The sequence below is a fragment of the Mus musculus genome, chromosome 2 (genome assembly GCF_000001635.26).
Source record: "Mus musculus strain C57BL/6J chromosome 2, GRCm38.p6 C57BL/6J".
Lineage (NCBI taxonomy): Eukaryota > Metazoa > Chordata > Mammalia > Rodentia > Muridae > Mus > Mus musculus.
The window spans coordinates 174,828,371-175,116,728 of NC_000068.7; the positions used below are offsets into that span (position 1 = coordinate 174,828,371).

General features: G+C 42.9%; 3 protein-coding genes, 7 long non-coding RNA genes and 1 pseudogene across 16 annotated transcripts in view, besides 1 other annotated feature; 6 read left to right on the forward strand and 5 right to left on the reverse strand.

The window, feature by feature from the left end:
* Positions 1 to 6,144: 6,144 nt before the first annotated feature.
* Positions 6,145 to 24,987, reverse strand: LOC115489499. Its single transcript, XR_003953980.1, has 4 exons — positions 24,551 to 24,987; positions 12,248 to 14,237; positions 9,678 to 10,334; positions 6,145 to 7,724 (listed from the first exon to the last, which is right to left on the reverse strand). It is a non-coding gene; the product is annotated as an uncharacterized LOC115489499 (long non-coding RNA).
* A 2,546-nt stretch (positions 24,988 to 27,533) lies between these two features.
* Gm14616 (predicted gene 14616) lies at positions 27,534 to 38,835 on the forward strand. The gene is made up of 4 exons (NR_166457.1): positions 27,534 to 28,071; positions 32,475 to 32,525; positions 38,052 to 38,188; positions 38,450 to 38,835. It is a non-coding gene; the product is annotated as a predicted gene 14616 (long non-coding RNA).
* Positions 28,179 to 32,210: an enhancer, noted in NCBI's record as "VISTA enhancer mm38". NCBI's record gives its function as "enhancer in: neural tube[3/5] | hindbrain (rhombencephalon)[3/5] | facial mesenchyme[3/5]" and the evidence as "EXISTENCE:transgenic organism evidence [ECO:0001131][PMID:17130149]".
* A 13,148-nt stretch (positions 38,836 to 51,983) lies between the features above and the next one.
* On the forward strand, positions 51,984 to 68,739 carry Gm30537. Its single transcript, XR_375378.1, has 3 exons — positions 51,984 to 52,003; positions 52,420 to 52,499; positions 68,702 to 68,739. It is a non-coding gene; the product is annotated as a predicted gene, 30537 (long non-coding RNA).
* Positions 68,740 to 90,003: 21,264 nt separating this feature from the next.
* Gm52572 lies at positions 90,004 to 93,715 on the reverse strand. The gene is made up of 3 exons (XR_003954121.1): positions 93,235 to 93,715; positions 90,286 to 93,120; positions 90,004 to 90,175 (listed from the first exon to the last, which is right to left on the reverse strand). It is a non-coding gene; the product is annotated as a predicted gene, 52572 (long non-coding RNA).
* On the forward strand, positions 90,049 to 146,036 carry Gm40017. Its single transcript, XR_001783598.2, has 5 exons — positions 90,049 to 90,191; positions 90,370 to 90,421; positions 91,119 to 91,235; positions 98,945 to 99,046; positions 145,714 to 146,036. It is a non-coding gene; the product is annotated as a predicted gene, 40017 (long non-coding RNA).
* Positions 106,780 to 113,579, reverse strand: Gm30591. 2 transcript variants are annotated; one of them, XR_375380.3, is made up of 3 exons: positions 112,223 to 113,579; positions 109,147 to 109,275; positions 106,780 to 107,683 (listed from the first exon to the last, which is right to left on the reverse strand). It is a non-coding gene; the product is annotated as a predicted gene, 30591 (long non-coding RNA). The 2 variants fall into 2 exon arrangements; XR_375379.2 differs by lacking the exons at positions 109,147 to 109,275; positions 112,223 to 113,579 and adding an exon at positions 108,856 to 109,105.
* Positions 145,255 to 171,860, reverse strand: Gm52571. Its single transcript, XR_003954120.1, has 3 exons — positions 169,028 to 171,860; positions 146,480 to 146,644; positions 145,255 to 146,074 (listed from the first exon to the last, which is right to left on the reverse strand). It is a non-coding gene; the product is annotated as a predicted gene, 52571 (long non-coding RNA).
* A 16,479-nt stretch (positions 171,861 to 188,339) lies between these two features.
* Positions 188,340 to 191,078, forward strand: Gm14444 (predicted gene 14444). Of its 2 annotated transcripts, XM_017319402.2 has the most exons (4): positions 188,340 to 188,394; positions 188,587 to 188,647; positions 189,789 to 190,054; positions 190,643 to 191,078. In XM_017319402.2, the coding sequence occupies exons 1-4, from the start codon at positions 188,361 to 188,363 to the stop codon at positions 190,876 to 190,878; spliced, it is 597 nt and encodes a 198-aa protein (XP_017174891.1). In that variant the 5' UTR covers positions 188,340 to 188,360; the 3' UTR covers positions 190,879 to 191,078. The 2 variants fall into 2 exon arrangements, with proteins under 2 accessions (XP_017174891.1, NP_001365634.1); NM_001378705.1 differs by having other exon boundaries at positions 188,359 to 188,394; positions 189,789 to 191,078.
* Positions 191,079 to 209,823: 18,745 nt separating this feature from the next.
* LOC115489542 (zinc finger protein 120-like) lies at positions 209,824 to 260,448 on the forward strand. The gene is made up of 3 exons (XM_030252312.1): positions 209,824 to 209,875; positions 258,469 to 258,529; positions 259,683 to 260,448. Exons 2-3 carry the CDS (start codon positions 258,523 to 258,525, stop codon positions 260,132 to 260,134), a joined length of 459 nt encoding a protein of 152 aa, XP_030108172.1. The 5' UTR covers positions 209,824 to 209,875; positions 258,469 to 258,522; the 3' UTR covers positions 260,135 to 260,448.
* Gm14393 (predicted gene 14393) overlaps positions 229,584 to 288,358 on the reverse strand; it is a 92,752-nt gene continuing 33,977 nt past the window's right edge. For 2 of the 5 annotated variants that reach the window (XM_030251942.1, XM_030251941.1), the window contains exons 2-5: positions 281,643 to 281,698; positions 235,498 to 235,624; positions 235,230 to 235,290; positions 229,584 to 233,551 (exon numbers count right to left, since the gene is read on the reverse strand). In XM_030251942.1, the coding sequence (XP_030107802.1) occupies positions 233,179 to 233,551; positions 235,230 to 235,290; positions 235,498 to 235,624; positions 281,643 to 281,645 (564 nt within the window). In that variant the 5' untranslated portion in view covers positions 281,646 to 281,698 and the 3' untranslated portion in view covers positions 229,584 to 233,178. Of the gene's footprint in view, positions 233,552 to 235,229; positions 235,291 to 235,497; positions 235,625 to 239,329; positions 239,400 to 281,642; positions 281,699 to 288,358 lie in introns of those variants that run through there. The other 3 variants (XM_030251943.1, XM_030251944.1, NM_001085546.2) reach the window with 2 other exon arrangements.
* Gm14439 lies at positions 233,941 to 234,556 on the forward strand (annotated as a pseudogene).

Consider the following 288,358-nt stretch of genomic DNA (forward strand, 5'->3'; position numbering starts at 1 on the left):
GCGCGCGCGCGCGCGCGTGTGCATGCACGCGCGTGCACATGTGTGTTTGGTGCAGTAACCAAATGACAAGCTCAGGTGTCATTCCTTGGGCCCCAAGCTCTATGTTTTATTTTTGAGTCTGGAATTCACCAATTAGGTTAGGCCAGATAGCCTGTGAGCCCCAGGATGTGTCTATTTCTACCTCCTCAATTACCAGCACGTTCCATCATGCCCAGATTCACTGCGAGACCCACCTCCCTGCCCACGCATCCTCTAACGTTCCATCCTTCACCCAGGCTACTTCTTCAAGTCCCATGTCCAGAGTTCTCTCTGTTCCTCCTTCACTCCGTGCCTCTCGGTTCTCATGCTGGCTTCCAGTCTCTGGACTGAACATCCAAACCACAAATGACATCCTAGGGGTGGAGCAGGGCCCTCCTGAGTGTGCAGACAGCTGAACAACCAAACGGTGACCTGGACCTCCTCGGCTGGCTGGAGACGATCTTGTATCCAGAGCTATGGAGCCAGACATCCTTTATTGTGAGACATTTGGCTCTCGGGGTGGCTTGGCCAAAACAAGCCACCTTTGTTTAATTTTTGAGGAAGTTTCCCATGAAAAAGGCAGCCGCTTGTGACCATTCCTGGGGGTCTGGAGCCCACAGATCTGTAGTCCAGCACCATAACCACCTCTGCTTGCTTGGATGGAAAATGTCTATGCAGACACAGTGTTGGAAAATGGCAACACACAGTGATGATAGGCCAAACCACCAAGAATCAGGAACACTGGCCAGTCACTCCAAAGCTTATGTACCCCTCAGCAGCCACTTCTAGTTCTGGTCTCACAGGTGCCTATACAACAGGTTCTGGGGACCTACTACTTCTATGTGTCTTTGGACAGAGTAGACCAATGTGTCTTCTTAGTAAATACCATCCAAAAGGTTTGGGTCACTCCGACATGACTGGTAATGGTGTTGGCAGAAGGATGGAGTAGGCAGGGAATGATACTGTCCACAAAGGTAAAATTGGAGACTGATTCAGTGCACACATCCTCAAAGGACTTTGAACTTGAACTTCATGTATTCTCTTTGCCTATATGTGTTGTGTTAGTGTGTGCACCTGTGGGTGCATCTGTGTATGCGTGCATGTAGACACCACCTGGTCAGCCTCAGGTGTCTTCAGTCATTTTCCACCTATTTTCTCAGACAGCCTATCACTGAGCTCACCAACAGCTAGACTGCCTGGCCAGCGAACCCCAGGGCTCCTCCTATCTCTGCCTCCCCAGTGCTGGGATTACAGAAGCACTTGCCATGCCTGACATTTTTATGTGGATACTAGGGGTCTAGGTATAGGTCCTCAATGCCGATGCCAGGAATTGTAGCATATGAGTAGTCATCTCCCATCTCTCAGAACTAGCAGCCTCTAAGCAAGGATGGGCCTCAGCTTGTGGCACCACAGAGTCCAGGGTTTCTATTGCCATGGTTAGTAGTGAGGAGAATGTCGTTCATGCCTACTAAGCACTGAGCAGGCTCTTGGCCTTTCTCACCACAGCTGAGTGGGGCTGCTGGTATCTGAAGGGCTCTGCAGTCTGCCTCCACTTGATAATCTCAGTCCTCCTATTGGGCCAGTCCTCTCTAACTGCAGCCACGACAGAGAGAGAGAGAGAGGGGGGGGCTTGGAATGGTAGTGTGTGCCTATAATCCCAGTCCTGTGATACCAGGGTTAGCATGATCTACACAGTGAGTTTCAGGTGAGCCATGGCTAATAGTTTTAAGGAAAGAAAAGAAAAGAAAAGAAAAGGAAAGAAAAGAAAAGAAAAGGAAAGGAAAGAAAAGGAAAGGAAAGAAGAAAAGCCTTCTCAGTCCTTCAGGGCCTTTGTGTTACTGAACTCCCCAGTTTGGATCCTCAGAACTTCCTCTGATGTAGCTTTTCCTAATACCATTGATATCATTCCCACCCCGCATATCCAGTCAAACAAGAGCCTGTTTCCCCTTCCCTCGCCCTTCACACCTGACATGGACATTCCTTCTCTTCTTAATACTCTCTCCGCCGGGCGTGGTGGCACACGCCTTTAATCCCAGCACTCGGGAGGCAGAGGCAGGCAGATTTCTGAGTTCGAGGCCAGCCTGGTCTACAAAGTGAGTTCCAGGACAGCCAGGGCTATACAGAGAAACCCTGTCTCAAAAAAAAAAAAAAAAAAAAAATACTCTCTCCACCATAGGCCTCACTTGCTAGCTGGACTTCCACATCCCCCACCTGGATAGATCCTCAGCAAAAGAACCTCCTCAAAGCCAGAGCTCAGGAGGAGGGACAGTTCTTCAGGACCTCTAATCAGTGCAGACTGCCAAAGTCCCAGAAGCCACCTGGCTTGGAAACATTGTGTTCTGGGGATGGGTTATGAATGAATGAATAAGATACCCATGAATGGAGGGGGCAAATTCTAGCCAAAGTTACTGAAGAAATTGATCTGAATCACAGGGAGCCCCACCCCTGACCCCCACCCAACTCTCTCTGACAGGTCTCATGTGGCCTGCCTACCCCTTCCTTCCTTCCTTCCTTCCTTCCTTCCTTCCGTCCATCCATCTTTCCTGAGGATTGAACCTATTGCAAATGTTCTATCACTGATCTACCCCTGTCAGTCTTTCACTTTGAAAGAGGATTTCACTAAGTTAGCCAGGCTGCCCTTGAACTTGACAATCCCCCTGCCTCAGCCTTCAGGTTAGCTGAGAACAATAGAATTTCCCTGACAGACCATGATGCAGTTGTTCAAGCCAATTTCTGAGGACGGGCAGCAATGGTTGGCAGCTGAGAGAAGCAAAAAGCTTAGGCCAGGGGTTGTGGCTCTCCCTTGGGTGATATGGGGGTGAGTTGAGAGCAAGCTGTAACACCCCTCGGGAGTGTGGCTGAGTCCAGGACCAGAGTCTCATTAAATTCCCAATTAGATCTCTCCACCTCACAGTGACTCCTGCTTAAACCCCTGAAGGGACTAAGAAGCTTCGGATGTTCCCAGGCACGGCTGGCAGGCACGATCTTCCTTGTTTATACCAGCTCCTCCACTGGGGTCAGACATTTGCATGTGGAGGACTTTCTGGAGTGGTCAGGCTTGGAGCTGAAAAGAACTGCTATGTCACATCCCCAGTCTCACTGGGTCCACTCTCACGACAGTTCCTCTCATACCATCCCTGTGAAGAACATCTTAATTTAAGTTTGTGTTTAGGGTTGGCGCTTTGAAAGAAGAGTTAGCATAATTTTAATTTATACTATCATAAATCCAATTTGCTAGTTCAGGCGGTTAATAACATTGGCTGCTGGAACCACACGCTCCTGTTGCCTCCCTGAGGGTCCGGCTGTTCCTCGCTAGGGCAGGACGGGATGAGTAACAAGGCAGAACTGCCATCATGGGCTGGCACTGTGAGGAGGGCTGTGGATTATCTGGTCTCTTGCAGGATGGAAGTCTGGTGAGAGCTGATGCTGTTCAAGGTCTGAGGCACAGTGGGCTTCATCTCAGCCCAGCAGATTTATCTGCCATGCATCCTTCTGTTGCAGCCTATTCCCTCAGCATATGAAGTTTTGAAAGTATTAAGCAAGAACTGGAAAGGTAGGGAAGATAGCTCCGTTGGCACTGGGCTTGTCCTGTGAGCACGAGGATCCGAGCTTGGATCACTGGTTCTCATGCAGAGGCTGGGTGTGCGGGTGCTGTACACCTGGGACCTCGGTGCTGGATAGGGTAGCCAGAGACCACCAAGAGCAGGGCCTTGCTGGCCCCCTAATCCAAGAAAACAAACAGTATACAGGGTGGTAGAAAGCATTAATAGAAGGCACTAGTCACTGACCTCTGACCTCTGGCCTCCATATACACACCCAAGTTCACATGCGTATACCACACACCCACAAAAAAGAGAAAGGGGCTAACAGAGGGGCAAAAAGACTCAATACCATCATGACATAGCCAACACCTGTTGGTAGGTCCCAGAGATGGGGTCAGGACTTCCCTGACAGAACCACCCGGCCCCATCTCACCCCTTCTTCTGAGTTGAGAGCTCGACGAGAGCTACACCTGTGGGTAAAGATGCTTTATTACTTTGTTTTCACTTGGGCAGCACGTTTTATTGTTTAATTCTAGGGCTGAAAGCAATCGATAGATTGATGAAGGCCAGATGCCCTTGCAGTTGAGCAAAAGCACAGTGGAGCTGTCTTGACGGAATGACGATGACCTTGTGCAGTGCTAATTCATGCAGCCCACCCCAAGTATCCACACCGAGTGGGGTGTTTGCTATTTCCCAGCCAGACCTCTCAGGGATCCAGGCTCAAGCGTGCTCCCCAAGCAGACACTAAACATTACTTAAGGCTCTGTCTCTGACTGACATGATGGGCTCACCCTCAGCAGCCTCAACGGATAGAGCAGAAGCCTAAGCAGAAGGGTCCTATGCCAAAGGGGTTCCACAAAAGACTGCCAGGAGACAATCTACCAGGCAGTCAGTTGGTTGGTACACATTACTCAACGTCCTATGGTTGTATTACCTCCTCCCCAAGTCAGTCCATCCATGAACCCTGTTCTGTGAAACGCTCCATCAAAGGAGATTTCCACAGTTTGAGACTCTCTGGGGTCAGGGAACATCAGTTGCATTGGATGGGAAAGCGTTCAAGGTCTGGCCAAAAGCAGGGAGGAAGAGTTTGGAAGACAAATCAGCAGAGGGTTCTGGGGACAGTGGGTGGGGCTGTACAATGTCAGGGGCCAATGACAGTGGCATAACCTGACTCTGTCTCACAAGGATGAACCTCGAAGATTCCTCCATGACTACCCCTGAGCCTGTCTCCCAGGGCTACTGTGGGGATCTGATAAGAAGAGAGGGGCTGCCAACTCTCCAGGAAACCACAAGGCAGTCAAGAGTTGGGGATGTGGGTTGGGAAGACAGCTGTCATGCAAACACAAGAACCCCATGTTTGATCCCTAGAACCAAAAAACCTTGGGATGGTGGCACCACTCAAAATCCCAGTACCAGGGAGGCAGAAACAGGTTGATCATTGGAACTGGTGAATTCCAGACCAGTGAGAGACCCTGTCTTAGAAATTCAATGCAGATGGCACCTGAGGAACAACACCAAAGGCTGCAGACAGACAGACAGACAGACAGACAGACACACGTGCAAAAATATAAGGAAAGACCCCTCCCACACACAAACAAACTGAAGATAGATATACTAGGGATGTATCATGGGTGGTAGAATGCTTACCAAGCATGCACAAACCCCAGGTTCTATCCCCCAAGAAAGTCCCCCATTAAACTAGAGACGGCGTTAGACAAGACAAAGCTTAGGTAGGAGAGGAAAGTATCCAGAAATGGAAATGTGTAGCCAAGGCCAGCCCAACCATTCACTGAGGTGTTGGGCTGTCTATTGGAGGCCCAGACCCAGCTGCAGCCCTGCAGGCTTCTTAGCAATTAAAGCATTCCATCAATCACCTGAGCGGCTACCCACACCCTCCCAGGCAGGCTCCAGGGTACCTGTCTCTCCATAAACAAAATTCCACCACAGATAATGCAGACCCTCCTCTGCCTCCGTATATTGCTCTGACAGCAATCCCTGGGCTGAGAAATGGCATGTATAACTTTCTCCTTATTAGGCAATAAAGTATCTAGAAGTGTTCCTGTACGCAGAGCAATTCCATATGTGTCAACTGCGGCTTCACAATAACCTGAAATTATTCTTGCCTTCCTCTTTGCCATAAACTGCATAAAACATGTACATTTTAAGTACAGACACTGGGAATACAGAATTTACTAACAACGGTGCCTTTGCATGTACAGTGGGTTTAATTTAAAGTGAAAAACATTGACAATGGATCTAGCAGAACAAGGTGAATTTTCTTTCAGATTTCTGTGTGCGTAAAGTTTATTTACAATCAGTAACATGCTCAGAGTATAAGTTTACAGCTCTATAAATTCTGCTATGTGTATATCCACTTGGTCACCAACCTGACCATGGGTCACCAGTGTGTCCAACCCGATAACATTGTAAAGCAATGTTCTCATAGACAACCCCACAACTGAGCCAGCAGAAAACCTTCTTCACTCCCCTTACTAAGTTCATAGCCCCTCTCCTCTGGCTACTCGAGCCAAACCATATTCTGACTCCAATGTAATAATTAATTCTGCCTCCTCTTCAATTCCTCAAAAGAGACGGCTGTGCTTGCCTGCATCTGGATTCTTCTACTAACATAATGTCTAGAGAGTCAGGAATCTGTTGTGTTCTTGCTAATATTTCCTCATGTGAATGTCCCTCGGTCTACTTAGCATCCTACAGTTGTGACCACTATGTTCCTCTCTGTGGATTCTGAGAGCTTCTACTGCTGTGTGTCCTTGCCAACACTTGGATGCAGCTCTTTCTAAGCCTGCCACTCTTGTTCAGATGGAATGATATCTCTCTGAGGTCCCATTTCTGGGGAAAAGTGGAGTAGGTTAAAGTCTGAGTTTCAAGCAGCCCCAAAACCCCTATTGAAGGGACAAGACAGCGAACTTTTAGGGGCCTTGGGTCATTCTTTATGTCTTTATCGCATAGATACATTTGTGGATAGTGGGGCTCTGCTGACTAAGATGGCAGCCTCCTGGCAAGAAGAGAGCCACTGCCATGGTACAGAAGGTTATAGTGATTCAAGATCAATGAAACACAAGATGGATCATGAAAGATATCCCTGAGCTGCCTAGAGTCTGTCGTTGGCTCTAGCCACACCTAAGGATGTCAAGTATAGCTAGGCATAGGGGAAAGGTCAGGCCCCAGGCCTAGCCTGAGTTGGAGGACTAACATGGCATATCTCCAGACCTTTGAAAGTGCTGTGGCTTCCTTCTACTCCCACAAAAGACATCCCACACTTGTTTAAGAATCATCAGTTGTGAAATGAGAATGGTAATGGAGATGATGCTGATATTTTCGTGATTATTTACTGCACATTGAACTCACTCCCTCAAGCAATAGACAGTCCATGGAGGGAGAAATGGGTATGCCAGAGATGAGCTTGTCTGAGGCCTCCCAGGTGGTCCATGTTTGAGTCTCTATCTGAGAACTCAGAGGCCATCTGAAGAAGAAAGAGGAAATGAGGTGGAGTGGGCTCCAGAAGGAAGGATGAGTTTGTGGTGTTAGTGATATCAGATTAAAAAAAAGTTTCAAATGTGGGAGGGGAATGTCCAGGTACATGGGTGTAGGTACGCCAGTTTGTCTGGTGGAACTGAGGGGCTAATGGAGGGAAAAAAGCTGCCAGAAAGGGGATGAAGTGGGGAGGGTATGGCCTGCCTAAGGGCTGAGGGCCAAGTCAGACTGAAAGTACTGTCGAGCTCGGAGACTCCTGATGTGCAACCACAGATAGCACTTTCTTGATCCTTGGAAGAGCATTACACATGAATGTGGGTATCAACGCAGAACATGTATGAAGACTGCTGTGCTTCCTGTATGCAGCTATATCTGATACCCAGTTCTCTACACCTTGGTTTCCTCAGCATTTCCTGTTCGGGCAGAGGAACTGGATTGGCTCTTGAAGATGGCCTGTGCGTGAAGAACAGCCATTCATGGAAGTTGCTGCACACCTGTGCTTGTTGATGTTTTCTGTGTCTGTGGACGAGTATGCTATGGAACAAATCCCTGAAAGAGGAGTCTCCAAGTCCAAAGGCTCTTGTACTCTGAGTTCAGGGGATACCACCAAGGCTCTCAGGAGCTCTTCTCTGCTCCCCTCTGCAGAAGTCAAAGGCTTCTTGTTTCTCCCTTGGAGCAGAGAGAGCACAGGGTGTGGTCAGCCCAAAGGATGCACCACCAGTGGCTCATCTGCACCGCTTGCATTATGAAGGAATCTGAACAACCTGTCTTGTACTTTAGCAGCCGACTGCAATTTCCTTCCCTGTGACATGGCTGTTCACATCTTTGACATTGCCCAGTCATGATCTGGGCTCCTTGTAGGGAGGACACCGGGAATGGGCTTTAAGTGGGATTGGGGGAGTCCTACAAGGGTCTGCAAGGGTCTTAGCCCCTAATACCAGGTCTGCAAACAGTTCTCTATGCAATCTTTCCAAAACATTTGACCACCTTCAAGTGTGCCTTTCTTCTGGAAGAGAGGTTGGGTCAGGTCATCCTAAGAATTGATGTATCTCTGGTTATCACACAGACAGTGTGGCTGGCAGTTTGCTATCTCCTGAGAAGGAAATGGACCTGTGCTTCAGAGGGAGGAATTTAATTTAGATACTGTGGAGGACTTCCTGATGTCTCAGGATATTAAATTCCAGAATGAATGAGACAGTCCAAGGCAGAATGTCTCTCTAATGCAAAGACCTTTGAAAGCAAGATGACTCATTTGTCCTCCTGGGAAATTGTCTAGTTCTGGCAATGAGATGGGAGTTGGAACCAGTCTGGACTTGGGGTCTTCACAGGGTTCCGTGTGTGATGGGGCCAGCTGTGCCCACGACAGTGCACTGGCTCTCCTAGGTTCTCATCTCAAGACTTAGCTCATTGTGAATGTTAGAAGCAGAGGCACTGTCGGGCCTAACTTAATGAATTACTGAAATTAGCATTATTGAAAAGATGGAGCACCAGGGAAAATGTTGATTTTAATCAATAGTTCAAATGAGCCCGAGAAAGATTACCAGAACTCAGCAAAGTCACGGGGAAAGTTAACAGTAACTCTGCGCCTGGCCTTCCCAGAGCACAAAGTGTTCCGGGCAGTGAAGTGGTGTCTGCTCTGAGCCCCCACTTTGTTCCTGGTGGCTCCTCTTGACGGAGCTCACTGATGGCTTCTCACCGTCATTATCAGCACATGAGTAGCATCGGTTAGTGTTCCTAACAACTCAAGGGCCAATGAGTAATGTTCATTCCTAATGCACAGAGATGGCCTCTTGTTTTTCAGAATTCTACACTATTAGCAATTGGAAGGAACTTGAATTATCTAATATGCCCCCCCATGTTTTGGGGGAGACCCTTCTAAAAGTCCTCAAAGACTGTCTCCCAACCACTTCTGTTCCTAAGGAGCTCCTGTGATGCCTACCAAGCATCCTCTAGCCATTAACCCTTCATCCAACTGAGGAGTCTGTGATGCAGTGGAAGGCATTTGTGACTCCTGCCCTCAGAAGCTTGCAATCTCCTGTAGGGCAATCATCAAGCAGCCCCAGCCCAGCTGATTGTGTAAGCACAGGCACAAGCTATCAACAGGTCCCAGGAAACAGACTTAGCAGCTGCTTCCAAGTTATTTAATCAGTACATTTCCCTGGTACTGGGACTAAGTTACCATATCTTCCATGAGTGACTTTCCTGGAGCCATTGTGCTTGGAGGAGCAAAGTGGACCATGGGTGCATCACTTAGAGTTCAAGACACTTGGGTACCCTCTTGAGGATCTTGAGATACACCCCCCCCAGGACATCTGCAGCCTCCATTATTATGGGGAAAGCCCAAAAGAGTATGGAGCAGAGATACCCCAACTCTCTTTCTCTCTCTCTCTCTCTCTCTCTCTCTCTCTCTTTCTCTCTCTCTCTCTCTCTCTCTCTCTCTCTCTCTCTCTCTCTCTCTCTCTCTCTCTCTCCCTCTCTCTCTCTCTCCCTCTCTCTCTCTCTCTCTCTGGCATGCATCTGGGACTTGGGGTTCTCAGATTCAGTTAGGTTATCCTGAAAGAACTTCCTGAGTCTGGATCACCTGCACAGAGGGAAAAATGCCATTGTGCTTAGTATTCTTACTTGGTTCTGGGGAGTATTTTCAGCCTCCTGCTTGTACAGCAAGAACTTGATCAACTGAGCTGTCTCCAGCCTCCAGGGTTTTTGTTTTGTGCAAACGTTGCTGGTGGTAGAAGACCCGTACTGTAAACAAAAAGTGGTGCTTAGGCCCAGGAGGCTAGAACACAACAAGGACCATTCAGACCTTCAGAGATGTCTCTTTGTACTCTGAGGTGCAGGTATAAGGTGGGTTGACTTCCTAGGGTGCTGTGCTCTAAAGAGTTTGTCAACTCCCACTAGACAAGAAAGGGATACAGCACAGCTCTGTTCTGTCAGGGTACCCAGGGGCTCATCTCTACCTCTGTGATATCTGAAACTCACCCTCTCCCCTGAGAAGATGAGCCAAGTTCCATGAAGACATAGAGGTCTGGTAGAGTAACCCACCCTGCTTCTCCCCCGCGAGTGCCTGCTGTGGTTGGCATGCCTGTTAATAGCACTACTTGGTTTTGCAGCCTTTTCTGTGGTCAAGGGCTTACTTTTGTGAGGAAAACATTAGGTACTTACATAAATCAATAAAGAGTGGTTTTAATGGGGCTTAGCGGTGGTTGGGTGGTGGTACCTCACAGACACCTGTGACCCGAACTTGTTTCCTCTTGTAAAGCCAGCGTCATCCTGCAGCTCCTGAGGAGAGAGAAACAAATTGTTCCCGGAAGACTTCTTCATGATTTATTGATCAGTGTTTTGGAAACCAAATTAATTGCAAAATGTTCTATTGAATAGCTCGCTTCCAGCACTGAAGATTCTGGCACAGGGAGGTTGGGAGAATGCGACAGGGGCATCTCTCAGAAGTGGTCTCTTCCGGAAAGAAATGGAGCCCACGCACTGGGGGCTGATGCCTGATGGGCTGATGGTTCACACACTTGTCTGCACAAACCGGCTGTCTGAGTTACCAAGGGATCTGAAGAGGAACCAGGCAGGCTGTAGCCATGCTGTATGCTCTCTCTCTCTCTCTCTCTCTCTCTCTCTCTCTGTGTGTGTGTGTGTGTGTGTGTGTGTGTGTGTGTGTGTGCATGCGTGCCTGCATGCATGTATCTGTCTGTCTACACAAGACCTGTGGACTTTGGGAAAGGGGATTCTCTGCTTGTCCACAGCTGGAGTTCAGCAGCTGACCAGAATGGCTCAACCACTCCTCCTCAGAGGGCAGGAACTTCCAAGACCAATATAAGGGCCCTTTTTCAGGAAGTTCAAGAACCTATGATCAGATTTGTGTTGAATGGTCTCTCATGCTCCCAAGGCATCCCTACTCTGCCTCCCGTCCAGCCTCCAGATCTCTTTCTCTGGTAGTGCCTGTCTCTTAGGACAGGTTCCAGCCCTTCATATGGGAACCCTCAATGTGTGGGTTCTCAGCTGAGGCTAAGACCTCAAACCTGGACATTGTTCTGGCCCCTGGCACTTCAAGCACTCCTGCAAGATGTTGACCCAACTTTTTTCCATGCAGTGTGATATCTCCTATCACACTGACCCCAGGGGAAGAAGTAAACCAAGTTCCCAGTTATCCTGAAATGGATTTTCCCTGGAACAAGGATTAGAATATGCAGGGCAGGCAGCAACCTAAGCCCGCAGTGTACTCATCCTCTCATGGGTGATTGTATAGAAAACATCATTTCACAGTTCAGACCAAACTTAAGGGATCTAGGGAAGAGCCTCCTGGGGTGAACACTGCATTGCAGGCCCGGTTAGCTGCAGACCTGCAGTGTGGCAGTGCTCCCTAGAGATAGCCAAATCTGGGTCTCCTTATCCCAACAGGCTCTCTGGAAGACTTCCCTTAGCTGCTGCAGTTGTACCATGGTGTAGGGCTGTCCTTCTATCCCTGGAGTCCCCATGAGAACTCATGTGCCCCAGGCTTTGTTGAAACCTCTCTCAGCTTCGCTTTGTCCCTGAGGATTTATGTAGAGGCTCTTCCTGGTGTTCTTAGGAATGCTTCCAGCTCAGCCGGGCGTGGTGGCACACGCCTTTAATCCCAGCACTCGGGAGGCAGAGGCAGGCGGATTTCTGAGTTTGAGGCCAGCCTGGTCTACAGAGTGAGTTCCAGGACAGCCAGGGCTACACAGAGAAACCCTGTCTCAAACCCCCCCCCCAAAAAAGGAATGCTTCCAGTTAGGTTAAGCAGCCACTTCACCCCTCTCACACCACTCCCCAACTCAAAGAGAATCTTCTTCCTATCAGTGACTGCTTTTCTATCCCTGGCATCGGTAGTTAGGGATGCTATGGCATGACTTTTCCTGGGGAAATACTAAGAAATCTATTTTTCCAGGCACACTGTGTGCATCTGTAATCCCTGTACTCAGGAAGCAGAAGCAAGTGGCTCTCTGTGAGTTTGATGTCATTCTGATCTATATAGACCAGCTAGAGCTACAGAGTAAAACCCCTGTCTCAAAAGAAATAAATAACTAAAGAAAGAAGATCTATTTACTCAGAGAAGGGCCATAAGAAGGGCTTTATCCAAGTCCAACCTAGTAAGTCAATGAGTTCAGTGGGGTTACTTACATCTCACAGGCAGTTACACCCAGAATCCCCTCCCTGTTGCTATTTACCTCTTACATATCTTCATGAGGTCCTCTGAAGGCCTCCTGAGAGTCTTTCATCGGCCTTCCACCTCCACAAGGGTCTCGTGAGGGCCTCCCATCGGTCATCATAGCCACTCTGCTTCAAGACAGCCATGGACACATCCAACCTGGAGTCACACGGCAGAGAGAGAGAGGAGGGAGAGAAGCCCAGGGAGAAGAACAAATGGCACAGGGCTGCCAATGCGGTAGACATGTGGTCATCAGCTCCTTTTCCTTCTGCCATAGTGGTACCAGACATGGCAGGGAAAGCACATGTGATACCCCAGCATGTCCTCACACAAAACAGAACACAGGGAAAACCCAGCCTTAGCTGAGTTAGTAATGGAGGACCAGATTCAGGTTGAGTGTGTGCCTCAGTGGCCACAAGATGGTCACAGACAAAGGCCACAGGTCACAGACAATGGACACTGGCATAATCAGAACAAATGAACTGTCCTCTCCGAGCAGGACAGTGCCAGGTGTCAGTGGAGGGAGATTTGTGGAGCTGGGCTTTGATACATCAGATCAGAAAGAGATGGATACCCTGAGGACTTCAACTCTATTATGTTATCGTCAGAGAGCATACTTCTCCCTTTGGGAGAAGGGAAGTAGATTACATTCCGGTGAACTTTCTGAAAAGGTGTGTGCTAAGTCCTTTAGCACAGTTGATGATGGCAGTTTATCTCCATTGTTAGAATCATCCAGGTACCTCGGTGGCCACAGCATGTTCTTGCAGACCAAGATCTGGGCAGACAGTATGGAAAGAGCAGTGCGGAAAAATCTCTGTACACTTCCTCCTTCTACTTGCACTGTCCTAAGGTCTCCTTATCTTTGCAAAGAGATCTTAAAACTTGATCAGTTCTCATGATTTTGGCTCCATAGGTAGTATCACTACACCACAAACTGTCACCAAACGCAAACATATCTCACCAGTCCAAACAGTGGGACACCCTACACAGAATAATCAGGGAAGCAGGCCCAGGTCAGGTCTTTTCCTTTGTTCTCTTTTCTTTGTTGTTGTTGTTGTTGTTTTGCTTTGCTTTTTAAGACTTACTTTTACTATTCTTAATTATACACATATGGGGAAGGGTACCTGTGTAAGTGCGGATGCCTTCAGAATTCAGAAACAGGTATCTACTGCTCTTGAGCTGGAGTTACAAGCAGTTCTGAGCTGTCCACTGTAAGTGTTAGGAACCTAATTTGGGTCCTGTTAGAACAGTAAGTACTTTTAGCCACAAGGCCATCGTCAGCTCACTACTGTTTCTTTTTGCCTTTTAAATGTTAATTAGTTATCAAGTCCCCCAGATCTGACATGGTTCCAGAAGTTAACAGTGAAGTGTTGCTGAGGCCCATAGAAAGAAAAAAAAATCAAGCTGGTTAAAGTTCACACCAGATATTATTAGATCATGGATCTGAAATTCCAAGTGGTAGACTTCCTTCAGACATGGATGGACCTAGATGTCCTGGTGTCATTACAAGGCCTCTGGGAGGAAATCAGACTCAGAATTATCTCTGGTAGAGTAATCTGGTCACATGCCCATACCTCAATCAAACTGATCCAGATATGGGTTGCAAGGCCTACCATGCCCTGCTCAAACCTCAGGTACCAAGTAAGAGAAATAAGTCTCCAATAAACATCAGAATGTAGTTACCAGAGAAAGGAAAATGGGTTCTGAGCCACCTCCACAGAGAGTTCTGTGCAAACCATGACACTGTCTGCAGATGAGGAAGAGGGGCACAGAGCCATTGAAGTCACTTGCCTAAAGGCACAGTTAAAAAGTTGAGAAGATGACTCCAGTACTGATAGAGAGCTATTTGTATCATTCTTCACCCTGACTGTTTCTTGCTTTCTTCTGTTAGTGGCTCCCCAAACTAACACACAGCCACACACAGTAGGTCTGAAAATACTTCACAGTCAAGTGCTTGGGTCCTCTTGCCACTGCTTGGTTGATTGTTTATTTATCCAGGTTTGCAAAACCTGCCGAGAAAGCCCAATGGAAAAACACATCAATTTTCCCTGCAAATTATTTTTGTTAATAAATTATATATAAGTTTATGCATCCTAATTAACCAAAAATTATTTATTACAGCAATTAAAGTGAAGTCATGCAAATGACTGCAATTTTAAGTTCTTGACAATGTGATAAAGTCTGTTCATGTGTGCCTGCCTTGCCGAATCTCCTTGAAACCCAACCAGCAACCCCCAAAGCCTGCAGAGGACAGTCAGAGGGTCTGGGGAGCCAGGTCCCCTGGGGATACTCTCAAACTGAAGGACTCCAAACCCTCCTAGGGAGGAAATGAGCATCTTTGGATGCAGGAACACAAAACCACTAGACCCACAGCCTGCCCAGAAAGAGAGGGTAGGGAGCCATGGCTCTACTCTCTGAACACCCCAGAAGGGCTGGGGTCTTGCTGCCTTCGGCACTCACTGCCCATGCTTTATCCTTGGATTTATAAGGTCAACTTTAAATGTCCCCTCTTTGCATGCCAATGTTTATTCATTTATCTGTGCAATCATCCATCTCTCCAGTCATTCATTTTCCACCCAGCTGCCTGTCCATTCATCCACCCATTCATCCATTCATTGACCATTCATCTATCTATCAACCAACTATCCATCATCTATACATACATACTGTCTTAGTAAGGGCTTCTATTCTGCACAAAACATTATGACCAAGAAACAAGTTGAGGAGGAAGGGTTTATTCCGCTTACACTTCCATACTGCTGTTCACCATCAAAGGAAATCAGGACTGGAACTCAAGCAGGTCAGGAAGCAGGAGCTGATGCAGAGGCCATGGAGAGATGTCACTTACTGGCTTGCTTCCCCTGGCTTGCTCAGCTTGCTTTCTTATAGAACCCAAGACTACCAGCCCAGGGATGGTACCACCCACAATAGGCTAGGCCCTCCCACTCTTGATCACTAATTGAGAAAATGCCTTACAGCTGGATCTCATGGAGGCATTTCCCCAACTGAAGCTCCTTTCTCTGTGATAACTCCAGCTTGTGTCAAGTTGACACACAAAACCAGTACACACACACACATACATACATACATACATACATACATACGTACACACACCATACAGCTACCCCATACATCTACACACACACACACACACACACACACACATTCTATATTTCCATGCACTTATTTATCCAATGTTCCATCCATCTCTTCATCCTCTTTTTCATCCAACCACTCACCCACCCATCCACCCATTCATCCATCCACTGATCCACCCATCCACCCATCCACCGATCTATCCCTTCATCCATTCTTCCCCATATACATACACTCTACCAACAAACCCACTCACACCACCCATCTGTACCATGTCAACTTTCTTGGGAGCATAATTGTAACCTGTCTTATAGCTGACTTTTTGGTACTCTGTGGGTTCTTCTTTCTTCCACCCTTCTCCACTCTTCTTCTACCCTAACCCCCTAACACTAGATAAGAGAGGAAAAAGATCCCTGAATAAAGTAAGGGATTGTAAGGGTGTGACATTATCATCAGACTACTTCCTGCTGGTTAGGAGCATCAAGTTCCTTAGGGAAAGTTTGATCTTCATCATTGGGATATCTAATTTCTTCTTGTTGTTATTTCCTCTTTGTGCATGAGTACTTAACAAACCACAACCAGCAACAACCAATAACATGTCCCACCTCTTAGGGCTCTAACATCGATATACCCTCCAAAAAGTCCCCAGAATTCTAAACATCACACAATTGCAAAAACCGTCTGAAGCTGGAAAAATTACACCTTTGCCAGAGCATGAAGCAAATCATAGTCGTGTGCTGTGGACAATCTGAAGCAGTCCCGTATCCCACACCTGGGATTAAAATGGAAACATATTCTTATAATATCCCCATGCTTTTTAAAGAAACCAAAATTCCGGAGTTCCCATTACACATAATGACTATTGATAGATTGCTAAGAGGCTCACAAGTTACATAGCCAGCCATGAACTAGGGGAAAGAACACACACCATCCCCTAGAGACTACCAGCCTTGCCTAGACTCATAAAGATTCCCATAGCAACTGAGAAGAGAGTTGATCCCTTTCCCTGTGTGAAAAACAAAGGCAGGAGAAAGGAATGGAAGAAAGATATAGACAGAGAGAAATGAGAGGCCTTTCAGAGAAATGGGGCCATGAATCAAATGAATGGACCCAGGAGAGGTTTGTATTTTGTCATGTGTCCCTGTGGGTGGAGGCTGGAGTGTACAGCAGTAGTGGATAAATGTTAAATTATAATTTCTAGAAGACAGCAATAATTTTTTCAGCAAAGTATTGCGTAGGGTATACTTTTAAAAATTCATTGTTCATTTAAAATTCAAACTTAATTAAACTCTGTTTCCTCTCTTTTTCCCCCTCCCTCCTTTCCTCCCCCCCTTCTTTCCCCCTTCCTTCCTCTTCAACTCTAAGGTCACAGACAAACCCAGATTCTCCCTTTTATGAGTAGGGTGGCCTCAAGTGGGCGACTGACCCCTTTGGGATTTACCTTTGCCCTTTGTAAAATGTGGATAATGCCAATGTCTGAGAATGTGACTCACATGGTGTCTGGGCCTATCAAGCAGGACTGTGGAGCACCACAAGAGGCTTAGGGGATGTGGAATGCAGGGTACAGGCTTCAGCCAGGAACAGGTAGTACTCAACTTCAATATTCCTGTGGGCAATTGGGACCCCAGGGCCAATCACAAGCTGTCATCTGCCCAGAGCTGTCCACAGGGTGAAACAGGAAGTGCTTGTATATGTGATCCTCTGTGGAGCCAACACTTTGCAGACATCCAATGTGAGGGTTCCAGGGTCATTCCCTTTGTTTTCAGGCCACTCTGACCCCAGTTTCTTCTTCTCAGGACCAACTCACCCCCATTCACCCCTGCAATGACTGCATCTGCCAATGGCTGCTGACCCCTTCCCTGTCCTGGTGACCACTGTTGATGGAAGATAGAGACATGTAGGTTTCTAAAGGGCACCTCAAGTAGCCATGTTGAAACTGGCTATAAGGTAAGACAGATTTGAACTTGAACTTGACCAGTAGCATGTGTATACCTGTAGGTAGCTCGATGATGCCTTTGAAGCCTTTTTCTACTGCTATGAAATGAGTAGTCATGGCTTAAGGCTCAGAAGAACCAGTTGCTGTGAAAAAAAATCACCTTAGCCACCAAAGGACCCATCAGAGTCATCACTGCCACAGATGCATGGAGCAAGTGTCCGCAGCTGAGATCCCACACCCACAGGGATGGGCTTTGTTCGAAGCTCTTCCAAGCATTTAGATTCTGAGGAACAAGAGGTAAGACTCTAAAGTGTACCCGGGTGGCAATTTTGTCACCAACTTGTTGCTTGGTTCAAAACACCAACCCACCTGCAGTGGGAGGTCATGATAACATGTGACTGATATGCCCACTGAGAGTCTATGAAGTAGCCAGCTCTAAGCAACTCCAACAGAAGGGGCTGGTGAGTCACATACAAGAGGTAAAGCCCAACTTCACATTCATCCCACCCTTGTGTATCGCTATCCCCATAGCCTCAAGATGGCTGCTACAGCTCCAAGGGTCACATTCTTAACATAAGTATTCTATTTTTTTTTTTTTTTTGGTTTTTTGAGACAGAGTTTCTCTGTATAGCTCTGGCTGTCCTGGAGCTCACTTTGTAGACCAGGCTGGCCTCAAACTCCGCCTACCTCTGCCTCCTGAGTGCTGGGATTAAAGGCGTGCGCCACTATGCCCGGCAAGTATTCTATTCTTGATGTTACTTTTATATGGAGAAATGATCTCTTCCAGAAGAGTTAGTTAGTTGGTTAGTGTCCTAGCTAGGGTTTCCATTGCTGTGAAGAGATACCATAACCAAGGCAACTCTTATAAAGGCAAACATTTAATTGGGGCTGGCTTGCAGGTTCAAAGGTTCAGTCCATTATCATCATGGTGGGAAGCATGTCAGCTTCCAGGCAGACATGGTGCTGGAGGAGCTGAAAGTTCTACAGCTTGTTACGAAGGCAAACAGAAGACTACTGTATTCCAGGAAGCTAGGAAGAGGGTCTCAAAACCTACCTCAATAGTGACACAGTTCCTCCAACAAGGCCACACCTACTCTAACAAGGTCACACCCACTCTAACAGGGCCACACCTCCTAATAGTGCCACTCCCTGGACCAAGCATATTCAAACCAGCACAGTTAATGTTAGCTGTCAAATTGACAGAATTTAGAGTCACAGGAAATGTGGGACTCCAGGAATGTCTGTGGGGGATTCTCTTGATTGAGATAATTGGCTAAGGAAGACCTGCCCACTGTGGGTGATGCCATTCCCTAGCTGGGATCCTGGACTGTAAATGAAGCAAGAGCTGTCCCCACCAGGACTTACTTACCAGACAACGGATCCTCTGACTTACAGACAACCCTTGAGTAGCCATGCCCCATCAAAGGACCCAGGAAAGCAAGTATCCTTAAAAACTTTAAAAAATCATATTATTATTATTATCATCATCATCATTATTATTATTTGAGGTGTGGATGCCATGGTACACATGAGGAGGTCAGAGGAACTGTGCGCAGTTGATTCTTTCCTTCTTCCTTTACAGGGGTTACAAAACTCAAACTCAGGTTTGGGTGGCAATAGCTTCTACCCACTGAACCATCTCACCAGTCACAGCAGCTATTCGTATTTCTGCTCTCTCTCTCTGTTTCTGCCCCTTTCTGACTCTCTTTGTCTTTCTTCATCTCCCTGTCTCTGTGTGTCTCTGTCTCTGTGTATCTCTGTTTCTTATCTCTGTGGGTTTCTCTGTCTTTGTCTCCATCTCTCTGTCTCTTTGTCTTTGTCTCTGCCAGTCTCTGTGTCTCTGTATGTCTGTCTCTCTCTTTCTGTCTTTGTCTCTGCCTATTTCTGTGTCTCTGTCTTTTTTTCCACTGTCCCTCACTCTTTGTTTCCCCCGCTCCTAATTCTTACAGGCATCAACAAGTCAGCCTCCCCATCTCAGACTTGCCAGTGGACAAGCCTTGCTCCTGTCTCTACAGCAGTGGTTTTCAATTCGTGGGTCACAACATATCATAGATTTACACTACAATTCATAACAGTAGTAAAAATCACAGTTACGAAGTAGCAACAAAAATAATCTTATGGTTGGCAATCACCACAACAGGAGGAACTGCGTTAAAGGGTGGCAGCATTAGCAAGGTTGAGAGCCACTGCTCTGCAGGATAGACCCCTGAAATCAGTTGTTGTTTTGGGTCCCCTTAGCGACGGGGCTGGCTTTGGTCTCCGTCCTCTCTCCTCGGAGGGTGACCCAGCACCATCTCACTCAGCTGTGCCGGGCTAGAGACCCTCTGACCCGAGTTGTTTGTGTCTCCAGAGCACAGGAAAACTATATGTACTTCAGTCCTCAGAAGAGTTGGTCTCAAAAACACAAGCCAGCACGTACACTCAGAAAGAGGCTTCCTCTTTACCCAGGTACAGACAGGAGCCTCAGTCTGTAAAGCCACAGGTCTTTCCTGTGTCCGGAGTCAGGACATAGGCCACTCGCCCCCACACTCAGAAGATGTGTGTTGTAAGTGTTTAGGGGGAAAGGGTATGCTTGAGTCTGCCTTCCTGATATCCCATTACTGTTCAGCCAAGGTGAAAAAAATAAAGTAAATACACACACACACACACACACACACACACACACACACGGTCATAGCAGAGAGGCAGGAATATTACTTAATGGCCCTCCACCCCCTGTGAGCCCCCTATCAAGCCCTGGAAGTGCTTCTCTGTTATAGAAAATTAGTGTGTGTGTGTGTGTGTGTGTGTGTGTGTGTGTGTGAGTGTGGTGTGTATGTGTGTATGTGAGAGTGTATGTATGTGTGTATTTGTGTGTGTGGTGTGTGAATGTGAGAGTGTGTGTGCATGTGTATGTGTGTTCAAGATGACAGTTCTTCCTGTCTTCGACAGGACACTTGAGTCAGGTCAGATGACAGATGAGCAGACACACTCATGAGCATGCCCAAGTCTCTCGGCTTCATTGCCCAAAAGGCCACATCTCAGCTCATGGAAAATTTTATGTTTGCAACTGAAAAGCAACCTGTCTCTCAGGGACGTCTGTTGAGGTCCTGTCAACATTCTCCCCACACCAGAGAAAAGCCTGATCACCCCCTACCCCACCGCCCCTCATGGCAGTGTGTGTGTATGTATGTCAAGAGACTGTGTGTGTGTGTGTGTGTATGTGTGTATGTGTGTGTGTATGTATGTCAAGAGACTGTGTGAGTGTGTGTGTGTGTGTGTGTGTATGTATGTCAAGAGACTCTGTGTGTGTGTGTGTGTGTTTTGCTCATGGACACAAGCAGAAACTATCCATTTGTCTCTGTCCTCTCACACGCATGAGACGTGTTTTTCCAGGGTGAAAACCACCCACACTCACAAACTATCTATCTCTCTAACCCAGCACACTTAACAGCCAACATCTGTCTCTGGAGTTGCTGGATCTATCCAGGCAGAAAATGGCCCCACAGTCTGAACATGTCTGAAGCCCTCTGTCGTGAGGCAGAATAAACCACTGGCACACACGGAGGCCGTCAGCCTGCCAGGCTTACAGCAAGAACAGCATGCTTGTGTGTGTCTCCCCCCACCTTCCCCCCCTGTGCTCACAGATATGCACCATGCACATTCACAAACGCTCAGAGAGAAATGTCCCCCTGCCCACCAAGTGTGGCCAATTAAAAATGGAGCCTCTTTTAATTCTCAGCTCCTAAGAATCTCTGGGAGTGTTTGCAGAAACGACCTCTCCCTCCTGAACGGCTTTGGCTGGAGCCCTTCCTTGCTGGGAGAAGCAGGCCACCCTCACACAGAGCAGGGCTTTCCAGAGGCAGTCCCCACCTCCCTCCCTTCCCACACCTGGCAACTGTGTGTGTGCGCGCGCGCGCGTGTGTGTGTGTGTGTGTGTGTGTGTGTGTGTGTGTGCATGCAGGTGGAGGATTGTTCCTTGGTGGTCTTGCTCGTTTGCAAACCAAACACCGTTTTTTTCCTAGGCAGAAAATCTTTACTGTCTCTAGGTCTCTCTGTGTCTTCATCTCTCTGTCTCTCACACACTCAAGGAAGTAAAGCTTCTTGTGAGACAGGCAGGGGTAGCGGGGTGATGGGGCTCAGGGTTTTGCATCACGGAAGAATGTGTGTCTCCATGCAAAAATATTTCCCTTTGTCTTTCATAAAAGCCCCTCTCTGGAGGTTGGCCATGGGGCAAAAATCTCTCTCTCTCTCTCTCTCTCTCTCTCTCTCTCTCTCTCTCTCACACACACACACACACACACACACACACACACACACTCACATACACAAATGACAGGGAAGGGAGGGAGAATTGTGCCTGAGCTTGTGGTTGTGATTTAAAAAAAAAAAAAAAAAACAAAAAAAAAAACAAAAAACTCTATGCTGAGCTTACTCCCTGAATATAGAAAATACATTATTTTTCAAGAAAGGAAAAATACCCAACATACATGTGAGCACACACAAGGCAGACATGTAATCGATCTCTGATTGTGCCACCTGGAGAACAAACAGAGATTGTGTCTTGTATCTCGGCTTGCAGAGATTTAAAAGATATTCATCTCAGGCCCCAAAACAAAAATTCCCATTTTCACTCAGAAATTCACTTTTTAAAAATCACCATGCAGAACAGACCGCCCCTCCCCTTGAGAAAAAAGAAAGCCTGTTTTCCCACACCCCCCTCCACAGTTGAGGAGTGTGCACCAGGGAGCGCGTACCCACACCGCCATGTGTCAGACCCCCTCTTCCTGCAGGCAGAAAAACAAGCACTCTTGTCCGTATAGGAAAATCTGCACAGAGCCCAGGCAGATGCAGTACACACGGCCTCAACCTATTCACACACATGTCTGCACCTGGGGAGTCAGTCTGTGCCCTCATTGTTGTGTAGACCCCACTAGAAGAACTGTACTTTGTAATTCCCAGCACACAGACACACAGTGTCTTCCCAGGCAGAACAGATTTTGTGGTTGTTGTCTTTTTTTTTTTAACCTACCTCAGAAAAATCTCCCTCTAAAGCTTTCATCACTGGGACAAAATACCTCCCCTTTCCCCAAATAACACACATGAGCTGTGAGCACACAAATCTGGTATATGTGCTCATGTGTGTTTTTAACCAAAACATATCATTCCGAATCTGTCTCCCACTAGCTGAAAAAATAAACAAAAAACAAACAAGAAACCAGAAAGGTAATGTTTTCTAAATGAGGGGAAAAAAATGTTCACCGTTCTGTTTCTCCGTTGTCTCTCTTGTCACACACACACACACACACACACACACACACACACACACACACCACTCAGGTCTCTATCGACCCCCTGCCCTCTCTTTAATTGCACACTTCCGGAGAAAGTGACGAAGAATGCATTGTGTGTGTGTGTGTGCGCGTGCACGCGCGTGTGTCTATCTAGACAGAAAATGTCCTCTTGGGAACATTTCCTCTACTGCAGCCAAGAAACACACACCAACTTGGAAAAACACACGTACACACTCGTCCTCGGCTCCAGCACTTTATGTATGCACAAAGATACGTGAAATGTGTTGGTTTGTCTCTCCCTGCACATAAGAAAACGTACGTGTGTGTGTGTGTGTGTGTGTGTGTGTGTGTGTGTGTGTGTGTGCGTGTGTGTGTGTGTGTGTGTGTGTCCTTGAAGAAAATTAATCTTTCTTTTTCCTTGTCACTCTCTCCCTCTGGTGAAAAAAATTATGGTTTATTGCCCCCTGCCACTGGCAGTTGAGGGCGGGCAGGAGCAGTGAAAGCTCCTTTAACCCTTAGCTGGGACTAGAAGCCTAAAAATCCCAGTTCTGAGCCTTCAGAAGGAGGGGAAGGGGGCTTGGGTCTCTCCTGGTTTCCTAACAGGTACATAGGTTTTCTATACCCCACTCCCACCCTGACACACACAAACACACACACACACACAGAGTCTATGTGTATTTTCATGTCTCTTTCTCACGCACATCTTTTTCTTTCCAGCTGAAAAATATACTGCGTCATTGTCCAGGCCCAAAGCCTGTGCTACAGTACACGGTAAGCAGTGACCTTCCTAGCACAAGGAGACTGTAGCACATCTCTTTGGGGCCCTGGCTACATACCCCCTCACAGTTCTGGACTTGGGGGGGGGTTAAGGGGGGGGGAACTGGTCTGTACCAAGCAGACCCACAGGGTCATGGTACCCTAAGGATCCCTCCATGCTAGATGCCACTGCGCAAAGGGAACGGGGACTCTCCCACCGCCCATCTCCCTTCCACTGCAATGCACCTAGGCTCAGATTCACTCAGTTCAGTACCCCCAAGAACACTGGGCAGTCACCAGGACTGACAGGTTGGGGAAGGGGTCTCAGCCTGGGTCGGGTAGGGTCCCCACAGACCCTCCCCACCCTCCCAGGGCCCCCAGCATCTGGCTTCTCTGGGGGCGATGCTAGCAGTCACAACTTTTGCACCAGACCTGGACTGTTAGGCAGAAAGAGGGTCCGCAGTCCCAACTGCATACGCCTCCCCCACTCGCCTCGCTCACTCGCTGCACAACAGCGCATTCACGTGGCCGCCGAAGTAACTGCAACCAGGTAGTCTGCCTCAGGCAAGCCGTTCCATGAGAGAACTGTTCTCTCATCCAAAGGGCCGCCAGTTCGGAGCCAAGTTCCCTGTAGTTCTTCGTGGGAAATCCTCTTTCCTACAGCTGTAACGGATTTTTCCTGAAACTTCTATCAGCCTTTCCTTTTGTAGTCAACCAGGCCCTGCCTCTCAGGACTCAGACAGCCTCCTTGAGACACTCAAGAAAACAGGCTGGTTGCAAGTCTCAAGTCCTGACATTTAGGGGGAAAAGTGAGGCGTCCAACTAATGGTCTAACACGTCTGTCTAACACATTTGCCCCGCCCCGACCTCTCCCTGCCCCCCCCCCCGAAACTAAGAGCCCGACCTCGATGGTTTACAAGGGAAGCACACAGTGGGGCCACAGATTAGGCTTCAATTCTTGCTTTCCCCTTAACCTGAGTAAGGGAGCAAGTCATTTGCCTTCCGGAGTCTCAGCTTCCCTGTTTCTACATGGACACAGGTACAGCACCAGAGTAGATGCCATTTGGGAGCACTGCAGTGAAGGGGTTCCCTAACGGTGGACAGGGAGCATTGCTAAGAAGGTAGACGCAGAGGACGGACACAGAAAACTTACTGCTGCAGACAGGGAGACACAGAGGACATACAGCAAGAAGCCAGAGCAAGACACAAGCCCCAAGACAGGACTTCACTGGCCTTCCTCCAACCAGGCCCCACTTCCTACCTTTGAGCACTTCCCAACAGTGCGGTCATATTGTGGATTCATCGAAGCATGAATTCTCTTAATTCCGACCCCTTATAGCCTGTCTCTGGAAGCATCATCACAGACACCCCCAAGAGGTGAATTATCGCAGACCTCTACCACATGGGCAACGTCAAGGGTCACAGCTGAGTTCATTTGGCTAGAAAATGAAACAGGGTGTTGTCTCTTCCGCAATGGTTGTGTGCCTACTGTATTCTGCAGCAATGATTGAGTGCCTACTGTATCCTGGGTCCATGCTTCATCCTGAAATCAAAACCACCGTCCTGACTTGGGTCCTCAGGGAACCTTTGTATCTGCGATACGCCTGCACTGGTTATAGCCGTCCCATGAGTCACTGTGTCTTTGGCTTGTTTCTTATCCTTTTTTCCCCTCTACTTCTTTGCCCAGTTGGGTGCCCCGTCCCCCCCACCTCGTGTCTGACTTTTGACAGGTGCACACATATGCATTTATTTATTGAATGCACTGCATGGGGCTTTGTTTCTAATGTTCTTTAATTTAGAAGTTCATGAATGTGCATTGAACTTCTTCATACATAACATTTATTTGTTTTTGACAGATGGTGCCTGGGTGGAAAAAAAAATATGTTTTTCAAATCTAGGGTTTGTTGGGGGGGGGGACTCTAATAATGCCTCCCAGAATAAGGCTGAGGTTCTGCTGGTTATAATTGTGTAGGATTTGTTTTAATTATACACACATAGGCTCGGAATAACACCTAGGAAGCTAGGACAGGGGTGGGGGTGGCACTCTGGTGACAAGGGTACAAGCTGTTTTGATCCAAGAGCGTGGTGGTATACTCAGAGCTGGGTGTGAATGAAGGGTCTGTAGTGACAGAAGCAGGCAGAACATATGGGGGGGGGGGTTCTCCAATCTCACTTCTTCAGGCAGTGGGAAATAGCCCTAAGCCTCACCTTCGGTTTAAGCATATCCACCAGCTTGCCGTCAATAAGAGCAAAGCCAAAAAGGTCACGATTGCTCACTGTCAAGCAAGTGATGGGTGACTCAGTGCAACGGGTTCAGGCATGCAGGGCTCTGGCCTTCTCATGTTGCTTCTTAACGTCAGGCTGGAAGACGACTCATGCTTCCAGAAGAGGGTTCTCTGGCTCTTAATGTCTGAGCTCTAGAGTCATCGTTTCACCAACAGGGAGGGAGCAGTGTGAGACAAAGACCCACGTGGACCCCATTCAGAAGAAGAGGAATGGAGTTGTGTCCACCCATGGGGCCCAACCATGGCCCTCCATCTTCTTGAGCACGTCTTGTCATGGGTTTTCAACTTTGACTCCAGCATCCCATGCACCATCTTGTTTTTAAGCCATCTTTAAAAGTGAGCCAGAAAGTTCACACCACAACCCAACCAATCATGTCTCAGGAAAGGTGTGTTAGTGTGTTCAGCTGTGTGTACAAGCTTCTGTGTGTGTGTGTGTGTGTGTGTGTGTGTGTGTGTGTAGATATTCACACACGTGTGTGTATGCAGGCCAGAGGACAACTTCAGGTGTCATTCCTCAAACTCCATCCACTGTGGGATCTCATCTACAACCTGGACCTGGTAGATTCAATTACATTGGCTAGCCATCCAACTCCAGATCTACCTGTCTCTGCACACATTGCCACATCTAGATATCACATGGGTGCTGGACCTCAAACTGAACCATCCTCTCCAGCCCCATCAGCCTCCACCAGGCAGAGCTCACTGGAGACAAGTGTGTTCATCAGAAAAAAAGAGATTCCTCTAACCGAGGAGCCCTCCTTGTGCATCTAGATCCTTGTCAGTGACCTTATAAAGCATCATGTAGAACCTTCTAGATTACCAACAGCCACAGGACTTGACAAGCTTGGAAAGAAACAAGAAAATCTCATTGCCTCTGCCCACTGTGAGAAAAAAGCAAATCCATTACCCAATGGGTTGGGGAAGAAAGCATGTGGACTGGAGAGATGGCCCAGTGGGTAAAGACGCTTGCCATGCAAGGGTGCATCCTGGGGACCTGAGTTTGAGTCCCTGGAAGCTATGTAAAGTTGAAATTAGAGAACCACTCCATAGAGTTGTTTGCTGACATACATGCTGTGGTAGGTCCCTGACACACACTCCCATACGAAACAAACAACATGCAAACAAAAAAATAAATATCTAGAAGAAAATGGAATTCCTGGTGGAGTCTAAAGCGCATTCAAGTAAGATGAATACCGAACATCCTGCTTAGGAGATAGTAAAAGGAGCTTGTATTTCCTGACATTGGCTTCTGAGATATTCATACAAATAAAGTTTAAAACCCACAACATCTATCTTCAAGTCCCATTAATGAGACAGAGGTGGGGGGCCAGGGCAAAAGGGAGAGAGATTGGCTTTTAAAGTAAATGTAGACAGTGATTGTTTGAGAGGCCCTGAGTCTCCATCAAGAGCAATCTAGAAAAAACTTGTCAGGAGGATTCATGTTGGTTCAGCAAATAAAGTTGCCCCCTAAAGAAGCTGACTAGTGTTTATTCACAGCCCCCAGGGTGGGGGCCTCGGTGCCTGCAGCGGGCTAGCTGAGGTAAGCATGCGGGGCCTGCCCACCGTTGCCTCTGCTGTCAGCACCTGGCTCATTTATCCTCTTCCAAATGTTGATGCAGAATTGACGCCTCCGAGTATCTGCCCTGCCATGGCTGACTGCCCCTCATTGGAGAAATCAGGCTCATATCCTCGGTTGCCTGGATCAAGGGCCCTCTCTAGGCCCCCCTGGCCCTAGTACAGAAGCTGTACCAGCTGCTGGGGCTTAACCCTCCCCACTCGCGCCTTCTGTTTCTGGGAACTGATTCAGCATGGCTGGATCCTCCTAGTTTCCCATGAAGACATGTGTCACAAATTGTGACTTCATCTGGCCTCAACCCCAAACAACCGTATCATGAAATGGGGGTGAATATGGCTATCCCTCGGAAATGGGCCAGAGGCAGTGTTGACCCACAGTTGGATCAATCAAGCACGAGACATGGCCTCCTAAGCAGAATGGGCTCTGGATAGTCTTCTCTTCCCTGTCCTCCCCGATGCTCACCCCCCTTCTCCTGTCCTGGGCTTGGTATGCCTGTGTCCAGCTGCTATGTCTACATTCTGGTTGTGGTCCTCCCAGGCTCACCACCCGAGCCTTGCCTGAGTAAAGGCCTGTGGGAAATTTCACTCCGTGGTTTCTGTTTGGGGAGGGTTCTGTTCCTACCTAATTACTGTCCCAAGAAGAAATTACCTGGTACCAAGAATGGCAGAGTCTGTGGAAGTGGCCACCATGTGTCTGGGCTGGGATCTGGGTCCTAAGGAGGTTACAGCGTCTCCCTCCCATGCAAAGGAGCAATCCCAGAGGAGTAGCAACGTGTGATGAGGAGCACTCCTTCCTCCCTGGGAACCAGCACAGGGCAGCTGCACACACCATACCCACAGCCCCGTTAGGTTGCATGAAGCCTCAAGTCTGTGACAAGATCTTGGAAGACAGAGATCAGCCTTCATCATCTACCACCATCAGGTATGCTGAGCGCTGAGCAGACACGGGGCCCAGGGAGCAGTTGGACTGGTTGCCTCCAGAATCCTACAAAGGCAAGGCAGGGGCCTCACAGAGTGGAGCTGGGGAACAGTTAGCCCAGACTCCAAGACCTCTCTACTCAGGCCTGGGTCCCCTTAACTCTCAACCCCAGGGCTTCTTTTCCTTTCTGTCCACCTGGTTTGGTTTGGTTTGGTTTGGTTTTTTTTTTTTTTTTTTTAAATGTGTCTGTGTGAGGTTTGACCTTGCATGCATGTAGAGTCCAGTGTCTTCCTCAACGACTCTGTCTTTTTGTTTTGTTTGCTTTAGTTGTTGTTGTAGGGGTTTGGGGGTTGTTTGTTGTTGTATGTGTTTTCTGTGTGCGAGAGAAAAAGATTAAAAAAAAGAGAGAGAGAGAGAGAAAGAGAAAAGCAGGAAGGCAGACAAACACACAACCAGACAGCCTGACCGTGTAGCCCTAGCTGATCTGAAACTTGCAACATGGACCAAAGTAGCATCAAACTCACAACAGTCTGCTGATTTCTGCCCCTCGGGTACTGGGACTGACCCTAACCCTCACCCTAGGCTAGCTCATCAGTGAGCCTAGGCTAGCTCATCAGTGAGCCCCAGCAATCCTCCTGTCTCCACCACCCAGCACTGGAATTACAAGAATTTATCACTGTGTCTGGCTATTCCACCATCACTGGGAATCCAGTTTAATTCCCCTGCTCTTTGGAGTGCACACTACCAGCTGAGCTACCCCCCCCCTCCCACATACCCTAAGGGCATCTCATTAAAGCTAGCTCCTCAGAAACACTTCCCAGTACTCGGACCCTTCACAGTACTCCAGGAGTCACTTTCCGGTAAGTCAGGCAGGCTACGGTGACAGAGACATTTTTAATTGTCACCCTTAGCAGAGAGAGGTTAAGGGTCTTTGAGGCAACAGTGAACATCATCAGCCCATTTTACAGACTGGGGAGAGGTATGGTGACGTGCTCAGAAACACATCTGAAGAGAAACAGGCCCGGTTGAACTCTGACACAGAGGGCTGCTGGGTCCTGTCTGGAGTGTGCTCATCTTAGCAACCATGGGCTATCTACAGGACCAGAGGCAGCCCTGGAGTGGCCGACTCAGACCCTCAGAGGAAGAAAGTCTTTCCGTGCAGCTAACCAGTTCAGGCTGGATTTTCTTGGTTCTCTGAAGCAAATGGTTTGAGCAAACATTTAAAATCCACGGCCAGGGGACAACACCCCCCCCCCTTTGGCATTGATGTCAAGGGAATTTGTGGCAAACTCATGAAAGGCTTTTAGCCTGACAAACGTCACCTTTGTGGGGCACAAAAGATCAACATCTGAATTTCCATATATATATATATTTATTTAACATTTAATAACCCAACATCGTCAGCTCCTAGACGTTCTGATGGAGCCAGTTTCTTCTTTGTTCCTCTCCCGATGAGACTTGGCAGACTGACTCCAGATGCTGCCTCATCTGTTGCTGCCATGTCAAGGGTCACCTTCAAGATGCACAGGAGAAACCCCAGAACTCAGGAGGGCACCTCCGCAGTACCTCAGCCTGTTGCTCAAATGCAGAGTCAAAGACTACCAAGGTCACACTGGGCTTCTGTCAGGAGAGAGCCTCTCTGATGTGAACATTGTCTGTTGACTATCCTGCAGGAAGCCTTCCCAACAGCTGGCCTGTTGTACTGGTTTATTATCAGCCTGGAAGGAGAACAAAATGGCCTCGGTGGCTAGATGCTGTGGTGTGACACCTGCCCCCCAACCCCAACTTGGAGTTCTTCATCCATGAATCCCATGTAAGGGGGCTACAGCACTTCATTTGTAAAGCAGGGCTCATGGCTGGAGAGGCAGATAAAAAAAATCTGGGTTTTTTGTTTTTCTGGGGGCTTTTTCTGTCTCGGAAGGGTAAACAGAGCGCCCCCCTCTTCCCCCCATGTCTAAGCAGAGAGAGAACTGTGATCTCCACTCAGGCAAGGTAATAGGCCTCATCCGGTCTTTTATTTTTTTTCATCACTGTGAAAAACAAGCCCAGAACATTGAAAAAAAAAAAAAGGGCAGTTTGTTGCGCAGTAAAAAATAAAGAATCTAGCCTTTTCCATTAAAGTGTCTGCAGCAGGCAGCTTGTGAAAGCGCTCTAGTGCCATCTAGAGATGCTGCGCTGAAAGGATTCGAATGTTCCAGAACCTTCCAGTCCCGGTTTCCAAGGCAATCGCTCCCAGCCTGCAGTTTTCTCATCTCCTGGTTTCCAGCGCTTGGCATCTGCTCCCCTCTGAATTCCCGAGAGACCCAGCTGACCCCCATCGAGTGGGAAAGCTTTGCAGGGCCAGGAGCTGGCGCCTGAGCTGAGCTATAGTTTTTCCTCCCACCGCCCTGGGGCCTCCCTTGGGGGTGGGGGCCCCCTGCACCCCTGGCCTGGCTTCTTTGAGCTCTCCAAATGTCACTTAGCAACAATTAGGTAATTAGGGAGGTAGGTTTCCTGAAAATTAGTCCAGGATTTGAGGGTAAGGGGGCCAGGGGGAGATGCATTGTTTACCAAAGCTGTCTCTCCTCACCTCTGTTTTCCTTCCAGCTAATCAACCACCCTGAACCCTTTCTGCAGCCTCTGCCTGGGAACTTTCAAAGGCTCACAAGAGCTCTCACCCCCAGACCTGCCTTGCTGAGCCTTACTCAAAGGGCTCGGGTTTCAGCAGCCCCTATGTGCGTTCTGCCTCTGACACATGTTTCCATTTAATATGGGAGGAAGGGACCCTGGCTGGAGGGGCGAGGGGGAGGCGGGGTGGGGGGAGACTTCACCCTCCATCACCCGCAGCCCTGAGGCAGCCAGGGAGCCCACTCCTGAAACCAGTCCTCCCTTAAGAAAAGCACCCACTCTCACCTCCTATAGGGAGACAGTGTTTCTGGGTGCTTCTCTGGGCATGTGTTCCACAGTTAAGTAACACAGAAAGAACTGTTTATTAATTCAGAGTTATTAATGTTTTGTTCTGGACTACAGCATTTACATGGCAGTAGGTACCTCTGGGAAACATGGAGCAGAAGCTAAAGATACTTCTGAGGGTCGCCACAAGCCTGACTTCTGCTCACTATGGGTCCAAGATGCCCTGAACACCCCGCTGTATTCACAGAGCCCCACTAAAAACCCTTGAACAGCCAGTGGTGTTGGGCATGGACCAAAAAAACCAGACCCAGAGACTGGGAGTGTATACCAACGAATTCTCGCAAATAGACACAGGTATTGGTCTCTTCGTGGCACAGTTTGGAGAACTAGAGATGGAAGGGCTTGAACCATCACAAATTTGTTATTTTACTGCCAACGCCATCCCCTTTGCAGAGGTCGCAGTTCCTAGGAGCCAACTGTCTACAAGAGAGCGCCCCCTGGAGGCCTCAGGAAAAAATGTTTGCCTTTGCTTTTTTTTTTTCCCCAGCCTTTCCTAGCTTGCACCCTAGGCCCAGGGCACCACCCTCCATTTTCAAAGGCACTGGTGGGTGCAGCCTGTATAAATCAGAGTCCTGCAATTGCTGCCGCTCTAATAATAAGTCTTAGACCTTGTCACACCTGTCAAGGCCTTGTCATAGAGTTCACAGCTTTAAGATTTGGGCTTGGACTCCACCCACCCCGAGTCCATCCTGACTTTTCCAACGCATGATTAATTCCTTATTCTCAGAGTTTATGATTTGTAGAATAAAGCCTTTTTAAATAAAGGCTACACATAAATGTTAGTATTGTTTTGAAAAGTCCTATCAATGGATCACCAGAAAGGAAGGATGGGGACGGGCAGGGGGATAGGAATGGGGGGGGGCGGTATGTGCACAACAGAGCCTTTGGAGATCAGAAGTCAATATCTCAGGTGTCTTTCTTCATTGTTCACCTTATTTTTTAGACATTCTCTCACTGATCCTGGAGCTCAGCTTGGCTGGCTGGCCATCAAGCCCCAGGGGCGCTCCTATGCCCACCTCCTCACTGGGATCCCAGGTGCACATCACTGTAGCTACCTTTTCTTATGTGAGTGCAGGATCTTCATGCTCATGTGGCAGAAACTTTATTGACTGAGCCATGACCTATCTCCCCAGACCTAAAGCAAGTGCTTAAGTTGAGTATTCAAACCCACCTTAGAACAGGACGTGGCTATTGTACAGGTACAGAGGAGCCTCATGACCACCTTAGAAGGGGAGATGAGGATAATAAAGGGTGAAGGCTCCAGTTGTGGAGACTCTAGTGTTGAGGCAGGAAGGGTGGAAATCATGCTAACCTTTAGAGGTGTTTATCGTGACTTTTGAAGTCCCCAGCAGTAGTACACAAGTGGCCCTTCTGGATAGGGTTGTTGTGGCCACCCTATAGGCTCAGACGCTGAATGGCAATGACTGGAGATTCTGTCTTCTCTTTTCATCCAGGTACTGGGGGTGGGGACGGGGCTCAAGCTGACACCCTGAGATGACTACCAGGTGAGTACACAGAATGCCTTCACAAGCCTGTGGCCTATGTGTTTGAACTCTTGGTTTCCAGCTGGTGGTGCTCTTTGGAGAGGCTGTGGAACCTTTCCAGTCAGGAAGCATGGCTGACTGGAAGAGGCATGTCGTAGGGCTGGGGATACAGCCTTACTTCTGTCCCAGGCTCTCTGTTACCTGTTCGGTGTTCTGTAAGAAGCTGCCAAGCTGCCACTGTCTGTCACCAGGACTGACTATGCCATGCTGAGTGCCAGAGTGTAGCACAGGAAGTCGTCGGGGCCTTCTCTGAGAGCCACTGGGGTGAGTGAGCCTGGTTATGCACTCCAGGAAAGGGCAGGCCCCAGCAGTCAGTGAGCGAGGGCACTGGGTCACATTGTGAAGAGCCCTGTATGCCTGGGAAGAAGCCTACATAGTTAGTCTTGCTGAGCTGTGACCTGGGTTTATCACTAGATCAAATGAAACAGTGAACTAAGGAAGTTCACTCACAGATGAAGCCTCAAACCAGGAAAGAGTATGACCAAGGAGGGAGGGCATGGGTCAAGGAGAACTCGGGGCCTGGGTAGCGAGGAAGGTTTCATTGGATGACATAATTGACTGTGGAAAGGCAGACAAGAGCCTCCGGGAAGGGAGCAGAGATACAGAGGCGAGCTGCTGGCCTCTTAGCCTCTTCTCCGAGACTTGATTGGATTTCTGTTGCTGTAGTACTTTGACTACTGGAGTTTCAACTTGCATGCTAGGCCAAAGCTCTAACACTGAGCCGCATCCCAGTCTTACTACTGTTTATGTACTCATTAAATTGCCCAAGCTGGCTATGAATTTGCTCTGTGGCCCAAATAACTTGCAATCCTTCTGCCTCAGTCTTCCAACTCACTGGGGTCACAGGCCAGTGCCACACCACCAGGCCTGGCATGACTTGGGTTTTTCTAAGAGCAGTTTTACAGTAGAGAAATGTTGGGTGGTGTGTAGTGTCTTTCCACACGCACCCTCTTCATTTTCCTTGGGCTGACATTCTGCATTTGCAAAGTCTTTGTTGTGGATGATGGCCGACATGGGGGCATTGCTGTAGCTAAAGCCCATTGTCACCAATAGGGCTGGCTCTTGGTGTTACATATCGAATGAGTTTTAGCATGTGTGTGATGCCATGTATCCCCACAGAAGAGAGTCTCTGTGCTCCTCAGTGCTCCACCTGGGTACTTCCCATCCTTCCTGCTGCCCTTTGAACCCTCTCCTTAACTTTAAATTTTCTAGCATGGTTTGTAGACAGAATCCTGTCGCCTGTCTCTTTTTCAGACTCATCTCTTTCACTCAGAAAGATTATCTCGAGCTCTGCTCCCCTGCCATGTCTTTCTGAAGCTTGCAGTATCTGAGCTTTCAAGGTCATCTGTTAGAAAGACTGTATGAAGTCAAGTATAGTCTGTTCTCATTGTTGTGGTTAGATATGTGCTGAGATACACATTAAGGGAAGAAAGACTGGTGGCAGCTCACAGTGTGAAGGGGTAGTCACAGCACCACACAGCTTTATGGCAGTGGGCAAGAGATACTGCCTGCAAACATCTCTGAGGGTCAGGAAGCTGAGAAGGGGGAAGTCCACCCCACCTTCCTTTTTATTTGGCTTAGTACCCTAGCCCAGCAGGTAAGGCTGCCATTGTTCAGGACAGGTCTCTGCTCCTCTTTAGAAAAGCACTGATGGGCACAACCAAATATGTGTGTCACTAATGTCCTAGGTGTTTCTTATTACTTACTCTTATTAGTGATTAATGCTTTAACCATCACATCAGAGGTGTTGGGATGGGGGATAAAGCCAAGAGACACCATCAAGGCCACCAAAGGAACAACATTATTTGCCAACTTATTACATGGCCCTTACCTCCATTCTCTCTTGTTTCTAGAACCCAAACCCAGTTCTGTGAGGGGCAAAGCTAGGATTGACTTTGAGGAGCGGTGACTCCCTGGAGAACCTTGGCTAGATGTCTTCATGAAGCAGGACTCACAGTCCTAGGAAACACCTCTTGTGTGTGACAGAAGTCTCTGCTGGCCAGTTTCTGGGGGGTGCAGGCATCCGGAAGCCACTTTTCCTACAAATCTGTGAGTCAGATTCTGACCCTTGACAGGCATGTTAGATCACTCAAGGAATGTCTAACTCATCTCCCTGGGAGGCCAAATTCGTACCCGGAAATAACGTATTCTACTAACTGAAGTTACCTAGAACTCCAGATACAGTAGACTCTGTGTACCACCAAGATGAGAGCATTTACCTATCAGAGAGAAACTTCACTCTGCCCAATATTTACCTTGCAGGCACAAGGGGAATACTAGAGACTAACATGGTAACAGCTTGTTGGCATGTCAACTACCTTGTAGACCAGAATGGAGGCAATAATGGGCAGGACCACACTAAGACCAAGACTGAAGAACCGTGTATACCTCCTGTCCCCTGTTTCAATCCTCTATTTAAACTAAAGTGTTTGGCCCCAAGGGCAGGTTGAGGGGCTCACTGGAGCCATCTCTTTGCTTCTCTTCCCAGCCCATTTTCTCCTTGACCTTTAACTATTACTCTTTGACATGTTGGGACTGTGCCTGAGCCTAACTTATTTGGGATGCCAAAGGCCAGAATTTTACCAACACTTCACTTGCTGTATGAATACAGTAAAGTGTCTTTGTTTCCTACCCAGGAGACCATCACTATTTTGATCCCACTATCTTGAATTTCACATGCTGGTTTCCCTGGGCTCCTTCACTCCACTACATGAAGTGATTGTGTGTATAACTTCTTCAAATTAATCCAGCAGTATATTGTTAGGAGAATTTTATAGCCGTGGTCATATTTCAGTGATTGGCCATATATCCCCAGATAGACACTTAATTAAATATTTAAAGGATAAAAGCTATACAAGATTGGGATTGCCCCTTTAGCTGGAAGTTTTGAAAACTAGTGGATCTCCACCAATCACTGCAGGGTATTCAGAGGCCAAGAAGTGGCAGTGTCATGTTTAAGGCCCATGGCAGGACTGTTACCACCAACCCAAGTCTAAGGCCCATGGGGAGACTTTTATCAACTGTTACCAACAAGCCATGTCTAAGGCCCATAGGAGGACTGTTACTGCCAAGTCTTGCTCACATTGTCCCCAGGGTTCATTCTCTTGCTTTCACTGGCTTTGGGTTTGAGTGACGCAGCCCTAGGAACTCCTGGGGTTCCTGAAGGTGGCTTGAGTTTGACTGTTGAGCTTCCATCATGGTCAAAGATGTTCCCAGGATTATGGAGAATTATGGGTAATCAGAGATGAGTGTCATGGATAGATGTAGGGAGGAAACTGAAAAGATCATGGAGTAGAAGAATTCTGCTTCCCTGAGCTTCCAATAAAGACATTCAAAGAGAGGAAGAAAGAAGCAGGCTCTGGGGAAACCTAGGACTGCTCCCTTGCTGTGTCTTGGGTCAGGAACTCTATCGTGAGGCCTTACTGGATGGGATCCACATTCTTAGGCATTGAATTAGCTACCTTTCTTGTTATCTTGTGGTGAGACAACCCCAGACACACCGAGACCAGTTCCAGAAAGCTCGTTGCTGTGGTGCTTGCTGCTGTTGTTCTGTCTGGTCTGTGGAGACCAATAGACAGAAGGCCAGCTGAGAAGAGGGAGAAGGGAAGATGCCCCAGGTCTGGGAGGAGAAGCGACCATGGGAAGGAGAGCTTGGTCTCTCTGTGGTGGCTGGTGGTTCTAATGTCTGTTTTTACACCACTAAGCTGCAGTGTTTTTTGTGGGAAGTCTAATGGTGTCTGTCTGAGGGTCAACCCTCCTTTGGGGGCCACATATCCAGGATCCTTGGAAGAAACTGCTGAGACCAGCAGTGAGGGAGGTGTTCCTGGCTGCTCTGCATAGGCAGCCCCTGCTCCTTTGGAAGGCTGCAGGGGAGACACCCATGTATCTGTTGGGAGGTCTGGCCCTCTCCAGGAGGATTAAGCTTTGTTTGGTTTTCTTGGACCTGAGCAGAACTATGTAAAATGATGCTCACACAAGGCTGGGAAAGTGGCTGGGCTGCACAGCTGGCTGGGCCCCCTAACGAAATTAAAAATAAAGGAGAAACGATGGGAAATTATTGCGAGAAAATCTTCTCCCCATGAAGAAGGGGAGTGGGAGAAGGGAAAAGATAATTTATTGGAGGTTAGGGGAAAGTGCAGGATTAAATGAACTTAACACAGTACAAGAAAGCTAAGAATCCCTAGCCAGTCATGTTCTCTGTGTGCCCCAGGGAGGAGGCCAATGGGCTTATGAGAGGGATAGAGATGCTAGCAACATATGGAATGGCGCACATGCTCTCAAATAAAGCAGATGGGGCCATGGTAGAGGAAAGAATTGCTCCTTGTACTGCTTTCCAGAGGTTTCTTGAGCAATGATCGTAAATTCTTCCTCTGTCTTGGTAAACAGGTCAACACTACCGGGCCCCCTTGCCCAGCTGGCAGGGACAAATCACTGGAGCCCATCACAAAGGCTGGTTGACCTTCCCAAGAGGTCACAGTGGGAGCCTGACAGACCCCTCTGTACTGTCCGCATTGTGACCTCTCCTGTTTCTCTGTGGAGGATGAAAACTGGGACCATATCTGTGTCATGGGTGTCAGAGAAGTCTCTGGGATCCACTTTCTCTCTTTTTACTCCCTTCCACTGAGTTGTTTACATTCAGAAATTGGAATACGTGGGCACGAGGTCAAATGCCTATAATTCTAGTACTCGGTGGGCTAAAGGATGAAGATCCAGAGTCTAGAGAGACCCTAGTCCTTTCTGTCCCAGAAACACACACACACACACACACACACACACACACACACACACACACACACACGCAGACTCACTCAATTCAAATAAATAAAGTCTCCTGAGAAGCCAGAGAACTCAGCCACAGTGGCTATGTCTTCAGGTAGGGCACTTGCTACTGTGTACCTGCGTACCTGTGTACCTGAGTAGGGTGTGTACTTTTTGGTCCATCCTGCTCATGCTCATTTAGGGTCCTGCCTCACTCAAGTGCACCCCACCTGCCAGGATCCTGTAGGTATATTGATGTGTAGTCCCTGATTCCAGGCCAGAAACAATGAAAACTTCGGTGAGGTACTTGCACAAGTTTTCAAGACAAAGACAGAAGTAGAGCCTCAGTTGGCTTGCACACATTCTGTTGCTGTCAGTTCCTCCCCAAATTTGAGTCTGCATGGGCTATCCAAAGTCTGTGGGTTTAGTGTCCAGTTCATCTAACCTGTCTGGACATGTCAAAGATCTTTAAAAGTATCAATGGTAATACGAAGGCTCACCAAGATATGTCTTTCCAAGTATATTGACATATGAGAATTCTTATAAGCTCTTCAAACAAATGAAATAAACTGAAAGGTGCATGTACAAATGCACACACACACACACACACACACACACACACACACACACACACTGCAAACTCTACAGAAAGAGTGTCCAAACTATCCCCCAAAGCCTGTTTTGTGAATAATGTGTGACTGTCATCAATCCATGCCCATTTGTTCACAGGAACTTTGAGGACGACACTGAGTGGCTACAACAGAGACCGTGTAGTTCACTAGGCCCAGATGTTGACTCACAGGCCACAGGAAGAGCAAACATTCGTCTCTACACTGTGGGCAGCAGGACAGAACGATGGAGACACTGTACGTAGATATGAGAAGGGAGAGGAACCCCATCACCCCAGAGTCCACATGAGGTCCCTTGGCAGCTGAGAAGCAAAAATTCCAGCGATATTATCATTTGCTGTGAAGGCTGCCAACACAGCGTTCCTTTCATGCAGAGATATTTTATGTTAAGACAGCAATGATCCAGTCTCAAGGCCTGAATCTATATGACCTTGAGCCTCCTTCCTTACCCCAGACATTTTCTGGGAATCTCAAACAAGATTGTTAACTTTGTTACAGTGCAGATGGCCTGCTTCTCTGAATCCTCCGGTCTACACGGACCTTATCAGCTGCAGTCCTAGCTGCACACCACCCTCAAGAACACCCTGCGCGCTTACAAGGAGCTTTAGTCACCTTTGAAGATAGCAGCTTCCAACTCACCAAAACCCTCTACCACGTGATGCTGAGGGGCTCTCAGAGGGGCTGCGTCCTGCTCCTGGGTGGGTCTTCTGTCCATTAAACCTCTCTCTTAGCCCTCATGGCTTAACATTCATATTAAAAACCCCAACTATGCGTAGTGAGGAGGTTTAGCCGTTGAGAGCACAGACCACTCCTGTAGAGAACCTGAACATGTACGCAATTTTTTAAAAAAATAATAAAATAACTCTTGAAAAGAAAAGAAGAAAGTCAACTCTCTCTCTCTTGCTCTCTCTCTCTCTCTCTCTCTCTCTCTCTCTCTCTCTCTCTCTCTCACACACACACACACACACACACTGGCTCTCTGTAAAATTCGTTTTCTGGGTAGACATCACAGATTCAGTTTGACCTGAGTCACAATTAAGGGACCTCCCAAGGTGATTACAGGTGACAGAATGGAGCTGCGTTTCTGTCCGTGTCACCTCTGATAACATTTACCTAAGGAAAGATGACTACATGAAGGCTCACTCTGAACCTGACCAAGGGCTCAAAAGTAGGGAACAGATCACATACAGCATCCTGGATTCAAACTTTGTATTAACAATAATGATGATCCTTGGCACGCTGTGAGGAACGATCAACAGGATCAGGTTTCAGTTGAGTCGGGTTCTACACACCCACACTGAGCTGTTCCCAACTACCTATAACTCCAGCTGCCAGGGACCACACACCCTCTCTCAACTCCTTGAGCATCTCCACCCACATGGACATACTACACACACACACACACACACACACACACACACACACACACACACATGATTTTAAATTAATAAAATAAAATAAATTTTGAAAAGAAAAGTGCCTCACACTGGCTCTCTGATTTTTTTTTTCTCGGTAGAAACCATGAATTCAGTTTTACCTGAGAACACACGAGGATTTGTTTTATTAATCTTTGAACCCAGTTCTGTGTTTAAAATGCTTTACCTAGAAATTATTCTATACAAGAACAAAGCAAGTTCTAGCGATGTGGTGAGGGAGTGCACGGGGACCCTCTGATTGACACTTTCATTGAATGTTTAAAACCATCCACAGAAGCTCGCGCCAACATTTCATACGCTGTTGGCTGTTTTCATCTAAATTACTTGATGGAAGAACTTCGCTTTTAGGTTTTCTGATACTGTATCTCTCAAGTTGCATCCTGTATCTTTCTGAGAAGTTTCCAGGCACAGAAAGTTCACATAATCCCAGCATGAGCTTTCTCTATCAGGGTCTGCTTTCTATGTGTCAACACGGACAGGAGGGACCAGCAGACGAGTCCAGGAGCTCAGTCCAACTCTGCAACCAGAACCTTCCAACATGTCAATAAATCCTGCTACAATTCCAGGAAAAATAACCAGCAGTGGGTCTCAACATCATGTGGACGATTTATGTCCCTGAACTGGAATTTTGATTTGACCTTGGAGGCTACTTTCAGGAGCCAAGACACATTATAGGAGGTGGTGTGTGTGTGTGTGTGTGTGTGTGTGTGTGTGTGTGTGTGTGTGATGAGGCCAGAGGAAACTGGGATAAAGTAATGCAGAGCAGATGCAGGAGTTGGTTGCTGCCAACTCAAGCCAGGTGTGAGGTTTGGGTTGGTGACTTGGGGAGAGCAAGTTCCATCCTTTAAGTATGCTGATTGCCTGGGGACAGTGGGTGGACGGTGAATTCGAATTTGAGGTTTGCAGTTGCTTGTTGTCCAGATTTTCCTGCCTCCGACAGGACATCGAGTGTAGAATACGCACAGGTCAGCAGGATGTGTCTCCTTTCGCACCTGAACAGGGGATTGTTATTTAAGATGCTGGGTAACCAAGTGGGTATCCATTGAAAACAGACTTGTGGAATTTCCCAGACTTCTTGCAAATAATCCACAGCACTTTGTCAGGGTGGAAAAACCTGAATCTCTTCTACTCTGTCTGGAAAATATACACAGTACAGTCTTTGTGACTTGGCAGGCCACGGTGACCCCTGCTCTTGGCTGGGCTCTGTAGCAATGAACTCAATGACCTTGGGAGGTCAGATGCCTCAGGGGTCTCTGCCTGCTCATCTGTGGGTGGGGGGCTGTGGCAGGCTGGGGCTTGGGGAGGGGGTAGCCTTTCTCCTCAAATTTCCCGAAAGTCAGATGACCTTGGACGTGAGGTACGATTAGGCAGATGTGTCCACGTTGGCTGCCAGCTTCTGTGAGGCCTAGAGAGAGGAGACAGAGTGAGCAGCCGGCTGCAGAGGGGCAGGGAGGGCCTCTTTCCCTTGGCAGGCAAAAACTGCAATCAGGGGGCCCCGATGAGGGACTCTCTCAAGAATCTGCAGCTTTAGTGTTCTTGATTCATGATGACCTGGCTCTTTGGAGCTGACTCTTCTCCCAGCCCAAGTATCTGATTCCAGTTCTGATCTTCAAGAGGCCTCTCAGACCCCAGTTTGCAACGTCAGCTCCTCAGGGAACCCAAATCCTTCAACAGGGTCCTCAGTCACGTGTGCAGGGCAACCCCAAGGTTCTCTGGGTAGAGATGGGACAAAGATTCAGGGATATCTGGACCAAGTCCCCAGACCGTGTCCACTGCAGGGAATCAACCGAGGATACTGATTTCATTTGCGACAGGGTCTCAAGTAGCCCAGGGTGACCTCAAACCTGCTACGGAACAAAGGCTAACTTAGAACTTCTCATCCTCCTGCCTCTACCTCCCAACTCTACCTGTGTTGAGAATCAGGTGCCCCAAATCCTCCAAGGTTCCTGTTTTCCTTACCTAATTTGCGTAACTGTGTGTGGTATCTGCAGAATCCGATGCCCACCCTCACCTTGCCACAGTCCTCCATCTGGAAGCCCCATTTGGTCCTTCCCATGTCTTCTCTTGTTAGGTTTCCTGTTGGGTTGGCCAATGGAAGCAACATGGAGGGTGGGCAAGTCGGAAGAAAATGGGGGAAAGGTGGAGGACCAGGTGGGGATACAAAGGGAGAATGGCTGCATCTTTCACAGTCTCTACAGCCCCACTAAAAGCCAGGGATGTAATGATTTCCTCTTAGCAACCTTACCTTGCCAACTGCACCCCCTTCTCCTGAACAAGACCTGAATAGCTCTGTCCACTAGCTTACCAGCTCCGTTGGCCCTGGCTGATTCTGGGTTACAACTCCTGTCCATGGAGGCGAGGTCCCTCTAGGGAGACAGGTTGGAAAGAACACTGCAGAGAACATGAAGGGACACAAGGGTCACCCAGGCTCAAACAGCCCAGGATGCTGTAGGGCCACTAGCCAGTGCTCTAGCTGGTCAGTTAAGAAAAGCTGCTGTGGGGGTGGGGTAGCACTGGGCCAGCAGACAAGGGGACCACTGCTACAAATGCTCAGAAGTTGGGGACACTCCATCAGAGAGAGAGAGCAACAACAAACCTTGTATCTCAAGAGAGAAAGAGCAGGGGACAGAAGATTCGGGTGGGAGGGTCCGTGCCAGGGCTCAGAGGCCTGCAGGGTCAAAGACAATGCTGAACTGGAGGCCAATCAGGAATCCATTTTCAAAAGAGCACCCCCTGCTGGTGGAGAATGGTCTGTGAGGAAGGGAGAAAGAAGGGAAAAGAGAGGGAGGGAAGGGCATGGCGGTGGCTTATTCTGAGGTAGGGGACAGGCAAGAAGGGACAAATGCATTCCTGGAGAAGGGCTGGCCTTTTCGCAGCCTCTTCTGCCCTTACCATGGTGCACGTTTTCCAATTTAAATTTGAGCTAAATTAAACTAATTTCGCTTCATGGAACCTCAGAATTAACGGATGGTCCAATGACCTCAAAAGAGCTGAAGTGCAAGAATACAAGTCCTCGCGCGCGCGGTGGGATAATGGAAAATGTTTATGGGTTCTGACCTGCTCAGCCACCGCTGGGTTTGTGAAATTAGCACATTTGGGTACCAGTGTGTATTTCTCCTCCTCCAAACAAAACAAGAACAACAGATAGGGGTGTGTGCCCCTGGCTCCCATGGGCACCCTGGCACTGTGTTTGCAGGTGTCAGCACCTGCTTCTGAGTTATCTGCACCTCTCATCTGCCCCTCTCTGGCAAGGCAGCTCCCAAGGGAAAGCACGGCCTTAATTAAATTATCGAGAATTATTTTAAGTTTCATGTTCTCCCTCATGTTACTAAAAAGTGTTTGCTGTCATAATGAAGACCGCATGTGCCCTGGATCTAATTATTAAACCGTTAGATTGTTTCATAATTCCTATTAGCTGCTTTGGTGAGAAAAGGCAGATGTATTCTTTCTTTCTCGCTTTGACATTTATTTTCTGTCAATGTGGTTTGTCTCCGCCTGAAGGAGCTGAGCACGTATAGTGGTCTTAGTGGGGGCTGGAGGCTTGCTGGCTGGAGCTGGGCACTGGCACCCCCACCGTCCATTGGCTCCCCACCCCCACCCCGTGTCGGCCTGGGGTAGGAACCCAGGCTAAGTTCCTCAAAACTGTGTTTCATTCTGTACCAGAGTGACTGACTGGCCTTATTGCTGGGGCACACCCACCGGTCCCTTGGGACCTCGTGCCAGGCCTGCCTACTTTCCTTAACGCCTCTAAATGTCTAGTCTATAAAAGATCAACATAAAACAGCCCAAGTAGAATAAGTAGATGTTTGATTACATTCTAGAAGGTTCTATTACTTCAACTAGGAAGCTTCGAGGCACTCCCTCGTCATAAAGTTTAAGTCATCACAGCTAACTAAGCAAAACAGATGTGTCTCCAAATGCAAGCTAAAACATTATAAGAAAACAGAGGACAAATTACAGTAATTTGTGGTGCCTGTGGATGTGTGTGTAAAATCACGAATAATTGGAAGCAAGATTAGTGAAGTCTTTTCAGAATGTTCTACCATGAAATATGTTCTGGAGCGGGGTGTGTGTGTGTGTGTGTGTGTGTGTGTGTGTGTGTGTGTGTGTGCCAGCTTTGGGGTTTGCAGTTGCCAAGATCTCAAGGCCCTAAACACTGGTCCTAGGGTGAGGCTCCCATGCTGACCGCTTCAGTAATCCCCCTAGGGAAGAGATCATCTGCTGTGTGCCCCCCCCCAAAAGCAGGGCTTGTTAGGCCCTAGGCCCAACTGTAATTTGATTTTTGTTCCCCTGAGACAGCGCTGATTAGGGCCGTCAATTAACTGAATCAGTTCCAGGAAAAGCTGGAGTTGCAGGCAGCCTGGTGTGCTTCAAGATACTGGAAGGGTATGTGGGCTACAGCTGCAGGAATGCTAGGAGCCTGTCATCTAGGGCTGACCTTAGGCTGCAAACAGACAACAGCTTTGTTCTTTCCTGAGACCTCATTGCTGAGAGCTGTGGCCCTCATTCACTCCAGTGCTGGATACTCAGAGAGAATGGAAGGAGGCCGTCAGGTGAGGTGGAGGTGCTGGCAGCGTTGGTGGCTGCAGACTGCCTGCGATTGTTAGAACCATCTCCTGGTGCTCATTCTTAGCATGGACATGCCAGCCAAATCCTCCCCTGCATGCCGGAGGGCTCCAGGGTTAGGCATGGCCATGTTATTCTGCGTCTGGGTCCTGAGGCTGCCAGCAGCACCTTGGTTTCTGCATCCCAACACATGGAGCTGATCACCCCCAAGCAGATGCTGCATTCAGAGGCCTCGAAACCTCATCGTGAACCATTTGGGAGAAACCCAAAGACTTCCCCTCCTGGAAAGGCAACTCTGGCCAAGAGTAATGTCAGCGGCCCTTCTCAGGAGGACCCCAAAGTTGCACGCGGTACTTTCTCAAAAGCTGGAGGCCAACTCAAGGAAGCCTAAGTTAGAAGTTCAGTGAGCACAGACCAGCGTGCCATGCTCGAGTCAATCCCCAGGCTACAGAAAGACAGACACCCTCACAGGCCCTTGAAAGGCAAGAGATGGCTCAATAAGTGGGTTAATTTGCATTTAATACAAGTACAAATTGCAGCAACCTCCAACCATAGCAACGAGCAATTACATTAGGCTGAAATTAAATGGGGGAGGGGGTTAGGGAATACAACAAGTCCCTTCTTGGCTTTGAGAACAGTGGGAGAATGAATGACCCTGTGACTTCATGGACAAGTACAGAACTCCTTGCTTGAAAGAACACACTCTTTAAAAAAAAAAAAAACACACACACCTATTTGTTTATTTTATACACAAACACACACACCTGGGTATGTGTACCCCATGTGCATTCAGCAGCCTGTGAAGGCCAGGAGAGAGCAACAGAGTCTCTGGAACTGAGCTAACAGAGCATGATATGAGCCACTGTGTGGGTGCTGGGAATCAAATCTTGAGTCTTGTACCGGAACAGCCAGTGCTCTTAGCCACTGAGCTGTCTCTCCTGCCTTGGAAGAAGTCGTTGTTGGTGCTGGTGCCTCTCCTTGAACGGTTGACTATTGTATAGAAGCCCATGACTTCACTGAACCTAACTGTGTCATTTGTAGCCCAGTATGACTACGGTACCGCATGTGGTCTGTGCCTCTGGGATTCTTCTTCTATTTCTTCCTGTTGCGGGAGCTAGAGTCAGAGTTTGGGGCCTGACATCCCCCAAAAAGGCCAGGTTATGCTACCCATTCCCTACAGGCCAATTAAACACCTAGTAAGAACCAGGGGGCGGGGGAAATGTGATTTATTCAGTACAACTACATTGGGAAGATAAATAGAGTCCTAGTGACCCCTAAGTCCATCTGTGGAGTCCTGACATAAGATTTAACTTTAAATAGAAGAAGGCACGAGGCCTGCACAGTTTAGCAGTCCTGTTCTAGCTGTGGCCGCGTGAACCACTGACCCATCACTGTCTCAGGCCCCACTCATCACTGACCCGTCACTCTCTGGGCTTTACTATGTTCTGTAAGATGGTCTGACACGCTGTCAGACCTGTGTGAAATCTCTTTCCAGGAGACAAGGTCTCTCTCTGGCTGGCACAGGCTTCAGTGTTTTCCAAGCATCAAGTTCCTGGGCAATTCCAATTTCTTGGGATCCATTGTCTTGGTAGTCGTGATAGTCTTGTACCACTGTAGCCAAAGGAGGGACTTGTGTCTCTTTAGCATATTTTCATTCCTTCCAAGACAGTTCCACCACATCACTCCCGTCCGGTCCCTTTCTCAGACCATGACTTGTGTATTCCTTCCCCCACCCCCCTAATTTAGCTGACATTTTACTTAAGATATAACACTTGGGCAATGCAGTTCACAAATCTTGGTTGGCGATTTTTTCTTTTTTAACATATGATGGCACCCTCAGTAAGGCATTAGACACTTCGGCCCTCCTGGAAGCTCACTTTTCATTGTCTTCAGAATCAATGGCACGCCAGAGGCAAGCCCTTTCGATTGACACAAAAGGTACAGTCAAGACAGTCTTTTATCTCAGGAAGGTTTTCTTTTTTTACTTCCCAAACTTCTCTTCCATCTTACTGAGGCTCAGAAAAATCTAGAATACTCTCAAGGGGCAAAGCACAAATGAGATGGGCTTCAAAGGTTCCTTAGCCATGACAGAAATACCCAACACTGAAGCAGATCTAAGTCCTAGTAACGGGGGTGGGGGGGGGCATGGGGCCATCCTGGAGGTCCATTTCAGCAATGAGGTCCTTGGGTCTCTTAGGCGATGCTTTCAGAGGTCCCAACGCTGCATTTCCAGGAGATTTATTATCTTAAATTATCTTAATTGTTTCATGAATGTGAACTTGATATAAAGTAGCTTCCTGAAGTACGTGGCCGAGGAAGGGAAGGAGATTAATGACCTAATCAAGCATTTGGAAACAAGTAGCCCTGCCTCGTGGACAGAGCACGCCACAATCTTCATTTACAAATGTAATTATATTGATTGGGGAGATGTATTCCTTTGTTTCAGAGAGTGGATCTTATAGTTTGAGAGCATTTAGCTGAATTGATGGGATTGTATTTAAAATGCTATCTTCCTAATTGTATCAAAATGCAATTTTCAGGCTTTTACTGCAGAGAGGGTTGGGTTTCTGGAGTCTTCTATCGCTCTGATGCTAATGTGGGGTGACCACTGGTAGTGTCAGGACAGGAAACATAAAGGAAGAGAGATCTATGCGTAGACAACAGCCTAACTGGTCATATAGAAGAAGCCAGGGCCTTGAGGTGGGGGGTCAGGATAGGAAGTAGGAGACTCTGGAAGCCCCTTGAGAATCATTGCCTTACTCCCCAATACCACATTTCCTACTCATCATTGAGAACGTGGGGGAGGGGCCAGGGGGTGTATTTTGAAGATTTGTCATGAGGTGTTTTAGTTCTCCAAGGGAGGGTTCGATTTTTGGAAGTGGCTCGTTTGAAGCTGAGATTTGAGGCGATACGCTGGAAGAATGACAGTCCAGCGTATTCTAGACAGAGAAGTGAACCCCAAGTTGTGAAACTGATTCCCTGGCATGGCTTTAAAAGCTCACACGCTGTACCACATACTGGGTACAGTCCTCTGTTCACTAAAAAACATAATTAACATAAGAAAGAAAATGTGCAAATTGAAAGTGCCATACAGTGGGCTCTCTCTCTCTCTCTCTCTCTCTCTCTCTCTCTCTCTCTTTCTCCCCTCCCTCTCGTCTATTTATTATTTGTGTGTGTACATGAGTTCTTGTCTGTAAGGAAGTCAACACTAGGTGTCTTCTTCAAGTGCTCCCCAAGGGTCTGTGTGTCTCTGCCCTTCCAGTATTGGGATTGCACACATGTGGCACCGGGCCTGGATTTTAGGTGGGATTTATGCTGGAGATCAGACTTGGGTCCTCATTTCTGCATGGCAAGTTCTTTACTGACTGCGCCATATCTCCTACCCTTTACTGCCTGGTTTTCATCCTATAGTAAAATAGACTTTAATAAACAATTCTGTGTTGAAGGTTTGGGAGGGCAGAAAGGGCTCCTGTCTTTCCCTCCGGGGTTCTTATTCTAGACAGTTATCAGAAGGACAGGAGAGCTAGGAAACAAACAAACAGTTATCCTGTGCAGATGTCAGGCCTGGACTACATAGCACGGAGTAAACTGCACGCAGACTTGGAAACAGCCTGAGGGCCTGTGGGGTGTTCTGTCACCTGCATATCATCAACTCAATCTCAATCTCTGGGGCTCCTCCAGAGAGACACAGCCATGTTCATGTGATATTGTGGGGAAAATGAGGAACAAACTTCTGGGATCCCTCATAGGTCTGGGTGGAGGCTGATTCCACAGGAAGGAACACTGCCAGGGCTCTTTAAATCTGTGATCGGTGTCATTATAAAAGCAGAAAGTATGTCACAAGTATGTTCACAAGCAGGGGCACTCTGCAGGCCCCCGTCTGAAGGAGGATGCCTTTTCTCTTTGTATACTACAGCAACAGCTCAAGGTCACTGGGTGCTGGGAAACAAATGTTTGGATGTAGATCTCTAACAACACATACTTGACCATCTTTAGGGAGTTTTCTGTAAGATAGCTCACACTACTACTAAGCATCACCAGAGAACATTTTACACTCACTCCATGGAACAGGGAGGAACCTGGATACTCAGGCCTTTGGGGCCCTTCCTGGTGTCCACAAGTAGGACAGACTCCGTGTAGGCGTTCCTGTCTCACATCCTGAACCTCATAGAAGGAGAGACTCAGAAAAACTCTCATCGACACGCAACCTCATGTATAACAGGGCTCACCCAGTCCGGGGACAACCCTCAAGACACCTGCTACCTGCTTAATGTGTGTACCATGGGAGGTGGAAGATGGAACCCCAGCTTTAAGCTAGATGGGAAACTCAGCTCAACAGAACCAAGCTTGGGGTACTGGAGCTTAGGGTACCGGTTTTGTCCTTGTGTTGGCTGTGTAGGAATATCCTACACAGCACCATGTCTGTGTGTCTCCTCTCAGCTGCAGAGAGCTGTGTCTTTGCTTTTCAGTAAGCTTTGCTTGCTTGCTGTTAAAAGGACAAAAGGAATGCTCTCTTCTCTATTCTACTTTTTAAATGGAAACACACAGTCCTTTTGATCTATCTGTTGCCGTCTTTTATGGAGCTTGAAAAACAGTCAAGTATCTGGGTAATTTAAGAAAACCACGGAGCAACTAGCTGGTAATTGGCAATGAAGATAACCTGGAGAACACACGAGAGAAGGGTGGGGATTATGACAAAGTCAAAGAGTTGATACTCCTGCCAAACCGAGTCTGGTTATAATTAAGAGTTACTATGTAGCAAAGCAGACCCCGGGCACTTGCAGATACAGTGTCAGTCTGGGAGATTGAAGAACTCTGGGGAAAGCTTCCCTTGTTACAATATAGCATGAGGCAAGGCCTGCTGCTGAGCACTTGTCATCCCAGAGACTGGAGATTAGGTAGGAGGATGCAAAGTTCAAGGGCAGTCTTGGCTACAGAGCAAGTTCAGTGCCACCATGGGTAACTTAGTGGGACTCTGCCTCAAAAAGGGTGGGTGGGGATGGGGTGGGGTGTAGCTTGCCTAGTATTCAATTCCCAGGACTGGGGAGAAAAAGTTTTCATTGCTTTATTTTGAAAACCCTTTTGAAAGGACCTGGGGAGAGAGAGCACAGTGGATAGAGCACTTGCTATGAACACCTGTAGACCAGAATTCAGCATTCACTGTGACCTGCATGAAATTCCAGCATTCAGAAGGCAGTAGGTGCACATTCCCACACACATGCACACTCACACGAACACAAGAGAAAGAGGGAGAGAGAGAGATCAAGAATGTTTTGAAAGTTTTCAGAAAAATCACACCAAGTAAGTGTTCTGGTTTGGTTTCCCAAATAAGCAGACCCCCCCGCCCCAAGACAAGAGTTCAGACGTGAATGCTTTTTTGAGAGGCAATATTAGGCAATACTCAAGGGAGGGACGGAGAGACGGAGGGAGGAACGGAGGGACGGTCGGAGGGAGAAGGCAGCCTCAGGTGTATCTATCCGGACGCCTGCTCTGGCCTGCTGAAGCGCCTTTGGAGGACTGCCTAGATAGGGTTACAAACAATAATTTCCACAGCACGCATGGGGCTTTGACTGAGAAATGTCCTTCATAGATGCAGACATCTGAACGTCTAGTCCCCAGTGTGTGGTGCTGTTTGTGGAGGCTCAGAGAGTGCAGCCTTCAGGAGAAAGTGTGGCAAGGGGGAGGCTTTAGAAGTAAAAACCTCCTCAAACTTCCAGGCTCCTCTCTCCCTGCTTCCTGTTTGTGGTTGAGCGTGTGAACTCCGTTCTAGCCCCAGCTGCCAGGCCGGATTCTTCTCCAGAACTGTGAACCCAGAGACACCTTTTCTTCTGTCAATGGCCTTGGTCAAGGTGTCTCATCATAGCAACAGAAGAGTAACAAAGTCAGTATCTGTGGAGGGAGCTTATTCCTTCTGCTGGACAACTGTAAAATAGAATAAAATGAGAACAAGAACAGTGTCGAAGATGAGAGGACCTCCATTGTGTTTTATTGTACTTGTGTGTGTGTGTGTGTGTGTGTGTGTGTGTGTGTGTGTGTGTGTGAGATATGTATGTGGGTTCTCATGAAGACTAGAGAGTGTCAAATCTCCTAGAGCTACAGATACACATGGTTTTGATTGACCCAATGTGGGTGCTGGGAACTGAACCTGGGTCCTCTGCAAGAGCAATAGGTCCTCTTAAGTATGGAGTCATTTCTTTAGTCCCAGGACCTGACTTTAAAATGGCCAGTTGCACCAGCACAAACAGTTGGAATTTTGGGACCAAGCTGATGTAGGCGTTTGAAAGGCTCACACTGCACTTTACAGCCCAGTCTAACCTAGACTACTGATACACACAGTTCACAGCTTAGCAAGGACAGTTGTCTTGGTGCTCCCCACACACTCTGACCAAACATCACCAGCTCTAGCAACCTGTGGATCAATGCACATTGCCAGCCCAACGAAACCGGAAACTCCTGCCCCAGACCAGCTGTGAAGACCAGCCCATGTTCCGAGGTGCAGGGACCTTGCAACCTGAGGTCTCTGCTCCATTGCAGAGCAAACCAGGAGGCCCACAGCCAGCCCAGGAGGAAACAACCTCCGTGTCACGTATTTGACCTTTCCTGGGTTTGCCTTCTTTCTTTCAAAGGACCAGAATGAACTCATTTTCATAGAAATTGCATTATTTAAATAAATAGAAAGCTTAAGTTCTGTTCCCTGCTCCTAAACCATGCCAATTAGTCCCAGGCATTAAAACCACTTAAAAACTGCCCTGAAGATGTTGTGCTGGGGCCGTGTGGCCAGAGGCGTCCCTCTGTTCCTTATCAGCAGTGGCAGATGATAAACTGGCCTCTGCAATAAGACACCTTCTTTACTAATAGACCATTAAGCTGTCTAAAGCTGTCTAAAGCAGAGGCCCCACCAATTAAACAGGAAATGCCATCTCCAGGGCCTGGGATCTTTCCAGGCCTGTGCAAGATGAGATCAGATGAAGAATTAAGGCCTTTTGCTGACATCAAGGTTTTTTATTTATTTATTTTAGATCTTGCAGCGTGATCACGGTATGTATCTATGGCTGGCCTCAAACTTAGATCTGCCCTTTGCCGCTTGATTTTGGAGACAGCAGGCACCTCACCTGGCTGCATCACGTTGGATTTAGTTTTCCAAGGTACCTCCATATCAATAATCTAAAAAGAGCCCTGTGGGAGAGATTTGAACATAGTAGTTATGTCACCATTTGGGGACATAGAAATGAGACTTGTGGGTGTGTGGATCTGCCCAGACAGGTTTCTTCCCTTTGTTACAACCCGATCTTAGTTGCGTCTGCTCAAATGGAGACATCTTGATACACCCAAGGGAGTGCTGGAGGGCCTAGAGCTTTCCATAAGCCAGCCATTCCAGCCAGTGGCACATGGCTGCTAAGGGCTGTGCTGTGTATACAGCTTTGCCATTCCAATAAACATCATCAGCCAGCCCTGGGAACCTGTGACCTCGCTCCCAGCTTTTCAGGGTTTCCAGAGTACCTCCATGTGGCTGGGGACTCGGAGACAATTTCATAGCAGGTCCTTGGGACTGAGAGCAAAAGGAAGCATGGAAGCAAGCCTCACGTGAGGCGCTCACCCATGACGTGAACAGCCCATGTTTGTGTGAAGGTTTAACTGCCGTCTCTTTGTAGCTGTCTTCGTGGCCACTGGATCCCATGTGGGAATGTTTTACCCTACTTCTCACCTTTGGGATGCTGGATAACATCTATGGACTTTTCTGGTTGTCCCAACATAGGTACAGGCTGTTGATGGAATACAGCAGATGGGAGTGGTGCTGCTTCTGGGCCCATGGTACGCACCATGTCCCCAGTATGGACAATGGTGTGGCTCCAGGCCTAGAAGTACTGCTCTCTGACTCCGTCTTAACAATTGACATAGCAAACAAGAAAAAACAGAAGGGGCTTAGGGACTGTGGGCATTAAACGGAAAGATACGCTGGTAAGCATAGCAGGGCTTTGGCACCTCTTTGCAGGGTGAAGGATTTTCCTGTTGAGAGGCCATTAGCTGGTGTGCTTCTGCCCTATTTTAGGTAAGCAGATTCTCACCTCAGTCAAGAAGTATGGATCAGGAGGGAACAGCCTCCAGCCTCTTCCAGTGCTACCCAGTCACGGGGTGTAAGAGGGGCTTACATTTTACATTACCCTTTGCCATTCTTGGGTTAGCTCTACGCCATGGCTTCCTATAAAATGTCTACTGTGTTGGCTGTTGTGGACCACTACTAGGTGGGGAGGATTGGGGGTGGAGAGGATCCAGTAAGAGTCCAAGAGGTGCTAAGGGGGACACTAGGCTTCTCCAGTGATACATGACCTCCAAACCCTCAGGAAACATTTTGTGAAATTATATGTGACAGATCTTGGCGTTTCTTCCTAAAGATGGTGCCCACTGACTGTCAGTTATGTTCATTTTTGTCACCCTCCTTATGACAACTTACCCGGGCGTTGGCAGCGAGAAGGAGGGGGACGTACGCCGTGTCCCTAGGGCCTTGCATCGGCTCCAGTTCCTTGACTGTCACTTCTGCTTTCTGTGTACGTGAGTACATTCTGGTAAACTACCCAAGCACACACCGGAAGGGATGATTATTCAAGGCTGAGATGGGCTGTTGTGGACGCACCTCTAAAGTACATCTTGTTTCTCTCTCCTAATTGGGTTTTTACACACTAACTTCATTCGAGTGAAAATGGAGACCGAGTGCCCAGTGATGGCTGCATTGATAATGTTAATAATATTTGCTGTGTCCAGATAGGCTTCCTTTGATCTAGGGCTTAAGAAGAGAGGGGAAGGGGAGGTTATAAATAATTCTTACAGTGGAAGTGTGGATCCCACAATAAACAGATGCCATGTTCAGAGACAGAAGGTCTCCTGTGTGTCTGCTGAGAAATTATTCCTCTCTCAGACACTGGGCAGACCCACAAACCCCAATTCCCAGGCCCTACAGCCGTGACCCCTCCATTTCCCTGTTCCCCAATGAGTTGTGCTGGGTGATGAGTTTGTTTTATTTTTAATTTTATATATATGAGTGTTCTGCCTGCACGTATATTTGTGCATTGCTTGCATGCATGGTGCCTGAGGAGGCCACAAGAGAGTGTCTGATTCCCTGAAACTGGAGTTAAGGACAGTCATAAGCCGCCATGCAGTTGCTGGGAATTGAACCCAGGTCCTCCAGAAGGAAGCCTAGACAGTGCTCTTAATCTCTGAGCCTTCTCTCTAGCCCAGGGTGACACATGTTGAGTCTTCTTTACTCTTTGTTTGTTTTCCTTTGAGACAAAGTATCACCCCATAGTTCAGGCTAGCCCAGAACTTGCTATCCTGCTTCTGCCTTCCAAGAGCCGGGTTTATAGGTGAGGGACACCATACTTGGCTTCTTTCTGGTTTGACATGAACAATCAATCCACACCCAGCATGGTAATTTATCTCAGTTGACAGAGTAGACTTTGGGGCTCGAGTAGCTCACCAGGTCCAGTTGGGTAAGATACCAGTTTAGTTGCTGCCTTGGAAAAGACTTCATTGAGAGGGAGCTAAACAGGAAGTTGGAATTTCTCAAATGATTCATTATCTGCAATAACATCTTAATAACTCGACAAGGGGGTCAGGCTTCCGAGTTCGGTGATTAAACTGAAAAAGAACAGCTTCGCCCAATGGTTGCTGGCTGTAATTTGTTCTGACATCTAATGGTATACGCATGGCAGGAAGAGAAGGGTGGGTGACAAGGTAGACCAGAAACCAGACAAACATCCTTGAGCTTGCTGTTGAATGGTCCCTGTTCACTTAGGGTGGCTTTTGCTGGCTGGGGCCACAGTGGCTTTTGGCAGGCAGTCCAGGCAATCTTTCCAAATTGTAAGACAATTAAACAAAAATGCGTGTTTCCATTTGTTTCAGTACTGGTAAATGCAGTTTCCTGAGGGCTTGTCAGAGGAAGGAATTAGCCCCCGCTTTCAGAGAGGCTGAGGGGTACTTTTGAAACTTCTGTAGGAACATGGGTACTGGGAGACAGAGGGAGATGGAGACCCATGGAGGACCAGAAGGAGAAACAAGCTGTCATTTCATCCGCACTCTGCCTAATGAAAACACCCTGCAGATGTTACCCCAGGAGGTGCACAGCCTGATTTAAGGAAGAGAACTCAAGATTGCTTGGTTTCTCTAAACTGGAGCCTTCCTTTCACACACCTACCAGCACCTAAACTGCCTCCACTGTGGCCAGTCTCTAACAGCCGACCTGCAGACCAGGATCCCGCATGAAGAGACAAAGGCACTGCTCGCCCAGCCTCACTCACAGGGCCTCACGTGTTTGGGGCTGGTGCCCAGCTTTCTGGTTGTCAAGTTCTGCTCTCAATTTTCCTTTTCAGAGATAATCACGCAAACAATTTCGTTTGTCTTTCACGCAGAGAGAGAAACGGCAGGTTTAGCAGGCCTGAACGCCGCCCTGGGTGGTTATTGGCAGATCTTTTCTAAGTCAGGAGAGCTGTTCTCCACCATCCTCTTAACCCAGCATCCTTCTCTGTTCCCATCCTTGTGTTCCTTTGAGACTTCCAGGGGATGACTTCCTCTGCTTTTTCCCAGGTCCCCGTATCTCTCTGCCTAGCTCTTTTCCATATCTCAGGGTGTAGAATACCTTCCCTTCTGTGTTTCCAAGCCCTTACCACATTTGTCTTTCGTGGCAGACATATTTGTTATGCTCTCAACCATGGGCAGAGGGCACATCCCCAAGTCACAGGGCAGAAGCACGAAGACGAGTCCAGTCTGGGAGAACGTGGCCCAGCTGTCATGGAAATAGACTGTTTTAGTTGCTTGGTGGGCTGAGCAGAACTGACAGGTCCTTTGGCTGCCATCTTGTCTCTCATGAGGAGCTCTGCCCAGAACCGAGATTGACCCTGGGGATCACATACAAGTTCCTTACTAGGAAGATCATACCAAGAAACACCAGAACAGGATGGCGAATGAGACAAGGAAGGCAAGATGACAATGAACTGTGTCCCTACCAAGCAAGGGACCCATGTGTGCTCGTGGAGCATCCCTACCAAACTGGGGAAGGACGGCAGGCTGTTTCCTCCCTGTCTGCTCATCAGCAAAGAAAACCCAGTGTAGACTCCTGGGACACACACACACACACACACACACACACACACACACGCTGTCATTCATGGTCAGTGTTCCTTGGCATGTGGCAGCAAGAATGGAGAGGGGACACGATTTCCGTCTCACTCGGTACAAAGGAGAAAACGGATTTCAGCAAACAGACAGACAAATATGACCTACTCTGTGTTGTTCTTCTGAGCTGGTCACTCAAAACCAGACATGGCTTCCTTTCAAAAGTATCGAAGCCCCTTTTGCTCCTTCCTTTCTTCTTTTCTTGATTTCCTGCCTCCCCCTTCCTTTCCCTTCCTCCTTCCATCTCCCTTCCTCTTCCCACTCATCCTCCCTTCCTCTCTCCCTCCCCCCTCTTCTTCACAGCCCTATCTTACAGGCTTTGTGCTGCTTGCCTGCAGCAGGACACCAGCAGACTCCATGACGTTAAGCTACTAAGGAGTTTTTAAAATACGTAATTTATTTTTAAACAGGGAAAAATTTATATTTACTTCCAAGTTCTGGTCTGGGGTACTCTTTCTGGAACACAGAAGCATATTTACAAGTGGGAATTATTTGCCCACTGTTGCTGTCCACGTGCAGGTATGTGTGTGTGTGTCTGGTGGGGATGACACGTCACTCCTGGGAACCCAGGACATGAGAGGAAAACCAGAGGGGCGATTGCCTTTGCCTTTCAAGGGACCTTCTGCGGTATGAACACAAACACAGCCGATCCATCTTCCCTCCAACTTTAATCATGGTTTGGTGAAAGCCCCAGGGACTCATTCCCTTGCCTAACCTTCAAGCCAGATTTACAAGTCAAGGAACGTTAAAGTGAATTAATTCCCTTCTTAAATACAAGCACGGGAGAGCACATAAAAGGGAAGAGAGGGCTCTTACTGAAAAGGTTACCAGCGAAGGGCTCTGAATTATTCTTTCCTTTGCTCACCTCCGACGTATTTGAAGCCATATGCACCAAGCCATTTACATAGTTTCTATGGAGAGCCCCTCCCTCCGCCTCTCTCGAAGCTCTGATCCACACACAGCCTTGACAGGGAGGTACATTATTCTTCATCATCTTCAAGGGTAGAGCAGGGCAGAGCCTCTGCCTCTCCATTCTGGAATGGGCTTTTAATTGCCTTCCTGTTCCAGATGATTTTTCTGCCGTTAGTTCCGGCGTCTGAGAAGGTAAATGTTTGTGCGCCATGCGCAGTCGGCTGTGCATTTTCTTTGTGGACCCCTTTCGTCAGTAGCTCGCTCCAGCAGAGCCATCCCAGCAGAGCTTCTCCTCAGCCTTTCCTATTGCCTGTCAACCAGCCTGGGTTGGAATACATCGATTTCAAGGGAGGTCTGCAGGGAAGGAAGGGGAGATAAAATGCCCACCCTGCTCCTTTCAAACAGTAGACTTGAAAACAACAGGGCAGAAAAACATTAGGGAGAGAGAGCAGGAGACCCCATTACCGAACCTTTTCCACATCAGACTGTGGTTTTTAAGTTCTGCCTACAGATACATGCTGGAAAAGCAAGACCTGGGCTGAAGAAGTCAGGCCAGCCTGCAGCCCATGCTGCTTTGGAATGAAAGCGCCAGTTACAGACAGAGAGAAGGAGAGGCCCCTGGAGCCATAGTTTATCCAACGTATTGGATCCAGATTTCAGAAACCACAAAAATGTCTTCCCAGAGAGCAAAGATGGGACACTTACTTTAGAGCTCCCAAAGTGGAAAGAAACTTACAGTGAAGACAGTCCTGTGAAACTTAGACAAAGCTAACCCCAGGACAGAGGGCAGCTTCAGGCTGGGCCTGGTTAGGAAAGATGACTAGTACCTATGTCCAAGGGAAGCAGGGGCCTCTGGAATGAAGTTGTTTATCTACCCAGGAGTAAGAGATTCAGAAATTGGAACCAACTCTTTGAGCAGAACAAGAGTGCTTTTAAAAATCTGATCCTGATCATTACACATGCCCAGCTAACTCATCCATCCTGCGAGGCCCTGGCTGGGGACTATCTGGAGCTATTTGAGTTCGTCCTAGATGAACAAATGAAGGCTTTCATCTTTTCAGAGCTCAGGGGCAATGGTAGGACACCAGCAGAGATACATAAGGCCCAGAGAGGATCTCCTAGTCTCTGCCTAGAAGTAACCGGTAATTCATTTGCTTCCTGCTAGAAGGAAGAAAATGACTCCTACATGTAATGGTTGGTTTGCTCAACTTGGCACAATGTAGAGTTACCTAAGAAGGGACCTCAATGAGGAGTCGTCTAGACCAAGTTACTTGTGGACATGTCTGGACACTTGCCTTGTATTAATTGTGGTGGGGAGATGCACACACAGTGGGTGCCTCCATTCCCTAGGAAGAGGATTGATAAGTGTGTAAGAGTGAGAGAAAGTGAGTCAAACAGAAATAGATATGTATTAACTCTCTCTCTCTGCTCTTGACTACGGCTGTGACATTAGTTGCTTCAAGTTCCTGCCTCTCTCTCTCTCTCTCTCTCTCTCTCTCTCTCTCTCTCTCTGTGTGTGTGTGTGTGTGTGTTTCTCTCTGTGTGTCTTTCTCTATCTCTCTGTCTCTCTGTGTGTCTGTCTGTCTGTCTCTCTCTGTCTCTGTCTCTGTCTCCCTCTTTCTCTCTCTCTCACTCACTAACTTGTACACCTAAGCCCAGGAGCCAGAATATTCGTCAATGAACCCAGTCACTGTTGTTGGGTCCATTGCAGACTCCTGGGCCTCAAAGTTACAGGAGATCTGGTGACAGAGCAGAGACTAGAGTCTGGGGACATGGCTCAGGTAGTGCAGTGCCTGTAGAACAAGCATGGAGACATGAATTAAGGTTCCCAGCACCCAGATAAAAAGTCTGGTGTGGCAGTGTGAGCCTGGAACCCTAGCACCTGGAAGGCAGGGCCAGGGCATGAGGGCAAGTGATTCTGAGGACCTGCTAGCCAGTGACTCTAGCCAACTGGAAAGCTTCAGATTCAGTGTGAGACCCTTGCCTCAAAATGTAGAAAATGTTTAAGGAAGATAAACAACATTGAGTGTGTCTTCTACATGCACATGCAAGTACACTCAAGCACACACACACACACACTCCCATACATATACACAGGATTCAGGTCATCTGCGGGGTCTACATGAAGAAACAAAGCTGATAAGCAACAGGAAGAGAGGTTCAAGTCCACTCGACAGATGATCATGTGTATTAGCTTCTAAAATTGAGCCACCTCACAGTAGCCACCAGCCCAAATGGTCATTCCACATTTAAAGGAACAAAAAATAAATGGGAAACCCCCTCCTTTGGCATGTTTGCCACACACCAAGCACTCAATAGCCACTGGTACAAAGTACATAATATCTTTATATGTAATAGAAATGGGAAGGGAGATGTCTCTGTCCATGAAGACCCAAGAGATTTCTAGAGTCTTTTTACATAGGTAAAAGGCAGATGTAGTGTCATCTACATGTAACTAACCCATGTAGGGGATTGTGCAGGCAAGGAGAATCTCTGGAGCCAATCAGCCTAGTCTATCAGTGAGTCCCAGGCCCCATCAAGAGACTCTGCTTCCAAAAAGAAAGGTAGAAAGCTGTCCTGTGGAGTAACATCCAAAGTTGATCACTGGACTACACACACACACACACACACACACACACACACAGAGAGAGAGAGAGAGAGAGAGAGACAGAGAGAGAGAGAGACAGAGAGAGAGACAGAGAGACAGAGAGAGACAGAGAGACAGAGAGACAGACAGAGACAGAGACAGAGAGACAGACACAGACACAGAGAGACAGAGATACAAACACACACAGAGAGAGAGAGAGAGAGACTGACAGATACAGAAAGATAGACTGACACAGGAAGAGAGTCATAAAGAGGCTGAGAGAGGCAGAAATTGACAGACAGAAAGATAAGCAAATAGACAGACACAGACACACACACACATACACACACACACACACACACAGAGAGAGAGAGAGAGAGAGAGAGAGTTCCAGAAGGAGCTACCCCTCTTGGGGACTGAAATGTTTCTGTCATAAACCACTCAACAGATGAATCTGTTCAGGGAGAAGAAAGGAGCTGAAGAATCGAAGTAGGAGAATTTTCTTGAAGACTGGGAGATGTTTCTACCAAGGAGAAGTTCGGGAAAAAGTCGGACAAAGTGATAAACTAAAGGGGTGCTCCAAGTTGTGGGCTCCAGGCTGCCTGCTTCGTGTCTCCCTCATGTTGGGTTTCAGTTGCTAGATCTTGAAAGCTCTGGTATATAGTTCCTAGAGTAGGCCTCGGAGAGAACCCATCTCCCTACCTCACTCCCTGCCCTGATTGAGCCAAAACCTTGCTGTGTTACCTCTTGCATCTCTGCCCTCTGACCCTGTGCAGCTTCCCACAGCACTTGCGAATCTCGTTCTCTGATGTCACTTTGCCAGTCCTCTTGGTTCATGTGGGGTGAGGGTAGGGTTGCCAGCACCACTGCCTTTCTAGATTTGTGAAACGCCCACTGTATCCAGTGCTACTGGGGTCAAGAGCATGCTGGGAACTCAGCAAACAGGAAAAGTCTGCTAAGTTTCCAAGGTAGTCTTAGGATTTGTTCATACATTTGTTGGAATTGGGACCTCCATAGTTGGGGCTACGTGTTCGGTGCTCTTAGGAGGCAGCGACTGGGCCAGGAGGAGGAAAAGGAAGCATTGATGAAGCTAGGAGAGTTGTTCTCAATCCATCCTCCAGGTTACCTAGCACTGTAGACTCCTCCAATCTTCTCTACCCTTGTCTCTAGGGACCAGAGACATCCCCCACCTTACTCCTACCCCTGGCACTCACTGTGCCCAATCATTCACAGCATCTCAGTGTTCTTCAATCCTGCAGGGAGAAGATACAGCCTCACAGCTATCTCCATGCGCACCGGTGTGCACATGAGAGCCGTCAGCATCCAGACTATGGGTGCACACACCTACTGCTCCCCCCATATAGTCCTACCTGCTTCGTGATCCTCTGATCACTGGCAGACAAGGGGGCACTCAATTTACGTCTGAGCCTGCCCTGTTCTGGCTCCTTTGGTCTCATTCTCTTTTTTGAAGTAAAAGTATATTCTGGTCCCTTCCAGTATTGATTGAGGTCCCTCAACTAACCACGATGTCTCCTCCCCAGGAAGAAATGGAGCCATCTGGTTTTGTCTCCAGTTAGCCGTGTCTTGATAAACGAGAGCTCAAAGGTTTCAGCCAGCACGGAACACAGTGCAAAGTCGCCTCATTAACAAAGCCTTCTGAAGCAGTCCATCTCAAAGGGGGCTGTGTTAATTAGAAATATTTCCATGCAGCACAAGGCTGTGCGGGAACATTTGGCTGCCTTGACACCGGGAAGAGACACTCAATTGCCTGATTCATCGATGTGCCTTGCTGAACCTTTATATTGAAGTGGTCCCGACAGATAAAGTCCCACAACCCCGTGCCCTTTGCCTCATGCAGAGTTCTTCGCCAAAGATCCCATTTAAAACATTTGCCCTACACACTCAACGCTTCTCTAATTAGATGAAACTTCATTTTCTACACAGCAAAGGCCACCTGAGAAGCTGGGAAGAATTAGTCTCTTGCTGGACTCTAAAAGAAAGGCCATGTTCAGGGGAGCTTCCCTAGGCTCTCAGGGTCTAGGAACATTGGCTTCTGTGCCCGAGCATCTGAGAGAAGCCTGGGCCTTGGTCTGTCCATCTTCAGAGATCTTCATAGTGGACTGAATAGAGGATGACTTGTCCCTCCACTCCAGCCTGGAGATGGGGCAAGTTGAGATTGGTATTGGATAGGGTGGTAGGTAAGATATTGGGGTTTTGAAGACTGTGAGTCAGTATTTCAGCTCTTTCTGTCATCAGCTGTGAATTTAGAGTGATTTCATTTAACTTCTGAGCCCTAGTCTCCTTACCTATAAAATGGCAATAACAACATCTCTGCCCTCCCAGCACCACTGTGAGAATGGAGTGAAGCCTAGGAGTTTGTTATCGTTACCCTCAAGGGCAATATTATTGGGCTGCGGTTCACGTGGTGGGTGGGCAAAGGCAGGGTTCCAGGGGGAGAGAGTTTATTTCACATGTACTTTCTGGAACTCTGTCACCAGAGGGCACTGACATCTTAGCTGCTGACCTTGGCATCAGGAGCAGATTCATCTCTGAGGCCATAGGTGGGAAACCCACTCAGCTTCATCTAGACTCCTGCTCTCAGGAAGGTTGGCTGTGTAGGGAGAAGAACCCTGCAGATGGGGCAGCTCACAGCCACACAGGCTCCGAAGGGACCTTTGTGTCTTTTTCTGGAAGGGAGCAAGGCCAGGAATGCAAGAGTGTAGGTCAGCCAGTCACCCCAGAGCTCAGAATTGCTGTCCAGGCCGATGGTCTTGCCGATAAGACAAGCGAGGACATAGCAAACGCCCTTCTAGATACGGGTTAAAGAAGATTCCCATGACGCATGCGCATTCTTTCTCAACTACTAGGCAAGAGGGATCTAGAAGATTGTATCACAGAATTTAGATGACAATAAATACGCTTGCCCTTTCTCCTCCTAAGGTTACGTTTCTTCCATCTCTGGGCCTGTCTCTACCCTGCCTCTCAGCTCACATATGTCTTTGTGTGCTTAATGAAAATGAATCACCCGTGATCTACCACGCTCTTTGGCAAATGAAGCAAATGAGCTCAGAAATAACGGGAGGCAGGGGGTCTCGCTCGCGTGAGCACCCCATCACGCGCTCAATGCCAATCTGCTCCCCTGGATTCCCACGAGACACAGTTTTGAAGAGCAGAGGAGAATGGCATGTGGAGCTGAGCACTGTGAGAGGACTCTGCAGGAGATACAGAGATCACCCTGCAGCCCATACCCCGTCCTACTGACTACAGTGCCTTCCGGCAAGAAGGAAAGGGCGTTTAAATCTCTTCCAGGCGCCCCTTCTAAGTGGCTCAAACAATTAAATCCATCTCCCAGTCTCTCTTGCTCAGATATTTTGTGGAAATGTCACCTCTTGCTGTACGTGAACTATTTTCAAGTCTACTCTAGTTTGAGGAATAGGGTCGAACAGAGCTCCAGCTGGCTGACAGAGGTAGGTGGAGAGTGCCCAGCTGAGCAGAGACTCTGGCAGGTTACGGGTTCACCGAGGACCAACGCAAATTGTATTCAGAAGAGAAGGCAGGTTGGAGGAACTTCCTAGTGCTCTCGTGAGGACAGCAAGTGCTTAAAGATTCTAAAATTAAAAATAAAAACATGGCCCTGGGAGAATATTCACAGGAAATGTGAGTTCACCCTTTCTTTGGAGGAGGAGGGACTTCCTGTTTGATACATCTTGTTGTATGCTTCCAATTCTATGCTGCTATTGGCTTGGTAGCGCTTCCCATTCGGTGCTATGGGGACATGGGTCCATGTGCCTAGATGATTCTGTGGGTACCTACACACTTGGGGTTCCCAAGTATGTTCTTTGAGGAACTTTCATTCCAGGGAAAGAAACCATTATTCAGAAGCTGAGCTCAAACTGTTGAAGCACATGAGACCTTCGGCATGAAGTCAGCTCAGGATGAATAAATATACTCCCTGAGAATTTTATCTTTCTTTGTCCTCTGACCCCACCTCAAGACAGGGTTTCTCTGTGTTGCCTTAGCCATTCTGGAACTTTCTCTATAGATTAGGCTGCCCTCAAACTCAGGATTTGCCTGCCTCTGCCTCCCAAATGCTGAGTTTGCAAGTACGCGCCACCACCCCCCAGCTTATACTTCCTAAATCATGAATGCCCCCTTGACAGACATCCAGATAATGCAAAATGGAGTCACCACTTTGAATGTGCCTGATCCAAAAGTAGTGAAAGTGTGTCAACGTTACGCATATATTCATCCTCCCAACTCTGGCAGATGGAAGAGAGGAAGAGTTGGGTCCTGGGGGGTCTTTTCTCTCTCCTTCCCTCCGTCACACCTCTCTCTCTCTCTCTCTCTCTCTCTCTCTCTCTCTCTCTCTCTCTCTCTCTCTCTCTCTCTCTATCTCCCTGCACCTTCCTTCTTTTTCAGTCTGGGACATCCCAGCTCGGTTGTTTACGGGACTGAAATCAGCTGGCTAATTATGGGCCCTTCTCTCTCCTTTGTAGTAATATGCCATGTCTTACCTGAGCTGGACGATCATTCATGCACAATAATAAGAAATACAGAGAGCCACAGAAGCATCGAGGAGACAAACAGGCTATAAAATTGCCTATTAGAGACTCTGATTTGAAATAATTTCCGGAAGGTTCTGCACTCTTTCTCTTCCCACCCAGCTGCCCACCACCAGACATCCTCCTCTGCATGTAATAGTAGTAACGTTTTAAAAGGTGATGGCTAGGAAGCTTCCTGGGAGCCTCAACTGCATCCTTCTGAAAGGAAAGAGGGAGGGGGCCTGGAGGTGCTCTGGGGAACTTTTAATTAGCTACAAGGAGGTCAGTGCAAACATCTCAGGTTTTTCCAAACGCTCAGGTGAGATGGCTACTCCCTACTACCTGTTGCTGATAGAGCTCAGGTAGGCAGGTGAGCATGCAGGCAGGTGAGCATGGGGATGGATGAGGGGGGCCTAGGGTCTGTGTATACCCAAGTGCTATTCTGCAAGAGCCAGAAATACATCCAAAAGACTCCTGTAAGCAAATGGAAAGAAAAATGTGTTATTTTCATGTCATGTTAATGTGCCCTCCCTCCCTACCCCCCGCCACTAATTATGCTATTTCAAGAAAATAATTGGATTTGGCTAGGAGAAATTAAGAATAGAAACTTGCAAATTATATAACCTAATGAATCTAACTTTTGGTAATGAACCTAGTTGCTACTTAGCACGCATCACTGACGCCCACATTAAACAGAGGAGCCCTCCTAATTCTTTTAATTCAACCGAACCATTCTTAATAATTCATAATTAAGTCTGCCTCAGAAATGATAGTCTCCCTGGCAATATTGATTTATTTTCCTTTTGTGCCTCTGCCAAATGTTGAGAACTATAGTGTTTTCTGACTGTCAACAAAGATCACAGAGTCACCGTCATTTCGGAGGGCTGCACCCAAAACCCTTCTATAAATCCCAGTGAAGATGAGCTAGAAAATGAAATAACTTGAGAGAGGGGCTCACAGACCCATTTGCCATCTCATCGGTAACAACGCTGAACTCATCTGGTGGCAGAACAGCTTAGCCCGAGGAAGGCGCGTGTCTAGGATACAAGAGCAAAGACTCCCAAGGCCGAAGGAGCAATCCTGCCCTCTCTCACCCCATCTCCAGATTTCTTTCTGCTTGAAAGCCCACTGAAGTCAGAGAAAATGAGTTGAAGTAGGATCCATTCAAAAGTGCCCCTGTTCGGTCTTTATCTGTCCTCTCCTTGAGGCCCTTTAATTGAATATTCTGTAGACTTGAGGAGGCGTGTTGTCACCTTGGGCTCTGACAGCTTCAGACTGTCCGCCAGCTGCCATCACTCCTCTTTCTGCCCCTCATACAGATATATTCCCACTGAGCCCTGTCCTCCGAACCCTGACCTCTCACCCCAGCGGAAATGAAGTCTCCTCCAATGCACAGGGCACAAAGCAACCCTGTTATTTTTAGAATGTGTAGTAATGAATACTGCAATGCTTATAACAGAAGTAATAGGCACAATTAAAGTCTATCTTCAGCGATATAAACAGGAGTCAAGTCGTGTCTCAGCATCTCATCTTACAAGTCCAATTAAGAGCTGGCCTCAAGGGGGCTGGGGTGGAGAAGAACCTTGGGGGCATGGGCAGCCACTGATCCAACTCTGTGCCTTGGGGGTCAAATTCTCAGAGCCAGAATCCTCTTAAGTCTTCAGGATCTGCCGAGGACTTGTCCTTCCCCTCCATGCCTTCCAGTCAGCTTTATTGAGTGAAAGTTGAAAGAGATTGAATGATCTTCTAGATGCTTTTAATTGACTGATTGATGTGTGTGTGTGTGTGTGTGTGTGTGTGTGTGTGTGTGTGTGTGTGTGTGGCATGTGTGTACGTGTGAGTGTGTAGATTGAATGACAGACTAGATGCTTTTAATTGACTGATTGGTTCATGTATGTGTTTGCGTGTATGTGTGTGTGTGTATGTGTGTGTGCGCGTGTGTGTGCATGTGCGCACATGTGCGAGCTTGAGTGCATGTGTGTGCGTTTGTAAGCTACACTTTCTTGTGTATAGATGCAAAGGCCCAGGTTGATGTTAGCTGCCTCCCTACATGGCTCTCCACCTCATGTTTTTGAGACAGGGTCTCTTACTGACCCCGAGGCTCACCAATTCAGCCAGCTGGCCAGGGAGCTCCAGGAACCTGTCTGTCTCTGCCTTCCCAGTTCTGGAATTTTTTTTTTTATGTGGATACTAGGGATCTAAACTCAAGTCCTTGTGCTTATAAGGCAAGCTCTTTACCAACTAAAACATGTCCCTTATTTCCTAGAGACCGTTAAAATGCTTCCAAATGGTCTGAGACTAGCAATGTCTTACAGATGAAATTGATAAAGCATCAGACAGCCAGACATGTGTACAGACAGACAGACAGCTTTCTTTCGTGGTAGTGCTTCTTCATTTGAAAGGTTGGGGTGAATCTCACTCCACCCCAAACCCTACCATGTGCCTTAGTGCTGAGGGCTGGGCAGGAAAAGGCTGTGATCATGTGGAGAAGGCTAAAGAAAGAGAAACCATCCCTGGGGTGCCACCCTATGCAGTAAGTCCAGGAACTGGCAGAGGAAGCAGAGGAGAGGGTTCCAGTCTATCCGGGTGAGAGGGGAGCCCAGATGTTCCCAGCATAAGAGCATCAAGGCTGCCAGAACCACCTGGTAGTGAGTCCCAGGTCCACTGGAGACCTGTGTGATCTGGTCCAAGGCTTGTGCCTTTTTGATCCCTGCTTCTTTTAGCTGTGCCACAGAGATGCTCATGTCTGCTCTGCTGGATTTGCGGAGCATTGGGGGTTGAGGGGCAAATGCCAAGGTGTAAAGCAGATTGCTAACACAAGGACTGGCTGTATGATCTAAATCATGGTATTTAACCTCTCTGTGCCTCAGATACCTTCCCATGAAATGAAGAAAGTGGTCACATCAGCTCATGGGCTTGTACTGAGAACAGTGCCTGGCACGTGGCAAGCGCTTTACAGGTGCTTCCCATGAGCTCTGTTGTCACAGATGCTTTGTCGAAAAGGAAAACTAAAATTACAACAGAAACAAATTTGTCCCTTTCCTCCTAAGGGGACTTCTGTCTGTGATGTCATGGGACTACTGTAGAACATCCCAGGATACCCCTGGAACAAATCGTGAAGGACACCCCCATTAAAAATTGTGTCACTTGGAATAGTTAATGATACTGGATGCTCTTCCAGAGGACCCAGGTGCCAGAACTTGGGTCTAAGTCTCAGCACCCACATAGCCGTTCATAACTGTCTGTAACTCCCATTCCAGGGGATCAGACTCTCTCTTCTGACCTATAGGGGTGCCAGTCATGCAAGTGATATACATACATGCTGGCAAAACATTCATGCATATAAAATAAAAATAAATTGTAAACATTAAAAGAAAAGTATTGCTGAAGACTAGGAAGATGGACCAGACAGTAAAGTGCTTGCTGCATAAACATGGGGTCTGAGTTCAGCTCCGTAGAACCCATGTAGAAGCCATGTATTGCATATGTCTGCAATCCCAGCACTGGGAAGCCCAGATACAAGCATCTCTGACCCTCGAGGTGTAGTAAGAACAGGCGATAGGTGAATTCTGGATCCAGTGAGAGACTAGGCTTCAAAAACAAACAAAAAAAATGGAGAGTGACTGAGAAAGATGCTTGACGCTGAGTTCTGGCACCTACTAAAGGTTGTACATGTGTGTGCATGCGCGTGCACACACACACACACACACACACACACACACACACAGCAACAGTACATGCATGCACCAAAAGGATATGTCAATGGCATAATTTTTAAATTATGTGTAATACTCCAAACAGATGGAAATATGTTTATATAGAAAGGTTTATATCCTAAGCAAAGTTATACTTGTTCATTTAGAAGCTGTTGAAACTCTACTGGGTGCTGTGTCCTTTCTGAGCATTGGGGTGCATCTGTGTGAAACTCCGTTGACTGCCACAGAGCTGACAACTTTGTGGGAAATTAATTACAAATCATTGTTCTACCTATGCCAGGGAAAGGTTCAGAATTCTTCTGGAAGACCCAGAGATACTGCAGGAACTGCGGAGCGCTGTGGGGTGCAGGGATAAGTGTTGGGCAAGACATATATCCAGAGGAAGTGTTCTAGTCATGTGGAGAAGACTAAGGAGCAACATTCCTGGGGTAACCTGTGTGGGAAATCTAAGGAGCATAGAGGGGAAGCAGAGAAGAGGCAGCAGGTCTACTGGGCGGGAAAAGGATGAGGGTGTGAAGCCATTACTTCTATCCCATAGATTGGAGAGGAGGATGAAGATGCTTTGGTGTGTTTTCCTAAGCAAAGAGACCCAGGGAGCAGCAGAACCAACTCTCTTGGTAGAGGCAGCAGTCTTGGGAGCATCAGCTCACAGCCTGGAGAACACGAGCTCTGGATGCTGGGCTCCGGGCTTCACATAAGGCAGTAACTGGAAGAGGCATCCTGGAGGGACACACACCATCCACAACAATGTGCTCCACTACGATCAGTAAGGGACCTTTAGAGTCAAAGATCTACGTCCTTGGTGCTCTAAGTCTGTCCTACACTTTCAGTCCCTCCACAGGTGGCCAGGAACCACCACCACCTTGCTATTTCTCTTGCCACTTCTGTTATAAGCTGAAGAAGATATTGTGACATGTATGTGTGTTGTGTGTTTATTTGTGTGCCCATTTGTACAGATGTGGACATTGAGGTCAGAAGTCAATGCTGAGTGTCTTTCTCAGTTACTCCCCACTTTATTTTTTGAGACAGAGTCTCTCGCTGAACCTGTAGCTCACCAAGATCGGATGACCATTGAGCCCCTGGGATCTGCCTGTGTCTGTCCCACCACTGCTGGGGTTACACAGTGCACTGTCACACCCTGCTATTCATCTGGATGGCTCAGAATCCACACTCAAGTCCCTGTGATCGGACAGTACTTTAACCACTGAACCATCTTTCCTCACGGTTTCTATTCAAGCAACTTTTTTTTTTTTATGTAGAAAAACAAGAACTCAACTCATGTGTGTATAAAATTCACACATTTCCACCATGAGCAGTTTGGTAGAGACTGAAACGAGAGCTGGCTGTAGGTTTCAGGGCCACCAGGGCTCTAGAGCTACGGGCTTGAAGAAACCACTCCCTTTCTCCTGGACACTAGTGACCTTCCTCATAGCTGTGACATGATACAGGACAGGAGCAACTTGACCAAGAAAGGATTGATCTGGGTTCATAGTTAAAGGGATGACCAGAAAGGCATGGCTACTGGGGTGATTCCATTCCTGGTGGTTGAAGCTCACAGTGTGGCTTGTTTGTATCATGAGTGACCAGGAAGTTGTGAGTTTGGACCGGTTTCAAAGTGCACCTACAGAGACCCATCGTCCCAGAGGTTCAGCACCCTCCCAAAACAGTGCCACCGTCTGCTGACCAAGTGTTAAAACACATGAACCTAAAGGGGATCTTTCATACTCTAACCATCAAAAATGGAGGTTTGTGGGAGCCTGAAAGGTTGCCTCTCACGCCTTCTTGGCTGAATAAATCAATTCCCCCCCCCCCCCTTCTCTCTCCAGATTCTCTTGGCTTGGAGACATTTGGATCACCATCCTCTCCCTGGAATACAACTGTGTTCAAACCAAATTGGAGAAAAGCGCTGAGCTGGGACGGGGTGAGTGGAATGTTTGAATTCACCCCCTACAAGATGTGACACACTTGCGTTGGGGAAATTAGTGCTGACTCCCGAAACAGATTTATCTTCTAAGCCCTCAAAACACTTCCAGGAAATGGCAGGCCATGGAGCTCAAATGTCTGCATCAAACACAGATCTCCAATGTCCTGGCTTTATTTCCAGAGGTCCAGCTAAGCCTTCTATAGTTCCCAGTATCCTGGTTTATCAAGTGAATTAACTCTGTTTATGTGTGTACCATGATTACAAAGAAGTGTGGATACACAGAGTCCCCGTGGAGTGTCCACAGGGACTCAAGTTCTTCCTGACTTGGTCACTCACTGACCTACTCAGCTGTTGACCCACAACACACTCTTGTTTACAGATACGACATGCTGGGCACAGACACGTGGACAAGGAAATCCCTGCCCCATGCTCCAAGCTGAGCGAGCCTTTCCAGACAGCCCTGGCTAGAAGAACAAGACGGGGTGCTGTTTGACAGAAAGCAGGCACAAACAGGAGACGCCCAGGCCAGCAGCTCCAGAAAGGACGTGTTGCAATCACCCCTGTGCTATCAAGGTGTCTCTCTGATGACCCCTCTCTGCCAGCACTCTGCCAGGCTCTGAGAGATCAGGTCCTGTGGCGAGCTTATCACTGTATATGCAGAGGGACACCTGTCCCTAAAAGAAGTACATACAATAAAGTGTGACAAGGCTAGAACGAGCAAAGAGGGTTAGTAGGTCAGGCCCGCTGGGCTGGGAGACTTGGTCTGCTCAACACGATCAAGGAAGGCAGGTCTAGAACAGCAAGGTTAATCTGAGCCCCACAGACAGAGAAGGGGACCGTATGGAGAGCATGGCCCACCTACTGGACACAGGAAAATTAAATGCTGAGCAGGAACAGAGAGTGGAATACTAGTGGGAAAGAGGAAGAAGAGAGGGGGCATAGGAAGAAGAAGAGGAAGGGGAGAAATGAAGTGGAAGAAGAGAAGGGAAATTTCCAGGCAGCAACTGTGTAGGTCTCACAGGCTTAGACTAGTCTCTTCTCACCAACTGCAGGAGCAGGACTGTGTGCTGAGTTCCGGCTGGACATAGAATCATCCAGCACTGGGACTGGATCCACCCAGAAGGCAGGGATGGAAGTGGCTGCTCGCCTAGGTTTGGGATGTAGGTGTTATTCTACACAGACACCAGGTGAATACAAATGTGTGCCCTGTTTCATCTTATCACCATGTAGCACCAACACTGTAGATGGTCTGTGATTCTCTCCCTTGCCAGACTCAGGACTAACTTGTCTTTTGTGGTCACATTTGCAACAACCAAAGACTGAGAGTCTTGGACACTGTCAATCAATCTGTGTCAGTCAGTCTAGCACTGGCGTCATGGTTTCTGGTGTCATGGTCATTTCAGCGTGCTGGGCTGTCCTCAACAATGGAGGATATTTCAGACACACACAACCTCAGCCTATACCTGCTAGACATCAGGAGCAACCCTACCCACTGCCCACTGTAACAACTCAAATTGCCTTCGAGTGTTTCATGATCACTGTAGTTGTGAACCATTGGGTTGATACTCCTACGTGTTTGCCTTAAGTTAGAGTTTTATGGCTGTGAATAGATGCCATGACCACAGCAACTCTTAGAAAGGGAAACATCTAAAGGTTCAGAGGTTCAGTCCATTATTGTCATGCTGAGAGGCAAGGTCCTGTGCAGGCAGATGTGGTGCTGGAAAGAGAGCTGAGAGTTCCACATCTGGATCAGCAGGCAGCTGGAAGAAAGAGTGACACTGGGCCTGGCTTGAGCTTTTGAAACTTCAAAGCCTGTGACACACTTCCTCCAACAAGGTCACACCTACTCCAACAAGACCACACCCCCAAATATTGCTACTCCATACAAGCCTATTGGAAGTCATTTTGATTCAAACCACGATGCTCAACAATGTTTGACAGACCTTCCTGCCCCTGAAAAGCAGGAGGAAGCTCACCCGGAGAGAACCAATTCATCACATGAAGTCCCAGGCAGCCCTTGATGGGGTCTGTGGGAGGCATATGCTCATTGGAGCCACTGCCAGTGGGGACGGATAGGGACTTCCTGTGCGCCCTCCCTTCTCTGACCCTTTCTCAGCAGCTGCAAGAGGAGCCACCAAGAAAAGCTTCTGTGGGTTAGTTAACAGCTGCAGGGCTGTCTTTGCCTCATTAGAGCATGCTGGACAAAGCCCACTGGAAGCTTGGAATGCCTACCATGTTGAAAAGCTCTCAGCTGCCATTTTTGTCTTCTCAAGCCCTGGGATGCTGGTCGTGAGCTTCTTGAAGACCAGACATGGTTCATGTTAAGAGAGAATGACTGGTTAGACACTAGGTGATTTAGAAAACCTTTATCCTGGGGGGCCATGCTCTGCCCCCTAAGATCCCAGCATGCCCAGTTCATTTCAGTTGGTGTTCGTTCAGTTAGCACATTTTGCCTAATGATGCTCTTTTTTTTAACTTCCTATTTTTGTATGTTTTGAGTGTGTGTGTGTGGTATGTGTGTGTGTGTGTGTGTCTGTGTGTGCATGTGTGTGTGTCTCTGTGTATATGTGTGTGTATATGTGTGTGTGTGCACGTGTGTGTGTGTGTGTGTGTGTGTGTGTGTGTGTGCGCGTAGGCCAGAGGAGCATGTCCAACATCTTTTGTTACTGCTCTCCTCCTTTTCCCAGTGAAGGCTGGGTCCAGATCATTAACCCGGTGTGTGATCTGGCATAAGGCAAGCAAAGGAGGGTGGTGCTCATGGCTGCCTTGTCCATCTCCTATCCTAGGTCTCCCTCTTCTTCTCCTCCTCCTCTTCCTTCTCCCTCTTGTGCATAAATAACTGTGAGAAGAAAACACTTCTCTTCAACCCTGTATCCCCTGCCTGACTTATGGCCTTCAACATTGCTGGCTCAGCTGAAGCTATAAAGAGACCCCAACCTTGGCCTCCTCTGCACATTACAGTATAAAACAGACACCCTAAACCCAGTTTTCCCACTCATTGAGTTCTTCCCTTCCTTAAAAATGATGGAAAGGGTCCTTCTTGGGTCATAAAAAATATGGCTCAAAACCCCAGAACATCTGGCCAGAGCTCATTGTTGAGCAGGACCTTTCCCAAGGACTTGCTGGCTGCCAGACACCTCCAAGGGAGCCTGGAGGCCCGAGGGCCCTGCAGCAGGGCCAGAAGGAACCGGAAATGCCTTACAGACATGTGTTCTCCTGAACACCAGAGGGATCCGCTGAAATTTAGGATCACAAAGTCCCCAAATGACGCAAGGGTACTATCATGCAGTCCCAGGTCCTTTTGGGGACACTGGGACCTCATGCAAGTGTCCAGTTTCTATAAGGCCCTACAGCATAGGGACAGAATGTCCACACCACACAGTAGAGTATGTAAGAGGAAAGGTATGTAGCCCATAGAGCAGAGGGCCAGGCTTTGATACGTGGTAATACTCTCTGACACATTGCAACAGACTGGACACACAGTGACAATCAACAAACAGTGTCCCAGCTCTGACAGGTCCTGCTCTTTGCTCCAGCCACAGGGTTTGAAAAGACTTCCTCTGCAGAAAAGGGGGACCAGCCAAAGAACTCTGGAAGATTCTCTGTGCATGGAAACTTCTAGGCTCTGCAAAGGGAAGGTATTTCATTTGTGAGGCAATAGCACCCTCTGGGGCCAGACAGAAGCATTACCTCTGGAATATTCTCTGGGTCTTCAGAGCTCCTGAACCTAATATAAATCTAATACAAGTAATATTAAATATAATAAAGTGACTGGCCCTATAAATAATATTATATTAAGTATAATATAGTGAGTGACCATACCTTGAGCAGGGCTGTTTGAAGACGTCAACGCAGCCAAAGGACCCTTGTTTGTGTTTTGTGGTTCTGGTCCCTCCATTTCTGGCCCCAGCTGCCACTCCTTGGGAATTTTGGATGGTGGGGTTTAGAAGTGTCACAATGGAGGTTGACCCCTGACCTCCTCTTGGACTTTGATCTGAGGAATCCCTTCCTGCAAAGTGAGGTTACTGACATATCTGTAAACTTAGTTTTGTGCTCAGTGGCCACCTGCACTTCCGGGGGCTGCGGCTGGACCTTAGCGTTGTTACCTCATCTCCTTGGACGTTTGGGTGATGTTTGTTTTGGACAACTCCAACACGTTGGGCTCTCCTGGAATTTGGTTCTTCACTGGTTCCTGAGGAGTCGAGGTTGAATAACTGAAAACAGCAGCTAACTGTCTCATCCTGAGGCCAGCAGGGCTTTCCAGAGAGCCCTTTGTCACTGGAGAGGTCACTGGAATGGACATTGGAATTCTGGGGCTCATAGGAGGTGCAGTGGTCGTGTGAGAGTTAGTTGAGTGCAGAATCGATGCTCAGACTAGTGCAGCGTCAACAAGCCCACTGCCGGGATCTACTTCCAGCACACTTCCTCTGATGTGACCTAAGCATTATTCATTGGACCCCACAGCATTTCCCTCTCCACACTGCCATTCCTCAGAGAAGGCACTGGCCCGCCATCGCGGTCCCACCCCACCATAGCAATGCAAGCACTAAACACTGCCCTTCCGGGTCAGCAGCAGGGGTCAGGCCTCCAGAGCCTGTACCCCTTGTTCCTGTGTCGCCTCGAAAGTCACAGGGTGAGGGTGCTAGTGCTCTGTAGCCTTTCTCTGCTGCTCCGGGGTTGCTCCCAGGCCTCAGACACCTCCTCAAGGATCCAGGTGACAGCCTTGCGCCTACCTGCTTTCTGCGCTCCGTGATGGCTGTCAGAGAACGCCTGCGTTAATTAGATCTCCGATTAGATGGCACATTAAGTAATTATCCCAGGGTAGATCCCAAGTGAAGTCTATTTAAAGTGGGTGCCTGAACTCGTGAATGAAAACAGGGGTGAGTCACGCTCTGTTACACCACGCAGAACCCGAAAGGCAGCGCAGCAGCAACAGGAGTAACTGCGGGCGGTTCTGCCTCTCCCTTTCCTCGCTCAGCAACGCCCCAAGCACTCTTGGCCTAAAATCTGGTACCCAGACTGCTTGTGGCTGGGGAGTGGTGTGCCATCCTTCCTCGACTTCATGCAAGGAAGAGGCAGTATAGTGCCCATGTTGCAGATTCAAAAACTAAGGCAAAACACTGGAAGTGGAAGAATACGGTTCTAAACCAAGGCTCTGACTGAGCTGCAGCCCTGTGGGCGGGCTCACCTCTGGCCGCGCATGGCCAGCCAGTGGGCCGTCATATGTCTATGAAACATCTGCTCACATCCAGCATCTTACCTCATATGGTGTCGTTCAATGCTCTCATATGTTGGCTTTTTGCATTGGGCCAGTTTTTGTGCCCATTTAACAGATAGGGAAACTGAGGTCAGGGGAGGAAAAAGCCTTCTCCAGGGTCCTACAACAAGGAGCAGCAGAGCTAAGTGTCATGTGGCTGTTTCATTGGGTTGGACACGTCCATACATCAGAGCTGCTGTGATCACTCAAACAAGACCCTCTGTAGATGAAGCCTTGTTAACCTTCCCTTGTTGAAAATGGGAGGACTCATGAGGTCCACCAGGCCCAGGGAGTCTCTCCTTTTCCCTACAATGTGAGCAGCTAACAGTTGCTGGGGGTGAGGGAGCTAGTGGGGAGCTTCGGTGATTTACATAGCACTTATTACATTTATTACATAGCCTTACACTTATTACACTAGCACTTATTACATAGCATTCATGAGGCCCCAAGTTCAATCCCCAGGACTGCAAGATGGGTGGGAAGAAGAAGGAAGCTGTGAGCTGGGTGCACTGGTGTACACAGGCCTCCTAACCACAACGCTGGAAAGGTGGAGAAAGGAAGGTTAGGAGTTTGAGAAAAGCCTTGAACAGGGTAAGTTCAAGGTTAGCCTGGGCTACTTACCATAAGTCTCTCTCTCTCTCTCTCTCTCTCTCTCTCTCTCTCTCTCTCTCTCTGTGTGTGTGTGTGTGTGACATACACAAGTGCAAGTATATAGAGAGGGGCAAGCTTCTCTAGTGGTAACTCCTTTGGCAGCATCACTTACCATGTCTGTTGTTCCATCTACTGTGGATAAACAGAAATAGACTTGCCAAGCAAACATGGGAATTTCCAGGTACTGAGGTTGGACCCCAAGTCACCACTTCAAAACAGCTAGGAACAGACGGTGGGGACAGAGCAGTGTGACCTCAGTGAAGTTAGTTCCGACAATGTTTACCCTGCTAGATCTCCTTGCACTGGAGAAAACCGTAAGCTATGTCAAAGGTTGTTCATGTAGCTGTATAGACAGATCATCCGTGCAGACCTCAGAAACGATAGCCTCAAAGCTGGGGGTCAGAAAGAAAATTCTAATAAGCATCACTGGCCTGCCTGTCTTCCATCACCCAGGGCCTCTGGTCCCAGCGTTAGACCCTGCAGCTCGGGGGAGGGCCTGGGGCCCTCACTAGCTCCTGGGCTCCTTGTACCAACTGGAGCAGGGAGAGTAGGGACATACCTGTGATACGGCCAGATGGGATGGTAACTTGTGGCCCTACTAGGCCCGGGGACACTGGGCAGCCTCAACATGGCAGGCGCTATGTTATAAGGAAGCCCATGTTCTCCTCTACGGCAGGCTAAGCCAGCCCCCTTTGTCTGCATCATTTGTCGTGGGGGACAGGAAAGAGGAGTGAGGGATGATCTTGCCAAGAACAAGCAGCCGTGAAGAGACCCGCACATCTGGAGCTGGTTAATGGGACAGCTGCCTTCTGTTGGGTGTGTATGTGTGTGCATTTTTAATTCAACAGCAGCAACAAAACTCTTTTTTCTCCCCTTAAATGAAGTTAAGAGTTTTAAAAGCTGCCCTTAGTTGACTTGGGTTGTCTGGCTTTACAGTAGTTTATAAGGAACAAGTACCCATGGGTCCTAGTGTTGACTCTGACTGGCCTGGCTTGTACCCTAAGATACGCATCCGAAAAGAAGATTCCGTCAAAGAACGTGGGGAATCAGTCCTGAAGAATGAGAACACAGGCCCAGTGTTCTGCCCAATGGTGCCTGCCACTCTCCACTTGGTCATGGGCACCTCCTTGGGTCAGAGGAAGGTCAATTCAACGGCAGAGTGTCTATACCCTACTGACCACCCTTGCAGACTGATAATCTAAATTTTAATCTCTCCAGGCGACTCTCATGAGCAACCGGAGACCTCCATCTGGGAGTGACAGTGTGTTTGTTAGGAAAAGAGTAACAGCGAGTGTTAGTCAGAGGTGAGGGGCAGACCAACCCCGTCCAGAAACTCAGTCTCATGGATATGACTCTGCAGGGATGCACGGATGTGACTTCATCCATCCACCCTCCAATCAGGGTCATCAATGTGACATCTACAAGGAGCTGAGGTCTCTCAATGGCCTCTGCAAAACTCTGCTCCACAGGCCTGGGGGAGCCCAGGCAAGGGCAGGGCAGACAGGAGCCTCCCCTCAGCTCTGGGTGTTCCTTACTTTGGGTGTTGTTTTTTAATCTATATTTCTTCTTTGATAATGTACAACTGCGCATCTTCTGTCTGTCACAGGTACTAAGAACAAGATTTAGTGTCCCAGTTATTGCCTCTCTGTGGCCTTGGCTGAAATCCAGGTGTCCACAGAGTCAAGCCCCTTCTAAGAAGAGCCTCAGGGGAAGGCTCCAATGCCGGGGGCTATGCTCAATTCCTTGCCTGGATCAGGGTCCCAGTCTTTGCTGACTGTGAGGCAGGCCTTTGCCTCTAACACTATTATCTCCTCTCTGCTTCCTGTGAAGTCCCTTCAGCTAAGATGACCAAGTCTCACTCAGGCACCCAACATCTGTAACTTCCCTTTTGCCTTCTTCTTCTCCACAGTTTAAGAATGCTACCTCCCACCCCAACCTCTGCTGTTAAGGGCCCCTTCGGAAGGATGAGGACAGCAGCTGCCTTCCCCTTTGAAAGCTCTAAGATCCTAGTGAGTGCTACACACACCTTAGGCCACGTGAGACTGCACACACGTGGGACTTGTGGCTGTGGCCACGTGAGACCGCACACACGTGGGACTTGTGGCTGTGTGCTCATCCTAACCCATCTGTAACCAAGTGCAGCAACCACTAGTGTTCAGCTGGGTAGACTGTCCATGATGACCACCAGGTTGGGAAGCAGAGGCCCTCCTGTCCCACACAGCCTTTAGCTGCAATGTTCTGTAGACAGCATAGGTAGGATCTGCTGTGCCTGCCTTCCTCACTCCTGGCTTCTGAATGACACGGCAATAGCGTGTCCCCACTCAGTCCAGCAGAGGACTTTGCTTCTTGCTTTTCACTGTACAGGTAAAATGTCTCCCATATTTGTCTATCACAGGGACGGGAACCTTCAACATAGGATGGGTGGTGTCTCGCCCCTGCAAATATGGCTGTAGCCTAGGGCTCCTGGAATGTCCAACAGCCAGGGCTGATGTGGGATAGGCAGAGGAAAAACTGAAGAGACGTAGAGAGGCCGTCTTCATGTTGTTATTCCCAGAACTTGTTCAGGGATGGCTACTCTTGAGTGTGCCTATGACAGAAGATGGCACTCTGTTCAACTTCCCTGAAGCCCCCCATCCTGCTCCTTTCAAGGAAAAACTACAGGTACCACAAAGAGTGGGTTCACCAGCCTGTGGCCAATCATATAAGATGGTTTGGTAGTACAGAGGAAGGACCCTTGAACTGGGAAGGCTGGGATGTAGTTTATGGTTCGGTTGCTGCCAGCTCTCTCTATTCACAGCTACACTTAGGAAACAGTGTGCAATGATTACTTCTCTTTTGCTTATCTGTAGGGTAATTACAGTTGAAAGGATCTTTTTTATCATTTTCTGGGAAGAGGGCTGGAGGAGCATGTCCCTCCGCAGTTTCAGAGAATGTTAGCATAGTTAAGAGGCTGCCTTTTGTCTTTAAACTGCTCCCTCTGGTGGCTATGTGGTGAATAGATTTGAGAGCCTTGAGGAATGGGCTGAGGCAGACTGATGTATGTAAAAGAGAGGGTCTGTCTATAGGGAAAGCCCACTGAATCTCCCAAAGGACTAGATATGGGCAAAAAGGACACGAGGATGGTCCCGAGGGGCTCAGTGTACTCAGGAAATGGGAATGGAAGAAAGAGTGGGGTCTGAATAACAGATGGGCAAGCCCCAGCTCTGTAGTGGGGCAGAGGCTGGGGGTGTCTAAGTAGGAACTAGAGAGGGTGAATTCTACAGAGAGGTAGTTGTGAAGCTCAGACAGCTGTGTCCCTTTCGAAACAGACCTCTGAGATCCTTTGTGCTGCCTGTCACATCAGAGGAAGTGTAGGAGGGGGCTGGGGCAGGAAGCATCGTGCACAGAGTGCGGCACACACAATGAGGTCTCTAATGGAGCTAATTTCAATCAGGCCACCATTGTCAGGTGTGTGCTCACAGCCACCCTCAGCAGCAGTGGGCACAATGGCAGGCAATGAGCACCAGGAAAAAGATGTTGAGGGGACACAGCAAGGGGTCACTGCTGGCCCCAGAGTGAGGCCTGGTCCTGGATGACCCCTCAAAGGCCCTGGGTCCAGGCCAGAGCTGAGCGGTATACACTCTGAGCTTCAATCTCAGGTCTGTGAGAAGAGAGGCTACATACAGGTATGGCTCTAGTGAAGCCCTGGGACATGTCTGAGCCATTTGTTGCTTAAGAGCATAAAATCTGTGTTATTGTTAGTTAGCCATACTAGGAAGTAAAAGATAAAGTTCCCTGGATTCTAGAAAATTCTGAGAGAATTGCTCTGTAACTGATGTTTGTTACGTCAGCTGTAACAAAGTGCCGGATAAAAAGTGACTTAAGAAAGGAAGGTTGTGGCTAGGCAATGGTGGCACATGCCTGTAATCCCAGCACTTGGGAGGCGGAGGCAGAGGCAGGCAGATTTCTGAGTTTGAGGCCAGTCTGGTCTACAGAATGAGTTCCAGGACAGCCAGGACTACACAGAGAAACCCTGTTTCAAAAAAAAAAAAAAGAAAGAAAGAAAATAAAATAAAAGAAAAGAAAAAAGGAAAAGAAAAGAAAGAAAAAGAAAGAAACGAAGGAAGGAAGATTGCTTTCATTTGTTTGTGTGTTTTGTTGTTGTTGTTTTGCTTTGACTTGTGGTTTAGGGGTAGAGTCTTGTGGGGTGGGGGGTCAGAGTGGTGGGATCATGAGGCAGCAGGGCTCATTATATCCACAGTCAGGAAGCAGGCACAGAGAAGAGCTGTACCCTGATCACTTTCTCTTTTTATTCAGCCCAGGACCCAACCACGGAAGGGTGCTATGCATGTTCAGTTAAACCTTCTAGAATTATCCTTGTAGACAGGTCCACGAGTGTTACTCCTATGTGGAAGTAAGGATCAGACATCGTAATAGACAACAGAACACAGTGTAAGGAAGCATCCTCACCCCGTATTCCCAGTGTCTCCATCTTTACTCCAGGGTTCAGGGCTACCGTCTTCCCAGCAGCCCACTTGGGACTCTCTGTCTCTTCAGATTCCCAGCTTCTTTAGGTACGGCATTCCCGGTTTTGCTCCGTTGTTAACACGGTCTGCCTCATCCCTGTCTCTCCTGAGTTTGACAAGTTGAGGGACCTTTTCTGGCTCTTTTCTTGCACTTTAACAGCCCCACTCCTTCCATGAACTTTAGATAGGCAACTGGTCCCTTGCCTGTGCCTGCATCTCCCGAGTAGGCTCCATACTCCCTCTAGCTGCCCAGGCAGACATCACCAACCAATTTCCGCAAGCTAGAGTAGGCTCCACAGGAGGAGGAACAGCAATCCCACTTCTCATCTGTTCGTGCATCCTGGATCTGTTCTCTCATGACCCCCACGTATGTAGGAAGCCAAACCCTAGTCTGTTCAACCACACCCAAATAATAACACTAAGATCCTCACCCCATGAGCCCCTACTTAGTTTAAATGCTGACTTCCTATAGCAAGGAACCTGATTCCAAGGCGGCTTCGTCAGGGAGGGTCAGACCACAATGTAATTTGGGTCTCCGGAGTTGAGTGCTTCAATACAGCAAAGCTTAATTTCTCATTCAATGCAGCCAGTCTGTCTTTCCTTGGTAGGTGTCTGGCAGGGTTGTACTGGCTTCCTCCTATTCACCCTCCAGCATACAGGTTGCAGGTCCCTAAGGATCTCAGATCAGAATCTTTGAAACTTTGTATCTACCTAGTGAGACATCTGAGGATAAAACCTAAGTTTGAACATGAGTTCAAGGTCAAGTTCACCCCTGACCTTGAACACACCTTGAATATGAAAGTTTATCCCCCATCCCATACATGTTCCATATTTGAAGTTCACCCCCACCTTGTACACATCCCTATATATGAAGCTGGAAGCTGATTTCTTGAGTTTGAGGGCTCCAGTCACAGGATCTCAGGTGTAGAAATTTCTGTTTGTAACATTGTGTGGACCAGCTAAAAGTGTGAGGTTCTGGGGCTTAAGATTTTCACTGGGACACTCCATCTATGGTGTGTACTGTCTCCATCTATGGGTGTGTACTGTCTCCATCTATGGTGTGTACTGTCTCCATCTATGGTGTATACTCTCTCCATCTCTGGGTGTGTACTGTCTCCATCTATGGTGTGTACTCCCTCCATCTATGGGTGTACACTGTCTCCATCTATGGGTGTGCACTGTCTCCATCTATGGGTGTGTACTGTCTCCATCTATGGTGTGTACTCCCTCCATCTATGGGTGTTCACTGTCTCCATCTATGGGTGTGCACTGTCTCCATCTATGGTGTTTACTCCCTCCACTCACCCCATCTTTGGGAGTGTAATCTCTAGCTACTCCATCTATGGGAACATAGTCTATCCAGTCACGGCTCATGTCTGGCTGTGCCTGTGAGGATGTTTCCAGTGAGAGAAGACCCACACTGAGTGTAATTGGTGTGGCCCCATGAGTTGGAGTCCTGAACAAAAAGGGAGAAAAATAGGCCTGGGTGAGAGCTCAGTTGTAAAGTGTTTCCTGCAGAAGCGTGAGGATCTGCGTTTGATTACCCGGGACCCATGTAGAAGCCAGGGGTGATAGATAGCCAGTGCATGTGGTTGCAACCATAAGAGGGCCTTGGCGGTGACCAGTTTTATCAATACAGGTTCAATGAGAAACCATCTCAAAAAATGAAATAGAGAGTGAAGAAGACACCAGTGTTAGCCTCTTGCCTACACATGCATGCACACACACACACACACACACACACACACACACACACACACACACATACACACACACACACACACAAGCACTGAAAAGGAAAAGGCCACTTTCTGTGTCTGTGTTCTTGGTCTCTGCTTCCTGCTCTGCTGAGTTGTGGGGACTCACAGCTACATGCCCCATACCCTGAGTTCTGCACATGACTTCTCGGGGCAGAATGAGTGTCATCCTATACATTTGTTGGGGTGCATTGAGACTGGAAGGGCATATAAGCATCTTGAAATCCTACCAGGGAAACCAAGCCCCAGAATTAACAGGTGCTCCAGACTAAGGAGAGAGTGTGACTCCCTAACCAGGACCCCACAGGGAGAGCACAGAACACTGTGATAAGAGAGACCCCATGGACCAGTCATCTCACCATTCACTGTGTGCATCAGGGGCCAGGAAATGACTCAACTGTCCCAGAGCTTGAGCACCCATTATCTGCCCTCTGCCCATCCTCTTGTGCACCCACCTGGGCCTCTGACAATCCATCTGCTCATTTCTTCATCTAAATCCAGTCCTGTTATTTGCCTTTGCAGCAGCTTCTGCCCCATGGCTGGGTGCATTAGCAACACAGACTCTCCCTATATTTCTACTGGCCTTCTCCTTTCTCTTCAACTCCTCTGTGGCCTTTAACCTCCTGCAGCCAATGTATAATTTGCTAGATGGATTGATGGATAGACAGATGATAGATGATGGGTAGATGGATGATAGATAAATAGATAGATAGATGATTGATAGATAGATTACATAGTTCATTGATTAGATAGATAAACAGGTGACTGATAGATGATAAAGATAGATGATAGGAAGATAGATGATAGAGTTGGATGATAGAAAGATGGTAGATAGATTAGATAGATTGATAGATTAGATGGATTGATAGATAGATTAAATAGATGATTGATAGATAGATAGATAGATAGATAGATAGATAGATAGATAAGATAGATTCACTATGTGTTATGAGAGCAGAGAGTATAGTACAAGTCACTAAGAGTGAAAAGGAATATATGTTCATCTTGACTGGCTACCAAGGTGTACTGTCTCGTTTTGTGTCAACTTGACACAGGCTGGAGTTATCACAGAGAAAGGAGCTTCAGTTGGGGAAATGTCTCCATGAGATCCAACTGTAACGCATTTTCTCAATTAGTGATCAAGGGGGAAAGGCCCCTTGTGGGTGGGACCATCTCTGGGCTGGTAGTCTTGGGTTCTATAAGAGAGCAGGCTAAGCAAGCCAGTGAAGAACATCTCTCCATGGCCTCTGCATCAGCTCCTGCTTTCTGACCTGCTTGAGTTCCAGTCCTGACTTCCTTTGGTGATGAACAGCAGTATGGAAGTTTAAGCCGAATAAACCCTTTCCTCCCCAATTTGCTTCTTGGTCATGATGTTTGTGCAGGAATAGAAACCCTGACTAAGACAAATTGGTAACAGCATAGTGGGGTATTCCTGTGACAACCTGACCATGTTTTGGGGAGAACTGTGGAAGGACTTTGGAACTTTGGGCCAGAAGATCCATTTGGTTTTAAGAGCTCTGTGAGATGTTGTGTAGGAGCTTGGAAGATAATATTGAGAACAGTGCAGAAGATGGAGGTCTGGCTTGTGAAATTTCAGAGGGAAAATTAAAGACTCTTTTCAGGGCCATTGCTATTTTGTTTGGGAAGATTCTGTGGTTCTGGTTAGCTGGGGCTGAAGAATCAGCTGTGATTAACAAGATACCACAACTACTAAAGTGAAACTTTTGCATTACTGGGACTATTGATGCTGGTTAGCTGGAGCTAAGAAATTATCGGTGATTAAGAAGAGACCAGCATCACTGAGGTGACATCTTCTGGGAAGTATTTTCTGAGAGCACAGAGGCTGTGTTCCAGAGATAGACAAGGTTGTACCTTGTGTTATGGCTGGACTTGGTAATGTGTAAGAGTCACTCAGGTGGTACTGGTTTTGAAGGCATGAGGGTCATGCAGAGCAGCTGAGGCTCAGCACTGTGAGAAGCCATGGAAGAACATTGGTGAAGGTGCAGCCTCAGTTACAATTGATGGCCCAGGACTGAAGGGGTCATGCAATGTTTTGGAGATGTCAGGACCATGAAGGACCACCAAGGTAAGAGAGATTGGCAGCAAATTGCCACCATTTAAAGCATGGCTACTTGTGAATTCATTGTTTTTTAGTAAGTTCTGAGATTGTAGAACAGCGCAGACATATCAGTCATGCTGGTCCCCTTTCTGTCATCACACACTCATGACAGACACCTCTGTCCTCTTCTTGCTTCACCCATCACCAACACCTGGGATTGTGTCCATGTTTGGGTTATTAGGATCATGTCACCTTGACCGCAGGAACACCAGCATCTGTTCCAGCTGCTGCTTTTCTTTGCCTTTCTTGGTGTGCTGCTGAATGCGGGACTGCTGGGTTGTTGAAAACTGGCATATTTCTCATCAACCATACACACAGTAATTCCACAAATTACTATGAAGTGACGCCTCGTTGTGAGACCTTGACTGATTTCAACACTCAAAGCTCCTTAGCTGTGGAAGCCCAGGATGGCGTGCTTCGCCAGTGTTTTCTGTGTTAATGAGGAGCGACTTTACTAAAGACTTGATTTCAAAACAAATGGTTATATAATTTAATGGTTAGAGCTATCAACTGCATTTCAAAGCAACGAAAATAAAACTGCTGCTTAATTCAAGGCCACACCAGGCTCCCTCCTCTTGTGTGACACTGTGACTCCTTAGACTCAATGATTAAGTTTTTGTAAATTTGTGTGATTCTCTTAGAAACAGCAATTATGAAAAATGAAAAATAGAGGACTGCATGTGATGGAGAAATCCTGTAGTCCAAGCAGTTGGGAGTTGGAGGCAGGCAGATCTCTGTCGTTTGCTGCCAGCCTGGTCTAGTAGGAAGTTCCAGCCCAGCCAGGGCTCTATAGTAGGCCCTGTCTCCGCAACAAAAGAGAAAGTGTCAAAGGTGCAGTTAACTAAAGGTTTCCCCAAGGCACTTGCATCTTAGAACAAGTTACAAATGCTGATCACCTGATTATCATATCAGTAGTGGCAGAAAGGTTGGAATGTGGCAGGTCCTAAACCTAATTCCCATTTATCTTGGGTTGTCTTTAGCTGTCCTTTGCCTACCTCTCTGTATGACCTAACATCTTTGTGACTGACAGATGGAACAATTTGAAATGTGTTAACAGATTACTAGACTCCGTGGACCAAAAGGCTAAGAGTATCACCAGCGAGCATCTGTAGCTATAGCTGAGTTTTCCCATCTTTGCTATATATAAAACCTCTGACCTGCTGTTTCTACCGGTATATTTCAAGTGTCTTGATTTATGACTTTCTTTGTTCTTTTACTATGAAACTTCACGAAACTATTGCCATACTTGAACATGGATTTGGGTCAACTTGAATCTCTGTTACCGGCCTGTAGTCATTCACATCTGGCTCCAAAATAGACTGCCTCTTATCTCCTTTGATGTGGCAGATGTGGCAGATGCATCTCTGACATCATCAGGATGGATGAAGGTGTTGTAATGTGTTTGTTCCCCCCCCCCAAACCCCCCAGCACAATCTGATTTTGCTATCATCATCTTAGATTAGAGATAACATTGGCCAATAGCAGAACCACAGAGAGGTAACTAGGTCTGTGGCCCATGGTGATGTCCATGGGCCTGCTAATACTCCATTGTGGGTAGAGTTGGGAGGAGGGTCCTGGGGTCCTCATCTGGGATTCTCTGGCCAATACTAATTTGCCCTCAGCTGCGGATGATCCTGGGATGCTGGGAAATACAGGAAGTAGAAGGTCAGCTGATGACGAGGTGATGCTCTCCCATTGTCAACTGATTTTGTGAGAGTGCATCAGTTGGTGATGCAGGTGTCTGTGGAGTCATTCTCGCTTCTGTAAGTTACCCTTCACCTACACTCCCATGAATCAACCAAATGCGCTTACTTATTCACCAAGCTGGAGTTCTGTGGGACCTACTGCAGGCTGGCTCCAGGGATGCAGCGACCTGTGATGTCACCTGTTAGCTTACAGGTGATCCAACTGGCTGGCCTCTGAGGACCTAGCAATTGCTTAAGTCATCACCTCCTGCTGCCAGGTGTGCCAGGTGTGTGGCCTGATAAAAGGACTCCCCTCACCTCAGTTCTCCTTCGCCCTCTCTCCCTTCTTCCTCTCTCCCTCTCTCCCTCCCTCCCCCCTCTCTCCCCCTCCCTCTCCCCTTCCCCCTCCTCCTCTCTCCCACCTTCCTGTCCTCTGAACCCCCTTGCTTTTCCTCTCTGCCCCTCTCTGCACCTCTCTGTGTGTTTCCATGGCTCACTCACCTTCCTCGACACTTTTCCAGATCCTCACTCCTCTCTCTTCCCCCAGTAAACCCCTCTTTATACTAAATCTGTTGCATGGCATAATTTCTCAGGGGCGTACCTCAGCATGGGTCTGCCATGGGACCCCCTCACTGCTGCCTGTGAGTCCCTCATTCTCCTGTAAGTAACCCCAGTGAACAGTAGTTGTGCACAGTTGGATGTGAGTGAAGTCTTTACTGTGGCCTGCTGTGGTGTCCTATCTGGGGTAGGTAGACATTTACTCACACCTCCCCAGAGAAGGCTAAGCTAACACAAGGACAAAGCAAAGCAGACAATTGCTAAGAGCCACCTTCCAGTTTCTTATTGTCTGCCGGTTCCCTGGAATCCTGGGAGCGTGTCTTCAGGAATAGCTTGAAATCAGTCCTCCATCTATTCTTTTGTTGATTGTCTAAACTAATGAGAATGTTAATCATGCAGATTAACTTTAAATACCCATGTATAGCTGTTACCGTTTGAATAACGGGGGAGAACTGTTCTTCCAGGATTCAGAAACTATTATCTAATTCAGCGAGGATGTTCGTTCCTTCTGTTGTCTGGCAAGGGAGCCAAGTTTTGACGTCTTTGTTATTTTACTCTCATTTTGCTGGCTGACATAAATGAAAATATCAACCCACATTTAACTATAATTGTTTGTCAACGAGGGGAGCCCTGATTCTTTGCTGAATTGGATATCAATCAAACATTCCTTCCTAGCTGAATAATGTGATTCTCTTGCTGGTAATAACGTTTTGAAAGCTGATAATAGATCTTGTAAGAAACAGTAAATGATACTGAAGTTAAGGTGTAGGAAACTCTGAGAGGGGACTGTAAACCTATCACTCACAGGCTGTTTGCTACAGGTCTTCTATGTAGATCATTTCCTGTGGAAAGGCAAACATATTACCTCCCATATTGGGCCCTGAGGACAGACCAGAGAAAGGATCCCACCCAGTAAGCTTACTTAAAGGAGTATAGTGACCTGAAGGAAGCCATGTCACTACAAGACCACCTCAGAATGGGTGACCACCTTCGAAGCTACACCTCTGCAGTCCCTGTTCAACCTTCAGGCAGCTCCCCCAGAGAATCTGGTCTCTCCAGGAGTTCTTTGGTGCTTTTATAACCGTGGGGAGGAGACTTGTAAATCTTACAACTTCCATTTCTGAGCCTTATAAGTTGCTTTAACTTCCTGCCTCCTTCTGTCTTCCAGGACCCAGAGGAATCAGTCACAGGACACTTTATATCAGTGGGGCGGGTGACAATGATGTTTGTTGAAACCACCAGAGACCCCCAACTAACTTCTTCACAGTTCTCTGGCAGGAAGGTTGACAACACAACCTTGAAATTCAGAATGGCCCCTGGGTTAGCCTGTTTCTCCAAAGAGGCCCTTTGGACCTTCAGGGAATTTCTCTTCCAAGGTAGACAGAGTGTATCTAATAATGTAAATTTGGAAAACAATGTTTGTCAGTCCTTTACACAGTCTCCACATTGCTAGGACCAGTAGACAAGCTAGGGGAGGGGTGAGCTACACCACCCCTGAATGGGGCTTCCATTTCTAACACCCGCAATGTGGGAAGATGACTCATCTCAGCCCTGTGCAGTGACCCTCCTGAAATTAATTAACCTTTCTGGGTCACGATGACCTCTATCAAATGAGAGTAATAAACTCTGGTCTCGTGCATTGGTGTGGGAGGGTGAGGGTGTGGAGAGATCCCTCAGGAGACATATTCAGGGCCCTCCATGGATTGAATCAAATTCCACTGTTGGGTGTCTATTGATACCCACATCAAGAGGGCTTTCCAGATCCCAACTGGTCATCAGAGGCTGCCTAAGCTGGACAGTGTAAACAAAAACAAGCAAACAAAAAAACAACAGTTCCCTAGGGCTGGTGTCTGTGCCCAGAGAAAGGGCTACACTCTGGCCTCCAGGTCTGTCCCTTTAAGCCTCTCTTTTCGAAGGCTGTAATTCTGTGTTCTAGGTTATAAGCTCCTGGACTCAGGTCACCTTCCCATTAGCTATGAACATGTGAAGCAAACACATGTATATGTTACCCGATGCGATCTGGAGGGCTTCACTCTACAGGAAACATGTCGGTCACTCATAGGCAGAGGTCCCTGGATTGAATTCATAGGACAGTGCAGATGGGTGCCCTGGGGAGGGGGGTCTGCATTTAGTAAGCATCAAACTTCAGTTTGCCAAATGAGAAACTTGCAGAATGCGTTTGACCTCTAGCACTGAATATTTTTTTAAGATTTATGTATTTAATTTTTTTGTATCAAGGCGTTTGCCTATATACATATGTGTACGACATTATGTACCTGGTGCTTATGGGAGGCCAGAAAAGTGTGTCAGATAGCCTGGAACTGGAGTTATGGATGGTTGTAAGCTGCCCTGTGGATGTTAGCAACCGTTCAGGTCCTCTCTATAAGAACAGCAAGTATTCTTAACAACCAAGCCATCCCCAGATCCCCTAACAACCACTTCAAGAACTTTTTATTTAAAATATTGTTTTTCAGGGGCAGAAGATATTGCAGAATACCCAGATTCAGGTCCCACATACTGGCTCGAACAACCTGTAATGATGACCTAGCCTGCCTCCATCTTAGGCTTGGAAGTTCTCTATAGTAAAGACAAAGTAGGTTCCTTCCTGTTTATGATTATTTCTGTTTCTCAAGAATTGAGCTGGGGCTAGAGAGATGGCTCAGCGGCTATGAGCACTGGCTGCTCTTCCAGAGGTCCTGAGTTCAAATCCCAGCAACCACATGGTGGCTCACAACTATCTGTAATGGGATCTGATGCACTCTTCTGGTGTCTGTCTGATGACAGCTACAGTGTACTCATATATACATATATATAATAAATAAATCGAAGAAGAAGGAGGAGGAGAAGAAGAATTGGACTATGCCCCACCTGTAACCCTAACTACAAATGGTTCTATACTGCCTGTTTCAGGAAACCACAACTATGTCTTTGTTTCAAAAGGTTGTTATGACCACTGACCACCTTGTTTTGACCACTTTGTAACCATGTCTTTGTTTCAAGAGGTTGTATTCACCATAGTAACCCTGATCTATAAAAATCTTATCCTTCCCATTGCCAATGCTGGTCTCTTGAACCCTGCCTTTAGGGAGAAGCAGCCTGTGTACATGGGGGGGGGGGGGAAGGAAAAAGAAAACAAAAAATAAAAAAACACAAAACCCAAAACCCTTGCTTTAATTGTTTTCTTTAATGCATTTGGCCATGATTTGGGTCTGTGGGTCTATCTTCTAGTATCTGTGGGATTAACAGAACTAGTTTCAGGAGATCCAACACCCTCTTCTGAACTCTGATGGTACTAAGGCATTCACATGGAACATGGCCATGCATGCAGGCAAAATACTCCTACATGTAAAATAAAACAAATATAGGAGAAGAAGGAAGGGAGGGAGGGAGGGAGGAAGGAAGAAGGAAGTGAAGTCTAGTGTGTGCAGCGGCTCAGCAGCATAAATGTATGTTATTCCCCTGAACTGACGTACCTGACAATGGTTAAGACGGAAATGTCATATAATTTACTAAAATGTTAAAATTTAAAAAAGAAAATGTAAAAATGCACAATCTCAGGGCTGGCTCAGTAGTTCTTATAAGCTAGGTCCTAAATTCCATACACTGTACCAGGGACGGAGGGTAAGGGACAAAGAGTGGGGAGGAAGAGAGAGGGAGGGGGAAAGAGAGGAAGGGGGAGAAGGGGACTGAGAGACTGGGAGAGATAAAAAGGGAGGAAGGAAGAAGGGGAAAGAAGCGAGAGAGGAGGGGAGGGACAAAGAGTTTGACAAATCCCTGGCAGGCAGACAGGAGAAAATGGGCTGCAGGTAGATACTTGATGCCAAAACATTCTAGATGACCTGGTTCCTGGTTCTTTCCTCTCCTTAAGACAAAAGACTTAGTGGGCTGTCTTTCCATTACAAAGGGCTCTGTTGCTAGCGCCTTTCAAATCTCCCACCAGAGCTCAGGTGGCGGGAGCCAATCAGCTTTCCTGTCTTTGTCTGGCTCATCCAATCCTCTGCAGTAGCCCAAAGCTGCTAATTCCCGGGAGAAAGAGGTTGGTTGCCCGGGTCCTGAACAATGAGCCGGCCTGGCCCTCCTAACAGACTCCACATCAACTCTGGGTCTCCGTGTTCTCTCTCCCTCTCTCCCTCCCTCCTTCTCCCACTCCCTCTCTTTCCCTCTCTCTCCCTCCCTCTCCTTCTCCCACTCCCTCTCTTTCCCTCTCTCTCCCTCCCTCTCTCCCTCTCTCCCTCCCTCCCTCCCTCCCTCCCTCCCTCCCACCTCCTTGGCAGAGATCTTGCTTTTTCTGCCCTTTTAGTCTCTAAATCACAGAGAAGAACCCATTCCTGTAATCCCTAGGACATAGCATCCTTCTGAAGGAACGAAGGAAGCCAGTTCGTGCAATCTCTATGTGTGAATGACCCGTGACATTTTAAAACAAGGTTAAGTCTTCTGAGATGACCTGCAGCTGAGTGGGGCAGGCAGCAGGCTCTGGGCTCTGCTGGGAGCAGAGAGTCACAGAGGCGGCGATTTGCTTTGGATGGTCCAGTCAGCCAGGCCAGCTGGAGCCCACCCTGGGTTGTGGGCTCCAGCTCTCCACTCTCTGTGACTGTGACTTTAATTGGAAGTAACACCTTTGATTACATAAGGGAGAGGAGGTTAGACTGAATGGTAGTGGGCCCTAAATCCAATAATGTGTGGTGTCTTTATGCGGGGGGGTTGGGGTGGGGGCAATAAAGGGGGGCGTGGCATACACTGGTGGGGGAGCGCACAGCTGTGAGCTGGAGATTGCCGGAATTGGTGGAAGTGTATACAAGAGAGCATCTTGATTTTCGACTCCGGAGCTCCGGACCTGTAGGAAGCTATCAGAGGTTAAAGGTCAGAGGCAGCCCAGCAGTCCGTGTCTTGACCAATGCCCCCTACCCTTTCTCCTGCAATTTCAACGCAAAAGCCCAGGGCACTAGGTCCCCACCTGGCATTCTCTGCACAATTGTCCCAGTTTGCCTGACTTTCGGTATGTTTTAAGGGATCCGACTCTCTCTTCTGGCCTCTGCAGGTACTCGCATGTGCACCGATCTACATGTAAGCAAAACGCTTGGTCAAGTAAAGTAAGTAAATAAATGATTGGTTTTTAGAAGTTTTCTGCAGCCAACAATGAGAATCAGTCTCCCTAGTTTGGAAGTGTGCAAACCAGAGGTCCTCACACACAACCGCCACCTCTTTTCAGACATCACCAACCAATGGCGGATGCCCAGTCTGTGTGACTCAGGCTCCTCCTGGATGCCAAGCAGCTTTGGGTGGCAAGGTGCTGTACCCACTCCTCAACAGCGTCTGCCGTGTCCCACGGGACTCTAATAAGACCAGACCAAGGCAAGCAAGCCAAATCTGGTGGGTGGTGTCAGCAGGCTCATCCATTCTAGGAACCTAGAGGGACACACACTCAGATGCACATAAACTGGGGTTAGCAGGACACACTATACCTGCCTCACACACTGGGCCTCCAGGCATCCACTAGCCTGAGACTTTCTTCTCTCTGAAGAAGACAAATATAGACATGTCAGAAAGGGTTCCAAGGAACCTTCCAATGAACAATCTAGCTGTAACTGGCTAAAGCAATCCTTATTCGACCATTTGGTTACTGAAAATACACTAACTGTGCACACTAATAGTACACATTTAAACCAACATTCACATACAATTCAAGGAAAATAAAGGAGATGAGAGTATTTAAACCCCATGCTCCTTGGTAGCTGAGAGCACTACAGTTGCTTCAGATGGGCCCCTACTCCCACCTTGCTCCCCTAGGGACCTTGAGTGGACCATGTGGGCAGCAGAAGCCACCAATCCTGAGTCCTAACTCAGAAGAGCAGGCAGGCTGCACAGCAGAGGCTCCGCAGTTCTGCCTGATGGACAGGACTATAGGTATGTGCCCTGAGAGGTGGCTTCTGGGAAGGGAAAGGTTATTACCTCCTTATGGATAATAATCCCTCCCACCTCCCTTTGGGCTTCGTGGAAGGCTAAGCCTCCCTCCACCTAGGGCCTGACAAGGAACTGAGGATACCCCATCCTGCTGCCTTTTCATATGAGAGATTTAAATTCCTTGAAAACAGCAAAGCTGCTGTTTACACTTATAGTGTTGCCAAGGAAACCACAGGTGGGGCCCCAAGGCTTAAATAGCCCTAAGCTATTGGAGGGTTCAGAATCGCCTACCAGACCCTCAGAAGTAATTGAATGGTGGAGGAGGGGGAAATTTGGGGGTATGAATACGTGCAAATTGGAATTTTCTCAGGCCATTTTGATGGACAACCAGGTTTCAGAAGCATTAAGCCCAAAGCCTGCCTAAATGACTGCTTAGTTTGTGCTGAAGATTAAAGATTAGTTTGACCTATGAATTTTGACCTTTACATAGACTAGTAGAATCCCACATGGAATTTCTTTTCTTGACTCAGTGTGTGACTCAGGTTTTAGTTCAGAGGTTGGCAAGCTGTTTGTTTTTGTTTTTTGTTTTTTTGTTTTTTGTTTTTTTTTGTAAAAGGTCAGAAAGCAAATGTTTGGAAGGCTGTCTGTCAGAACTGATGCGGGCTTCTTCTAGAAACCTTTCAACACACACACACACATCATATCACATTGAAGGCTAGATGAAACCAGTTCCTCTTGTTGAGGAACCCTGTCCTCCGACAAAATACCCACCATGGCCGTTAGGTCATCTGTGCCTTATTGCCAGCCTCTGTCACTCTCAGGCTTGGTGAGTGTTGAGCGTTGTTTCATGTCGCTCCCTCATCAGAGGGAGAGAGGAAAGTATTAGACCCTCACCTGAGATTCCAGTCGCCCCATCAGTATACCACGTTGTCCTAATTGCAGGTGGCCTTGGAGTCTGGAAGGGACTTGGAGAAGTTAACTGGAAGGGGCTCCATCTTCACGGCCATGGGAAGCCATCTTCCATGTTGAATAGGGACTTTCCAGTGTGGCAGCTTTGTAAGAACACTCCCAGGTCACCCTAGGTGACCTTTGGTGGTTTCAGGCTTTGTTTTGTTGTTGAGATTGTGTGAGGAGGGACTAGACATTGTTTACATCTCTCCAGGGAAGGGATTCTCCAAACACAGGTCATAGTTTGGCCCCTCCCTCAAAGTGATTTTATTATTCACGGTATATTTCTACTCTAAGAATGTACAAACTTGTCTCTGTTCCTGCTGAAGGGCGTGGGAGTGGTGTGTGCATTTGGTGATCCAGAAAACCAACTGTACAGTGAGCAATAGTGAACACATCTGGTTCATGCGTGTTTGGGGTACATTCCTAGGGCCGTCACCGCTGGATGGCAGGGTCATGGGAGTCCTCATAGTTCTAGAGTTCTAGACTGACTGTAGCCATTCACACAATAAGATGAGAAGTTTGCAGCTGCTTCTGACTTATGTGTTAGCTCATTGTGGTCTCATTCACCCTTCTGCCCCGTGAATAACATCAAGGTCATGTGTATTTACACCTGTCTGTTGGTTACTCAATACGTTCTTGTTGAAAAACATATTTATTATATGCCCATGGATATTTTATCTGCATATATATTTGTGCCCAAGTAGTCCAGAAGAGGGTATTGGATCCCCTGGGATAGGAATGACGAAGGTTATAAGCTGCATGTCAGTGCGGGGAATTGAACCCAGGTCCTCTGAAAGATCTGCCAGTATTCTTAACCACTGAGCCATCTTTGCAGCCCAGAAACCCTATTCTTTAACAAATCACGTCCATTGTGTGGAGTTATCCTTTCTCTCTGATTCAATTTGTGCGGGGCTCAGTGGCTCACCATGAATGTGACCTAGAAAGGAGGAGTGAGTGAGAATTAGGGAACAGGTATCCCAAGTGAAGAATGATGAACATGGGTGGCCCTAGGGGAGACTGGGACCCAGGCCACCCTTCTATCCCCTTTAACCTGCTTCCCTGAGGGCAGGTGGGCCAGAGCACAGGCTCCATGTGTCCCAAGGCAAAAGCTATCAATCCTTGGCTCACTCGAATGCCATAGGCCCAGGTGCTATCAAGCCTGGCATGGCACATCTTCGAATCTTGAAACTGTGAAAAGCAGAAAACATCATTATTTTATACTCAGAATAAAAAGACCGTATTAGAGAGAAAGCCATGAAATTTCCATTAATTTCAAAGCTTGTGGGGAGGACTGCCAGGGACCCTGAGCGCTTTCCTCCTATCATTGCGAAGCCCCTCAGGGGACCAGGCTGACTCACAGGAGGATCTTGATGAGCAAACTGTCGAAGCTTTGCCTTGGCATTACTGAAACAGGGGTTGGAACATAACCATTCCATGGTCCACAGTGCACTGCTCATGTGTAACACAACATGGCTCTTCTGTGTGTGTTTTGACTTTAGTGCTGGTGTCCTTCCTCCATCTCCCTCCTCCTCCTCCCCCTCCCCTTCCCTTCCCTCTTCTCCATCATCGTCCTCACCTTCTTCCTTCTCTTCCTTTGTCTCCCTCTCTTCTTCTCTGTCCATCTCCCTCCTCCCTTCCTCCCTCCCTCTTCCCCTCCATTGTCATCTCCCTCCTCCCCCTCCTCATCCTCTTTCATCCCCCTTCTCTTCCTACCTTACACCTTCATCTTCCTCCTTCATCTTTGTACTGTCTGGTTTTGTGTGTCAACTTGACACAAGCTATAGTTATCAGAGAGGAAGGAACTCTCTCCATGAGATGCAGCCGTAAAGATATTTTCTCAGTTAATGATTGATGAGGGAGGGCCCAGACTATGGTGGGCGGTGCCATCCCTGGGATGATAGACTTTGGTTTTATAAGGAAGCAGGCTGAGTAAGCCATGGGAAGCAAGCCAGTAAGCAGCACCCCTCCGTGGCCTCTGCATCAGCTCCTGCCTCCAGTTTCCTGCCTTGTTTGAGTTCCTGTCCTGACTTCCTTCAGTGATAAACAGCGACATGGAAGAGTAAGCTGAATAAACCCTTTCCTCCCCAACTTGCTTCTTGGTCATGATGTTTGTGCAGGAATAGAGACCCTGACTAAGACACTCCTTCTTCCTTCTCTTCCCTTCTCTTCATCCTCTTCTTCCTTCTCCTTTACCTCCTAACTTCTCTTTCTCCTGTTCTCAAATCATCTGGGTGCTGTCCCCACTGCCCCCTTGCTCTCTCTCTCTCTACCTTCTGGCTTGCACAAAGCAAGCACCTTGCTGGGTCACCCTGTCCTGAGCACCACAGGAGACTGGGACTCCTGGAGACAAGTGACCTCTTTCTGGAAGATGCTGGCACACACTTAGGTGTCCCTTAAGGCAGACTGTGCTTTGTAAGATGGGAAGACAATGGGTGGGAAGCCATCTCCATGTCCTGTGGTGTCTGTGCGTCCTCTCAGTGTGCCTGTGTTCGTCCTCTCTCTTTGAACAAGGACCACAGTCATGTTAAACTAGAACCACCCCCTTCCCTTGTATGATCTCATCTTAACTGATTACATTGACCACTGGCCCTATTTCCAAATAAGGCAATATTTACAGGTAAACGTGGGGGTGGGGGCATAATTCAAGTTGTCAAGGAAGAGTCCCCCATAAGTTCTTAATAAAGATATCCCTATGGAGACCGAAGAAAATGATAGGAGTCAAGAGATGTCACCTTCTGTTTGCTACCTTAACTTCAGTTGGCAAAGCCCACCATTTTTCGTGTCTTCCTGTGTTCAGTGGGATAGCCTCCAGCCATACCCGTGTCTTCAGATTGCGGCTCTGGCTAATAATATTTCAGTTAGGACACTGAAGCAAACGTATGTCAAGGGTCCATGAACAGTGACGATAAGGAGTATGGCTGGGTTTCCTATTTCTTGTGGGAGCAAGAAACACTGAGCAGAGGGAGCCAAGCCCCCTCAGTGAGAGGGTCCACTTAGCAATTCCCTCAGAAGTGGAACATTCGGGAGGGAAGCTCATGAGATTCCAGATGTAAAATAAAACCTTTGAGTTGGGATTGCTGAGCTGCACAGGACTTACAAGGCCCACCTCAAGGTTATGGAAGCAGCAGATAATTGCTCGGGGACAGAACTTTGTTGGGGGCTTCCTGGTGGTGACTCAGATCATGGATGCAGCTTTTGTTAGTTGTCACCTATGCTTGGGTGGGCTTATGGGCGACACAGGTTGTTGGAATAATGTTGATACGCACTGTGTGAAGATGTGTCTCTGTCCTTCCTTGCCTGCTTAAGGCACCTTTTGATTGGTTAAAATAAAAAGCCCATGGCCTATAGCAAAAGGGAGGATAGTAAGGTGGGAGGGACATCCAGCAGAGAGAGGAACAATGGGAAAAAGAAAGGCCAAAATTCACCACGGAGAGACGGAGAAAATGGGATATATAGGAACAACTATGTAACAGACCTTAGATTAGCATAAAAGGGATAATTGAGTTATGAGCGAGGTATTAAATAAATATTAGTTTCTGTGTCATTATTCAGGAACTGGGACCAGCATAGAAAGCTCATGCTTTTACAACAAGAGCCTTTGTGTTGCCCATGACCTTGTAAGTCACCCAAGAGGAGTCACTTCTTGCCAAGGTTGACTTTGGTGTTTTCCCAAGCTTGGCTTTTCATTGGATCCCCATCTGGACTGAGTAGATGTCTGTTCATTCCTCCCCGGGAGAAGTCTCATAGGACAGGTATGAGGAAAAATGTGTTAATCTGGTTGTTCCTAGGGCTTGGGGATGGAGAAACAGGGAGTGGCCTTAGGGTTGGAGTGCCGAAAGGACATCAGAACAATCTAGAGCTTTGCCCCAAATAAAATGTAGCCTGGGGCCAGAACGATGCTGGATCAACGATGTGGGTGTTGTTACGCACTGTATAGTACTTGTAAATTAATTGAATTTTCTGGCCACAATATCCTCAATTGAATTCTTTGCAGGACAGAGTGGGAGAGAGTATGAAGTGCCCACATAGTTCCTGGCACACAATGGCACAGTGGGAGGTTTACTGAGTCAGACCGCAAAGGTTATGAGCTTACCCATCTCCCAGTAGATGGTCTAGGGCGCTCACAATGGCCCTTGAGTGGAAAGGAAGGGCAGGACTGTGGGTGGATCAGAAAGTGACATACAATAGAGCACGGCTAGGACATTGTCTACCTCCCAGGCATGGCTCATCAGCACGATTACAGGTAGAGAAAGGAAAATGGGATTTCCCCATGAGCAAGACGGAACAAACAATTCAAACGTTCAAGAAGCATACAGATCTCTTGATCCCAAGAGCATTGAGATTAGATCTTTTTTTTCTATTTTCTTAAATTTTATCTTTATTTTATGTATGTATGTATGTGCGTATATGTATACATGTGCACGCGTGTATGGGTTTTGCCTGCATATATGTCTGAATGAGAGTTACAGACAGTCGTGAGCTGCCATGTGGTTGCTGGGAATTGAACCCAGGTTCTCTGGAAGAGCAGCCAGTGCTCACTCGTAACTGCCAAGCCATCTCGAGACTAAGTCTTCTACTGAGGGTGACAGATGAGGAAGCTGGAAAACATGGCCTGCCCCCCAATAGGAAGTCCACCAGAAAGACATGCAGCCCCTCTTTGTGACTGACAGTTGTCTTGAGTTAAAGGGATCACTAGTAGAAACGGTTTAAGAAGGATCCCCAAAGGGGTTGGAGAGTGACCAAGGCAGAAGTGGTAAAGGCCTCGTCTGTGATCACTTCAGAGGTATCAACGATGGAGTCAAGAACTGAGGAGAATGCAGTCATCTGCGTGCAAAAGAAAGTCCAGTCAGACATGAGAGAGAGAGAGAGAGAGAGAGAGCAGAGAGGGATCTAGAAGCCCAGGGGGCCACAGAGGGAGAGGTCTAACGAGAGCAGCTGACTTGGACAGACCCATGGCAGCCTGAGACCACAGGTTCCATCCCCAGGGTACATGCTGTGAGATACAAGATACACTTGTGGGACAGGTCGTCTGGCCTGTACAGTGGCCAGGAAAGTCAAGAGTTATCAGCCTGAAGGTGTTCTCTGGCTGGCACACAGGCACTGTGGCAGAAACATGCCTGTACTCACAGATGTGAATCCAGACAGGCACATACACACATAAGCCCACTTACACAGAGATAAAGCTTGAATACACACATGCACATACACGTGCGTGCACACTCACACGCACAGAGAAGTGAGATTTCCTTCATAGTCTGGTCCCCTTGTGGGTCATCCTTATTGAAAATACAGGAGAATGCTTAATTCTTTCTCACCTTAAAAACAAGTTTAAGTGTTTGGTTGGTCATCTATATTCCCTAAGGTATGAGTAATTTGTTTTTATTTCGTGATACAATTTTAAATTTAAATGTCGTTTTGTGTTTTGATTCATTGCCTGCACTTTTAATGTTGATTGCCACGTCCCTGCCAGTAAACCCATTCACTCAGGGGCTCCCTCCCTCCCGCAGACATCAGGTATCAGTCTGAGCCTGGCCAGACTCCTCATTCCTCATTTAGGCCCCTAAGCACCTTACTAAGTCTCACTGACCTTTCTCCCTCTTTGTCTGTGTCTCTTTCTGTGACTCTGTGTCTCCCTCTGCCCCTCTCTTCCCCCTCCTCTCCCCCTCCCTCACACATCTCCAGTTTCTGACTCCCACTACCATGGATGCCGTCCATAGTCTGACACAGCATATACAAAGCTCTCTTAGAATAAAAGAACACTAAGGACAAAATCTTACTAACATCAAGCTAAAGGTTTTTGTTGTTGTTTTTAGATTTTAAAAATATTTATTTATTTATTTATTTATTCGTTTATTCATTTATTTATTTATTTATTTATTTATTTATTTAATGTACACTAGCTGTCTTCAGACACAGCAGAAGAGGGCATCAGATCCCATTACAGATGGTTGTGAGACACCACATGGTTGCTGGGAATTGAACTCAGGACCTCTGGAAGAGCCATCTCTCCCGTCCTGGCTTTATTGATTTCATTTATTTTAATTGTTTAAGGATTTGTTTCTTTCTATGTGTATGAGTGTTTTGTTTGCATATGTGCTTGTGCTGAGTGTGCATCATGGTCATTCCTGGTGCCCGTGGAAATCAAAAGAAGGGGTCACATCCCCTGGAGTGGGAATTACAGATCGCTGGGAGCCAGCACAAGGATACCTGGAATCAACAGCCGGTCCTCGGCAAAGTGTTCTTTCTTAACCACTGAACTACATCTCTGGCCTCCTGCTTTTTAACTTTCAATTATATGTGTGTGCACACTCATGCCCATGAAGACAGACATCCCTAGACTCCAGAAGAAGGGCGCCAGATCCCCTCAGAGCTGGAGTTATGGAGGGTTATGAGTTGCCTTCCTGGGTGCTGGGACCAGAGCTTGGTTCTCCGAAAAATCAGTGCATGCTGAGCTCCTGACCCACCTCTCCAGCTTCAAGATATTTTATTTTATTTTTGTATCAAGTGCTAGATACAGAAACTCAAAGAACGGAGTTTTTTAGAACCAGCAGAGTCCTTTAGCTGTTCAGCCACCATGATATGCACTAAGGCTTACTTATGCCAATTTGAGTGTAATTATAAGGAGTTGCTTTTTAAAAAATTTACATATAATTATATAATTTAAATACTTAATTATATAATTTATTACTACTTATCAATTGCTAATTTTAAATAATTATAAATAATTTCACATAATTATATAAAATATTTGCATGGTTCAGAGTCACATCCACGACCTGGATGCACCGTGGGAAGACGAGCTTCTATCCCTGTCCCTTGCGCTCTGCTCCCTTCCTCCTTCTGGCCAGGTGGCTCATGGACAGGTAGGTGGTGTAAAGATTGAGAGTCCAAGATCAAGGTCTGGCAGATGTTCCTGGGGCTACCCTGGCCTGTGCTTTGTAGTCTGTGTCTTCTCCTGTAGAAAATATATGAGGTCTCCTGGGTCTCACCATATCCCAAAGTTCCCCTCGCAATCTCCACCCTTTGAGGATAGAGTTTCAATATATAAACCTGGAAGAGATAGTCATTCAGGCCGTAACAGGCATACACACACACACATACACACACACACACACACACACACACACACACACACACACACACACACACACGTCCCCTATCAAAGCTAATCTTAGCCAAAAGGCCGGAACGTGATACCTCTGTTTGAATGGTATCACACTACCTATGCTTTTTCTGGGATCTACATTTTATCTGGCCACCCTGGAATCACTTGGCTGTGTCATGTGGGTGTGCACTGGTATACTCCATCACACCCCACCCCACCCCATCACACCCCACCCCACATGCCTGCTCTTGGTAGCATCTGAACTGTTTCTAGACCGTTGTTAAAGTCATTTCAAACCCATTACAGTGTGCTAGGTAGATGACTCTGTCAGTAAAGTGATTTCCCTGCACTTTGAGCATAAGGACCCAAGTTCAAATACCCGGCATCTATGTGAAAATGATGGGATGGTGGTCCACACCTCCAATTTCACACACACACACACACACACACACACACACACACACACACACACACACTCCGAACAACAACAAAAGTCACCCTACCATGATTATTAACCTTGTGATCCCTCTTCCTTTTTTTGTGGATTTTTTTTTTTTTTTTTTTTTTTGTCCTTCATCTTTAGAATACGTCCTTAGATGTAGGATTGCTGGGTTAAAGGATAAATGCATGGGCCATTGTTTTCTTTAAGGATGTTCAATTCATAGTCTATCTTCCTAACCCACTGCATCCCACCCTAGCTGTGTGCAGCAGTATCCACTTCACAGGCTCACCTCAGAGAATGGCATCTTCCCCTTGGCTATTTCACCAGCCAGCCACTCCAGTGTCCCATCAGTGACCCATTCTAGCAGCCTCTGCTCTGAGCAAGGCCAGGCTTGTTGGCCATTTTTATACTCCATTGGTGCCTGATTTACCCTTTAGCTGGGAACCCATGCCTTTCCCCCTTGAATGGACTTTCTGAATATGGACGGACTTGCCAGCCATGGGTGAGGACCACTCCCTTTTTGGGACTGCTTGATTGCTTCTTTGTGCTATAAGTTAAATGTTCCCTTCATGTTTTGATGATGTTTTCTCTCCCTTGGTTGGTTATTCTGTTTTGTGCTACAGTGAATGAAACCCGGAGCCTTTTGCATAGTAGGCAAGTGCTGTGCCACTTAGTCATGTCTCCATATATCCCAGCCCCCTTTAAAAAAATATGTATTTATTTTTATATATGTGAGTACACTGTATGCTCTTCAGACACACTAGAAGAGGGATCAGATCCCATTACAGACGGTTGTGAGCCACCACAGGGTTGCTGGGAATTGAACTCAAGACCTCTGGAAGAGCAGCCAGTGCTTTTAACTGCTGAGCCATCTCTCCAGCTCCTCTTGCCACCCCTCCCATCCCAGCCCTCCTTTTATTATCCTGTATCAATTTGCTGAATAGCCAAGATTATAGACCTGCGTCTAGAGCTATTGAAGCCAGCTGAACAGGTGAAGGTACTTGCTCCTAAGCTCATTAGATGTTACTTTCTGTATTGAGGCAAGAAGCTATGCTTCTTCAGGCTGACCAGACCGCTCTGGATGGCCCACACTATGCTGATTCCAGAGGCTGACCTCCATGATCACTCCACAATGTTGGCTTCAGTGAACCAACGCAATTCTCTGCCTCCATATGTCACCCCGAGGGTTTAGCCGTCCATGGACATGCTTGCCTGAGCCTACTATTTTATTAGGGGTTCAAAGGGTGATTTATGCGAGTCTGTCCTTTTAGCGGGTCTCTCTCTGAAGCTGGCTCTTGACGGCTTAATCTGAATTTTTTAACTCATGAGAGAAAGCCCAGAGAAAGGTTTTTGCATCTGTTTATTTATTTATAGTGTACTTGGGGTGTTTGGGGTGCACACATGTGGAGGTCAGAGGATGACTTGTGGAGTCAATGCTCTCCTCTCATCACACAGGGCCTGGGAATCCAACTGATCATCAGACATCATTGAGCCCTCACTGACCTCCACTTCAACGTTGTTTTCTTTTATCCATCACCCTTTAGAACCATAGAATCTCGATATTTAAGGAGTGTGCTAGGTGCTCTGTAGTCTTCGAAGCCTCTTTTAGCAGAGAGTGATATCATGTTCCTGCTGACACTTTCAACTCAAATGTGAGACAATAGAGTAATTAGCTAATGAACAAAAATAAAGGCAAGGACCAGAGAGATGGCTCAGTGGTTAAGCATTCTGGCTGCTCTTCCAGAGGGCCAGGTTTTAACTCCCATCACCCACATGGCAGCTCACAACCATCTGTAACTCCGGTTCTAGGGGACCTGATGCCCTCTTCTGGCCTCTAAGGGCACTGCATGTATGTGGTCGACAGACACAGGCAAAATACTCATACCCATAAAATAAGTATCTTAAAATAGAAGATAAAGACAAAGAGTTAGCAGAATTTTCTTTGGTTCAGTCTATAAAGAAGCTTACCTGTAGGACCACTGAGAAGGCTCAGTGGATAACAGTGCTTGTCACCAAGGCTGATGACCTGAGTTTGATCCCTGGAACCCAGGGGATGGAAGAAGTCAAGCTGTCCTCTGGCCATGGACACACACACACACACACACACACACACACACACACACACACACACACACACACACACACACACACACACAGTGCTTTCTGCTTCCTTAGGATGCACCCTGTTAGAATGACCAATCATAGCTGTGCAAACACATTAGTTAACCCATGGGCTTTCTTTTCTCGGACTCATACAATCCTTTCCTTTGGTTTTCAATTTTCAGAATTTGTGTTCCCTCTTCTTAATTTAATATTACAATTTAAAAAAACCATTTTAATTGGTCTGTGTCTATGCCTACTTGTGACTCTGGGTACACATGTGCCCCAGCGTATGTGGAGGTTGGAAGACAGTCTCATCTTGTTAAACACAAGAGCTCTTGCTTCATCCTTGGGTGCTCAAGGCCACCTAGCCTGCCAACTTCTGGGGCTTCTCCTGTCTCCACTTCCCATCTCCCTGGAGCTGGGGTTACAGGTGGTTGTAAGCTGCCTATCGTGGGTGCTTGGAAACCACACTTTTGTCCTCTGCAAGAGCAGTGAGCATTCTTCGCCACGAAGCCATCTTTCCAGTTCCCATCTTTGTGGTTGTATAATCACATGCATCCAAGGGCAAAATTGTATGAGGCTGATGTTTATGTAAGCCCAAATCGTGCCCTTCCCTCTATCCATCGCCCACAAGACACGGTCTAGGCTTTCCTTATACCCACTACGTTATAGTCTTGATGCAAGGATCCTTGGGAATGAGTCCCAGTCCACGTCTTTGGGGGCTTCTCTTTGTTTTTCAGTCCTTCCTTGCAAGGCCCTGGCATCTCCCTACAGCCAGTCAAACCTCCGTGAAGCCCAAGTTGCCACCAGCAGTGCGGGAGATTGCCTGCTTCTGAGATTCAAGAGTGAGCAATCAGGATTTCAGATTCGTTTTTAATTTGACAAGTGGCAATTTTAATTAGTATTTCTCATTTTATAAAGGAAGCTGAGCACCCTGCAATAGGATTCAGAGCCATTTTGCTTGCCTCCCTCTGTGAATCATGTTAATATTAGTTGCTTGCCTTTCTGCCCCCCTTCTTTGATTCGATTAATAGTTTAGCATTCTCTGTGAGGGATAGAATGTACTCCAGGTCCATCTGTGCCAGCTACGTGGATAAAGCTGAGTTCATTGCTGTTGCCGAGCAGCCACGGACACCACTTTGACTTGTTCATTAAGTGATGGGAGGTCAATTCCATTTAATTTGTAACATTTACAAATATCTTGTCTACAAACTGTACGTGTGTGTGCATGCGTGTACACACACACACACACACACACACACACACACACACACACACACATACACACTTCTTTGGGATAAACCCTAGGAACACAATATTGGGCCTGTGATCTGTGTGTTTTCAACTTTATAAAGCTTCCAAGTTCACTGTTGCACATCCAGGCTACAAGCCTGCTACATGTTTTGTTTTTGTTTTTGTTTTTTTTTAAGAATTAAAAAATGCATAAACTTATGTTTCAGTTCCAAACGTAAGTACATATTTGTTAGAGCTAAACTTCCAGCATAAGCTAAAAGCCCCATCTCCATCTTAAACACATTCAAGGATTGCAGAGTGGCCCCAAACCTAAAGCATGAGAGAGCTGCTGAGTAGCTGGGGATTGGGCCTGACTTCCAGCTGCCACGAGGGGGACTTAACACTCCCTTCCCCTTCTTAAGTTGAACAAAGTTCACATTGCAGCAAACCAACTTCCGAACACTTCTGAGGACCCCTAAGTTGCAAATACTAAGTGGGTGGTTCGCGACTTTGGGCCTCTCCAGCTGGACGCCGCCTGCCCCAGGAGCCTGTTAGTCACTAAGTTGCCCTTATTGTTTATGCTGCTGCCCACCCTTTCCATCAACAACAAAAGGCAAAAATAAAAAATTCCCGTCGGATCCGCCATGCTTATCAACTCTGAACATGTGAACTCAGGCACCAGGGGCTTACGCCCTCCAATTTCTCTGAGGAAAGGGGCCCTAATTGCTCTCAGGAATGCAGGGGAGCCCCAGTGGCTCAGGCTACAGTGCTTACCCCAAAGCACTTCCGGCAGCCACTCAAAAGGCATGAAGACATGCCACGCTGCCTACAGAGTACAGGCCTTAAGCTAGGATACAATGGTGCTGTCCAGCTGTGAGCACAGGATCTCCCTGGCATCTTTGCAGATGAAGCAGGAACCCGGTTCAGCACAGGTGAACCATCGCAGCGTGAGTGTGCACACCGTATGAAGTCACTGGTATGGGGAGGCATCAGGAAATGGACTTGAGTTCTCCTCAAACCCTCGGGGGCCAGGTTAAGCTCCTGTTTCCTCAGAGCTACTTGGATGGCCATGCAATATTAACCACAAAGCCAGAGGTGGCTAGTCTAGGGTAAGAAACTAGGCACAGAATGGACCAGGCAGAGGCATCTCCCACCTGACCTGTTAATGTCCTGGTTGGACACAGAGGGCTCTGAGCTCTTAGCTTAGTGTGATGGTCCTCACCAGTCTCGGGCTTGGTTGGCACTGGGGTCTTATGAAGTTGGGTAACAGAGGTGGGACATTGTTCAGCTAGAATATTTGAAATTCTAAAATACGTTTCCACTTTCAAAATGAGCGTCCCGTAACAAGGGCTCTTTAAGTAAGTAGCAAAGCCTCCGGCCTTCTGCAAGATGAAAGCAGTCTTCTAGGATACAGGCCACCGTGCGCCATCTGCCGGGCGACTGGTAGAAGGCACCCGTAACAAATTTTCCGAATCTCAGCTGCAGACTTGGCAGTGGCCACTAGAGGGAACCGTAGTCCCCTGTCTCCCAAAGTGACGTCAAAGTAGTTGAGTTGTTTATCTAATAGGCCAAATTTTAGAAATAGATGCAAGTACTCGTCCATTAAAAAGAGTTGCGTGATTGTTATGTAATGTGATAGAAATTGCACACCTTACCGTTAACGCAATGGGTACAAGCCAGGCGTAGTGATGCGTGTCTCCAATCCCAGCTTCCCAGGGAGAGAGGCAGGTGGATAGCTGTGAGGTGAAAAGCAGCCTGTTAGCCTGTAGCAAATTTCAGGCCAGGCAGGGCTACACAGTGGGACACTGTCTCAAAGCAAATAAGATCAGCTTAGTCACAACCATGTCCACTTTTTAAAGTTTAGTTTCTGTAATCTTTTTGCAGCATACTTCTGTCTTTCCCCATCATCACCATCAGTCTCCGCTGTGCAAGTCTTTCTCTTACCATGCAAAGTGCATTCTTATCCAAAAACAGTTTCCTTTTCTTCAATCTTCTTTAACCCTATACCATACCTGTCTATCTCATACCTATAACATCTCTCTCTCTCTCTTTCTGCCAAGAGTTCCTATAATTATTAATGTTGGTGCATAGTTCAGAAACATTTTAATAAGATAATTTAAAAATTAAACCCCAGGAGGCTGTACCTAAAACTCAGAAACTGTATATGACATGTTAAATATCTAACAGTTATGAACAGAAACACAAACTACATTAACAGTCTTGCATCTTCTTAACCAATTTATTTGCTAAAGATGTAAGTCATTATAACAGACACTTAAAGATAATTTTTTTGTTCAGCCAGATATGTTAAGTCCCAGCACTTGAGGGGCAGAGACAATTGGATCTCTGCGAGTTTTGGGCCAGCCTGATCTACCTAGTGAGTTTCAGGATAGCCAGAGCTACATAGTGATATCCTGTGCAAAAAAAAAAAAAAAAAAAAAAAAAAAAATACAAAATAAAAAATTGAGACAAGGGGCTCTCTTTGTAGCCCAGGCTACCCAGGCTATGCTGAAACCTCATCTGTAGACCAGGTTGGCCTTAAACTCAGAGATCCACCTGCCCCTTCCCAAGTATGAGAACTAAAAGGGGTTAGCTGTTATTCTGGATTACAAGGAGCCAAAGCAGGGAAACGTTTGGCATTTCTTACTTTATTCCTTTTGAACGACCTGTTCACCGGTATGTGAGTTATTTAACAAGTATTTTGCCTCAACTATTTTATATTTCTTTAGAACTAAAAACATAGATGAACGATTGTCCCATGTATATTATTAACACATTAAGGTAATCTGTAAACCTGAAGATGTCTGCAAGCCTTCAAGTGGTTTTTAAAATGATTTTTTTAAAGAGATGGTACTGACAAAAACAATCCTTAAAACAACTAAAGTGCATGTATCTTCATATATATTCACACACACACACACAACATATGTAGTTCACACACACACACAACATACATAGTTCACACACACACAACATATGTAGTTCACACACACACAACATATGTAGTTCACACACACAGCATACGTAGTTCACACACACACACACAACATACGTAAAGCACAGAGATAAGTCATCACTTTAGTCCTTGGGATGAAGTTAGCGTCTGAGAAGGAGGCAATTATCCCATAGGAAAAAAAAATGCACGCTGGGATGGAAGTAATTTCTTAAAATTAATTGATATCCCTAGGGAGTGAGGGTCATTTTGTAGAACCAGGATTGAGAGATAGGTTAAGAAGACAACATCTTGTCCAAAACTGTGCAATTCTGCATGAGCTTAAAAACATTTTAATTAAAAATGTATGTTAGCCTCCCTGAAGAAAATGCTAAGCCTGTTAGCCCTCTGCCTGTAAATGCTCACACACTGACTGGATGTGCCCTCTCTGCCCTTCACCTTTATCCTGCCACCTTAACTGACCTACAGACATGTAGCCAGGCTCAGCCTGAAGAGGTGGTTGGAATTAGGACTTTTTCCCTTGAAATTTTAGTTTTACTACAAATGAAAAGGAAGTTGTGCCGGGCATGGTGGCACACGCCTTTAATCCCAGCACTTGGGAGGCAGAGGCAGGCAGATTTCTGAGTTCGAGGCCAGCCTGGTCTACAAAGTGAGTTCCAGGACAGCCAGGGCTATACAGAGAAACCCTGTCTCAAAACAAACAAACAAACAAACAAACAAACAAACAAACAAACATAAAATTTAAAAAAAGAAACAAAAGGAAGTTGTACCAGTTTAATGGCTTTAGTTTACAAGAACACTTATGCAGAAGCCAGTTTGGTGCACATGCAGGCAGTGCACATTTATGTAATCACATGCGAGGTAGATTTTAGATATCAAGGCCTTGAACATTACTCTCGTTTGGGATTTACAATTCCTGTCATTTACACTGAGAAAAGGAAATGACTCCAAGACCTTTAGCAGACATTTATACATATTATTTTTCATGTCATCCAACCCCAATCAAAACCTTACATTTAGCAGTGTTATACGTTTTGTAAAACATTTTGAAACAGAAATCATATGATTTTTATGTTAACTATGACTGTTACACAAAGAGACAAAATTATAATTAGGGTATATTTGCTACAACTAACATGTATTTACTTCGAACTTGACTTGTTTGGAAGGAAATTTCTATCAAAATCTATGTCTATTACATTACATTTTGTAACTTAATGAAATCTTTATCTTATGACTCTAATGAGTGGTTTTTTTAAACAAGGAATTAGCATTTTAAAATTTTATGAAATACTTGATAGGTCTAAGAGATCATCTTAATGGACTTTCAAAGTTCAGAGTGCTCGTATTTGTAAGGCAGTGTGCATCAGGGGGTTTATTCACATCTATATATCTTCACGTGAGCATTTTCACTGGGCATGCCACGAATAAAATAATACTTTCAGCATACGATGAAAATGAATTTAGAAAAAACTGAGGTGGCCACAGTTCTCTGCATTTTTTTACATGAAAATAATTACTGTGGACATACACGACGTGGTTACAGGAGATCGAAGTGCGCCAACATAAAGAGTAGAGAGTTTCTCTTCACATCTCTTGAAGGTCTGGGAAAGGCTCAGTGCCAAGGAGGACAGAAGGATGCAGAAAGCTACCTGTCAGCGAGACTAAGAGGTGGGGTGACAGAGAGAAAGTGGAGACGCAGTTAGTTCTCACGTGCTGCTTTCCAGCAGTGGCCCCTTCCACTCCTGGTCCACCTGCTTATTTTTAATTAAAAGCCCATACCATCTATGTAAAATTTGCTTCTTGTCAGCAGTGTATAGTTGGATGTTGGTTCTTGTTTTTAGTTCATTTATCTACTTTTTTTGTTCTTTAAACATTTTTTTTTTAAATGTGGGTGGATAGTTTGCCTGCATGTATGTATGTATGTATGTATGTATGTATGTATGTATGTATTCCATATGTGTGCCTGGTGCCAGAGGAGGTCAGAAGAGGACATCAGATCCCCTGGAGCTGGATTTACAGGCAGTTGTGAGCCACTGTGTGGAGCTAGGAATCCTACCCAAGTCCTCTTAAGAGCATCCAGTGCTCTTAACCACTGAGCCATTTCATTAGTTCCTCATACCCCAATTTTAAAGATACATCTGGAGCCAGAGAGATGATTAGGCAAGCGAAAATCACACAAGCCTGACCACCAGCATTCTAACACACATCCAAAAGTGTTAGGCGGTCTATGGTCCCTAAAGTGGTCTTCTGACCTTCACGTGTGTGCTGTGAAGGCCATGCACACACAGTAATAACACTTATATGGAACACTAGAAATCCCAGCACCTGGGATGTGGGGACAGAAAGATCAAGAGCACAAAGCCATCCCTGGCCACATTGTGTTTTCATCATGGTCAGCCTGAGCTTCCTGGGTCAGGCTTAAAAAGCAAGCAACTTCTGTTTCTATTTAGGAGTTTGGCTGGATCCGAGCTCCCTCTGTAGTCTGTCTGCAGTACTGCATGCTTTCTGGTGCCTGTTCTTGTCTATAGCAGTCACCTCACAAAGACCCCTTTTGCAAAGTGCATGGTTTCGAGTCTGCATCTCTTTAAGGATGCACTCGAGGCTTCCCGTTCTGTTTTGCTCATGTCGCACCTGTATTTATATTCAAACCCCTCAGGTTAGCTTTCTGCTTTACACCCCCAGTGGCTTAGTGCTTCATTCAGAAGTAGCTCTGTAGGTTTTCAAGACAAGAGGGCAGGTTTTCTACCCCTGGCAGTTCTCTGGCATGATCTTTGACCTCTGAACTGTCAAGGATTCTCTTGGTTCTATCTAGTCATGGTGTTGAAGCACCTACCTCTACCACATGCCCTCTGCACCATCCTCTCAGACAGAGCTGCTTTTCTCATCCCCACAGCTTCTTCTTGCAGATTACAGCACCTGACTTGGTGTTTGCTGGATTTGACCATGTTTTCAGATAATTTTTATCTATTCACATTTCTCATTTGCCTATTGCTCATCTTCTATTCTAGTTGATAGCAATCATTTTTTTTTCCTGATTGTAGGTGTCAGTGTTCTATTGCTGTGAAGAGACACCATGACCACGGCAACTCTGATAAAGGAAAGCATTTAATTGGAGCTGGCTTACAGTTTCAGAGGTTTAGTCCATTGACATCATGTCAGGAAGCTTGGTGGCAGGCAGGCAGATGTGGTGCTGGAGATGGACCTGAGAGTTCTCCATCTGAATGCACAGGTTTAGCTCCAGCAGGGCAGGGTTCTGAGGAGGAAACATGGCATGGGCAGTAAGAAGACACACAGATGTGTGATGGTTAAAGCAAAGTCATATTTTTTTTCACTGACTCTCCTGCTTCATTTTTTTCTTTTATTCCTTGTATACTACTCAGAACAAAAGCCTTTACATTGAAAGGAATCCCTTTATAATCATAAGTCACAGATTTCCTCAGAAACCCACGTGTGGTTAAACATTTTCTCCCCTGTTTTTCCTCCCATAATTACAGCTTTGTCCCAAATCAATATTTCTTTTATTATTAATTAAGAAGGGTTATGTAAGCAAAGATGTATTCAGTCCTACTTCAAAAGTCCCATAGTCTATAACAGCCTCATAACCCTTTCATAACCCTTTCTTGTACTGGCTGAGGACAGTTTGTAGTTACAGTGTGGCAGACTTTTGGTTTTGTTTCATTCTACCACACGTTGCTCAGCTGGACTAGTTACCCACCCATGTTCCCTTTCTTACACTCACAGTAGGGTCATTCACTTCCCTTTTACAAGTCTGTTTTCTCCAGGTGCATACCAAGATCCCGTAATTACATCTGTAAGCTACATATCCAGGAAACCCAGAGCGAACCATAGTTACAGGAACATAACTACTGTTTGTAACCACTGGCGTGTCTCCCACAGGCAAGGCTCATGGGCTAACAACACCTGAAACTTTCTTGTTCTTATTACCTATCTCTAGTAACTGTTGCATCCAGCTCCAAAAAGGTGTTTTCTAGTCTTTATTCCTACTTTCTCTATGTTCCTCATTTGAAGCCCTAGCCACTCATGTCCTTAAACTATTTTCAGGAAGTTCAATTGAGTCATTATCTGTCTAAATAACAGTGCCCTGGTGAAATGCTCACTTTTATTATGGACTACAGGTAAACTGCCCGGAGAGGAGTGGGACTCTCACACAAAATAATCACACCAAGCTAAATACAAGGAGAACGCGGTGGCACCAAAGTAGGAGAAGCCCTAGCAGCAACAAAGAGTGCCCTACAATCCCCAGGAGCTCTGCCTCTCTGAGGTACACTCATCGTAGCTGGTGAGCTGTACTCCACAGACTCCAATGCTGGCTGCAGTTACTCTGGCCTGGACACTGACACACAGGCAGCAGAAAGAGAGTGTCACTGGGCATGGCTTGAGCCCACCACCAGTGACACACTTCCTCCAACAAGGCTACACCTTCTAATCCATCTCAAGTAATGCCACTCTCTAATGCCCAAACATTTGAATATATGAGCCTATAGAGGATCTTTTTTATTCAAAACATCACATTCCATTTCGAAGCCTGCATAGGCTTGTAACCATATCATAACGCAAAGATGTATTCAGTCTTACTTCAAAAGTCCCATAGTCTATAACAGCCTCAATGCTGTTTAAAAGTTGAAGGCTCAGTCTCTTCTGAGATTAGAGGCAACCTCTTAACTCTAATCCCTTGTAAAATCAAAATCAAAGGCAGATTGCATACTTCCCAAATACAGTGGCATAGGATACACACCACTATTCTAAGAGGCATAATACAGAACTTGGTGAGAAAATATAAACAAAAGCGAGATCTAAAACCATCAGGGCCGATTTGAAATTCTGTGTCTCCTCATCTGATGTCAAAGTGCTCTCTCTATTTCCAACTCACTTCAGCTTTGTTGATTGCAAAAACACTTCTTTCTTTTGGGCTGATTCCATACCCAGTCTACAGCTTTCCTTGGCAGGCATTTCATGGCTCTGGCATCTCCAGCTTCTTGGGGTCTCCAAGGCAACCCAGACTTTACCCTCACAGCTTCATGTAATGGCTTCTGTGGGCCTCCATGTAGGACACCCATCCCTGCTGCATGTCTGGCCTCAGTGGCTTTCCTTAACTAAGGAGGGAGATTCAAACCACCACAGTAGGTAAGATACTCTACTAAATACTGCTCCCCATTTCCAGAGCCTCCTGGGAACTCACCAGTTTTGTCCCTCTTGCTTTAAGTAAATGAAGCTTGTTTGCTAGTGTCATGGCTTTCAGGAGGCTGTTGAGGCTTGATTATAGGGGATGCTGCACATAGGGTCCCTATGTTGGCTTTCACAACCCTCTCTGGAAAAAAATAACTTCTCCTACTTTATATAGTTGTGATATATAACTACTATATATATCAGGACATCAGGATATCAGGACACATAGACATCAAGGTCAGATGATTTCTTCTGCACCAATGTTTATTCCCATCTTCCCCAGAGGAATTCCCTGTCTGGCTGTGTTGGAGACCTGTCTGTCCTATGGGCTATGAGCTTGTAAAGAGTCTTCAGTGGAAGCTCTGACTAGGATAGGACAGACACATGGCCACAGGAGGGCAGGTGAAATCCCTCATGGCTGGGAATGTGAGGCGTTGGTAAGGATCCACTCTCACCTTGGAGATCCCGGAAGGCAAGGATTCTCTTTGGATCATGTGACCTCAGCTATTCAGGCTCTGAGCTACTTTCTCCTGAACCAACCAGAGCTTATGTCTGTAGTTTCTAATGAGTTCTAGACCTGGAATGATATCCTGCCAGGAGCCTGCAGATTGTATCATGTAGAGATGACCAGCTAAGAGAGCCTCGTTAACATTGACCCTATCTATTCCAATATCATAGATTTCTGGAAAGATTCCTGTTAGCCACAGGATATGTGGATATGTGTCTTGTTGCTCATAAGTTGGAGTCAAGATTTGTCTAGGATTCCGTTCAGAGGACACCTTCATGTTGCCAGAGACCTGACACCATAAATGTGTGACCCATGTCACATGTGGACAGAGGCATAAAAACCTTTATGTGAGGTTCTCTCCATGAGTGGTCCTCACAGAAACAGCAACTGGTCAACAGCCTAGACAGCTAGGATGAAGTGTGGTAGGGCCATTTTCAGAGCTCATTCTATGTATGGACTCCCATGTTAAGAGTCTAGTGATAAGTAATGGACCTGGCTCTCTGACCTGGATAGTGGGGCCAGCACTAAGAGTCCTCATTGTGCATTCTGAACATGCATAGATTCTGTTGGTCACCATGAATATGTGCATCACTCTGAACAAAGTCCAGGAACCTGCTGAGAAAAAGAGTAATGTGACTGACGAGAAGGAGGAGCGAGTCCTGGCCAGAGCGACACTGGGGGTGGATCTGACCTCATGTCACCCCACAGCTCTTTCTCTTCTGGGTCCCTGACTCTGTGTAAAGATTCAGCAGTCTACCCCATACTGACCCTGTCTCAGAGGCTGCAGGGCACTTGCCCTATAATGTAGCTTCTGAAATGATCTCCCAGCTACTGAATACTTCCTACAGCTTGCGTTAGTTTAAGATTGTGATTTCAATTTATTTCTCATATGTCCTATTGAGAGGTGATTTTCAGTCCCTCCCCAGTGGCCCCTGTGTATTGACAGTTGCTTTCACATGACACTATACAAACCCAAGGTCACGTCTGGGAGCATCAGCTTCTAAGTGGAAGCCATGAGCACCCAGGACCTCTCCTCTGGAGGATTCCCAGGCCACATAGGGAGTCCCTTGAAGTCCAAGACTGACTCCAGCCTTGTGAGTGGCATCTCCTCAATGTGGGAACAGACCAACTAGGGATATGTCCCCACTGTGCTCCGTCAAAATGTCCTGCTCATTGGCTACCAGCAAAATCAAGTGGGTATAATGTGCTCTATTTGGGGGAAATAATTTGTTTTTGCATAGTAATAGAAAGAAGAAAATTCCAAGTATGTGGCTATTACATACCCAAGTCTGAGGCTCTCTGAGCCTCCTGGAGGGTACCAGCAGCTCAGCTTTAGCGGGACCCTCAGAGTTATTCATGGATGCATCCTACTTCACACAAACTGGACACACACACTGAATTCTTTAGCCTGTAGGCTATCTAAAACATCACACTTCATAAAGAACTAATTACATTTTTTTTCACCTAGTACATTCACACCAACACATTGGTTAAAAAAAAAAAACATTATGACATTTGTTGTTAATTTCTCAGCAAGTTGTCAGCTTTCCACACACATTGACAGGGAAGTTTCTCTGTGAATTTGTGCAGATGGGAGCTGAATGTGCAGATTCGATGGCCATAAGAGAAAGGGTACGGACACTAGTTAGCAAGGAAGCTGTCGGCCATGAGGGTGCTAGAAATGGGCATACTCGGTCTTCTAAATCAAAGGAGCAAACTCTCAGTATGCAGGCATCTGCCATCTTCACCCTGGAGCTCCCATGCTGCCTCAGGCTTGTGAGTCTTTTTCCTTCATATATACATGTGTATATGTAATGTGTCTGTCTGTCTGTCTGTCTGTCTGTCTGTCTGTCTGTCTGTCTGTCTGTCTGTCTGTCTACCTACCTACCTACCTACCTACCTACCTACCTACCTACCTACCTACCTACCTACCTATCTATCTATCTATCTATCTATCTATCTATCTATCTATCTATCTATCTATCTATCTGGCTGCCTGCCTGCCTGCCTGCCTGCCTGCCTGCCTGCCTGCCTATCTGTCTGTCTATCTATCTATCTATCTATCTATCTATCTATCTATCTATCTATCTATCTATCTATCTATCTATCTATACACACATTCCATATATACATATATACACTATATACATATATACATGTATGTAGAAAATCATGGTGGCTCTGTTACCTATAATCCTTGATGAATTTAGAGCAAGACCAGATGACACGCAAAGTAGCATCATTAGAAATTCAGCTTGAAAGACATCCTATCTCTCTACAAATATAGTTAGAAAATTATCCAATTTCGCCTTCTGTCATCTGTGTGATTACTTTCATTTCCCTCTGGCTGCCACCCAGTCTTGGTACCCATCTTTACGAATCTGTCAGCGAGTGTGAAAGGCTGAACTACTCACTGAGAAATTAAGAAAGAAATGTCACAGTATTTTTAACAGTACATGTCTGTTGGTGTAACTGTTAGACTAAAACAAACAGACAAACAAACAAACAAACAAACAAACACCTAGAATCCATTTTTCCCAGATACATTTCACAAACTCCAAGATTCTGTGGAATCCTGCTTGCCAGGTTCTGAAGGACCGTGTCAGCAACCTCTGTGGTGCTAGGACCACGACACTGGGCAGAAACAACATACTCGAGGGAAGGTAGACTTGGATTCAGGATTTTCAATTCATCAAAACCAGAGGAAGGCAGAGGGAGTATGTGGTAGACACTGTCCACATTATGGTGGACCACGGGAAAGAATAATGTAGAGCCTAGAAGCAAGGGTAACCTTTAAGCCCTTCCCCATAATGATGTAAATACACAGTTAGGCTCTACCGCCTAAAAGTTACACACACACACACACACACACACACACACACACACACACACACACAAGGTTATACGCCCATCTACCCAAAAGGACTGATAGCTAGCAACCAAATGTAAAACATAAGCCCATGGTGGCCACTTCAGATTCAAACTGTAAGATTTCACTTTAAACATGTAACTCTTCATTTCTTTTATCCCCAATGACAAAACATCTAAGAAGAACTTAAGGAATGGAAGGTTCAAGGGTGCAATCTGCTAGGAGTGTTCAGCAGTCGAGGTTGGAGTGTCTGCAGCCACCATGATGTTGTGTAGTCTTTGGTAGCGACAAATGTGGCAGGGTTTTGCGGGATCTTTTCTCCATCTGTAGACATGTGGCTGATAGGGTCCCTTCCTAACTGGATCTGGCATGTAGGTGCATTTGATGATGATACATCTCTCTGGTGGGCTGTGGAAGGGACAGACATTTGGAACCTGTAGCGTGGATATGCTAAGAGGGACAACGGACTGGAGCCCAGGGGGAATGGCATCCCTACCCAGGGTGCACAAGGCCAGAGTTGCCTTTGCTGAGCTTAGTGGGATACTGCTGAGCTGGCAGACAGGCAGGGAGGTCAGCCTTCTTGGAGCCGCCAAGTGCAGCTGGTGAGTGGGTGACCCCTGTGAGTGCAGAGCAGGTGCGATGGAGGGGCTAGGAATGTGGAGTGAGTGTGAGGTGGAGGGATAGTGATTGAGGGGATGGGTTGGTGTGAGTGTTTGTTTCTCTTTAGACATTAAATACTTGTGTGTGCTCTATTCTTGCTGACAGGGTCTCTGAAGAAAGGGCAGAGAGAACTCTCAAGGAAACTGTTTTTTTTTTTTTGGCTCTGGATGAGTTCAAGGCTTTCATTTGCCTCTGACTTTCTGTTGTCTGACCTTGACATGCAGGTGTTGCTGCCTCCCTGCATGATGTTCCAGGAATTCCTGTGCCACATGGTCTTGTTGTCAGCTCAGGGAGAGAATTCTCTGTTGTAATCGCAGCAGATGCTCCAGCGACCGCTGTGTCAGTTTCTCCTCCCAGCATTCCTATTATGTGTCAGTCACAGTATTCATCATCATTCCATAATTCTAGAATTTTCTGTGTGGTTTCTTCCTCTGTCTTAGTTCTCTATTCTGTGGGATGAATAATTCTTATGTGCTGCAAACTGAACGGATTAGGAATTGAACTAACTTGGGCCACAGGACTAAAAACTGACAGATGGGACACAGGTATAGAAAAGCTGGACTAGGTGGGCTATGCATTCTGATGAGACTCACCAGTGGCTTGTACACCATTGAGTGAGAGGTAGGTTTACTGCAAACAGCAGAACAAGGAGGGCATAGATTAGCTAACTTTTGTCAGGTAGACACTAAAAGACTAAGTGTTCCTCAAGGGACTTTATTACCTATTCTAAGAACATAATGTTTTTGTAGTTGTGTGTGTTATATTTTATGCAGAATTACGACCTTGTTGTTTTTATCTGGGAGTTAAGCATGACAGGAGAAGTGATTAGGTCTCACATTGACAATGGATCAATATATAGTGGTTTTCTTTTCTGCAGCAGGTGCCCATTAAGACAGGAAGAAAACAACCCCAAATAGGAAAGTCCTGAAACTGACCAGATTCACTAGGCCCTCCCTTCCTAAGAATGTCTAACACTAAAGACTACCAACCAGAGACCCAGGAGGTGAGAAACTCTCGGGACTCAAAGGGAGGGACCTTAGATAAAATGCCCTACAGTAGGGAGAGGGAACTTATAGAGCCCACCTCCAGCAGGAAGACAGGGCATCAAATGAGGGAGGGGTGCCATCCCACAGTCACAACTCTGACCCATAATTGTTCCTGTCTGAAGGAATTACAGGGATGGAAATGGAGAAGAGCCTGAGGAAAAGAAGGTCCAGTGACAGGCCCAAAGTGGGATCCAGGTCAAGGGGAGGTCCCAAAGCCTGACACTATTACTGAGGTTATGGAGCACTCACAAAAAGGGACCTAGCATCACTGCTCTCCAAAAGACCCAAAAAGCAGCTGAAAGAGTCAGATGCAGATATTTGCACTCAACCAATGGACAGAAGCAGCTGACCCTGTTGTTGAATAGGGAAGGCTGAAAGAAGCTGAGAAGAAGGGCGACCCTGTAGGAGGACCAGCAGTCTCAATTAATCTGGAACCCTGAGATCTCGCTAACACTGGATCACCAAACAGGCAGCACACACCAGCTGATATGAGGCTCCCACCAGCACAGGACTGCTGGGTCTGTGTTCATTCAAAAATGATGCACCTAACCCTCAATAGATTGTAGGGAGGCCCCAGTGAGTTTAGAGGTCAGGTGGGGTGGGGGTGGGTGTTGTGTCTGGCCAGTAGATCACAACTTGGGTTTTAGCCTGAAAAGGCATTTTGGAAACTTGGAAGAGAAGAGGGGTTGGGCTGCGTGAGATAAGGAAGGAACTAAGACAAAGCTCTCTGTTTAAGGTTAACTTACCTGTTGGTTTGTTACACGAATTAATAATATGTTTTTGTATTGTTTTGTGGAGAGAACTTGTTTTTTTTTTAATAAGATAGTTGTTTTAGGATTAATTTATAAGTCAATAAGATTTTTTTAAAGATATTATAAGTTATTTATTAATTTTTTGACATTTACAATTTAAATTTTGAAAATAAAGATATGATTTAAATAGTGTGTATGGGAATGTACTAAATAGTATGTATGTGGATATAATTTTTTTTGTCTTTTAAGAAGTTAAAGTTTTAAAATTTTATAATATTTAACCTTTTGAATTAATAACTTGTTGACAAAACATTTTAAATACTTGGCTGTAAAGGGGTAGTGACTAATTGTATTTTTAATTATTTTTTAAGGAGTGGTTGTAACTAGAAAGTTTGAAAAGTTATTAAGAGTTACATGTGTATAATTTATTTATTAACTAGAAATATGTATAAGTAATTGTAAATTTGAGAATTAATAGTATTTGAGGAATGAACAATTTTAAGTAATTGTGAGCTTAGAGATATGGCATTGACTATTAATATATAAATTAAGGTTTGATTGTTAGTATTTTAAAACATTATTTATAGTACACAGTTAGATTATTTGTGTTGGAACAGGGGAAACTGTGTGTTTTAAGACTTTGCCCCACAGCAGCTAGTTGGGCCCATGTGGGCCAACGATCGGTTGGGAGGATGAGAAAAATGACTTTATAATAATGTTTTTTTTGCCAAAGAATTGTCTTGGGCACAACTAATTTTTAATTATTAATTAATAATAATTATAAAAGTTTTTTTTTTATTTTTTGTAAAACTTTTTGTAGTAAACTAAAACACTAAGTAATAAAAGGATATTGTTTCTGAATCTTTTGGGTGAGGGCAAGGATTTAAGGTAAACTTTTTTTGAGAAGTATTAGTTAATAAAGTATTTTTTACTTAGGAAACAATATACACTGAAAGATTAAAATTTCTGGCTTCTTGTATAGAAATAGAAATAATAAAATTTTTTTTATATAATGTAAAGTTACATTAGTTATATTTAGAGGTAAAATTTTTTAGTGATTATAGTTTATTAGAAGCAAAACTCTTTGAATTTAAGTATTATTAAATATCTGGATAGTTCTGTAACACTTTTAAAAAGAATTTTTTTTGAATACAGGGAAAAACTTCTTTAGGTATTGTTTGTAAAACAAAAGAAAGGTCACAAGTTGTTCTGGGGCTGCCCAGAGCCCTGTATTGACTTAAACGTAAAATATTTTTTAATTTGAGTATTTTGGTCTTCTTGTAATAAGGACTGATTTTAGAGGAATAACTTAACTGTTTATGTCTCTAATTTTTGATATTTTATTTTAAGATGACCTACAGTTAAAATGTTTTTTACAACTTTAGTGTTGTGAAAAAATTGTCTGTACTGTAGTTTTTTGTTAGGTAGTAACTGTAGTCAAACTGATTGTTTGAGGGTTTAATCTATTTATAAAGACAAACATAACTAGATAACTTTGTTATAGTTTTGTATGAAGTGAGCTGTATTAGTGCTCTTATAAGATGATTACTCTTGTAATTATCTTAATTAACAATATATGGGTGAGTAGAAAATCTTAAATTTGTAATTAAACTGTAAGCTGTAGTCAATGGAACAATGGCAGTTTTAGCCATAATTTTTAAGTTTTTTGTGTAAGGTTAGGATAATACTTATAACCTTGGGAAAGTAAAATTTAAGCTTAAAATAATTTATTATCTTTAAAATCAATATTAGAAGCATTATTATCATATTACAAAGTTTGGCTGTTAATTAATATTTATGAATATTTACTAAAGCAAGCTTTAACGCTTTAATAAAGAGGCATTGTTTTAAATCTTATCTTAAATTTTACTATTTAGGATAGGAACCACATTAATTATTATTTAAACTAGAAATATCTTTAGAGACTTAGCCTTTTGGCCTGTCTTATGTCACGTGTCGGAAGGACTCTAAACTTGAGTTATAAAATTTAACACTAACCATCTGTAGCAATGTAACAATTATTAATCTTAACCAACAACTTATGAGCTGAATGTGAAAACATGTAGAGCACATTATTAATAAAAAAGAACTAAATGAAGTAGTTAATTTTAGACTAATTAGAGAATATTAATTTTTGTGGTTATAATTATAGAATAAAAGGCTCTTCACTATTATTAAATACATTAATAATGAACCATTTATCAGTTTTTTTACCCCGAAAATAAGAGGCTGTGCACTTGCCCTTTTTTCTTAAAACGAACAGTTTTTTTAGTAGGGGCCCTTTTGCCATGTGTCTGATTCTTGGCTGAAGCACGTGGTAGCTCTTGGCTTTGTAGATAAAGTTTTTTATACCATCTTTATTATCTAACATAAAACATAGAACATTTATTTATACAGACTGGACACAAATATATATGAATTGAACATGAGAACAGATTGGTGTATCAGACATTAGACAAGACATAAAGGGGAACAGAGTACTCCTGTTATAAGGCCTAGAGAGAACAAAGCATGGCACTTTTGAAATTTCTCTCTGCTTTTTGGGACAATTTCCTCCCTCATGATGCAGTTTTTTTTAACTGCGGCAATCTGCCTGATTATTACTTTTTTTTTTTAATGAACCTTTTCTTTTCTCATGCCTAAAAATGTAGCTTTTGTGAGCCATGACCTATTGTCTGTTACAGTTTTTAGCTCCTCTTAAGCTTTATTGTTGAACCTAAGTGAACCAGCGCTCGGGTTTAACGCTGTCTCAGCTTAGTGTATACCTTCTCCGGTATGAATTTTCTTTATCCTTTAATTATTCCATGGAGCTCTAAACCAGCAGTGCCTCTTCCAAAAATCCTTTGCCATTTCTCAGCCTCACGTTGGGCACCAAATGTTGTGTTTGGCCAGTAGATCACAACTTGGGTTTTAGCCAGGAAAGGCATTTTAGAAACCTGGAAGAGAAGAGGGGTTGGGCTGCGCGAGATAAGGAAGGAACTAAGACAAAGCTCTCTGTTCAAGGTTTAATTTTTACTATTCCGGCACTCAGTTATAAAGGAAGGGGGCAGGGCCCAATTCCCACCAAATAATCTTGGGGTCCAGTAGCAGGGTGATCACGTGATGGCTTCAGAACAGCAAAGCAGCAGATTCCAGCAGTGGGCGTGGCAGAAAGATTGAGCGGGAAGCTCCATCCAGGTGTAAACAGTGGAACTATTAAGGCTGGGGGAGGAGAGGCTACAGGTGGGGACATCCACGTGGAGACAAGTGGTGGGGAGGAGGTATGGGATGTGGAACAGTTGGATGATGTATGGGGGGTGGGGTGTATAAAATCTGGAGTGTAAAAAATAAATAAATTAAAAAAAAAAGACTACCAAGAGCCTCAAATCCAGACAAATTGCTGAGGTGCCTATTTAACATATCAAAGTGAACCTGGCTGTCAGGTTCTCCCAGCATCCCTGGTCTCTACTTGTTACAGGGTATGACTGGCATACCTTGCCCCCACCCTGAACTCCCCAGTCCAGGAGCTGGGGTGCCCTTTCCCCAGACTCTTGGTTGGTGACTCCCCTCTTGCTCGACCTTCCTGTCTCCCAACATGGCCCAGCACAGTTTGGCCATGTTCACTCTGGTCTCTCCCAGGTGTCTTTGCCTCTGGCCATGTTCTCCCTTTTATCTACAATAAACTTTCTCCTCCACCATAACTAGGAACAGTCATGTTCTTCTATTTCTTATTTTCTTTTTCATTCAGAGACTAAACTAAGAAGGTAATGCGTTAACTTCTTTGGGGGAAATTCCATAGCATTGAGTCTGTGGAAATGGTTATTTTTGCAACTTGTACAACCACTCTGGAAATCAGATTGATGGTTTCTCAGAAAACTTGGAATACTTTTACCTCATGACCCAACTCATGGCATTTCATTTTTAATGCTTTATGTTGATCAAACACCACTAATTGTATGGTGAAATATGTTCAAACAGTTGTATTGGAAATGAATTATTTCCCAAAAGTATTCTTAATACAAACACATTTTTTTTGCTCAAAATTAATCATATAAGCAGATGAATTTGTATGATTGTCAAAAATATTGGTGTTGCTTCTTTTTCACACCAAAATTTGTGAAGAGGCAGTAACCACGTGTCTTAGGGTTTTACTGCTGTGAATGGACACCATGACCAAGGCAAGTCTAATAAGGAAAACATTTAATTGGGGCAAGCTTACAGGTTCAGAGGTTCAGACCATTATCAAATCAGGAACACGGCAACATCCAGTCAGGCATGGTAGTATAGGAGCTGAGAGTTCTACATCTTCATCTGAAGGCTGCTAGCAGAACACTGACTTCTAGGCAGCTAGGATGAGGGTCTTATAGCCCACACTCATAGTGACACACCTACTCCATCAGGGCCACACCTTCTAATAGTGCCACTCCCTGGGCCAAATATATACAAACCATAACTCCACATGTAAAACCTTCCACAATGCATGTAAGGTTGTACTGTATATAACAAATCAGCTGTTATAATAAGTGTTTTAGAAAGCTAACTATGTAAACATATCAACAAACACATACATTCAACATTGACTGCAGCAAGGCAGAAATAACACCCACTTACTTATGAATTTTGAAGTGAGATCATATTTTTGAACTAGGAGGATGCTGAGACCTGCATGGTTAGACAAGGCAAAAATGAGACTTTCAGTGTTTGGTGAAATGATATAACCAGGAGAGATTGCTCTAAATCAACTGGCAGCACTACTTAACAAGTGCTGGAGACCCCAGAGAACATAATGTTGAGTTGTGAATGGGATTCAAAAAAGGGCATTTGGCAGACTTTGTAGAATTGTGATACCTGACAAGAGACTAGTACCTCTTAGAAATTTTCCATTCTGGTTGTTTGAAATATCTCTTTTAAATTAATCGGGAGAGTCAGGGAAGGACACTTCATATTCATCAAAAATTATATATATATATATATATATATACATACATACATATATACATACCAAGATGATATCTTAATTCTGAACATCTATGGCCCAAACACAAGAAATTAAAAGAATCATTAGATCTTACTTCAAAAACCTGTACTCCACAAAATTGGAAAATCTTAACAAAATGGAGTATTTTCTAGACAGATACCACTTAGCAAAGTTAAATCAAGATCAGGTAAACTGTTTTAACAGCCCTATAACCCCTAAAGAAATAGAAGCAACCATTAAAATCTCCCAATCAAAACAAACCAACCAACCAACCAAACAAACAAACAAAACCAAACCAAACCCAGGGTCAGATGTTTTTAGTGCAGGATTCTATCAGACTTTCAAAGAAGAGATAATTCCAATACTTCTCAAACTATTTCATAAAAAAGGAACAGAAAGAGCACTGCCAAACTCATTCGGTGAGTCCTCAGTCATGCTGATACCCAAACCATACAAAGACCCAACAAAGAAAGAGAACTTCAGACCAATTTCTCTTATGAACACTGATGCAAAAATACTCAATAAAATACTCACAAACCCAAACCCAGGAACACATCAAAGACATCATCCATCAAGATCAAGTAGGATACTATCCCTGATCTCAAGCTGTTGTACAGAGCAATAGTGGTTAATAATAATAATAATAATAATAATAATAATAATAATAAAGCTGCGAGGTATTGGCACAGAAACAGACATTGATCAATGGAATGGATTGACAACCCATAAAAAAACCCACACACCTATGGACACTTGAGTTTTAAGAAGGCAAAACTATATACTGGAAGAAGGGAAAGGTCTTCATCAAATGGTGCTGGTCTAACTGGATGTAGAAGAATGAAAAGAGTCATTCTTATCACACCACACAAAACTTAAGCCCAAGTGGATCAAGGACTTCAACATAAAACGGGGTACACTAAATCACATAGAAGAGAAAGTGGGAAGTAGCCTCGAGCACATTGGTACAAGAGATCTCCTGAACAGAACGCCAATGGCTCAGGCTCTAAAAACCACGAATTGTTAAATGGGATCTCATGAAACTGAAACGCTTCTGTAAGGCAAAGGACATTGTCAAAAGGACAAATTGGCAGCCCACAGATTGGGAAAGGATATTCACCAACCCTACATCTGACAGAAGTTTAATATCCAAAATTTATAAAAAACTTAAGAAGTTAGACACCAACAACCAAAATAACCTAATTTTAAAAATAAGGTACAGAACTAAAAAGAATTCTCAACAGAGGAATGGCCAAGATGCACTTTAAGAAATATTCAATGTCTTTAGTTATCAGGGAAATGAAAGTCAAAACAACTCTCAGATTCCGTCTTATACCCATCAGAATAGCTAAGATCAAAAACTCAAGAGACAGCACATGCTGGCAAGAATGTGAAGAAAGGGGAAACACTCCTCCATTGCCGGTGGGAGTGCAAATTTGTACAACCACTTTGGAAATAAATTTGGAGTCTTTTTAGAAAACTGGGAATAGTTATACCTCAAGACCCAGCTATACCACTCCTAGGCATATACCCAAAAGGTGCTCCATTATGCCACAAAGACACTTGCTCAATTATGTTCATAACAAGAAACTGGAAACAACATAGATGTCCCTTAACCGAAGAATGGATAAAGAAAATGTGGCACATTTTTACAATGGAATATCATTCAGCTATTTAAAAAAGAAATCATTATTTTTGAAGGCAAATGGATGGAACTTGAGAATATCATCCTGAGTGAGTTAACTGACTCCCCAAAGGACATGCATGGTATGTTCTCAGTTATAATTGGATATTAGCCATAAAATACATGTACCATGTTACATTCCATAGACTCAAAGAAGCTAAACAAGGAGGAAGGCCCAAGGAAGGAATCTTGACTCTCACTTAGAAGGGAGAATAAAATAACCATAAGAGGCAGATGGAGGGAGGGAAATGGAGGGAAGGTGATGGCGATGGGAATGGGGTGTTCAGGGTCAGGTGTATGGAAGAACAGGAGAGTGAATAGATGGCCATGAAAATGAATGGGAGTCTGTAACTAATGGGGGTGTGTAGATAAATGGCATGAAGTAACTGCTCCCAGCCTGCTAGCTGTGAGATGACGAGGATATCTGAGAATCTCAGCATGCAGAGACAAAGAGAAGGCATACTTTCTCATCAGAGGATCCTGATGTTCTGCGAAGTAAGCTGCATGCCCGAGGAAGTAGCTTTCATGATCATATGATCATTTCCCCCTTTCTCTCTCTTTCTTTCTTTTCTTTTCCTCTTTCCGTCTGTCTGTCTTTCTTCTTTCTTTCTCTCTTTCTCTCTCTCTTTCTTTCTTTCTTTCTTTTTTCTTTCTTTCCTCTCTCTCTCTCTCTCTCTCTCTCTCTCTCTCTCTCTCTCTCTCTCTCTCTCTCCCCCCTCCTCTCTCATTTGGAATTATCTTTAATCATTTCTTTTTAGTCTATAGTCATTATCCCCTCCTGGTCAGCTCTCCAACATCCTATTCCTCCTCCCCTGTCTCCAAGAGATTGTCCGCGTACCCCCACCCCACTCCACCCCACCAAGCCTCCACACTCCCTGGAGTCTCAAGTCTCTCAAGAGTTAGGTGCACCTTCTCTCACTGAAGCCAGACCAGGCAGTTCTCTGCTTTATATGTGTTGGGGGGTCTTGTACCAGCTAGAGAATGCTGATTGGTGGCTCAGTGTCTGAGAGATCTCAGGGGTCCAGGTTAGTTGAGACTACAGAGACAGACAGGCTGATCAATGTAACAGAATTGAAGAACCAGAAATAAAACCACACACTTATGGACACTTGATCTTTGACAAAGAAGCCAAAAATATACAATGGAAAAAAGAAAGCATCTTCAATAAATGGTGCTGGTCAAACTGACAGTTGGTATGTAGAAAAATGAAAATAGATCCGTATTTGTCACCTTGTACAAAGCTCAAGTCCAAGTGGATCAAGGACCTCAACATAAAACCAGATACACTGAATCGAATAGCAGAAAAAGCGGGAATAAGCCTCAAACTCATTGGTACAGGGTGGGGGGCAAAGTGGCATTTCCTAAACAGAACTCCAATTGCTCAAGCTCTGAGATCAAGAATTGATAAATGGGACCTCATGAAACTGAAAAGCTTCTGTAAGGCAAAGGACATAGTCGGGCAAATTGGCCACCTACAACTTGGAAAAAAAACTTCACTAACCCCACATCTGATAGAGAAAATTCTTTTAATTAAACTGAGCAACACTTAAAAGAGTTGGACCACAGACAGATTTCTCAGTCTGTAAGGAGGCTTAGGTCATGTTGAACCCAGATAAAATACTGTGTGAGAAGCAGAAGCTGTTGATAATTAAAAGCTGTGAGAAATCTTTATTCTACCCAGAATTGCTCCTGTCTAAAGGAAATGCAGGGACAAAAAGTGGAGCAGAGACTGAAGAAAAGGCCATCTAGAGACTGCCCTACCTAGGGATCCATCCTAACTGCAGACACCAAACCTAGGCACTATTGCTGATGCCAAGAAGTGCTTGCTGACAGGAGCCTGGTATAGCAGTTCCCTGAGAGTCTCTGCCAGATCTTTACCAATACAGATGTGGATGCTTGCAGCCCACCATCAGACTGATCCTGGGGACCCCAATGGAGTAGTTAGGGAAAGGATGGAAGGAGCTGATGGGGTTTGCAACCACAGAGGAAGAACAAAAATATCAACCAACCAGATATCCCAGAGCTCTCAGGGACTAAACCACCAACCAGAGTGTACATATGGAGGGACCCATGGCTCCAGTTGCATATGTAGCAGAGGACTGCCTTATCTGGCATTGATGGGAATGGAGCCCCTTGATCCTGTGGAGGCTCAATGCCCCAGCATAGGGTAATCCTAGAGCTGTGAGGTGGGAGTAGGTGGGTGGGTGGGTGACAACACCTCATAGAGGCAAAGGGCAGGGTCATGAGATATGGGGTTTGCAGAGGGGAAACCTGGAAGGGGAATAACACTTGAAATGTAAGTAAATAAAATAATTAAACATAAAATTAGTACTTTTAAATTAGTAAAAAAGTAAGTTTTAATTGCTTAAAAATTAGTAATTAAAAATGCCTGAGTATTCAATAAAGGATGCAATGGTTCATGTTACTCTGCATCCCTTGTGTCCTGATTGCTGTGACTCTACTCAGGGACCCCAAAGCAATAGACATTGACAAGTGGTACCTGAGCCCCAAGAAAGGAAGTTCTCAGGAGGGTTGGAATCTTTGGTAAGTAAACTTTTATTACAGAGAAATGGGACAAGCTAAATCTATTCCTTATATTTCTCTTTCACAGCACTTGCTTAAAACTCATGGTGCTCAAGTTACACCAGCCATTCAAATGTGTTTGTCTGTATGTTTGTGTGTAGGTATATATTATGTATGTAAACATGCATGAATATTTGTGGAGTTGATTGTGATAGACAGTTGGGACCAGCCATAGTGTGGGTGCTTGAATGTTTGAATGTATATGTGTCTGTGCATATTTGCTTGTATAAAGCCTATGAGTTCTTTTCCTTTCTTTCCCCTCTGTTTCATAAAGAGTTAACCAGCTTAGGCAGAGAGGCTTCTGGCTGATTCACCAGAGAAAGGAGCACCAACAATAAATCCTTTCATTTAATTCCCCAATTCTAAACAGTATGTGTTAATTGCTAGATACCAACACTTATTAAAGTACAGGTAGAGTTAAGTTCTTAGCACAGAACAGCAAGAAAGAGTTGTTTCCCTAGTGCTTATTTAGCATAAGGAGTTAAATAAAGCACAGAAAGTTATAACATTTAATAAAGAAGAGTTAAAGAGGAAAGAAGTCAGCATTTTTTTTTTAAACCATAGAATAAGCAAGAAAGTTTTTTGAACCTTTTAGAAGTTATCAGCAGGCATTCAATATAGTTAGAGAGCAGCCGGGCGTGGTGGTGCACGCCTTCAATCCCAGCACTCGGGAGGCAGAGGCAGGCAGATTTCTGAGTTCAAGGCCAGCCTGGTCTACAGACTGAGTTCCAGGACAGCCAGGGCTATACAGAGAAACCCTGTCTTGTGTCCTGAGCTATCAGTCTCGCTGGCAAGAACACACTCGGACAACCAGATTCTTCTGCAGCAAGCTTTATTGCTTCTTCAGGAGGGAAGACCCAGAACCCGGAAAATGGTGCTGCTTATATAGCCCTCAGCGTGGCATGTCAGCACCTGATTTGGTGTGTCAGCACCTGATTTGTTGCTCGCCCATCACCTCATTACTATGCCCCGAGATGGGCAGTGACTAGGCGTGAGTTCACTCTCGCACTTGTGCACAAGGCTTGTTTACTAGTTAGGCACAGCGGAAGCCAGCGCCATCTTATAATGGCGATTGCTCACGGCATGGCTCTCCACAGTCTTGAAAAACCAAAACCAACCAAACAACCAACCAACCAACCAAACAACAACAAATATACATAGTTAGAGAGCTACTAAAAGACCAGAGACTGTCAAGTAATAGTAATAGTAATAGTCAAGAAACAAACATGGGAAATGGAAACGGCCATGAGCTTTTTGTATAAATGCCTCTTGTATAATATGCTCCGTTAAAATAGAGAAACAGCAATCACACAACTTTTTAGATCTTGCAGAGAAGATTTGTTCTTGGTTTCCTGAGGAAGGGACAATAAATTTAGCAACCTGGAAGAAGGTTGGGATAAGACTTCAAGTTAATATAATGTGTATGAAACAGGTAAAGTACCTGTAGGTACCTGTCTTAGTTAGGGTTTTACTGCTGTGAACAGACACCATGACCAAGGCAAGTCTTATACAAACAACATTTAATTGGGGCTGGCTTACAGGTTTAGAGGTTCAGTCCATTATCATCAAGGTGAGAGCATGATGGCATCCAGGCAGAGCTGAGAGTTCTACATCTTCATTCAAAGGTTGCTAGTGGAAGCCTGACTTCCAGGCAACTAGGGTGAGGACCTTAAGCCCACATCCACAGTGACACACCTACTCCAACCATGTCACACCTATTCCAACAAGGCCACACCTCCAAATGGTGTCACTCCCTGGCCCAAGAATATACAAACCATCACAGCACCTTTAGTCTTTGAACCTTGATCAGGGCTAAGAGAGAGTAGTGGGGTTCAGGGAAGCTAAACCAGTCAGGGATGCTTTGGTGAAAGAAGGGAAGTGAAAATAAGCCGTTCCTTTGACTGTGGGCATAGTCTCCAGCAGGCCCCACTCCAGGTCCTGATGCTCTGTCCTCAAGGCCTGAGTGCCTTACCTGCTGACCCCCAGAGGGGCAGAGACATTGGTGGTTCTGTGGTTCAGAAGCAGGGAGAGAGATGAAGTGCTCTCATTCCTCCCTTCTCTGGTGGCTCCCTCCCTTCTCAGGAGCTCCCCAGTGAACAGTACAGCCTTTCAGACTTACCACTCTGTCAGGAGTAAGTAGTTAGGATTCCTGGTTTTCATAAAGATATCTTCAAATTTAGACTATACAAACTAACATATGTTATACAAGTTAAATATAAATATATTATAGACATTGAATATAATTTATATACATTAATATATTATATACAGTAAATATAAGTCAGCTTTGTTAAATATTAATTGTATATTTTAAATGAAAAATAGTATACATTAAATATAAAGTATACAGGATAGATACAGATTATGTGCATTTAATATAAATTATAACACTGAATCTGACTTATATATGTTAATGTATACATGATACACCATGAATAAAAATTATATGCATTAAATATTAATGATATACTTTAAATAAAATTATATGTTAAAATATAAATTAAATGAGTTATAGCTATGAAATATGAGTTATAATCTATATAATGTACATAATTGTGCATGTCCACAAGAACAAGGAATTATGGAACCAGTCCTCGGGGCTCTAAAAATCAGATGTATATATAAAAAAAGGGGGGAGGTATTTCATGTTTCCCCCACATACTATAATTACTTCAAAGTTCAGAATTTTAACATTGATCACTGGAGCTTTGATAAGTTAATGAAACACTGGCAGTTTAAAATTCAGTCACAAACTCAGGATTTTAATTTCTCTTTGGTTGTTTTCTGAATATAAACTTAAAGATGCTTCTTATCATGATAAAAACAACTCTGTTCGATCTGTATATTCATAGCTGTGAACCTATAGCTTTTAAAACAGATATCTGTCAACTAAATTTCTAAAATATGGATTTCCAATACACTGGTAAATACTAATGTATATTTGTTTGTAAACTAAAGCTCACATAAGCTTCAGGGACTCAAGAGTCCTAAGACTTGAATCCAGCTATTGCAGATCAAACGGACTCCAGATAAGTATACCTGCCTGTTCTTGAAAATGGGATTTTCCCTTGGTCTTGAGATTTCCTAGCTTCTACAGTTGTTTGACAAATTTAATTTCTGTTCCTAGTCCATATTTGACTCAGTAGATTTTCATCTGGCTGACAGACTTCATCCAGGGATCAGCTGTGGAGCTGTTCAACTCTGGACTTGCTGAAACCTGATGTCAGCTAGTTCCGCCGATGGGATTGCTCCTTGCCTTTCATCTGGATTAGCTAATTGGATGCTTTTCATAAATGCTCCATTGCCTAGCCTTCGACTAGCATTTTAACCTTCCTGGGATTTTTCCAGTGTCCTATTATCTTCAGGAAACAGATATAGAAGAGAGAATTGGCATACATTGTTCTAGTTTACAGGGTGAAATGCAAGGTCAAAAAGGAATCCCTGGGCATACTCTGAAAACAATCCCATGTCTCTTGTCAAATTTTGTAATGGCATATGTATCCTTGCCTCACATATTGATGATTGGGCAAATGAATGCTCCTATGTCTTGGAGAAATGGGGTGCTCATTTAACCTTTTAATCCTCTATAGATGGAACCTATAGAAATTGTATAGAAAAATGAAGCCCCATTTGGACTGAGCAACGGCTTTTAACAAAGTAGAACCTGGATGCTGGCATTTACACAGATCCTTAAGTCACCTTGCAGATAGAAGCTGGGAGAAGTCACCTCATGTCATTTCTCTACAAAAATTCCAACACACTGGGAAAAAGAGAAAGCATACTTGCTCATCAGAGAATTCTGATGTTCTGCTAAGTAACCTGCATGACTGAGGAAGTGGTCCTCATTGTAGTAGTAAATAATCAGTTCTGAGTTTTTGGTGAATGTGCACTTCTCACCACCTGGATGCACAAGTAAACACACGCACACACACACACACACACACACACACACACACAAGCACAACTTTCATATTTTAAATGCCTAACATGTTCAATGGCTGGACACTTTCAAATCTTCCTGTAGCCAACACAAACTCCCCTCCTGTGTTCTTGAGTTAACACTTTCTCAATCTATATTTTATCTTTGCTGTCCTGTTTCCTTCTGGACAGTCCTCAAATGGGGCAGCTTTCCCTTTACACCTACATTTTGGCATTCTCACCCTCCTGCTCCTTCAAGGCACTGTCCTTCCTATACCCCACTCATGGCAGATTCCCTTCTTCTCCTCTCCTGTGTTCCTTGCCTGGGAATCCTAAAAGTCCCACCTCTTTCCCCTTGCCAAACATTGACTGCTGACTTGTTATTGACCCATCAAACAACTGTTGGGAGCCTTCTGGTTTCTCTGGTTACTCTGCCACAGGACTCCATACCCAAATAGCACGGGGAGGGAGGGAGCCTCCCAGGAATATGGACAGGCCTCTGAGTGCAGGTAGGATCACCACTGCTGCTCAGAGGAACCTGCCCTGAACCCTCAGGACACAGCAACCTAGGGGTGGCCTGGGACAGGGGTCTTCACGTCTCTATTTGTGCTGAGAGCTGATCCGGTGCCACAGAACCACATACCTAAATTCTTCCCAAAGAGAACTGGTCTCCCAGGAGTACTGACACACAAGCTTGGAAGAGGGACACTCCAAAGTCAGAGACAGCAATACCAGCTAACACCAGAGATTAAAAAAGGGTGAAAGGCAAGCACAAACATAAGCAATAGAAAACAAGACTAATTGGAATCATCAGAACCCAGTTCTCCCACCACAGCAAACCCTGGTTACCCCAGCACACCAGAAAAGCAAGACTCTGATTTAAAATCACATCTCACAATGATGATAGAGGAATTTAAGTAGGACATAAATAACTCCCTTAAAGAACTATAAGAGATCACAGGTAAACAGGTAGAAGACATAAGAGAGGAAACAAACAAACAAAAAAATCCCTTAAAGAATTACAGGAAAACACAACCAAACAGGTGAAGGATCTGAACAAAACCATCCAGGATCAAAAATAAAAATTAAAAATAAAAATAAATAGAAACAATAAAGAAATCACAAAGCGGGAGAACACTGGAGATAAAAAACCTAGGAAAGAGATCAGGAGTCATGGATGCCAGCATCACCAACAGAATACAAGAGATAGGAGAGAGAATCTCAGGGGACAGAGATACCATAGAAAACATTGACACAACAGTCAAAGAAAATGCAAAATGTAAAAAGCTCCTAATGCAAAGCATCCAGGAAATTCAGGACACAATGAGAAGACCAAACCTAAGGATAATATGTATAGAAGAGAGTGAAGATTCCCAACTTAAAGTGCCAGTAAATATTCTCAACAAAATTATAGAAGAAAACTTCCCTAACCTAAAGAGATGCCCATGAACATACAAGAAGCCTACAGAACTCCAAATAGATTGGACCAGAAAAGAAATTCCTCCCATCACATAATACTCAAAACACCAAATGCGTAGAACAAAGAAGGAATAGTAAAAGTAGTAAGGGGAAAAGGTCAAGTAACATATAAAGGAAATCCTATCAGAATTACAACAGACTTCTCACCAGAGACTATGAAAGATAGAAGATCCTGGACAGATCTCATACAGAACTCAGAGAACACGAATGCCAACCCAGACTACTAACCCCAGCAAAACTCTGAATTACCATAGATGGAGATCCCACGATATTCCATGACAAAACCAAATTTAAACAGTATCTTTTGATAAATCCAGCCCTACTAAGGATAATAGATGTAAAACACCAACACAAGGAGGGAAACTACGCCCTAGAAAAAAGCAAGAAAATAATCTTTCAACAAATCCAAATGAAGATAGCCACACAAACATAATTCCACCTCTAACAACAAAAATAACAGGAAGTAACAATCACTTTTCCTTATTATCTCTTAACATCAATGGATTCAGTTCCTCAATAAAATAATGTAGACTGACAGACTGGATATGTAAATAGGACCCAACATTTTGCTGAACACAGGAAACGCACCTCAGTGTCAAAGACAGACACTACCTCTGAGTAAAGGGCTGGAAAACAATTTCCCAAGCAAATGGTATCAAGAAACAAGCTTGAGTAGCCGTTCTAATATCGGATAAAATTGACTTTCAACCAAAAGTCATCAAAGAAGATAAGGAAGAACACTTCATACTCATCAATAAAAATAATCTACCAAGGTGAACTCTCAATTCTCAACATCTATGCTTCAAGTGCAAGGACACCCACATTCATAAAAGGAACTTTGCTAAAGCTCAAAGCACACATTGCACCTCACACAATAATTGTGGGGGACTTCAACATCCCACTCTCATCAATGGACAGATCATAGAAAGACACAGTGAAACTAACAGAAGTTTTGGACCAAATGGATTTAACAGATATCTATAGAATATTTCATCCTAAATCAAAAGAATATACCTTCTTCTCAGCACCTTATGGTACTTTCTTCAAAATTGACTGTATAATTGATCACAAATCAGACCTCAACAGATATAAGAAGATTGAAATAATCCCATGCCTCCTACCAGATCACTACAGATTAAGACTGGTCTTCAATAGCAACAAAAACAGCAGAAGCCCACATACACATGGAAGCTGAACAATGCTCTACTCAATGATTACTTGGTCAAGGATGAAATAAAAAAGAAAAGAGTTTTTAGAATGTAATGAAAATGAAGGTACAATATACCCAAACTTATGGAAGCAGTCTTAAGAGGAAAACACATAGCTCTGAGTGCCACCAAAAAGAAACTGGAGAGAGCATACACTAGTAGTTTAATAGCATACCTGAAAGCCCTAGAACAAGAAGAAGCAAAGAGGAGTAGATGGCAGGAAATAATCAAACTCAGGACTGAAATCAGCCAAGTAGAAACAAAAAGAATTATACAAAGAATCAACAAAACCAGGAGCTGGTTCTTCGAGAAAATCAACAAGATAGATAAACCCTTAGCCAGACTAACCAGAGGGCACAGAGAAGTGTCCAAATTAACAAATGCAGAAATGAAAAGGGAGCCATCATATTCTACTACAAAAGCCTATAGTCAACACAACTGAAAAATATGGATGAAATGGACAATTTTCTGGACAGATACCAAATACCAAAGTTAAATCAGGATCAGATAAACCATGTAAACAGTCCCATAACCCATAAAAAAACCAAACAAACAGAAGTTGTCATTAATAGTCTCCCAACCAAAGGAAGTCCAGGACCAGATGAGAAACCCTATGAAAGTTATCAAATGAACAAAGCCTTGTACATTAAAATCTTCAAATACATAAGAGAAGACATAGAGGTGAGAAACTCTATGTTTGCAAGCCATGTGGTATTGCTTTCATTTCTCAGTCATATTCAAAGACACAAGAAAATATAATGTAGACAAAATGCTGAGTGTATTTAATATGGTGAAGATTTTTGAATATTTCTAGAGTCTTCACAATCAAACAATCCATACTGCAAAGAAATTTAGGAATATAATATGGTGAAACCTTTTCAGATTTCCCAAATCTTCATCATTATGAAAGAGAAACCCATGAATGCATTCAATATGGGGAAGCCTTTAAACATTTCTAATTCTTCATCATCATGAAAATAATCATACAAAGGAGATCAAGGGAATACAAGGCATGATTCTTATTGTCTTGCTTGAGTTACAGTCCTGACAATCTTTGGAGATAAATATCAATGTGGAAAGTGTAAGCTGGATTAAACCCTTTCCTCCCCAACTGCTTCTTGGTCATGATGTTTATGCAGGAATAGAAACTATGACTAAGACATATTGGTATGAGGAGTGGGGTATTCCTGTGAAAACCTGACCATGTTTTGGGAGGACTGTGGAAGGACTTTGGAACTTTGGGCTAGAAGATCCATTCTGTGTTAAGAACTCTGTGGGATGTTGTGTAGGAGTTTGGAAGATAATGTTGAGAACAGTGCAGAAGATGAAGGCCTCGCTTGTGAAATTTCACAGGAAAAATTAAAGACTCTTTTGAGGTCCATTGCTATTTTGGATTGTGAAGATTCTGTGGTTCTGGTTAGCTAGGTCTGAAGAATCAGCTGTGATGAACAAGATACCAGAATTTCTAGAGTGAAAACTTTGCATTACTGGGACTATTGATGCTGGTTAGCTGGAGCTGAGAAATTAGCAGTGATTAAGAAGAAACCAACATCATTGAGGAGGCATCATCTGGGAAGTGTTTTCTGAGAGCACAGAGGCAGTGTTAGATAGTCAAGGTTGTACCTTGTGCTGTGCCTGGACTTGGTAATGTGTTACAGTTACCCACATGGTACTGGTTTTGAAAGCATGAAGGGATAATGCAGAGCAGCTGATGCCCTGCCATTTGAGAGGCCATGGAAGGCCATTGGTGAAGGTGCAAACTCAGATGAAATTGATGTCCCAGTACTGAAGAGATCATGTAGTGTTTTGGAGTTACTAGGTCCATGAATGACCAAGAACAGCAGCAACAATAAAGTACAGGCTTCTGGAGCCTAGAGGACAATCTGTGTGCTACAAAGGACAGGGCTGGAGAAGTGACCCAAGCCCTTGGAGGAGCCCAAAAGATCGTGAGTTTGATCCCAGACATTGGACAGTTGGAGTTTAATTTTTGCTTTTGATTGTGACTGTACACTAATATTTTTCCCTCTTGAAGGGAGAAATTATTTTAGTGGATTCTATAGTTAATAGACTTTTAATTGTAAAAGGCTTTGGATTTTAAAGGATATTGGATATTTTAAAAGATTTAACTTTTACTATGTAAAGATTGTGGGGCTTTCAAAGTTGCTTAGAACTTAGGGATGAATAAGAAACTAAGGGTTGAGGCTTAGTTGTGATGTGTTTGTGTGTCAAGTTGACAAGGGGTCAATTGTAGTGGCTAGTTTTGTGTCAAGTTGACACAAGCTGGAGTTATAACAGAGAAAGGAGCTTCAGTTGGGGAAATGTCTCCATGAGATCCAGCTGTAAGACATTTTCTCATTTTGTGATCAAGGGGAAAGGCCCCTTGTGGGTGGGACCATCTCTCTGGGCTGGTAGTCTTGGGTTCTCTAAGAGAGCAGTCTGAGCAAGACAGGGGAAGCAAGCCAGTAAAGAAACATCCCTCCATGACCTCTGCATCGGCTCCTGCTTCTTGACCTGCTTGAGTTCCAGTCCTGACTTCCTTGGTGATGAACAGCAAGCAGTATGAAAGTATAAGCCGAATAAACCCTTCTCCCTCCCCCCAACTTGCTTCTTGGTCATGATGTTTGTGCAGGAATAGAAACCCTGAATAAGACAAGGGGTATAAAGTTGGATTGTAAAAAAAGAGATTATACAATAAAGAAATGAAGAAATAAAAATATTTTAAGAAAACGATGGGCAGGCAGAAACATTCCTTCCAAATTATAGCTTCATTTTCACACCAATCAGGATTTAGGGATAGGGGCTTATGTAGTTTACAGTGTCAACTGTTATAGAATATGGGTGTTATAGTTTAACCAAGCATATGGATTTGTTCTTTGGTGGTAAAGTACAGGTCTTATGTTTTGAGGAGCACAATGAAAAGCAGAAAGCATTGTACAGACAGTCATTATGTTTTCAAGAAGAATATATGAGTAAAGTGAGGTTGGATCTCCACAAGACACCATGCCTGGAAACTTGAACTTAGTTTCAGCGTATGAGTAAATGCAGGGTAATAACAAAAAGGCAATACTTAGGGCCTGGTGTTTGGTTTGGTTTGGTTTTTCTGCTTATTCCCAATCGTGTATTGGTTCTCATGCTACTCCTGTTAAATTGTTCCCAAATTGCATGATAATCCCGTATTGGGACACTGAGATTCCCTGCTCCAAGTTGATTGTAAATCGGAAACGTAGTGCCAGTAGCCAATGGCTAGGCAGGAGACAAAGGCAGGACTTTTGTATTCATGGCAAGGAAAACAAACAGGATCTCCATACCAGTAAAGGAACTGGATGCCAGCTTGAGAGCTGGGAAAGACAGAATACCAGCCACATAATAGATGGGGAAGAGTAACCCCAGTGATCCCTCCTCTGATTGATTCTGGGGTAGCAAAGATGGGCTATAGATTTAGGAAATTAGGTGTATCACAGGGGAGCCAATAGCAATGTGGATGTTTGGGAGTGTCCCAGCCAATGAGCTAATTTGGCATATTAAATATAGCTGTTTGTCTTTCATTTCAGACTCCAAAGCACTTGCAAGCTGAGCTAGGAACTTGCACAGGTGGCATCCTATAGTAGAGCAGAGTAACCAACTGAGTCTACAGAAGACATCACACCTATAGGCTGGAATGCAGTATTAAAAACTAATTGGACATTCTCAAATGAAAAACAACTGCTAAGATGTGAAATTAAAAGATGAGGAAAGTTGGATTCTTAACAGAGTCACTTGTTTTGCTGAGCCATCTGATTCCTCACCAAGCTGGGCAGGTTCACAACTAAAACAAAAGTTGAGCTGAATTGATATGCTTAATTCTTGGGTTTCTGTAATGAGCTGGGTCTCAGCAAAATCCCCCAAGCTGATCCAGACATCCTTGTTAGTCTGGTTTACCATAAACTCTTCTTAAAGATTTCTGTCTCTCTCTGATAGTTTGAGCTTGGAGGTGCAGTACAAAGAGACAGGCTGCCCAGAAAGCAGAGTCAGAGCTAGATGGTAGAGGCTGCTCAGAGCTATAATCAGAAAAAAGAATAGAGAGAAATCTATGAGATTTGTTTAATTTCTTTAAAGGATAAATGAGCAGGTAGTGATTGTTTACGAGTGTTTGAAGTGATCTTTGATGAGGGATCTCTGATGAGGGCCCTAATGTTTCCAAAGGAGTCTCCACATGGCTGGCACACTAGCACACCTAGGTCCTTGATCACTGGTGAGTGGAGAGCAACGTAAGTTCCACAAAATCCAGAGGGTCTTGTGGTAGCAGAAACAGGGACAAAGGACAGCAGCCTGACCAGCAGCTGGGTTTAACTTCTGGTCAGCTCCTTCCTCCCCCACCCCCCACCCCCATGCCATATTCGGCATGATCTAGGCAGAGGGCCCAAATGTCCTCAGAGGATTCTCCATGCTGCAGTTCCACTAGCACACCCGGGTCCTTGAGATCACTGGTGAGTGGAATGCAACATCACTTCCAAAAAATCCAGAAGGTCTTGTGCTAGCAGCAACAGGGTCAAAGGACAAAGGCAGGCCCTAGCACATCCAGAATCTTGGGATCACTGAGACCAGTTTATGCAGGAGAGTAAGTGGGCAGCAGAAGCAACTAAGCTTCTTGGACAGGGTCCCTTCAGGCCTTCATCCTCAGCCAGATGAAAAGACCTAACACTCAGAGCCCTGCACACCTTCCCTGCCTGAGGAGAGTCAGCCTCCAGGGAGGGCTCTGACCCCAGGAATCAGGAGGTGGATATGAGCTCCAGACTTCTGTGTACATACTCTGCAACAGGAAAGCTTGCCTGCAGAGCATGTTCTGACCACAGGATCACAGGAGAGAGTTGGTCTCCCAAGAGTCATGACAGAGGCTAAAGAATCACAGGAGAAACAAGCTCCAACCAGAGACAGCTAGAATATCTAACACAAGAGACTACCAGATGGCGAAAGGCAAAGGAAAGAATCTTACTAACAGAAACCAGGACCACTGGAAATCATCAGAACGTACCACAGCGAGTCCTGAATATGCCAACACACCTGAAAAGCAAGATTAAGGTCTAAAATCATATTTCTTGATGCTGGTATAGGATTTTCAGAAGTGCATTAATAACTCACTTAAAGAAATTCAGGAGAACACTGCTAAACATGTCGAAGCCCTTAAATAGGAAGCACAAAAATCCCTCAAGGAATTACAGGAAATCATTTCTAAACAGGTAGCAGACCTTAAAAAGGAAACATAAATATCCCTTAAAGAACTACAGGAAAACAAAACCAAAGGGGTGATGAAATTGAACAAAACCATTCAAGATGTAAAAATGGAAGTAGAAACGATTTTAAAAACCCAGAGGTAGCCAACTCTGTAGATAGAAACCTAGGAAAGAAATCAGGAACCATAGCTGCTAGCATCAGCAACAGAATACAAGAGATGGAAGGGAGAATCTCAGGTACAGGAGATTCCATAGAGAACATGGTCACAACAATCAAAGAAAATGCAAGGAGATCCTAACCCAAAACATGCAGGAAATCCAGCATGCAATGAGAAGACCAAACTTATAAATTATAGATAGATGACAATGGAAAATTTCAAATCTAAGGACCAGTAAATATATTCAACAACATTATAGAAGAAAGCTTCCCTAACCGAAAGAAAGAGATGGCCATGAACATACAAAGAAACTACAGAACTCAAAATAGACTGGACCAGAAAAGAAATTCCTCCCGACGCATAATAATCAGAACAACAAATGCACTAAATAAAGATAGAATATTGAAAGCAGTAAGGGAAAAAGGTCAAGTAACATATAGAGGCAGGCCTATTAGAATTACAGCAAACTTCTCACCAGAGACTTTGAAAGCCAGAAGATCCTGGAGAGATGTTATACAGACCCTAAGAGAACACAAATGCCAGCCCAGGATACTATACCCAGCAAAACTCTCCATTACCATAGATGGAGAACCCTAAGTAGTCCATGACAAAACCAAATTCACACAATACCTTTCCATGAACCCAGCCCTTCAGAGGATAATAATGGGAAAACACCAACACAAGAACAGAAACTAAGCCCTAGAAAAAGCAATAAAGTAAGCCTTCAACAAACCTAAAGGAAGACAGCCACAAGAACAGAATCTGAACTCTAACAACAAAAATAACAGGAAGCAACAAGTACTTTTCCTCTTTATATCTTAATATCAATGTCTCAATTCCCTAATAAAAAGACATAGACTAACAGACTGGCTACATAAACAGGACCCAACTTTTTGCTGCTAACAGGAAACCCATCTCAGGGAAAAAGACAGACACTACCTCAGGGTAAAAGGCTGGAAAACAATTTTCCAAGCAAATGGTCTAAAGAAACATGCTGGGCTAGCCATTCTAATATCAAATAAAATCAATTTCCAATCTAAAGTTATCAAAAAAGACAAGGAGGTGCATACATGCCCCAAAGCTGAGGACAGGTAGAGAAGATAAATATAACCATTAAAGAGACCCTTAACAAATTGACAGCGGAGACTAGCATTAATGATTAGATAGCTCTCCTACCCTTTGTGCTCTTCAGGGTTAGAAACACTCCTGGACAGTTTGGACTGACCCTGAAAGACTCCAAGAGGAGCCCCTCACTCAGGCGTCGGGATAATAGCAGACCCCCAAGAACTCAGGAGAGACCAAGCTTGATGCAAACCACACGAGGCTTTATTCGGGGAAAGCCAGAGCTATGGAGACAACTCATATCCCACGCAGGGTTAGAGGAGTCAACCATGAGGTAAAAGGGGTTTCAGTTTTTATGGGTCCTTAAGGGGAAAAGGAGAAGGGGGGAAGTAGGGGATTTTCAGATCTAAACAATGTCTATTCTAAAATGATTGATTCCTCTTGAAATGGGTATGGGAGGGAAACATGGAAAGAGTCTAATGAAGGTGCAACAACTCCAGATTGGCCCCTACTGTGGTTGCTGGGGAGATTTTCTGACTCTTTCCCAGCAACCAATATAGCAAACAATACCACAGACACTTGGCAGTGAGGTACAGCAATGGGGACACACCTTGTCAGAACATTGACAAACACACAGGTTCGAGGAGCAGCCAGAGCATTGTGCTCCTCTATTTTTCTAAATCAGTGAAGCTAGTTATACTAACAGTGAAATCTACTTTGCCAATTTCAGGGCTTCTGTGGCCTTTTACATTCTGTCATGATCTTTCAACCCTCTATAAATCACTGTATGGGGGGTGGGGAGGCTCCACTGGTAGAAATAGCCTCTGTACATAGTGCTGACGTGCTGCTTTCCCAGCCTTTTTCACTAGGCTCAAGGAGCTCAAGTGAGTGAGACAGGGAGCAAAGAAGCAGCCCCAGAAGGCCTACTCAAGAGAAGGAGACTTCAAGCCCCACATCAGTTCCAAGTTAGAGATTTGGTCTACATTAGACGCCACAATGCAGAAAACCTTATCTTGTTCTCTTGACCACCCTACTTACTACCCTTATGGGACCACTTTAGATTTTGCTTCTCTATTTAATTATAGGTCCATGTGTGTTATCGCCTTTATTAGAATAAGAATTAGTGCAGTGCAGCTTTTAGTTTTGAGACAACAGTACCATGCCCTAAAGGATCAAGTGTGTCAGACAGAAGATAGTGTCTAGTTCTAAGATTAAAACTACTAGCAAGTAGAAGTCAGGAATGAAAAAGTGAAACCCACCCTTTGATTTACCCCATTCTCCCCTTCCTTTCCCCAGTTCAGCCTTTCTTTTTCTAATTAAAAATTATTTTATTATTCTATGTGTTTGAGTGTTTTGCCTGCTTGTATGTGTACTGCATGCATGCCTGTTTCCCTCATAGGTCTGTAGTGGGCAGTGAATCATTTGCACTGGTGTTTTAGACAGTTCTGTGCTACTGTGTTGGCACTGAGAATTGAATCGAGGTCCTCTGCAATAGTATTCTTTGAGCCATCTTTTTAGCCTCTCTCTCTCTCTCTCTCTCTCTCTCTCTCTCTCTCCCTCCCTCCCTCCCTCCCTCCCTCCTCCCCCCTTCTCTTTCTCTCGTTTTGTTTTTCGAGACAAGGTTTCTCTGTGTAGCCCTGGTTGTCTTGGAACTCACTCTGTAGTCAAGGCTGGCCTCGAAATCAGAAATGTGCCTGCCTCTGCCTTCCAAGTGCTGAGATTAAAGTTGTGTGCCCATGGTGGCTCACAACCATCCGTAACAAGATCTGACTCCCTCTTCTGGATTGTCTGAAGACAGCTACAGTGTACTTACATATAATAAATAAATGAATCTTTAAAAATATTTAAAAAAAATAAATAAAATAAAGTTGTGTGCCACCACTGCCCGGCTTTCCTTAGCTTCCCAATGCCTGTTCCCCCCCCCTTTATTTTTCTAAGTTTTTAATGGTTAGACTTCCTTTAAGTTCTTTGTATATTCTATCCACTGATCTTCCAGATGAGCATCTGGCAGAGATACCTCTCCTGTATTGTGGGCCTTTCCTCTTCACTCACCTGACAGGTCACTCTACAGAAGTTCTAGCTGCATGTGGTTCCCTTTGAAAGTAATTGCTTTCATCCTCTGCACCACCAGGGTCCTGTTTAGAAATCCCACTCCCATACTTCTATGTGGATGCAGATTCTTTGCTGGTTCTGGTGCAGTCTTGGAGTGTGGGGTCCTGTGTTGATGTTTTTGATCCGACTGGGATTAAGTTCTGTGCAGGATGAGAAGATGTGGCTTTATTTTCCTAAATATTGATTGTCGGCTTTAGGGGAGCATGTAGGCATGTGTATTAGTGTGGGGGTACGTGTATGTGTGTTAGTATGTGTATGGAGATGTGTGTGTTTATGTGTATCTATGAGCATATGGGCGGGAGGGCATGTGTATGTGTGTGTGGAGGGATTGCACATGCACATGTATGTGGGGCTGTATGTTTGCATTTATGTGTGTCATCACCTGTGTGCGTACATGTGTTTGGGTTACATGTGTGCATGTGCATATGGGGCATTGCATATGTGCATGTCTGTGTGTGAGGGCATTTGGGGGGTGCATGTGTGTGAGCATGTGGGGAGTGGGGGCTTCATGTGTGTGTGCATTTGTGTGTGGTGTTCTACATGTGTATAAGCAGGGATCAGGTATATGGTGTGCCTTTGTGTGTGAGCATGTTTATGTGGGTGTATGTGTGCCTATGTAGCTGTGACCATGTGGCTGGAGTACAGGTGAGTGTGTGTGTGTGTGTTTCAGCAGGTGTCGGTACATGTGCATGTGTGGTGTGTTTGAGAGCATGTAAGTAGTGGTTCATGTGTAAAATTGTGTGTGTCTTTGTCATAGATAATGTGACTTCATGCAGTTATATGTGGATCTTCTATTCCAGTGCTTCAAGCTGTGTCTGGTTATGTGTTAGTACATGCTGATTTCTATTACTACAGCCTTGTCATATAATTTGATATCAGGTAAGATGATGACCCTGTAATACCACAGAACACAATGGTATTTTATTCATATACAATCACAGGTATATTTTTTATTAATAAGCTGCACTGAAATGAAGTTTATGAAAGCAAAGAAACCTTTTAAATAGTTTTATTTCACTCCTGTTGTTTTCTGGCACCACCTGCTCAACACCCCCCCCCCCCCCCACACACAAATATTGAGCAATACCTAAAGTCCCTGCAAGAGGAAACAAGAACCTTCTTTACCCATGGTTACTCAGGGAGTGTGGGAGGGGGTAATTGGAGAAGCCCCTGCCTTCTTTTTCTTTGTAGAAACACTGTCACTGTTGCCCCTGTCCTCTTTGAAGCCATTTTTCATCTTTTATAGACATTTCCCTGTAGTCTGCCCACTTAGCACCAGCTCTGATGTCCCAACACTGAGGTGGGATCCTGGCTCCATGGCAGTGACAGTTCATAGGATGTCCCAGGAGCTTCTCACTTGTCAACTAAGAAATTGGCTTTAGGTCAGGCACTCATCCTGGATGCTGATACAAACAAGTGACTAGTGGGGCATTTGTGGTTCTCTGTTTCCCAGGGAGATGTGAAGGAACTTCTGTTCCTCCTAGATAGAGGATGTTGAGAGACATGAGATGTCTTCATCCAAATATTGCTTGGTACATCACTGATATTTCTTGTTGCTTTGAATAAATATCTAACAAAAATATCTTAGAAGTATGGAAAGGAGAGTTTTATCTTGTTTTGTTGGAGTCTATCATGGTGAGAAAGGCAGGGTGAAAAGCAGGAGACAGGTTGGGGAGGCTGGGAGGCATTTGGGGATGAGTGGAAGACAGGTGGGAGTGGGATGCAGATGGGGAGAGGGAGGCAGGGTTGGATGTTGAAAGTAACCTGTCCTATTCCATCTGTGGTCCAAATAGATGAAGATGAAAGATTTTCCTCTCACTTTCTCCTAAAGCTGGGCCACCAGTTGGAGGCATTCCATTTTGGGTGGCTCTTCACTTTTTTTGGAAACTTCTGTCAAAACACCCAAACACACCCAGAACTGTGTCTCTTGCCCAGGAAGGGAAGGGATATTTTCATTGTTCTTGTAGGAACATGGTTGACATAGTCAGCTACCTGCATCACTAACAAAGCCACCCAACATGAGTGATGCCTTGGGGGGCTGAGTCCATGGAGTTTGCTACACTTTTTGCAGGCTGCTCTACCAGAGAGTTTTCTCTCCCTCAGCAATCAGTTCTTCCTTATACAACTCCATTGAGAACCCTGAGTCCCATAACCTCCTGAGTTAGTTTCAGATTGGAGGTAATGCCTGTTGATCAACACTGCTTTGAGCTATGCCAGGTTTAGTAGAGTAGGAATCTGCAGTTTCCTGCCTGGAGAAATGAAGGGTGCCTGAAAGAGGCTGAGAAAGAGGGAGGTTGTCCTCAAAAGAACTACACCAGGGAGGAGATGTGTGCACATGGCATTCTTTGGACAACACCTTTCATGCCATATATATTTTAAGTTTCATTTTAAAAAAATCCTCAAAACAGAAACAAAGTGCTTAAATTTAAGGGTAAGCCTCTTCGCTATTGTTAAAATAAAATATCCTAATATAACCGACTTGGGAAAGTAAAAGTGATGTTAGCTCACAGTTTCCGGGTATAGGCCATTATTGGATGATGTGATGGTATCAAGAGCCTGAGACAAGAGGTCACACATATCCAAAGTCAAGCGCAGAGAGTGCTCAGAGCATATGTGCTAGTGCACAATTCACTTTCTTCATTCTTAAAGAACCTGAATCCCTGCCCAGACAATGGAGTGACTCATGGTGGTGATTCTCTTCTTAGTTAACATAATTGTGACAGTATCACACAACTATAGTCAGAGGCTAACCTGATTCAGATGAGGACTCCTTGAGACTTTTCTCTCAGGTGGATCTAGATTGTGCCAAGTTGACAATTAAAAGGATCCATCACACCCTCATCTTTATTTATGGTAGTGAAGACAAACAAAAGACAACAAGTGTTCTGGTCTATGGACAAACTGGAGCTCCTGTGCATTGTTGGTGGATCATGAGAGGATCCGATAACTATAGAAAGTGGTATGGTGACATCTAAAGGACTGCTAACAACAGAATTAACATGGTAACCCACAGTTCTGCTTAAAAGAACTGAAAACCAAGTGTCATATAGCTTTCCACACCCAGGCTCATCACAACTGTATTCTCAAGACCTTGAAGTAGAAGCAGCCAGAGTTCCTTTAGAGAGGTGAAGCAAAACATGATCTATGCAGATATCATAATATCAGTCATGACACTGGCCATAAAGTGGATGAACTCTGAAGTCTCTCCATTTTTTTATTGCTGTGAAAAAACACCAAACAAAAGCAACATAAAGAAATGTTTATTGGGGACTTATACTTTCAAGGTAAATACAATAAGTGTTTGTGGCCATTGTTGGAGGATATTCAATCACATGGTGAACCTCAAGATTGTGAAAAATACTTGTTTCTTGTTGTGCTGTGGCTCAGCTCTAGCATACAACTTTAATACTAAGTAAGAGCTTTCTGTAAACAGGAGTAAATAAAGTAGACCATAGGTTAATATGTAAGCAAGTTGCCAGTTGAGAGGAAATGAACACAGGATGTGGAAAGGAAAGGCATTAGTTGAAGAGTATTTAGCACAGTTTGGAGGAGGGGAAAGGGCCCTTTTCCTCTGGAAAGTCAGTTGAGGAAGTTAAGCTTGGTTCTTTCTCTGCCTCTCTGGTCTTGAAGGCATTCACAACTTCATCAGCCTCCTCAGTCTTCATTGGTAAAACTGAATGTCTGGGAAGTTGTTGTTGTTATTGTTTTTAACAAAACCAAACCAAAGGATCATAATGGCAGGAAATGTGGCAATCAGTAGGTTGCATGGAGTTGCCTTAGTAGGTAGACATTACATCTTGATCTACTATCAAAGTAGAAAAGAAGGACAAGCTAGGAAAAAAAAAACACTCAGATTTGTTGGGTTTAGGAAAACCTCAAAGTCTGCCTTCCACCACTGACACACCTCCTGTAACAGGGCCACATCCCTAATCCTTCCTAAATTTCCCACCATCTAGGGACCAAGTATTCAAACATATAAGTGTATTGCAATGATTCTCATTCAAAACCCCTGGAGGTCCTTATGCTAAGTGAATTGAGCCTGCCACTAAATGAACAACAAACACTTCTTGATCCTTAGAGCTAGCAAATACACAGATTTGGAGTCAAGAAGAGGAGACAATAATTGGTTGAGTAAAGTAAATTTAATGTTTCCATAAACACAAAGTATATGTTTGAAAGACCAATTATGGATTCAAGGTGAATCTTATCACCACAAAAGACCCAGATTAAAAATACTTTTCCCAGATTGAAAACTATAATTAAGAAAAATACCTCACAGTACCCAACTCTTTCTGTTTCAGCTAATTCCAGATGTGTTCAATTTGACTGACAAGAATACCTAGCACAGCAGACAAGACAGAACACCTGCAAAAGATTCTTCCTGTGATGAGTAAGGAGAGCACAGGAGCCATTTCCAAAGCAACGCCTTTCTTCAAGTGTGGGAGTATTGAGATTTTACTCAGGGAATCTAGACACATTTACACATAAGTTTGCCTACTCCTATGAAAGTTAAGTTAAATTCTTTTCTGAAGATGGTCAAATGTAAAAGCTGAGATATTGAAGGGCATTCTTACCTCATAGTCATCCAGAATCATCCATAAATTATAAAAATGTTGGACATAAATGCATCTGGAAAGATCCTCTTGGATTACAAGGTCTTAGCTGTAAATCAAGGGAAAGGTGAGAACTCATATTTTGAACTCCACGAAAGTGGGAGCTTGCAATATGGACGTGTTCAGAAGAGATTAAAGCCTGAAAATGCACCCAAGTGTTGCACCTCTTCCAAAAAAGGCAGACCTGTGTTCCTTCCCAAACAGTTCCACAAACTAGGAAACATGTATACAAACCTATGAGTCTATGGGAGCCATATTAATTTAACTACCATCTGTTTCCTCAAACGTGAAAACACCTGTTTATCTAACATGACTACCATATCCTAAAGAGAGCCTATTATGCTTTCAACACACAATGTCACAAAAGAAGCCTTACCAGAAAGAATCAGAGCATTATAAACAATGAACAGAACAAACAAGACCAAAATTCACCAGGGAATCCATCAAAACTTACAGTTTCTTGTTCAGCAACTTGAGGTTATGATGATATTGCCTTAGCCACAATGTCTTAGGAATTCCCACTCTTCTAGCTCTGTCACCTGAAGCACACACAGCTTTGTTTCCTCAAAGTCACCATCTTCTTTCAGCTTTCCTCAAAGCTGGTGTTTGTATCTCAAATCTGTAATGTATAGTACTGTCTCTTATATTATTGAAAGTAGGTTAGTGGGCTAAGGGATCATTCAGTTGTTGTTAAGAGCACTGCTCAAACCCATTTCACTTCCTAGCACTCAAATGGCAGTTCACTAGTCTGTAGCTACACTTCTATGAAAATACTTGAGTATAAGCTGGTACCTGGCATTGACTTGGATGGTTACATAAGTGATACATTTGCTCTAAGTCCTGACATCTAGATTTAAGATTAATGATATCAAAGTGTACTTCTGTTGCCAAGGACCAAGCCTGGGCTTGGAGGGTAGTAGAGGGAGAAGGGGTATCTGGGAGCATGAAAACAAAGACTGGTCCTCAAATCCTGTGTTCAAGCTTTGGCTCCTCAATTCGGGACCCTGTGATCCATCCAATAGCTGACTGTGAGCATCCACTTTTGTTCCCAATTCTAAGAAGGGGCAAAGTGTCCACACTTTGGTCTTTGTTCTTCTTGAGTTTCATGTATTTCGAAAATTGTATCTTATATCTTGGGTATTCTAAGTTTCTGGGATATTATCTACTTATCAGTGAGTACATATCATGTGAGTTCTTTTGTGATTGAGTTACCTCACTCAGGATGATGCCCTCCAGGTTCATCCATTTGCCTAGGAACTTCTCCACATCCTCTCCAGCATCTGCCGTCATCTGAATTTTTGATCTTAGCCATTCTGACTGGTGTGAGGTGGAATCTCAGGGTTTTTTTGATTTGCATTTCCCTGATGATTAAGGATATTGAACATTTTTTCAGGTGCTTCTCAACCATTCGGTATTCCTTAGGTGAGAATTCTTTGTTTAGCTCTGAGCCCCATTTTTTAATGGGGTTATTGGATTTTTCTGGAGTCCACCTTCTTGAGTTCTTTATATATATACTGGATATTATTCCCCTCTCTGATTTAGTAAAGGTAAAGATCCTTTCCCAATCTGTTGGTGGCCTTTTTGTCTTATTGACAGTATCTTTTGCCTTGCAGGAGCTTTGCAATTTAGTGAGGTCCCATTTGTCAATTCTCGATCTTATAGCACAAGCCATTGTTGTTCTATTTAGGAATTTTTCCCCTGTACCCATACATTCGAGGGTTTTTTCCTACTTTCTCGTCTATAAGTTTCAGTGTCTCTGGTTTTATGTGGAGTTCCTTAATCCACTTAGATTTGACCTTAGTACAAGGAGACAGGAATGGATCAATTCGCATTCTTCTACATTATAAAGGCCAGTTGTGCCAACACCATTTGTTGAAAATGCTGTCTTTTTTCCACTGGATGTTTTTTGCACCCTTGTCAAATATCAAGTGACCATAGGTGTGTGAGTTCATTTCTGAATCCCTTTTTTGTTTTGTTTTGTTTTTTTTTTTTTTTTTGAGACAGGATTTCTATGTATACCCCTGGCTGTCCTGGAACTCACTCTGTAGACCAGGCTGACCTCAAACTCAGAAATCTGCCTGCCTCTGCCTCCCAAGTGCTGGGATTAAAGGCATGTACCACCATGCCCCATTTCTGGGTCTTCAATTCTATTCCATTGGTCTACTTGTCTGTCGCTATACCAGTACCATGCAGTTTTTTATCACAATTGCTCTGTAGTACAGCTTTAGGTCAGGCATGGTGATTCTACCAGAGGTTCTTTTATCCTTGAGAAGAGTGTGTGCTTACCTAGGTTTTTTGTTATTCCAGATGAATTTGCAGATTGACCTTTCTAATTTGTTCAAGAATTGAGTTGGAATTTTGATGGAGATTGCATTGAATTTGTAGATTGCTTTTGGCAAGATAGCCATTTTTACAATGTTGATCCTGCCAATCCATGAGCATGGGAGATCTTTCAGGCAAGGATGTGGAGAAAGAGGAACACTCATCCATTGTTGGTAGGATTGCAAGCTTGTACAACCACTCTGGAAATCAGTCCAGCGGTTCCTCAGAAAATTGGACATAGTACTACCAGAGGATCCTGCAATACCACTCCTGGGCATATATCCAGATGATGTTCCAACCGGTAAGAAGACCACATGCTCCACTATGTTCATAGCAGCCTTATTTATAATAGCCAGAAGGTGGAAAGAACCCAGATGCCCCTCAACAGAGGAATGGATACAGAAAAATGTGGTACATTTACACAATGGAGTACTACTCAGCTATTAAAAAGAATGATTTTATGAAATTCCTAGGCAAATGGATGGACCTGGAAAGCATCATCCTGAATGAGGTAACCCAATCACAAAAGAACTCACACAATATGTAGTCACTGATAAGTGGATATTAGCCTAGAAATTTAGACTACCCAAGATATAAGATACAATTTGCTAAACGCATGAAACTCAAGAAGAACAAAGACCAAAGTGTGGACACTTTGCCTCTTCTTAGAATTGGGAACCAAACACCCATGGAAAGAGTTACAGAGACAAAGTTTGGAGCTGAGACGAAAGGATGGACCATCTAGAGACTGCCATATCCGGGAATCCATCCAATAATCAGCCTCCAAACGCTGACACCAATACATATACTAGCAAGATTTTGCTGAAAGGACCCAGATATGGCTGTCTCTTGTGAGACTATGCCGGGGCCTGGCAAACACAGAAGTTGATGCTCACAGTCAGCTATTGGATGGGCCCAATGGAGGAGCTAGAGAAAGTACCCAAGGAGCTAAAGGGATCTGCAACCCTATATGTGGAACAACAATATGAACTAACCAGTAGCCCCCCCGGAGCTCGTGTGTCTAGCTGCATATGAATCAGAAGATGGCCTAGTCAGCCATCAGTGGAAAGAGAGGCCCATTGGTCGTGCAAACTTTATATGCCTCAATACAGGGGAACCCCAGGACCAAGAAGTGGGATTGGGTGGGTAGGGGAGTGGGTGGGGGGAGTGTGTGGGGGACTTTTGGGATAGCGTTGGAAATGTAAATGAAATAAATACCCAATAAAAAAAATCTGCAGTTCATAAAACCTACCATGCCGGGCAATGATGGTGCATACTTTTAGTCCCAGCACTCGGGGGCAGAGGAAGGCAGGTTTCCCAACGGAAGAACTGTCTGTTCTACCAAGTGAATCCAGGATAGCCAGGGCTACACAGAGAAACCCTGTCTCGAAAATAACAAAATAAATAAATAAAACATACCATCAACAGTGGAAAGAATTCATACTATGTAAATCTCAAGATTATAGAGGAAAAACAAGTCAAAATGACAAGCTGTCCTTTAACTTGGGCCATTAGAGAAAACCACCATAGTTAACAATATTGAATTAATCATATTTTATCTTTAGGATTAATTTGGAGCTGGAAATAAAAAATAGTCTTTAAATGGCCCTTAACAAATATAATTGTGATTGTTTATCTTTGTTGTTATTTTTCAGACAGGGCCTTATTTAGAATACCAGCTGAACTAGAGACACTAAATAAATGATAATTAACAACATTTATTGAATATGTAATACAGAGTAGTGTGATGCCCCAGTGTAAGGGTATGGCAGGGTGTGGATGCAGGAGTGAATGGCTGGGGAACACCCTCATAGAAGAGGGAAGGGAGGACATAGGAGACTGGGGGAAGGGAACTGGGAAAGGGGATAGCATTTGAAATGTAATTGAAATGTAAATAAAATATTCAATAAAAAAAGTGAGCTGTCAAAAAAAAAGGGGGGTAGTACATATTTAATCCTGTGCTTTTGGGCCTCCATTCCTTACATGAGTCTTCAATAGAAGATGGAGGTGAAATGTTATTTGGTATTGATTGGGTTATAAGTAAAGGAGAATGTTCTAAAAAGGATTGCTTTTAAACGGAAGTTGATAATTGTCAATCTTCGGATCACTCCTAATTTCAAAGGTATGGGACAGATCATACTGACCTAGAGATAGTTTCAAAGATATTCCTCCCTGTTTTCTATAGTTGGAAGGGATGATATTCTGTGTTCTGATTTTCCATGGAACTGTTTTCTTGTAATGTTATATAAACAAATAGATGACTTAAGTATTAATGACAGTGTGATAAGAATTCCTAAAATTATATCAGTGATTATTAAACTCTTTTATGATCGGACGGCTGTTAGGTAAATTTCTGATATTCAAAAGTGCAAAGAGAACTCCGCCAGTCTCCCAAGCGTCACCAATTAATTGCTCTTAGATAGTAATCAGGCTTTCTCCTACTCAGAGCACATTCCAAGAGGTTGTAAAACAATTTACCAAAGGTCATAAAAAGGAAACTAATGATTTATTATAGGTGCTAGGCTAGAAGATGAAATATGGGCTGTGTTTATCTGTGCAAAACTTTACTAATAACTTAGTTATGGTTTTAAACCTTCGGTGAATCTGTGAATCTGAATCAGGCGATGGATAGCTAGCCATTAGTAATTACTCCTAATGGTATGCATGTAACCATTCTCTGTTGTAAACTTCTTTCTCAATTTTTTTTTTTTTAGTCTTCTCAGCTTTTGAAAGGATTCTTCTTTTTTTGTCCCTCTATAGAGTTTTTTTTTATTACGTATTTTCTTCAATTACATTTCCAATGCTATCTCAAAAGTCCCCCACCCCCCCCAACTCCCCTACCCACCCATTCCCATTTTTTTTGTGTGTGAACTTGTAGTGAACTCTGTAACATGTGATCAGGTATTCTGAAAGATGTATAAGTACAGAGGACAAAGAGATAAGGAAAAGAGAAAGAAGTTTTTTGCCCTTCCCCACTTAGGATCTTTTTGCTTTTCCTCTTAGATAGCTTTCATAGGTAACTTTTGACAACTTAGTAGTAAACTCCATAACCACTTCTTTGAGTGTCCCATTTACTTCCTTTGACTTCTGACTTGCAGGCTAACACTTAGAGCCCAGCAGTTCCTTCTGAGATAGATCAAAGGCCACACTGCTTAATCCTCTGCTGTTAGGCTACAGGTGATAATCACAGAAGCCATCAGTGTTCTACCCTCAGAAAGAGCAAGAAAGTTTTTAGGCTCAGATGCTCAAAGCAAGTATTAACTACATGGCGTAAGGAAAGCCTGAGCTACACATGTTGCTCTAAACTGACAGATATATAATCTCTTTAGAAATAGGAGTGAAATTATTGACTTCTGGGAAACACTGGAGAATAGAAAGAAGAGATCAGAGCACCTATGCATAGAGAAAATGAAATTTAAAAAGTAATACCAAAAAGTGGCTTGTTAAAAAGATAAATATAATTGAAAAAATATATCACTGTACTGATTTGAAAAAGGTCAGGCCCTTCGTGGTACAAGGAATGGCATTAATGGGATAGTGTTTGACCTTGCCCCTAAGTGCTTTGTTAACTACTGAGATCTATAATCTGACACACACAGCTACAGCTAATGGCGTGTGTTTTACATTTCTGAGCTCAATTAAATATGTCAACAAGGATTGCACATATTTACATAATACAGATCCAAAAATGGGAATTCATTACCCACTGGCTCAAGCTAACCTGCCCAAATAAAACACCCTCCAATCTAGGTTTACTAAATTACATCCATACATGGATACAGTCTGTGAAATTACAAAATCATTCTCACTCCCTGAATCAGGTCCTTCTCCATAACAGTGACCCCTGCACACACTCCCTTTCCCTTTGGTCTGTGACCTAGCTCTTGTCAGCACTGCTTTACCTGACAGTGTACACAGTAAGCTGTTCCTCTGGTTCTCATCCTGCCAAGTATATTTCCACACACAAACCCCTGCCACAAAGGTTTAGTCCAGATGCTGCCAGATAAAGTTATTTAGAGGCTACAGCCGGGTCCAAGGAGAGACTAGGTCCACAAAGGAGCACACAGGTGGCCCCATATGCCTGGCTGATGCTTACCATCCATGCGCTGGAAAGACCTACTACGCAGGCATCCTTTGCTAAGAAGCTTGCTCCCCATCTTTACAGGAGATGACTTTGCACTTACCATGTCTGAAATTCTGACCTTGTCTGAGCTACCTCGCAGCACTCAATGAAGACAGTAAGAACACAACACATAGAAACACTCAGGTCACCTGAGTTACAGAGAGGAACTCGAGGGCATAGTACCAGGAAGAGCCACCTCCTCTTCTGACTGGCAGCTCCGTGTGGGGATTCTGATGGCTACTGAGTCTTGAGTGACATGAGCACCACCCTTAGGGTTAGAGTGTGTTGAAAGGACACAGCTTAGTGGTTCCAGCCTGGGCCAATCCTTTTTCAGATCTGCGGCTTTGTAGGACAGTAGCAGTAGTGAGTCTCCTCCAATAGCTGATCTGTCTGTTCTCCCGCCAATTCCTTGGGAGGGGCTAAGATTCCAGATCAATGCTGCTTATCTGCCTGCTTCTCCCCTTTGTGGGCAGTGCCCTTTGTTCACTGCTGTGCAAATTTTGATCTTGCCTGAACTCAAAGCACTGCACTCAGGAGGCACTTCTTCTTCCTCCTAGAATCAAGCTGAATAGCTTACATAGCCCATCAATCAACTTACATTGGAGTCTCCAATGTGTCCCACAAGTGGATGGTTGCCCAGAATATTAGCAATTAAAGAAATTAAAGAGAGATTTTAGGAAACAAGGATTTTTTCTGTGGCTTCTGACTGGGTTCAGGTCCACTGCATGTATGTTCCACGTGATGGTTATGAGCTAGCTTCAGAACAGAGCAGGAAGCACATAACAGACACGGTGGCTTTGCGGACTTTCCTGGCCTTCGTGGGCATAAGGCATGGATGGAGAACCAAAATACAGAGGCTGAATAAACATACAAATAAATTTCTTTGAGAGAGAGAGAGAGAGAGAGAGAGAGAGAGAGAGAGAGAGAGAGAGAGAGTTAGTTGAGGGAGGGAGGTGGTAGGGAGAGAACATATTGAGACACTCAGCAAAGCATTACTTCAAACCCACTACTTAGAACACAGAGGCTGGGAGATTACTGAGTTTTAGGATAGCCAGTGCTGCAAAATCAACATGCACACACATATACTGACAGAGGAGAGAGGGGGAGGGAGAGAGAGGGGGGAGAGTGGAGGGGAGAGGGGGGAGAGAAAGAGAAAGAGAGAGGGAGGGGAAAGGAAGAAGGAGAAGGAGAATAAAGAGAGAGTATAGGTAAGAGAGAAGATAGAGAGGAAAAGAAAAACAAAATGAATAACTAAGATAATGAAAGCACTGAAGAATTGGGACAATACAATAATTCTTACAGTCATTTCAGTTGTTTAGAATTAGTACCTTACAATCATCTTCAAAATGAATATTGCCAAGCATGGTAGTATGTGCTATCAATCCCAGAAGTTTGGAGGCAAATTCGTATTCCTGAATTCCGGCCACACTGGTCTCCATAGTCACTTTCATAATACAACCCATTTCAAAAAGGCCTAGTTTTTAAAAGGGTAGATATGTTTACACTGTCAAGAACCAGGAAGAAATGACCAAAATGATGTGAAGTAAAAATGTATTTTATTTCCAGGTCAATCTTGCATTCTCCTCTGAATTAGGAGAGATATTCAGCCCAAAGTACAGAGTAACTTTTTGTAGTCAAATTCAAGGGTAAGATGCATGCTAATTATCACAAACTGGAATTGCTTTGCACTTAGTAATACAATTAAAATCTGCAGTTTTAAAAACATACCATGAACAGTCGAAGCAATTTATACTGTGTAAATCTCAAGATTATAGAGGAAAAACAAGTCAAAATGATAAGTTGGCCTTTAACTTGGGACATGATTAGAGAAAACACCATTATTAACAATATAGAATTAATCAAATTTTATCATTAGGATTAATTTGGAACAGAAAATAAAAAATAGTTCTTCACAGGCCCTTAAAGATATAACTGTGATGTTTATCGTTGATGTTGTTCTTGAGAGAGTGCCTTATTTAGAATGTCATCCCAACTTGATTCACTAAATATACCATAATTTACAATATTTATTGTATGTATAATAAAGAGTAGTATAATGCCCCAGTGTAAGTGAGTGCCAGGGCAAGGAGGCAGGAGTGAGTGGTTGGAGGAACACCCTCAAAGAAACAGGGGTAGAGGTAGGGAATAGTGAATTGGGAGGAGAGAACTGAGAGAGGGGATAACATTTGAAATGTAAATAAAGAAAATATTCAATAAAAAATAAGGAGCTGTCAATGAAAGAAGGAGTAGTATGTGTGTAATCCTATGCTTTTGGGCCTCAATTCTTCACATGAATCTTCAACACAAGATGGAGTTGAACCTTTATTTGGTATTGGTTGGGATATAAGTAAAGGAGAATGTTCTTAAAATGGTTGCTTTTTCAGAGAAATATATAATTGTCAATCTTGGAATCACTGATAATTTCAACGGCATGGAACATATCATAGTGCTCTAGAGATAGTTGGAATAGTGTTCCTCCCTGTTTTCTTTAGTTAGAAGTGGTGTTTTTTCTGTGTTCTGATTTTCTATGCAACTCTTTTGTATATTTATTTTCTATTGATATCATAAAACACACCATAGACAAAAGAAATTATAATTGAAGGCATCATTTTGGGCTTACAGTTCCAAAGCATTAGAGTCAATAGTGGCAGTGTAAACACATGACATCCAGTAAAGCTGAGAGCTCATATTTTGAACCTGAGACAAGAGGTAGCTAGCAAAGTGAGCATGGTCAGAAGATATTAAAACCTGAATATGCACCCATATGACACATCTTTCCAAAAGGCCACACCTGTGCTCCTTTGAAAACAGTCTGACCAACTAAAAAAATAAGTATTGAAACATATAAGTCTATGGGAGTCATTCTCATTTAACTGTCACATGTTTTTTCAAAAGTCAAAACTACTTTTTATCTGTCCACACTGTACCATATGCTTAAGAGAGATTGTTATATTTCATAAATCCAATGTCACAAAAGAAACAATCCTTAGCAGAAATAATCAGAACATAGGAAAAAATGAACTGACCAAATGAGACCAAAATTTAACAGTGAAAACAACAAAACTTATAACTTCCAGTTCAGCACCTTGGGATTATGGTTTAATTGCCTTAACCACAAGGTTTTAGGTACTCCCACTTCTCCAGCTATGTCACTTGCAGCAAACATAGCTGTTGGGAGCCGCGCCCACATTCGCCGTTACAAGATGGCGCTGACAGCTGTGTTCTAAGTGGTAAACAAATAATCTGCGCATGTGCCAAGGGTATCTTATGACTACTTGTGCTCTGCCTTCCCCGTGACGTCAACTCGGCCGATGGGCTGCAGCCAATCAGGGAGTGACACGTCCGAGGCGAAGGAGAATGCTCCTTAAGAGGGACGGGGTTTCGTTTTCTCTCTCTCTTGCTTCTTGCTCTCTTGCTTCTTGCTCTCTTGCTTCTTACACCCTTGCTCCTGAAGATGTAAGAAATAAAGCTTTGCCGCAGAAGATTCTGGTCTGTGGTGTTCTTCCTGGCCGGTCGTGAGAACGCGTCTAATAACAATTGGTGCCGAATTCCGGGACGAGAAAAAACTCGGGACTGGCGCAAGGAAGATCCCTCATTCCAGAACCAGAACTGCGGGTCGCGGTAATAAAGGTTCCCGTAAAGCAGACTGTTAAGAAGGATTCAACTGTATGAATTCAGAACTTTTCAGCTGGGGAACGAGAGTACCAGTGAGTACAGCTTTACGAGGTAAGTCTGATCTTAAACTTTCTAACGAAATTCAAGACAGTCTATCAGAAGTAAAGTGGAATATGTTTGGCCTTGAATTTTTTCTGGTGTTAGGAGCCCTTTTGTTCCTTTTCACATGTTATCAAGTGGTTAAGATAGGGCGGATTCTAGATGAAATTCAGGACAAGCTATCAGAAGTAAAGTGGGGAGAGAGAGTAGGAACAAAGAGGAAATATGGTACACAAAATAAGTATACAGGCCTTTCCAAGGGTCTTGAACCCGAGGAAAAGTTAAGGTTAGGTAGAAATACCTGGAGAGAGATTAGAAGAAAAAGAGGAAAAAGAGAAAAGAAGAAAGATCAATTAGCGGAGGTCTCTAGAAAAAGGAGCCTGTGCTCATCGCTGGATGGGCTCGGGAAGCCAGCTCTTAGTAGCTCTGAAGCAGGTGAAGAATCCTCCTCTGAGGAAACAGACTGGGAGGAAGAAGCAGCCCATTACCAGCCAGCTAATTGGTCAAGAAAAAAGCCAAAAGCGGCTGGCGAAGGCCAGTTTGCTGATTGGCCTCAGGGCAGTCGGCTTCAAGGTCCGCCCTATGCGGAGTCCCCGCCCTGCGTAGTGCGTCAGCAATGCGCAGAGAGGCAGTGCGCAGAGAGGCAGTGCGCAGACTCATTCATTCCCAGAGAGGAACAAAGGAAAATACAACAGGCATTTCCGGTCTTTGAAGGAGCCGAGGGTGGGCGTGTCCACGCTCCGGTAAAATACTTACAAATTAAAGAAATTGCCGAGTCAGTTCGTAAATACGGAACCAATGCTAATTTTACCTTGGTGCAGTTAGACAGGCTCGCTGGCATGGCACTAACTCCTGCCGACTGGCAAACGGTTGTAAAAGCCGCTCTCCCTAGTATGGGCAAATATATGGAATGGAGAGCGCTTTGGCACGAAGCTGCACAAGCGCAGGCCCGAGCAAACGCAGCTGCTTTGACTCCAGAGCAGAGAGATTGGACTTTTGACTTGTTAACGGGTCAGGGAGCTTATTCTGCTGATCAGACAAACTACCATTGGGGAGCTTATGCCCAGATTTCTTCCACGGCTATTAGGGCCTGGAAGGCGCTCTCTCGAGCAGGTGAAACCACTGGTCAGTTAACAAAGATAATCCAGGGACCTCAGGAATCCTTCTCAGATTTTGTGGCCAGAATGACAGAGGCAGCAGAGCGTATTTTTGGAGAGTCAGAGCAAGCTGCGCCTCTGATAGAACAGCTAATCTATGAGCAAGCCACAAAGGAGTGCCGAGCGGCCATAGCCCCAAGAAAGAACAAAGGCTTACAAGACTGGCTCAGGGTCTGTCGAGAGCTTGGGGGACCTCTCACCAATGCAGGCTTAGCGGCCGCCATCCTCCAATCTCAGAACCGCTCCATGAGCAGAAATGATCAGAGGACATGTTTTAACTGCGGAAAGCCTGGGCATTTTAAGAAAGATTGCAGAGCTCCAGATAAACAGGGAGGGACTCTCACTCTTTGCTCTAAGTGTGGCAAGGGTTATCATAGAGCTGACCAGTGTCGCTCTGTGAGGGATATAAAGGGCAGAATTCTTCCCCCACCTGATAGTCAATCAACTGATGTGCCAAAAAACGGGTCATCGGGCCCTCGGTCCCAGGGCCCTCAAAGATATGGGAACCGGTTTGTCAGGACCCAGGAAGCAGTCAGAGAGGCGACCCAGGAAGACCCACAAGGGTGGACCTGCGTGCCGCCTCCGACTTCCTATTAATGCCTCAAATGAGTATTCAGCCGGTGCCAGTGGAGCCTATACCATCCTTGCCCCCGGGAACCATGGGCCTTATTCTCGGCCGGGGTTCACTCACCTTGCAGGGCTTAGTAGTCCACCCTGGAGTTATGGATTGTCAACATTCCCCTGAAATACAGGTCCTGTGCTCAAGCCCTAAAGGCGTTTTTTCTATTAGTAAAGGAGATAGGATAGCTCAGCTGCTGCTCCTCCCTGATAATACCAGGGAAAAATCTGCAGGACCTGAGATAAAGAAAATGGGCTCCTCAGGAAATGATTCTGCCTATTTGGTTGTATCTTTAAATGATAGACCTAAGCTCCGCCTTAAGATTAATGGAAAAGAGTTTGAAGGCATCCTTGATACCGGAGCAGATAAAAGTATAATCTCTACACATTGGTGGCCCAAAGCATGGCCCACCACAGAGTCATCTCATTCATTACAGGGCCTAGGATATCAATCATGTCCCACTATAAGCTCCATTGCCTTGACGTGGGAATCCTCTGAAGGGCAGCAAGGGAAATTCATACCTTATGTGCTCCCACTCCCGGTTAACCTCTGGGGAAGGGATATTATGCAGCATTTGGGCCTTATTTTGTCCAATGAAAACGCCCCATCGGGAGGGTATTCAACTAAAGCAAAAAATATCATGGCAAAGATGGGTTATAAAGAAGGAAAAGGGTTAGGACATCAAGAACAGGGAAGGATAGAGCCCATCTCACCTAATGGAAACCAAGACAGACAGGGTCTGGGTTTTCCTTAGCGGCCATTGGGGCAGCACGACCCATACCATGGAAAACAGGGGACCCAGTGTGGGTTCCTCAATGGCACCTATCCTCTGAAAAACTAGAAGCTGTGATTCAACTGGTAGAGGAACAATTAAAATTAGGCCATATTGAACCCTCTACCTCACCTTGGAATACTCCAATTTTTGTAATTAAGAAAAAGTCAGGAAAGTGGAGACTGCTCCATGACCTCAGAGCCATTAATGAGCAAATGAACTTATTTGGCCCAGTACAGAGGGGTCTCCCTGTACTTTCCGCCTTACCACGTGGCTGGAATTTAATTATTATAGATATTAAAGATTGTTTCTTTTCTATACCTTTGTGTCCAAGGGATAGGCCCAGATTTGCCTTTACCATCCCCTCTATTAATCACATGGAACCTGATAAGAGGTATCAATGGAAGGTCTTACCACAGGGAATGTCCAATAGTCCTACTATGTGTCAACTTTATGTACAAGAAGCTCTTTTGCCAGTGAGGGAACAATTCCCCTCTTTAATTTTGCTCCTTTACATGGATGACATCCTCCTGTGCCATAAAGACCTTACCATGCTACAAAAGGCATATCCTTTTCTACTTAAAACTTTAAGTCAGTGGGGTTTACAGATAGCCACAGAAAAGGTCCAAATTTCTGATACAGGACAATTCTTGGGCTCTGTGGTGTCCCCAGATAAGATTGTGCCCCAAAAGGTAGAGATAAGAAGAGATCACCTCCATACCTTAAATGATTTTCAAAAGCTGTTGGGAGATATTAATTGGCTTAGACCTTTTTTAAAGATTCCTTCCGCTGAGTTAAGGCCTTTGTTTAGTATTTTAGAAGGAGATCCTCATATCTCCTCCCCTAGGACTCTTACTCTAGCTGCTAACCAGGCCTTACAAAAAGTGGAAAAGGCCTTACAGAATGCACAATTACAACGTATTGAGGATTCGCAACCTTTCAGTTTGTGTGTCTTTAAGACAGCACAATTGCCAACTGCAGTTTTGTGGCAGAATGGGCCATTGTTGTGGATCCATCCAAACGTATCCCCAGCTAAAATAATAGATTGGTATCCTGATGCAATTGCACAGCTTGCCCTTAAAGGCCTAAAAGCAGCAATCACCCACTTTGGGCAAAGTCCATATCTTTTAATTGTACCTTATACCGCTGCACAGGTTCAAACCTTGGCAGCCGCATCTAATGATTGGGCAGTTTTAGTTACCTCCTTTTCAGGAAAAATAGATAACCATTATCCAAAGCATCCAATCTTACAGTTTGCCCAAAATCAATCTGTTGTGTTTCCACAAATAACAGTAAGAAACCCACTTAAAAATGGGATTGTGGTATATACTGATGGATCAAAAACTGGCATAGGTGCCTATGTGGCTAATGGTAAAGTGGTATCCAAACAATATAATGAAAATTCACCGCAAGTGGTAGAATGTTTAGTGGTCTTAGAAGTTTTAAAAACCTTTTTAGAACCCCTTAATATTGTGTCAGATTCCTGTTATGTGGTAAATGCAGTAAATCTTTTAGAAGTGGCTGGAGTGATTAAGCCTTCCAGTAGAGTTGCCAATATTTTTCAGCAGATACAATTAGTTTTGTTATCTAGAAGATCTCCTGTTTATATTACTCATGTTAGAGCCCATTCAGGCCTACCTGGCCCCATGGCTCTGGGAAATGATTTGACAGATAAGGCCACTAAAGTGGTGGCTGCTGCCCTATCATCCCCGGTAGAGGCTGCAAGAAATTTTCATAACAATTTTCATGTGACGGCTGAAACATTACGCAGTCGTTTCTCCTTGACAAGAAAAGAAGCCCGTGACATTGTTACTCAATGTCAAAGCTGCTGTGAGTTCTTGCCAGTTCCTCATGTGGGAATTAACCCACGCGGTATTCGACCTCTACAGGTCTGGCAAATGGATGTTACACATGTTTCTGCCTTTGGAAAACTTCAATATCTCCATGTGTCCATTGACACATGTTCTGGCATCATGTTTGCTTCTCCGTTAACTGGAGAAAAAGCCTCACATGTGATTCAACATTGCCTTGAGGCATGGAGTGCTTGGGGGAAACCCAGACTCCTTAAGACTGATAATGGACCAGCTTATACGTCTCAAAAATTTCAGCAGTTCTGCCGTCAGATGGACGTAACCCACCTGACTGGACTTCCATACAACCCTCAAGGACAGGGTATTGTTGAGCGTGCGCATCGCACCCTCAAAGCCTATCTTATAAAACAGAAGAGGGGAACTTTTGAGGAGACTGTACCCCGAGCACCAAGAGTGTCGGTGTCTATGGCACTCTTTACACTCAATTTTTTAAATATTGATGTTCATGGCCATACTGCGGCTGAACGTCATTGTTCAGAGCCAGATAGGCCCAATGAGATGGTTAAATGGAAAAATGTCCTTGATAATAAATGGTATGGCCCGGATCCTATCTTGATAAGATCCAGGGGAGCTGTCTGTGTTTTCCCACAGGATGAAGACAACCCATTTTGGATACCAGAAAGACTCACCCGAAAAATCCAGACTGACCAAGGGAATACTGATGTCCCTCGTCTTGGTGATGTCCAGGGCGTCAATAATAAAGAGAGAGCAGCGTTGGGGGATAATGTCGACATTTCCACTCCCAATGACGGTGATGTATAATGCTCAAGTATTCTCCTGCTTTTTTACCACTAACTAGGAACTGGGTTTGGCCTTAATTCAGACAGCCTTGGCTCTGTCTGGACAGGTCCAGACGACTGACACCATTAACACTTTGTCAGCCTCAGTGACTACAGTCATAGATGAACAGGCCTCAGCTAATGTCAAGATACAGGGAGGTCTCATGCTGGTTAATCAACTCATAGATCTTGTCCAGATACAACTAGATGTATTATGACAAATAACTCAGCAGGGATGTAAACAAAAGTTTCCGGGATTGTGTGTTATTTCCATTCAGTATGTTAAATTTACTAGGGCAGCTAATTTGTCAAAAAGTCTTTTTCAGTATATGTTACAGAATTGGATGGCTGAATTTGAACAGATCCTTCGGGAATTGAGACTTCAGGTCAACTCCACGCGCTTGGACCTGTCCCTGACCAAAGGATTACCCAATTGGATCTCCTCAGCATTTTCTTTCTTTAAAAAATGGGTGGGATTAATATTATTTGGAGATACACTTTGCTGTGGATTAGTGTTGCTTCTTTGATTGGTCTGTAAGCTTAAGGCCCAAACTAGGAGAGACAAGGTGGTTATTGCCCAGGCGCTTGCAGGACTAGAACATGGAGCTTCCCCTGATATATCTATGCTTAGGCAATAGGTCGCTGGCCACTCAGCTCTTATATCCCATGAGGCTAGACTCATTGCACGGGATAGAGTGAGTGTGCTTCAGCAGCCCGAGAGAGTTGCAAGGCTAAGCACTGCAATGGAAAGGCTCTGCGGCATATATGAGCCTATTCTAGGGAGACATGTCATCTTTCATGAAGGTTCAGTGTCCTAGTTCCCTTCCCCCAGGCAAAACGACACGGGAGCAGGTCAGGGTTGCTCTGGGTAAAAGCCTGTGAGCCTAAGAGCTAATCCTGTACATGGCTCCTTTACCTACACACTGGGGATTTGACCTCTATCTCCACTCTCATTAATATGGGTGGCCTATTTGCTCTTATTAAAAGGATAGGGGGAGATGTTGGGAGCCGCGCCCACATTCGCCGTTACAAGATGGCGCTGACAGCTGTGTTCTAAGTGGTAAACAAATAATCTGCGCATGTGCCAAGGGTATCTTATGACTACTTGTGCTCTGCCTTCCCCGTGACGTCAACTCGGCCGATGGGCTGCAGCCAATCAGGGAGTGACACGTCCGAGGCGAAGGAGAATGCTCCTTAAGAGGGACGGGGTTTCGTTTTCTCTCTCTCTTGCTTCTTGCTCTCTTGCTTCTTGCTCTCTTGCTTCTTACACCCTTGCTCCTGAAGATGTAAGAAATAAAGCTTTGCCGCAGAAGATTCTGGTCTGTGGTGTTCTTCCTGGCCGGTCGTGAGAACGCGTCTAATAACACATAGCTTCTTTTCAGCAAGCTCCATTAACCATTTGTAGCTTTCCTCGAAGTTCGTACTTGAATATCTAATATCTCCTTTACAGTATTTTATTTTATTTTATTTTATTTTATTTTATTGAAAGTGGGTTAGTTGGCATGCAGGGATCATTCAGTGGTTAAGAGCACTGTTCAAACCCATTCCTTTTCCTAGGTCTCACATGGCTGATCAACATGTTCTGTAAGTACACTTCCATAAGAACCATAAATCAAAATAGTTGGGTATAAGCTAGTATTGGCATTGCTTTGGATGTTAACATAAATGAGACCTTTCCTATAAGTCCTGATATAGATTAAAAACTTAGTGGCATAAAAATATTCCTCTGTTGCCAAGTTCCAGTCCTGGGCTAGAAGGAGTGTTCTGAGAGAAGGGGTATCTGGGAGCATCAAAAATAAAGGGAAGGCAGTTTATTCATCACTACAAGGTAACAACCTATGCTCTGCTGGAAACAGTTTTCTACCCTGCATTCATTCTGTTCTGTGCTCATTTTATCTGATCTGCCTCTCTGGAGATCTTCAAGCAGCAATCCATGAGAATCTTCTACAAGAAATTCTCTCTTGCTATTCTAAAAAATTCTCTGGGTAGGTCATCTCTTGGAGATCAGAGTCCAGTCTTTTATTTTACATACCAATCCAGTCATTTACTCCAAGTTTCCATTTGATTATCTTAAGAATGTGCATCCCTGAGCACACACCTGATTCTTAGCAGAAAGCAAGTACACATTTTCTTATAAAATTGCAGAAGAATTTAGAGGTCTACCTGCCTCTGTTAAGCACAGATACTAAACTAGCTGAGTGCAACCCAGTCCTGAAATTCCATTTCCAAAACACCTGGGTTAACCTTGATCTGTTCCAGGCTGATATTTAACTCAGGAATCTCTTTGGCTTTGTAAATATAGATAACAGCTATAACAACAAAAATTTATGTGGGTTAAATCTCTTGTGATCACCACTCTCTAAGTCTCATTATCTTCTATATCCTTCCTTAGTATCTGTCTGATAAGTTGGCTCACAGCACACCTACTTTTTTTCCTTTAGATTTGTGAAGCCCCTCATAGTTCAATTTGCATTATTGTTTTTTGAGGAATTACATATTTGGAACCTAAGATCTTAGAGGTCTTTTCCACAGCCTTAATGGCTGTCCTGAAGTTTGCAGCATTTACCATTTTACTGAGACATTAGCCACCCCTTTGCCTCCTGGTCTTGTAGCCATAATGGAGTCATTAATATTAACAGGGAAGACATTCTTTAAAGCAATATTGTAATGGTTTGTATATTCTTGGACCACGGAGTGGCACCATTTGGAGGTGTGGCCTTGTTGGAATAGGTATGACCTGTTTGGAGTATGTGTGTCAGTTGGGTGTGGGCTTAATACTCTCACGCTATGTGCCTGGAAGGCAGTCTTCCACTAGCAGCTGTTGGATGAAGACATAGAACTCTCAGCTCTGCCTGCACCATGACTGCCTGGACGCCACCATGCTCCCACCTTGATGATAATGGACTAAACCTCTGAACCCATAATCCAGCCCCAATTAAATGGGTTTTTTTTTGTTGTTTTTTTATAAGACTTCCTTGGTCATGTTGTCTGTTCATAGCATTAAAACCCTGACTAAGACATCTTGTGTTCTCCTGAAGGGAAGTATTTACAGAGACAAAGTTTGGAGCAGAGGCTGAAAAGATGACCATCCAAGACTGCCCAATCTAGGGATGCATCCCATAAACAACCACCAAAACCAGACACTGCTGTAGATGCCAACAAGAGTTTGCTGACAGGATCCTTCAGTCTTTGCTCCAAACTTTGTCTCTGTAAATCCTTCCACGATTATTTTGTTCTCCCTTCTAAGAACAATTGAAGTATCCACACTTTGGTCTTCCTTCTTCTTGAGTTTTAAGTGTTTTGCAAATAGTATCTTAGGTACTCTGAGATTCTGGGCTAATATCCACTTATCAGTGAGTGTATATCATGTGTGTTATTTTGTGATTGGGTTACCTCACTCAGGGTGATATCCTCCAGATCCATCCATTTGCCTAAGAATTTCATAAAGTCACTGTTTTTAATAGCTGAGTAGTACTCAGTTGTGTAAATGTACCACATTTTCTGTATCCATTCCTCTGTTGAGGGGCATCTGGGTTCTTTCCAGCTTTGGCTATTATAAATAAGGCTGCTATGAACATAGTGGAGTATGTGTCCTTATTACAAATTGGAACATCTTCTGGGTATATGCCCAGGAGTAGTATTATTGGATATTCTGGTAGTACTATAACCACTTTTATGGGGAACCACCAAACTGATTTCCAGAGTGGTTGTAAAAGCTTGATAGCCCACCAGCAATGGAGGAGTGTTCCTCTTTCCCAACATCCTCACCAGCATATGCTATCTCCTGAATTTTTGATCTTAGCCATTCTGACCGGTGTGAGTGGAATCTCAGAGTTGTTTTGATTTACATTTCCCTGATGATTAAGGAATAGAACATTTTTTCATGTGCTTATCATATATTCTGTATTCCTCAGTTGAGAATTCTTTGTTTAGCTTTGTACCCCATTTTTAATAGGGTTATTTAATTTTCTGGAGTCCACCTTCTTGAGTTCTTTAAATATATTGGATATTAGTCCCCTATCTGATTTAATATTGGTAAATATCTTTTCCCAATCTGTTGTCAGACTTTTTGTCTTATTGACAGTGTCCTTTGCCTTACAGAAGCTTTGCAATTTTATGAGGTCCCATTTGTTGATTCTCAATCTTACAGCACAAGCCATTGCTGATCTGTTCAGGAATTTTTGCCTTATGCCCATATCTTTGAGGCTCTTGCACATGTTCCTTTCTATAAGTGTCAGTGTCTCTGGTTTTATGTGGAGTTCCTTGATCCACTTACACCTGAGTTTTGTACAAGGAGATGAGAATGGATAATTTTGCATTCTTCTACATTCTACCCACCACTCGAGGTAGCACCATTTGTTGAAAATGTTTTCCTTTTTCCACTGGATAGTTTTTGCTCCTTTGTCAAAGATCAAGTGACTTCCTCCTTTCCAGTATGAATCCCCTTAATTTCCTTTTATTGCCTAATTGCTCTAGCTAGGATTTCAGGTACTATGTTGAATAGATAGGGAGAGAGTGCGTAGCCTTGTCTAGTCCCTGATTTCAGTGAGATTGCTTCAAGTTTCTCTCCATTTAGTTTGATGTTGGCTACTGGTTTGCAGTATATTGCTTTTATTATGTCTAAGTATGGGCCTTGAATTCTTGATCTTTCCAAGACTTTTATCATGAATGGATGTTGGATTTTGTCAAATGCCTTCTCAGCATCTAATGAGATGATCATGTGGTTTTTGTCTTTGAGTTTGTTTATATAGTGTATTTTGTTGATGGATTTCCATATATTAAACCATCCCTGTGTCTCTGGTATGACGTCTACTTGATCATGAGGGATGATCATGTTGATATTCTTGGATTCTGGCTAAGGGTTTATCTATATTGATGATTTCCTCAAAGAACCAACTCCTGGTTTGGTTGATTCTTTGTATAGTTCTCTTCATTTCCACTTGGTTGATTTCAGCCCTGAGTTTGATTATTTCCTGCCATCTACTCCTCTTGGGTGAATTTGTTTCCTTTTGTTCTAGGGCTTTTAGATGTGCCGTCAAACAGCTGGGGTGTGCTCTCTCTAGTATCTTTTTGTTGGCACTCAGAGCTATGAGTTTTCCTCTTAGGACTGCTTTCATTGTGCCTCATAAGTTTGGGTATGTTGTGGCTTCATTTTCATTAAACTCTAAAACGTCTTTAATTTCTTTAATTCTTCCTTGACCAAGTTATTGAGTAGAGTGTTGTTCAGGTTCCACATGAATGTTAGCTTTCTATTATTTATGTTGTTACTGAAGATCAGCCTTCATCTGTGGTGTTCTGATAGGATGCATGGAATTATTTCAATATTTTTGTTCTGTTGAGGCCTGTTTTGTGACGAGGCCAGTCAGTTTTCTTCAGTTTATGGACAGTTTTGGAGAAGGTACCATGAGGTGCTGAGAAGAAGATAAATCCTTTTGTTTTAGGATGAAATGTTCTAGAGACAATTGTTAAAATTGGTTCATAACTTCTGTTAGTTTCACTGTTTCTCTGTTTAGTTTCCATTTCCAGGATCTGTTCATTGATGAGAGTAGGGTATGAAAGTCCCCCACTATTATTGTGTGAGGTGGGATGTGTGCTTTGAGTTTTAGCAAAGTTTCTTTAATGAATGTGGATGTTCCTGCATTTGGAGCATAGATGTTCAGAATTGAGAGTTCATCTTGGTAAATTTTACCTTTGATGAGTAAGAAATGTCCCTCCTTATCATTTTTGAGAACTATAGGTTAAAAGTCAATTTTATTCAAATGGTCCCAGCTTGTTTCTTGGGACCATTTGCTTGGAAAATTGTTTTCCAGCCTTTTACTCTAAGGTAGTGTCTGTCTTTGTCCTGGAGGTGGGTTTCTGTATCCACCAATATGTTGGGTCCTGCTTATGTAACCTGTCTGTTAGATATTAAGAGATATTAAGAAAAGTAATTGTTGTTTCCTGTTATTTTTATTGTTAGAATTGGTATTCTGTCCTTGTGGCTATGTTCTTTTAGGTTTGTTGAAGGACTACTTTCTTGCTTTTTCTAGGGTGTAGTTTCCATCCTTGTGTTGGAGTTTTATCTTTATTATCCTTTGAAGGGCTGAATTTGTGGAGAGATATTGTGTGAATTTGGTTTTGTCATGGAATACTTTGATTTCTCCATCTATGGTAATTGAGAGTTTTGCTGGGTATAGTAGCCTGGGCTGGCACATGTTTTCTCTTATGGTCTGTATAACATCTGTCCAGGATCTTGTTGCTTTCATAGTCTCTGGTGAGAACTCTGGTGTAATTCTAATAGGTCCGTCTTTATGTTACTTGACCCTTTTCCCTTACTGCTTTTAATATTCTATCGTTATTTAGTGCATTTGTTCTGATTATTTCGTGTAGGGGAGGAATTTCTTTTCCGGTCCAGTGTATTATGAGTTCTGTAGGATTCATGTATGTTCCTGGGCATCTCTTTCTTTAGGTTAGGGATGTTTTCTTCTATAATTTTGTTGAAGATATTTACTGGCCCATTAAGTTGAAAATCTTCATTCGCATCTATAACTATTATCCTTAGGTTTGGTCTTCTCATTGTGTCCTGGATTTCCTGGCAGTTTTGGGTTAGGATCTTTTTGCATTTTACACATCCTTTTATTTTTCTGTCCATGTTTTCTAAGGAATCTTCTACACCTGAGATTCTCTCTTCCATCACTTGTTTTCTGTTGGTGATGCTCAAATCTATGACTCATGATTTCTTTCCTAGGATTTCTATCTCCAGAGCTGTCTCCCTTTGGGTTTTATTGTTTCTACTTCCATTTTTAGGTCTTGGATGGTTTTGTTTAATTCCTTCACCTGTTTATTTGCGTTTTCCTGTATTTCCTTAAGGGATTTTTGTGTTTCCTATTTAATGACTTCTAGCGGTTTAACTGTGTTGTCCTGTTTTTCTTTAAGGGAATTATTAATGTCCTTCTTAAAATCCTTTACCAGCATCAAGAGATATGGTTTGTTGGGTTATCCAGGGTTTGCTGTGGTGGGATTACAGGTTTCTGATGATGCCAAGTGTTTTTGGTTTCTGTTGGTAAGATTCTTATGTTTGCCTTTTGCCATCTGGTAATCTCTGGTGTTAGATGTTCTAGCTGTCTCTGATTGGAGCTTGTTCCTTCTGTGTGTCTGTTAGCCTCTGTCAGTACTCCTGGGAGACCAGCTCTCTCCTGAGTTCCTGGGTCAGAGCACTCCCTACAGGCCAACTCTCCTCTGTCAGGAAAGGTGCACAGAGGACTGAGGATCAGCTCCACCTCCTGGCTGAGGATGAAGGACTGAAGGGATCCTGTCCAAGAACCTCTTTTCCTTCTGCAGCCCACGTGCTCTCCTGTGTGGACCTGCCTCAAAGACACCCTGGATAGAAAATCAGCAATAGCATTTCTACAAACCAGGAGAAGCCTGGTAAAAAGAGAGCCCCAAAATCAATCCAGGCATATATAGTCAACAAAATTTTGTCCCCAAAGTACTCTTTGAGTCATCTCTTTAATCACTCAGGGCCCGTTTTTTCATTTATTTTTAAAGGTTCTTAATGGTTAGACTTTCTTTTTAGTTCTTTGTACATTCTATCTATGATTCTCTTTCAGATGAGCATCTGGCAGAGAGGCCTCTCCTGTCTTGTAAGCCTCTCCTCTTCACTCACCTGACACTTCAGTGTTCAGCTGCATATGGTCCCCTTTGTCAGTAATTGCTCTCATCCTCTGCTGCACAAGGGTCTTGTTTAGAAATTCCTCTCCTGTACTTCTGTGTTGATGCAGAGTCGTTGATATTTCTGGTGCAGCCTTGGAGTACAAAGTCCTGTGTTGATGTCCTTGATCCAATTGGAATTAAGTTCTGTGCAGGAAGAAAAGATTGGCTTCTTTTTCGTGAATATTGATTTTCAGTGTATGGGTGCATGTAGGAATGTTAATGACTGTGAGGATGTGTTTTTGCATGTGTGTGGAGATGTATGTGATCCTGTTTGTATTTGAGCATGTAGGAAGGGTGCATGTGTATGTGTGAGCACAGGGTTTGCACATGCATATGCATGTGTGTGTGTGTGTGTGTGTGTGTGTGCATGTATGTGTGTCATCTGGTGTTTGTGCATGTGAGTGTGAGCAAATGTGCTTGGGTTACTTGTGTGAATGTGTGTATGAGAATATGGGGGAGTGCATGTGTGAATGTCTGTCTGTGAAGTTGTTGCAGGGGTGCATTTGTGTTTGTGTGAGCATGTGAGGGAAAGAGTTTCTTGTGTGTATGTGTTTGTATGTGTGTGGAAGGGAGCATGTGTGCAAGTCAGGGTCAGGTATGTGGTGTGCATTTTTGTTTTAGCATGTTTATGTGCATGTATGTATGCATATGTGGGTGTGAGCTTGTGACTGAGAATGGGACATGCATGTGTGTATGTTTCTGCATGTGACAGTTGAATAAGCATGTGCATGTATGTCTGTGTGAGAGCATGTGAGTGGGGTTCATGTATGAATGTGTGTGTGTCTGTGTGTGTGTGTATGTGTGTGTATGTGTGTGTGTGTGTGTGTGTGTGTGTGTGTGTGTGTGTGTGTCTTTGTCAGAGATAATGTGACCTTATGCGGTTATATCTGGATCTTCTATTCCAGTGGTTCAATCCGTGTCTGGTTATGTGTCAGTACCATTCTGATTTTTATTACTTCAGCTTTATAGCATAATTTGAAATCAAGTATGGTGATGACCTGCAATATGTTCGAACACAGGGGTATTTTGAACAAATAAAATCACTGGTAGATTTTCTAATTAATAAGTTAAATGAATTATTTGAAAACACAGAAACCTTTAAAATAGTTTTATTTCACACCTTGTTTCTAGCTGGTACCACCTGCATGAGGCAACCAAAAATATTGAGCAATATTTGAGGTCGCCACAAGAGGGCCACCGAAACCTTCCTGACTTGTGGGATTCTCAGGGAATGGGAGAGTGGGGGGTGAGGGGGGAATGGCAAGCTCGCTTTTTGAGAAGCCCCTGCTTTGTTTTTCTTTGGACAAATTCTGTCACTTTTGCCCTTGTCCTTCCTGCATCCACTTTTCATCTTAGACAGGCACATCCTTGAAGTCTGTACATTAGCACCAGCTCTGATGTCTCAACACTGAGGTGGGATCCTGGCTCCATGGCAGTGACAGTTCACAAGATGTCACAGGAGCTTCTCATGTGTCAACTACCCAAGGCAGTGACCCTGGACAATGATTACAGCAAGTTTTTAATGGGGTGTTTGTTGTTAAATGTATCCTGGGGAGATGGGAAGGAACTTCTTTTCCTTCCTGATAGAGCATGTTGAGAGATAGGAGATGGCTCCACCCAAGTACTGCTTTGGAGCATCAGTGGGTTTTCTTGTTGCTGCGAATAAATACCCAACAAAAATATTTTAGGATTATGGGAAGGAAAGGTTTATCTTGGCCCATGATTTTCGGAAGTCCATCATGGTGAGAAAGGCAGTGTTGGAAGTGGGAGACAGGATGGGGAGGACAGTGAGATAGCTGGGAGGAGGGGGGGCAAGTGATTAAGAAGGGAACTAGTGGGAAGAGGGAGGCAGGAGGGGAGAGGGAGCTAGGTAGGAGTGGAATGCATGATTTGGAGTTGAAAGTATCCTGTCACATTTCATCTTTTGTCCTGACATAGGGAGATTAAAAAGTGTTCCTCTCATTTTTCACCTTAGCTGGGCCAAGATTTGGAGCCATTTCATTCTGGGTGCTTTGATCTTTTTTTTTTTTAGCTTCTCTCAAACTCCCCAAAACAACCAAAACTTTGTCTCTGAAGTGATTTCAAGCCCAGTGAATGGGAGAGAAATTATTATTGAGCTTTTCAGATTATGGTTGACATAGTCAGCTAGCTGAGTTACTAACAAAGCAACCCAATATGGGGGATGACTTGGAGGAGTTGAATCCCTGGAGTTTGCTATACTGCTTGCAGGCAGTGCTACCAGGGAGTCATCTCTCCCTTAGAAACTGGTTCTTGCTTATACAACCCCACTGGTAACACTGTGAGTCCCATAACCTCCTTTGAGTTAGTTTCAGATTGGAGGTAGTATACAGTTGTAGGTCAAGCCAGGGTTAGCATAGTAGGAATCTGCTGTTTCCTGGCTGCAGAAATGAATGATGCCTGACAGAGAGTAAGACTGAGGGAAGCTGTCCATCAAGAGATAGACTAGTGAGATGTGTGCACTTGGCATTCTTTGGACAATACCTTTCATGTAATATATACTTTATGTTTCATTTCTTAAAATCCTCAAAAGAGAAACAAAATGTTTAAATTTATTGGTACGTCTCAATGCTATTCTTACAATAAAATACCCTAGGAAAAGCAAATGGGAAAGAAAGGGTCATCTTAGCTCATAGGTCCGTGGTATGGTCCATGATGGTATAATGTTGTGGTGTCAAGAGCCTGCGACAAGAGTGCACACCTGGGCTGGTGAGATGGGTCAGTGGGTAAGAGCACCCGACTGCTCTTCAGAAGGTCCGAATTTCAAATCCCAGCAACCACATGGTGGCTCACAACCATCCGTAATGAGATCTGACTCCGTCTTCTGTAGTGTCTGAAGACAGCTACAGTGTACTTAAATATAATAAATCTTAAAAAAAAAAGAAAAGAAAAAAAAAAAGAGTGCACACCTATCAACAGTCAAGAGCAGAGAGTGCTCAGAGCATTTTTGCTAGTGCACAGTTTGCTTTCTCCATTCTTTTACAACCTGCCTAGGAAATGGAGCAAATCTCAGTGGTAATTCTCTTCATCTTAATTAATATAACTATGACAGTATCCCACAGCTATTGTGAAAGGCTAACCTGATTCAGATGATGCCTCCTTGAGACTTTCCTACCAGATGATTGAAGATTGTGCTAAATTGAGAATTGTTTTAAAGTTCCATGGGCATGCTCCACTGCCGCAGACCCTCTGGGTCCCTGTGTCTGCGTGGAACGGGGTCTCTCGACGCGGGTGGGAAAAGCGTGGATGAATGACAGACAGATGCACACAGGAAAGGTTGTGTGTAGAATCTGAATGTAATTTACAATTCGAGCTTCAGACTTTTATACAGAAGACAATAAAAAAGTTGGGTGACATACCCGCAAGGTACAAATGAGGTAACCGGATGCTTAATGATTCTTACACAGAACAGAGGAATGAAAACGCAAAGATCGGAAGAAACTGGGCAATAAAATAATTGAGACAAAGTCAGCCCTATCTAAGGTCAGCTATAGTCTTAGAAGCCAGGTGTGAGAACTTTTCACTCCTAGGGCAAGGGCTTTCACATCCAAGTCATGGTTCTAACTAGGGAGTTCCGTTCTAGCTAACCATCTCATGAATAATGCAATACTCTAAAACCACAGCCCGATCTGCTTCCTAAACCATAGTAAATTCCTGTAAATCGGTGTAACTCAGCTATAATTCTAAGCATCTATTCTGGTTTCCACTACGGTCAGAAACTTCTTTCTTCCTAGGTGATGGTAGATTCCTGTGAAGGGCAGTGACCTAACTTTTACTCAAAGAGATAGTGTAATACCAGGGGCAGTACTGAATTCCAAACCCAAGGTCTTGATAAGGACGAACTAGGACTGTTGGAACACTGGCGGACGGCTTTAGCTATGTCAGAATTCAATCTTAAAAGGCACTTATGATAGGAAAATATTGAAAGAGAGCACGTGGATCCATACACTAGACTAACTCAGGAATGGAACTCGGGAATGAAAAATTACTGTATGGGTAGGGAACCCTAGACTCCAGGAGGAGAGCTTCCTTGAAGCTCTTTTGCCTCATGAGTGACTTTTAAGCCTTTCGGCCTGTCCAGTTGACTCGACCGGAGAGTGTAGCACTCCACAATACCTATTCTTCGAGAATAATAAGGAATCCCAATAATATGACAAATATTAAATTGTTAACAAAACATCACAAATGCCTGACTGTAATGGTCAGTAACTTTATCTGTCTTCATGTCATTTTGAACATCCAGTATATAAAAACAATGTAGGCAATGACTAGTTTCATATTTAGTTGCTTATCCTGTTAAAGCAGTTGCAGATAGAAAGCCTGAGAAGGTATCAATAGTCATATATACATTGTTTAACATTTTTTAAATTCAGATACATAAGTAACATCCATTTGCCATACTTGATTAGGTATGTGTTCTTAAGGATTAACACCATTATGTGGTACAGGAAGAAATTGAGGACACTGAAGACAAGTTTTTATAAATTGACATGCACATTTTCTAGAAATACCAAATTGTTGTCTCAACCTATTAGTATTTTAATGATGTATAGAATGAGAGTGTTTGGCTGAACTGTTCCTGTGTAATGCCTATTCTCTGCCTGATATGCAAACCTGCTGTGGCATTGCCCTCATTAAAGGGTCTGGAACACCCAGTATGAGCTTTTAAATGTCGTATAACCTAAGGAACAGTACAAGCTCTTAAATTAAGTTGCATTTGCATAAATAATTCCAAAATTTGAGTACTAGCAGTAACTAAAAATGGAACAAAGTCACGCAATTGTAAGCCATGAGGTATATACTGGCCATCAATATATAAACTCAAAGCTTGTTTTTTCAACGTTTCAAAGACAGTGGCTATAGTACATTATTCAAATATTTGTGAAGCATTGGGGAAACTCAAGAGAATAAACATATGATCCAATAACGCATGCTACCTTCCCTTTAGATGAGCTGTCTGTAAACACAATAAATGCATTCTCTATCAGCTGCATGAGTAAATTTACAGGAAATTCAAAAGTATGCCTAGAGGCAAATTCTAACAACTTGCCTTTTGGATAATAACTATCAAATTTGCCTAAAATGTTTGCACATTCAATAGACTAAATATAAGCATTCTTCAGTAACCAATTTAAATGCTGTTTGAAATACGGAATAAATATTTCATCAGGTTCTTTTCCAAAATACTTTTGTGATTCTATCCTACAATTCTTTTTCAACATAGCAACAGTTTCATAGTAGAGTGTGCAAACTTTACTTGGAGATGAAGAATGATGAATACACATTAATGGTCCCTTTTGCTAAAGGACTGCTGTGAAATAGTCAACAATTGATCTTAGTCTATATATCTGTTGTTGGCTAATAGCTTCCTCTACTTTCAGCAAAGCTTTTCATTCCTCATCAGTTATTTTTCCAGGGGAATTAGGATTTGCATTTCCCTTGAGAAATAACAAACAGACATTTAAGTTCTTCTGTGGCAAGCTTAAGGTGAGGTCTTAGCCAACTAACATTCCCTAACAGCTTTTGAAAATCATTTAAAGTAAGTAAACTATCTTTTCTTATTTGAATTTTCTGGGCAACAATTTCTTTAGTGTATAACAGATGCCCCAAATCTTGAAAAGGATATTGTCTTTAAATCTTTTCTTCTCCAAGATTTTAAAGCTTTTTGTATCATAACAAAGGCCTGTAGTAAAACTCTTTCAGAGGGATCGTCTAATAAAATATCCATATCATGATCAATACACAAAGTAGGATTCAAAGTCCTAACTTCTTGTATTGAAGCAGAAACAAATTTTTGACATGATGTAGGGCGACTGACCCTTCCTTGAGAAATTCCATTGAAGGGAGTCAAATGATATCACTTCGTGGCTTATTTAAAATTACAAGCAGACACATCAAATGCAAACCTTTTACAATCCTCAAGATGCAAAGGAATACTATAAAAATGATCTTTTAAGTCAATAATAATCTTACACCTATTTTTGAAATGTCAGCTAAAGTAGGTAAGACAGTTTTGAATGTCCTCTTAAGTCCCAGGTTCATTATCCTTTCATACATCTTAAGTTTTGAAATTTATTTTCTTATACTTTTGGTTGTGAGCCTAGCCTTTAACGGCTGAGCCATCTCTCCAGCCCTGAACTTTATTTTCGGTCATTGGAATAACCAGTCCTTTGGAGGTGAGGGAGTACATCAGCTCCAGTGCCCATTAATCCTTCCAAACAGTTTCCTTCAATTAGTAATTTAAGGCTAGGTGTCTTAATAGCAACAGATTGGACCCAGTACACATAGGTGAAACCAAAGCTACCTTGTCCTCTCACACATTTAGCAGATACAAGGGAACTAAATTAAGTTGAACAATTCTTTTGTTAGCAGGTACACATATAATGGGGCAGCCATAATTCTAATTTCACCTGCATAATCATTGTCTATAATGTGTGAATAGATCTGCAGTATTTTTATAATAGTGCTGCTTCAGTCCAGAAATTATCTCTGGTCTCTGGAGTCAATGGGCCAAAAACTCCTGTAGGCAGAGTTTAGACCCCCATTTTTGAGGCCAGTACAGGTGATCCTAAAACTCAGTAATCTCCCTGCCTCTGTGCTCTGATTTGGTTCTCTGTCCATACCTGATGGCCACAAAGGCCAGGAAAGCCAGCAAGGCCACAATATCTGTCTTGTGTTTCCTGCTCTGTGCTGTAGTTTGCTCATAACCATCATGTGGAACATACTTGCAGTTGACCTGAACACAGTCAGAAGTCACAGAACGAACTCTTGTTTTCTCAAATCTCTACTTTCTTTAATTGCTAAGATCCTGGCCAACCGCCCACTTGCGGGACAAATTGGTGACTCCAATGTAAGCTGATTGATGGGCTATGCAAGCTCTTCAGCTTGATTCTAGGAGGAAGAAGAAGTGCTTCCTGAGTGCAGTGCTTAGACATCAGGCAAGTTTTTTGCACAGCAGTGAACAAAGGGCACTGCCCACAAAGGAGAGAAGAAGGCAGATAAGCAGCTTTGATCTGGAATCTTAGCCCCTCCCAAGGGCCTGGCTGGAGAACAGACAGATCAGCTATTGGAGGAGACTCACTACTGCTACTGTCCTACAAAGCCACAGATCTGGAAAAGGATTGGCCCAGGCTGGAACCACTAAGCTGTGTCCTTTCAACACACTCTAACCCTAAGGGTTGTGCTCATGTCACTCAAGACTCAGTAGCCATCAGAACCCCCACACGGAGCTGCCAGTCAGAAGAGGAGGTGGCTCTTCCTGGTACCAAGCCCTCAAGTTTCTCTCTGTAACTCAGGTGACCTGAGTGTTTCTATGTGTTCTGTTCTTACTGTCTTCAGTGAGTGCTGCGAGGGTAGCTCAGGCAAGCTCAGAACTTCAGACATGATAAGTGCAAAGTCATCTCCCATAAAAAAGAGGGACGGGGGGTGGGGGGGAGCAAGCTTCTTAGCAAAGGATGCCTGCGTAGTAGGTCTTTCCAGCGCATGGATGGTAAGCATCAGCCAGGCATATGGGGCCACCTGTGTGCTCCTTTGTTGAACTAGTCTCTCCATGGACCCGGCTTTAGCCTCTGAATAACTTTATTGTCTGGCAGCATCTGGACAAAATCTTTGTGGCAGGGGCTTGTGTGTGGAAATATACTTGGGGGGATGAGAACCAGAGGAACAGCTTACTGTGTACACTGTCAGGTAAAACAGTGCAGACAAGAGCTAGGTCACAGACCAAAGGAAAAGGGAGTGTGCTGCAGGGGTCACTGTTATGGAGAAGGACCTGATTCAGGGAGTGAGAATGATTTTGTAGTTTTACAGACTGTATTCATTTATGGATGTAATTTAGTAAAACTAGATTGGTGGGTGTTTTATTTGGACAGGTTAGCTTGAGCCAGTGGGTAATGAATTCCCATTTTAGGATATGTATTATGTAGATTTGTGCAATCCTTGTTGACATATTTAATTGAGCTCAGAAATGTAAAGCACATGCCATTAGCTGTCTCTGTGTGAGTCAGATTATAGATCTTAGTAGTTAACAAAGCACTTAAGGGAAAGGTCAAACACTATCTCATGAATGACATTCCTTCTACCAAGAAAGGCCTGATCTTTTTCTAATCAGTACAGTGACATATTTTTAATTTTTTTTCTTTTTTAAAGATTTACTTATTTATTATATGTAAATACACTGTAGCTGTCTTCAGACACTCCAGAAGAGGGCATCAGATCGCATTACGGGTGGATGTGAGCCACCATGTGGTTGCTGGGATTTGACTCAGGACCTTCAGATGAGCAGTTGGTGTTCTTAACCACTGAGTCATCTCTCCAGCCCTTGGTATTACTTTTTAAATTCCATTTTCTTTATGTATAGGTGCCCTGATCTCTTACTTGTTTCTATTCTCCAATGTTTCCCAGAAATCAATAGTTTTATTCCTATTTGTAAAGATTTTACATATCTGTCTGTTTACAGCAACATCTGTAGTTCAGGCTTTCCTTATGCCATGTAGTTAATACTTGCTTTGAGCATCTGAGCCTAAAAACTTTCTTGCTCTTTCTGAGGGTAAAAGACTAAGGGCTTCCGTGATTATCACCTGTAGCCTAACAGCTGAGGATTAAGCAGTGTGGCCTTTGGTCTATCTCAGAAGGAACTGCTGGGCTCTAACTTTTAGCCTGCAAGTCAGAAGTCACAGGAAGAAAATGGGATGCTCAAAGAAGTGGTTATGGAGTTTATTACTAAGTTGTAACAAGTTACCTATGAAAGCTATCTAAGAGGAAAAGCGAAAAGATCCTAAGTGGGGAAGGGCAAAAAACTTCTCCTTTCTCTTTTCTTTATCTCTTTGTCCTCATTACTTATACATCCTTCAGTATACATGATCACATGTTACCAAGTTCATCACAAGTTCTCACAAAAAATCAAATCATACACTGAAATAGAAGTTTACAACAGAGAATGTTTACATGTATATCCATTAGGAGTAATTACTAATGGCTAAGTATCCATCGCCTGTATCAGATCCTCAGGTTCCCTGAAGGTTTAAAACCATAACTAAGTTATTAGTAAAGTTTTGCAGAGATAAACACAGTCCATATTTCATCTTCTAGCCTAGCACCTATAATAAATCGTTAGTTTCCTTTTTATGACCTTTGGTAAATTGTTTTACAACCTCTTGGAATGTGCTCTGAGTAGGAGAAAGTCTGATTACTATCTAAGAGCAATTAATTTATGATGCTTGGGAGACTGGTGGAGTTTTCTTTGCAGTTTTGAGTATCAGAAATTTACCTAATAGCCGTCTGAATATAAACAGTTTAATTATCACGGAAACAATTTTAGGAATATTTATCGGATTGCCATTAAGACTTAAGTCATCTGTTTGTCTATATAACATCACTAGAAAACAGTACATCTTCATAGATCTGTAGAGTTCTGCTCTAAAGGGGTGTGCTTCTACATAGTGATTGTTATATATCTTTAATAATAACAGGAAAAGCATATTCATCTCAGGAATATTTCATACAAGGAATCCATTACAGGCTTGCTTAATAAGGGCACAGATGTTGCAGATTATATAATAATTGTTTGAACATATGGAGGATGGAAAGGTGGCTCAGTGGTTAAAATCACTGACTGTTCTCCTGAAGGTCCTGAGTTCAATTCCTAGCAACCATATGGCGGCTCACAACCATCTGTATTGAGATTTAACTCCCTCTTATGATGTGTCTGAAGACAGCTACAGTGTACTTACATATAATAATTAAATAAATCTTTTATTTAAAAAGTATTTGAACATTTCTGGATGATCACTTGCTAGATATTAGCTTGTCCTATTATGGCTCTGGACAACCCACTTTCAACAAAATAAGAGAATACTGTACAGAAGGTATTAGAGTTACTAGGGCCAGCTTTGAGGAAAGCTACAAGCAGGACATGGAATTTACTGAAAAGAAGCTATGTGTGTTGCAGGTGACAGAGCTGGAGAAGTGAGAGTATGGAAAACCATGTGGCTAAGGCAATGTCATCATAATCTCAAGATGCTGAACAAGAAGCTATAAGTTTTGTTGTCTTCACTGTTAAATTTTGGTGTCTTTGGTCAGTTCAATTTTTTCAGATGATTTGATTATTTCTGCTAAGGATTGTTTCTTTTGTGACCTTGGATGTACAAAAGATAACAATCTCTCTTAAGCATATGGTACAGTGTGGACAGATAAAAAGTAGTTTTCATTTTTGAAAAAAACATGTGGTAGTTAAATGATAATGGCTCCCATAGATTTATATATTCGAATACTTTTTTTTAAAAAAAGATTTATTTAATTATTATATGTAAGTACTCTGTAGCTGTCTTCAGACACTCCATAAGGGGGAGTCAAATCTCAGCACAGATGGTTGTGAGCCATCATATGGTTGCAAGGATTTGAACTCAGGACCTTAAGGAGAGCAGTCAGGGCTCTTAACCACTGAGCCACCTTTCCATCCTCCATATGTTCGAATACTTATTCTTTTAGTATATCGGACTAATTATGAAGGTTTTAACATCTTCTGACCAAGCCCACTTTGCTAGCTACCTCTTGTCTAGTTTCAAAGTATGAGCTCTCAGCTCTACCTGATGCCATGTGTTTATATTGCCAGTATTGACTCTAAGGCTTTGGAACAGTAAGCCCAAAATGAGCCTTCAATTATAATTTCCTTTGTCTATGGTGTTTTTCATGAGATCAATAGAAAAGAAATATACAGAGGAGTTCCATGGAAATCAGAAATCAGAATATCATCCCTTACAACTATAGAAACCAAGGAGGAATATTTTTCAACTTATCTCTAGGTCAGTATGATCTGTCCCATACCTTTCAAATTAGGAGTAATCCCAAGATTGACAATTATCTACTTCCCTTAAAAAGCAATCCTTTTAAGAATATTCTTCTTTAATTATAACCCAACCAGTTCCAAATAACATTTCTGCTCCAACTTGTATTGAAGACTCGTGTAAAGAACGGAGGCCCAAAAGCACAGGATTAAATATATACTACTACTTATTTTTTTAACAGCTCACTTATTTTTTATTGAATATTTTCTTTATTTCCATTTCAAATACTATCCCCTTTCTCAGTTCCCTTCCCCAAGTCTCCCTGTCTGAGAAATAACAACAACCAAGATAAAGAATCACAATTATATTTGTTAAGGGCCAGTTAAGGGCTATTGTTTATTTCCTGTTCCAAATTAATCCTAAAGGTAAAATATGATTAATTCTGTATTGTTAACTATGGTTGTTTTCTCTAATGTCCCAAGTTAAAGGACAACTTGACATTTTGACTTGTGTTTCGTCTATAGTCTTGAGATTTACATAGTATAACTTGTTTCCACTGTTCCACTGTTCATGGTATGTTTTATTTATTTATTTTATTATTTTCGGGACAGGGTTTCTCTGTGTAGCCCTGGCTATCCTGGACTCACTCAGTAGACCTGGCTGGCCTTCAATTGGGAAATCTGCCTGCCTATGCCTCCCAAGTGCTGGGACTAAAAGCTTGCACCATCATTGCCCGGCATGGTAGGTTTTATGCACTGCTGATTTTAATTGTATTACCAACTGCAAGGCAAATCCAGGTTTGTAATAGTTACTATTCATCTTATCCTTGAGTTTGACTCCAAAAAGTTTTTCTGTTTTTACTTACAGCTCATTATCACTCTCAATTCAGAGGAGACTGGAAGATAGGCCTGGAAATAGAATAAATTTTTACTTCATATCATTTAGGTCATTGCTTCCTAGTTCTTGACAGTGTAACTGTATCTACCCTTTAAAAAACTAAGCCTATTTGATATGGTTTATATTATGGAAGAGACTATGTAGACAAGTGTGGCCTCAAATTCAAAAATAAGAATTTGCCTCCACACTTCTGGGATTGATAGCACATATTATCATGCTTGGCAATATCATTTTGAAAATGATTGTAAGGCACTGATGCTAAACACCTGAAATGACTTTAAGAGTTATTGCATTGTTCCAATTCTTCAGTACTCTCTTTAAATTTTATTCTCTTTCTCTCCCCTCCGTCCCCCACCCCCTCTCTCTCTCTCAGAAATTAACCTGTTATTTTATTTGTATGGTTATTTTGCCTCTGTATTTTTGTTTCTGTCTGTGCCTGATGGCCACAAAGGCCAGGAAAGCCAGGAAGGCCACCATGTCTGTCATATGTTTCCTGCTTTGTTCTGAAGCTTGTCTCATAACCATCAAGTGGACTTGCAGGTGACCTAAACCCAGCCTGAAGACAGAACAAAATCTTGTTCCCTAAAATCTCTCTTTAATTGCTAACATTCTTGTCACCTGTCCACTTGTGGGCACATTGGTAACTCCCATGTAAGCTGATTTATGGGCTATGTAAGATATCCAGCTTGATTCTAGGAGGAAGAAGGAGGCATGCAGAGGGAGTGCTGTGGTTGGAGTTCAAATGAGCTCCAAATTTGCAAAACAGTGAACACAGAGACACTGCCCACAAAGGGAAGTAACAGACAATTGAGCAGCATGGATCTGCAATCTTAGTTACTCCAAGAGGCTTTTAGGAGGATGCACAGGTAATCTATTGGAGCAAAGGCACTAGTGCAACTGAACTGCAAATCTCTAGATCTGGAAAACAATTGGCCCAGGTTTGAACTGTGTCCCTTCAGCACACCCTAACCCTAAGGGTAGTTAACATGTCACTCAAGACTCTTGAGCCAACCAGAATCTCTACACAGCTGCCAGTCAAAAAAAGAGGCAGCTCTTCCTGGTTCCAAGCCAGCAACTTCCTCCCTGTAATTCATCTGATCATTGCGTTTCTGTGGAATGTGTTTTGAGCCCCTCTACTAATTGATGTGAGGGGACCTCACAAACTCAAAACTCCAGACATGGTAAGTGCAAAGTCATCTGCCACAGAGAGGAGGAGCAAGCAGCTTAGCAAGAAATGCACTTGTAGTTCCACTTCCCAGCACCTGGATGGTAAGAAGCAGGCAGCTAGATGAGGCCACCTGTGAGGTCCTTTGTGGGCCTAGTCTCCTCTTGGACCCGGCTGTGGCCTCTGAATAACTTTATTATTGGGCTGCATCTGCACAAATCATTTCCAGGAGGGGCTTCTCTGGAGAAATGTACTTGGCAGGATGACAAACTTGACAGCCTTTGTTTCTATGTTATTTTCTCTAAGTTCTGCCCTTAGCAGTTAACATGTAGGTGCAAGATCCATTTGGAGTTGTTTTTGTGGAGGTTGTAGAAGACATTTTATGTTCTGGGTAGCACTCCAATATTAAGCCCTGATGTACAAGGGTAGAGTTGATGATGTTATGGATTCATCAATGCTTAGGTAATATTAAGTGACACTAAGTAGAATGTAGCTGAGGTAGGGCTGCCTGTAAAACACCTGACAGGTATGTAGTATGCTAAGCAGTCCTGTTAAAGATTATTATGGCCATATGCATGTTTATTTTCCAGGGTTATCTGAAATTTGTCTCCAAACCATAACAAAAGGGACAAATCTGCTATACAGTCAGGCATTAGACCTATGCTGATATCAAAGAACAGCCCCCGAACAAGCTACTCACAATGGCATTATAGGGTCACAACCAACCTTAAGGCCTGGTATGCCATAAAGATATATTTTCCTTCATGGAAAAAGCATAGTTTTGCCTCAAGGGCAGGACTACAGGTGGTGACAGCTCTTTGAAAGGAAAAATAGTATTGTGTTGAGGGCTGGTCCACTCAAGTAAAGCTTGATCCTAATGTGTGGAGAATTGCATATCTATCCTAAATTCCAGACCTTTAAGATCCTGGAGCCTTAAGCCTTAGGAGCTTGACCTAAGGCCGTTGTGTATTGAATACAAAACAGTGCTCATTCTCTTAAACCAGGATTAGCATTAGGAGAGGTGGCAATGGTCTGTGGCTAGGGCTTCTGGGAGAAGGTTCAGATCCTGAGATTCCAACTTTCTCCACAATGTGGCGATATGGTTCTCAGTCCCAAGTTCACTGGGGCTTGGTCAGTCATGGTTTTTTGATACTTGGTAGTTATGTTTTGCAGTGCTGTTTTATTAGACTTCTGAGTTTGTCCCAGTGTATGCTGGTTTCTGCAGACTTCATAGAGGTCTCCATTTCTTTCCACTTATCCCTGTAAGTAGAATACAACATGCTACTCTTAAGTTTACTTGGCATAAGACATAGCTTGTGTAAGCTCTCCCCACTGCAGCTGTTGCAAATTCTACCTTCTACTTTTGCTATTTTTCTCATCTCTTGGGACCTCCAACTCAGGAACCCATCACTGAAAAATGGCTTGCTATTTCAGGGCTCTGAGGCACTTAATAAATGATTCTGGGGGTCTTTGCTTTGTATTTCTCCTAGCTGTCTTAAGTAGGACTTGTAATCTCTAGTCCATATTTAAATTGTTCAAAATAACCTGGGGACTGAACTGGAAAGAAACTTATGGATGAGAGCATATGTGGAATCCAAAAAACCTGTTTTTGGCTAGCAGGTCTGTTAGCATTAGCCGCAGCTGAATTCATGATGCCATTAAGAATTTTTACTAATTAATATTTTTGTTGTGTATGCAGTGATTACTTTCTGGGATGACATGTTAATTCTGGGAGAGCTGTCTCTTCTTCCCCTTATAGAGATGTTTCTAAGACAAGCTATGTTGACTCAGGTAGCCTTGATCCTGGTCTGCTGCTCCCCAGGGCAATGACCTTGCTTTCCTCTTGATATAAATTTCTAAATTCTTGAGTTAAAGAATGTAGCAAAGTAGTGTTTTATAATTGCTCATTTGAGTTATATAATGAACTGTTCATTTCTTCCACCTTCAGTAGAGAACAGGAGCAATGGTTTACTCTGATCTCTGTCAGGTGAAGTAGGGCAGGAGACGGCTAGATCATAGACGAAAGCTTAAGGGAATCTGCTCCAGGTGTCACTATTCTAGAGATACGAGTCAGGCAGGGTGAATACTTTTGTAATTTCACTAAATGTATTAAATAATGCATGTTATTAAATAAAACTAGGTTGGTGTGTGCTTAATTTGTGCAAGTTAGCTTGAGCCAATGATAATGAATTTCTGTTTTAGGATCTGTACTATATAGATATTATGTATCAGAAATGTAAAACACATGCCATTACCTGTAGCTGTGTGTGTCACATTACAGATCTCAGTAGTTAACAAAGCACATGGGGCAAGGTCAAACACTATCTTATTAATATCATTCCTTCTACTAAGAAAGGCCTGATCTTTTTCAAATCAGTAGTTATATATTTTCCCAATATAGATGTGGGTTTGTTGTTATTATGTTTGTTTTGACAAACCACTGAGGACAATGAGCTGATTAACAAGAGTGCTCCACAGTGTCTGACATGTGTCCTAATTGCTCTGAGCCTTGTCTCATAGCCATTGGGTGGAAAGTACTTGCAGTTTACCTGAACCCAGCCTGAAGCCACAAAACAAAATCTTATGTCCTAAAATCTCTCTTCAGTTACTAATATTTTGGCACTGACCACCTGTGGACGGTTTGGTAACTCCAGTGTAAGCTGATTGATGGGGAATGTAAGGTATCCAGCTTGATTCCAGGAGGAAGAAGGGGAAGTGCTGGATTTGGAGCTCAAGCAAGCTCCAAACTTTCAAAGCAGTGAACCCAGGGTCACTGCCCAGAAAGGGGAGAGGCAGGCAGGTAAGCAACAGGGATCAGGAATCTTAGCCTCTCCCAAGGGCTTGGGGAGAGAACAGACTATTGGAGGAGACACACTGGTGCTACTGAACTGCAAATCTGCAGATCTGGAAAAGGATTGGCCCAGGCTGGAACCACTCTGCTGTGTCCCTTCAGCACACTCTAACCCTAAGGGTGGTGCTCATTTCAATAAGACTCAATAGCCATCAGAACCTCCGCAAGGAGTTGCCAGTCAGAAGAGGCAGTGACTCTTCCAGGTACTAAGCCTGCATGTTCCTCTGTGTAAATCAGCTGATCTCAGTGTTTCTGTGTGACCTGTTCTTAGTGTCTTCGCTGGATGCTGTGAGGTTAGCTCAAGCAAGCTCATAACTTCAGACATGGTAAGTGCAATGTTATCTCTCACAAAGATGAGGAGCTAGCATCTTAGAAAAGGATACTAGCGGGGCGTGGTGGCGCATGCCTTTAATCCCAGCACTGGGGAGGCAGAGGCAGGTGGATTTCTGAGTTCGAGGCCAGCCTGGTCTACAGAGTGAGTTCCAGGATAGCCAGAGCTATACAGAGAAACCCTGTCTTGAAAAAACAAAAAATAATAAAAAAATATATATATAAAAAAAAAAAAAAAGAAAAGGATACATGTGTAATAGGTCTTCCCAGAAGCCACACAGATGGGGCCACCTGTGAGGTATTTTGTGGACCTAATCTTTTGGACGAGACTGTGGCCTCTGAGTAACTTTATTATAAGACTGCATCTGGACAAACATTTGTAGCTGCGGCTTGTGTGTGGCAATATAGTCGGCATGATGAGAATGAGAGAAACAGTTTCCTGACTACACTGTCAGGTAATGCAGTGCAGACAAGAGCTAGGTCACAGACAAAAGGAAAGGGGAGTATACTGCAGGGGTCACCGTTATGGAGAAGGACATGATACAGGCAGTGAGAATGATTTTGTAATTTCACAGATTGTAATACTACTAGATTAGTAATACTAGACTGATGGACTTTAATTTGGGCAGGTTAGCTTGAGCCAATGGGGAATGAATTCCCATTTTGGATCTGTATTATGAGATATGTGTAATTATTGGTGACATATTTAAGTGAGCTCAGAAATGTAAAACAAATGTCATTAGCTGTAGCTGTGTGTATCACATTATAGATCTCAGTAGTTAACAAAGCACATAGGGGCAAGGTCAAACACTATCTTATTAATGCCATTTGTTCTACCAGAAAGGGCATGATCTTTTCCAAATCAGTACGGTAATATATTTTTTTCAATTATTTTTATCTTTTTAAAAAGTTATTTTTCGGTTTTACTTTTTAAATTTCATTTTCAGTATCCATAGGTGACCTCTTATGTGTTTCTATTCTCCAATATTACCCGAAAATTAAGAATTCCATTCCTTTTTTTTTTTTTTTTTTTCCCCCGAGACAGGGTTTCTCTGTGTAGTCCTGGCTGTCCTGGAACTCACTCTGTAGACCAGGCTGGCCTCGAATTCAGAAATCCGCCTGCCTCTGCCTCCCAAGTGCTGGGATTAAAGGCTCCTGCCTCACGCCCGGCTCCATTCCTATTTTTAAAAAGATAACTTATACTTCTGTCATTGTCACTTTCACTTTTAAATTATTGTTAATGTATGAATTTCATTGCAGGTTTTTTTCAGGACTTCCCCAGTAAGAAGTAGAGATGGCTGTAGTGGGTATTGCATGCATAATTGAATATACAAAGAAAGGATGCTGGGCCTTTAAAATGGAAAATACTTGGTCTACAGGACTAGAATATTCTTTTAAATGTAAATTTTCCAGACTTGGGCTTTGTCTGCTTGTAGGGTGTAACAGATGAGTTTGGAAGGTTTCAGCTGTCTGAGTCATTTGCTCTGTGATCACACAGTGAAGGAGCTGCTGTTTCCCTGAGGCCCAGCTGGGTTTTCCATGCTAATGAGGGACTCTGGGCAGGCCTAACCATCAGGAACACTAGGAGAAGTTAGGTAGCTTGCTGGTTCTTTAAAGGATTCTCCTCAGATGCATGTGTTACAAGCTGCCTGGAAGACCACAAGCCATCCCCTGGTTATTATAGTAATGTCCATTGAGAGTACAGGAGGAGCAAGTCTGCAGAGCTATTTGAGTCTGATCTGCTGGTTCTAAATGGACTGTGGGTCAGAGTGTGGTTCTGTTGGTCCATGTGGTGATCATAACAGAGGCCCTTGTCCTTTGACTCTTCCTGAGTGTGGATTTACAGGGGTGGGGGTGGCTCGCTAGGCCTGGGAGTGGGAAGGTATGGAATTTAAATGTCACTATGCAGGGCCTATATACAGGCATGGCCTTTAGTGTGCCGTAGGACAACATTGGAAAAGTAACGGTTTGCTTTCTAGAATTCCTGACCCTTCTGTATTCAGTTTTGTGTGACTAATTTTATAAAATAGTTTAGAAGTTAGTTGTAAAGATCGACAGCGGTCATCCTTCAGAAATACTTGATTAGATTCCTTTTACCTTTCTATTCCCTATTGTCAAAATGGCATGATTCACAGAACTTCAATTCTTGGTTACAAAAGGAGCTTCTGACATGCAGAAGTTTCCCAGGTGTTGCTGGTGCTGGGTGGGTGGATAGGACAGATTGGAGCATAATGCATATGGCAGGAAGCAGACATTAAATTATCATTCAGCATTGTTTTGTATATGGGCTCCTGTGGGTCTGGTTTAGCCTGAAATCACTAAGGGTCATGAACAGCTATAGAACAATAGCTCAACTTTCTGATCATCTACAATGACAGAGAGGGCTCTGAAGCATGGGGCCTCTCTGTTCAGAAGACAGATCAGTAGTAACTAGGGTCAAATTTATAACAGTTTAGGGGTGACTTTGAGTTATCTTTATTGGAGTCATGAAATATGATTTTATTTTATTTCTATACACACACTAGCACAGGTAACATTGGTCAAGTTCACATTGTTCCTGGTGTAGTTGCCTTAGTAATTGAAGAAAAGTTGAAAATTGGTCACATGAAAATGGGCAGAGGAAGCTTTCCCTGATATTGTGTTGCATTTCTGTGGGCTACTATGAAAACTGTGTCTAGGATAACGGATAGAGGGCTTGTTCTTTAGACAGACTGCTTGGTCTTGGGGAAAACTGTCTATGGTTGAGAAGAGGGTGTCTGCCCATACTTGGGGGCTAATAAGAGAAGGGGACATGTGGCAAGAAGGTAAGGGGAGATGGAAATAGTCTTTTGTATCTACAGGTGACATGGGCAGGTGAGAGGAAACTGCAGTCTTAAGAGAACTATTACATATTTGGTCTCAAGGAACAATAATGTGGAAGGTCTACCAGCATTCTACATGGTTCCATACACAACATCTTAATACTAAGGCATCAGGTTCCCAGAGATCATTTATTTACTTAAGTTTTTGTTGTCCAACTGTGAAAGACTGGATAAAAAGTACTATGTGGGTGGGCAGGGCAGTCAGCAAATATTCATTTTGAAGTACACCTTTACACTTTTGTCTGTATCATATTTTTATTTTTTATGTACACACGTTTGGGATCTTTTAGAATTTAATCACCTATGATGACGTGCATGTGAACTTCACTCAGGAAGAGTGGGCTTTGCTGGATCCTTCTCATAAAAATCTCTACAAAGATGTGATGGTAGAGACCTATAGGAATCTCACAGCTATAGGTAATATTGTGATTTTTTTATTTGCTTTGTAAAATGTCTATGTTATTGTTATTAGTTCTTATAATTTCAATTGAGAGTGAGGAAGAATATGGTGTATAAATCACTCATGGTTTTAAAGTTCAATGGCGTTAGTAACTTAAATGTTGCCTAATTTCCAATAATGTAACATACTTTCTCTGGTACTGGGTTTAGGTTACATTTGGGAAGAACATACAAGTGAAGACCATTTTCAAAATTCTAGAAGTCATGGAAGGTAATTTTCCTCTGTAAGCTGATGAGAAAATGCCTATGAAGAAAGTTTAACGTGTGCTACAAGTAGTAAAGAAAACCAAAAGGGTACAATAAGCACTGCTTTCAGTGATGGATGTTTACTGACTTTCATAAAATCATATATGTCTATGTCAAATATGTAATTATTGTTTGCAAGGCATTCTATTAGTTCAAAGGTAGAGAAAGAATGGCTTAACAGATATGTTACTGTTTAAATCAAGCCTAGTAGAGCCATGCTGTACAAGTGCGAGTGTCTTCAGTCTCATATCGCTTAGCTATTGCAACAGGAACTAACAGTGATAAGGTTAAAAGTATATGTCTAAAACCTAGTAATAATCCATAGAATATCTGAGCTTAATGATATACTTGTAATAACATTGCTAAATTTAGCGAGATGAACAGTTCATAAGATTAAAAAATGGTTTGTGGAAAAACCTTAAACTCTGTACCACATCTCTGTTACGAAAGAAAGTCAGCTGTGAATGTAACATGGAATTTTCACTTGTTATTCTTCTTTTGATGTGGATGTCATAGGTTAGGATGGATACAAGCCTTGTGAACATTGAGGCATTGAAAGAAGCCACATACCTTTCTCTTTTCCAGAACAATTAGAGGATATGCAGTATAACATACTTTGAGCAACATTCTTAATGTGCTATAAGTTTATAAATAATTTGTTTCCAAACATTGCTGGGGACATTTACAAACGAAAACTGCTGAAAATAGTAATGAGAATCAAGGCAGTAGAATTTTTTTCTTTTGCATTTGTTCATATTCCAAATGTAGTATTACTCTCATGATAACAAAATTTGTGAATGCAATCACTGTGCAAACACTGTGAGTTCTTCCTGTTTTTTTCAAATATGTGAGTAACCTTTTATGGGAAAATTATGTAATAAATGTGAGCCAGATAATCAGTACTGTTCCCATTTCATGTATACTCAAAGATGTAAAACAATCCATAATTCAATAGAACTCCTTTGAATGTAAACAAAGTAATATTATGTTAATATTAAATTTCTCTTTTCAATGAAATCAAATTTTAAAAGAATTCATACAGATAAAAAGACTCATCAGTATAATCAGTGTAAGAAAGATTTCACGTGTGCCAATTTTATTTGCAGGCATGAAAGAAGTTGTTCTGCAGAGCAACTCTCTGAGTTTATTCACTGTGGTAAAGCCTTTGCATATGAGAGTGGTAGTCAAAGGCATCAAATAAAACATACTGGAGAGAAACACCATGACTGTAACCAATGTGGTAAAGCTTTTAAAAGAAGGAGTGACATCCAAATACATAAGCAAACACATACAGGAGAGAAACCCTATGAATGTAACCAATGTGGAAAAGCCTTTGCAGGAAGTGGTGACCTCCAAAAACATAAACGAACACATACAGGAGAGAAACCCTACAAATGTAACCAATGTGGTAAAGCCTTTTCACAAAGCAGTCATCTCCGAATACATAAGCGAACACATACAGGAGAGAAACCCTATGAATGTAAACAATGTGGTAAAGCCTTTGCACATAGCAGTCATCTCCACATACATGAGCGAACACATACAAGAGAGAAACCCTATGAATGTAAACAATGTGGTAAAGCCTTTTCACAAAGCAGTCATCTCCAAATCCATAAGCGAACACATACAGGAGAGAAACCCTATGAATGTAAACAATGTGGTAAAGCCTTTGCACAAAGCAGTCATCTTCGAATACATAAGCAAACACATACAGGAGAGAAACCCTATGAATGTAAACAATGTGGTAAAGGCTTTGCAGGAAGTGGTGACCTCCAAAAACATAAACAAACACATACAGGAGAGAAACCATATGAATGTAAACAATGTGGTAAAGCCTTTTCAAGAAAGAGTGACCTCCAAAAACATAAACGAACACATACAGGAGAGAAACCCTATGAATGTAAACAATGTGGTAAAGCTTTTGCACAAAGCAGTACTCTCCAAATCCATAAGAGAACACATACAGGAGAGAAACCATATGAATGTAAACAATGTGGTAAAGCCTTTGCAGGAAGCAGTGGTCTCCAATGCCATAAAAGATCACATACAGGAGAGACACCATATGAATGTAACCAAGGTGGTAAACCCTTTGAAGGAAGCAGTGGTCTTGAATATAATAATCGAACACAAACAGCTGAAAAACCCTATGAATGTAACCAATGTGGTAAAGTCTTTGCAGGAAGGAGTGACCTTTAAAGAGAAAAGACCATACAGGAGAGAAACTCTATGAAAGTATCTGATGTTGTAAAGCCTTTGCAGCAAGCATTGATCTCCAAGTACATAAATGAACACATACCAGAGAGGAACCTTTTAAATGTAACCAAAGTGGTAAAGCTTTTTTGAAGGGTAAAAGGCTGGAAAACAATTTTCCAAGCAAATGGTCTGAAGAAACAAGCTGGAGTAGCCATTCTAATATCAAATAATATCAACTTCCAACCTAAAGTTATCAAAAAAGACAAGGAGGGGCACTTCATACACACCAAAGGTAAAATCTTCAAAGATGAACTCTCAATTCTGAATATCTATGCTCCAAATGCAAGAGCATCCACATCTATGAAAGAAACTATAGTAATGGTCAAAGCACATATTGCACCTCACACAATAATAGTGGGAGACTTCAACACACAGCTCTCATCAAGGAACAGATCCTGGATGAAACTAAACAGGGACACATTGAAACTAACAGAAGTTATGAAAAAAATGAATTTAACAGATGTCTACAGAACATTTTATCCTAAAACAAAAGGATATACCTTCTCAGCACCTCATGGTACCTTCTCCAAAATCGACCATATAATTGTTCCCAAAACAGGCCTCAGCAGATACAAAAATATTGAAATTATCCCACGCATCCCATCAGATCACCACGGACTAAGGGTGATCTTTAATAACAACAGAAATAACAGAAAGCCAATATTCACGTGGAAGCTGAAGAACACTCTACTCAAGGAAAAAATATAGAAAGAAATTGAAGACTTTTTAGAGTTAAATGAAAATGAAGCCACAACATACCCAAACTTTTGGGACACAATGAAAGCAGTCCTTAGAGGAATACTCATAACTCTGGGTGCCTCCAAAAAGAAACTATAGAGAGCACATATGAATGAATTCAATATGGAGAAGTCTTTGCACACTTTTATAGTCATCATCATCATGAAAGTAATCATATGCAAAGAAAGTCTATGCGTGTAAACAAAGTGATAGAGCCTTTCTTGTATGAGGTCCTCTCTGATCCCATACAACTGAAACTCGGGGAAAGCAAATGACAGGAGTTTATTGTAATAAAGCTGCTGCTGAATCATGATGAGAGAGCTTACTCAGAACCCAATGTGGAACTCATAACACACACACTTTCCCACTGTGAGCCAGAATGTTATAGAGCTGCCATCCCACAGTCAAAAACTCTTACCCAGAATAGTTCCTGTCTGAAAGAACTGCAGGAATAAAAATGGAGAAGAGTCTGAGGAAAAGAAGGTCCTGTGACATTCTCAAATTAAGATCCAGCTCAGTGGGTGGCACCAAGATTTGACACTGTTACTGATGCTATGGTATGGTTACAAACAGGAGCCTATCCTGGCGGCCCTGTGAAAAGTCCAGTAAGCAGCTTAAACAGTCAGATGCACATAAGTCCACCCAACCAATGGACAGAAACTGGTGACCCTTGTGACTGAATTAGGAAAATCCTGGAAGAAGGTGAGGAGGGTGACTCTATAGGAAGACCAGCAGTCTGAACTAACATGGAACCCCTTGACCTTTCAGACACTGAGCCAACGATGACCTAGCATAAACCACTTGATATACAGCAGAAGGCTGCCAGTTCTGGACTCAGTCAGAAGAAGATATACATAACCCTTGAAAGACTTGAGGTCCCAGGTAGTGGGGAGGATGGGTGAGGTGGGGATTTTTGGGACATCTTTGAAACTTTGGTAGCAGGTGTGGGATTTGGACCATATGAAGGGTGGACTGGGAGTGGTAGAAAAGTTTGAAGTGTTAAAAAAAATTGAACAATGAATTAAAGGAAAAAAAGTATATTAAAAAAAAAAGACAAACAGAAATATCTGTGCTGTTACAGCTACATTTTCCCACCAAACAGGATTTAGGAACAGAGGATTATGTAGTTTACAGTGTCAACTGTTATAGAATGTGGGTGTTGCTGGGCAGCAGAGGCAGGCAGATTTCTGAGTTTGAGGCCAGCCTGGTCAACAGAGTGAGACAGCCAGGGCTATACAGAGAAACACTGTCTTGAAAAACCAAGGAGAGAGGGAGGAGGAGGAGGAGGGAGAGGAGGAGGAGGAGGAAGAGGAAGAAGAAGAAAGAGGAAAGAGGGAGAGAGAGAGAATGAATGAATGAATGAATGTGGGTGTTACAGTTTAACCAATCATTGAATTGTTCTTTGGTGGTAAAGGACAGGTGTTATGTTTTGGGGAGCACAAGATAAACATTGTTAGAGACAGTCATTAGGTTTTCAAGAAGAAAATATGAGTAAAGTGAGGTTGGATCTCCACAATACCCGAGGCCTGGGAACTTGAACTTAATTTCACCATATGATTAAATGTAGGTGATAACAAAAAGGCAATACTTAAGGCATGTTTTTTCTTACTTCTGATAATTCCCAATTGTTCTTTATTGGTTCTAATGCTACTTGTGTTAAATTGGTTCCCAAATTTCATGAGAATCCTGCATTTGGGATACTGAGATTCTCTGCCCCAAGATGGTTCTAATTGGTAAATAAAATTGCCAGAAGCCAATGGCTAGGCAGCAAGACTGAGGCATGACTTTTGTATTCATTGGCAAGAGAACCAAAGAGGATTGCCATGCTAGTAAATGAAGTGGATGCAGGCTTGAGAGCTGGGAATGGCAGAATACCAGCCATGTAAGAGCCAGGGAAGAGAGCCCCAGTGGCCCCTCCTGTGATTGATTCTGGGGTAGCAAAGATGGCATAGAGACTTTAGTAAGTAATAATTCAGGAGTATCACAGAGAAGAATTAGGAATGTGGAAGATTGGGAGTGTCCCAACCAATTAGCTGATTTAAGATAGTAAATAAAGCTGTGTATCTTTATTTGAGGATCTAAAGCATTTGCATGCTCAGTGAGGAACTTGCACAGGAAGCATCCTATAGTAGATCAGAGTAACCAACCAACTCTGCAGAATGCACCTCACCTGTAGGCTTGAACTTAATATTAAAAATTAATTGTAGATTCTCAAGTGGAAAACCATGTCATGATGTGAGATAAAGAGATGTGGAAAATTGGATTCTTAGCAGAGTTGCTGGTTTGCTGGAGACATGTGGCGTGTCACCAAGCTGTGCAGGTTCACGACTAGAACAAAAGGTGAGCTGAACTGGTATGCATAATTCTTGGTTACATGTCATTAGCTGGGATGTAGCAAAATCCCCCTAGCTGACCCAGACATCCTGCCTTTGTCTCCTGCCTAGCCATTGGCTGTTGGCACTTTTGTTACCCATTTACAATCAGCTTGGGGCAGGGAATCTCAGTGTCCCAATACGGGATTATCATGCAATTTGGGAACAATTTAACAGGAGTAGCATGAGAACCAATACACAATTGGGAATAAGCAGAAAAACCAAACCAAAACAAAGACCAGGCCCTAAGTATTGCCTTTTTGTTATTACCCTGCATTTACTCATATGGTGAAACTAAGTTCAAGTTTCCAGGCATGGGGTCTTGTGGAGACTCAACCTCACTTTACTCATATTCTCTTCTTGAAAACATAATGACTGTATCTAACAATGCTTTCTGCTTTTCGTTGTCCTCCTCAAAACATAAGACCTGTACTTTGGGGCTGGTGAGATGGCTCAGTGGGTAAGAACACCCGACTGCTCTTCCAAAGGTCCAGAGTTCAAATCCCAGCAACAACATGGTGGCTCACAACCATCCGTAACGAGATCTGACTCCCTCTTCTGGAGTGTCTGAAGACAGCTACAATGTACTTACATATAATAAATGAATAAATCTTAAAAAAAAAAAAAAAGACCTGTACTTTACCACCAAAGAACAAATCCATATGATTGGTTAAACTATAACACCCATAATGTATAACAGTTGACACTGTAAACTACATAAGCCCCTATCCCTAAATCCTGATTGGTGTGAAAATGAAGCTATAATTTGGAAGGAATGTTTCTGTCTGTCCATCCTTTTTTTAAAAATAATTTTATTTCTTCATTTCTTTATTGTCTAATCTCTTTTTCTTACAATCCACACCTTATACCCCTTGTCTTCTTCAGCGTTTCTATTCCTGCACAAACATCATGACCAAGAAGCAAGTTGGGGAGGAATTACAGTCATGGTGTTTCTCTCCAGTATGTTTTATTTGATGCCTTTGACTACCACTCTCATATGCAAAGGCTTTACCACATTGAATGAACTCAGAGGGTTGCTCTGCAGAACAACTTCTTTCATGCCTGCAAATAAAATTTGCACACGTGAAATCTTTCTTACATTGATTATACTGATGAGTCTTTTTATCTGTATGAATTGTTTTAAATTTTGGTTTCATTGAACAGAGCAATCTAATGTTAACATAATATTACTTTGTTTATATTCAAAGGAGTTCTACTAAATTATGAATTGATTTACATCCTCGAGGATACGTGAAATGGGAACAGTTCTGATTATCTGGCTCACATTTATAACATACTTTTCCTATGAGTATGCAGGTGGTATATATGTGTATGTGTGAATAAGGGGTGTGTGAGTATGGTGTGTGTGTGTGTGTGAATAACCATGTGTGAATATTTAGTATTTGTGTTCACTTGTATGTAATGGGGGTGTATATGGTCTGTGTGAGAGTGCACACACATGTATATGTTATGTGTGTATGAGTATTGTGTGCATATGTGTGTGTGTGTTTGTTTATATGGTGTTTGTGTGTGTTTCTCCAGGCCCATCTCCATTGGCTTCAGACATACTTTTTTCATAGTTGCCAGGAAGTATTGCTTATTCTCTGATTGCTGGAGATTTGACTTGGTTCTTATTGGAGCAACTATGAATGCTGCTAAACCAAGCAAGCCCATGTGCAGTCTGTGCTCATGCCTGTGGATACAAGTTTCCAGCAAACACCTAGGAGTAAACTTGCTGGAATAGAGTCATGTTTTACAGTCATACCACTTGCCAATCACACCAATTAGGGGTCTGATAATACATCTCACAATAATCTATTCCTGTAGATTGCTAATTTATGTTATGATTTATACATTGGAAATGATGCAGCCTACACTAAACAAAATACATTTTCGACCCTTTATTCTCTCTCTCTCTCTCTCTCTCTCTCTCTCTCTCTCTCTCTCTCTCTCTCTCTTTCTCTTTTTCTTTCTTTTCTGGGGGAGAGGGTATCAATGCTGGTTGACCTGAAACTCACTATATAGAGCAGGCTGGCCATCACTGCACAAAGATCTGCCTGCGACTCTTTCTCTGGTGTTGATATTAAAGGTGTCTGCCACCATGTCTGGCTGAGACTACAAAAACCTGTCTCAAGCCCAAAAGTTCTGTTTTAGGGAACCATTTGGTTGTAACCTGAAATGATCACAAGTTAGAGAGCCACCTACTTCCTTCCAGGTCAAATTCACTTTCAAGGAAACAAATTCTCAAGTCCCCAGGACACACTGAGGTTGACAGGTTGATATGTAAACCATGGACATGCTCATTCCATGGTATACAAAACAAGGTTTTTACTATAGATATAAGAGAGTGCCACGGAACACCCCAGTCGGATAAGGAGGTCCCTAGAATGAGGGATCTTGAAGCTAGGTGAGTAAGGATTTGGTGGTTACAAACAAACACAAACACAGAGGCAGTCTGAATATGAGTGTATTTTGCAGGAACCAAGCAGGGGATTTTATACATTAAAAAACCAAACATTACATCTCTTAGAAACTATGTCCAATGAAACAATCACAAATACCAACAAAAATCATTTGGTACAATAAAGCATAAAAGTCATCCAAGCATTACAACCCTGAAACTATGTGTTCAGTGAATCACAAACAGAACAGGTAACATCATTATAAATCATCAAAATGTAACAATTCTAAAAGGATGTATTCAGTGAGGGCTGTTGTCCAAGGCCAGTGGCATATTTCTAGGAGCAGATTAATAAATCTTTAATGTTCAGTGCTCTTAACCACTGAACTAACTCTCCAGCCCCATGGTCAATTATTATTTAACATCTAGTGCCTGATATTTATAAATCTTCAATATTTAAATTTAAACTATTTTAATTCTATCTAATTAAGGCTTTCTTTACCATATACCAAAACCCACATCCGATGACAAACATGTAGGCATATTAAATTTTATTGTTGGGAAAGTTTTTATCTATCATAATAGTTTTATAAACGATTTAAAAAGTAAAGCGTAAAAATGAATTTATGAAATTCCTAGGCAAATGGATGGACCTGGAGGTCATCATCCTGAGTGAGGTAACCCAATCATAAAGGAACTCGCACAATATGTACTCACTGATAAGTGGATATTAGCCCAGAAACTTAGGATACCCAAGATATAAGATACAATTTGCTAAATGCATGAAATTCAAGAAGATCAAGTGTGGACACTTTGCCCCTTCTTAGAAATGGGAACAAAACACCCATGGAAGGAGTTACAGAGACAAAATTTGGAGCTGTGACAAAAGGATGGACCATCTAGTGATTGCCATATGCAGGGATCCATCCCATAATCAGCTTCCAAACGCTGACACCATTGCATACACTAGCAAGATTTTGCTGAAAGGACCCAGACAGAGCTGTCTCTTGTGAGACTATGCCGGGGCCTAGCAAACACAGAAGTGGATGATCACAGTCAGCTATTAGATGGGTCACATGGCCCCCAATGGAGGAACTAGAGAAAGTACCCAAGGAGCTAAAGGGACCTGCAACCCTATAGGTGGAACAACAATATGAACTAACCAGTACCCCGGAGCTCGTGTCTCTAGCTGCATATGTATCAAAAGATGGCCTAGTCGGCCATCACTGGAAAGAGAGGCCCATTGGACTTGCAAACTTTATATGCCCTAGTACAGGGGAACGCCAGGGCCAAAAAGGGGGAGTGGGTCGGTAGGGGATTGGGGGGGGTGGGTATGGGGGACTTTTGGGATAGCATTGAAAATGTAAACGAGGAAAATACCTAATTAAAAAAAAAAGTAAAGTGTTAGTTTCCCCGGGGATAAGATCTTGTTAGTGACCCCCATCTCTTAAGGATGGTTTCTTACTCATTATTCTCTCTTAAGATCTTGGACTAGGCTACCAGGAATATGTAAGTAAGAAAAGGAATAAGAGAAAACAAAACAGATAGATTTCCATGAGAACTATTGGTCAATATTTTTTTTCCAGCGAAGAGTTCCACAACCGGTTCTAGCAGGCCTTGCCCTTTGGAGGTAAATGATCTCAGTCTGTGGAACTTGTCACACAGATCTTACTGGAGGTTGTGTGGCAAGAGAGAATGGACAAAAATCCTCTGGAAGTTTCCAGAGCAGAGAGAGAAAGAATTGGATTGAATGTGGCAGCAGGCTGGACTTGGCCATGAGGGATGGGGGAGATGAAGACAGAGTGCATCAAGAGAGAGGGGCCAGGAGAGTGCAAAGGCAAAACAGCAGATTTCAAAGGGAATGAGGAGCCTTGGAGAGGAGAGAGTTGTTCTAAGGGACTGGGAAAGAAGAACCAGGACACCAGCAGGGATTCTTAAATATGTAACAGCTGATAGTGAGTCTGGAGGCCTGCATATGCTGTGGTATGCTGATAGACTCCACAAATAATGATTTCTCCCTTCTCACAGTGATTAAAAAAAAATGGCTCCTTTGGTAGACTTGAACCTGCTTTAAAAGCTCCAAAAGAAGGCTGGCAATTGTCTAACTGCCAGAATCTGGGCATAAGAGTTGAAAATCTTGAGTAGACAATCTTAACCCTGCCTCAGCAGCAGGGTCTCCTTGTTAGCTGCAGGGTCTTCTTTCAGTTGAGAAACTGTTTTCATTATTGTTGCTGTTTACACATTTCATCCATAAGCAAAGTGTCAAGACATCATCACCACATCCTTCTCATTCAAATGCCCTCCCAGTCCCACTCTGGGATACAAGGAGGATACAGCTCAGTAGCCTCAAGATGCAGACAGACACTTTGATCTGTGAATCTTAGTAACAAAGATCACAGTGAAGCACACAGGGACTACTAAGGGGGAAGTACATGGCACCTCCAATAAGAACAAGAGGGGCATGGGAAGAACTGAGCTTCCACCACAGAAGGGTTGGAAACTTTGAAATTAACATCATGAAACCAGTTTGCAGAGAAAGAGTGGAAGCCTACACCAGAAAGAGAGGACAAAAAGGGGATACCTAATATTTTTGCCCTTGTCCTCAATGTGTAGCCAGGTCTCAGAGGATGATGGAATTCCTTTTGGTTAAATCATGTGACTTCTTGATAAAAATTAAACAAAAAGGGAAAAAATATATACGCTGTGTAGTCAATCCTATGCCCAAGCTCCAGCTCTGGGTTTGGAGCTTGCTGACCTAATGACCTGCTCCTGTTAAGAGCCCAAATGGAGACATCTTCAGCCCATCTGGAAAGGTTCAAAAGAAATGTTCTGATACTTCTACAACATCTCTGCCCATGATCATCAGACCTGGGATGCTGAACCATCCATGTAAGATACCATTCTCCCACCCGTCTTCCCTGCATGCTATGTCCCTTGAAAAAAGTCAAGCTGTCCTGAGCAGCCTGCTAGCCCAGGTGATATTTCTGCTCACCTTAATCAGACCTGTGGCTCCTGAGCCATAGAGAACAGAAGATGTGGTATCATGGAGCCCAAGGATACCGATCAGAAGCCTGACACACCAAGGCCATTGAGGTAAACTGCTCCCAATACCCAGTACAATGGGAACATCCAGGTACCAAAGCCATCCAGATGGCTAAAGGCCCTCAGAAAGAACATGATCAACAAACATTAGGGCAATATGACAAATTCAGAGCACAGCTGCCCTAATACAGCAAACCCTGAATACTCTAACACAACTGAAGCACAAGAAAATGACCTTAAATCTAATCTTATGAAGATGATAAAGGCCTTTGTATGGGAAAGGAATAAATCCTGTAAAGAAATACAGATTACAATCAGAGAGGTAGAGGTCTTTAAAGACGGAAAAAAAAAAAAAACGCTGAAAGATATACAATTAACTAGGTGGTGGAAATAAATAAAACTGTTCAGGACCTGCAAGCAGAAATAGAAACAATGAAGAAACACAAAGTGATGAATTCCTGGAGATGGAAAGCTTATGGCAGAGAATAGTAACACTAGAGTGATACAAGTGCCACCAACAGAAGACAGGTGTGGAAAAGAAAACCACAAGCATTGATACATCAGTTAAGACAATGTTAAATCAAATGAGCTAAATACCTAATAAAAAATGGAAAAAAAAAAGACAATGTTACATCTAAAAACTTTTTGACACAGAACATCCAGGAAATTTGTGGTACTATGAAAAGACCTAACATAAGAATAATAGGGAAAGAAGGTAAAGAGCCCCACCTCCAAGGCCCAAAAAATATTCTCAATGAAATTAAAGGATCAAACTTTCTGAGCAGGGCGTGGTGGCACACGCCTCTAATCCCAGCACTCGGGAGGCAGAGGCAGGCGGATTTCTGAGTTCGAGGCCAGCCTGGTCTGCAAAGTGAGTTCCAGGACAGCCAGGGCTATACAGAGAAACCCTGTCTCAAAAATCAAAACAAAACCAAAAAAAAAAAAAAAAAAGCATCAAACTTTCAAAAAAAGAAAAAAAGATGAGTATACACACACAAGGAGAGTATAGAAAGCCACTTTGAGTGGACAAGAAAAGAAAATCCTCCTACAATTTGATAAATAAAACACAAGATCTATAGATCAAAGAAAAATATTAAAAGAAGCAAGGGAAATAAGCGAGGAAACATGCAAAGGCAGACCTATCACAATTATACCAGACTTCTCAACAGAGATTCTAAAAGGTAGAAGGGCCTGGACAGATGTCTTGCAACTGCTGAAAATCAGGAGTGACAACCAATAGCTGGCAAAACTCTCAAGTACCATTGAAGGTGTAAACAGGATATTACAAGAAAATTCAATTCAAACAATATATATCCACAAATCTGCCCCTAAAGAAAATACTAGAAGCAAACCTCCAACTCAAGGAGGATAACTACATCACAGAAGACACAGCAAATAAATAATAAATAAGTAGTAATAATAATAAATAAATAAATATAATAATAAATAAATAATAATAATAATAAATAATTCCATAACAGCAAAAACATGGGAAGCACATACAAACAAACAAACAAAAAAAAACAAACACACCTAACACATATACACAAACACCCACATACACACATACCACTCTCTTAATTAGGGTTTCACTGCTGTGAATAGACAACATGACCAAGACAACTCCTATATTACAACATATAATTGGGGCTAGCTTACAGGTTTAGAGTTTCAGTCCATTTTCATTAAGGCAGAAACATCGCAGCATCCAGGCAGGCACGATGTAAGAAAAAAAAAAAAAGAAAGTTCTATGTCTTGGTCTGAAAGCTATTAGCAGAATACTGGCTTTCAGGTAGGAAGGATAAGAGTCTTATGGCCAACCCCATAGTTATATACATATTCCAAAACAGCTATACCTACTCCAACAGGGCAACACCTTCTAATAGTGCCACTGCCTGGGTAGTGTATATGAGAACCATCACAATCACATTAAAGCAACAGGAATTGACAATCACTGGTCAATAATATCACTCAATATCAATGGACTCGGGCCTATGGAGAGGGATGCTCCTTCTTAAGATAATGAAAAGGAAACTTGGAGTAAATGACTGGATTGATGTGTAAAATAAATGACTGGACTTGATCTCCAGGAGATGACCTAACCAGAGAATTTTTTAGAATAGTAAGAGAGAATTGCTTGTAGAACTGTCATGGGAGCTGCTTGAAGATCTCCAGAGAACACTGATCAGTTAAATGAGCACAGAACAGAATGAATTCAGAATAGAAAACTGTTTCCAGCAGAGAAAAGGGTGTAACCTTGTAGTGATGATTCAACTGCCTATCCTTTATTTTCAATGCTCTCAGACACCCCTTCTCTCAGAACACTCCTTCTAGCCCAGGATTGGAACTTGGCAACAGAGGTATATCTTTATAACACTACTTTTTAAATCTATATAAGGACTTATAGGAATTGCCTTATTTACGTTAACATCCAAAGCAATCCCAGGTACTAGCTTATACCCAACTATTTTGATTTATGGTTCTTACGGAAGTGTAATTACAGCACATGTTGATCAGCCATGTGAGAGCTAGAAAAAGTAATGAGTTTGAACAGTGCTCTTAACAACTGAATGATCTCTCCATGCCTATTCACCCACTGCTCGAAACCTTCTGGCCCAGGGCAGGGTAATGGTGGAGTCATAGAATAGGACACTGGTGATGGCTTCAAAGTCTGAGGGTCTCGGGGCTATCTAGCTCTCTAACTGTACTGAAATACTGATGATAACATCTAAAAACTCCTAAAAACTTTCTTGCTCTTTCTGAGGGTAAAAAGACTGATGGCTTAGGTGATTAACACCTGTAGCCTAACAGCTGAGGATGAAGGAATGTGGCCTTTGCTCTATCTCAGAAGGAATTGTTGGGCACTAACTTGTAGCCTGCAAGTCAGAAGTCACAGGAAGAAAATGGGACACTTAGAGAAGTTGTTAGAGTTTATTACTAAGTTGTCAAAAGTTTCCTATGAAAGCTATCTAAGAGGAAAAGTGAAAAGATCCTAAGTGGGGAAGGGCAAAAAGTTCCCCTTTCTCTTTTCCTTATCTCTTTGTCCTCTGTACTTATACCTCTTTCAGAATACCTGATCACATATTGCAGAGAACACTACAAATTCACACAAAAAATCAAATCATAAGTTGAGAAAGAAGTTTACAACAGAGAATGTTTACATGCATACCATTAGGAGTAATTACTAATGGCTAACTATCCATTGCCTGTATCAAATCCACAGGTTTACTGAAGATTTAAAACCATAACAAAGTTATTAGTAAAGTTTTGCATAGATAAACACAGTCAATATTTTATCTTCTAGCCTAGGACCTATAATAAATTGTTAGTTTCCTTTTTATGACCTTTGGTAAATTGTTTTACATTCTCTTGGAATGTGCTCTGAGTAGGAGAAAGTCTGGTTACTAAGAGCAATTAATTGGTGATGCTTGGGAGGCTGGCAGACTTCTCATTGCAGTTTGTCCCACTATAAAAGAGCTTAATAATCACTGACATAATTTTAGGAATTCTTATCAGATCATCATTAAGACTTAAGTCATCTATTCGTCTATGTAGCATCACTACATCTTCGTAGACCTGTAGAGTTTTGCTCTAAAGGGGTGTGGTACTATTTAGTGATTGTTATATATGTTCAATAATAACAGGAAAAGCATATTAATAGCAGGAATATTTCCTAAAATGTATCCATTACAGGCTTGCTTAATGAGGGCAAAGCTGTCTCAGATATTATAATAATCCGAAGCACGCCATTTCACCTGCTAGATGTTAGCTTGTCCCATTATGACTCCGGAAAACCCACTTTCAATAAAATAAGAGAATACTGTACAAAAGGTACTAGACATACACGGACCAGCTTTGAGGAAAGCTACAAGCAGGAAATGGAATTTACTGAAAAGAAGCTATATGTGCTGCAGGTGACAGAGATGGAGAAGTGAGAGTATAGAAAACCATGTGGCTAAGGCAATGTCATCATAATCTCAAGATGCTGAACAAGAAGCTATAAGTTTTGTTGTTTTCACTGTTAAATTTTGGTCTCTTTGGTCAGTTCATTTTTCCATATGATTTGTTTATTTCTGCTAAGGATTGTTTCTTTTGTGACATTGGATGTGCAAAAGATAACAATCTCTCTTAAGCATAAGGTACAGTGTGGACAGATAAAAAGTAGTTTTCATTTTTGAAAAAACATGTGGTAGTTAAATGATAATGGCTCCCATAGACTTATATGTTCAAATACTTTAAAAAAAGATTTATTTAATTATTATATATAAGTACACTGTAGCTGTCTTCAGACACTCCATAAGAGGGAGTAAATATGGATGGTTTTGAGCCACCATATGGTTGCTAGGATTTGGACTCAGGAGAGCAGTCAGTACTCTTTACTACTGAGCCATATTTCCAGCCCCTTATGTTTGCCCCTTATGTTTGAATACTTATTATTTTAGTTTGTTGAACTGTTTGCTAAGGCTTTAACATCTTCTAACCATGCCCACTTTGCTAGCTACCTCTTGTTAGAGGTTCAAAATATGAGCTCACAGCTCTACCTGATGCCATGTGTTTATACTGTCGTTATTGACTCTAATGCTTTGGAACTGTAAGTCCAAAATGATGCCCTCAATTATAATTTCCTTTGTCTATGGTGTGTTTCACAATATCAATGGAAAAGAAAGTATAAAGAATTGTCCCATGGAAAATCAGAGTACAGAAAATGATCCCTTCCAACTATAGAAACCAGGGAGGGATATTTTTCAAACTATCTCTAGGGCAGTATGATCTGTCCCATACCTTTGAAATTAGGAGTGATCCCAAGATTCTCAATTATAGACTTCCCTTAAAAAGCAATCCTTTAAAGAACATTTTCCTTTACTTATAACCCAACCAATTCCAAAAAACATTTCAGCTCCATCTTGTATCATGTAAGGAATGGAGGTCCAAAAGCACAAGATTAAATATATACTACCCTCCCTTTTTTGACAGCACACAGAGTGTTTTTATAGAGTATTTTTTTTATCTACATTTCAAATGTTATCTCCTTTCCTAGTTCCCTTCCCCCAGTCTCCTATTTCCTCTCCCTCCCCCTTCTTCTATTAGGGTGTTCCCAGTCACTCACTCCTGTGTCCCCACCCTGGCATTCCCTTACACTGGGGTATCATACTACTCTTTATACAGATTCAATAAATGTTGTAAATTATCGTTTATTTAGTGACTCTAGTTCAGCTGGTATTCTAAATAAGGGCCTGTCTGAGAAATAACAACAAAGATAAACAATCATATTATATTTGTTAAGGGCCAGTTAAGGGCTATTGTTTATTTCCTGTTCCAAATTAATCCTAAAGATAAAATATGATTAATTCTATATTGTTAACTATGGTGTTTTCTCTAATCATGTCCCAAGTTAAAGGACACCTTGTTATTTTGACTGGTTTTTTACTCTATAATCTTGAGATATACATAGTATAAATTGTTTCCACTGTTCATGGTATGTTTTGTTTGTTTGTTTGCTTATTTACTTATTTATTTATTTGTTTTTTTCTCCCAAGAGATGGTTTGTCTATGCAGCATTGGCTGTCCTGAACTCACTCAGCTTCAGACCAGCCTGGCCTGGAATTCAGAAATCTGCCTTGCTCTGCCTCCCCTGTGTTGGGATTAAAAGCATGAACTATCAATGCCTGGCATTGTAGGTTTTATTAACTACAGATTTTAATTGTATCACCAACTACAAACAATTCCAGTTTTGTAATAGTTACTATTCATCTTAGCATTGAATTTGACTCCAAAATGTTTCACTGTTTTTACTCACAGCTGATTATCTCTCTGAATTCTGAGACTGCGAGATTGGTCTGGAAATAAAATAAATTTTTAATTCATATGATTTAGGTCGTTTCTTTCTGGATCTTGACAGTGTAACTGTATCTACCCTTTAAAGAAACTAAGCATATTTGAGACGGCTTATATTATGGAAGTGACTATGTAGATAAGTGTGGCCTGAAATCCATGAATCTGAATTTGCCTCCAAACTTCTGGGATTGATAGCACATAATATCATGCTTGGCAATATTCATTTTGAAGATGATAGTGAAAGAAAAGTAAAATTCAAGGTCAAGACTCATGCGGTTTGCTAGATAGGAGGGCTTTTTGGGCCTAGAGCAAAGAACAAAGGCTGTAAAGTCATCTCAGGAACTGGCTAGCCATAAAGATAGGGAAGACATAAAAGAATGTCCAGACTGGCCCGGCAACTCCCTATGTCCCTCCCTTCTAACCTGGGTTAAATGTTAACCAGATGCTCTGCTGACTTAGATAAGCACCAGACCCTCAGCATTCCTGACACCCTGACTTACACGTACTCTTATTCTGATGTGTAATCATTCTGCTGATATTTAAATGAACCAATCATGTGAAACCATGCCAATTCCTCCCCCAGCCCCAGACTCTTTTCTATAAAAACCCCTAACTTTCGAGCCTCATGGTCAAAAACCGCTGTCTCCTGCGTGAGATACGTGTTGGCCCAGAGCTCCGTCATTAAACTACAGCATGTGTATGTTTGCATCAAGGTCTCTCAGGATTCCTTGGGTGCGCGCTGATTCGGGAATTGAGTGTGTGTGTGTGTGTGTGTGTGTGTGGTTCCCCACTAGGTTCTTTCAATTGTAAGGCACTGATTCTGAACACCTGAAATGACTTTAAGAGTTATCCTATTGTCCCAGTTCTTCGGTGCTCTCTTTACCTGTTATCAATTTTGCTCCTCTCTCTCTCATTCTCTCTCTCTCTCAGAAATTAAGCTGTTATTTTATTTGTATGGGTGTTTTGCCTCTGTATTCTTGTTTCTGTCCATGAGGAAATCCAAGAAGGCCACTATGTCTCTCGCGTGTTTCCTACTCTGTTCTGAAGCTTCTCTCATAACCATTATGTGGAAAACACTTGCAGATGACCTAAACCCAGTCAGAACCACAGAACAAAATCTTGTTTCCTGAAATCTCTCTTTAATTGCTAATATTCTGGGCACCCATCCATGTAACCTGATTCATAGGCTATGTAAGCTATCCAGCTTGATTCTTGAAGGAAGAAGACATACTTCCTGAGTGCTGTGGTTGGAGTTCAGATGAGCTCCAAATTTGCAAAACAATGAACACAGAGACACAGCCCACAAAGGGAAGTAACAGACAATTGAGCAGCATGGATCAGGAATCTTAGTTACACCCAGGGGTTTGGTAGGATGACACAAAGGTACTCAACTGGAGCAGAGGCACTAGTGCTACTGAACTGTGAATCTCTAGATCTGGGAAAGCATTAGCCCAGGTTGGAACTGAATTTCTTCAGTTCACCATAACCCTAAGATGGTGATAATGTCACTCAAGACTCTCAAGCCAATCAGAATCTCCACACGGAGCTTCCAGTCAGAAGAGGAGGCAGGCTCTTCCAGGTTCCAAGCCAGCAACTTCCTCCCTGTAATTTAGCTGACCTTTGCGTTTCTGTGGAATGTGTTTTGAGTGCCTCTACTGAGTGATGTGAGGGGACCTCGCAAACTCAGAACTCCAGACATGGTAAGTGCAAGGTCATCTCCCATAGAGAGGAGGAGGAATACAGTATTACAACTCCTTTCAAGCTGGGTTCTGACTGATCAGTGAGACAAAAGACACCAGGGAATGAGTGTTGTCTAACCTCCCTGGGTTACAGGGTTACAAATTAGGGGGTTACAAATAAAGAGGGACAGGTATAAGGTTGAGTTCACTGACCAACTTTGAAGCTGGTATACTTGCAGCACAGAAAAGGAGGAGGAATAAGGTCTACTCTAGCAGTAGGTGACATTCACCGTGAGGAATCAAGTAATCAATTTTACATAATCAATAGAATTCCATACTGGACATCTTGGGGCATTTCCCAGATTAGGGCAATGACTAATGAGACCATAGTCCCTCTCTGTTACAGCATATTGCTGGCATACCTCACCATCTACCCCAGGAGTAGGGCTGCCAATCTCCCAGCTGCGATTCTTTATGGAATCCAATCATTTGGGAACTGGCCTTTTCATCTATCATTAATCATCCTGATCTCCTGGTCTGGCTCTTGCTTCTGCCCTCCTTCCTCTCTCCACAAGGTTCAAGGTCATGTCTACTTATATTATCCCAAGTATAACTAGGTCTGGCTATGTTCTCACTTTTGTGTATAATATACTTTCTACTCCACCAGACCTAGGAGCAGTGATGGCCTTTACTTTTTATTTCTTCTTTTTCTTCCCTTTTCTCTCCCATTAACTGATTCTAGCTTTAAAAGTCATAGCCACTTTTACTTTTAAATTATTGTTAATGTATGAATTTGATTGCAGTTTGGCCTCAGGACTTCCCCTGTATGAAGTACAGATGGCTGCCCTGGGTATTGTATGCATAATTGAATATACAAAGAAAGACCGTGGGCCTTTAAAATGGAAAATACTTAGTCTGTGGGACTAGAAAATTCTTTTAAATGTAAATGTTAAAGACTTGGGCTTTGCCTGCATGTAGGATGGAACTGCAGAGCTTGGAAGGTTTCAGTTGTGTGAGTCATTTGCTCTGTGAGCCTACAGTTAAGGAGGTGCTGTTGTCTTGAGGCCCGGCTTGGGTTTTCCAAGCTAAAGTAGGACTATGGGCACGTCTAACAATCAGGAACACTAGTGGAAGGTAGCATGCAAGTTCTTTACAGGATTCTCCTCAGATGCACGTGTTTTAAGCTGCCTGGAAGACCACAAGCCATTCCCTGGTCATTATGGTAATCTCCATTGACAGTACAGGAGGAGCAAGTCTGCAGAGCTATTTGCGACCAATCTCCTGGTACTAAGATGGACTGTGGGTCAGAGTGTGGTACTGTTGGTCCATGTGGTGATCATAACAGAGGCCCTTGTCCTTTGATCGTTCCTGAGTGTGTATTTACAGGGGTGGGGTTGGCCCTGGGAGTGGCAAGGTGAGGAACTTAAATGTCACTATGCATTGTGTATATACAAACATTGCCTTTGGTGTGTAGTAGGACAACATTGGAAAAGCAACGATTTGATTTCTAGAATTTGTGACTGTTCTGTATTCAGTTTTTTGTGACTAATTTTATGAATAGTTTGGAAGGTAGTAGTAAAGAGCTGATAATGATCATCCTTCAGAAATATTTGATTAGATCCCTTTTACCTTTCTATTCCCTATTGTCAAAATGGCATGATTCACAGAAATTCAATTCTTGGTTACAAAAGGAGCTTCTGAGTCTTACAACCCAAACAAGGGCAGACACACCCTTCTCAACCATAGTCAGTATTCCTGAAGACTAAGCAGTCTCTCTAAAGATCAAGCCCTCTATCTGTTACCCTAGACACAATGCATAAGTTTCTCAGGTGTTGATGGTGCTGGTTGGGTGGATAGGATAGACTGGAACATAATGCATATGGCAGGAAGCAGACATTAAATAATCATTCAGAATTGTTTTGTATATGGGCTCCTGTGGGGCTGGTTTAGCCTGAAATCACTAAGGGTCATGAACAGCTATAGAACAATAGCTCAACTTTCTGATCATCTACAATGACAGAGAGAGCTCTAGAAAATGGGGCCTCACTGTTTGGAAGACAGGTCAGTAGTAACTGTTGGGTCAGATTTATAACAGTTTAAGGGTCACTTTGAGTTATTTTTATTGGAGTCAGGAAATATGATTTTATTTTATTTCTATACACACACTAGCACAGGTAACATTGGTTAAGTTCACATTGTTCTTGGTGTAATTGTCTTAGTTATTCTGAAGAAAAATTGAAAATTGGTCACATGGTAATGGGACCTGATACTGTATTGCAGTGCTATAGGCAACTATGAGAATTGTGTCTAGGGTAACAGATAGAGGGCTTGATCTTTAGAGAGACTGCTTAGTCTTCAGGAATACTGACTATGGTTGAGAAGGGTGTGTCTGCCCTTGTTTGGGTTGTAAGACCCAGACATGTGGCAGGAAGGGAAGGGGAGAATGTAATGGTCTTTTTAATCTACATATGTAATGGACAGGTGAGAGGAAACTAGTCTTAAGCCCACTCTTGCATATTGTGTCTCAGGGAGTAAAAATGAGGAAGGTCTAGCAACATTCTGCATGGTTCCCTACCCAACATCTCAATACTAAGGCATCAGGTTACCACAGATCATTTATTTACTTAAGTTTTTTTGTTGTCCAAATGTGAAAGACTGGATAAAAAGCACTATGTGGGTGGGCAGGGCAGTCTTTACACTGTTGTCTGTATCATATTTTTTTATGGACACTTGTATCAGATCTTTTAGGATTTAGTCTACCTATGATGATGTGCATGTGAACTTCACTCGTGAGTGGGCTTTGCTGGATGATTCCTAGAAGAGTCTCTACAAAGGTTTGATGCTAGAGACCTATAGGAATCTCACAGCTATAGGTAATACAGTGATATTTTTATATACTTTGTAACATGTATGCAGAACAGTTTCTTTATGATTGTTATTTGTTTTTGTAATTTCAATTGAGAATGAGGAAGAATAAGGTGAATAAATCACCTATGGTTCTAAAGTTCAAGGGAGTTAGTAACTTGAATATTGCCTAATTTCCAATAATGTAACATACTTTCTTCGGTACTGTGTTTTAGGGTACATTTGGGAAGAACATACAATTGAAGACGATTTTTAATTTTCTAAAAGTCATGGAAGGTAATTTTCCTATTCAAGTTGATGAGAAAATGCCTGTGAAGAAAATTTAATATGTGCTGCAAGTTGTAAAGAAAACCAATATGGTACAATAAGCACTGCTTACAGTTATGGATGTTTACTGAATTTCATAAAATGATATATGTCTATAACAGGTATGTAATTATTGTTTGTAAAGCATTCTATTAGTTCAAAGACAGAGAAATATGGGTTAACAGGTATGTTACTGTTTAAATCAGCCTAGTACAGCCATGCTGTACAAGTGCGAGTCTCTTCAGTCTCATATAGCTTAACTATTGCAACAGGAACACACAGTGATTAGGTGACAAGTATATATCTAAAACCTAGTAATAAGCAAATAATCCATAGTAAATCTGAGCTCAATGATATACTTGTAATAGCATTGCTAAATTTAGTGAGATGGACGGTTCATAAGATTCAAGAATGGTTTTGTGGAAAAACTTTAATCCCTGTACCACATCTCTGTGAGGAAAAAAGTCAGCTGTGATTGTAATGTGGAACCTTTTCACTTGTTATTCTTGTTTTGATATGGATATTACAATGGATATGAGCCATGTGAATATAGGGACATTGAAAGAAACCACTTATCTTTCTCTTTTCCAAAACTATTAGAGGATATGTAGTATACTACATTTTGAGTAGACATTCTAAATGTGCTATAAGTTTGTACATAATTAGTTTGCCAACATTATTGGGGACAATTACGACTTAAACTGCTGAATATCCTAATGAGAATTAGGGTACTAGAAATTTTATTCTGTTTGCATTTGTTCACCTTCCAAATTTAGTATTACTGTCACGATAACAAAATTTGTGAATGCGGTGTGCAAAAGCTCTGAGTTCTTCCTGTTTTTTTTCAAATATGTGAATAATCTGTTATGGAAAAGCTATGCTATAAATGTGAGCCAGATAATCAGTACTGTTCCCATTTCATGTATCCTCAAAGGTGTAAAACAATCCATAATGAAGGAGAACACCTTTGAATGAAAACAAAGTCATATTACAGTAATATTAGATTGCTATTTTCAATGAAACTAAATTCTGAAAGAATTCATACACATAAAAAGACTCATCAGTGTAAACAATGTGAGAAATATTTCATGTGTGCCAATTGTATTTGCAGGCATGAAAGAAGTTGTACTGGAGAACAACCCTCTGATTTTATTCAGTGCCGTAAAGTCTTTGCATATCATAGTTATAGTCAAAGGCATGAAAGAACACAAACAGGAGAGAAATTGTATGAATGTAACCAATGTGGTAAAGCCTTTGGCTACAGCAGTGCTCTCCAACATCATGAACGAATTCATAAAGGAGAGAAACCCTATGAATGTGATCAATGTGGTAAAGGCTTTGTACAAAGCAATCATCTCCAAATACATAAGAGAACACATACAGGAGAGAAACCCTATGAATGTAACCAATGTGGTAAAGGCTTTGCAGGAAGGAGTGACCTCCAAATATATAAACAAACACATACAGGAGAGAAAACATATGAATGTAACCAATGTGGTAAAGCCTTTGTACAAAACAGACATCTGCAGATACATAAAGGAACACATACAGGAGAGAAACCCTATGAGTTTAACCAATGTAGTAAAGCCTTTCCCAAAAGAAGTACTCTTGGATATCATAAATGGACTCATATAGGAGAGAAACACTATGAAGTCAACCAATTTGGTAAAGCCTTTGCAGGAAGCAGTGATCTCCAAATACATAAATAAACACACATAATAAAGAAACCTTTTAAATATAATCTGTGTGGCAAAGCTTTTTCAAAAATCAGTAGTCTTCACATACATAAAATAACACATAGTTCAGAGAAACCATTTGACTGTAACCAGTGTGATACAGGTTTTTCACAAAGCAGTGGTCACCAAAATCATAAAAGAATACATAGAGGAGAGGAATTTTAAAATGTTAGCAATGTGGTTTTAATCCTTTTCCACAAAGCTGTGACCTCCAAATATATAAAGGAACACATACAGGAGAGAAACCCTATGAATATCGGCAAAGTTCTGAAGACATTCTACTTTATAATTATCTTCAAATACATAAAAGAACATGTACTGGAGAGAAATCCTCTGAATGTAACTAACATGGTAAAGTCTTTGTACAAAACAGTCATCTTTACACACTCTGGTAGAAACCTATGAATATAAGAAATATGGTAAACTTTTTGCAAGTTGCAGTACTCTCCAAGGAAATAAAAGAAAACATATTCCACAGAAACACTATTAATGTCATCAATGGGTAAAGGCTTTGTATGTTGCAATCATCTTCAAATACATACAAGAAGCCATACAGGTGAGAAACCCTAAGACTGTAAGCAGTGTGGTAAAGCATTCGCATGTCGGTCATATTCAAAGGCAAGAAATAAACCATAATGTAGAGAAATCCTGTGGATGTGTTTAATATGGTGAAGGTTTCCCACATTTCTAAAGTCTTCATCATCATGAAAAATCCATACTGGAGAGAAACTGTATGAATATATTTGATACGGTAAAGCCTTGCCCTTTCTAATTCGTGGAAGAATTGAGTTGGAATTTTGATGGGGATTGTATTGGATCAGTAGATTGCTTTTGACAAGATAGCTATTTTTACTATATTGATCCGCCAATCCATGAGCATGGGAGATCTTTCCATCTTCTGAGATCTTCTTTAATTTCTTTCTTCAGAGACTTGAAGTTCTTATCATACAGATCTTTCAATTCCTTAGTTAGAGTCACGCCAAAGTATTTTATATCCTTTGTGACTATTGAGAAGGGTGTTGTTTCCCTAATTTCTTTCTCAGCCTGTTTATCCTTTGTGTACAGAAATGCCATTAACTTGTTTGAGTTAATTTTATATCCAGCTACTTCATTGAAGCTGTTTATCAGGCTTAGGAGTTCTCTGGTGGAATATTTCGGGTCACTTATATATACTATCATATCATCTGCAAAAAGTGATATTTTGACTTCTTCCTTTCCAATTTGTATCTGCCGAAAGTAGTCTGCATAGGTGAAAGTATGGACTACAGAAGCTAACAGCTTCTGGGACAGGCAGGAGCCACAGAGCTTCTGAGGCAGCCCCCTTTTCAGGCCCCAGACATCTGGACACCTTCCCAGCCAGAGGATAGGTGTCCGCCCAGCCCGGGAGGGCTTTGCCTGAGCATCAGCGGCAGACATCTTGGTTCTAGGACTCCACCGAGAGTATTCTGCACATGTGAGAGTGTGGACTACAGAAGCTAAAAGCTTCTGTCACAGGGCGAAGCAACACAGCTTCTGGGACACGTCCTGTTTGGGGCCTTCATCTTTGGCCAGGAGGGAGGTCCGAACGCCAGATATCTGTGCACCTTCCCTGTAAGAGGAGAGCTTGCCTGCAGAGAGTGCTCTGACCACTGAAACTCAGAGGAGAGAGCTAGTCTCCCAGGTCTCTTAATAGCGTTCTCACGCCCGGCCAGGAAGAACACAACAGACCAGAATCTTCTGCGGCAAAACTTTATTGCTTACATCTTCAGGAGCTAGGAGCGCAAACCCCCAGCCCCAAAAGCGAAAAGCCCCTTCAATAACGAAACCGAAACCCCTTCCCTATTTAGGAGAGTTATATTTCGCCTAGGACGCATCACTCCCTGATTGGCTGCAGCCCATGGCCGAGCTGACGTTCACGGGAAAGGCAGAGTACAAGTAGTCGTAAAATACCCTTGGCACATGCGCAGATTATTTGTTTACCACTTAGAACACAGGATGTCAGCGCCATCTTGTGACGGCAAATGTGGGGGCGGCTCCCAACATCTCCCCCTTTTCTTTTAATAAGAGCAAATAGGCCACCCATATTAATGAGAGTGGAGATAGAGGTCAAATCCCCAGTGTGTAGGTAAAGGAGCCGTACACATAACCTCCTCCCAGGCTCATCACCCAGAGGGGTCCTGGTCTGGTCCCGTGTTGTTTTTCCTGGGGGAAGGACACTTGAACACTCAACCTTCTTGAAAGATGACATGTCTCCCTAGAATAGGCTCATTTTATGCCGCAGAGCCTTTCTACTGCAGTGCTTAGCCGTGCAACTCTCTCGGGCTGCTGAAGCACACTCACTCTATCTCGTGCAATGAGTCTAGCCTCGTGAGATGCAAGAGCTGAGTGGCCAGCGACCTATTGCCTAAGCATAGATAACCATATATCAGGGGGAGCTCCATGTTCTAGTCCTGCAAGCGCCTGGGCAATAACCACCTTGTCTCTCCTAGTTTGGGCCTTAAGCTTACAGACCAATCAAAGAAGCAACACTAATCCACAGCAAAGTGTATCTCCAAATAATATCAATCCCACCCATTCTTTAAAGAAGGAAAATGCTGAGGAGATCCAATTGGGTAATCCTTTGGTCAGGGACAGGTCCAAGCGCGTGGAGTTGACCTGAAGTCTCAATTCCCGAAGGATCTGTTCAAATTCAGCCGTCCAATTCTGTAACATATACTGAAAAAGACTTTTTGACAAATTAGCTGTCCTAGTAAATTTCTCATACTGAATGGAAGTAACACACAATCTCGGAAACTTTTGTTTACACCCCAGCTGAGTTATTTGTCATAATACATCTAGTTGTAAGCTCCCTGACCCGTTAACAAGTCAAAAGTCCAATCTCTCTGCTCTGGAGTCAAAGCAGCTGCGTTTGCTCGGGCCTGCGCTTGTGCAGCTTCGTGCCAAAGCGCTCTCCATTCCATATATTTGCCCATACTAGGGAGAGCGGCTTTTACAATCGTTTGCCAGTCAGCAGGAGTTAGTGCCATGCCGGCGAGCCTGTCTAACTGCACCAAGGTAAAATTAGCATTGGTTCCGTATTTACGGACCGACTCGGCAAGTTCTTTAATTTGTAAGTATTCTACCGGAGCGTGGACACGCCCACCCTCGGCTCCTTCAAAGACTGGAAATGCCTGTTGTATTTTCCTTTGTTCCTCTCTGGGAATGAATGAGTCTGCGCACTGCCTCTCTGCGCACTGCCTCTCTGCGCACTGCCTCTCTGCGCATCTCTCTGCGCATTGCCTCTCTGCGCATCTCTCTGCGCATTGCCTCTCTGCGCATCTCTCTGCGCATTGCCTCTCTGCGCATCTCTCTGCGCATTGCTGACGCACTACGCAGGGCGGGGGCTCCGCATAGGGCGGACCTTGAAACCGACTGCCGGGAGGTTGAACAGTACGCTGGCTTTCGCCAGCCGCTTTTGGCTTTTTTCTTGACCAATTAGCTGGCTGGTAATGGGCTGCTTCTTCCTCTCAGTCTGTTTCCTCAGAGGAGAATTCTTCATCTGCTTCAGAGCTACTAAGAGCTGGCTTCCTGAGCTCATCTAGTGACGAGTATCTCCTAGAGACCTCCGCTAATCGATCTTTTTTCTTTTCTTTTTTCTTTTCCTTCCTTCTAATCTCTCCCCAGGTATTCTTACCTGACCTAAACTTTTCCTCGGGTTCAAGACCCTTGGAAAGGCCTGTATACTTATTTTGTGTACCATATTTTCTCTTTGCTCCTACTCTCTCTCCCCGCTTTACTTCTGATAGATTGTCCTGAATTTCATCCAGAATCCGCCCTGCCTTAACCACTTGATAACATGTGAAAAGGAACAAAAGGGCTTCTAACACTAGAGAAAGTTCAAGGCCAAACATATCTTATAAAGCTATTTTCCACTTTACTTCTGATAGACTGTCTTGAATTTCGTTAGAAAGTTCAAGGCCAGGCTTACCTCGTAAAGCTGTACTCACTGGTACTCTCGTTCCCCAGCTGAAAAGTTCTGAATTCATGCAGTTGAATCCTTCTTAACAGTCTGCTTTACGGGAACCTTTATTACCGCGACCCGCAGTTCTGGTTCTGGAATGAGGGATCTCCCTTGCGCCGGTCCCGAGTTTTCTTGTATTTTCTCGTCCCGGATTTTTTCTCGTCCCGGAATTTCTCGTCCCGGATTTCAGCACCAATTCTTAATAGCGTTCGCGCGCCCGACGAGGAAGAACACAACAAACCAAAATCTTCTGCGGCAAAACTTTATTGCTTACATCTTTTGGAGCCAGGAGGGCAAGCGCCCAGCGCCCAGCCCCAAAAACGAAAGCCCCCTCAATAACGAAACCGAAACCCCTTCCCTATTTAGGAGAGTTATATTTCGCCTAGGACGCATCACTCCCTGATTGGCTGCAGCCCATGGCCGAGCTGACGTTCACGGGAAAGGCAGAGTACAAGTAGTCGTAAAATACCCTTGGCACATGCGCAGATTATTTGTTTACCACTTAGAACACAGGATGTCAGCGCCATCTTGTGACGGCAAATGTGGGGGCGGCTCCCAACACAGGTCTGCTGATAGAGGCTAACAGAATCACTGGAGGAACAATCTCTAATCAGAGACAACTAAATCAACTAACTCCAGAGATTATATTACCAGATGGTGAAAGGTAAACGTAAGAATCTTACTAACAGAAACCAAGACCACTAACCATCATCAGAACCCAGCACTCCCACCTCGCCCAGTCCAGGGCACCCCAACACACCCGGAAAGCTAGACCCAGATTTAAAAGCATATCTCATGATGATGGTAGAGGACATCAAGAAGGACTTTAATAACTCACTCAAAGAAGTACAGGAGAACACTGCTAAACAGGTAGAAGACCTTAAAGAGGAAGCACAAAAATCCCTTAAAGAATTGCAGGAAAACACGACCAAACAGGTGATGAAATTGAATAAAACCATCCAAGACATAAAAAAGGGAAGTAGACACAATAAAGAAAACCCAAAGTGAGGCAACACTGGAGATAGAAACCCTAGGAAATTAATCTGGAACCATAGATGCGAGCATCAGCAACAGAATACAAGAGATGGAAGAGAGAATCTCAGGTGCAGAAGATTCCATAGAGAACATCGGCACAACAATCAAAGAAAATGGAAAACGCAAAAAAGATCCTAACTCAAAACATCCAGGAAATCCAGGACACAATGAGAAGACCAAACCTGTGGATAATAGGAGTAGATGAGAATGAAGATTTTCAACTTAAAGGACCAGCAAATATCTTCAACAAAATTATAGAAGAAAACTTCCCAAACCTAAAGAATGACATGCCCATGAACATACAAGAAGCCTACAGAACTCCAAATAGACTGGACCTGAAAAGAAATTCCTCCCAATATATAATAATCATAACAACAAATGCTCTAAATAAAGATAGAATATTAAAAGCAGTAAGGGAAAAAGATCAGGTAACATATAAAGGCAAGCCTATCAGAATTACACCAGATTTTTCACCAGAGACTATGACAGCCAGAAGAGCCTGATGGATGTTATACAGACACTAAGAGAACACAAATGCTAACACAGGCTACTGTACCCAGCCAAACTTTCCATTACCTTAGATGGAGAAACAAAAGTATTCCACGACAGAACCAAATTCACACATTATCTTTCCACGAAACCTGCCTTTCAAAGGATAATAACAGAAAAAAAAAATACAAGGACGGATACCACGCCCTAGAAAAACAAGAAAGTAATCCCTCAACAAACCTAAAAGAAGACAGCCACAAGAACAGAATGTCAACGTTAACAACAAAAATAATAGGAAGCAACAATTACTTTTCCTTAATATCTCTTAATATCAATGGACACAACTCCCCAATAAAAAGACATAGACTAACAGACAGGCTACACAAACAGGACCCAACATTTTACTGCTTACAGGAAACCCATCTCAGGGAAAAAGATAGACACTACCTCAGAATGAAAGGCTGGAAAACAATTTTCCAAGCAAATGGTCTGAAGAAACAAGCTGGAGTAGCCATTCTAATATCTAATAAAATCGACTTCCAACCCAAAGTTATCAAGAAAGACAAGGAGGAGCACTTCATACTCAAGAAATGTAAAATCTTACAAGAGGAACTCTCAATTCTGAATATGTATGCTCCAAATAAAAGGGCAGCCACATTCATTAAAGAAACTTTAGTAAAGCTCAAAGCACACATTGCACCTCACACAATAATAGTGGGAGACTTCAACACACCACTTTCACCAATGGACAGATCATGGATACAGAAACTAAACAGGGACACAGTGAAACTAACAGAAATTATGAAACAAATGGATCTAACAGATAACTATAGAACATTTTATCCTAAAACAAAAGGATATACCTTCTTCTCAACACCTTATGGTACCTTCTCCAAAAATTGACCACATAATTGGTCACTAAACAAGCCTCAACTGATACGAAAATATTGAAATTGTTCAATGCATCGTATCAGATCACTATGGACTAGGCTGATCTTCAATAACAACAACAAAAAAATAATAGAAACCCAACATTCACGTGGAAACTGCACAACAATCTTCTCAATGATACCTTGGTCAAGGAAGGAATAAAGAAAAAAATGAAGGACTTTAGAACAAAAGGAAGCAAATTCACCCAAGAGGAGTAGATGGCAGGAAATAATCAACCTCAGGGGCGAAATCAACCAAGTGGAAACAAGAAGAACTATTCAAAAAATCAAGCAAACGAGGAGCTGGTTCTTTTTTTTTTTTATTAGGTATTTAGCTCATTTACATTTCCAATGCTATACCAAAAGTTCCCCATACCCACCCACCCCCACTCCCCTACCCACCCACTCCCCATTTTTGGCCCTGGCATTCCCCTGTACTGGGGCATATAAAGTTTGCATGTCCAATGGGCCTCTCTTGCCAGTGATGGCCGACTAGGCCATCTTTTGATACATATGCAGCTGGAGTCAAGAGCTCCGGGGTACTGGTTAGTTCATAATGTTGTTCCACCTATAGGGTTGCAGATCCCTTTAGCTCCTTGGGTACTTTCTCTAGCTCCGCCATTGGGAGCCCAGTGATCCATCCATGTGTGAGCATCCACTTCTGTGTTTGCTAGGCCCCAGCATAGTCTCACATGAGACAGCTATATCTGGGTCCTTTCAGCAAAATCTTGCTAGTGTATGCAATGGTGTCAGCGTTTGGAAGCTGATTATGGGGTGGATCCCTGGATATGGCAGTCTCTACATGGTCCATTCTTTCATCTCAGCTCCAAACTTTGTCTCTGTAACTCCTTCCATGGGTGTTTTGTTCCCACTTCTAAGGGGGGGCATAGTGTCCACACTTCAGTCTTCATTTTTCTTGAGTTTCATGTGTTTAGGAAATTGTATCTTATATCTTGGGTATCCTAGGTTTTGGGCTAATATCCACTTATCAGTGAGTACATATTGTGTGAGTTCCTTTGTGAATGTGTTACCTCACTCAGGATGATGCCCTCCAGGTCCATCCATTTGGCTAGGAATTTCATAAATTCATTCTTTTTAAAAGCTGAGTAGTACTCCATTGTGTAGATGTACCACATTTTCTGTATCCATTCCTCTGTTGAGGGGCATCTGGGTTCTTTCCAGTTTCTGGCTATTATAAATAAGGCTGCTATGAACATAGTGGAGCATGTGTCCTTCTTACCAGTTGGGGCTTCTTCTGGATATATGCCCAGGAGAGGTATTGCTGGATCCTCCGGTAGTACTATGTCCAATTTTCTGAGGAACCGCCAGACTGATTTCCAGAGTGGTTGTACAAGCCTGCAATCCCACTAACAATGGAGGAGTGTTCCTCTTTCTCCACATCCACGCCAGCATCTGCTGTCACCTGAATTTTTGATCTTAGCCATTTTCACTGGTGTGAGGTGGAATCTCAGGGTTGTTTTGATTTGCATTTCCCTGATGATTAAGGATGTTGAACATTTTTTCAGGTGCTTCTCTGCCATTCGGTATTCCTCAGGTGAGAATTCTTTGTTCAGTTCTGAGCCCCATTTTTTAATGGGGTTATTTGATTTTCTGAAGTCCACCTTCTTGAGTTTTTTATATATGTTGGATATTAGTCCCCTATCTGATTTAGGATAGGTAAAGATCCTTTCCCAATCTGTTGGTGTTCTTTGTGTCTTATTGACGGTGTCTTTTGCCTTGCAGAAACTTTGGAGTTTCATTAGGTCCCATTTGTCAATTCTCGATCTTACAGCACAAGCCATTGCTCTTCTGTTCAGGAATTTTCCCCCTGTGCCCATATCTTCAAGGCTTTTCCCCACTTTCTCCTCTATAAGTTTCAGTGTCTCTGGTTTTATGTGAAGTTCCTTGATCCACTTAGATTTGACCTTAGTACAAGGAGATAAGTATGGATCGATTCGCATTCTTCTACATGATAACAACCAGTTGTGCCAGCACCAATTGTTGAAAATGCTGTCTTTCTTCCACTGGATGGTTTTGGCTCCCTTGTCGAAGATCAAGTGACCATAGGTGTGTGGGTTCATTTCTGGGTCTTCAATTCTATTCCATTGGTCCACTTGTCTGTCTCTATACCAGTACCATGCAGTTTTTATCACAATTGCTCTGTAGTAAAGCTTTAGGTCAGGCATGGTGATTCCACCAGAGGTTCTTTTATCCTTGAGAAGAGTTTTTGCTATCCTCGGTTTTTTGTTATTCCAGATGAATTTGCAAATTGCTCCTTCTAATTCGTTGAAGAATTGAGTTGGAATTTTGATGGGGATTGCATTGAATCTGTAGATTGCTTTTGGCAAGATAGCCATTTTTACAATGTTGATCCTGCCAATCCATGAGCATGGGAGATCTTTCCATCTTCTGAGATCTTCTTTCATTTCTTTCTTCAGGGACTTGAAGTTTTTATCATACAGATCTTTCACTTCCTTCGTTAGAGTCACGCCAAGATATGTTATATTATTTGTGACTATTGAGAAGGGTGTTGTTTCCCTAATTTCTTTCTCAGCCTGTTTATTCTTTGTGTAGAGAAAGACCATTGACTTGTTTGAGTTAATTTTATATCCAGCTACTTCACCGAAGCTGTTTCTCAGGTTTAGGAGTTCTCTGGTGGAATTTTTAGGGTCACTTATATATACTATCATATCATCTGCAAAAAGTGATATTTTGACTTCCTCTTTTCCAATTTGTATCCCCTTGATCTCCTTTTGTTGTCGAATTGCTCTGGCTAATACTTCAAGTACTATGTTGAAAAGGTAGGGAGAAAGTGGGCAGCCTTGTCTAGTCCCTGATTTTGTGGGATTGCTTCCAGCTTCTCTCCATTTACTTTGATGTTGGCTACTGGTTTGCTGTAGATTGCTTTTATCATGTTTAGGTATTGGCCTTGAATTCCTGATCTTTCCAGAACTTTTATCATGAATGGATGTTGGATTTTGTCAAATGCTTTTTCTGCATCTAACAAGATGATCATGTGGTTTTTGTCTTTGAGTTCGTTTATATAATGGATTACATTGATGGATATTAAACCATATTAAACCGTATATTAAACCATCCCTGCATCCCTGGAATAAAACCTACTTGGTCAGGATGGATGATTGCTTTAATGTGTTCTTGGATTCGGTTAGCGAGAATTTTATTAAGGATTTTTGCATCGATATTCATAAGAGAAATTGGTCTGAAGTTCTCTATCTTTGTTGGATCTTTCTGTGGTTTAGGTATCAGAGTAATAGTGGCTGCATAAAATGAGTTGGGTAGAGTACCTTCTACTTCTATCTTGTGAAAAAGTTTGTGCAGAACTGGAATTATATCTTCTTTGAAGGTCTGATAGAACTCTGCACTAAACCCGTCTGGTCCTGGGCTTTTTTTGGCTGGGAGACTATTAATAACTGCTTCTATTTCTTTAGGGGATATGGGACTGTTTAGAAGGTCAACTTGATCCTGATTCAACTTTGGTACCTGTTATCTGTCCAGAAATTTGTCCATTTCGTCCAGGTTTTCCAGTTTTGTTGAGTATAGCCTTTTGTAGAAGGATCTGATGGTGTTTTGGATTTCTTCAGGATCTGTTGTTATGTCTCCCTTTTCATTTCTGATTTTGTTAATTAGGATTTTGTCCCTGTGCCCTCTAGTGAGTCTAGCTAAGGGTTTATCTATCTTGTTGATTTTCTCAAAGAACCAACTCCTCGTTTGGTTAATTCTTTGAATAGTTCTTTTTGTTTCCACTTGATTGATTTCACCCCTGAGTTTGATTATTTCCTGCCGTCTACTCGTCTTGGGTGAATTTGCTTCCTTTTTTTCTAGAGCTTTTAGATGTGTTGTCAAGCTGCTAGTATGTGCTCTCTCCCGTTTCTTCTTGGAGGCACTCAGAGCTGTGAGTTTCCCTCTTAGAAATGCTTTCATTGTGTCCCAAAGGTTTGGGTACGTTGTGGCTTCATTTTCATTAAACTCTAAAAAGTCTTTAATTTCTTTCTTTATTCCTTCCTTGACCAAGGTATCATTGAGAAGGGTGTTGTTCAGTTTCCACGTGAATGTTGGCTTTCTGTTATTTATTTTGTTATTGAAGATCAGCCTTAGTGCATGGTGATCTGATAGGATACATGGGACAATTTCAATATTTTTGAATCTGTTGAGGCCTGATTTGTGACCTATTATGTGGTCAATTTTGGAGAAGGTACCATGAGGTGCTGAGAAGAAGGTATATCCTTTTGTTTTAGGATTAAATGTTCTGTAGATATCTGTCAGATCCATTTGTTTCATCACTTCTGTTAGTTTCAGTGTGTCCCTGTTTAGTTTCTGTTTCCATGATCTGTCCATTGGTGAAAGTGGTGTGTTGAAGTCTCCCACTATTATTGTGTGAGGTGCAATGTGTGCTTTGAGCTTTACTAAAGTTTCTTTAGTGATTGTGGCTGCCCTTGTATTTGGAGCATAGATATTCAGAATTGAGAGTTCCTCTTGGAGGATTTTACCTTTGATGAGAATGAAGTGTCCCTCCTTGTCTTTTTTGATGACTTTGGGTTGGAAGTCAATCTTATCAGATATTAGGATGGCTACTCCAGCTTGTTTCTTCATACCATTTGCTTGGAAAATTGTTTTCTAGCCTTTCATTCTGAGGTAGTGTCTATCTTTTTCTCTGAGATGAGTTTCCTGTAAGCAGCAAAATGTTGGGTCTTGTTTGTGTAGCCAGTTTGTTAGTCTATGTCTTTTTATTGGGGAGTTGAGACCATTGATGTTAAGAGATATTAAGGAAAAGTAATTGTTGCTTCCTGTTATTTTTGTTGTTAAAGTTGGCATTCTATTCTTGTGGCTGTCTTCTTTTAGGTTTGTTGAGGGATTACCTTCTTGTTTTTTCTAGGGCGTTGTTCCCGTTCTTGTATTGTTTTTTTTTCTGTTATTATCCTTTGAAGGGCTGGATTCGTGGAGAGATAATGTGTGAATTTGGTTTTGTCGTGGAATACTTTGGTATCTCCATCTATGGTAATTGAGAGTTTGGCTAGGTATACTAGCCTGGGCTGGAATTTGTGTTCTCTTAGTGTCTGTATAACATCTGTCCAGGCTCTTCTGGCTTTCATAGTCTCTGGTGAAAAATCTGGTGTAATTTTGATAGGCTTGCCTTTATATGTTACTTGACCTTTTTTCCCTTACTGCTTTTAGTATTCTATCTTTATTTAGTGCATTTGTTGTTCTGATTATTATATGTCGGGAGGAATTTCTTTTCTGGTCCAGTCTATTTGGAGTTCTGTAGGCTTCTTGTATGTTCATAGGCATCTCATTCTTTAGGTTTGGGAAGTTTTCTTCAATAATTTTGTTGAAGTTGTTTGCTGGACCTTTGAGTTGAAATTCTTCATTCTCATCCACTCCTATTATCCGTAGGTTTGGTCTTCTTATTGTGTCCTGGATTTCCTGGATATTTTGAGTTAGGATCTTTTTGCATTTTCCATTTTCTTTGATTGTTGTGCCGATGTTCTCTATGGAATCTTCTGCACCTGAGATTCTCTCTTCCATCTCTTGTATTCTGTTGCTGATGCTCAAATCTATGGTTCCAGATTTCTTTCCTAGGGTTTCTATCTCCAGTGTTGCCTCACTTTGAGTTTTCTTTATTGTGCCTACTTCCCCTTTTAGGTCTAGTATGATTTTGTTCATTTCCATCACCTGTTTGTATGTTTTTTCCTCTTTTTCTGTAAGGACTTCTACCTGTTTGATTGTGTTTTCCTGTTTTTCTTTAAGGACTTGTAACTCTTTAGCAGTGTTCTCCTGTATTTCTTTAAGTGATTTATTAAAGTCCTTCTTGATGTCTTCTACCATCATCATGAGATATGCTTTTAAATCTAGGTCTAGGTTTTCGGGTGTGTTGGGGTGCCCTGGACTGGGCGAAGTGGGAGTGCTGGGTTCTGATGATGGTGAGTAGTCTTGGTTCCTGTTAGTAAGATTCCTACGTTTACCTTTCGCCATCTGGTAATCTCTGGAGTTAGTAGTTATAGTTGACTCTGTTTAGAGATTGTTCTTCTGGTGATTCTGTTACCGTCTATCAGCAGACCTGGGAGACAGATTCTCTCCTCTGAGTTTCAGTGCTCAGAGCACTCTCTGCTGGCAAGCTCTCTTACAGGGAAGGTGCGCAGATATCTTGTATTTGGACCTCCTCCTGGCCGAAGAAGAAGGCCCAAAACAGGACCTTTCTCAGAAGCTGTGTTGCTTTGGCAGTTCCCAGAAGCTGTTAGCTTCTGTGGTGCAGATTCTCACCTGTGCAGACTAAATTCCTAAGTTCCTTGGAGTCCCGGAACCAAGATGGCGACCGCTGCTCCTGAGGCTGAGGCCGCCTCCTTAGCCAGGCAGACACCTGTCCTCTGGTCCGGACGGTGGCCGGCTGTCTGCGGCCCGCAAAGGGTGCTGCCTCAGCGGCTCTGTGCTTCCGCCTGTCCCAGAAGCTGTCCGGTTCTCTGGTGCACCCTCTCACCTGTTCAGACTAATTTCCTAAGTTCCGCGGGTCCCGGAACAAGATGGCGACCGCTGCTGCTGAGGCTGAGGCCGCCTCCCAAGCCAGGCGGACACCTTTCCTCCGGTCCGGAGGGTGGCCGGCTGTCTACGGCCCGCAAAGGGTGCTGCCTCAGCGTCTCTGTGCTTCCGCCTGTCCCAGAAGCTGTCCGGTTCTCTGGCGCACCCTCTCACCTGTTCAGACTAATTTCCTAAGTTCGGCGGGTCCCGGAAGAAGATGGCGACCGCTGCTGCTGAGGCTGAGGCCGCCTCCCAAGCCAGGCGGACACCTGTCCTCCAGTCCGGACCGTGGCCGGCTGTCTACGGCCCGCAAAGGGTGCTATCTTAGCGGCTCTGTGCTTCCGCCTGTTCCAGAAGCTGTCCGGTTCTCTGGCACACCCTCTCACCTGTTCAGACTAATTTCCTAAGTTTGGCGGTTCCGGAACAAGATGGCGACCGCTGCTGCTGAGGCTAAGGCCGCCTCCCAAGCCAGGCGGACACCTGTCCTCCGGTCCGGAGGGTGGCCGGCTGTCTACGGCCCGCAAAGGGTGCTGCCTCAGCGGCTCTGTGCTTCTGCCTGTCCCAGAAGCTGTCCGGCTCTCTGGCGCACCCTCTCACCTGTTCAGACCAATTTCCTAAGTTCGGCGGGTCCCGGAAGAAGATGGCGACCGCTGCTGCTGAGGCTGAGACCACCTCCCAAGCCAGGCGGACACCTGTCCTCTGGTCTGGACCATGGCCGGCTGTCTACGGCCCGCAAAGGGTGCTGTCTTAGCGGCTCTGTGCTTCCGCCCGTTCCAGAAGCTGTCTGGTTCTTTGGCGCACCCTCGCACCTGTTCAGACTAATTTCCTAAGTTCGGCGGGTCCTGGAAGAAGATGGCGACCGCTGCTGCTGAGGCTGAGGCCGCCTCCCAAGCCAGGCGGACACCTGTCCTCCGGTCCGGAGGGTGGCCGGCTGTCTACGGCCCGCAAAGGGTGCTGCCTCAGCGGCTCTGTGCTTCCGCCTGTCCCAGAAGCTGTCCGGTTCTCTGGTGCACCCTCTCACCTGTCCTGACTAATTTCCTAAGTTCGGTGGTTCCCGGAACAAGATGGCGACCGCTGCTGCTGAGGCTCGAGGAGCTGGTTCTTTGAGTAAATCAACAAGATAGATAAACCCTTAGCCAGACTCACTAGAGGGCAAAGGAAAAGCATCCTAATTAACAAAATCAGAAATGAAAAGGGAGACATAACAACAGATCCTGAAGAAATCCAAAACACCATCAGAACCTTCTACAAAAGTCTATAGTCAACAATACTGGAGAACCTGGATGAAATGGACAAGTTTCTAGACAGATACCAGGTACCAAAGTTAAATCAAGATCAGGTTAATGATCTAAACAGTCATATATACCCTAAAGAAATAGAAGAAGTCATTAATGGTCTCCCAACAACAACAACAAAAAAAATGTCCAGGACCAGATGGGTTTAGTGCAGAGTTCTATCAGACCTTCAAAGAAGATCTAATCCCAGTTCTTCACAAACTATTCCACAATATAGAAACAGAAGGTACTCTACCCAACTCATTCTATGAAGCCACAATTACTCTGATACCTAAACCACAAAAAGACTCAACAAAGATAGAGATTTTCAGACCAATTTCCCTTATGAATATCGATGCAAAAATCCTCAATAAAGTTCTCCCTAACCGAATCCAAGAACACATCAAAACGATTATCCATCCTGACCAAGTAGGTTTTATTCCAGGGATGCAGGGATGGTTCAAGTCACAGAAATCCATCAACATAATCCAGTATATAAACAAACTCAAAGACAAAAACCACATGATCATCTCATTAGATGCTTAGAAAGCATTTGACAAAATCCAACACCCATTCATGATAAAAGTCTTGGAAAGATCAGGAATTCAAGGTCCATACCTAAACATGATAAAAGCAATCTACAGCAAACCAGTAGCCAACAACAAAGAAAATAGTGAGAAGCTGGAAGCAATCCCACTAAAATCAGGGACTAGACAAGGCTGCCCACTTTCTCCCTACCTATTAAACACTGTACTTGAAGTCCTAGCAAGAGCAATTCAACAATAAAAGGAGATCAAGGGGATACAAATTGGAAAGGAAGAAGTCAAAATGTCACTTTTTGCACAGTTTTCATCATCATGAAAGTAATCATATAAAGCTGCGCCCGTTGTGTGCCGTGGTGTGCCGTGGTGGCACACTCCTTTAATCCCAGCACATGCGAGGCAGTAGCAGGTGGATTTCTGAGTTCAAGGTCAGCCTGGTCTACAGAGTGTGTTTCAGGACAGCCAGGGCTAAACAGAGAAACCCTGTCTCGAAAAACCAAAAAAAAAAAAAAAAAAAAAAAAAAAAAAGAAAGAAAGAAAGAAAGAAATTAATCATATGCAAAGAAAGTCTATGAATGTAAACAGAGTGGTAGAGCCTTTCTTGTATGAGGTCCTCTCTGATCCCACACAACTCAAACTCAGGTAACACAAATGGCAGGAGTTTATTGTAATAAAGCTGCTGATGAATCATGAGAGAGCATACTCAGAACCTAATGTGTAACTCACAGCACACACACTTTCCCACTGTGAGCCAGAATGTTATAGAGCTGCCATCCCACAGTCAAAAACTCTTACCCAGAATACTTCCTGTCTGAAAGAACTGCAAGAATAAAAATGGAGAAGAGTCTGAGGAAAAGAAGGTCCTGTGACATTCTCAAATTAAGATCCAGCTGAGTGGGTGGCACCAAGATCTGACACTGTTACTGATGCTATGGTATGCTTACAAACAGGAGCCTATCCTGGCGGCCCTGTGAAAAGTCCAGTAAGCAGCTTAAACAGTCAGATGCACACAATTCCACCCAAGCAATGGACAGAGGCTTGTGACCCTTGTGACTGAATTAGGGAAAACCTGGAAGGTGAGGAGGGTGACTCTATAGGAAGACCAGCAGTCTGAACTAACATGGACCCACTTGATCTTTCAGACACTGAGCTAACAACCACCTAGCATAAAGCTCTTGATATACAGCAGAAAGCTGCCAGTTCTGGACTCAGTCAGAAGATGTACAAAACCCTCGAAAGACTTGAGGCCCCAGGTAGTGGGGAGAATGGGTGGGGTGGGGATTTTTGGAGACATCTTCTTGGAAACTTTGGTAGGAGGTGTGGCATTTGGACAAGTTGAAGGGTGGACTTGGAATGGTAGAACGTTAAGATTGTAAAAAAAAAAAAAGATTGAACAATGGATTAAAGGATATTAAAAAAATACAAACAGAAATATCTGTGCTGTTACAGCTACATTTTCCCACCAAACAGGATTTAGGAACAGAGGATTATGTAGTTTACAGTGTCAACTGATATAGAATGTGGGTGTTGCTGGGCAGTGGTGTAACATGCCATTTGAATCCAGCACTTGGGAGGTAGAGGCAGGCAGATTTCTGAGTTTGAGGCCAGCCTGGTCAACAGAGTAAGTTCCAGGACAGCCAGGGCCATACAGAGAAACACTGTCTTGAAAAACCAGAGAGAGAGAGAGAGAGAGAGAGAGAGAGAGAGAGAGAGAGAGAGAGAGAGAGAGAGAGAGAAGTAGAAGAAGAAAAAGAAGAAGAAGAAGAAGAAGAAGAAGAAGAAGAAGAAAGAGAGAGAATGAATGAATGAATGAATGTGGGTGTTACAGTTTAACCAATCATTGAATTGTTCTTTGGTGGTAAAGAACAGGTGTTATGTTTTGAGGAGCACAATATGGATTCAGAAGGCATTGTTAGAGACAGTCATTAGGTTTTCAAGAACAAAATATGAGTAAAGTGAGGTTGGATCTCCACAATACCCCAGGCCTGGGAAATTGAACTTAATTTCACCATATGATTAAATGTAGGTGATAACAAAAAGGCAATACTTGGGGCATGTTTTTTCTTGCTTCTGGTAATTCCCAATTGTTCTTTATTGGTTCTCATGCTACTTGTGTTAAATTGGTTCCCAAATTTCATGAGAATCCTGCATTTGGGACACTGAGATTCTCTGCCCCAAGATGGTTCTAATTGGTAAATAAAATTGCCAGAAGCCAATGGCTAGGCAGCAAGACTGAGGCAAGACTTTTGTATTCATTGGCAAGAGAACCAAAGAGGATTGCCATGCTAGTAAATGAAGTGGATGCAGGCTTGAGAGCTGGGAATGGCAGAATACCAGCCATGTAAGAGCCAGGGAAGAGAGGCCCCAGTGGCCCCTCCTGTGATTGATTCTGGGGTAGCAAAGATGGCATAGAGACTTTAGTAAGTAATAATTCAGGAGTATCACAGAGAAGAATTAGGAATGTGGAAGATTGGGAGTGTCCCAACCAATTAGCTGATTTAAGATAGTAAATAAAGCTGTGTATCTTTATTTGAGGATCTAAAGCATTTGCATGCTCAGTGAGGAACTTGCACAGGAAGCATCCTATAGTAGATCAGAGTAACCAACCAACTCTGCAGAATGCACCTCACCTGTAGGCTTGAACTTAATATTAAAAATTAATTGTAGATTCTCAAGTGGAAAACCATGTCATGATGTGAGATAAAAAGATGTGGAAAATTGGATTCTTAGCAGAGATGCTGGTTTGCTGGAGACATGAGGTATGTCACCAAGTTGTGCAGGTTCACAACTAGAACAAAAAGTGAGTTGAACTGGTATGCATAATTCTTGGTTACATGTCATTAGCTGGGATGTAGCAAAATCCCCCTAGCTGACCCAGACATCCTGCCTTTGTCTCCTGCCTAGCCATTGGCTGTTGGCACTTTTGTTACCCATTTACAATCAGCTTGGGGCAGGGAATCTCAGTGTCCCAATATGGGCTTATCAATTTGAACAATTTAACAGGAGTAGCATGAGAACCAATACACAATTGGGAATAAGCAGAAAAACCAAAACAAAACAAACACCAGGCCCTAAGTATTGCCTTTTTTGTTATTACCCTGCATTTACTCATATGGTGACTCTAAGTTCAAGTTTCCAGGCATGAGGTCTTGTGGAGATCCAACCTCACTTTACACATATTCTCTTCTTGAAAACATAATGACTGTCTCTAATAATGCTTTCTGCTTTTCATTGTGCTCCTCAAAACATAAGACCTGTACTTTACCACCAAAGAACAAATCCATATGATTGGTTAAACTATAACACCCATAATATATAACAGATGACACTGTAAACTTCATAAGCCCCTATCCCTAAATCCTGATTGGTGTGAAAATGAAGCTATAATTTGGAAGGTATGTTTCTGTCTGTCCATCCTTTTTTTAAAAATAATTTTATTTCTTTTTTTCCCTTTTTTATAAAGATTTATTTGCTTATTTATTATGTGTAAGTACACTGTAGCTGTCTTCAGACACTCCAGAAGAGGGAGTCAGATCTCGATACGGATGGTTGTGAGCAACCATGTAGTTGCTGGAATTTGAACTCCAGACCTTCGGAAGAGCAGTAGGGTGCTCTTACCCACTGAGCCATCTCACCAGGCCATAATTTTATTTCTTCATTTCTTTATTGTCTGATGTCTTTTTTTACAATCCAGACCTTATACCCGTTGTCTTATTCAGGGTTTCTATTCCTGCACAAACATCATGACCAAGAAGCAAGTTGGGGAGGAAAGGGTTTATTCAGCTTATCCTTTCATACTGCTTGCTGTTCGTCACCAAGGAAGTCAGTACTGGAACTCAAGCAGGTCAAGTGGCAGGAGCTGATGCAGAGGACATGGAGGGATGTTTCTTTATTGGCTTGCTTCCCCTGGCTTGCTCAGACTGCTCTCTTATAGAACCCAAGACTACCAGCACAGAGAGATGGTCCCACCCACAAGGGGCCTATTCCCTTGATCACAAATTGAGAAAATGTCTGACAGCTAGATCTCATGGGGGTATTTCCCCAACTGAAGCTCCTTTCTCTGTATAACTTCAGCTTGTGTCAAGTTGACACAAAACTAGCCAGTACAATTGACACCTTGTCAACTTGACACACAAACACATCACTAGTAATCCTCAAACCTTAGTTTCTTATTCATCCCCAAGATATACACAACTTTGAAAGTCCCACAGTCTTTACATATTAAAAGTTCAATCCCTTAAAAATATCTAATAGCCTTTAAAATCCAAAGCCTTTTACAATTAAAAGTCTCTTAACTGTGGAATCCACTAAAGTATATTCTCCCTTCAAGAGGGAAAAACATTAGCGCACAGTCACAATCAAAATCCAAAATTAAACTCCAACTATCCAAAGTATGGGATCCAACTCACGATCCTTTGGGCTCCTCCAAGGGCTTGGGTCACTTCTCCAGCCCTGTCCTTTGTGGCACACAGCTTGTCCTCTAGGCTCCAGATGCCTGTACTTTACTGTTGCTGCTGTTCTTGGTCATTCATGGACGTGAAAACTCCAAAACACTGCATGATCTCTTCAGCACTGGGCCATCAATTGCACCTGAGGCTGCACCTTCACCAATGGCCTTCCATGGTCTCTCACAGTGCTGGGCTTCAGCTGCTCTGCATGATCCTTTTATGCTTTCAAAACCAGTACCATCTGGGTACCTCTTACACGTTACCAAGTCCAGCCACAGCACAAGATACAACCTTGACTATCTTTATAACAGTGCCTCTGTGCTCTCAGAAAACACTTCCCATATAGTGCCATCTCAATGATGCTGGTTTCTTTTTAATCACTGCTAATTTCTTAGCTCCAACTAAACAGCATCAATAGTCCCAGTAATACAAAGTTTTCACTCTAGTAGTTCTGTTATCTTGTTCATCACAGCTGATTCTTCAGCCCTAGCTATCCAGAACCACAGATCTTCACAATCCAAAATAGCAATGGCCCTCAAAAGTCTTTAATTTTCCCTGTGAAATTTTACAAGCCAGGATTTAATCTTCTGCACTGCTCTCAACATTTTCTTCCAAGCTCCTACACAACATCCCACAGAGTTCTTAACACCGAATGGATCTTCTGGCCCAAAGTTCCAAAGTCCTTTGACAGTCCTCCCAAAACATGGTCAGGTTGTCACAAAAATACCCCACCCCTGATACCAATTTGTCTTAGTCAGGGTTTCTATTCCTGCATAAACATCATGACCAAGAAGCAGTTGGGGAGGAAAGGGTTTAATCCAGCTCACACTTTCTACATTTATATTTATCACCAAAGGATGTCAGGACTGTCACTCAATCAAGACAATAAGAAACATGCCTTGTATCCCCTTATTCTCCTTTGTATGATTAATTTCATGATGATGAAGAATTTAAAATGTTTAGAGGCTTCCCCATATTGAATGCATTCATGGGTTTCTCGTTCATAATGATGAAATTTGGGAAATCTGAAAAGGTTTCACCATATTATATTCCTAAATTTCTTTGCAGTATAGATTGTTTCATTGTGAAGACTCTAGAAGTATTCAAAAATCTTCACCATATTAAATACACTCAGCATTTTGTCTACATTATATTTTCTTTTGTGTCTTTGAATATGACTGACAAGTGAAAGCAATACCACATGGCTTGCAGACATAGGGTTTCTCACCTCTATGTCTTCTTTTATGTATTTGAAGATTTTAATGCACAAGGCTTTGTTCATTTGATAACTTTCATAGGGTTTCTCTCAACTGTGTTTCCTTTTATTTACCTAGGGACTACTGTGACTTATAAAATGTTTACCACACTGCTTATATTCATAGGGTTTCTATCCTGTGTGTATACGTTTGTGTTGGGAGATGACTCTTTTGTACAATTGCTTTACCTAATTAGTGTTGTTCAGAGGATTTCTCTCCACCTCATGCTCTTTATGGATTTGAAGATGATTGTGATGTAGAAGTGCTTTAAAACATTGCCAATATTCATAGGGTTTCTCCCTTGTATGTGTTCCTTTATATATTTGGAGGCCACTGCTTCATGAAAAAGGTGTAAAAGCACCATTGCGAGCATTCAAAAATCTCTCTCCTATACGTGTTCTTTTATGATTTTGTTGATGACTGCTTTTTGAAAATGTTTAACCACATTGGTTAAAATCAAAGCATTTCTCTCAACTATATGTGCTTTTATGTGTGTAAAGACTATTGTTTTTCGAAAAAGCTTTACCACATTGGTTACATTTAAAAGGTTCCTCTCTGGTATGTGTTCATTTATGTACTTGGAGATCAATGCTTGCTGCAAAGGCTTTATAACATTAGATACCTTCATAGAGTTTCTCTCCTGTATGGTCTTTTCTCTTTAAAGGTCAATCCTTCCTGCAAAGGCTTTACCACATTGGTTACATTCCTGGGTTTTTCAGCTGTATGTGTTTGATTATGATATTCAAGACGACTGTTTCCTGCAAAGGGATTACCACCTTGGTTACATTAATATGGTGTCTCTCCTGTATGTGATCTTTTATGACATTGGAGACCACTGCTTCCTGCAAAGGCTTTACCACATTGTTTACATTCATAGGGTTTCTCTCCTGTATGTGTTCGTTTATGTTTTTGGAGGTCATCACTTCTTGCAAAGGCTTTTCCACATTGGTTACATTCATAGGGTTTCTCTCCTGTATGTGTTCGCTTATGTATTTGGAGGTCACTCCTTCTTTTAAAAGCTTTACCACATTGGTTACAGTCATGGTGTTTCTCTCCATTATGTTTAATTTGATGCCTTTGACTACAACTCTCATATGCAAAGGCTTTACCACATTGAATAAACTCAGAGGGTTGCTCTGCAGTACAACTTCTTTCACGCCTGCAAAGAAAATTTGCACACGTGAAATCTTTCTTACTTTTATTATACTGACGAGGCTTTTTATCTGTATGAATTGTTTTAAATTTTGGTTTCATTGAAAAGAACAATTTAATGTTAACATAATATTACTTTGTTTATATTCAAAGGAGTTTTACTAAATTATGAATTGTTTTACATCTTCGAGGATATATGAAATGGGAACAGTACTGATTATCTGGCTCACATTTATAACATACTTTTTCTATAAAAGATCACTCACGTATTTGAAAACAAAAACAGGAAGAACTCACAGTGTTTGCACAATGATTGCATTCACAAATTTTGTCATCATGAGAGTAATACTACATTTGGAATATGAACAAATGCAAAAGAAAAAAAATTCTACTGCCTTAATTCTCATTACTATTTTTACCATTTTGAGTTGGTTAATGTCCCCAGGAATGTTCGGAAACAAATTATTTATAAACTTATATAGCACATTTAGAATGTTGCATCCCTTTCTGCCACCGCCATGCCATCCAGACTGAGGAAGACCCGGAAACTCCGGGGCCACGTGAGCTACAGCCACGGCCGCATCGGTAAGCACTGCAAGCACCCAGGCGGGAGCGGGAACTCTGGAGGCAGGCACCACCACAGGGTCAACTTTGACACATATCACCCAGGTTACTTTGGGAAAGTTGGTATGCGGCATTACCACTTGAAGAGGAACCAGAGCGAATGCCCAACAGTCAACCTGGATAAACTGTGGATGTTGGTCAGCGAGCAGACGCGGGTCAATGCAGCAAAAAACAAGACTGGAGCTGCTCCCATCACTGATGTTGTTCGATCAGGCTACTACAAAGTTTTGGGCAAGGGAAAGCTCCCTAAACAACCTGTCATCGTGAAGGCCAAATTCTTCAGCAGAAGAGCTGAAGAGAAGATTAAGGGTGTTGGAGGTGCCTGTGTTCTGGTGGCTTAAAAGCCACACGGGAGGTTAATTAAATGCTAACATTTAAAAAAAAAAAAGAATGTTGCTCAAAATATGTTATACTGCATATCCTCTAATCATTCTGGAAAAGTGAAAGGTATGTGGCTTCTTTCAATGCCCCAATGCTCACAAGGCTTATATCCATCATAACCTATGACATCCATATCAAAAGAAGAATAACAAGTGAAAATTCCACATTACATTCACAGCTGACTTTTTTTCGTCACAGAGATGTGCTACAGAGATTAAGGTTTTTCCACAAAACCATTTTTGAATCTTATGAACTGTTCATCTCACTAAATTTAGCAATGTTATTATAAGTATATCATTGAGCTCAGATATACTATGGATTATTTGCTCATTATTAGGTTTTAGACATATAATTGTCACCTAATCACTGTGTGTTCCTTTTGCAACAGCTAAGCGATATGAGACTGAAGACACTAGCACTTGTACAGCATGGCTCTACTAGGCTTGATTTAAACAGTAACATATGTGTTAACCCATTATTTCTCTGCCTTTGAACTAATGGAATGTCTTGCAAACAAAAATTACATATCTGCCATAGACATATATGATTTTATGAAATTCAGTAAATATCCATGACTGAAAGAAATGCTTATTGTACCCTATTGGTTTTCTTTACTACTTGTAGCCCACGTTAAACTTTCTTCATAGGCATTTTCTCATCAGCTTGCAGAGGAAAATTACCTTCCATGACTTCTAGAAGTTTGGAAATGGTCTTCAATTGTATGTTCTTCCCAAATGTAACCTAAACCCAGAACCAGAGAAAGTATGTTACATTATTGGCAATTAAACAGTATTTAAGTTATTAACTCCACTGAACTTTAAAAACATGAGTGATTTATTCACCATATTATTCCTCATTCTCAATTGAAATTACAAAAACAAATGAGAATAACAAAGAAACAGTTGTACATACATGTTATAAAGTAAATTTAAAAAATCACAATATTACCTATAGCTGTGAGATTCCTATAGGTCTCTAGCATCACACCTTTGTAGAGACTCTTCTGAGAAGGATCCAGCAAAGCCCATTCTTCCTGAGTGAAGTTGACATGCACGTCATCATAGGTGACTAAATCCTGTAAGATTTGATAAGTGTGTACAAAACAAAATATGATACAGACAACAGTGTAAAGGTGTATTTCAAAATGAATATTCGCTGACTGCCCTGCCCACCCACATAGTACTTTTTATCCAGTCTTTTATACAATCTGTGAAATTACAAAATCATTCTCACTGCCTGTATCATGTCCTTCTCCATAACAATGACTAATGCAGCATACTCCCTTTCCTTTAGTCTGTGACCTAGCTCTTGTCTGCACTGCATTACCTGACAGTGTACACAGGAAACTCTTTCCCTTGTTCTCATCCTACCAAGTATATTTCCACATACAAGCCCCAGCTACAAATGTTTGTCCAGATGCAGGCTTATAATAAAGTTACTCAGAGGCCACAGTCTCGTCCAAAAGGAGATTAGGTCCACAAAATACCTCACAGGTGGCCCCATTTGTCTGGCTGATGCATACCATTCTGCCTCTGGGAAGACCTATTATACAAGCATCCTTTTCTAAGATGCTAGCTCCTCTTCTTTGTGGGAGATGACATTGCACTTAGTACATCTGAAGTTATGAGCTTGCTTGAGTTAACCTCACAGCATCCAGCGAAAACACTAAGAACAGGTCACATAGAAACACTGATATCAGTTGAGTTAAACAGAGAACCATGCTGACTTAGTACCTGGAAAAGTCACTGCCTCTTCTGACTGGCAATTCGTTGTGGAGGTTCTGATGGCTATTGAGTCTTATTGACATGAGCACCACCCTTAGGGTTAGAGTGTGCTGAAGGGACACAGCAGAGTGGTTCCAGCCTGGGCCAATCCTTTTCCAAATCTGCAGATTTGCAGTTCAGTAGCAACAGAGTGTCTCCTCCAACAGTCTGTTCCTTCACCAAGCTCTTGGGAGAGGCTAAGATTCCTGATCCTTGCTGCCTAAGTGCCTGCCTCTCCCCTTTCTGGGCAGTGCCCCTGGGTTCACTGCTTTGAAAGTTTGGAGCTTGCTTGAGCTCCAAATCCAGCACTTCCCCTTCTTCCTCCTGGAATCAAGCTGGATAGCTTACATTCCCCATCAATCAGCTGACACTGGAGTTACCAAACTGTCCACAGGGGGTCAGTGCCAGAATATTAGTAACTGAAGAGAGATTTTAGGACATAAGATTTTGTGTTGTGGCTTCAGGCTGGGTTAAGGTAAAGTGCAAGCACTTTCCACCTAATGGCTATGAGCAAAGGCTCAGAGAAAAGCAGGACACATGTCAGACACTGTGGAGCACTTTTGTTAATCAGCTCATTGTCCTCAGTGGTTTGCTAAAACAAACATAATAACAAACCCACACCTATATTGGGAAAATATATAACTACTGATTTGAAAAAGATCAGGCCTTTCTTAGTTGAAGGAATGATATTAATAAGATAGTGTTTGACCTTGCCCCATGTGCTTTGTTAACTACTGAGATCTATAATCTGACACACACAGCTCCAGCTAATGGCATGTGTTTTACATTTCTGATACATTATATCTATATAGTACAGATCCTAAAACAGAAATTCATTATCACTGGCTCAAGCTAACCTGCACAAATTAAGCATCCACCAATCTAGTTTTATTTAATCACATGCATTATTTAATACATTTCATGAAATTACAAAAGTATTCAACCTGCCTGACACTTATCATTCTCTAGAATGGTGACACCTAGAGCAGATTCCCTTAAGCTTTCATCTATAATCTAGCCATCTCCTGCCCTACTTCACCTGACAGAGATAACAGTAAACCATTACTCCTGTTCTCTACTGAAGGTGGAAGAAATGAACAGTTCATTATATGACTCAAATGAGCTATTATAAAACACTACTTTGCTACATTCTTTAACTCAAGTATTTAGGAATTTATATCAAGAGGAAAGCAAGGTGATTGCCCTGGGGAGCAGCAGACCAGGATCAAGGCTACCTGAGTCAACATAGCTTGTCTTAGAACATCTCTTTAAGGGGAAGAAGAGACAGCTCTCCCAGAACTAACATGCCATCCCAGAAAGGAATCACTGCATATACAACTAAATATTAATTAGTAAAAATTCTTAATGACAGCATGGATTCAGCACTGGCTAATGCTCAAAGACCAGCCAGCCAAAAACAGGTTTTTTGGATTCCACATATGCTCTCATCCATAAGCTTCTTTACAGTTCAGTCCCCTGGTTATTTTGAACAATTTAAATATGGACTGGAGATTACAAGTCCTACTTAAGACAGCTAGGAGATATACAAACCAAAGACCCCCAGAATCATTTATTAAGTGCCTCAGAGCCCTGAAATGGCAAGCCATTTTTCAGTGATGGGGTCCTGAGTTGGAGGTCCCAAGAGATGAGAAAAATAGCAAAAGGAGAAGGTAGAATTTGTAACAGCTGCAGTGGGGAGAGCTTACACAAGCTATGTCTTATGCCAAGTAAACTTTTTAAGAGTAGCATCTTGTATCCTACTTACAGGAATAAGTGTAAAGAAATGGAGACCTCTATGAAGTCTGCAGAAACTAGCATACACTGGGACAAACTCAGAAGTCTAATAAAACAGCACTGTAAAACGGAACTGCCAAGTATCAAAAAGTATGACTGACCAAGCTCCCAGTGGACTTGGGACTGAGAACCATATTGCCACATTGTGGAGAAAGTTGGAATCTCGGGATCTGAACATTGTCTTCCTCAAAAGCCCTAGTCACAGACCATTGCCACCTCTCCTAATGCTAATCCTGCCTTAAGGGAAAGAGCAATATTTTGGACTCAATACACAAGGGCCTTAGGTCAAGCTCCTAAGCCTTAAGGCTCCAGGCTCTTAAAGGTCTGGAATTTAGGATTGAGATATGCAATTCTCCACACATTAGGATAAAGCATTATTTGAGTGGACCAGCCCTCAACACAATAGTATTTTACCTTTCAAAGAGCTGTCACCAGCTGTAGTCCTGCCCTAGAGGAAAAACTATGCTTTTTCCATGAAGGAAAATATATGTTTATGGCACACCAGGCCTTAAGGTTGGTTGTGAGCCTATAATGCCATTGTGAGTAGCTTGTTAGGGGCCTATTCTTTGATAAAAGCATAGGTCTAATGCCTGACTGTATAGCAGATTTGTCCCTTTTGGTATGGTTTGGAGACAAATTTCTGATAACCCTGGTAAATAAACATGCATATGGCTATAATAACCTTTAACCAGACTGGTTAGCATACTACATACCTGTCAGGTGTTTTACAGGCAGTCCTACCTCAGCTACATTCTACTTAATGTCACTTAATATTACCTAAGCATTGATGAATCCATAACATCATCAACTCTACTCTTGTACATCAGAGCCTAATATTGGAGTGCTACCCAGCACATAAAATGTCTTCTACAACCTCCACAAAAACAACTCCAAATGGATCTTGCACCTACATGTTAACTGCTAAGGGCAGAACATAGAGAAGATAATATAGAAACAAGGGCTGTTAAGTTTGTCATTCTGCCAAGTACATTTCTCCAGAGTAGCCCCTCCTGGAAATGATTTGTGCAGATGCAGCCCAATAACAAAGTTATTCAGAGGCCACAGCCGGGTCCAAGAGGAGACTAGGCCCACAAAGCTCCTCACAGGTGGCCTCATCTAGCTGCCTGCTTCTTACCATCCAGGTGCTGGGAAGTGGAACTACAAGTGCATTTCTTGCTAAGCTGCTTGCTCCTCCTCTCTGTGGCAGATGACTTTGCACTTACCATGTCTGGAGTTCTGAGCTTAGGACATCCCCTCACATCACTCAGTAGAGGCGCTCAAAACACATTCCACAGAAATGCAAAGATCAGATGAATTACAGGGAGGAAGTTGCAGGCTTGGAACCAGGAAGAGCTGCCTCCTTTTCTGACTGCCAGCTGTGTAGAGATTCTGGTTGGCTCAAGAGTCTTGAGTGACATGTGAACTACCCTTAGGGTTAGGGTGTGCTGAAGGACACAGTTCCAACCTGTGCCAATTGTTTTCCAGATCTAGAGATTTGCAGATCAGTAGCACTCATGCCTTTGCTCCAATAGAGTACCTGTGCATCCTCCTAAAAGCCCCAGGGAGTAACTAAGATTCCAGATCCATGCTGCTCAATTGTCTTCCCTTTGTGGGCAGTGTCTCTATGTTCACTGTTTTGCAAATTTGGAGATCAATCTGAACTCCAACCACAGCACTCCCTCTGCATGCCTCCTACTTCCTCCTAGAATCAAGCTGGAAAGCTTACATAGCCCATGAATCAACTTACATTGAAGTTACCAATGTGCCCACAAGTGGACAGGTGACAAGAATGTTAGCAATTAAAGAGACATTTTAGGGAACAAGATTTTCGTCTGTCTTCAGGCTGGGTTTAGGTCACCTGCAAGTCCACATGATGGTTATGAGACAAGCTTCAGAACAGAGCAGGAAACACATGAAAGACATGGTAGCCTTCCTGGCTTTCCTGGCCTTTGTGGCCATCAGGCACGGACAGAAACAAAACAAACAGAGGCAAACCAACCATACAAATAAAATAACAGGTTAATTTCTGAGAGAGATGGAGAGAGAGAGAGAGAGAGAGAGAGAGAGAGAGAGAGAGAGAGAGAGAGAGAGAGAGAGAGAGAATAACATTTAAAGAGAGCATTGAAGAATTGGGACAATACAATAACTCTTAAAGTCATTTCAGGTGTTTAGAATCAGTGCCTTACAATCATTTTCAAAATGATATTGCCAAGCATGATAATATGTGCTATCAATTTCAGAAGTGTGGAGGCAAATTCTTATTCCTGAATTTGAGGCCACACTTGTCTACATAGTCTCTTCCATAATATAAACCAAATCAAATAGGCTTAGTTTTTTAAAGGGTAGATACATTTACACTGTCAAGAACTAGGAAGCAATGACCTAAATGATATGAAGTAAAAATTTGTTCTATTTCCAGGCCAATCTCGCAGTCTTCTCTGAATTCAGAGAGATAATGAGCTGTAAGTAAAAACAGAGAAACTTTTTGGAGTCAAACTCAAGGCTAAGATGAATAGTAACTATTACAAAACTGGATTTGCCTTCCAGTTGGTAATACAATTAAAATCAGCAGTGCATAAAACCTACCATGCCGGGCAATGATGGTTTGAGCTTTTAGTCCCAGCACTTGGGAGGCATAGGCAGGCAGATTTCCCAATTGAAGGCCAGCCTGGTCTACTGAGTGAGTCCAGGATAGCCAGGGCTACACAGAGAAACCCTGTCTCGAATATAACCAAATAAATAAATAAAACATACCATGAACAGTGGAACAGTGGAAACAAGTTATACTATGTAAATCTCAAGACTATAGAGGAAAAATAAGTCAAAATGACAAGTTGTCCTTTAACTTGGGACATTAGAGAAAACATCGATATTTAACAATATAGAATTTATCATATTTTACCATTAGGTAATCCTGTGCTTTTCGGCCTCCATTCATTACACGAGTCTTCAATACAAGATGGAGCAGAAATGTTATTTGGAATTGGTTGGGTTATAAGTAAAGCAGAATGTTCTTAAAAGGATTGCTTTAAGGGAAGTAGATAATTGTCAATCTTGCGATTACTCCTAATTTCAAAGGTATGGGACAGATCATACTGACCTAGAGATAGTTTGAAAAATATTCCTCCTTGGTTTCTATAGTTGGAAGGGATGATATTCTGATTTCTGATTTTCCATGGAACTCTTCTGAATATTTCTTTTCTATCGATCTCATGAAAAACACCATAGACAAAGGGAATTATAACTGAAGGCTCATTTTGGGCTTACTGTTCCAAAGCCTTAGAGTCAATACTGGCAGGATAAACACATGGCATCAGGTAGAGCTGAGAGCTCATATTTTGAACCTAGACAAGAGGTAGCTAGCAAAATGGGCATGGTCAGAAGATGTTACATCCGTCATAATCAGTCCGATAAACAAAAAAATAAGTGTTCGAACATATGGAGAATGGAAAGGTGGCCTAGTGGTTAAGAGCACTGACTGCTCTCCTGAAGGTCCTGAGTTCAAATCCTTGCAACCATATGACGACTCACAACCATCTGTACTGAGATTTGACTCGCCCTTATGGAGTGTCTGAAGATAGCTACAGTGTACTTACATATAATAATTAATTAAATCTTTTTTTTTAAAAAAGTATTCAAACATATAAGTCTATGGGAGCCATTATCATTTAACTACCACATGTTTTTTCAAAAATGAAAACTACTTTTTATCTGTCCACACTGTACCATATGCTTAAGAGAGATTGTTCTCTTTTGCACATCCAATGTCACAAAAGAAACAATCCTTAGCAGAAATAATCAAATCATCTGGAAAAATGAACTGACCAAAGAGACCAAAATTTATCAGTGAAAACAACAAAACTTATAGCTTCTTGTCAGCATCTTGAGATTATGATGACATTGCCTTAGCCACATGGTTTTCCATACTCTCACTTCTCCAGCTCTGTCACCTGCAGCACACATAGCATCTTTTCAGTAAATTCCATTTCCTGCTTGTAGCTTTCCTCAAAGCTGGCCCTTGTAACTCTAATACCTTCTGTACAGTATTCTCTTATTTTACTGTAAGTGGGTTGTCCAGACTTTGAATCCTACTGTGTGTATTGATCATGATATGGATATTTTATTAGATTCTTCCTCTGAAAGAGTATTTCTATAGGCCTTTGTTATGATATAAAAAGCTTTAAATTTTTGGGAAAGAAAAGATTCAAAGACAATATCCTTTTCAAGATTTGGGCCATCAGTTATATCCTAAAGAAATTGTTGACCAGAAAATTCAAATAAGAAAAGATAGTTTACTTACTTTAAATTACTTTCAAAAGCTGTTAGGAAATGTTAGTTGGCTAAGACCTCACCTTAAGCTTGCCACAGAAGAACTTAAATGTCTGTTTGTTATTTCTCAAGGGAAATGCAAATCCTAATTCCCCTGGAAAATTAACTGACGAGGAATGAAAAGTTTTGCTAAATGTATAGGAAGCTATTAGCCAACAACAGATATATATATATATACTAAGATAAATTGTTGACTAGTTCACAGCAGTCTTTTAGCCAAAGGGACAATTAATGTGTATTCATCTTTCTTCATCTCCAAGTAAAGTTTGCACACCCTACTATGAAACTGTAGCTATGTTGATACACAATTGTAGGATAGAATCACAAAACTATTTTGGAAAAGAATGTGATGAAATGTTTATTTCTTATTTCAGCTTTGAAATTGGTTACTGAAGAATGCTTATATTTAGTCTATTGAACGTGCAAACATTTTACGTAAATCTGATAATTGTTATCCAAAAGGCAAGTTGTTAGAATTTGCCTTTATGCATACATTTGTATTTCCTGTAAATTTACACAGGCAGCTCATAGAGAATGCATTTATTATGTTTATAGACAGCTCATCTAAAGGGAAGGTAGCATATGTACTTGGATCATGTTTATTCTCTTGAGTTTCCCCCCTGCTTCACAAATATTTGAATAATGTACTATAGCCACTGTTTTTTGAAACGTTGACAAAATCAAGCTTTGAGTTTATATACTGATGGCCAGTATATACGTCATGGCTTACAATTGCTTGACTTTGTTCCATTTTTAGTTGCAGCTAGTACTCAAATTTTGGAATTATTTATGCAAATGCAACTTAATTTAAGAGCAAGTACTCTTCCTTAAGTTATAGGATATTTGAAAGCTCATAGTGGATTGCCCAGACCCCTTAATGAGGGCAATGCCTCAGCAGGTTTGCATATTAGGCAGAGTATAGGCATTACTCAGGAACAGTTTAGCCAAACACTCTCATTCTTTACATCATTAAAAAGCAATAGGTTGAGACAACAATTTGGTATTTCTTGAGAATGTGCATGTCAAATTGTAAAGACATTCATCAGTGTCCTCAGTTTCTTCCTGTATCACACAAAGGTGTTAATCCTCTAGGTGTTAATCCTCTAGGACTGGTACCTACTCAGTTATGGCAAATAGACATTACTTATATATCTAAATTTTTAAAAATGTTAAACAATGTACATATGTGCTACATCCAATCCAGTAGTGAGAAGCGCGACAGGCCCCGAAAAACTGTGTGCTGTCCTGAGGCAAGAAGTTCACAGAACTTAGTCTCCTGGAATCTTGCCATCATGTATAAAGAATGCTCCAGTGTCCTTGCTTTAGTTGGTAAACGGATCTATGGGCTTTCCCTTAATATTGCTTTATTATAAGTTCTCCTAAGGGGGCTGGAGAGATGGCTCAGTGGTTAAGAGCATTGACTGCTGTTCTGAAGGTCCTGAGTTCAAAGCCCAGCAACCACATTGTGGCTCACAACCACCCATTATGACATCTGATGCCCTCTTCTGGTGTATCTGAAGACAGCTATAGTGTACTTAAACATAATAAATAAACAAATCTTTAAATCACATAATTATAAACAAAATAAGTGCTCCTAAGGATTGATTTTTTTTGACATATACCTAAGTTAGATTCTAGGCAGTCCTTGATCCGACCCTGGGCATGGATAGCTGAATCACTGCCCTATGCAGGAATTTACCATTATTTAGGAAGAAGGAAGTTTGTGACCAGAGGAGGAACCAGAGTAGATACTTAGAACTATAGATTGCTGAGTTACACCCATACACAAGTGTTTACAATGTCCTAGGGGAAAAGTTGATTATACAATAGACTAGAGTAGGAACTATGCCAAGGGCATGAAGCCCTTGCCCCTGGCTTCTAAGATTAAGTGGACCTTAGGTGGAGCTGTTTTTGATCCCAGTTGTTAACACTGAATTTTATCCCAGTTGGTTCCTCTGGTCAGTCCTTCTGTGTTTGCATTCCTCTGTTTTGTGTAAGAATTCAGTAACATCATTGTACTTGCCTGAGTGTCACTGAACTTTCCTATTTTCTTCTGTATAAAAAGTTTGATGCTCGAGTTAACAAATTACATTCAGATTCAGCACACTCTCTCATATCTGTGTCTGTCTGTCAATTCCCGCCAACTCTATGCCCATCTGCTGGAACTCCTGATTCCCAAGGATTGAGGAGCGCCCACTGGACCCGATTCATAGCAAGTATGACTATTGATACCTTCTCAGGCTATCAATTTGGAAATGCTTTAACAAGAGAAGCAACTAAATATGAAACTAGTCATTGCCTACATGTTTTTCTATACTGGATGTTCAAAAGGACATGGAGTTACTGGCCATTACAGTCAGACATTTGAGATGTTTTGTTAACAATTTAATATCAGTCATATTACTGGGATTCCTTATTATCCTCAAAGACTAGGTATTGTGGAATCTTTGAATATTTTCTTAACAGAGAAACAGTGAAACTAACAGAAGTTATGAAACAAATGGATTTAACAGATGTCTGTAGAACATTTCATGCTAAAACAAAAGGTTTTACCTTCTTTTCAGCAACTCATTATACCTTCTCCAAAACTGACCATATAATCGGTCACAAAACAGGCCTCAACAGATACAAAAATACTGAAATAATCCCATGCATCCTATCAGAACACCACAGATGAAGGCTGATCTTCAGTAACAATATAAATAATAGAAAGCCAACATTCACGTTGAACCTGAACAACACACTACTCAATGATAACTTGGTCAAGGAAGAAATAAAGAAAGAAATTAAAGACGTTTTAGGGTTTAATGAAAATGAAACCAGGCGTGGTGGCGCATGTGTTTAATCCCAGCACTCCAGAGGCAGAAGCAGGCAGATTTCTGAGTTCGAGGCCAGAAAATATAATAATCAAAGAAAATAATATCAAAGAAAATACATGGTGGTACTCCTGTCTTATGGCCTAGTAAACCATCAATGTGAGGAGAGGCCCTTAGTCTTGCAAAGATTCTATGCCCCAGAATAGGGGAAAGCCAAGGTCGGGAGGAAGGAGTGAGTGGATTGGGGAGCAGGGTGAGGACGGAGGTTATAGGGGATTTCCAGAGTGGAAACTAGGAAAGGGGGTAGCATTTGAAATGTAAATGAAGAAAATATCTAATAAAAATATATTTAAAATAAAAAGACTACTTTTGCAGAGAACCTGTATTCTCTGTGTCTACACATTGGCTCAGAACTGTATAAAACTCCAGTACAAAAGATTCATTGTCCACTTCTGTCCTATGAGGGAATCAGGAATGCATGTGGTAAACATACAAAAAGGCAAAACACTCATACACGTAGAATAATAAAATAATTTTTTCTTTATTAGAAAATGGAAGGTTTAATCAGCTGAAATGAGGACAATCAAAGGGTGGGTGAGAGGGTTAAGCCAAAATTGGCTATGTAGAATAGCCAAACGTTTCTCATAGTTGTACCCTCAACTGAAGGGCTATTTGCAGCTGAGAGATCAGGGTCATTCTTTATTGAGGATGAGGTGACTGGAAGGCTGCCCATTGTCCAATAACGGGCCTCACAGTCAGACCCATGCAGGCATTGCTAAATGGACTTAGTAGGGATCAGGAGAAGGCAGAGGAGGAGGAGAGTTCATAGTGAGGAGATGGTTGATTTGGATGGATCTGTGGGCTGTAGAGGGGGACGAGGGATATATAATTATATTTCATAGTATATACATTTAGAATTCTGACATTTAACACAAAAACTCTAGGGACTGGAGAAATGGCTCAATGGTTGAGAGTACTGGCTACTCTTGCAGAAGTCCCACGTTTAATTCCCAGAAACAACATGGCAGCTCACAACTGTCTGTAACTTCTGTTTCAGCCAATTTTACACCCTCATGCATGCAGGCAAAACACCCATATATATAACATAAAAATAAACACATTATAAAAAAGAAAAAATCTACAAAACAGTAGAGTCAGATCAGCATTTCATCTTAATAATTACATTTTCATTTTCAACATTATATTCCTTAGGAATTATTTTTTATGAAAACAAACAAACCCAAAGTTTGATTAGGGCATCATTAATTAGAAGGTATCTGGAAAGACTGGGCATTTTTATAGCGGATTGTCAGCCTGATGCCAGCTGTGCTCTTTCAATGTTAACCCATCTGAAGTTTCAAAGTCCCTGGTTATGTGCATGTATTGCAGGTTGAATATTATGCTATGTCTTAATTTTCCTCCCGAAATGCTTGCTCTGAGAGGCTCAGTAGCCCTGCCTCCAGCTGGCTTTGATTGATAATAAATGATTGCCGTTCAGGCAATGGCTGCACAGGGAAATGCAAGCAGGACTTTTAGATTGCACAAGCAAGGGAATAAGGGGGACAAAGAAAGAATCACTATGAAGGGAGCAGAGATATCAGAAGTAAAGGCAGGTCAACATAGAATTACCCAGGGAAGAAGGCCCAGGGGCTGATCCCCCACTTGAGTCAGGGAAAGCAAATAACCTAAGTATATTTAGAAAACGATAACTTAAGAATAGGGAGAGAGCCAGGGATGGAAGCACACACCTTTAATCCCAGCACTGGGGAGGCAGAGGCAGGCAGATTTCTTAGTTCAAGGCCAGCCTGGTCTACAGAGTGAGTTCCAGGACAGCCAGGGCTATACAGAGAAACCCTGTCTCAAAAAACAAACAAACAAAAAAAAGCCGGGCATGGTGGTGCACTCCTTTAATCCCAGCACTCGGGAGGCAGAGGCAGGATGATTTCTTAGTTCAAGGCCAGCCTGGTCTACAGAGTGAGTTCCAGGACAGCCAGGGCTACACAGAGAAACCCTGTCTCGAAAAAACAAAACAAAACAAACAACAACAACAAAACAAAACAAAGAATTGGAGAGAAGTATGTGCTAGCCATTGGGAAGATTAGAAGTGCACAGAAATTGAGCTACTTAGGCATATTAAGGATTAAACTGACATGTGTGTCTTTTATTCACGAATCCAGAACTCTTGGGCGGGTGTAGTACATGCGCCACCTGATGGGAGCTTAAGCAAATTAACAATTCACCTCTATAGATGGCAATATGGGGAAAGTACTATTAAAAGTTATTTAGAGATTCTGGGATGGAATACACACACCATGATATAAGATTAGATGGAGGGGAGGATTGGCTTTTTAGCAAGGTACAGATTTTGCCTAAGCCATGTGGAGATTTCTTCCCAGAGTTCTGGACTATCCAAAGAGTTTAGACTTAGAGGTGCTGGGAGTCACTGCTCTTCAAATAGGCTGCCCAGAGTAAGGCAAAGAGAGGAAGACAATACAGGCTGCTGGCCTCCAATGAGCAGATAATCAAAGAACAGAGATAAATTAATTTTGATTTAATTGTTTTTATTAGCGTTTATTTAGTGACTCTGATATTCTAAATAAGGCTGTGTCTGAGAAATAACAACAACACAGATAAACAATCACAATTTTATTTGTTAAGGGCAACTTAAGGGCTATTTTTTATTTCCTGTTCCAAATTAATCCTAAAAATAAAATATGAGTAATTCTATATTAACTATGGATGTTGTCTCTAATGTCCCAAGTTAATGGACAAATTGTCATTTTGACTAGTTTTTCCTCTATAATCTTAAGATTTACATAGTATAAATTGTTTACAGTGTTCCTCTGTTCATGGGATGTTTTATTTATTTATTTGTTTATTTATTTATTTGTTTGTTTGTTTTTTTGCGAGACAGGGTTTCTCTGTAGCCCTGGCTATCCTGGACTCACTCGGTAGACCAGGCTGGCCTTCAACTGGGAAATCTGCCTTCCTCTGCCTCCCGTGTCCTGGGACTAAAAGCATGCACCATCAAGCCCGGCATGGTAGGTTTTATGAATTGCGGATTTTAATTGTATTACTAACTGCAAGGCAATTCCAGTTTTGTAATAGTTACTATTCATCTTAGCCTTGAGTTTGACTCCAAAAAGTTTCTCTGTTTTTACTCACAGCTGATTATCTCTCTGAATTCAGAGGAGACTGTGAGATTGGCCTGGAAATAGAACAAATTTTTACTTCATATCATTTAGGTCGTTGCTTCCTGGTTCTTGACAGTGTAACTGTATCTGCCATTTAAAGAAACTAAGCCTATTTGAGATGGTTTATATTATGGAAGAGACTATGTAGAGGAGTGTGGCCTCAAATTCATGAATATGAATTTGTCTCCACACTACTGCAATTGATAGCACATACTGGCATGCTTGGCAATATTCATTTTGAAAATGATTGTAAGGCACTGACTCTAAACATCTGAAATGACTTTAAGAGTTATTGTATTGTCCCAATTCTTCAGTGCTGTCTTTAAATGTCTCTCTCTCTCTCTCTCTCTCTCTCTCTCTCTCTCTTTCTCTCCCTCTCTCTCTCTCTCTAAGAAATTAAGCTATTATTTTATTTGTATGGTTGTTTTGCCTCTGTATTTTTGTTTTTGTCATTGTCTGATGATCACAAAGGCCAGGAAAGCCAGGAAGTGGGTGCACCATGTCTTTCATGAGTTTCCTAGTCTGTTTTGAAGCTTGACAAATAACCATCATGTGGAACATACTTGCAGTGACCTAAACCCAGCCAGAAGACAGACCAAAATCTTGTTTCTTAAAATCTTTCTTTAATTGCTAATATTCTGGCATCTGTCCACTTGTGGGGCACATCGGTAACTCCAATGTAAGCTGATTCAAGAGCTATATAAGCTATCCAGCTTGATTCTAGGAGGAAGAAGGAGATGTGCCTTTGGAGTGCTGTGGTTGGAGTTCAGATGAGCTCCAAATTTGCAAAACAGTGAAAACAGAGACACTGCCCACAAAGGGAAGTAACAGACAATTAAGCAGCATGGATCTGGAATCTTAGTTACTCCCAGGGGCTTGGCAGGAGGACCCAAGTAAGTTACTGGAATGGAGGCATTAGTGCTACTGAACCATGAATCTCTAGATCTGGAAAAGGATTGGCCCAGGTTGGAAATGAGTTCCTTCAGTACACCATCACCCTAAGAGTAGTTAACATGTCACTCAATACGCTCCAGCCAATCAGAATCTCGACCTGGAGCTACCAGTTAGAAGAGGAGGCGGCCCTTCCAGGTTCCAAGCCAGCGACTTCCTTCTCCATGTAATTCAGCAGACCTTTGCATTTCTATGTGATGTGTTTTGTGTGCCTCTACTGAGTGATGTGAGAAGACCTAGCAAGCTCAGAACTCCAAACATGATAAGTGCAAGATCATCTCCCACAGAGAGGAGGAGCAAGCAGCTTAGTAGAAAATGCATGTGTAGTGGACTTCCCATCAGCTGGATGGTAAGTAGCAGGCAGCTAGATGAGGCCACCTGTGGGCTTAGTCTCCTCTTGGACCCGGCTTTGGCCTCTGAATACATTTATTATTGGGCTGCATCTGCACAAAACATTTGCAGGAAGCCGCGCATGGTGACACACGCCTTTAATCCCAGAACTCGGGAGTCAGAGGCAGGCAGATTTCTGACTTCCAGACCAGCCTGGTCTACAAGGTGAGTTCCAGGACAGCCAGGGCAGAGAAACCCTGTATCGAGAGAAAAAAACCAAAAACCAAAAAACCCAAAAAAACAGAAGAAGTAGAAAAAAAATTTGCAGGAGGGGCTACTCTGGAGAAATGGAGAAATGTACTTGGCAGGATGACAAACTTGACAGCCCTTGTTTCTATATTATCTTCTATGAATTCTGCCCTTAGCAGTTAACATGTAGGTGCAGGCTGTAGAAGACATATTATGTGTTGGGTAGCACTCCAATATTAAGCTCTGATGTACAAGAGTAGAGTTGATGATGCTACGGATTTACCAATGCTTAGGAAATATTAAGTGACACTAAGTAGGATGTAGCTGAGGTAGGGCTGCCTGTAAAACACCTGACAGGTATGTAGTATGCTAAGCAGCCCTCTTGAAGGCTAGTATAGCCATATGCATGTTTATTTACCACGGTTATCGGAAATTTGTCTTCAAATCTTAACAAAAGGGACAAATCTGCTATACAGTCAGGCATTAGACCTATGGTGATATCAAAGAACAGGCCCCTAACAAGCTACACAAAATGGCATTATAGGGTCACAACCAACCTTAAGGCCTGGTGTGCCATAAAGATCTATTTTCCTTCCCAGAATTAAGATGTCATCCCAGAAAATAATCGCTCCATATACAACTAAAATATTAATTAGGAAAAATTTCTTTTTTTAAAAATTTTTTTGATTTATTTATTTATTATATGTAAGTACACTGTAGCTGTCTTCAGACACACCAGAAGAGGGCGTCAGATCTCGTTACAGATGGTTGTGAGCCACCCATGTGGTTGCTGGGATTTGAACTCCGGACCTTTGGAAGAGCAGTCGGGTACTCTTACACACTGAGCCATCTCACCAGCCCCAGGAAAAATTTCTTAATGACAGCATGGATTCAGCTGTGAATATTGCTCAAAGACGAGCCAGCCAAAGACAGATTTTGGATTCCACATATGCTCTCATCCATAATTTTCTTTTCCTTCATGGAAAAAGCATAGTTTTGCCTCAAGGGCAGGACTACCGCTGGTGACAGCTCTTTGAAAGGAAAAATACTACTGTGTTGAGGGCTGGTCCACTCAAATAAAGCTTGATCCTAATGTGTGGAGAATTGCATACCTGAATCCTAAATTCCAGACCTTTAAGAGCCTGGAGCCTTAAGGCTTAGGAGCTTGACCTAAGGCCCTGGTGCATTGAATACAAAATAGTGCTCTTTCTCTTAAGCCAGGATTAGCATTAGGAGAGGTGGCAATGTTCTGTGGCTAGGGCTTCTGGGAGGAGAAGCTTCAGATCCTGAGATTCCAACTTTCTCCACAATATGGCGATATGGTTCTCTGTCCCAAGTCCACTGGGGGTTTGGTTGGTCATGATTTTTTAGATACTTGGCAGTTCCCTTGTGCAGTATTGTTTTGTTAGACTTCTGAGTTTGTCCCAGGGTATGCAAGTTTCTAAAGACTTTATAGAGGTCTCCATTTCTTTCCACTTATCCCCTGTGAGAAGGATACAAGATGCTACTCTTGTTTTGTTTTTGTTTTTTGAGACGGGGTTTCTCTGTGTAGCCATGGCTGTCCTGGAACTCACTTAGTAGACCAGGCTGGTCTTGAACTCAGAAATCCACCTGCCTCTGCCTCCCCCCCCCCCCCGAGTGCTGGAATTAAAGGCGTGAGCCACCACACCTGGCACAAGATGCTACTCTTAAAAAGTTTACTTGGCATAAGACATAGCTTGTGTAAGCTCTCACTACTACAGCTATTGTAAATTCTACCTTCTACTTTTGCTATTTTTCTCATCTTCTGGGACCTCCAACTCAGGAATCTATCACTGAGAAATGACTTGCTATTTCAGGGCTCTGAGGCACTTAATAAGTGTTCTGGGGGTCTTTGCTGTGTAAATCTCCTAGTAGTCTTAAGTAGGACTTGTAATCTCCAGTCCATATTTAAATTGTTGAAAATAACCTGGTGACTGAACAGGAAAGAAACTTATGGATGAGAGCATGTGTGGAATCCAAAACCTGTCTTTGGCTGCCTGGTCTTTGAGCATTAGCCACAGCTGAATCCATGATGCCATTAAGAAAATTTTCCTAATTAATATTTTAGTTGTATATGGAGAGATTTCTTTCTGGGATGACATGTTAATTCTGGGAGAGCTGTCTCTTCTTCCCCATATAGAGATGTTTCTAATACAAGCTATGTTGACTCAGTAAGCCTTGACCCTGGTCTGCTGCTCCCCAGGAGAGTGACCTTGCTTTCCTCTTGATGGAAATTCCTAAATTCTTAAGTTAAAGAATGTAGCAAAATAGTGTTTTATAATTGCTCATTTGAGTCATATAATGAACTGTTAATTTCTTCCACCTTTAGATAAGAACAGGAGCAATGGTTTACTGTTATCTCTGTCAGTTGAAACAGGGCAGGAGATAGTTAGATCATAGATAAAACCATAAGAGAATCTGCTCCAGGTGTCACCATTCTAGCGAAGGATAAGAGTTAGGCAAGGTTAATAATTTTGTAATTTAACAGCATGTATTAAATAATGCATGTGATTAAATAAAACTAGATTGGTGGGTACTTAATTTGTAAGGGTTAGCTTGAGCCAATGATAATGAATTTCTGTTTTAGGATCTGTACTATATAGATATAATGTATCAGAAATGTAAAACACATGCCATTAGCTCTAGCTGTGTGTGTCACATTATAGATCTCAGTAGTTAACAAAGCACATATGGCAAGGTCAAACACTGTTTTATTAATATCATTCCTTCAATCAAGAAAGGCCTGATATTTTTCAAATCAGTACAGTGATATATTTTACCAATATAGGTGTGGGTTTTTTGTTATTATGTTTGTTTTGACAACCCACTGAGGACAATGAGCTGACTAACATGAGTGCTCCACAGTGTCTGACATGTGTCCTAATTGCTCTGAGCCTTGTCTCATAGCCATTGGGTGGAAAGTACTTGCCGTTTACCTGAACCCAGCCTGAAGCCACAACACAAAATCTTATGTCCTAAAAATCTCTTCAGTTACTAATATTTGGGCACTGACCACCTGTGGACAGTTTGGTAACTCCAATTTCAGCTGATTGATGGGGAAATGTAAGCTATCCACCTTGATTCCAGGAGGAAGAAGGGGAATTGCCTCCTGAGTGCTGGAATTAGAGCTCAGGCAAACTCCAAACTTTCAAAGCAGTGAACCCAGGGGCACTGCCCAGAAAGGGGAGAGGCAGGCACTTAGGCAGCAAGGATCAGGAATCTTAGCCTCTCCCAAGAGCTTGGTGAAGGAACAGACTATTGGAGGAGACACACTGGTGCTACTGAACTGCAAATCTGCAGATCTGGAAAAGGATTGGCCCAGACTGGAACCACTGGGCTGCATCTCTACAGCACACTCTAACCCTAAGCCTGGTGTTCACTTCACTCAAGACTCAATAGCGAATTAGAGCCTCCACATGGAGCTGCCAGTCAGAAGAGGAGGTGACTCTTCCAGGTACTAAGCCTGCATGCTCCTCTGTGTAACTCAGCTGATCTCAGTGTTTCTGTGGAATCGGTTCTTATTATTTTTGCTGGTTGCTGTGAGGTTAGCTCAGGCAAACTTAGAACTTCAGACATGGTAAGTGCAATGTCATCTCCCACAAAGAGGAGGAGCAAGCATCTTAGCAAAGGATGATTGTGTAATATCTCTTCCCAGAGGCTGGATTGTCAGCATCAGCCAGACAGATGGGAACATCTGTGAGGTCCTTTGTGGACCTACTCTCTCCTTTTGGTCCCAGCTGTGGCCTCTGAGTAACTTTATTATAAGACTGCATCTTGTCAAAACCTTTGTGTCAGGGGCTTGTGTGTGGAGAAATATATTTGGCAGGATGAGAACCAGAGGAACAGCTTACTGTGTACACTGTCAGGTAAAAGAGTGCTGACAAGAGCTAGGTCACAGACCAAAGGAAAAGGGAGTATGCTGCAGGGGTCACTGTTATGGAGAAGGACCTGATTCAGGGAATGAAAATGATTTTGTAATTTTACAGACTGTATCCATGTATGGATGTATTTTAGTAAACCTAGATTGAAGGGTGTTTTATTTGATCAGGTTAGCTCGAGCCAGTGGGTAATGAATTCCCATTTTAGGATCTGTATTATGTAGATTTGTGCAATCCTTGTTGACATATTTAATTGAGCTCAGAAATGTAAAACACATGCCATTCTCTGTAGCTGTGTGTGTTAGATTATAGACCTTAGTAGTTAACAAAGCACTTAGGGACAAGGTCAAACACTATCTCATAAATGCCTTTCCTTCTACCAAGATAGGCCTGATCTTTTTCAAATCAGTATAGTGACATATTTTTCAATTATATTTATCTTTTTAAAAAGCCAATATTTGGTATTATTTTTTAAATTTTTATTTTCTTTATGTATAGGTGCTCTGACCTCTTACTTCTTCCTATTCTCCAATATTTCCCAGAAATCAATAATTTAATTCCTATTTTTAAAGAGATTACATATCTTTCTGTTTACAGCAACATCGGTAGCTCAGGCTTTCCTTATGCCATGTAGTTAAGCCTTGCTTTGAGCACCTGAGCCTAAAACCTTCCTTGCTCTTTCTGAGGGTAGAAGACTGAGGGCTTCGGTGATTAACACCTGTAGCCTAACAGCTGAGGATTAAGCAGTGTGGCCTTTGCTCTATCTCAGAAGGAACTGCTGGTCTCTAACTTTTAGCCTGCAGGTCAGAAATCACAGGAAGAAAATGGGACACTCAAAGAAGTGGTTATGGAGTTTTTACTAAGTTGTCAAAAGTTACCTATGAAAGCTATCTAAGAGGAAAAGCGAAAAGATCCTAAGTGGGGAAGGGCAAAAAAACTTCTCCTTTCTCTTTTCCATATCTCCTTGTCCTCTGTACTTATAAATCTTTCAGAATACCTGATCACATGTTACTGAGTACACTACAAGTTCACACAAAAAATCAAATCATAAATTGAGAGAGAAGTTTACAACAGAGAATGGTTATTAGTAAAACTAGATTGGTGGGTGTTTATTTTGGGCAGGTTAGCTTGAGCCAGTGAGTGATGAATTCCCATTTTATGATCTGTATTATGAGATATGTGCAAACCTTGGTGACATATTTAAGTGATCTCAGAAATATAAACACATGCCATTAGCTGTAGCTGTGTGTGTCACATTATAGATCTCAGTAGTTAACAAAGATCATAGGGGCAAGGTCAAACACTATCTTATTATTGCCATTCCTTCTACCAGGAAGGGCATGATCTTTTTCAAATCAGTACAGTAATATATTTTTTCATTTATTTTTTTCTTTTTAAAAAGTTCATTTTTGGTATTAGATTTTAAATTTCATTTTGACTATCCATGGGTGATCTCTTAAGTGTTTCTTTTCTCCAATATTGCCCCAAAATTAAGAATTTCATTCCTGTTTTTAAAGAGATTTCATATCTGTCTGTTTAGAGAAACATCTCCTGTAGCTCCTACTTTCTTTATGCCATGTAGTTAAGACTTGCTTTGAACTCCTAATCCTCCCTCTGCTGCCCAGGGCTTGGAAAACAGTCCTACAACTCCTGTCAAGCTGGGTTCTGACTGATCAGTGAGACAAAAGACACCAGGGAATGAGTGTTGTCTAACCTCCCTGGGTTACAGGGTTACAAATTAGGGGGTTACAAATAAAGAGGAACAGGTATAAGGTTGAATTCACTGACCAACTTTGAAGCTGGTCTACTTGCAGCACAGAAGAGGAGGAGGAATAAGGTAGGTGAGGCCTTTCTGCTTTGGCAGTAGTTGACATTCACCATAAGGAGTCAAGTAATCAATTTTGCACAATCAGTTAAATTCCATACTGGTCATCTTCGGGCATTTTTCAGATTAGGGCAATGTCAAATGAGATCACAGGCCCTCGTTGTGACACCATATTGCTGGCATACCTCGCCATCTACCCCAGCAGTAGGACTGCCAATCTCCCAGCTGCCATTCCTTATGCAATCCAATCATTTAGGAACTGGGCTTTTCATCTATCATTAACCATCTTGATCTGGCTCTTGCTTCTGCCCTCCTTCCTCTCTCCACAAGGTCCCAGGTCATGTCTACTCTATACTATCCCAGGTATAATTGGGTCAGGCTATGTTCACTCTTTTGTGTATAATATACTTTCTCCTCCACCATACCTAGGAGCAGTGATGTCCTTACATTTTATTTCTTCTTTTTCTTCCTTTTTCTCGCCCAATAACTGCTTCTAGTTTTAAAAGTCATAGTCACATTCACTTTTAAATTATTGTCAATGTATGAATTTGATTGCAGGTTGGCTGCAGGACTTCCCCAGTAAGAAGTAGAGATGGCTGTAGTGGGTATTGCATGCATAATTGAATATATAAAGAAAGGACCTTGGGAATTAAATGGAATTTAAATGGAAATTACTTGGTCTCCAGGACTAGAACATTCTTATAAATGTAAATTTTCCAGACTAGGGCTATGTCTGCATGTAGGGTGTAACAGCCTAGCCTGGAAGGTTTTAGCTGTCTAAATCTTTTGCTCTGTGATCCCACAGTGGAAGGAGCTGTTGTTGCCCTGAGGCCCAGCTGACTTTTCCATGCTAATGAGGAACTATGGGCAGGACTAACAATCAGGAACACTAGGGGAAGGTAGCTTGCAGATTCTCTACAGGACTCTCCTCAGATGCATGTGTTACAAGCTGCCTGGAAGACTACAAGCCATCCCCTGGTTATTATAGTAATCTCCATTGACGGTACAGGAGAAGCAAGTCTGCAGAGCTATTTGAGTCCGATCTTCTGGTTCTAAATGGACTGTGGGTCAGAGTGTGGTTCTGTTGGTCCATGTGGTGATCATAACAGAGGCCCTTGTCCTTTGACTCTTTCTGAGTGTGGATTTACAGGGGTGGGGGTGGCTCGGTAGCCCTGGGAGTGGCAAGGTATGGAACTTAAATGTCACTCTGCAGTGTGCATATACAGGCATTGCCTTTGGTGTGCCATAGGACAACATTGGAAAACTAATGGTTTGATTTCTAGAATTCATGACCCTTCTGTATTCAGTTTTGTGTGACTAGTTTTATAAATAGTTTAGAAGGTAGTAGTAAAGAGTTGTCAGCGATCATCCTCCAGAAATATTTGATTAGATTCCTTTTATCTTTCTATTCCCTGTTGTCAAAATGGCATGATTCACAGAATTTCAATTCTTGTTACAAAAGGAGCTTCTGACATGCAGAAGTTTCTCAGGTGTTGATGGTGCTGGGTGGGTGGATAGGACAGATTGGAGCATAATGCATATGGCAGGAAGCAGACATTAAGTTATCATTCAGCATTGTTTTGTATATGGGCTCCCAGGGCCTGGTTTAGCCTGAAAGTACAAAGGGTCATGAACAGCTATAGAACAATAGCTCAACTTTCTGATCATCTACAATGACAGAGAGAACTCTGGAGCATGGGGCCTCTCTGTTTGGAAGACAGATCAGTAGTAACTGTAGGGTCAGATTTATAACAGTTTAGGGGTGACTTTGAGTTACTTTTATTGGAGTCAGGAAATATGATTTTATTTTATTTCTATACACATACTAGCACAGGTAATATTAGTCAAGTTCACATTGTTCCTGGTGTAGTTGCCTTAGTTATTGAAGAAAAGTTGAAAATTGGTCACGTGGAAATGGGCAGAGGAAGCTTTCCCTGATATTGTGTGGCAGTTCTGTGGCCTACTATGAGACTGTTCTGTCTAGGAAAACAGATAGTGGGCTTGTTCTTTAGACAGACTGCTTGGTCTTTGGGAGAATTGGCTATGGTTGAGAAGGGGGTGTCTGTCCATACTTGGGGGCTAAGAAGGGAAGGGGACATGTGACAAGAAGGTAAGGGGAGATGGAAATGGTCTTTTGTGACATGGATAGGTGAGAGAAAACTGCAGTTTTAAGGGAACTCTTGCATATTTGATCTCAATAACAAAAATGTCTACCAGCATTCTACATGGTTCCATACAGAACATCTTAAAACTAAGGCATCAGGTTCCCAGAGATCATTTATTTACTTAAGTTTTTGTTGTCCAACTGTGAAAGACTGGATAAAAAGTACTATGTGGGTAGGCAGGGCAGTCAGCGAATATTCATTTTGAAATAAACCTTTACACTGTTGTCTGTATATATTGCTTTGTGCACACTTATCAAATCCTACAGGATTTAGTCACCTATGATGACGTGCATGTGAACTTCACTCAGGAAGAGTGGGCTTTGCTGGATGCTTCTCAGAAGAGTCTCTACAAAGGTGTGATGGTAGAGACCTATAGGAATCTCACAGCTATAGATAATATTGGACTTTTCTTTTTTTTTTTTACTTTATAACATGTATGCACAACTGTTTCTTTGTTATTGTTTTTTGTTTTGTAATTTTAATTGAGAATGAGGAAGAATATGGTGAATAAATCAGTCATGGTTTTAAAGTTCAATGGAGTTAGTAACTTAAATGTTGCCTAATTCCCAATAATGTAACATACTTTCTCTGGTACTGTGTTTAGGTTACAGTTGGGAAGAACATACAATTGAAGACCATTTCCAAACTTCTAGAAGTCATGGAAGGTAATTTTACTCTGCAAACTGAGGAGAAAATGCCTATGAAGAAAGTTTAACGTGTGCTACAAGTAGTAAAGAAAACCAATAGGGTACAATAAGCACTGCTTTCAGTTATGGATGTTTATTGAATTTCATAAAATCATATATGTCTATGGCAGATATGTAATTATTGTTTGCAAGACTTTCTATTAGTTCAAAGACAGAGAAATAATGGCTTAACAGGTATGTTACTGTTTAAATCAAGCCTAGTAGAGCCATGCTGTACAAGTGCGAGTGTCTTTAGTCTCATATCGCTTAGCTATTGCAAAAGGAACACACAGTGATTAGGTGACAAGTATATGTCTAAAACCTAGTAATAAGCAAATAATCCATAGTATATCTGAGCTCAATGATATACTTGTAATATCATTGCTAAATTTAGTGAGATGGACAGTTCATAAGATTCAAAAATGGTTTGGTGGAAAAACCTTAATCGCTATACTACATCTCTATGAGGAAAAAAGTCACGTGTGTGAATGTAATATGGAACCTTTACACTTGTTATTCTCTTTTAATATGGTTGTCATACGTTACTATGGATACAGCCCTTGTGAGCATAGGGGTATTGAAAGATGCCACATACCTTTCACTTTTTCAGAACAACAAGAGGATATGCAGTATAACATACTTTGAGTGACATTCTAAATGTGCTGTAAGTTTATAAGTACTTAGTTTCCCAACATTATTGGGGACATTTTCCAACTCAAACTGCTGAAAATCATAATTAGAATTAGGGTAGTAGAAATTATATTCTGTTTGCATTTGTTCATGTTCCAAATGTAGTATTACTCTCATGATAACAAAATTTGTGAATGCAATCAGTGTGCAAAGACTTTGAGTTCTTCCTGTTTTTTTCAAATATGTGAATAACCTTTTATACAAAAAGTATGCTATAAATGTGAGCCAGATAATCAATACTGTTCCCATTTCATGTATCCTCAAAGATGTAAAACAATCCATAACGAGGAGAACACCTTTGAATGCAAACAAAGGCATATTACATTAACATTAGATTGCTCTTTTGAATGAAGCCAATTTTTAAAAGAATTCATACAGATAAAAAGACTCATCAGTATAATCAATGCGAGAACAATTTCACGTGTGCCAATTGTATTTGCAGGCATGAAAGAAGTTCTTCTGCAGAGCAACACTCTGAGTTTATTCAATGTGGTAAAGCCTTTGCATATCAGTCATAGTCAAAGGCATGTAAGAATACACAATGGAGAGAAACACTATGACTGTAACCAATGTGGTAAAGACTTTGGAACAAGGAGTGTCCTCCAAAGACTTAAACGAACACATACAGGAGAGAAACCCTATGAATGTAACCACTGTGGTAAAGCCTTTGCAAAAAGGAGTGACCTCCAAATTCATAAACGAATACATACAGGAGAGAAACCCTATGAATGTAACCAATGTTGTAAAGCCTTTACACGAAGCAGTCATCTCGGAATCCATAAGCGAACACATACAGGAGAGAAACCCTGTGAATGTAAACAATGTGGTAAAGCCTTTGCACATAGCAGTACTCTCCAAATACATAAGCGAACACATACAGGAGAGAAACCCTAAGAATCTAAACAATGTGGTAAAGCTTTTAAAAGAAGTGGTGACCTTCTAATACATAAGCGAAGACATACATGAGAGAAACCCTGTGAATGTAAGCAATGTGGTAAAGTTTTTATAAGAAGTGTTGACCTTCAAATACATAAGCGAAGACATACAGGAGATAAATCCTATGAATGTAAACAATGTGGTAAAGCTTTGCAGAAAGCAGTACTCTCCAGATATATAAGCGAACACGTACAGGAGAGAGACCCTATGAATGTAACTAGTGTGGTTAAGCCTTTGCAGGAAGCAGTGGTCTCCAATGTCATAAAAGAACACATACAGACGAAACTCCTCATGAATGAAACCAAGGTAGTAAACCCTTTTCAGGAAGCAGTGGTCTTGAATATCATCGAATACATACAGCTGAAAAACCCTATGTATTTAACCAATGTGGTAAAGCCTTTGCAGGAAGGAGTGACCTCCAAAGACAAAAGATCATACAGAAGAGAAAGTCTATGAAGGCATCTAATGTTATAAAGTCTTTGCAGCAAGCATTGATCTCCACGTATATAAATGAACACATACCAGAGAGGAACCTTTTAAATGTAACCAACATGGTAAAGCTTTTTCAAAAACCAATAGTCTTTACATACATAAAAGAATATATACTTGAGAGAAATGCTTTGACTTTAACCAATGTGGTTAAACTTTTTCAAAAAGCAGTCATCAACAAAATCGTAAAACAACACGTATAGGAGAGAGATTTTTGAATGTTACCAATGTGCTTTTACACCTTTTTTCACAAAACAGTGGCCTCAAAATATATAAGTACGTGTTTGTACTGGAGAGAAACCCTATGAATATCGGCAATGTCCTGAAACCCTTCTACATCACAATCATCTTCAAATCCATAAAGAACATGTAGTGGAGAAAAATCCTCTGAATATCACTAATTAGGTAAAGCAGTTATAAAGAGTCATCTCCTAACACAAAAGTATACACACTGGATAGAAACCCATGAATATAAGCAATGTGGTAAATGTTTTATAAGTCACAGTATTCTCTAAGTAAATAAAGGAAGACACACTTGAGAGAAACCCTATGAAAGTTATTAAAGGTACAAAGCCTTGTACATTAAAATCTTCAAATACATAAAAGAAGACATAGAGGTGAGAAACCCTATGTCTGGAAGCCATGTGGTATTGCCTTCACTTGTCAATCATATTCAAAGACACAAAAGAAATCATAATGTAGACAAAATCCTGTGAGAGTAGTTAATATGGTGAAGCTTTTTGAATATTTCTAGAGTCTTCACAGTGAAACAATCCATACTGCCAAGAAATTTAGGAATATAATATGGTGAAACCTTTTCAGATTCTCAAATCTTCATCATTATGAAAGAGAAACCCTATAAATGCATTAAATATGGGGAAGCCTTTAAACATTTCTAATTCTTCATCATCATGAAAATAATCATACAAAGGATTCAAGAGGATACAGGGGTGTTTCTTACTGTATTGCTTGAGTTACAGTCCTGACATCCTTTGGTGATCAACAGCAATTTGGAAAGTGTAAGCTGAAGAAACCCTTTCCTCCCCTCTGCTTTCTTGCTCATCATGTTTGTGAAGGAATAGAAACCCTGACTAAGACAAATTGGTATGAGAACTGGGGTATTCCTGTGACAGCCTGACCATGTTTTGGGAGGACTGTGGAAGGACTTTGGAACTTTGGGCCAAAGGACACATTCAGTTTTAAGAACTCTGTGGGATGTTGTGTAGGAGCTTGGAAGATAATGTTGAGATCAGTGCAGAAGATGGAGGCCTGGCTTGTGAAATTTCAGAGGGAAAATTAAAGACTCTTTTCAGGGCCATTGCTATTTTAGATTGTGAAGATTCTGTGGTTCTGACTAGCTAGGGCTGAAGAATCAGCTGTGATTAACAAGATACCAGAACTACTAGAGTGAAAACTTGGCATTACTGGGACTATTGATGCTGGTTAGCTGTAGCTAAAAACTTAGCAGTAATTAAGAAGAGACCAGCATCATTGGGGTGACATATTCTCGGAAGTGTTTTCTGAGAGCACAGAGGCTGTGTTCCAGAGATAGCCAAGGTTTGCCTTGTGCTATGGCTGGACTTGGTAACGTGTAAGAGGTACCCAGGTGGTACTGGTTTTGCTGGCATGAAGGGATCGGGCAGAGCAGCTGAGGCTCAGCACTAAGAGAGGCCATGGAAGGCCATTGGTGAAGGTGCAGCCTCAGATGCAATTAATGACCCAGGGGTCATGTAGTGTTTGGAGAAGCCAGGACCATGAATGACCAAGAACAGCAGCAGCAGTAAAGTACAGCCATCTGGATCCTAGTGGACAAGCTGTGTGCTACAAAGGACAGGGCTGGAGAAGTGACCCAAGCCCTTGGAGGAGCCCAGAAGATCATGAGTTGGATCCCAGACGTTGGACAGTTGGAATTTAATTTTTCTTTTGATTGTGACTGTGCCCTCATATTTTTTCCCTTTGAAGGAAAAAAAATATTTTAGTGGATTCCACAGTTAAGAGTTTGTAAAACAGTTTGGAATTTAAAGGATATTGAATATTTTAAAAGGATTGAACTTTTAATATGTAAAGACTATGGGATTGTGATGGTTTGTATATCCTTGGACCAGGGAGTGGCACCATCTGAAGGTGTGGCCTTGGTGCAATAGGTGTGACCTGGTTGGAATGGGTGTGTCACTGTGGGTGTGGGTATAAGATCCTCACCCTAGTTGCCTGGATGTCAGTCTTCCACTAGCAGTCTTTGGATGAAGGCATAGAACTCTCAGCTCCTCCTGTGCCATGCCTGCCTGGATACTGCCATGCTCCCACCTTGAAAATGGACTGAACCTCTGAACCTGTAAGCCAGCCCCAATTAAATGTTTTTTATAAGACTTGCCTTGGTCATGGTATCTGTTAACAGGAGTAAAACCCTAACTAAGACAGGGACATTTAAAGTTGTTTAGATCTTGGGGATGAATAAGAAACTAAGGGTTGAGGCTTACTAGTGATGTATTTGTGTGTCAAGTTGACAAGGGGTCAATTGTACTGACAAGTTTGGTGTCAACTTGACACAAGTTGGAGTTATCAAAAGAAAGGAGCTTCAGTTGGGGAAATGCTTCCATGTGATCCAGCTGTAAGGCATTTTCTCTCTCCGCCCCCCCCCCCTTTGTTTTTTTGAGACAGGGTTTCTCTGTGTAGCCCTGGCTATCCTGGAACTCACTTTGTAGTCCAGGCTTACCTCAAACTCAGAAATCCACCTGCCTCTGCTTCCTGAGTGCTGGGATTAAAGGTGTGTGCCCCCACACCAGGCTCTTTCCTTTTTTGGAGGACAGCCATTTTCTCAATTAGTGATCAAGGGGGAAAGGCTGCTTGTGGGTGGGACCATCTCTGGGCTGGTAGACTTGGGTTCTATAAGAGAGGAGGCTGAGCAAGCCAGGGGAAGCAAGCCAGTAAAGAAACATCCCTCCATGGCCTCTACTTAAGCTCCTGCTTCCTGACCTGCTTGAGTTCCTGTCCTGACTTCCATTGTGATGAACAGCAGTATGAAAGTGTAAGCTGAATAAATTCTTTCCTCCCCAACTTGTTTCTTGGTCATGATGTTTGTGCAGGAATAGAAACTTTGAATAAGATAAGGGGTAGAAGGTGTGGATTGTATAAAAAAAAAGAGTAAACAATAAAAGAAAGAAACATTTATATATATTTAAAAAAAAGGGAGGGACAGGCAGAAACATTCCTTCAAAATTATAGCTTTGTAAGACCCCCTTTCAGGGACTGCTGCTCTAGTCTGGGGAGAGAGAGTGCACCCAAAGAAACACAAGAGTCCTCCTTACTGTAAACACATGAGGTAGGTTAATGACAGAGCTCCATGTCAAAAACGAATCTCACACAGGAGACACTGGATTCGACCCCGAGGCTCGAAAGCTAGGGGTTTTTATGGGGTAAAGGGCTTAGGGGTGGGGAACTCAGCATCGTGACACACTATTGGCTTATTCAAACATCAGCAAAAGAATACGTGCAGGTCAGGGTTCTGTGAGTTGTTGACTCAGTTCAGATAGCCCTGTTATGTCCTCATATTGCTCTTTATCTTTTTGGTCAAGCTGTTCCCAGGAATGCCCGGGTTTGTTTTTCTTTGTTCTCAGCCCCAGGAGCCTCTAAGCTTACAAACAACCAGCAATTTCTGAGTACTTTATATGACTTACAGGTCTTGAAATTTCATCTTTCTTTCAGCTTCATTTTCACACCAATCAGGATTTAAGGACAGGGGCTTATGTAGTTTACTGTATCAACTGTTATAGAATATAGGTATTATAGTTTAAACAATCATTTGGATTTGTTCTTTGGTGGTAAAGAACAGGTGTTATGTTTTGAGAAGCACACTATGAAAAGCAGAAAGCTTTATTAGAGACAGTCATTATGTTTTCAAGAACAAAATATGAGTAAAGTTAGGTTGGACCTCCACAATACCTGATGCCTGGAAACTTGAACGTAGTTTCACCATATGAGTAAATGGAGGGTAATAACCAAAAGGCAATACTTAGGGCCTGGTGCTTGGATTTGCCGTGTTTTATTGTTTATTCCCAATTGTTTATTGGTTCTCATGCTACTCATGTTAAATTGTTCCCAAATTTCATGATAATCTTGCATTTGAGACACTGAGATTCCCTGCCCCAGGCTGATTATAACTGGGAAACTAAAGTGCCAGCAGCCAATGGCTAGGGAGGAGACACAGGCAGGATTTTTGGATTCATGACAAGGGGAACAAAGAGGATCTCCATGCCAGTAAAGGAATTGGATGCTGGCTTGAGAGATGGGAAAGACAGAATACCAGCCACATAAGAGCTGTGGAAGAGTAGTCCCAGTGTTCCCTCTTCTGATTGGTTCTGGGGAAGCAGAGATGGGCTATAGATTTTAGTAATTCAGGAGTGCCATAGAGGAGCCATTAGCAATGTGGATGATTGGGAGTGTCCCATCTAATGAGCTGATTTGGCATATTAAATAAAGCTGTTTGTCTTTCATTTCAGACTCCAAAGCATTTGCAAGCTGAGCTAGGAACTTACACAGGTGGCATCCTATAGTAGAGCAGAGTAACAACTGAGTCTACAGAAGGCATCACACCTATAGGCTGAAACGCAGTATTCAAAACTTACTGGAGATTCTCGAATGAAAAACCAATGCTAAGATGTGAAATTAAGGGATGGGGAAAATTGGATTCTTAGTGGAGTTGCTGGTTTTGCTGAGCCATCTAGTTCCTCACCAAGTTGTGCAAGTTCACAACTAAAACAAAAGTTGAGCTGAATTGGTTTGCATAATTCTTGGGTTCATGGAATGTGCTGGGAATCACCAAAATCCTCCATGTTGATCCGGACATCCTTGTTGGTCTGGATTTACCATGGGCCCTTCTCAAAGATTTCTGTCTGTCTCAAATAGTTTGAGCTTGGAGGTGCAGTACAGACAGACAGGTAGCTCAGAAAGAAGAGACAGAGGTTGACAGTAGAAGCTGCCCAGAGCTATAATCAGAAAAAAGAATAGAAATCTATGAGATTTGTTTAATTGCTTTTAGGGATAAATGAGACAGAAGTAATTGTTTAAGAGTGTTTGAGGCGGTCTCTGTGGAGGGCCCTAAGGTCCCCAGAGGACTCCCCACAAGGCTGGCACATTAGCACACCCAGTTCCTTGAGATCACTGGTGAGTGGAACACAACATCAGTTCCAAAAAATCCAGAGGGTCTTGTGCTAGCAAAAACAGGGTCAAAGGACATAGGCAGGCCCTAGCACACCCAGAATTTTGGGATCACTGAAACCAGTTTATGTAGAAGAGTACATGGGCAGCAGAAGCAACCAAGCTTCTTGGACAGGGTCCCTACAGGCCTACATTCTCAGCCAGAAGACAGAGCTGGAACCCAGACTCCTGGACACCTTTACTGCCAGAGCAGAATTGGCCTCTGGGGAGGGCTCTGACCTCAGAAATCAGGAGGTGGATCTGAGCTCCAGACTTCTGTGCACCTTCTCTGCAAGAAGAGAGCTTGCCTGCAGAGAGTGTTCTGACCACTGGGACACAGGAGAGAATTAGTCTCCCAGGAGTGCTGACAGGGGTTAAAGAACACAGGAGGAACAAGCTTCAACCAGAGACAGCTAGAACATCTAACACCAAAGACTACCAGATGGCGAAAGGCAAATGAAAGAATCTTCCTAACAGAAACCAAGACCACTGGGCATCATCAGAACCCAGTTCGCCCACCACAACGAGTCTCAAATACACCAACACACCTGAAAAGCAAGATTCGAATCTAAAATCTTATCTCATGATGTTGGTATAGGATGTTCAGAAGTGCATTAATAACTCACTTAAAGAAATTCAGGAGAACACGGCTAAATAGGTAGAAGCACTTAAATAGGAAGCACAAAGAATCCCTCAAGGAATTATAGCAAATCACTGCTACACAGGTAGAAGACCTTAAAGAGGAAAGACAAAAATCCCATAAAGAATTACAAGAAAATACAACCAAAGAGGTGACAGAATTGAACAAATCCATCCAAGATCTTAAAATGGAAGTAGAAATGGTAAAGAAACCCCAAAGGGAGACAACTCTGTAGATAGAAACACTGGGAAAGAAATAAGAAACCAGAGATACAAGCATCAGCAACAATACAAGAGATGGACGGGAGAGACCCAGGTGCAGAAGATTCCATAGAGAACATGGATACAACAATCAAAGAAAATGCAAAATGATCCTAACCAAAAACATGCAGGAAATCCGGGACTCAAAGAGAAGACCAAACCTACAGATAATAGGTATAAATGAGAATGGAGAATTTCAACTCAAAGCACCAGTAAATATCTTCAACAAAATTATAGAAGTAAATTTCCCCAACCAAAAAGAGATGCCCATGAACATACAAGGGACCTATAGAACTCCAAATAAACAGGACCAGAAAAGTATCTCCTGACACATAATAATCAGAACAACAAATGAACTAAATAAAGATACAATATTGAAAGCAGTAAGGGACAAAGGTCAAGTAACATATAGAGGCAGGGCTATTAGAATTACACCAGATGGTCCCTTCCAGTCGGTGCCAGCACAGGGTCACTTTGGGCTCAGAGTCGGCGGACATCCCTAAGGTCCCTAGAGGACTCTTCTCGTGTACTTAGGACCATTGGTTAGTGGAACACAACTTCTGTTCCAATCCTCTCGCACACGGAACCTGAGACAGCATTAGGGACGCAGAAAACCTGCCTGACCAGAGTTACAAGTCCCTTCCTGTTGGCGCCAGTACTTGGTCACCCTGTGTGCAGAGTTGGCGGACACACCCATGGTCCCTAGAGGACTGTCCACACTAACTTAGGACCACTGACCAGACAGCTCCACACTCCTCAAAGAAAACACCACCTCCAGGCACTGTAACATGCCCAGGATCTTTGACAACAGGATCCTAGGATAAAAAGAGCTTGTTCACACCAGTATTTCAGGGTCTCAGAGGAAGCTTGACTGCCAAAAACTCTGACACACCCAGAATCTCAGATTCACAGGAGCCCACAAGCAAAGGATCACAGAGAAAGCTGGACTCTTATAAGTTCTGAATCAACTGGGATTGTAGGAACGACAGGCTCCAATCAGATATATTGAGGGCAGCAAATACTTGAGATGATCAGATGGCAGGACGCAAGCTTAAGAACAGAAGCAACAGAAACCAAGGTTACTTGGCATCATTGGAACCAAACTCTCCCACCATAGCAAGTCCTGGATACACCATCACACCAGAAAAGCAAGACATGGATCTAAAGTCACTTCTTATGATGATGATGGAGGACTTTAATTAGGAAATACAGGAAAACACAGGTAAACAGCTAGAAACCCTTAAGGAGGAAACACAAAAATGCCTTAGAGAGTTACAAGAAAATAATACCAAACAGGAGATGGAATTGAACAAAACCATCCAGGATCTAAAAAGGTAATAGAAACAAAAAGAAAACCTAAAGGGAGACAACTCTGGAGATAGAAACCCTAGGAAAGAAAGCAGGAACCGTAGAACAACAGAATACAGGATATGGAAGAGAGAATCTCAGTTGCAGAAGATTCCTTAGGGAACATGGTCACAACAACAAAGGAAATGCAAAATGCAAAAAGATCCTAACTCAAAACATCTAGGATATCCAGGATACAATGAGAAGACCAAACCTATGGATAATAGGAGTAGATGAGAATGAAGATTTTGAACTTAAAGGCGAGCAAATATCTTCAACAAAATTATAGAAGAAAACTTTCCATACCTAAAAAAGAGATGCCCATGAACATACAAGAAGCCTACAGAACTCCAAATAGACTGGACCAGAAAAGAAATTCCTCCTGACACATAATAATCAAAATAACAAATGCACTAAATAAAGACAAAATATTAAAAGCAGCAATGGAAAAAGATCAAGTACCATATAAAGGCAGGCCCATTAGAATTACTGCACACTTTTCACCAGAGACTATGAAAGCTAGAAGATCCTGGACATATGTTATATAGACACTAAGAGAAGACAACTGCCACCCCGGGTTACTATAACCAGCCAAACTCTCACTTACCATAGATGGAGAAACCAACGTATTCCATAACAAAACCAGATTCACAAAATATATTTGCACTAATCCAGCACTGCAAAGGATAATAACAGAAGAAAACCAATACAAGGACGGAATCTATGCCCTAGAAAAAGCAAGAAAGTAACCTTACAACAAACCTAAAAGAAGACAGCCACAAGAAGAGAATGCCAACTCTATCAACAAAAATAATAGGAAGCAACAATTACTTTTCCTTAATATCTCTTAATATCAATGGATTCAATTCCCCAATAAAAAGACATAGACTAACAGACTGGCTACACAAACAGGACCCAATATTTTGCTGCTTACAGGAAACCCACCTCAGGGAAAAAGATACTACCCCAGAGTGAAAGGCAGGAAAACAATTTTCCAAGCAAACTGTCCGAAGAAACAAGCTGGATTAGCCATTCGAATATCGAATAAAATCGACTTCCAACCCAAAGTTATCAAAAAAGACGAGGGGTACTTTATAGTCATCAAAGGTAAAATCTTTCAAGAGGAACTCTCAATTTTGAATATCTATGCTCCAAATGCAAGGGAAGCCACATTCATTAAAGAAACTTTAGTTAAGCTCAAAGCACATATTGCACCTCACACAATAATAGTGGGAGACTTCAACACCCCACTTTCATCTATGAGCAGATCGTGGAAACAGAAACTAAACAGGGACCCAGTGAAACTAACAGAAGTTATGAAACAAATGGATTTAACAGATATCTACAGAACATTTTAACCTAAAACAAAAGGATAATACATCTCAGCACCTCATGGTACCTTCTCCAAAATCGACCATGTAATTGGCCACAAAACAGGCCTCAACAGATACAAAAATATTGAAATTGTCCCATGCATCCTATCAGATCACTATGGACTATAAGGCTGATCTTCAATAACAACATAAATAATAGAAAGCCAACATTCACCTGGGAACTGAACAACGCTCTCCCCAATGATACCTTGGTCAAGGAAGAAATAAAGAAAGAAATTAAAGACTTTTTAGAGTTTAATGAAAATGAAACCACAACATACCCAAACTTAGGAGACACAATGAAAGCAGTCCTAAGAGGAAAACTCAAAGCTCTGAGTGCCTCCAAAAAGAAAGCAGAGAGAGCACACACTAGCAGCTTGAAGCACAACTAAAACCTCCAGAACAAAAGGAAGTAAAATCACCCATGAGGAGTAGATGGCAGGAAGTAATCAAACTCACTGCTGAAATCAACCAAGTGGAAATGAAGAGAACTATACAAAGAATCAACCCATCAAAGAGCTGGTTCTTTGAGGAAATCATCAAGATAGATGAAGCCTTAGTCAAACTCATTAGAGGGAACAAGGACAGTATCCTAATTAACAAAATCAGAAATGAAAAGGGAGACATAACAACAATCCTGAGGAAATAAAAAACACCATCAGATCGTACTACAAAACTGGAAACCTGGATGGAATGAACAAATTCTAGACAGATACAAGGTACCAAAGTTTAATCAGGATCAGAATAATAACCTAAACAGTCCTATATCTCCTAAAGAAAAGGAAGCAGTCATTAATAGTCTCCCAACCAAAAAAAGAAAAAAGAAAAAAAAGAAAAGACCAGTACCAGATGGGTTTAGTGCAGAGTTCTATCAGATCTTCAAAGAAGACCTAACTACAGTTCTTTTCAAACTATTCCACAAAATAGAAACAGAAGATACCTTATCCAATTCATTCTATGAAGTCACAATTACTCTGATACCTAAACCACAAAAAGACCCAACAAAGATAGAGAACTTCATCAGGGAAAAAGACAGACACTACCTCAGAGTGAAAGGCTGGAAAACAATTTTCCAAGCGAATGGTCTGAAGAAACAAGCTGGAGTAGCCATTCTAATATCGGATAAAATCGACTTCCAACCCAAAGTTATCAAAAAAGACAAGGAGGGACACTTCATACTCATCAAAGGTAAAATCCTCCAAGAGGAACTCTCAATTCTGAATATATACGCTCCAAATGCAAGGGCAGCCACATTCATTAAAGACACTTTAGTAAAGCTCAAAGCACACATTGCACCTCACACAATAATAGTGGGAGACTTCAACACACCACTTTCATCAATGGACAGATCGTGGAAACAGAAACTAAACAGTGACACAGTGAAACTAACAGAAGTTATGAAACAAATGGATCTGATAGACATCTACAGAACATTTTATCCTAAAACAAAAGGATATACCTTCTTCTCAGCACCTCACGGGACCTTCTCCAAAACTGACCATATAATTGGCCACAAAACAGGCCTCAACAGATACAAAAATATTGAAATTGTCCCATGCATCCTATCAGACCACCATGGCCTAAGGCTGATCTTCAATAACAACATAAATAATGGAAAGCCAACATTCACGTGGAAACTGAACAACACTCTTCTCAATGATACCTTGGTCAAGGAAGGAATAAAGAAAGAAATTAAAGACTTTTTAGAGTTTAATGAAAATGAAGCCACAACATACCCAAACCTATGGGACACAATGAAAGCATTTCTAAGAGGGAAACTCATAGCTCTGAGTGCCTCCAAGAAGAAACGGGAGAGAGCACATACTAGCAGCTTGACAACACATCTAAAAGCTCTAGAAAAAAAGGAAGCAAATTCACCCAAGAGGAGTAGATGGCAGGAAATAATCAAACTCAGGGGTGAAATCAACCAAGTGGAAACAAGAAGAACTATTCAAAGAATTAACCAAACGAGGAGTTGGTTCTTTGAGAAAATCAACAAGATAGATAAACCCTTAGCTAGACTCACTAGAGGGCACAGGGACAACATCCTAATTAAGAAAATCAGAAATGAAAAGGGAGACATAACAACAGATCCTGGAGAAATCCAAAACACCATCAGATCCTTCTACAAAAGGCTATACTCAACAAAACTGGAAAACCTGGATGAAATGGACAAATTTCTTGACAGATACCAGGTACCAAAGTTAAATCAGGATCAAGTTAAGGATCTAAATAGTCCCATATCCCCTAAGGAAATAGAAGGAGTCATTAATAGTCTCCCAACCAAAAAAAGCCCAGAACCAGATGGGTTTAGTGCAGAGTTCTACCAGACCTTCAAAGAAGATCTAATCCCAGTTCTGCACAAACTATTCCACAAAATAGAAGTAGAGGGAACTCTACCCAACTCATTCTATGAAGCCACAATTACTCTGATACCTAAACCACAGAAAAATCCAACAAAGATAGAGAATTTCAGACCAATTTCCCTTATGAATATCGATGCAAAAATCCTCAATAAAATTCTTGCTACCCGAATCCAAGAACACATTAAAGCAATCATCCATCCTAACCAAGTAGGTTATATTCCAGGGATGCAGGGATGGTTTAGTATACGAAAATCCATCAATGTAATCCATTATATAAACAAACTCAAAGACAAAAATCACATGATCATCTCGTTAGATGCGGAAAAAGCATTCGACAAGATCCAACACCCATTCATGATAAAAGTCTTGGAAAGATCAGGAATTCAAGGCCCATACCTAAACATGATAAAAGCAATCTACAGCAAACCAGTAGCCAACATCAAAGTAAATGGTGAGAAGCTGGAAGCAATCCCACTAAAATCAGGGACTAGACAAGGCTGCCCACTTTCTCCCTACCTCTTCAACATAGTACTTGAAGTCCTAGCCAGAGCAATTAGACAACAAAAAGAGATCAAGGGGATACAAATTGGAAAAGAGGAAGTCAAAATATCACTTTTTGCAGATGATATGATAGTATATATAAGTGACCCTAAAAATTCCACCAGAGAACTCCTAAAGCTGATAAACAGCTTCGGTGAAGTAGCTGGATCTAAAATTAACTCAAACAAGTCAATGGCCTTTCTCTACACAAAGAATAAACAGGCTGAGAAAGAAATTAGGGAAACCACACCCTTCTCAATAGTCACAAATAATATAAAATATCTTGGCGTGACTCTAACTAAGGAAGTGAAAGATCTGTATGATAAAAACTTCAAGTCCCTGAAGAAAGAAATTAAAGAAGATCTCAGAAGATGGAAAGATCTCCCATGCTCATGGATTGGCAGGATCAACATTGTAAAAATGGCTATCTTTCCAAAAGCAATCTACAGATTCAATGCAATCCCCATCAAAATTCCAACTCAATTCTTCAACGAATTAGGAAGAGCAATTTGCAAATTCATCTGGAATAACAAAACACCTAGGATAGCAAAAGCTCTACTAAAGGATAAAAGTACCTCTGGTGGAATCACCATGCCTGACCTAAAGCTTTACTACAGAGCAATTGTGATAAAAACTGCATGGTACTGGTATAGTGACAGACAAGTAGACCAATGGAATAGAATTGAAGACCCAGAAATGAACCCACACACCCATGGTCACTTGATCTTCGACAAGGGAGCTAAAACCATCCAGTAGAAAAAAGACAGCATTTTCAACAAATGGTGCTGGCACAACTGGTTGTTATCATGTAGAAGAATGCGAATTGACCCATTCCTCTCTCCTTGTACTAAGGTCAAATCTAAGTGGATCAAGGAACTCCACATAAAACCAGAGACACTGAAACTTATAGAGGAGAAAGTGTGGAAAAGTCTCAAAGATATGGGCACAGGGAAAAAATTCCTGAATAGAACAGCAATGGCTTGTGCTTTAAGATCGAGGATTGACTAATGGGACCTCATGAAACTGCAAAGCTTATGCAAGGCAAAAGACACCGTCAATAAGACAAAAAGACCACCAACAGATTGGGAAAGGATCTTTACCTATCTTAAATCAGATAGGGGACTAATATCCAATATATATAAAGAACTCAAGAGGGTGGACTCCAGAAAATCAAATAGCCCCCTTAAAAGATGGGGCTCAGAGCTGAACAAAGAATTCTCACCCGAGGAATACCGAAAGGCTGAGAAACACCTGAAAAAATGTTCAACATCCTTAATCATCAGAGAAATGCAAATCAAAGCAACCCTGAGATTCCATCTCACACCAGTCAGAATGGCTAAGATCAAAAATTCAGGTGACAGCAGATGCTGGCGAGGATGTGGAGAAAGAGGAACACTCCTCCATTGTTGGTGGGATTGCAAACTTGTACAACCACTCTGGAAATCAGTCTGGCGGTTCCTCCGAAAATTGGACATAGTATTACTGGAGGATCCCCCAATACCTCTCCTGGGCATATATCCAGAAGATGTTCCAACTGGTAAGAAGGACACATGCTCCACTATGTTCATAGAAGCCTTATTTATAAGTTTGGAGCTGAGACAAAAGGATGGTCCATCTAGAGACTGCCATATCCAGGGATCCATCCCATAATTAGCCTCCAAGCGATGACACCATTGCATACACTAGCAAGCCTTTGTTAAAAGGACAGTGATATAGCTGTCCCTTGTGAGACTAGGCCGGGGCCTAGCAAACACAGAAGTGGATGCTCACAGTCAACTATTGGATGGATCACAGGGCCCCCAATGGAGGAGCTAGAGAAAGTATCCAAGGAGCTAAAGAGATCTGCAACCCTATCGGTGGAACAACATTATGAACTAACCAGTACCCCAGAGCTCTTGAATCTAGCTGCATATGTATCAAAAGATGACCTAGTCGGCCATCACTGGAAAGAGAGGCCCATTGGTCAGGCAAACATTATATGCCCCAGTACAGGGGAATGCCAGGGCCAAAAAATGGGAATGGGTGGGTAGGGGGAGTTGGGGGGGCACTTTTGGGATAGCATTGGAAATGTAATTGAAGAAAATACGTAATAAAAAAAAAATAGAGAACTTCAAACCAATTTACCTCATGAATATCAATGCAAAAATACTCAATAAAATTCTTGCTAACTGAATACAAGAACACATCAAAAGGATAATCCATCATGACCAAGAGGGCTTCATCCCAGGGAAGCAGGGATGGTTTAATATACGGAAATCCATCAACATAATCCACTATATAAACAAACTCAAAGACAAAACTCACATGATCATCTTGTTAGATGCTCAGAAAGCAGTTGACAAAATCTAACACTCATTCATGATAAAAGTCTTGGAAAGAGCAGGAATTCAAGGCCCATATCTAAACATAATAAAATCAATCTACATCAAACCAGTAGCCAACAACCAAGTAAATGGAGAGAAGCTGGAAGCAATCCCACTAAAATCAGGGACTACACAAGGCTGCCCACTTTCTCCCTTTCTATTCAATATAGTACTCAAAGTCCTAGCCAGAACAATTAGACAACAAAAGGAGGTCAATGGGATACAAATTGGAAAGGAAGAAGTCAAAATATCACTATTTGCAGATGATATGATAGTATATATAAGTGACCCTAAAAATTCCACCAGAGAATTCCTAAACCTGATAAACAGCTTCAGTGAACTAGCTGCGTATAAAATTAACTCAAACAAATCATTGGCCTTTCTCTACACAAAGGATAAACAGACTGAGAAAGAAATTAGGGAAAGAGTACCCTTCACAATAGTCACAAAAAATATAAAATACCTTGGTGTGACACTAAGGAAGTGAAAGATCTGTATGATAAGAACCTCAAGTCTCTGAAGAAAGAAATCAAAGAAAATTTCCGAAGATGGAACGATCTCTGATGCACATGGGTTGGCAGGATCAATATAGTGAAATTAGCTATCTTGCCAAAAGCAATCTACAGATCCAATGCAATCCCCATCAAAATTCCAACTCAATTCTTCATCGAATTCGAAAGGGCAATTTGCAAATTCATCTGTATTAACAAAAGACCTAGGATAGGAAAAATTCTTCTCAATGATAAAAGAATCTCTGGTGGAATCACCATGCCTGACCTAAAGCTGTACTACAGAGTAATTGTGATGAAAACTGCATGGTACTGGAATAGCGACAGTCAAGTAGACCAATGGAATAGAATTGAAGATTCAGAAATGAACCCACACACCTATAGTAACTTGATCTTTGACAAGGGAGCTAAAACCATTCAGTGGAAAAGAGACAGCATTTTCATCAAATGGTGTTGGCACAATTGGCAGTTATCATGTAGAAGAGCGCGAATTGATTCATTCTCATCTCCTTGTTCTAAGGTCAAACCTAAGTGGACCAAGGAACTCCACATAAAACGAGAGACACTGAAACTTATCTAGGAGAAAGTGGGGAAAAGCCTTGAAGATATGGAGAAAAGTTCCTGAATAGAACAGCCATGGCTTGTGCTGTAAGGTTGAGAATTGGCAAATGGGACCTCATAAAATTGCAAAGCTTCTGTAAGGCAAAAGACACTGTCAATAAGACAAAAAGGCCAACAACAGATTGGAAAAGAATCTTTACCAATCCTAAATCAGATAGGGGACTAATATCCAATATATATAAAGAACTCAAGAATGTAGACTTTGGTTACATTCATAGGGTTTCTCTCCTGTATTTCTTCGTTTATGTATTCGGAGATGACTGCTTATTACAAAGGCTTTACCACATTGGTTACAGTAATAGTCTTTCTCCCCATTATGTGTTCTTTCATGCCTTTGTCTAAGACTATGATATGCAAAGGCTTTACCACATTGAATAAATTCAGAGGGTTGTACTGCAATACAACTTCTTTCATGCCTGCAAATACAATTGGCACACGTGAAATCTTTCTCACATTGAGTGTACTGATGAGTCTTTTTATCTGTATGAATTCTTTTGTAATTTGGTTTCATTGAAAAGAGCTATCTAATGTTAACATAATATGACTTTTACATTCAAAGGTGTTCTCCTTCATTATGGATTGTTTTACATCTTTGAGGATACATGAAATGGGAACAGTACTGATTATCTGGCTCACATTTATAGCATACTTTTAAAAGGTTATTCACATATTTGAAAAAAACAGGAAGAACTCTGCATTCACAAATTTTTTTATAATGAGAGTAATACTACATTTGGAACATGAACAACTGCAAACAGAAGAAAATTTCTACTACCCTAATTCTTATTGTGATTTTCAGCAGTTTGAGTTGGTATTTGTCCCCAATAATGTTGGAAAACTAATTATTTATAAACTTATAGCACATTTAGAATGTCTACTCAAAGTGTGGTATACTGCATATCCTCTAATCGTTCTGGAAAAGTGAAAGGTGTGTGGCTTCTTTCAATGCACCAATGCTCACAAGGCTTGTATCCATCCTAACCTATGACATCCATATCAAAAGAGAATAACAAGTGAATAAGTTCCATTTTATATTCACACAGCGGACTTTTTTCACCACAGAGATGTGGTACAGAGCTAAGGCTTTACCACAAAACCATTCTTGAATCTTATAAACTGTCCATCTCACTAAATTTAGCAATGTTATTACAAGTATTTCATTAAGCTCAGATATACTATGGATTATTTGCTTATTACTAGATTTTAGACATATACGTGTCACCTAATCACTTTGTGTTCCTTTGCAATAGCTAAGTGATATGAGACTGTAGAGACACTTTTACAGCATGGCTCTACTAGGCTTGATTTAAACACTAATATACATACATACATATATATATATATGTATATATATATAGATAGATAGATACACACACACACACACACACACACACACATATATATATATATATATATATATATATATATGTTAAGCCATTATTTCTCTGTCTTTGAACTAATGGAATGCCTGGCAAAGTATAATTACATACCTGCTATAGACATATATGATTTTATGAAATTCAGTAAACATCCATAAGTGAAAGGAGTGCTTATTGTACCCTAATGATTTTCTTTACAACCTGTAGCACACGTTAAACTTTCTTTATAGGCATTTTCTCACCAGCTTGCAGAGGAAAATTACCTTCCATGACTTCTAGAAGTTTGAAAATGGTCTTCAATTGTATGTTCTTCCCAAATGTACCCTAAAACACAGCACCAGAGAAAGTATGTTACATTATTGGAAATTAGGCAATATTTAAGTTACTAACTCCCTTGAACTTTAGAACCATGAGTGATTTATTCATCATATTCTTCCTCATTCTCAATTGAAATTACAAAAACAAATAACAATAACATAGACATTTTACAAAGCAAATAAAAAAATCATAATATTACCTATAGCTGAGAGATTCCTATAGGTCTCTAGCATCACATCTTTGTAGAGATTCTTCTGAGAAGTCTCAAGCAAAGCCCCCTCTTCCTGAGTGAAATTCACATGCACGTCATCATAGGTGACTAAATTCTAAAAGATTCAATGCATGTGTACATAAAAAAAATATGACACAGACAAGAATGTAAATGTGTACTTCTAAATGAATATTTGCTGACTGCCCTGCCCACCCACAGAGTATTTTTATCCAGTCTTTCACAGTTGGACAACAAAAATTTAAGTAAATAAATGATCCCTGGGAACCTGATGCCATTGTATTAAGATGTTAATACATGGAATCATGCAGAATGCTGCAAGACCTTCTCTCATTTTTGCTCCCTGAGACCCAATATACAAGACTGCCCTTAGGACTGAAGTTTCCTCTCATCTGTCCACGCTACCTGCAGATACAAAAGACCCTTTTCATCTTCCCTTCCCTTCTAACCACATGTCTGTGTCTTAGCCCTCAAATAAGGGCAGACACACCCTCCTCAACCATAGTCAGTCCTCCTTAAGCAGTCTATCTTAAAACCAAGCCCACTATCTCTTACCCTAGACACATTGCTCATAGTAGCCCACAGAGCAGCAAAACAATATCAGGGAAAGCTTCCTCTGTCCATTTCCATGTGACCAATTTTCAACTTTTCTTAAATAACTAAAGCAAATACATCAGGAACAATGTGATCTTGACCAATGTTACCTGTGCTAGTGTGTGTATAGAAATAAAATAAAATCATATTTCATGACTCTAATAAAAATAACTCAAAGTGACTCCTAAACTTTTATAATTCTGACCCTACAGATACTAATGATCTGTCTTCCAAACAGAGAGGCCCCATACTCCAGAGCTCTCTCTGTAATTGTAGATGGTCAGAAAGTTGGGCTATGGCTCTATAGGTGATCATGACCTAGTAATTTCAGGCAAAACCAGCCCCACTCCAGCCCATATACAAAACAATGCTTCCTTCCATATGCATTATGTTCCAATCTGTCCTATCCACCCACCCAGCACCATCAACACCTGAGAAACTTCTGCACGTCAGAAGCTCCTTTTGTAACCAAGAATTGAATTTCTGTGAATCATGCCATTTTGACAATAGGTAACAGAAAGGTAAAAAGAATCTAATCAAATATTTCTGAAGGATGATCGTGATCAGCTCTTTACTACTAACTTCTAAACTATTCATAAAATTAATCACACAAAACTGAATACAGAACAGTCACAAATTCTAGAAATCAAACCATTGTGTTTCTAATGCTGCCCTACTGCACAACAAAGGCAATGCCTGTATATTCACACTGCATAGAGACATTTAAGTTCCATACCTTCCCACTCCCAGGGCTACCGAGCCTTCTGGACCCCTGTAAATCCACACGCAAGAAGGGTCAAAGGACAAGAGCCTCTGCTATGATCACCACATGGACCAACAGAACCACACTCTGACCCACAGTCCATTTAGGAGCAGCAGATCAGACTCAAATAGCTCTGCAGACTTGCTCCTCCTGTACTTTCAAAGGAGATTACTATAATAACCAGGGAATGGCTTGTGGTCTTCCAGGCAGCTTGTAACACATGCATCTGAGGAAAATCCTGTAAAGAACTTGCAAGCTATCTTCCCCTAGTGTTCCTGATTGTTAGGCCTGCCCATAGTCCCTCATTAGCTTGGAAAACCCAGCTGGGCCTCAGGGCAACAGCAGCTCCTTCACGGTTGGATCACAGAGCAAATGACTCAAAAAGCTGAAACCTTCCAAGCTCTGATGTTCCATCCTACATGCAGACATAGCCCTAATCACAAAAATGTACATTTAAAAGAATGTTCTAGTCCTGCAGACCAAGTATTTTATATTTAAAAGGCCCATGGTCCTTTCTTTGTATATTCAATTATGCATGCAATGTCCTGTGCAGCCATCTCTATTTCTTAATATGAAAGTCTTGCAGCTGAACTGAAATAAAATTCATACATTAACAATAATTTAAAAGTAAAAGTGGCTATGAATTTTAAAGCTAGAAGCAGTTAATGGGAGAGAAAAGGGAAGACAAAGATGAAATTAAAAGTAAAGGATAGCATTGCTCCTAGGTATGGTGGAGGAGAAAGTATATTATACACAAAAGTGAGAACATAGCCAGACCTAGTTATATTTGGGATGGTAGAGAGTAGACATAACCTTGAACTTTGTGGAGAGAGGAAGGAGGGGAGAAGCAAGAGTTAGACCAGGAGATCAGGATGACTAATGATAGATAAAAAGGCCAGTTCCCAAATGATTGGATTCCATGAGGAATGGCAGCTGGGAGATTGGCAGCCCTACTCCTGGGGTTGATGGTGAGGTATGCCAGCAATATGCTGTAACAGAGAGGGACCATGATCTCATTTGTCATTGCCCTAATCTGGGAAATGCCACAAAATGTCCAGTATGGAATTTTACTGATTGTGTAAAATTGATTACTTGACTCCTCATGGTGAATGTCAACTACTGCCAAAGCAGAAAGGCCTCACCTACCTTATTCCTCCTCCTTTTCTGTGCTGCAAGTAGACCAGCTTCAAAGTTGGTCAGTGAACTCAACCTTATACCTGTCCCTCTTTATTTGTAATTCCCTAACTTGTAACCCTGTAACCCAGGGAGGTTAGACAACACTCATTCCCTGGTGTCTTTTGTCTCACTGATCAGTCAGAACCCAGCCTGAAAGCAGTTGTAGGACTGTTTTCCAAGCCCTGGGCAGCAGAGGGAGGATTAGGAGTTCAAAGCAAGTCTGATTACATGGCATAAAGAAAGTAAGAGCTACAAGAGATGTTTCTCTAAACAGACATATATAAAATCTCTTTAAAAATAAGAATGAGCCGGGCAGTGGTGGTACACACCTTTAATCCCAGCACTAGGGAGGCAGAGGTAGGTGGATTTCTGAGTTCGAGGCCTGCCTGTATACAGAGTGAATTCCAGGACAGCCAGGGCTACACAGAGAAACCCTGTCTCAAAAGAAAAAATTAGGAATGAAATTCTTAAATTTGGGGAAATATTGGGTAACAGAAACAAGTAAGAGATCAATATGCATAAGAAAAATGAAATTTATAAAGGATTACCAAAAATTAACTTTTTAATAAGATAAATATAATTGAAAAAATATATTACTGATTATTTGAAAACAATCAGGCCCTTCCTGGTAGAAAGAATGGCATTAATGAGATAGTGTTTGACCTTGCCCCTAAGTGCTTTGTTAACTACTGAGATCTATAATCTGACACACACAGAGACAGCTAATGGCATGTGTTTTACATTTGGGAGCTCAATTAAATATGTCAACAAGGATTGCACAAATCTACATAATACAGATCCTAAAATGGGAATTCATTACCCACTGGCTCAAGCTAACCTGCCCAAATAAAACACTCTTCAATCTAGGTTTACTAAATTATATCCATAAATGGATACAGTCTATGAAATTACAAAATCATTCTCACTGCCTGAATCAGGTCTTTCTCCATAACAGTGACCCCTGCAGCACACTCCCTTTTCCTTTGGTCTGTGACCTAGCTCTTGTCTGCACTGTTTTACCTGACAGTGTACACAGTAAGCTGTTCCTCTGGTTCTCATCCTGCCAAGTATATTTCCACACACAAACCCCTGACACAAAGGTTTTGTCCAGATGCTGCCAGTTAATAAATTTATTCATAGGCTACAGCCGGGTCCAAGGAGAGACTAGGTCCACAAAGCAGCACACAGATGGCCCCCTATGCCTGGCTGACGCTTACCATCCATGCGCTGGAAAGACCTACCACACAGGCATCCTTTGCTAAGAAGCTTGCTCCCCAGGCTTTATGGGAGATGACTTTGTACTTACCATGTCTGAAGTTCTGATCTTGCCTGAGTTACCCTCGCAGCACTCACTGAAGACTCCTAAGAAAGCAACACATAGAAACACTCAGGTCACCTGAGTTAAAGAGAGGAACTCAAGGGCTTAGTACCCGGAAGAGCCTCCTCCTCTTCTGACTGGCAGCTCCGTGTGGAGTTTCTGATTGGCTACTGAGTCTTGAATGACATGAGCACCACCCTTAGGGTTAGAGTGTATTGAAGGGACACAGCTTAGTGGTTCCAGCCTGGTCCAATCCTTTTGTAGATCTGCAGCTTTGTTCTACAGTAGCTAGTGTGTCTCCTCCAATAGCCGACCTGTCTTTCCTCCCGCCAATTCCTTGGGAGGAGCTAAGATTCCAGATCAATGCTGTTTACCTGCCTGCTTCTTCCCTTTGTGGGCAGTGCCCCTTTGTTCACTGCTGTGCAAATTTAGAACTTGCCTGATGTCAAAGCACTGCACTCAGGAGGCACTTCTCCTTCCTCCTAGAATCAAGCTGAATAGCTTGCATAGCCCATCAGTCAGCTTACATTGGAGTTAACAATTTGTCCCACAAGTGGACAGTTGGCCAGGATATTAGCAATTAAAGAAATTAAAGAGCGATTTTAGGAAACAAGATTTTGTTCTGTGGCTTTGGTTCTGCATGTATGTTCCACGTGAAGGTTATGAGCAAGCTTCAGAACAGAGCATGAAGCACATAACAGACATGGTGGCTTTGCTCGCTTTCCTTGTCTTCGTGTGTATAAGGCATGGATCGAGAACCAAAATACAGAGGCAGAATAACCATACAAATAAAATTCTTTGAGAGAGAGAGAGAGGGGGAGAGAGAGAGAGAGGGGGGGGGAGGGAGAGGGAGGGAGAGGGGGGGAGGAAAGGAAGAAGGAGAATAAAGAGAGTAGAGGTAAGAGAGAAGATAGAGAGGAAAAGAAAAACAAAATGAATAATTAGATAATGAAAGCACTGAAGAATTGGGACAATACAATAATTCTTACAATCATTTCAGGTGTTTAGAATCAGTACCTTACAATCATGTTCAAAATGAATATTGCCAAGCATGGTAGTATGTGCTATCAATCCCAGAAGTTTGGAGGCAAATTCATATTCCTGAATTTCCAGCCACACTGGTCTCCATAGTCACTTCCATAATATAACCCATTTCAAAAAGGCCTAGTTTTTAAAAGGGTAGATATGTTTACACTGTCAAGAACCAGGAAGAAATGACCAAAAGGATGTGAAGTAAAAATGTATTTTATTTCCAGGTCAATCTTGCATTCTCCTCTGAATTAGGAGAGATATTCAGACCAGAGTACAAAGAGAGAAACTTTTTGAAGTCAAATTCAAGGGTAAGATGCATACTAATTATCACAAAATGGAATTGCTTTGCAGTTAGTAATACAATCAAAATCTGAAGTTTTAAAAACATACCATGAACAGTCGAAGCAATTTATACTGTGTAAATCTCAAGATTATAGAGGAAAAACAAGTCAAAATGACAAGTTGGCCTTTAACTTGGGACATGATTAGAGAAAACACCATTATTAACAATATAGAATTAATCAAACTTTATCTTTAGGATTAATTTGGAACAGAAAATAAAAAATAGTTCTTCACAGGCCCTTAAAGATATAACTGTGATGTTTATCGTTGATGTTGTTCTTGAGAGAGTGCCTTATTTAGAATGTCATCCCAACTTGATTCACTAAATATACCATAATTTACAACATTTATTGTATGTGTAATAAAGAGTAGTATAATGCCCCAGTGTAAGTGAGTGCCAGGGCAGGGAGGCAGGAGTGAGTGGTTGGCGGAACACCCTCAAAGAAGCAGGGGTAGAGGTAGGGAATAGTGAATTGGGAGGAGAGAACTGAGAGAGGGGATAACATTTGAAATGTAAATAAAGAAAATATTCAATAAAAAATAAGAAACTTTTAGAAAAAGAAGGAGTAGTATGTATGTAATCCTATGCTTTTGGACCTCAATTCTTTACATGAATCTTCAACACAAGATGGAGTTGAGACGTTATTTGGTATTGGTTGGGTTATAAGTAAAGGAGAATGTCCTTAAAATGGTTGCTTTTTAAGAGAAATATATAATTGCCAATCTTGGAATCACTGATAATTTCAACGGCATGGAACAGATCATAGTGCCCTAGAGATAGTTGGAATAGTGTTCCTCCCTGTTTTCTGAAGTTAGAAGTGATTGTTTTCTGTGTTCTGATTTTCCATGCACTCTTTTGTATATTTATTTCTATTGATATCATAAAACACACCACAGAAAAAAGAAATTATAATTGAAGGCATCATTTTGGGCTTAGAGTTCCAAAGCATTAGAGTCACTAGTGGCAGCGTAAACACATGACATCCAGTAGAGCTGAGAGCTCATATTTTGAACCTGAGACAAGAGGTAGCTAGCAAAGTGAGCATGGTCAGAAGATATTAAAACCTGAATATGCACCCATATGACACATCTTTCCAAAAGGCCACACCTATGCTTCTTGGAAAACAGTCCCACCAACTAAAAAATAAGTATTGAAACATATAAGTCTATGGGAGCCATTCTCATTTAACTGTCACATGTTTTTTCAAAAGCCAAAACTACTTTTTTCTGTCCACACTGTACCATACACTTAAGAGAGATTGTTATCTTTCATAAATCCAATGTCACAAAAGAAACAATCCTTAGCAGAAATAATCAGAACATAGGAAAAAATGAACTGACCAAATGAGACCAAAATTTAACAGTGAAAACAACAAAACTTATAACTTCCAGTTCAGCATCTTGGTATTATGGTGAAATTGCCTTAACCACAAGGTTTTAGGTACTCCCACTTCTCCAGCTCTGTCACTTGCAGCAAACATAGCTTCTTTTCAGCAAGCTCCATTAACCATTTGTAGCTTTCCTCAAAGCTGGTCCTTGAAGATCTAATATCTCGTGTTCAGTATTTTATTTTATTTTATTTTATTTTATTTTATTTTATTTTATTGAAAGTGGGTTACTTGGCACGCAGGGATCATTCAGTGGTTAAGAGCACTGTTCAAACCCATTACTTTTCCTAGGTCTCACACAGCTGATCAACATGGTCTTTAATTACACTTCCATAAGAACCATAAATCAAAATAGTTGGGTATAAGCTACTATTGGCATTGGAAAAGACCTTTAAAATCTTAGGTTCCAAATATGTAATTCCTCAAAAAACAATGATGCAAATTGAACTATGAGGGGCTTCACAAATCTAAAGGAAAGAAAGTAGGTGTGCTGTGAGCCAACTTATCAGACAGATACTAAGGAACATTTATGTTAACATAAATGAGACCTTTCCTATAAGTCCTGATATAGATTAAAAACTTAGTGGCATAAAAATATTCCTCTGTTGCCAAGTTCCAATCCTGGGCTAGAAGGAGTGTTCTGAGAGAAGGGGTATCTGGGAGCATCAAAAATAAAGGGAAGGCAGTTGAATCATCACTACAGGGTAACAACCTATGCTCTGCTGGAAACAGTCTTCTACCCTGCGTTCATTCTGTTCTGTGCTCATTTTGTCTGATCTGCCTCTCTGGAGATCTTCAAGCAGCTCTCCATGAGAATCTTCTACAAGAAATTCTCTTTTGCTATTCTAAAAAATTCTCTTAGTAGGTCATCTCTTGGAGATCAGAGTCCAGTCTTTTATTTTACATACCAATCCAGTCATTTACTCCAAGTTTCCGTTTGATTATCTTAAGAATGTGCATCCCTGAGCACACACCTGATTCTTAGCAGAAAGCAAGTACACATTTTCTTTTAATATTGCAGAAGAATCTAGAGGTCTTCATGCCTCTCTGTTAAGCACAGATACTAAACTACTTGAGTGCAACCCAGTTCTGAAATTCCATTTCCAAAACACCTGGACTTAACCTTGATCTGTTCCAGGCTGATATTGAACTCAGGAATCTGTTTGGCTTTGTAAATATAAAAAACAGCTATAACAACAAAAACTTATCTTGGTTAAATCTCTTGTGATCACCACTCTCTAAGTCTCATTATCTTCTATATCCTTCCTTAGTATCTGTCTGATAAGTTGGCTCACAGCACACCTACTTTCTTTCCTTTAGATTTGTGAAGCCCCTCATAATTCAATTTGCATCATTGTTTTTTGAGGAATTACATATTTGGAACCTAAGACTTTAAAGGTCTTTTCCACAGCCCTAAGGGCTGTCCTGAAGTTTGCAGCATTTACCATTTTACTGAGACATTAGCCACCCCTTTGCCTCCTGGTCTTGTAGCCATAATGGAATCATTAATATTAACAGGGAAGACATTCTTTAAAGCAATATTGTAATGGTCTGTATATTCTTGGACCACAGAGTGGCACCATTTGGAGGTGTGGCCTTGTTAAAATAGGTATGACCTGTTTGGAGTATGTGTGTCACGTTGGGTGTGGGCATAATACTCTCAAGCTATGTGCCTGGAAGGCAGTCTTCCACTAGCAGCTGTTGGATGAAGACATAGAACTCTCAGCTCTGCCTGCACCATGACTGCCTGGATGCCACCATGCTCCCACCTTGATGATAATGGACTGAATCTCTTAACCCATAAGCTAGCCCCAATTAAATGTTGTTTTTTTGTTTGTTTGTTTGTTTGTTTGTTTTTTATAAGACTTCCTTGGTCATGTTGTCTGTTCATAGCATTAAAACCCTGACTAAGACATCTTGTGTTCTCCTGAACGGAAGTATTTACAGAGACAAAGTTTGGAGCAGAGGCTGAAAGGATGACCATCCAAGACTGCCCAATCTAGGGATCCATCCCATAAACAACCACCAAAATCAGACACTGCTGTAGATGCCAACAAGAGTTTGCTGACAGGATCCTTCAGTCTCTGCTCCAAACTTTGTCTGTAAATCCTTCCACGGTTATTTTGTTCTCCCTTCTAAGAACAATTGAAGTATCCACACTTTGGTCTTCCTTCTTCTTGAGTTTTAAGTGTTTTGCAAATAGTATCTTAGGTACTCTGAGATTCTGGGCTAATATCCACTTATCATTGAGTGCATATCCTGTGTGTTCTTTTGTGATTGGGTTACCTCACTCAGGATGATATCCTCCAGATCCATCCATTTGCCTAAGAATTTCATAAAGTCACTGTTTTTAATAGCTGAGTAGTACTCAGTTGTGTAAATGCACCACATTTTCTGTATCCATTTCACTGTTGAGGAACATCTAGGTTCTTTCCAGCTCTGGTTACTATAAATAAGACTGCTATGAACATAGTGGAGTTTGTGTCCTTATTACAAATTGGAACATCTTCTGGGTATATGCCCAGGAGTAGTATTATTGGATCTTCTGGTAGTACTATGTCCACTTTTATGGGGAACCACCAAACTGATTTCCAGAGTGGTTGTAAATGCTTGATAGCCCACCAGCAATGGAGGAGTGTTCCTCTTTCTCAACACCCTCAAAAGCATATGCTATCTCCTGAATTTTTGATCTTAGCCATTCTGACCGGTGTGAGGTGGAATCTCAGGGTTGTTTTGATTTGCATTTCCCTGATGATTAAGGATGTTGAACACTTTTTCAGGTGCTTATCAGATATTCTGTATTCCTCAGTTGAGAATTCTTTGTTTAGCTTTGTACCCCATTTTTTAATAGGGTTATTTAGTTTTCTGGAGTCCACCTTCTTGAGTTCTTTACATATACTGGATATTATTCCCCTATCTGATTTAATATTGGTAAATATCTTTTCTCAATCTGTTGTTAGCCTTTCTGTCTTATTGACAGTGTCCTTTGCCTTACAGAAGCTTTGCAATTTTATGAGGTCCCATTTGTTGATTTGCGATCTCATGCACAAGCCATTGCTGATCTGTTCAGGAATTTTTCCCCTATGCCCATACCTTTGAGGCTCTTGCACATGTTTATTTCTATAAGTGTCAGTGTCTCTGGTGTTATGTGGAGTTCCTTGATCCACTTACACCTGAGTTTTGTACAAGGAGATGAGAATGGATAAGTTTGCATTCTTCTACATTCTACCCACCACTTGAGGTAGCACCATTTGTTGAAAATGCTTTCCTTTTTCCACTGGATGGTTTTTGCTCCTTTGTCAAAGATCAAGTGACTTCCTCCTTTCCAGTATGAATCCCCTTAATCTCCTTTTGTTGCCTAATTGCTCTAGCTAGGATTTCACGTACTATGTTGAATAGATAGGGAGAGAGTGGGCAGCATTGTCTAGTCCCTGATTTCAGTGAGATTGCTTCAAGTTTCTCTCCATTCAGTTTGATGTTGGCTACTGGTTTGCTGTATATTGCTTTTATTATCTTTAGGTATGGGCCTTGAATTCTTGATCTTTCCAAGACTTTTATCATGAATGGATGTTGGATTTTGTCAATTGCTTTCTCAGCATCTAATGAGATGATCATGTGGTTTTTGTCTTTGAGTTTGTTTATATAGTGTATTTTGTTGATGAATTTCCATATATTAAACCATCCCTGCATCTCTGGTATGAAGTCTACTTGATCATGAGGGATGATCATGTTGATGTTCTTGGATTCTGGCTAAGGGTTTATCTATATTGATGATTTCCTCAAAGAACCAGCTCCTGGTTTGGTTGATTCTTTGTAGAGTTCTCTTCATTTCCACTTGGTTGATTTCAGCCCTGAGTTTGATTATTTCCTGCCATCTACTCCTCTTTGGTGAATTTGTTTCATTTTGTTCTAGAGCTTTTAGATGTGCAGTCAAGCTGCTAG

Bases quoted from the DNA above. Each gene is read 5' to 3' on its own strand.
- Gm14444 (NM_001378705.1), top strand. From the start codon at position 188,361: ATGGTAGAGACCTATAGGAATCTCACAGCTATAG. The intron at 188,395-188,586 runs GTAATATTGTGA...TACTGGGTTTAG, and splicing joins TAGGAATCTCACAGCTATAG to GTTACATTTGGGAAGAACAT. The intron at 188,648-189,788 runs GTAATTTTCCTC...TTTTATTTGCAG, and splicing joins AATTCTAGAAGTCATGGAAG to GCATGAAAGAAGTTGTTCTG.